At 45.5% G+C, this 282,015-nt stretch overlaps 4 protein-coding genes across 9 annotated transcripts; 3 read left to right on the top strand and 1 right to left on the bottom strand.

Moving 5' to 3' along the window:
* Positions 1–22,956: 22,956 nt before the first annotated feature.
* Positions 22,957–49,590, top strand: PSKH1 (protein serine kinase H1). 6 transcript variants are annotated; one of them, XM_040409844.1, is made up of 4 exons: positions 22,957–23,083; positions 29,867–29,935; positions 36,491–37,494; positions 47,796–49,590. In XM_040409844.1, exons 3-4 carry the CDS (start codon positions 36,562–36,564, stop codon positions 48,111–48,113), a joined length of 1,251 nt encoding a protein of 416 aa, XP_040265778.1. In that variant the 5' UTR covers positions 22,957–23,083; positions 29,867–29,935; positions 36,491–36,561; the 3' UTR covers positions 48,114–49,590. The 6 variants fall into 6 exon arrangements, with proteins under 6 accessions (XP_040265778.1, XP_040265781.1, XP_040265776.1 ...); XM_040409847.1 differs by having other exon boundaries at positions 36,485–37,494; XM_040409842.1 differs by having other exon boundaries at positions 22,970–23,111.
* Positions 49,591–114,821: 65,231 nt separating this feature from the next.
* SLC7A6 (solute carrier family 7 member 6) lies at positions 114,822–166,209 on the top strand. Its single transcript, XM_040409841.1, has 10 exons — positions 114,822–114,966; positions 127,485–128,005; positions 131,751–131,876; positions 132,838–132,982; positions 135,302–135,425; positions 136,303–136,406; positions 157,053–157,149; positions 158,116–158,265; positions 161,256–161,439; positions 164,219–166,209. The coding sequence occupies exons 2-10, from the start codon at positions 127,510–127,512 to the stop codon at positions 164,326–164,328; spliced, it is 1,536 nt and encodes a 511-aa protein (XP_040265775.1). The 5' UTR covers positions 114,822–114,966; positions 127,485–127,509; the 3' UTR covers positions 164,329–166,209.
* An 8,584-nt stretch (positions 166,210–174,793) lies between these two features.
* SLC7A6OS (solute carrier family 7 member 6 opposite strand) lies at positions 174,794–190,172 on the bottom strand. The gene is made up of 5 exons (XM_040409840.1): positions 190,002–190,172; positions 186,546–186,887; positions 185,932–186,132; positions 183,909–184,041; positions 174,794–175,160 (listed from the first exon to the last, which is right to left on the bottom strand). The coding sequence occupies exons 1-5, from the start codon at positions 190,152–190,154 to the stop codon at positions 175,045–175,047; spliced, it is 945 nt and encodes a 314-aa protein (XP_040265774.1). The 5' UTR covers positions 190,155–190,172; the 3' UTR covers positions 174,794–175,044.
* Positions 190,173–190,231: 59 nt separating this feature from the next.
* PRMT7 (protein arginine methyltransferase 7) lies at positions 190,232–263,632 on the top strand. The gene is made up of 18 exons (XM_040409839.1): positions 190,232–190,323; positions 200,813–200,947; positions 203,209–203,245; positions 203,351–203,500; positions 204,544–204,652; positions 204,862–204,974; positions 208,350–208,579; positions 209,996–210,176; positions 212,031–212,158; positions 228,616–228,745; positions 234,309–234,392; positions 240,596–240,643; positions 244,126–244,215; positions 247,962–248,123; positions 256,757–256,831; positions 258,405–258,565; positions 260,488–260,584; positions 262,649–263,632. Exons 2-18 carry the CDS (start codon positions 200,856–200,858, stop codon positions 262,811–262,813), a joined length of 2,052 nt encoding a protein of 683 aa, XP_040265773.1. The 5' UTR covers positions 190,232–190,323; positions 200,813–200,855; the 3' UTR covers positions 262,814–263,632.
* Positions 263,633–282,015: the final 18,383 nt, after the last annotated feature.

Here is a 282,015-nt window from a genome sequence, read left to right as displayed (position 1 = left end):
CACCCCAGGCACACCCAACCCACCGCCCAGCATGGATGACAAGAGGATACACAAAAAGTCCTGAAACGGAAAGGGGTGACCGGGGTGACACCACCGGCGGCAAAGGCCGCCGGCGGGGTCAGCCGAGACACCCCCAGCCGCCAAGACAAAGAACAACGAGAGCAGCAATGTGAACCGAGGCAATAGTGGAGTCGGGGCGAACCGGACGGCACCACAAACGCCATCAGAGCCGAATGCGGGGTCGACCTGGGCCCCCACAACCCCAAAAAGAGGAGGGCCACGATGAAATTGGCCCCACCCATATGGCACCGTGCACATCAGATATCTAACAAGGCCTCCCCAAACATATAGCAATATCATAACAATGATCTCACTGGCTATAATATGCCAGGCAGATCTATACCCATATATTCTCGGAGCACAAGGTAGTGCCCCGCCATATGTATATATACTAGGAGTAATATAATATCATGTAAATGTGTTGCTAGGAGGTCTTGACGAACATCCTCTCTTGTGGCGGCCATGTCATCACAATAGGTGGCTCCGTCCATCGTCACCAATTCCACACAGAAATGAATAGCATGATCTCAAAAAGAAAAAAATAACAATATTATAGAAAATACAATATAATAAAACAAAAGAAAAAATATACCCTGCAATAAAATTCGCGCAATTTTCATAGAAAGGAAGAAAAACTGTTAGATTCATTAAGGCCGTACGGAGTGACGGTATCAAGGTTGACAATCCACCTAGTCTCTCTACGGAGTAGAGCCACTTTAATATTACCGCCTCTAGACCCTAGATGGATTCTGTCAATACCCTTCACCGTCAGTCCCCCTGGATCGGACCCGTGAAACCTGCGAAAATGTCGTGGAACCGCCTGCAGTGACTCCCAATCCTTCTCAGGGATTTCCGCCGCTGCTCGAATCCTACACACATGTTCCAGAACCCGTGTCTTCAGGGCTCTCTTTGTCATACCAACATAAAAAAGATTACATGGGCATGTGATCAGATATATCACAGCCTCAGTGTTACAATTTATGTTGTGTACGATCTTAAAGTCTTTTCGGCCTGAGGAGTCACTGAAGGCGGTAGAACGAATCATGTACCTGCAGGCGGCACACGATCCACAGGAGAAAGACCCCCACTTGGGACCTTTACTGCCAAAAATACCCCCCCTGGGTGTGGGGACATAGTGACTCTTTGTGAGGATGTCACGCAAATTGCGTGACCGCCTCCACGTAATCTGGGGATATATAGGGAGGCATACCGCCAGATCACCATCTGTGTGAAGAACTGACCAATGTCTCCTCAGAATGTTCTGAATATACCTCCATTTCGAATTGAAAGGGGTAATGAATCTCACACATGTGTCACGGTTATCCCTTTTCTGAACTCTACTCACCAACAAGGAGTCTCTAGATGTTTTTTTGGCTCTTTCATAGCCCCGCTGTATAGTATTATATTGATAACCTCTTTCGAGGAATCGTTGTGTCAGCACGCCGGCTTGTTGTTCGAACTGCTTATCACTGGAGCAGATCCTGCGAGTTCTTAGGAACTGCCCTGTAGGTATTGCCCGAATCGTATTGGGATGGTGAGCAGAGGAGGCGTGGAGAAGGGCATTGACGGCAGTGGACTTCCTGAAAAGATCAGTGGACAAATGACCGTCAGATCCCTTAGTGATCATTATATCCAAGAATTCGACATTCGTAAGACTATATTTCCAGGTAAGTCTGATATTACGTGTGTTCTGGTTGAGACAGGCCAAAAAGTTTTCCAAGGCCGGAATAGTATCTTGCCATAGGAAAAACACATCGTCTATATACCTAGACCATAGGAGTGCGGCATCATATCCAGGTGTTTCCTGGACGATCTCTCTCTCCCACAACCCCAGGAACAAGTTGGCATATGCGGGGGCACACGATGCCCCCATAGCTGTCCCCTGGAGCTGTAGGAAGAGGCGGTCCTTAAATAAAAAATAGTTATGCGTGAGCATAAATTCTAACAATGTCAGAATAAACTCAATCATACCATTGTCATAATCTGACATGGTCAAAAAGGATCTAGATGCCCGCACTCCCTGGTCATGGTATATAGACGTGTATAACGACTCAATGTCGCATGTGACAAGGACCACATCTGGGTCAACATGAATCCCATTTAGCCGTCTCAGCATGTCGGTGGTATCCTTAACAAAAGAAGGAAGGGTTTCTACGCTTTTCTGGAGAAAAAAATCAATAAACCTTCCCACATTGGTGCACAAGCTGCCGATCCCCGAAACGATCGGACGTCCGGGAGGATGGGTACGGCTCTTGTGCACCTTAGGGAGCAGATATAGGGTGGATTTGACCGGGAAGTCAACTCTCAACCCTTCCATCATTTTAGTAGTAATAATGCCCTGATCACAGGCTTCTGCAAGAATATTATCCAACTCATTCTTATAAAGTGTAGTGGGGTCCCTCTCAATTCTACGGTAGCATACCTTGTTGTTGAGCTGCCTAAAAACCTCTCTTTCGTACATCTGCACAGGCCATATCACGTATGTTACAGCTGACATTCTGTGCTGCCACTCGGCCATCCTGAAGTTTATTGGGGATCTGATCAAGCACGGTCCACATAGGAGGCATGGGGGGGGGGGGGGCTACCATTCTTACATTGTACAGGGTTCTGAATCCTGACAGTCACAAACTGGGGATCAGAACCTGAAACCGGCATTACCAACAGCGGGCCATAAAAGACACAGGCATCGGCCGTGTGAACTCAGTGCTGTGGATAGTAACCCATTGCCTTCAATGGATAGCTCTTGTGGTGCGGAGACACGGATCGGAAGCCCACAGAAAAACCCGGAAGAACTTCCGTGTCCGTGCCTCCACACCACATGAGGTAAAACATGTCCTATCTTTTGCATTATTTTGCGGACTGTGGACCCATTCAAATCAGTGGGTCCGCACTGCAATACGGGATTCACACAGCCGGTGCCCTCTCAAACAGCAGTCCATAGCTCAGGTGTGAATGAATGAGCCCCCATACAGACGCCTTCAGCTGCCGAGCGCACATGTAACAGGTCAGCCAGTGTCATAGGGACAGATCTGCTGACAGATGCCTATAAGTTCTCAGTCTGCCCCTGGATATCGGGTCACCACCTCCCCAGAAGTAAATTATACCAAAACTAACGCCAGGGCTACACTGCGACTTTTTGTAGCGCCACTGATTGATTTTAACTATTGAACCACAGCTGCTGTCCATATTAATGCATTCAGTTTTGAAGAAATCGACTTTGGATCTTGGCTCTGAAGCGTGCGTCGCTCATCACGGTGATGTTTTTATATTACAGGATTATACATTAGATTTGGGTTTCTCTGGCATCTTCGTCATTGATGTCACGTATTTCCATGAATAAATTTGACCTGCACTAGCTTGTCTCTAGCACTAATTAAAGGGGGACCTGAAGGACCTAAAAGATTGTCACAGTCATAGTCATCCAAGTCAGGAATGCCCCCCCTACCCCACCACCACTTCATACATACTATATCTCACATTTGAGATGGAAAGTTCGGATCTTTTTCATGAATCGGATCTTCGGTTCACTTGCTGAGTCGGCTCTCAAGTGAACCGAAGGTCAGGAGGGACTCTCTCCTGGCAAACACAGCTCTGCTGCAGTGAATGCCGTGGAGCAGACTGTGATGTAGTGGCTATAGTTATTGCAGGGACTCAGATAATTGTCTGAGAGTTTATTAGTTAAAAGAATCGTGTCACCGAGTCCCTACCAGACTTCCTGCTCTGCTACACTGCTGCATGCACCCTGTACACACACAGCTCTGCTACATGCTATACTAGCTCTGCTACATGCTACACACAGCTCTGCTACATGCTACACACAGCTCTGCTACATGCTACACACAGCTCTGCTACATGCTATACTAGCTCTGCTACATGCTACACACAGCTCTGCTACATGCTATACTAGCTCTGCTACATGCTACACACAGCTCTGCTACATGCAGCCTTTTTAGTGCCGAAAAAAGAGCTGAGCCTCCAAATCGTTCTTTAAAAGCGTGCTTCAGCTGGTAATAATTCTAAAGTGCGCTGTCCGGAAAACTAAAAGTGGATTGCAAGTATTGGAAAGAGCAGAGAGAACCCCTATCCATAATATGTGTCTATGCAGTAATGCCACGCCGCTTCCTGAGAATTGGGGAGTTGTACAAAATGGGGCAGACAGGGGTGCATGGAGAACATTTTGTCTCCTCCTCAAGAACGAGTTTAAGAGAAGTAGTCCACACTTGAAGGGATACAGAGACAATCTATGGTAGTACCCCGCAACAGAAGTGTCCGTAAATCTCCATCTGAGCCAAGTATTCTACGTTCTAGATGCACTGCAGGGTTATAGCCAGAAGCAGCCAGCGGGCATCTACCAACTGGCCAGCTAAATAATAGTAATAGAAGGGGCTAGCCCTCCTCAATCAACTGGTGAACAGAGAGGGGGAGACTATTCTACGGGCACAGCTCGCCTACAGGACCTCCAATAAATGTTTTTGCAGACCAGTAAAATCGTCTCAGTAGGAGAATTATGAAAGAGATCTAAGACTGTAGGTAATAGTTTCCTTTTAAGCAGATTTATTCTGCCCACCAGTTTTGTGTTCTGCCCACCAGATTAAGACCCCATTCACACGACGTATCTTTGGTCCACATCTGATCTGCATTAACGATCCATGTCCGTCCCACAAAAACAATAGCGCATGTCTTATTCCTGTCCATTTTGCAGACAACAATAGGCATTGTTACAAAGGGTTCTGTAAAAAAAAAAACGGATGCAACATGAACCTCATTTGTATTTTTTACCGATCTGCGTTTTGCTGACTGCAAAATACATATGGTTGTGTGAATGCGTCCTAAGAGGAAGAGCTTTCCATTTCATGGCTGATTCCTTCACTAACTGTAGCAGGGGGAAGACATTATCTGCAGAAGGCTACATGCACACGACCGTATCTGTTTCGCGGTCCACAAATTGCGTATTTGCAAAAAAAAACTGATGACGTTCCGTATGGCATCCTTTTTTTTTTCTTTGCGGATCCGTTTTTTTTTGCGGATCCATTATAATAAGGCACCATTCACACGTCCACAATTTCGTTCCGCATTTTGCGGAATGAAATTGTGGACCCATTCACTTCTATGGGGCCTCACGATGTGCAGCCCGGATGCACAATTGCAGACAAGGATAGGCATATTTATTCTATTAGTGCCGGCAAAATGCGGAATGCACATTGCCGGTGTCCGTGTTTTGCGGATCCGCAAAACACACTACGGACGTGTGAATGGACCCTAATGCCTATCCTTGTCCGCAAACTAGAAAAAAATAGGACATGCACAATTTTTTTTACAGGGCAACGGAACGGACATACTGATGCGGACAGCACACAGTGTGCTGTCTGCGTTTTTTGCGGACCCATTGAAATGAATGGGTCCACATCCTATCCGCAAAAAAAAACAGAACGGACACGGAAACGAACAACGTTCGTCTGCATGTAGCCTAATAAGTAGCTGTTTGTCAACTGACCCGTATCCCAAGATAAACCGTCTGGTCGACCCTTATCAGCGGAGTAGGCGGTACTATATCTACGGCCAGATGATTGGTTTTGTCCCAGTTGTCCCTAATACCAAAGAAGAACCTGAATAAATTAAAGATCATCCGCATGTAAGGCTAAATGCTCCTCATGACCTCCCAACTGAAATCCCACTATATTCAGTGATATCCAAATCTGAATGGCAAGAGGTTCTATGGCAATGGCAATAGGGCCGGGGATTGAAGACAGCCGTCTCTCGTATCCCTACTCCTAACACTAGCCTGTGCCACAGTGTATAGGAGTTGAACGCACTTAAAGGGGTTGTCCATGTTCAGAGCTGAACCCGGACATATCCCCTTCTTCCCCCACTCAGCCCCTCTGACACGAGCAAGGGCTTTTTCTGAAGATCTGGTGACGTACCGAGCTCTCCATGGGTACAGCTACTTTCACACTAGTGTTTTATTTTTCCGGTATTGAGATCCGTCATTGGGGCTCAATACCGGGAAAAAAACGCTTCCGTTTTGTCCCCATTCATTGTCAATGAACAGAATGGAGTGCTCCAAAATGCATTCCATACCGGAGAGCAAACCGCAACATGTAGTTTGCTTTCCATTCTGGGATGCGGAGCAAGACGGATCCGGGATGACCCCCCCTATGCAAGCTAACGGGGACGGATCCGTTTTCTTTGACACAATCTGCCACAATAGAAAACGGATCCGTCCTCTATTGACTTTCAATGGAGTTCATGACGGATCCGTCCTGGCTATGTTAAAGATAATACAAACGGATCCGTTCATAACGGATGCAGACGGTTGTATTGTACACGTAACAAAAACTTTTCGGCTGCTACTGGGAAAAAACCATTTGTCCTATACTAAATCGAGTGTGCGGATTACAAATCCGAAGTTAGAATTGTTGTAACACGTCACGAAATTTTGCTATGCATAAGTATGCCTAAAGGAATTACGCACTTGGAAAGCATTGAATTATTTTGAACAGAACGAGTTTTACTCCAACAATTCCCTGATCTACATCAAAGTTTGCGTAGTAAACAGAGTATGAAAATGTAATGGAATAACAACATTTCAAAAAGTCTCGTTTTTCAGTTTAAAAGTCTTTTCATCTGCTTTTGCGTTTGTGAACGGTCATATTTTCCCGTTGCAAAAACCAGCAGTAGTCCCCATCATGTTGGGATTCCAGCGGCCGTGATACCTGTTCTCTATTGTAGAAATATCTTTATGCAACCGCTCTCCATGTTCGTCACTTACGTGTCCCAAATTGGGTGGGAAATAAGTAAAGATGGGAATGTGAGAAATGCACTTTCAATGACATTCGGCGGCCAAGTTGTTCATGTGCTGTAAGCACGTTGTCTACTAATTCAGCAGAGTTTGCAGCTCGTCTGTTCCCAAGGAAGTTCTGCACTTCTAGCACAAATGCCTCCCAAGCTGCAAGACGCACTCGCTTTGTCAGATTCATAAGTAGTGTATTTGCCACATATGTAGCAGAAATTGTCCGGATCATTAACACATTCGCGTTTATTCATCTTAAGTTTCAAAACTGATAGCACTATAACAGATCACTTTCTCAAAATCTGTCCAGCTTGCCTTATATACTTACTGCTGACATCCGCCTGAGTGCGTCCGAACAGGTCTGGACATGTCCATCGGAATATCTCCAATATAACGCATTCATATTATACAGTGGGATGCGAAAGTTTGGGCAACCTTGTTAATAGTCATGATTTTCCTGTATAAATCGTTGGTTGTTACAATAAAAAATGTCAGTTAAATATATCATATAGGAGACACACACAGCGCCGGGTTTCTACTATTTTAAATAGCAGAGACCCGCGGCACATGTATGCGATCAGCCATTTCAGATGCCGTGGTCAAATGTGACCACGGCATCTGCGCAGTCCGGAAGTGGAAGTCGCGCACTTCCGCTCAGGTAACAGCGTTCCCCGGCTGAGATCAGGGAACCTGTTACATTGATCTAATAGGCTGAAGCCTCAAGCAGGCTTCGGTACCTATTAGATGACTCGACCAATACAGGCCACTAGGTGGCAGCATTGTATTGGTATAGTGCAAATGAAGTGTTCAATGGTGTCTATATAGACATCAATAAACACAATAGGCAATCTAATGATTGCCAGTTATTGTCACCCAAGGTGACTTAAAAAGAGTAAATAAAAGTTTTTGCAAATATAAAATAAAAAAGTTCAAATCACCCCCCTTTCCTAAAAATAAACAATAAAAAAATAAACATCATGGGCATCGCCGCATGCGGAAAAAAATCAAATAAAAACAGCCAATTTGCTTTTTTTTGTCACTTCAACTACCCAATATTTTTTTTTAGAAAAAGTGATCAAAAAGATGCACACACTTCAAATTGGTATTACTGAAAAGAACAGATCGTCCTGCAAAAAATGAGCCCTCTCACAGCCCCGTACACAGAACTACAAAAAAGTTATAGAGGTCAGAATATGGTTTACTCAAAGGTTTAAAAAAATAATAATTCAGTATTAAAACGCAAGAAAAATTATACAAGTGTGGTATCGTTGTAACCGTACTGACCTGGAGAATGAAGATAGCAGGTCAATTTTTACCGCATAGTGTACATTGTAAAAAAAAGATAAATAAAAACCTTTATCAGAATTGCGTTTTTTCCCAATTCTACCCCATTTAGAATTTTTTTCCCGCTTCCTACTACATGGTATGCAACTGTAAATGGTGCCATTAGAAAGTACAACTTGTCCCGCAAAAAGGCTATGAAGGGAAGGGAAAAAACGAAAACGCAAAAATGGAAAATCCCAGGGTCCTTAAGGGGTTAAAATCTAGACGTGTCAGGCAAATTCCGAGTTCATATTTAGAATCAGTGCGCTCATTTTAGTATAAGTCACATGTTTTTCTCTCAGTAGCAAAATCATTGTTGCGCTGTGATCAGTAACAGAAGCGTTTTGGCTGAACCCTGCCAGATCCAGTAAAAACGCTAGTGTTAAAGTAACCTAACCTAGGCTGAGGCTTCCACCTAGCAGTGCGCCTGGTGACATCACCGGCACTAATAAATGGCTAGGGCAGTGCTAAAGCCCACCCATCAGTGCCGGTGACGTCACTGGGAACGCTGCTAGGTGGAAGCCTCAGCCTAGCAGTGTAAATATATGAACAAAACAGCCCTTGTCTTGTGCGATACACCGCCGCAGGGCAAGGGGGGGCATCAGAGCATGGAATGTCAGTGGGGCTGGGTGGGAGAAGAAGAGGACATGTCCGCGTTCAGCTCTGAACCCGGAGAGTGCCTTTAAGAAATGTCTGGCCAAACCCAAAATGACTCATCACTGCCCATGGATACTGCCACTCCACCGAATCAAAAGATCCATAAAAGATAAAGTGCGCGTGCCAAAGGGAGAGACTGGCATAGAGCCTGCCAATGTTAATATCTGGTACCATTTCCAAGCATAAAGCCCGATGGATCAGCATGTATAAATACAGGACGGCCCAGAGATAGGCAGTCACCAAAACTATAGCTAAGACATAGGAGGTTACAGTATTATCCGGTTTTGACGGCACATATTGCACTATTTTATTATTATTATTATTTTATGCATTTATATAGCGCTGACATATTCTGCACTTAACAGACATTAGCACATCACGCGCTGTCACCAATCTAAGGTCCCCATCAGTATGTCCTTGGAGGGTGGGAGGAAACCACACAAACACATTAGGCACCTTGTCAGGATTAGCGCTTTATTGACTCATTCTTTAGCCTCAAATATTGATTTTTGCCTTATCAGGGGCTTGGGCTGTGGTTTATCAATTGACGCTGCTCATGAATTCTGTGTATTTTAACAGACTTGTACTTAGAAAAATGGCTGAGCTGTTATCTGTGCGCTTGGCAGCTGAAGGCATCTGCATAGCTCCCAACTGTCCCGGATCCAGCGGGAGAGTCCCAACTTTCAGGCTGTGTCCCGCAGTCCCGGGCAGAATGTCCCGCTATGTGCTGAGCCTTGTTCTGCTTGGCCACACCGCCCGGTCACTGCGCATTGCAGCCGGCGTCAGCACGTCACGCTGAACAAGTGAATGAATGTTTTCTTCACTAGATAATACGCTCCTGCTCTCCTCCACAGCAGAAGAGAGTACAGGGCCGGGGTCGGCACTATGTGCGCCGGACCGCGCTGTGCTCAGGCTCAGTGACCTGTGTGCGGTGCAGGGGCAGAGAGATGACAGCGCAGGTGACCTCCCTATAACACACCCTGTAAAATCACCACTTATCTGTTAAAGGGATTCTGTCACCAGGATTTACCCTACAGAGATATTCATATGTGCCCATCAGTCTCCTTGTATTAAATGATCCCACTCTTACTGCTCTGTGTGTCTTTTATTCGTCAAAAAAGCGACTTTATTGCTATGTAAATTACCGTGATAAGGAGCCCAAGGGGTTGTCCCACGATCCGTTACAGCCCGGCCGCGCCCCCGCTCCGGAGCCCAAGGGGTTGTCCCACGATCCGTTACAGCCCGTCCGCGCCCCCCGCTCCGGAGCCCAGTACCCGCTACCAGTTAATTTATTCACTGCACTTGCCCTGACGTCATTCCTTCCTAGTGCCATAATCTCACGCAGGCGCAGTGTACACAGTAGTCTGCGCCCGTGTGGACTACTGGCACAGGCTACGTCGATCCAACGGCGCATGCGCCGGCTCTCTGCGCACGCAAGATTACGGCGCTTGGAAGGTGCAGGGCAATCAGTGCTGCCATTTTCAGACTGTGCAGGGACCCCCCCTCCCCAACTGGTTTCCACCCCTCTGTACCCTTACTGCAGACTTCTAGTAATTCAGTCATAACTTCTGGTACAAATAATAATAAAGAAACGGCACAACATAGAGCCATAAGAATAGATGCTCCAGAATCGTTATTATATGAGGAATGCAAATAATTATTAAAACAGGCGTGTCAGGAGCGGTGCCAGGTAGTGTCTGATGAAAGTAATAGAGAAATGGCGCTGATTTATTCATGTATTCATTATTTGTATTGACTTCACCATCAGTGAGATTGTAGACCAGAAAAGTGTGTGTGTGATGATGGACTTTACATTCCTCCCAACCATCCCAGATCCAGCGGGAAAGTTCCAGGTTTCTGTGGCGGTCCTGCAGTCCCAGGGCGGCTGCGGAATGTCCTGCTGTCTACTGTCTCGGTGTCCTCAGGGCTGGTGAAGCAGTAGCCGACCACTCCCTGCTCCACCATTCAGCTGCTGGCGCTCTCATCGCGTCTGCAGAGATGAATATTATGAAGATGATGAGGATTCCTTTGTCCCTGTGCTGTAGTCACTTTATAGCGCCCGCTAGGGAGTTGTTATCTTTTTTATTTTTGCTGTCTGCATCCGTATGTCCATTCCACAGCCTCGCAAAAAAAAATTGAATATGTCCCATTCTTGTCCATTCTGCGGACAAGAATAGACATTTCTAACAAAGGGCACGATGTACCGATCCGCAAAATGTGGAACGCACGCAGCAATTTGGGGACCTCAAAACAGGATACGTCCGTGGGCATGAGGCCTAATGATGATGTCACACATTTTGCGGTTTTTGGTTTAATTTATTTTGCTAGTATTTTTTGGCGTGTCATTATTCAAAGTGAAGTGCCCCGGAGCACGGGTACTTTGGACTATAGACATTTGCCCATCTTGCTACTATACAAAGCCATCACCTCACTGCTTTATGACACTCTGAACTTTAACTGTGATTAAGGGCTCATGACACAAACGTTTTTTGCCTTCCGTATACGGACCGTATTTTGATTCCTTATACGGTCCGTATACAGAAACATTCATTTCAATGGGTCCGGAAAAGATGCGGACAGCACTCTGTGTGCTGTCTGCATCCGTTGTTCCGTTCTGTGACCCCGCAAAAAATTATGAGACATGTCCTATTCTTGTCCGTTTTGCGGACAAGAATAGGCATCTCTATAATGGGCCTCCTGTTCCGTTCCGCAAATTGCGGAAGGCACATGGGCGGCATCGGTTTTTGCGGATCCGCAATTTGCGGACTGCAAAAAACGGCACGGTCGTGTGCACGAGCCCTAATGCTGTTGTGTGCACTTATACTGTTTCATATTGTTGAAATCAGTGTCAGACTGGGGTGCCAAGGGCCCACCAGTAAAATTTATTTTGGGGGCCCACATAAATTTTAATATTTAAGTTTTTTATATAAACATAGGCTGGTTGAGGTGCTGTACATTGAATATATGTATGTAGTGCAGTAACTCTATACGTTATATGCCACTTGTGCAGGGGGTGGGAGAATAGGGGCCCCCCTTGCTCAGGGGCCCACCGGGGATTCCCCTGTACCCCTGTAGACCAGTCTGAGCCTGGTTGAAATGCATTTATATGTTTATTGTAATATATCTTGTTCATTTGCACTATTACACTATAGCTGCGCTGCGGAGCTTAGGCGGAGTGCACTGATCTGTCAGAAGAACAGAAAAATAAAGAAAAAAATGGCTCAAACGGATGTCAAATGTGCATAACTAATGCTCAGGATCAGTTTTTTTTTCTTCTTTTTTTCTGTTCTGCTGCCAGACCAGAAGAATGGAAAAATAAACGGTGATGTGCACTCAGGCTAAGCTGGCTGTGCATTAACCCTTTCCACACACTGCAGTGCAATGTAGAAAGTTTCTATCACAGGGCAGGACGTACCAATCCGCAACATGCAGAACACACACGGCTAGTATCCGTGTATGGTGGATACAAACGGATACGGTCGTATGAATGGACCATAAGGCCTCTTTCACACGGGCGTCATGGATTTGGGCCGGATAAGATGCGGGTGCGTCGCGGGAAAATGTGATTTTTCCGCGCGAGTGCAAAACATTTCAGTGCGTTTTGCACGCGCATGAGAAAAATTGGCATGTTTGGTACCCAAACCCAAACTTCTTCACTGAAGTTCGGGTTTGGGTTAGGGGTTCAGTAGATTTTATTATTTTCCCTTATAACATAGTTCTAAGGGAAAATAATAGCATTCTTAATACAGAATGCATAGTACAATAGGGCTGGAGGGGTTAAAAATTAAATAAATAATAACCTCATCACCTCATCCACTTGTTCGCGCAGCCCGGCTTCTCTTCTGTCTTCTTCTTTGAGGAAAAGGACCCGTGGTGACGTCACTGCGCTCATCACATGGTCCGTCACATGATCCGTCACCATGGTGATGGGTCATGTGATGGACCATGTGATGAGCACAGTGACGTCACCACAGGTCCTTTTCCTCCTGGACAGCAAAGAAGAAGACAGAAGACAAGCCGGGCTGTGCGAACAAGTGGATTAAGGTGAGTTAAAAAAAAAAAAATAACCCCTCCAGCCCTATTGTACTATGCATTCTGTATTAAGAATGCTATTATTTTCCCTTATAACCATGTTATAAGGGAAAATAATACAGATCGGGTCCCCATCCCGATCATCTCCTAGCAACCATGCGTGAAAATCGCACCGCATCCCCACTTGCTTGCGGATGCTTGCGATTTTCACGCAGCCCCATTCACTTCTATGGGGCCTGCGTTGCGTGAAAAACGCACAATATAGAGCATGCTGCGATTTTCACGCAACGCACAAGTGATGCGTGAAAATCACTGCTCATGTGCACAGCCCCATAGAAATGAATGGGTCCGGATTCAGTGCGGGTGCAATGCGTTCGCCCGTGTGAAAGAGGCCTAAGGCTTGTTTCACACTAGCATTAGACTTCTCCAGCAGGCTTATTGGTCAGGGAACAGTCTGCCGGAGATGTCTGGATCCGGCATTGCCAGACGCTACCTGCTGGATCTCTTGGCATTCCAGCATTGCTGGAAGCTTAAACGTTGCCATCTGACCCCATTAACTATAATGGGTGCCTGTGGAGATCTGGCGGCAACCCGGCAAAGTTGCCGAGAATCGGCCAGAGGATAAACGCTGCTCCAGGGGCTGGAGTAGTTTTTCAGACAGGCGTATGGACTGCCATATATAAGCCTAATTTATGAAGAGGCACACACCTTGTCATAAATTAGCCATAAACTACGGCAGCACAGGGGGGACAACTAAGACCGGCGTAAAAAGCTGTCTCAGTAAATGTGCCCCTATGTTCCCAAGAAAGGAGGAGGAAGAACCAGTAATAAACCACTTACGTCTTTTCCTCAGGGTCATCATCTGGCGGTCTAGGGATCTGACCTGCTCCTGCTAGACTGCACTGTACATGTATGGTGCTTCAGATTAAAGGGGTTGTCTGCTTTTGGTCTACTGATGACCTATCCTCAGGACAGGTCATCAATATCAAATCGGCGGGCATCCAGCAGTCAGACCCCCACTGATTGGATATTGATGACTTAGGCCTCATGCACAAGGCCGTTGGGCGGCCGTGGCCATATTGCAGCCCGCAAACGTGTGCACAACGCATCACGCATCACTTGAATGGGTCCGCAATTCCGAAGATGCGGAACGGAGTCACGGAACGGAACACAGGAAGCACTACGGAGTGCTTCCATGGTGTTTCTTTCCGTTGTTCCGCAAATAAATATGACATGTGGACAATAATAAGACATGTTCTATATTTTTGTGGATGCCACGGAACGGACATACGGTTTCGGACAGTCCGTATACAGAACCATTAATTTCATAGGGTCCGCAAAAAAACGGAATGTACTCTGTATGCATTCCGTTTCCGTATTTTCCGTTTTTTCCCTTCCGTTCAAAGATAAAACATATCCTATTATTGTCCGCATAAAGGACAAGGATAGTACTATCAGGGGGCAGCTGTTCCGTTCCGCAAAAAAAATGAATGCACACGGACGTCATCCGTATTTTTTGCAGCTCTGCTTTTTGCGGACCGCAAAATACTGAAAAAGCCATATGGTCGTGTGCAAGAGGCCTAAGGGAAAGATCTGCACCTGTTCTGTGTTTAGAGCCGCACCTGGTTTTGGCTCAAAATCACTGATGGAAATCACTGACCAAACACTGATGTGTGAATGAGGCCTTTCTGCGACACTTCTCACCGTGTAGCCCCAGCCTATAAAGATGCAAAAGTAAAGGGTGCGATCCGCAGCAAGTCTGTAGGAAATCTACATTTTGTGGCTCATCTGTTTGTGGCGTAAAACGATATCAGGGGTCTCTCCGCACAAATGGCGAGTTTTTAAAAAAAATATTGAGTTGAATTGCGCTAGGTCTGGGAATGGAAGGAAACCAATGAGGAGGTCTTGGATAAGGGAAAGACACAAAGCATTCAATATATTGAAGGGACAGAGCACGGGAGGCCAAACATCTCTATGGGTCTACACCAACCTTGTGTGCACCTCTTGTACTGAGGGACGCCCTTCGTGCACTTGGAGCCTCATTTGCATATTGATTAAAAGTAGGATTTCTCAGCATTGAAGCCACATATTGATAAAAGACAGAAAACGGTTTACTTAGGTGAGCAAAACTGATTTGTCAGGCATACTTGCCAACATTTCAATTGGTAAAATCGGGACATAGAGGCATCGCCCCCCAGGAACGCCGGAACCTGCCCAGAAACACCCACTCATGAGTGGGCTTGTTAGCCACGGCCCACGCCAATTTTCAGCCCAGGACAGAGCGAATTTGCCGAGACTGTCTTTGAAAATCAGCTACAGTCCCGCCAAACTTGGCACAGTTGGCAACTTTGGTCAGGGTAAGTTCAGATCGAGTCTTTTGGGCGCAGGGTTCAGCCTGGATTCTGCGCGGAAAACCAGGCCGAATCTGCCCTGAAACTGCCTCCCATTGTTTTCAATGGGAGGCTGCACCACAGTTCATGCGACCGAGGAATTTTGCCACGTGGTTTTCCAGACCGTGCCAAGAATGTACAGGTCCATTGTTGGAGCAGTTACTGTGGGGAACCCTCGCAAATCCTCAGCAGGGGTCTGCTTGCAGTTTATTTTCATTCAAAAAGGACCAGATGAGGTTTAACACTGACAAATGTAAGGTTATGCACATGGGAAGGAATAATGCAAGTCACCCGTACATACTAAATGGTAAAACACTCCGTAACACTGACATGGAAAAGGACCTAGGAATTTTAGTGAACAGCAAACTAAGCTGCAAAAACCAGTGTCAGGCAGCTGCTGCCAAGGCCAATAAGATAATGGGTTGCATCAAAAGGGGCATAGATGCCCGTGATGAGAACATAGTCCTACCACTTTACAAATCACTAGTCAGACCACACAGAGTACTGTGTACAGTTCTGGGCTCCTGTGAGCAAGGCAGACATAGCAGAGCTGGAGAGGGTCCAGAGGAGGGCAACTACAGTAATAACTGGAATGGGGCAACTACAGTACCCTGAAAGATTATCAACATTAGGGTTATTCACGTTAGAAAAAAGACGACTGAGGGGAGATCTAATTACTATGTATAAATATATCAGGGGTCAGTACAGAGATCTCTCCCATCATCTATTTATCCCCAGGACTGTGACTGTGACGAGGGGACATCCTCTGCGTCTGGAGGAAAGAAGGTTTGTACACAAACATAGAAGAGGATTCTTTACGGTAAGAGCAGTGAGACTATGGAACTCTCTGCCTCAGGAGGTGGTGATGGTGAGTACAATAAAGGAATTCAAGAGGGGCCTGGATGTATTTCTGGAGCGTAATAATATTACAGGCTATAGCTACTAGAGAGGGGTCGTTGATCCAGGGAGTTAGGCCTCTTGCACACAACTGTGTGTCCCCTGTGGTCATATTGCGGCCTGCATATGGCGGGTCTGCAGTACATGGGACACCGGACATGTGCATTCCACATCACGGGTGCGAACCCATTCACTTGAATGGGTCCGCAAATCAGGAGATGCAGTGCGGAACAGAAGCACTACGGAGTGCTTTCGTGGGGTTCCGTTCTGTGCTTCCAGTCCGCAAAATAATAGAACTTGTCCTATGTTTTTGCGGAATGGACAATTCACAGACCCCATTTAAGTGAATGGGTCCGCGATCCGCATGCGGCTGGCCCACGCTCGGTGCCCGTGCATTGCGGACCTCAATCTGTGGTTGTGTGCAAGAGGCCTTATTCTGATTGGAGTCGGGAAGGAATTTTTTTTTTCCCCAGTATGCTTTTATTGTGTAAAAAAACCGATTTGATACATATGCACTCATCTCACGTACAGGACTCATCTCAGGTTAATTTGCATATGTATCCAATCGTTTTTTTTGACACAATAAAAAGCACCCAGAGCTATGGGCATTGCGGATGTGCTAGCGGCCATCTAGCAACCCATGTCCTCAGCTCTATACCCAAAATCCCGGTGACAGGTTCCCTTTAACCGCCTCCGGACCGCCTAACGCAGGATCGCGTTCCGGAGGCGGCAGCTCCAGCTCCAGGCACAGTCACGCATATACGCGTCATCTTGCGAGACGCGAGATTTCCTGTGAACGCGTGCACACAGGCGCGCGCGTTCACAGGATCGGAAGGTAAGCGAGTGGATCTCCAGCCTGCCAGCGGCGATCGTTCGCTGGCAGGCTGGAGATGCGATTTTATTAACCCCTAACAGGTATATTAGACGCTGTTTTGATAACAGCGTCTAATATACCTACTACCTGGTCCTCTGGTGGTCCCTTTTGCTTTGATCGACCACCAGAGGACACAGGTAGCACCAAGCACCACACTACACTACACCCCCCCCCGTCACTTATTAACCCCTTATTAACCCCTGATCACCCCATATACAGGTTCTTCTCAGAAAATTAGCATATTGTGATAAAGTTCATTATTTTCTGTAATGTACTGATAAACATTAGACTTTCATATATTTTAGATTCATTACACACAACTGAAGTAGTTCAAGCCTTTTCTTGTTGTAATATTGATGATTTTGGCATACAGCTCATGAAAACCCAAAATTCCTATCTAAAAAAATTAGCATATTTCATCCGACCAATAAAAGAAAAGTGTTTTTAATACAAAAAAAGTCAACCTTCAAATAATTAAGTTCAGTTATGCACTCAATACTTGGTCGGGAATCCTTTTGCAGAAATGACTGCTTCAATGCGGCGTGGCATGGAGGCAATCAGCCTGTGGCACTGCTGAGGTGTTATGGAGGCCCAGGATGCTTCGATAGTGGCCTTAAGCTCATCCAGAGTGTTGGGTCTTGCGTCTCTCAACTTTCTCTTCCCAATATCCCACAGATTCTCTATGGGGTTCAGGTCAGGAGAGTTGGCAGGCCAATTGAGCACAGTAATACCATGGTCAGTAAACCATTTACCAGTGGTTTTGGCACTGTGAGCAGGTGCCAGGTCGTGCTGAAAAATGAAATCTTTATCTCCATAAAGCTTTTTAGCAGATGGAAGCATGAAGTGCTCCAAAATCTCCTGATAGCTAGCTGCATTGACCCTGCCCTTGATAAAACACAGTGGACCAACACCAGCAGCTGACATGGCACCCCAGACCATCACTGACTGTGGGTACTTGACACTGGACTTCAGGCATTTTGGCATTTCCCTCTCCCCAGTCTTCCTCCAGACTCTGGCACCTTGATTTCTGAATGACATGCAAAATTTGCTTTCATCCGAAAAAAGTACTTTGGACCACTGAGCAACAGTCCAGTGCTGCTTCTCTGTAGCCCAGGTCAGGCGCTTCTGCCGCTGTTTCTGGTTCAAAAGTGGCTTGACCTGGGGAATGCGGCACCTGTAGCCCATTTCCTGCACACGCCTGTACACGGTGGCTCTGGATGTTTATACTCCAGACTCAATACACTGCTTCCGCAGGTCCCCCAAGGTCTGGAATCGGTCCTTCTCCACAATCTTCCTCAGGGTCCGGTCACCTCTTCTTGTTGTGCAGCGTTTTCTGCCACACTTTTTCCTTCCCACAGACTTCCCACTGAGGTGCCTTGATACAGCACTCTGGGAACAGCCTATTTGTTCAGAAATTTCTTTCTGTGTCTTACCCTCTTGCTTGAGGGTGTCAATGATGGCCTTCTGGACAGCAGTCAGGTCGGCAGTCTTACCCATGATTGCGGTTTTGAGTAATGAACCTGTCACAACTGTGACTGATCCAGACAGGTCTGGGAGGAGAAGGTCGCAGCGACTTGCTACTCGCGATAGCTTGTGAGTTTGCTCTGTGGTTCAGGGTATGTCATCTGGGTTTTGCCTTGTGAACCTTTTTGTCCTGACTGGGAGTTTGTAGGCATCCTTCTCAGGTGAGTCCTGTCTGCCACTCCCAGCTACTATATTAGTTTCAGTTTCACTTGCAGTCATTGCCAGATATAGTCCTTACTTCCAGTGCTATACTGACCTTTGAAGGAGATCGTTTGACGGTGTTGCTGTGGAGCTCTTGTCTGGCGTGGACTGTCGTGTTTGGGATCGCCTTCTCTGCCTGTGACTGGATAAGTCTATCTCTGCTATAGATTGTTTGTTTGTTGATGTCTTCCCCTGTTGTTCTCCTAGAAGTGAGTGATGGTGACTAGTGCTCCCATCGGCCTTTCCCCAGTCTAGTATTATTAGGGTGACTGAGGGTTTAGGCATCCTGCTCGCCGCACGGGTTCACACCCCGTCTAGGGTATCAGGGCAGACAGGTGCCAGCTTAGGGTTAGTCAGGGGTGGCCATTCTATTTCCCATCCATAGATAAGGGTCCCCTTTCCCCTCCGTCTGGTGCGACACGACTGCTGCTGGGGTAGCGGTCGTGACAGAACCAGGCTGGGAGTTTTTAAAAGCCTCAGGAATCTTTTGCAGGTGTTTAGAGTTAATTAGTTGATTCAGATGATTAGGTTAATAGCTCGTTTAGAGAACCTTTTCATGATATGCTAATTTTTTGAGATAGGAATTTTGGGTTTTCATGAGCTGTATGCCAAAATCATCAATATTAAAACAAGAAAAGGCTTGAACTACTTCAGTTGTGTGTAATGAATCTAAAATATATGAAAGTCTAATGTTTATCAGTACATTACAGAAAATAATGAACTTTATCACAATATGCTAATTTTCTGAGAAGAACCTGTAGACTCCCTGATCACCCCCCTGTCATTGATCACCCCCTTGTAAGGCTCCATTCAGACGTCCGTATGTTTTTTACGGATCCACGGATACATGGATCGGATCCGCAAAACACATACGGACGTCTGAATGGAGCCTTACAGGGGGGTGATCAATGACAGGGGGGTGATCACCCCATATAGACTCCCTGATCACCCCCCTGTCATTGATCACCCCCCTATAAGGCTCCATTCAGACGTCCGTATGTTTTTTTACAGATCCACGGATACATGGATCGGATCCGCAAAACACATACGGACATCTGAATGGAGCCTTACAGGGGGGTGATCAATGACAGGGGGGTGATCACCCCATATAGACTCCCTGATCACCCCCCTGTCATTGATCACCCCCCTGTAAGGCTCCATTCAGACGTCCGTATGTTTTTTACAGATCCACGGATACATGGATCGGATCCGCAAAACACATACGGATATCTGAATGGAGCCTTACAGGGGGGTGATCAATGACAGGGGGGTGATCAGGGAGTCTATATGGGGTGATCACCCCCCTGTCATTGATCACCCCCCTGTAAGGCTCCATTCAGATGTCCGTATGTGTTTTGCGGATCCGATCCATGTACCCCATATAGACTCCCTGATCACCCCCCTGTCATTGATCACCCCCCTGTAAGGCTCCATTCAGACGTCTCTGTATGTGTTTTGCGGATCCGTGGATCCGCAAAACCCGGACACCGCGGATCCGCAAAACACATACGGACGTCTGAATGGAGCCTTACAGGGGGGTGATCAATGACAGGGGGGTGATAACCCCATATAGACTCCCTGATCACCCCCCTGTCATTGATCACCCCCCTGTAAGGCACCATTCAGACATTTTTTTGGCCCAAGTTAGCGGAAATATTTTTTTTTTTTCTTACAATGTCTCATATTCCACTAAGGCTACTTTCACACTAGCGTTCTGCTGTCCGCTCGTGAGCTCCGTTTGAAGGGGCTCACGAGCGGAGCAGAACGCTGCCGTCCAGCCCTGATGCAGTCTGAATGGATGCGGATCCGCTCAGACTGCATCAGTCTGGCGGCGTTCAGCCTCCGCTCCGCTCGCCTCCGCACGGCCAGGCGGACAGCTGAACGCTGCTTGCAGCGTTCGGGTGTCCGCCTGGCCGTGCGGAGGCGTGCGGATCTGTCCAGACTTACAATGTAAGTCAATGGGAACGGATCCGCTTGAAGATGACACCATATGGCTCAATCTTCAAGCGGATCCGTCCCCCATTGACTTTACATTGAAAGTCTGAACGGATCCGCTCAGGCTACTTTCGCACTTAGAAATTTTTCTAAGTTATTAATGCAGACGGATCCGTACTGAACTGAGCCTCCGTCTGCATTAATATGATCGGATCCGTTCAGAACGGATCCGATCAAGCGCAAGTGTGAAAGTAGCCTAACTTGTGTCAAAAAATAAAATCTCACATGAACTCACCATACCCCTCACGGAATCGAAATGCGTAAAAATCTTTAGACATTTATATTCCAGACTTCTTCTCACGCTTTAGGGCCCCTAAAATGCCAGGGCAGTATAAATACCCCACATGTGACCCCATTTCGGAAAGAAGACACCCCAAGGTATTCCGTGAGGGGCATATTGAGTCCATGAAAGATCAAAATTTTTGTCCCAAGTTAGCAGAAAGGGAGACTTTGTGAGAAAAAAACAAAAAAAAATCAATTTCCGCTAACTTGTGCCAAAAAAAATAAATTTCTATGAACTCGCCATGCCCCTCATTGAATACCTTGGGGTGTCTTCTTTCCAAAATGGGGTCACATGTGGGGTATTTATACTGCCCTGGCATTTTAGGGGCCCTAAAGCGTCAGAAGAAGTCTGGGATCCAAATGTCTAAAAATGCCCTCATAAAAGGAATTTGGGCCCCTTTGCGCATCTAGGCTGCAAAAAAGTGTCACACATGTGGTATCGCCGTACTCAGGAGAAGTTGGGCAATGTGTTTTGGGGTGTCATTTTACATATACCAATGCTGGGTGAGATAAATATCTTGGTCAAATGCCAACTTTGTATAAAAAAATGGGAAAAGTTGTCTTTTGCCGAGATATTTCTCTCGCCCAGCATGGGTATATGTAAAATGACACCCCAAAACACATTGCCCTACTTCTCCTGAGTACGGCGATACCACATGTGTGACACTTTTTTGCAGCCTAGGTGCGTAAAGGGGCCGAAAGTCCAACGAGTACCTTTAGGCTTTACAGGGTTGCTCACAATTTAGCCCCCCCCAAAATGCCAGAACAGTAAACACACACCACAAATGACCCCATTTCGGAAAGTAGACACCCCAAGGTTCTCGTTGAGGGGCATATTGAGTCCATGAAAGATTTAACTTTTTGTCACAAGTTAGCGGAAAGGGAGACTTTGTGAGAAAAAACTAAAAAAAATCTATTTCCGCTAACTTGTGGCAAAAAATAAAAACTTCCATGAACTGACTATGCCCATCAGCGAATACCTTAGGGTGTGTACTTTCAGAAATGGGGTCATTTGTAGGGTGTTTGTACTGTTTGGCCATTGTAGAACCTCAGGAAACATGACAGGTGCTCAGAAAGTCAGAGCTGCTTCAAAAAGTGGAAATTCACATTTTTGTACCATAGTTTGTAAACGCTATAACTTTTGCGCAAACCAATAAATATACAATTATTGCATTTTTTTTATCAAAGACATGTAGAATAATACATTTAGAGAAAAATTTATATAGAAATGTAGTTTTAATTGAAAAGTTTTACAACTGAAAGTGAAAAATATCATTTTTTGGCAAAAATTTCGGTCAATTTCGATTAATAACAAAAAAAAGTAAAAATGTCAGCAGCAATGAAATACCACCAAATGAAAGCTCTATTAGTGAGAAGAAAAGGAGGTAAAATTCATTTGGGTGGTAAGTTGCATGACCGAGCAATAAACGGTGAAAGTAGTGTAGGTCAGAAGTGTAAAAAGTGGCCTGGTCATTAAGGGGGTTTAAGCTAGCGGGGCTGAGGTGGTTAAGGGGGTTTAAGCTAGCGGGGCTGAGGTAAAGGAGCTCTGAAAATGAAAGGTGGAATCTGATTGGTTGCTATGGGCAACTAAGCCAGTCCTACTTTACACCAGTGTTGATAAATCTCCAATGTAATAATGCAAATCTATACTTCAGATCCAAAACAGGGACATTTAAAGAGCAAAAAGGGACAGAGGGACTTTGGTCAAAAGTAGGGACTGTCCCTCCAAAAGAGGGACCCTTGGGCGGTCTGCATAGCTGCCCTTCACTTTCCCCTCTACAGTATGTCCCCCTGTAAGGCGCCGCTAGCCTAGAACGGCTCAGCAGCTCCCCCTCTGGTCACGTGCACAGGAGCCGCTCTCTACTCCGTGGAGAAGTCCGCTCTCCGTGACGTCACCGGTCCTTCTTTCGCTCTCCAAGAACTTTATGGTGCTGTTGCCATGGCTCCGCTCAGCTCCGTGGGAGAAAACGTGACGTCAGGCGACTTCCGCTTTGTAGAGGTCCGCGGCGTCTTGTGAGGGGGATAAACACAGGGTTTACCTCTCGGCTTCATGGAGCTGTACGTGACGGTGAGGAGGCGGTAGACGGTGAGGCCCGCTTCACAGCCTGCTAGTGGCCGCACCTGTGGGCAGGTCATGTCGGGGGGCACTAGGTATTTACTGTGTGTATAATGTGGGGCTGGAGACTGTGTGTGACAGACGTCACCTGTCTGCTGGTATCCTGGGTACTGTCACCTTACCATCAGAGGGGGGACTGGCCTAGGGGCCAGCTTAAAGGGGCTGTCCACTTTTCACAAGTGATGGCCTATCCTCAGCGTTGTCCATCACTATCTGACAACCCCCCCCCCCCCCCCATCAGACCTCACTGCCTGTGTGATACTACTACAGGCTGGTTTCACACAGTGTTAGCAGAGGAGCAGACCGCCGGAGTTCATGGTATCCGGCATAGTCCCAAACGGCCGGAGAACCGCCAGATCCCTATGACTATAATGGGATCTGCTATTAGTCCTGGGATTCGGCCGTAGAAAACCAGTTCCTGTAGAGGTCTTTGTCCGGGCAGACCCCCTCTGGTCGCAGTATAGTAAACTGTGGACCAGCGGGCCCCTACTAGGACGGTCCTATCCCTGTCAGTGATGCCGACAGTGGTAGGACATGTTTTGCACAGGGAGTAACTTCCGTTTTTTTGGCGGACCCATTGAAATGAATGGTTCAACATACGGTCTGCAAAAAAAAACAAACGGAACAGACACGGAAAGAAAATACATTTGTGTGCATGAGCCCTTATATCGATGGGGTTGAGGTTGAAAGGGGGTCCAGCTTTAAGTTTCCAGGCATGCATATGGCAGAAGATCTTCAGTGGTCGATTACCTGTTCATCCTTAGGGTCCATTCACACGTCTACATTAAGGGTCTGCATCCGTTCCGCAATTTTGCGGAACGGGTGCAGACCTATTCATTTTCAATTTTGCGGCCCCGCAAAAAAATAGAACATGTCCTATTCTAGTCCGCAGCCACTGACAAGAAAAGGCATTTCTATTATAGTGCCGGCCATGTGCGGTCCGCAAAATGCAGAACGCACATGGCCGGTGTCCGTGTTTTACGGGACGTGTGAATGTACCCTTAAGGTCCATTCACATGTCCGTAGTGTACTGCAATCTGCAATACACCCGGCCGGCACCCCCATAGAACTGCCTATTCTTGTTCGCAATTGCGGAAAAGAATAGGACATGTTCTATTTTTGTCCGGAGCCGCGGACTGCAAGATTCGGGGGCACGCTCCGGAAATGCGGATGCGGACAGCACACTGTGTGCTCTCCGCATCCATTCCTGCCCTATAGAGAATGAATGGGTCCGCACCCGTTCTGCAATTTGCGGAATGGATGCGGACCTATTCTACGGACGTGTGAACGGACCCTTAGAAGACACAGCAGAGGCTTTATTTTTGGGTTCGGTTATTTGGTGAAATACTGGTTGGTTTTTTATCGTTTGGTTCGGCAGCTGTTCTGCATCTCACCGCAAAGCCCTTTAGAGGGTTGGTAAATCTGCGCAGTGGATTATCGGCGTGCGATTGCCTTGATGTGAGAGCATCTATTTATCACGTGGTTTGAGGCGGGCGAGAAGAATCTTGGAAGATGATTCTCACCCGGGTCGTAAGTTTTACTCCCTACTTCCATCGGGGAGACGGCACAGGAACATGTGTTGCTGCATCACCAGGTCGAGGAAAAGTTATTCTACTTTACACCAGTTTTGATAAATCTCCCCCATTGTGTTTTATTGGCATTGTACTTGTACTCGCTCAATGACAATAAAGTTTAAATATATATAATTTTATTTTTTTGTGGTAAGGTGTACTGTAAAGTCCTGGAAGCGGTGTATATCAGTCAGGCCCTCAGCTGGGTGTGATAGAAGAAATCCAGAAAGCTGCATTTCTTTCGGCAGAGTGTAGTTTGCTGAAGCTGTTTGTTTAGATTCTGTTCTGAGCTGGATTTTTTTTGGACTGGTGGGTAGGTTGGTAGTGGGACCTGGCTCCCCTAGCCGGAGGCGATCCCAGGTATGACTGTTCGGATCATTACTGGGCAATAAAAGAGGCCTCAGACTGTCAGTCTGGGTCAGAAAGCCTGGGAAGCTAGCTGACTCCCCTGTGTGAACTGCACTGTATAGGTGAGACGGAAACAACTTGTCTAGGTAGCGTCCAGACGGACAGGAGTTTATTTTGTTTGTTGTGCCATGCTGGTGCCAGGGCTGCACCCCACCAACTGAAGTCATAACTTGGAGGCTATTTTGTTATGCAGCGTCCCAGAAAATCAACTGGACTGTTTAAAGGGAACCGGTCACCGGGATTTTGTGTATAGAGCTGAGGACATGGGCTGCTAGATGGCCGCTAGCACATCTGCAATACCCAGTCCCCATAGCTCTGTGTGCTTTTATTGTGTAAAAAAAAAAAGATTTGATCCATATGCAAATTAACCTGAGATGTGTCCTGTCCCTGACTCCTTTCACGTACAGGACACATCTCAGGTTGGTCGCTTGGTGTTGTACTTTTAGTGATGTAAGCTGATAAAAAATGGTTTATTTAGCATAGTTTATTTTTTTACGGTGTTCATCTGAGGGGTTAGGTCATTTGATATATTTATAGAGCCGGTTGATACGGACGTGGTGATGCCTAATATATGTCTACTTTTCTTTCCTATTTTTGACAAAAAATTTTTTTACTTTATTTGGGGAAAATGACTTTTTTTTTTCTTGAAACTTTATTTTTTTTGGGGGGGGGGACTTTAGTTTTTCAACTTTATTTTTTTCACTTTATTTTTTGTCCCACTTTGGGACTTAAACTTTTGGGGGTCTGATTCCCTTTTACAATGCATTCCAATACTTCTGTATTGTGATGCATTAGCTGTAAGCCCCCTGGATCTCACAGGCTCTCCCCCAGAAGGCAGCCCTGATACCTAAGGAAGGCATCGGGCTGCTTTCCATGCCGACGGGTCCCCGTCACAGCAGCATGGGGACCCGATGGCAGCTCCAATCCCCGCCCGACATTGCACGTGCTGCGGTCAGCGCTGACCGCGGCACATCAAGGGTTAATGCGCCGGCATCAGTGATTTCACCAATGCTGGCGCATGCAGCAGGGGTCCGTCTATCAGTGACTGCTGGACCCCTGCCGCTGATCGGGCAGGCGCAGCTCCTGCACCCGCCCGATCACCATGAAGTACATGTACGTCACGGGTCTTTAAGTCCCGGACAGAAATTACGTACATGTACGTCATGGGTCCTTAAGGGGTTAATCTTCTTCTGGTGAAGCCATTCCTTTGTTGATTTGGATGTATGCTTTGTGTCGTTGTCATCCTGAAAGATGAAGTTCCTCTCATGTTCAGCTTTCTAGCAGAAGCCTGAAGGTTTTGTACCAATATTGACTGGTATTTGGAACTGTTCATAATTCCCTCGAGCTTAACTAAGGCCCCAGTTCCAGCTGAAGAAAAACAGCCCCTTGGCATGATGCTGCCACCACCATGCTCCACTGTGGGGATGGGGTTCTTTTGGTGATGTGCAGTGTTGTTTCTGCACCAAACCTATCTTTTGGAATTATGGCCAAAAAGTTCCACCTTGGTTTCATCAAACCATAACACCTTTTCCCACATGCTTTTGGGAGACTTCAGATGTGTTTTTGCAAAATGTATCCTGGCTTGGATGTTTTTCTTCGTAAGAAAAGGCTTTCGTCTTGCCACTCTACCCCATAGCCCAGACATATGAAGAATACGGGAGATTGTTGTCACATGTACCACACAGCCAGTACTTGCCAGATATTCCTGCAGCTCCTTTAATGTTGCTGTAGGCCTCTTGGTCGCCTCCCAGACCAGTTTTCGTCTCATCTTTTCATCAATTTTGGAGGGACGTCCAGTTCTTGGTAATGTCACTGTTGTGCCATATTTTCTCCACTTGATGATGACGGTCTTCACTGTGTTCCATTGTATATCTAATGCCTTGGTAATTCTTTTGTACCCTTCTCCTGACTGATACCTGTTAACAATGAGATCCCTCTGATGCCTTGGAAGCTCTCTGTGGACCGTGGCTTCTGCTGTGGGATGCGACTAAGAAAATTTCAGGAAAGACCAACTAGAGCGGCTGAACTTTATTTGGGGTTAATCAGAGGCACTCTAAGGCTGGGTTCAGACCTGAGCGTCTTTGCGCGTTTAACGCGCGTTTTTGACGCACGTTTTTGACGAGCGTTTTTTGCAATAGTAAACGCGCGTTTGACGCGCGTTTGTGTGATTGACTGCAATGTCCTATGGCCACAAACGCGCGTCAAAACGCCCCAAAGAAGCTCAAGTACTTGTTTGAGCGTAGGGCGTTTTACAGCGCGTTTTTCAGCGCTGTAAAACGCTCAAGTGAGAACCAGGGCCATAGGGAAGCATTGGTTTTCATGTGTTGAGCGTTTTACAGCGCGTTTGAACGCGCTGTAAAACGCTCAAGTGTGAACCCAGCCTAAATGATGGTCTGTGTATGCTGACTCCTATTTAACAGGATTCTGAATGTGATTGCTTAATTCTGAACACAGCTACATCCCCAGTTATAAGAGGGTGTGCACACTTATGCAACCACATTATTTTATTTTTTTTTTTTTTTTTTTTCCCCCCCCCCCCTCCACCTAAAAGATTTCAATTTGTTTTTCACATGAGTGGTACAGTTTATAGGTCACATTAAAGGTGGAAAAAGTTCTGAAATGATTTATCTTTGTCATTTTTTACAGCACAGAAACCTGAAGTTTTAACAGGGGTGTGTAGACTTTTTATATTCACTGTATATATAATGGGAAAATAAAAATTAGTTTAACATAAAAACATTATTTAAACAATAGGTCATTTTCTGACGACACATTCCCAGTATTACAGTATTGGTCTCTTCTTTGGAAAGGCCTTCAATATCAGATTGGTTAGTCTGACCCCCCCCTGTTCCCCCAAGCCACTCGTTTTTAATTATGCCAGGCAACCCTTTTGTCCCACTACAAACACTTATCCCCTATACATTTGATAAGGGGATAAATGTCTGACTCTGGTCCCACCACTGGGTCCCTTGCTAATCAGCAGGACAGAGGCCTTGTGTTCCCCAGTTTGAATGGAGCGGTGATGACGCATGCGCACTAACTCTCCATTCATCTATGTGGGATTGCCATAGATAGCCAAGAGTAAAACATAAAAAAATTGCTGGATACTTAAGACCTCAAATAGGCAGATCTTCAGGGGGTTAATTCTTGACTTATCAATGCAGTCAATCATTTCATAGATGTGCCTTGCATATGCAGCTGCTAGGGACAGAACTACCAGTGTAGCAGCCAGAGCAGAAACTATGGGGCTTGCAATCTAAAAAGGGCCTGGTCTGTAAGTGGGGCTATAGCTGACCGGACAGGACGCTGCTTTAATCTGCTATACCTCAGGCTGTGTAGCAGCTAGAGTTATGAGTTAAGTCTTGTTTTAAAGCTGACAATCTAAGCTTTGAAGCACCAGGGTCATGGCACTAGCCAACATACAGCCAAAGATGGAGCCTTTAGAAACAGGGTTTAGAGTTCTGCAATTAAAGGGGTTATCCTGGAAAAGTTAAGGATGACTTATCCTCAGGATTATCTTCATCATTATCACATCAGTGGGGGCCCAATCCCAGCATCCTCGCCAATCATTTTATTTAAAAAAATTTCAGGTAGCCACTGTGCTCACCAAAGTTCTGGGGAGCAATGCAGACTCCCAGCAGCTTTCCAAGGACAGCGCCATACATCCTGTAGTGGTAGTGCTTGGTATTGCAGCCCAGCCCCATTGACTTGAATGCGGCTGAGCTGCAACTTGGCCTTGCGACTGATGTACAGTGATGTCACTGACCTAGGAAGAGCCTGCGGCACTCAAGGCCACTTCTAACAGCTGATCAGCGGGGTACCGGGTGTCGCACCCTTGCAGATCTGATACTGACAACATATCCTAAGGATACGTTATAAATATCTTTCTAGAAAACCCCTTTAAGACATATCTACAGATTCTGTTTCTGGCTGGACATCGGCTTTAATCAGAACTTTTAAAGCTGACAATTTAAGCTTCCATTAACTCATAGATTGTCAGCTTTAACACAAGAACCCATATGTCTAGCTGCTACCCAGCAACTGGCCCTCCTCATCCGGCTATGCTCAGCCAGCATTTAGGAGGAGGGGGTATGGGGAGAGGACAGAGGCCTACATCATCTCCTCCCTGGGTAACTACAGTACATGTCTCCAAGGGGAGGGGTAACATGGACTTTTGTGTTATCCCTCCCCCCAGTCAATCAGAGTATACTGATTGTCACATATGGGGAGTCTTATTTTCCAGAAAAGGATTGAGCGGACCGCTTGCTCATCTGGTCACCCGTCTGCACCCAATTAGGCTGTGTGTTGATGCCATGACCCATAAATTTACCAGCGTCCTGATCTTGGCGTAAAATCAATCCCCCCGCACTCACACTAACATCAGTAGTGTTACACTGTCCCTATCCTGTCCTTTTTACATGAAATATGCTATTGCTGTAGAAAAGTAGTGGAACATATAAAAACTGCACATATTTGATATTATTATTGTACCGGCCCAGAGAATAACAAATTATTTATGCCATGTGGTGAGGAGGGGGGCCCGTTAACAAGTTAGATATGGGGCCAGTTTTTGCTAGTTACACCCCTGCAGGTACTGTATAGACTGATATAGAGGGGTCATGTCACATCTTGCACTATATTCACACTGTCGCAGCAGCAATGTGATTCCCAGTCTGTTCGCCATGATGATGCTACAACATGAAGTTTATGCAGCACATTCTGAAATCTGTGCATTCATCGTTTTAGGGTCCCAGTTATCCCAAACATGAGGCGTTTGGACAAGGTTGGTCATTTCTACAGCCTGAGATGTGAAAGGTGAGTAACTGATGACTATACCCAATGGTCTGCAATGTAGACTCACATCGTAGCCATGAGGGTGTAAGTGAAGAATTTGATGTTTTATAGTTGCGTAAAGGGGTTTTCCAAGACTTTTTAACTGATGACCTATGACACAGTGTGCTGTCCGCATCTTTTGTGGCCCCATTGAAATGAATGGGTCTGCAAAATTGCGGAACGGATGCGGGCTCATTTCATATGGTCGTCTGAATGAGCCCTAATACTGAGACATAGTTTTATGTCAGAATTGTGGAGCAATTTTGGAACAAAATGTAGTAACCCTAGATGCGCCAATTTCGGCAACTTTTTGACAGATTTTTGGCACAGACACACGTTAGTAAATCTGGGTCAGTGTGTTATAGCCTTGCCCTCGTGTCTTTAACCCCTTAAGGACATAGGGCGTACAGGTACGCCCTTGTGCCCTGGTACTTAAGGACTGTGCGGCTGGCAGTGATCGGAACCCGGTGCCTGCTCAAATCATTGAGCAGGCACCTAGGCTAAATGTCGGCGATCGCGGCAAACCGCAGGTCAATTCAGACCTGCGGTTTGCTGCGATTTCTGCAGTTTCTGACGCGGGGATCAGAAACTTTAGTATTCCTAAAATAGATCTGTATCCCTCCCCCTGCACCCCCGAGTGATTTTAGCCCAGGGGGAGGGTTGCGGGTGGTGCGGGAGGCGATCCCCCGCCCGCCTCCCCTTGAATAATCGTTGGCTTCTAGTGGGTATACCAGGGTGCCAGCACATTGCTGGCACCCTGGTATAAACGGCTGACATCTGCGATGCGATGTCAGCCGTTTAACCCTTTCCATACCGCGGTCCGTACGGACCGCTGTATGGAAAAGGTTAACAGCGCAGGGAGCTCCCTCCCTCTCCCATCGGGGAGCTGCTGTGCCTTTGCAGCCCCCCGATGGGAGAGGGAGGGAGCCCCCAGACAGCCCCCCACCAGCCGTGTCCTCACCCTTCCTCGTCTGCGAAGTTCTGAGCAGACGGGGAAGGTTCCCATGGCAACAGGACGCCGTCTCAGGCGTCCTGCTGTCCATGGTGCTGAACAGATCTGTGCTAAAAGGCATAGATCTGTTCAGACAAAGTGTAAAATACAGTACAGTACAATATATATTGTACTGTACTGTATTATACAGACATCAGACCCAGAACCAAGAGGGTCTGGGTCAAAAAGAAAGTAAAATAAAGTACGGTAAAAATCAAAAAACACATTTATCACTGATTAAAAATGAAAAAAATAAAATTCCCTACACATGTTTGGTATCGCCGTGTCCTTAACGACCGGATCTATAAAACGGTCATGTTACTTTACCCGAACGGTGAACGCCATAAAAATAAAAAATAAAAAACTATGATGAAATTCAAATTTTGCCCACCTTACTTCCCAAAAAAGGTAATAAAAGTCGTATGTAAGCCAAAATTGTAACAATCAAACCGTCATCTCATCCCGCAAAAATCATACCCTACCCAAGATAATCGCCCCAAAACTGAAAAAAACTATGGCTCTTAGACTATGGAAACACTAAAACATGATTTTTTTTTTTGTTTCAAAAATGAAATCATTGTGTAAAACTTGCATAAATAAAAAAAAAAAGTATACATATTGGGTATCGCCGCATCCGTATCGACCGGCTCTATAAAAATATCACATGACCTAACCCCTCAGGTGACCACCGTAAAAAAAAAACAAAAAAAAAACGGTGTAAAATAACCTTTTTTTTTTGTCATCTTGCGTCACAAAAAGTGTAATAGCAAGCGACCAAAAAGTCATATGCACCCCAAAATAGTGCCAATAAAACAGTCATCTCATCCCGCAAAAAATGAGACCCTACTTAAGATAATCGCCCAAAAACTGAAAAAACTATGGCTCTTAGACTATGGAGACACTAAAACTTTTTTTTGTTTTAAAAATTAATTCATTGTGTAAAACTTACATAAATAAAAAAAATTGTATACATTAGGTATCGCCGCGTCCGCGACAACCTGCTCTATAAAATTACCACATGATCTAACCTGTCAGATGAATGTTGTAAATAACAAAAAAAAAAACTGTGCCAAAAAAGCTATTTCTTGTTACCTTGCCTCACAAAAAGTGCAATATAGAGCAACCAAAAATCATATGTACCCTAAACTAGTACCAACAAAACTGCCACCCTATCCCGTAGTTTCTAAAATGGGGTCACTTTTTTGGAGTTTCTACTCTAGGGGTGCATCACGGGGGCGTCAAATGGGACATGGTGTCAAAAAAAACAGTCCAGCAAAATCTGCCTTCCAAAAACCGTATGGCATTCCTTTCCTTCTGCGCCCTGCCGTGTGCCCGTACAGCAGTTTACGACCATATATAGGGTGTTTCTGTAAACTACAGAATCAGGGCCATAAATATTAAGTTTTGTTTGGCTGTTAACCCTTGCTTTGTAACTGGAAAAAAAATATTAAAATGGAAAATCTGCCAAAAAAGTGAAATTTTGAAATTGTATCTCTATTTTCCATTAAATATTGTGCAACACCTAAAGGGTTAACAAACTTTGTAAAATCTGTTTTGAATACCTTGAGGGGTGTAGTTTCTTAGATGGGGTCACTTTTATGGAGTTTCTACTCTAGGGGTGCATCAGGGGGCTTCAAATGGGACATGGTGTAAATAAACCAGTCCAGCAAAACCTGCCTTCCAAAAACCATATGGCGCACCTTTCACTCTACGCCCCGCTGTGTGGCCGTACAGTAGTTTACGGCCACATATGGGGTGTTTCTGTAAACGGCAGAGTCAGGGCAATAAAGATACAGTCTTGTTTGGCTGTTAACCCTTGCTTTGTTAGTGGAAAGAATGGGTTAAAATGGAAAATAAGGCAAAAAAAAGAAATTCGCAAATTTCATCCCCATTTGCCAATAACTCTTGTGCAACACCTAAAGGGTTAACGAAGTTTGTAAAATTAGTTTTGAATACCTTGAGGGGTGTAGTTTATAGAATGGGGTCATTTTTGGGTGGTTTCTATTATGTAAGCCTCACAAAGTGACTTCAGACCTGTAGTGGTCCCTAAAAATTGGGTTTTTGTAAATTTCTGAAAAATTTCAAGATTTGCTTCTAAACTTCGAAGCCTTGTAACATCCCCAAAAAATAAAATATCATTCCCAAAATAATTCAAACATGAAGTAGACATATGGGGAATGTAAAGTCATCACAATTTTTAGGGGTATTACTATGTATTACAGAAGTAGAGAAACTGAAACTTTGAAATTTGCAAATTCTTCCAAATTTTTGTTAAATTAGGTATTTTTTGGTGCAAAAAAAATAATTTTTTTGACTTCATTTTACCAGTGTCATGAAGTACAATATGTGACGAAAAAACAATCTCAGAACGGACTGGATAAGTCAAAGCGTTTTAAAGTTATCAGCACTTAAAGTGACACTGGTCAGATTTGCAAAAAATGGCCTGGTCCTAAGGTGTAATAAGGCTGTGTCCTTAAGGGGTTAATTATCTCACGGGACCGCCACAGAGGAACTGAAGAACTACATGCTGCCCTTTTAAATGTATGGGAGGTTCTCTCAAAAACAAGAGGTGCTCTTTGGGGCGCTCTCTGCTGGAGGTTCTGGGAACTGAGCTTAGTTTCTATGAGCAGTAAGGCCGGTTTGTCTTTTAGGTATTTTAAAGGGAACCCGTCACCTCCAAGAAACCTCCCAAGCCGGCAGCAGTACCTTAGAGGAGCCAGCAGCGTGTTAGTAACGATCATTTTCTTCCTGCAGGCAGATGAAGCAGAAGCTGCAAAAACGTTCTTTAATCCCCTGCCGGCGCGCTTCTCTAGTCGGGCTGGAAGTCACGGGGGCAGCGGCCTCCTTGCTTCAAGTCACGGTAACCATGTCACCTTCCCTGCACCTTCGCTGTGACTTACAGCGCTTATGCACGACAGTTCGGCTGGCTTTGCTGAACTGCCGACTGTAAGTCACAGCGAAGGGGGCGTGGTTACCGCGACTTGAAGCAAGGAGGCCGCTGCCCCCGTGACTTCAGCCCGACTAGAGAAGCGCGCCGGCAGGGGATTAAAGAACGTTTTTACAGCTTCTGCTTCATCTGCCTGCAGGAAGAAAATGATAGTTACTAACACGCTGCCGGCTCCTCTCAGGTACTGCTGCCGGCTTGGGAGGTTTCTCGGAGGTGACGGGTTCCGTTTTAATCAATATGTATACATTACAACCCTTCTCCACAGGAAGATTTGCGAGACAGTGGTCAGTTTTAATTTTGGTTTTTAATTTTCTTTTCTTTTTTCTTTTCTTTTTGAGCATTTTGATGAGATTGAGCTTTACCTGAGCAGAATCGAGCATTGACGGTTGTGCTTTATAGGAAACACTTGTACGGCGTAGAACTAGTCTGACCAGATATAAATGTCCTACCTGTTTTATGGAACAGATAATATTTTAACGCTGTATAAATGTTCATCACCTGCTAGACCTCACCCTGAAGTCCTTCAGGAAACTATGGCAGAAAAGGTGACCGCAGGCTTAGTCCTTCTCTAGTCCAGATACATAGTAGGCATCTCTGTACTTGTACTCAACATACAGTAAAAGTATATTTAGCATCTACAATATGTGGCACGAAAAAATTAAATAAAAACAGGTGGAATTGCATGTAACCTAAAATAATTTCTAAAAAAAAAAAATAATTATAACTCCTTGCACAAAAAAAATAGAAAACGTCATGTATCAAAAGATGATCCCATATTAACTTCTTAACGACTAGGACACTTTTTTGGTTTTTCCTTTTTTTTTCTTTCCTTCCTCAACTTTTAAGATATTTTTATTTTTTTGTGGAACAAGCAGTATTCTTTTATTAACCCCTTCCCAACATCCGCTGTACATGTATGGCGGATGTCGAGTCTTTAAAGATGGCGCCTATAGCGAGCGCCATTATAGCCCCCGGGTGCTTGCTGTTTAATAGAGCCGACACCCGCGGCTAATGTCCGCGATCGGCAGTCAAATGTGACCGCGGTGTCTTAGAGGGCTAAAACCTGGAAGTGCGCGCTTCCGAGGCAGGAATGCTTTCCCTCAGTGGACTCGCTCTATGCTGGTAATGAGCCTGTACTAAGCCTCCTGGCTCATTACTTGTATATAACAGCACAGGCCAGCAGGTGGCAGCACTGATCTGTAATTTACCAATTCTGTATAGAATAAAGGAGCAAATTCTATTATTCTATCCAAATTACAGTCAGATGATTGCAAGTTGGGGTCCACTTGGGGACAAGAAAAATTCAAAGTTTTGAACAGTATAAAAAAAATATCAAATCTTCCCCCTTCTTCCAAAATGAATAACATCATGGGCATCTCCGCGTGTGAAAACACCCATACTATTAAAATATATATTTTTAAAAACTATCCCATACAGTGAATGCCGTAACGGTAAAAAATTAAAAATAGCCGATTCCAAGTTTTTTCATCACCTCCCCCCCCCCCCCCCCCCAAAAAAATGAATAAGAAATTCATACACACCCCAACATACATGGTATTAGCAAAAACTACATCGTCCTGCATCTGAGAATCTCTGCTGAAAAACTGCGCATAATCCGCAACGTGTGCAGGTAGCCTTATACAGCCTGCACCCACCATGTATGGAGCGAGCTCAGTGTGCGAAACTACTGCATACAACCCCTTAACGCTTGTGACATACATGTACGTGTCTAGTGTTAAGAAGATGTCCAGGAGGAAAATATTGATCCTATCCATCCTGATGATAGGACCTCAATATCTGGTGGGATTCCAACAGCCAGCACCCCCACCGATCAGCTGTTTGAAGAGGCTGTGGCACTGCGGTGAGTGATGTGGCCTCTGTATAGCATACCAGGCACAGTGCCGTGCCGTCCATTGTATAGCGCTGTACTTGGTATTGTATCCGAGGCCCTTTCACTTGAATGGGACTGTATGTGAGATTACTGGCCTAGGAAGAGGCCATGGCGTCTTCAAACAACTGTTCGGCGGGGGGGGGGGGGGGGGGGGGGCCAGGAGTTGGACCCCCAGCGATCAGATATTGATAGCCCCTTTAAACAGTAAGTTGCTTAGGATAGTTTCACACTAGCTCTTGAGATCCCACCGTGAGCAGCGGTTTTCTTCTGGCCGATTCTCGGCATACTTGATTGGGTCGGATGGAGACTGCAGCGGGAAACAGCCGAGTGTTCCCTGCCGGATCAGTCGACCAGATCTCAAGTGCTAGTGTGAAACTAGTCTTAGCGCTTTGGAATTTCTTACCGTGTTGGAAGTTGTCCAGTAGTTATGTTTCTAGTTAGTAGACATTTGCTATCAATTAGATATGACCCAGAAAGGCAGTGCATGTTGCAATACAGGGCTGATGTTCCAGTGCTCCTGTTTGTATGGTAGATTTATATATATTTTTATGTTTTCTTGTACTCGGTTACTATATCAGTAAAATTACAGTTGACTATATTCAGATATTGCCCGTACTGTATACCGGGGGTTTGTAGTTTGTACCTATTAGCTTATTAGTATCTTGCATTGCTCCATGATGAATATTTTCTATTTTTTCCAAGGTGCAGTTGATGCAAGTACATCAGTTCATTTATATTTTCATACACCATGCCACATGGAAGACTGAGTTTTTCCCGTGATGGGCTGTGGGACAAGCAAAGTGCTTCCCGAACCTCCAAAGAACATCCAGTTGGATTTAGTCAAAAAAGTCGAACCATTCCTAGCCCCAAAGAATGACCAATACAAGCATTTCATTACAGACCATGGGCGAATCGACGCTAAAGGGGCCTCCCCGGCTCCTCCGTACGCAAATGGCTACCCACACAGTCACTCTGAGACCGCTGATCCCCGGAGACACAAAGTAGCGAAGTACAGAGCTAAGTTTGATCCGCGAGTAACCGCAAAATATGACATTAAAGCCCTCATTGGTCGGGGAAGCTTCAGTCGTGTGGTAAGAGTGGAGCACAAGGCCTCCAAGCAGCCGTACGCTATTAAAATGATTGAAACGAAATACCGAGAGGGCAGGGAGGTCTGCGAGTCTGAACTTAGTGTCCTGAGGAGAGTGCGACATACAAATATCATTCAGCTCATTGAAGTCTTTGAAACACAGGAAAGAGTCTATATGGTCATGGAACTGGCAACAGGGGGCGAACTTTTTGACCGAATTATCGCCAAGGGTTCCTTCACGGAGAGGGACGCCACTCATGTACTGCAGATGGTATTGGAAGGGGTGAAATATTTGCACACTCTTGGGATCACACACAGAGACCTGAAACCAGAAAATCTGCTGTATTATCACCCAGGGACAGACTCCAAAATTATGATCACAGATTTTGGTCTTGCAAGTGCTCGAAAAAAAGGGGATGACTGCTTGATGAAGACTACCTGTGGAACCCCAGAATACATTGCCCCGGAAATTCTCGTAAGGAAACCGTATACAAACTCTGTGGACATGTGGGCACTAGGAGTCATATCCTATATTCTGTTGAGTGGCACTATGCCGTTTGAGGATGACAATAGAACACGTCTGTACCGCCAGATTTTAAAGGGAAAATACAGCTACTCTGGTGAGGTAGGTATTTTTTTTTAACTCGTTTAGATACCATGACCTTAAAAGACATATAATATTTTAATATACAATAATGAAAAAGAGGAAAAGAAGATGGCACCTGCTGCCAGCAGTGGGACAGGGGATGCCATCTTTATGACCATCAGCCATTTTGTGTCACCCAACATTCTCAGGGCACCGATATCCCCAGCCTCCTATTAGGCACACTGAGGGGTACGGTAAGTTTTGACCATCTTCTCTTATACTGGCTTTAAATTCCTTATAATGAATAATAAAGACTCCAAATAATATATAGAAATTATATTTGCTAAATGTACATCGCCTGCCAGATTCTAAGTGAGCTGTGATCCTTTAATCAGCCTTTCAGTTCGTATCAATTGAAAACAGTTTTCCAGTTATAAAACATGAAAGGGATTGTGTCATCTCAGGCATTTGTGGCATATTGCTAGGATATGCCCCCAATGTCTGATAGGTGCGTGTACCAGAGGTAGGACCTGCACCTTTCTCTAAAACAGCACCTGCAAAGTGAAGGAGAGCGGATCGCACATGCCCAGCTGCCCTCCATTAATTTCTATGAGAGTGCCGAAAATAGCCTATTTCCGTTAGCTCCATGCAGCAGTGCGCTTCCCATTCATTTCTATGGTTCTGACGAAAATAGCCGCTCTGCTGTTTTTGGCACTCCCAAATATAAATGAGTGGAGGGCGGCGGTGCATTTGTGGTCCGCTCTCCTCCACTTTGCGGGATCCATTTTAGAGATGGGTGGGGCTCGCAGAGGATACCACCAATGCTTGACCCCACAGAACCTATGAGGCTCCTGAGGCAACAGCCATCATGCAGACTTGGTTGTGTCTAGAAGGTGAGTCATGGCTGATCTCCAGGGACTCGTTTAGATTTTTAAATATATTTTTAATTGTTTTAATCAATAGGAAGGAATAAATGCTCTTCCTTGTGTAAGCCATAGCAGCTGCCTGTATGCCATAAGTACACAGAATAACATAGAAAGCGAATCCGTCAGATACTCCTGTGTACCCTACTATAACACGTGACGAGAGGACATCCTCTACATCTACAGGAAAGAAGATTTCACCATCATCTTTACTGTAAGAGCAGTGAGACTAGGAAACTGCCAGAAGAGGATGTGATGGTGGATTCACTGTACATTGTACACGTTATATGTACTAGGTTTCTGGAGAAGCGACGTTGATCCAGGGATTTATTCTGGTGGCCATATTTAGAGCCTGGAAGGAATTTTCTCCCTCAGGCCTGTTTCAGATGAGCGTGTCCTGTACGGAAATAACGCTCCGTGTGTCAGCATGATTCCCCGTTATGGACACTGCTCGTTTCTCAGGTGCTCACGACATTATACTGATTTATAATGCTATGTGTCTCTGCGTGACCTTGTTTCTTCAGAATTATACTCATGCAGAGACTCACCCCATTATATATCATTATAATGCCATGCAGTCCAGAGAAACGAGCAGTGTCCATAACGGGGAATCGCGCTAACACGTGGCGCGTGATTTCCGCATAGAACATGCTCGTCCTAATGAGTCAGTTACCATCTGCCCCATCTGGGATTTTTGTCTTCTGCTGGATCGCCACAGTAGGATTATAGGTTGGAGTTGATGGACCTGTTTCCCTTTCCAACTTTACCACATATGTACAACTTAAATGCATACCTACAGATAAATCTGTCACCACGACCCCGGACTATTAATTTAAAACAAGTAGAGCGACCCCGGACCCACCGCTCACCAGAGTTATAAAGTCTGTATTGTCAGCCTTGCAGATGCCTTTATTTTTCCCATGCACGGGAGGCTGATTGGTTAATGTGGTGATGAATTAATAAGTCGGTGTATCATAATATCGGGCACAGACGTGAATGAAGAACTTACCCTGTAGAGGTAAGTCTGTCCTAATAAACACAGAATGAGATGATTAAAGGGATGACTGATTCAGTCTTGTTCCCCTTTCTATTCACTTGCCCTGGTGTTCAGTGAGTAGTAAATAATTGCAGATATTCCCAACTCTATGCGCTGGTAGAAAAAAACATTCATTCGATCAACGCGTTTCAGCGTAAATCGGCATCACCAGGAGCAGTTTACTATGTAAGTGCATACTCACTCTGACCTCCCCTGGTGCGGCGCTGGTACTGGTCTCCTTATGCGTTCCTACACAAATCAGCCTATATGAATGCCATGCCCATACCAGGGTATGCCAGTGTGTTTGTCCACCTACCATGCCCATACCAGGGTATGCCAGTGTGTTTGTCCACCTACCATGCCCACACCAGGGTATGCCAGTGTGTTTGTTCGCCTAGGGCGTGAGACTTGATTGTGATGAAGGTAACCTATGATCTATAGTGCTGCCAGTTGCTGACCTCCCATGGCTGTGCTGACTGAGAGCGAGCGGGACAACCCTAACAAGTTTGGTAGGGGGCCATTCTTGACTGTCTATAGCAGGGGTGGCCAACCCGTGGCTCTTGAGCCTCATGTGGCTCCTTGCTTCTTCCAGTGCGGCTCTAGCTTTCCGGCCGCTCACTCTCCATCCCAGGGTCAGATCTACTTTGCAGCTCCAGCTCACTCTCCACTACGTCCTGATGCACACAGTGTAAGGACGTAGTACCTGGGGACACAGTGGAGCCTGTCTGACCTGCAGAGTAGCAGGAGCCCAGTGCCTGATCAGGAGAGGGAAGAGATTTTTTTTAAATTATAGAACTGAGCATAGGGGTCTGATCTAAGCATGGGAGGGTCCTGGTCTGATCTGAGCATGGGGGGGGGGGGGGGGGGGGATCCTGATCTGAGCATGGGGGTCTGATCTGAGCAATGGGGGAGAGTCCTGGTCTGGGCAATGGGGTCTGATCTGAGCATGGGGGGGGCGAGATCTGAAAAGGTGGGAGATCTGAGCATGGGGTCAGATCTGAGTATGGGCGGTTTTGTTTGAGCAGGGGGGGTTAGATCTGAGAAGGGGGGAGATCTGAGCATTGGGGGGGGGGGGGGATCTGAGCACTGAGGGTCTGACACTGGGAGTCTGATTTGTGTTGTCTGATCTGAGCATTGGGGATCTTATTTTAGGTCAGATGAGGTTTGGGGATCTGATTTAGGAGTCTGATCTGAGGTCTGATCTTAGGGCAAAAAATAGGGTGACTTGTGTGTAAATGTATAGCTTGTGGCTCCTGGTAGTCATATATATATATATATATTATATTTTTTTTTTTTTTTTGGCTCTTCGTGTCTGTAAGGTTGGCCACCCATGGTCTATAGGTTGAGGTCCTGATCCATTTGTGTTTTCCCCATACTGAATATTGGGATACACTGACAGCCACTGTTTCCATGTTGGCAGTAATGAATTCATTACCATGGTAACCGATCCGCGTACCAACTAAATGCGTTCATACGTCTGTGAGCACATTTTGTAATTATACTAATTTGTATAGCCAGGGGGAGCAGTGGCTCATGATTACTCTTGTTTTACTGTATGTTCACTAAAAGTTGTGTTTTAATCTTCCCTTTTAATGTAGGTATCTGTAGGCTAATGTACTAGAATATAGATATACACTCACCTAAAGAATTATTAGGAACACCATACTAATACGGTGTTGGACCCCCTTTTGCCTTCAGAACTGCCTTAATTCTACGTGGCATTGATTCAACAAGGTGCTGATTGCATTCTTTAGAAATGTTGGCCCATATTGATAGGATAGCATCTTGCAGTTGATGGAGATTTGAGGGAGGCACATCCAGGGCACGAAGCTCCCGTTCCACCACATCCCAAAGATGCTCTATTGGGTTGAGATCTGGTGACTGTGGGGGCCATTTTAGTACAGTGAACTCATTGTCATGTTCAAGAAACCAATTTGAAATGATTCGAGCTTTGGGACATGGTGCATTATCCTGCTGGAAGTAGCCATCAGAGGATGGATACATGTTCTCATTCTGTTTACGCCAAATTCGGACTCTACCATTTGAATGTCTCAACAGAAATCGAGACTCATCAGACCAGGCAACGTTTTTCCAGTCTTCAACAGTCCAATTTTGGTGAGCTCGTGCAAATTGTAGCCTCTTTTTCCTATTTGTAGTGGAGATGAGTGGTACCCGGTGGGGTCTTCTGCTGTTGTAGCCCATCCGCCTCAAGGTTGTGCGTGTTGTGGCTTCACAAATGCTTTGCTGCATACCTCGGTTGTAACGAGTGGTTATTTCAGTCAACGTTGCTCTTCTATCAGCTTGAATCAGTCGGCCCCTTCTCCTCTGACCTCTAGCATCCACAAGGCATTTTTGCCCACAGGACTGCCGCATACTGGATGTTTTTCCCTTTTCACACCTTTCTTTGTAAACCCTAGAAATGGTTGTGCGTGAAAATCCCAGTAACTGAGCAGATTGTGAAATGCTCAGACCGGCCCGTCTGGCACCAACAACCATGCCACGCTCAAAATTGCTTAAATCACCTTTCTTTCCCATTCTGACATTCAGTTTGGAGTTCAGGAGATTGTCTTGACCAGGACCACCCCCCTAAATGCATTGAAGCAACTGACATGTGATTGGTTGACTAGAGAATTGCATTAATGAGAAATAGAACAGGTGTTCCTAATAATTCTTTAGGTGAGTGTATAGTAATACATGCAAATCAAAATGATTTAAAGGGGTTTTCCGATATTGATCACTTATCCTCAAGAGTAGAGTATCAGATCAGTGGGGTCCATCACCTGCCGCCCCCACTGAACAGCTGATAACACAAACTATAGAGTGTACAGAAGCCGAAGGCTCCTTCCACTGCGTAGTGGCTGCGCAGGGTACTGCAACTCAAGTGAATGGGATCTGAGCTGTAGTGCTCCAGAGTCAGAAACTACATGGTGGATGGAACCTTCCATACGCCGTATAGTTTTTGACACTGGCAGCTTCCCTAAACAGCTGATTGGTCGGGTCCAACAACCAGCACCCCTACCAATCTGATATTGATGACCTATCCTAAGTCTCCCACCCTTAAAGAGGACCTGTCACCCTCCTAACAAGCCTGTTTTAATATCTTTGTGCATTCCCCATGTAATAACCATTTTGGAGCATCTATTGTTATGGCTCAGTTGTGCCATTCCTTTACTATTTCTACTAGAAGTTTTAAATTAATTGCTATTAGCCTTCAGTAAGGGTACAGAGGGGAGGTAACCAGTTAGGGGTGTGTCCCTGTACACATGAACATGGCAGCACTGATTGGATAGTCAGTCTGTGCAGGTACACGCCCCTCTGTACCCTTACTGAAGGCTAATAGCAATTCATTCAGAACTTCTAATAGAAATAATAAAGGAACTGCACAACATAGAGCCATAACGCCTCTGTGGTGTTAGCCGTGACACGGTTGCCGTGCATGCTGTTGCCAGCGGCAATGTGTTGTGGTTGCAGCATGTAGGTGCCTCCTCCTTTCTCCTGGGGCCTTCGCTGTCTGGTGCCGGAGGGGTTAATTATCTAGCTGGTGGGGATGTAGGTGTGTCCTGGGTGTGGCCATGAGGTTTATATTGCCTGTGGCTTGGTGGCTGGGTTCAGTGTTCCTCAAGCCTTGCTGAAGCTGTGCTCCTGCCCGGCCTCTACCATCTGCCCAGTGCTTGAAGGCTACCTTGTGGAACATCAAGGTCATCTATTTCATCCCGTTGTGTACCTTCCCTTCACTACCCTTTCATATGTTTGGTGATGTTTATGTATGGGTGGTTGTTGTCTTGTCTAGTGGTTGTTACATGTCTGGTCTGTTGGTGTCTGTAGTCCAGCATGTTTGCTAGACATGTTCCCTGTGTGGTGTGCCTCCGGAAGGGGGTCTCAGGGTTCCCCGAAGGGGGAACCACTAGCCTCTATGCAGTGCTGCCTGGGGCCGCTGTGCATCTTGCTGCATGGGGGTCCAGGCAGTAACTGGTGTGCTGGACACCTGCATGTGTTGTTGGTACGGTATCCTGTTTGGTGTGTGGGCTCCAGTACTTATGCACTGGTTCCAGTCGTGGTGGCAGCGGCAGGTAAGTGTCTTGTTCTGTGTTCTTACCTGCCGATCCAGTTGCTGTTTATGATCTCCACTTTTCCCTGTAACTAGGCCAGGGGAGACTCCTGTTTATCTGTGTCTGGGATGAACAGGTCGACTAAGTCCCTTCCCTATTATGAGGGATTATCAGGGCGACTCAGGGTCCGACGTTCCTGGGTATGAGCCGTCCTACCATCCAGATCCGCTCATATGGTGAGGATTAGGGGAGCATTAGGAGGTGATCTGCTCCCTTTTCCCGGTGCCCAGGCCTAGCTGCTTCCCCGTTTTCCCACGTTTTACGGTGGGCAGTTTTCCCCCACTCCCCACTGTGACATTGTTATTACATGGGGAATGCATGTAGATATTAAAACAGGCATGTCAGGAGCGGTGAAAGGTCCTCTTTAAATATGTCATCAGTATCTGATCGGTGGGGGTCTGACACCTGGGACCCAAGCTGATCAACTGTTTGAAAAGGCATCGGCCTTCCTGTTAGTGCCGCGGCCTTCTCAGTGCTCACCAAGTACAGGGTTATACTTTGTATAGCGGCTGTAGTTGGTATCACGCTCAGCGCCATTCACTTCAGTGGGGCTGAGCACGATACCAAGCACAGCTGCTATACAAAGTATGGCACTCCAATCAGGTTATCAAGATCCTGTAAAACCCCTTAAAAAAATATTGCACTGTTTTAGTTAAATAAAACATTTAATGCAAGAAATAAATTGCAAGTCCCTCAAAAAATAATATACTGTAATCACAACTGTAACAGCCTAACAATTAGAGTTGCACCAGGGTTCAAATTATCAATAATGTTTTACGCAGTTCGGTTCGATACTAGGATTGTCTCTCTTTTTTTATATATATATATATATTATGCACTATTGTGCTGCTTAGTGTCAGTTAGAGAACATGGTGCGAGCAAAGCGCACGCCATTCTCTCATAAGTGGTCACACAGTGAAGGAGGAGGGAGAATGTCCTCCCCACTGTGATGTGGCCGGCCACTGCCGCCAATGAAACAACTGAGTGTAGATACATTGTACACCCATTATTGTTATTATTTATTAAAGCGCCATTCATTCCATGGTGCTGTACATATGATAAGCGGTGCACATACATAATATAAAACAATTGCACTAAGCATGAACAAGACCAGTTACATACTGGTACAGAAGGAGAGAGGGCCCTGCCCTCAAGGGCTTACAATCTACAAGGGATGGAAGAAGGATACAGTAGGTGAGGGTAAAGCTGGTCATGGCGGTATAGAGGCAGCAGGGTTACTGTAGGTTGTAGAACTGTCTGAAGAAGTGGGTTTTCTGGTTTCCACTGTAGGCGAGAGTCTGATATGTTGGGATAAAGAGTTAGAGTATAGGAGCTACACGAGAGAAATCTTGAAGGCGATTGTGCGAAGAGGAGAGAAGGCCGTCTTGTGGGGTTGTATCGGGAAAGCAGCTCAGAGATGTACAGAGCGGACAGGTTGTGGACGGCCTTGTATGTCTATGTTAGTATTTTAAACTGAATTTGCTGGGCAATGGGGAGCCAATAAAGGGAGAGGAGTAATGGGGGTAGAGGTGGATTAGTCGTGCAGCAGAGTTGAGGATGGATGAGAGGCGTGCGAGGACACAGAGGAGGATGTTACAGTAGTCTAGGCGGTTAGATGAGGGCATGTACAAGCATTTTTGCACACTTTGGATTGAGGAATGCAAGAGATGTTTTTGAGTTGTAGGCGGCAGGAGGTGGAAAGGGCATGGATGTATGGTGTGAAGGACAGGGCAGAATCCAAGGCAGCGGACTTCGTTGATTGGGGAGAGTGTGCAGCCATTGACTGTAATAGAAAGGTCTGTTGGGGGGTGGCTGAGTGAGATGGGGGGAAATGATAAATTCTGTTTTATCTATGTTAAGTTTTAGAAAGCGAGAGAAGAAGGCTATAGAAGATGGGCATTGTGGGATTCTGGATAGTAGGGTGGTGATATCTGGACCAGAGACTTAAATTTGCAAGTCAGCAAAAAAGTGATACTGACGTCCATGGGACTATATGAGCTGTCCCATGCCGAAGGTGTAGATTAAAAAGTGCAGGGGTCCTAGGACAGAGCCTTGAGGGACACCAGCAGAAAAGGGGATGAGATGAGGAGGTAGTGTATGAGTGGGAGACGCTAAATGTCCGGTCTGTGAGGTATGATGTGATCCATACGTATTATTCCAGAGTGAAAGCCAGAACTGATGAGTGCCTGTGCTTCAGATTACCAAGGATCAAATTATACTATTCAAAAGGTAATCCTAAAACATAACATTTATTAGTAATACAAATAAAATAAATTGTGTCCAAAAATAAAGTGCAAAACAAAATCAGCAATTACGATCAAGGGTAAATCAACCCCCGATTCTACAACCATAAGTATCCCAAAAGAAAGAACATAAACAAATAAAGTGCACGGCGGCACTAATAACCAGCACGTCCTACCAGTACCAAGGGACGGTCATCAGATCCTTCTCCAATAACTTGAGCCGTATCGTACCCATCTGAGGATGATGTCCAATCAACGTAAAGATGGCAGTGATGCTCAGCTATGTAGGGTCCCTATTCATGCCCTGTGGCTAGCTAATCGCTTAACCCTGATACTAGGAAATATGTAGCAGCCTGACCACAGGGCACTCGTCCTGATAAGGGCGACCCCGTCCGGAACCTGTCCCTCAGCAATAAAAAGCTATATGTACACGAAACACTCCCTACACGCATGTTTCACTGCCAGGACAAAAGCAGTTCATCAGGGGAGATGGAAAAGTATTAGGGATCAATACATAAGGATAAACTATCGATCCCATACAGCAAGTTAAAGATTATAAGTCTGCTGGTAAAGAGGGGTACCAAGGTGGTGGGGACCCCCCAGGGGCAACCTCAAAAATGGGAGGTAAAGGTGGTGCAGGGTAAAGATAAAAATCCCTGCACATGGGACGCCAACTAAACTGGCGCTCCCACCTCATTTAAATAGTTACCTTGCTCTGTCTGCCGCCACCTGTGATACCAATAACCAATGAGCGCACGCACCCGCCTGCACGTCAGCACAGCGTGTGCGCTCATCATAGATCCAAAGTGAGGCATGAAGCGCAGGGAAGTGCCAAAAGAAACTGAGCAGTCCCGCACATGCGCGATCTCGCACTAAATATCGCGAGATTGCGTCTGCCGGCCCATAACATTAGGGGTAATCGCCGATGCCTATTACTCCTATGTGCTCTCAGGTTGCGAAACAATAGGACATCATGCCGCCACCGGAGCACGTCGGCCCACAACCAGACCTTATTGAAACATAGTATGCAAGGCAATTTGCTATAATCAAAACAAAAAGAAAACTGGGTAATGGCCTAACAACAAAAACATTGACCATTGGCACTAACTAATAGGCATTATAGTGATCTTCCTCCAAAAAGTAAAAGAATAATGGCATAGTGAATAAATAAAATTCATTAAACTATAAATGATAGTAAAACCAGACAAAAGATAGAAGACCATCATTAATATGGGGGAAGGATATAGCCCCTAGTTTATATGGTACAGTAACAAAGTCATGGGCATTGAAAAACAGTTCATGAGTACTGAGGGGAGAGAGGAACGAACCTCTCCGTTAGAGGAACAGTCACCAGGGGTAATTGCTTATTTACAAAAAACAACTAAAATTTAGTTGTTCATTACGCCCTGTCGGGGTGACCGTCCGTAGGAGAAAAATCCAACGTGCCTCACGCTGTAATAAAATCTTGTCCCAGTCCCCCCCACGTTTAGGGAGACCAACAGTTTCAATGCCCATGACTCTGATAACCCTAGGGTCTCCCTGATGTAAGTCGCATACATGGCGAGCGACCGCTGTATCCCGCCGCTTTTCAATATCCAAGAGATGTTCTCCTACACGTCGACGAAGCTCCCGTTTCGTTTTTCCTATGTATTCCCTTTTGACAAATACACGTAATTTTGTATATTGCACCAGAAGTCCGACATGAAATAAAATCCCTGATGTTAAAGCTGCGTTTTAGATTGCTGCTGGTAAAAGTTTTACCCGTAGATTAAAAAGTGCAGGGGTCCTAGGACAGAGCCTTGAGGGACACCAGCAGAGAAGGGGATGAGATGATGATGAGGAGGAGGTGGGAGACGCTAAATGTCCGGTCTGTGAGGTATGATGTGATCCAGGAGAGGGTCAGGTCAGTGATGCCAAGAGATAAGAGAGTTTGCAACAGAATAAAGATGTCGGCCTACCCAGGCTAAGCAAAAACTCTTAGTGTCTATGAAATGATGTATACTGACACTGTCATCTTTTCGATCTGCAGCCATGGCCTAGTGTTTCAAATCTGGCAAAAGACTTTATTGACCGTCTGCTCATGGTGGAGCCATCGGAGAGAATGACTGCGACCCAGGCTCTTAAACATCCCTGGGTAGTAAGTATGGCGGCATCTTCCTCTATGAAAAATCTGCACAGGTCCATCTCTCAAAACCTCCTCAAGCGCGCTTCATCCCGCTGTCAGAGTACAAAGTCTGCACAGTCTGTTCGTTCCAGTCGATCCACGAAGTCAACAAAGTCTCGGCGCGTGAGAGAACGAGAATTGCGAGAACTTAATCTGCGCTACCAGCAGCACTACTATGGCTGAGCACATGGTGCAAAAGTTACAGTGGAATTTCCAGTGCCTTTTTTTTTTTTTGCCTTTTCCTGAACGTGCTCCAGTATATTTCTTCTTGCATCAGAGCTGTGCAAGAAAATATAGTTCACAGGCTGCACCTCTTAACCTGTTACACCTCCGAAACCTCCTGGAAAATATGGCCTTCAAAAGTTGGGCGTCTGCAGTAAGTATTTCGGTACTGTGGCTACCAAGTTCCTGGAGCACTTGCTCTGTCAAGCATCATGTAATGAATGTTTAAAGGAACATTTGAGCACCCAGTTGTGAATTTTTGAATCGAAGCATTTCTTCTGGAGCTCTGCCAGTGTCCAAAACCAACATCATTTTAGTCCTCCGCAGTAAATGAAGTTAACACAGCGGAAAAGGGGTGTAGTCTACATCTGTCAGTTGTACGGTCAGTTTGGTGGAAAGGAAAGATCTGTCAGTTCTCTCATAGAAATTCTATCAAATGCTTGACAGGCATTTTAAAGAAGTAGTCCTAGATTTCGATACTGATGGCTTATCCTCGGGATAGGTCCTTCCGTATCTGATCGGTGGGGGTATGACTCCCGGCACCCCTGCCGATCAGCTGTATGAAGAGGTGTGGTGTTCCAGTGAGCACAATGGTCTCTTCCTAGGCTCACTGGTCACCCGGCCTAGACACCGCTCAGTCCTATTCATTGGGTATGCAGTGTATGGCGCTGTGCTTGGTGTGATCAGTCAGCAGTGCTCACTGGAGTGCCACCACCTCTTGGAAACAGCTGATCATCAGGGGTGCCAGGAGTCAGATGCCCGCCAATCAGATATTAGTGTCCTCTTGTGAAGATAAACGATCAAAATGTTGGACAACCCCTTTAATAAAGTCTATTTTCACATCATTTCTGTGCCGTTTGTAAAATCCGGACCAAAGAGAAATTTTGTATAAACTATGCAAACAAAAAACAATGCTGCAGACTGCATACTTTTTATCCATTTCTATAAAACACCACAGAGCTGTTTTACTTGTGTATTATACGTTTCAGTTCATTTTTATGTTTTTTTTTCTTCCCCATTTAATGTGGTCATGTACAAAATACTGAACTGTTTTCTGCCAGTTTACCCTTTTTGATTCAGGAGATCGTCTAGATTTGCTGGAACTGGACAACTGAATTTTTATTACAGTATCTGTAACATTATTTTGCCACTATTATTGACCTGGAAGTTTTGGATGAGTTGGATTTAAAGAGGTTTTGGGGATTTTGATTACCACATCACTTTATGCCTCGTTTACATTTACGTGCCCATTTCATGTCCGTGTTGCATCTGTGTGTCATCTGTTTTTGACTGATGCTGCCCAGCTGAAAATTAATTTCCATAGCAGCTCCTTACCAGCAGTCCGTGAAAAAGGGATGCAACATGGATGCCATCCGTATTGTGCCCGTGATTTTCAATGGACCTGTTTGGTCCACATCACGGACCAATATAGTGTATGTCTCAGGCTACTTTCACACCTGCGTTCGGGTGTCCGCTTGTGAGTTCCGTTTGAAGGGTCTCACAAGCGGCCCCGAACGCATCCGTACTGCCCCAATGGATTCTGAGTGGATGCGGATCCGCTCAGAATGCATCAGTCTGGCAGCGTTCAGCCTCCGCTCAGCAAGCGGACACCCGAACGCAGCTTGCAGCGTTCGGGTGTCCGCCTGGCCGTGCGGAGGCAAACGGATCCGTCCTGAATTACAATGCAAGTCAATGGGGACGGATCCGTTTGAAGTTGACACAGTATGGCTCAATTTTCAAACGAATCCGTACCCCATTGACTTTCAATGTAAAGTCTGGACGGATCCGTCTGAACTACTTTCACACTTAGAATTTTTTTTAAACTATAATGCAGACGGATCCGTTCTGAACGGATCCAAACGTCTGCATTATAGGAGCGGATCTGTCTATGCAGACATCAGACGGACCCGCTCTAAACGCAAGTGTGAAAGTAACCTAAGTCATTTTTTATAAACTTTTTTCACTGACCCTCAGTCAGTAAAAAAAAACGTGTGTGTGTGTGAACACACTTTGAAATCAATGGGTACGTCGTGTGCGGTCTATGAAAAACGAAAATGTGAACGAGGCCTTAAAAGCTGTTTTACATGGGGCAATGATCAACCAAACTTTCTCTCCTGACAATTGCCCGGCTTTGGCATACCCTCAGATCACCGTCCAGATAAGCAAATGTTTGTGGTTGATCGCATCTTTTATGCAGGCAGCAGCACGTCGCCTCATAAAAAACAGGAGATGTGCTGCCAGCAATCTGCAAACCATGACGAATCAGCAAACATATTAGGAGTAGGATGATGGTGCAAGCGATCGGCATGCCATTTTGTCAATGAGCTTGTTTCCTGCCAGATATTCGGCCCCATGTAAAAGGACTGTAAAAGTGTTCCTGTCACAGTATACATGCCGTCTGATCTGCAGGAGCACGTTATAGAGCACATGATCTAAACAGATTGATAAACTGATGATCCAGAAATTAAGATAAATCCACTTGTTTTCAATTTGAAGTTTAGAGTCGCCGTACTTTGACATCATTTTACTTAATAGAGAATCATGTAACTAGCAAATTTCCAAAAAAAACTTCATTTAAAAAATATTCCTGCATCCACCTAAAAAACAAAACCAAAAAAAAACAAAAAACTGTAAACTCAACTTAAAGTCTAACTTCCATGTAATTTGAAGTCCACTGCCAGTTGTTAGGGAAGATCAATCCCTAGTAAAAGAGACATAGAAGACGGCTCACTGGAAATCGGGGCTTGTCAAAGCTAGCCGAGATCCTGAGCCTGATAAAAGAGCTTCGTCAACGCTTTTAAAGGGAACCTGTCGCCTCCTAAATGCATGTAAACCCGCCAGCAGGACCTCAGGGTAGCCCGCAGTGTGATACTAATCATACTTTTCATCCTGCAGTCCGATGCTGCATAAGGACATGGGATCGCGCAGTAAAACAGAGGGCACCGCACATGCGCGAGACTTGGGAAAGCGAAGCCGAATTGCAGGCTGTCACTCAAAGGCAAGAGGGGGCATGGTTACCTTGACTTGAAGCAAGGAGGCCGCTACCCCCTTGACTTCAAGCTGACATGCAAGTTAGCGCGGACGGAGGATAAAAGATCGTTTTCTGACCTTATGCAGCATCGGACTGCAGGATGAAAAGTATGATTAGTATCACACTGCGGGCTACCCTGAGGTACTGCTGGCGGGTTTACATGCATTTAGGAGGTGACGGGTTCCCTTTTTTTTTTTTTTTTTTTTTTTTTTAATCAAATCGTTTTTATTGATCAAATAAAAACACCTTATTTTAAAACAATACATTGTCTTTTTCATTCCAAAATGCAGAATCAGTATACAGCAGTAACATATGATAACATCATACAAGGATCACCATACAGCGGTATATAATGAATCGTAAGACCAAAATTAGACAATAGATGCATTTAACCTAGCATCCACCCTCCCCTCCCCCCATGAACAAATCGTGAACCCCTCAAGATAGCCTAGATAACAACATGAGTGTGAGATAACCATTCACTCCATAGTTTCTCAAACTTCTGAGGACAACCTCTCTTCACAAACACGCCTTTTTCCATCATCAACATGTCATGCACCTTCCGCACAAACTCATCCAATGACCGGTTCCCTTTAATGATTATAATAACCTCCTGTGTGTCTCTAGGTGGGATTTCCCCCTACTTATCGGTTCTGTGAGTGCCACAGCAGGCCGTCACAGCAGTACAGTGCTTACAGATTCTACAGAAGGGATACACCCCCTGCTTCTGAATGAAATGCATGTAGTTGTGCAGCTGAAACAGAGAATAATGGTGAAATATATTGAGGAAGCCAAAAAAAGACCTATTCATTCACCGTGATCATTGTACAAAGAATCACAAGCCATAATACAAACTTTTTATTTTTATTTTTTTTAAACTCCCAAGAAAATATGTGTCATGGAAAAGGCGTAACAGAAACCACTGCACCACTGTTAGGTTTGGCTTGGGGATAAATGGGGGTGCAGAATTTAAGGGATCCTCTTCTTAAAATGCTCTTCGTGGAGGACAGGCAGCAGTCAGTAATCTTAGTAATTATACCGTCTGCTCACCACTGTGATGTCAACGGCGAGCAGGTAAACCGTGAAGGTAAGGCTGCTCTCACACTGAGCACGGCCTTCTCTTCAACCAGCTGATCGGCGGGGGTGCCAGGTGTCGGACCTCCGCCAATCTGATATTAATGACCTATCCTGAGGACAGGTCATCAATATTAAAATTCTGGAAAACCCCTTTAAGTAAAACCTTATTGATTTAAATCCCTGTCCTGTTCCATAATTGACTGCTGTATCTGTATGTGTTCTCACTATCCTCAGGGATTTTTTACATTTATGCTGAATAATTTCCCACAAAATGATGTAGTATCTGCTCAGCGCCTGCTGCTCTATAACATGCTGCCTGCCGATAGGCAGGTTGTCTTTAATGATTTTGAAAGACTTAATAGGATACCATGGCTATAGACTACTGTGTAAGTATTGCTCCACTCCCTATGCAACCTCTTCTTGCTAATGAGGAAGAAACCCATAACTGCAGGAGCAGATTACACACAGGGGTTGTTTGCAGTCTGCATCCACAGATCTGAACAGGCGCTATATGCACAAAGTTGTATTTTAGTTTTTTTTTGTAATTTACATGATTATCAGAGTTGCTTCATTTATTTTATATTTGATTTTAAAAACCATTTAAGGGTACAGCCACGTGTGGTGTAAATGTTTTCCACAGCAGAATTGTGTAGAAAATCTTAGCACCAAAGTGGATGAAATTGAAAATAATCTGCAGCAGAAATTTTAAATCCCCATGCTGTTTATGCTGTGGTTTTTCGCCCTTTAGGCTGGGTTCACACGAGCGTGTCCGGATTAGTTCCGGATGCGTCCCGGTGTGTTGCGGCAAACCCGCGCGAGTAGGAATGCAATTGCAGTCAGTTTTGACTGCGATTGCGTTCCGATGTTCGGTTTTTATCGCGCGTGTGCAATGTGTTTTGCACGCGCGTGATAAAAAACCGACTGTGGTACCCAGACCCGAACTTCTTCACTGAAGTTCAGGTTTGGGTTCGGTGTTGTGTAGATGTTATTATTTTCCCTTATAACATGGTTATAAGGGAAAATAATAGCATTCTGAATACAGAATGCTTAGTAGGTGATCAATTGAGGGTTAAAAAATAAAAAAAATTAACTCACCTTGTCCTCTTGTTCGCGTAGTTCTCCCGGTCTTTAGTTCTTTAAAAAGATGAACTATGGGCTAAAGGACCTTTGGTGACGTCAGATCACATGCTCCAATCACATGGTACATCACCGCGGTGATGTACCATGTGATTGGAGCATGTGATCTGACGTCACCAAAGGTCCTTTAGCCCATAGTTCATCTTTTTAAAGAACTAAAGACCGGGAGAACTACGCGAACAAGAGGACAAGGTGAGTTAATTTTTTTTATTTTTTAACCCTCAATGATCACCTACTATGCATTCTGTATTCAGAATGCTATTATTTTCCCTTATAACCATGTTATAAGGGAAAATAATAGTGTATAGACTGTCACCTAGCAACCGTGCGTGAAAATCGCACCGCATCCGCACTTGCTTGCGGATGCATGCGATTTTCACGCAACCCCATTCACTTCTATGGGGCCTGCGTTGCGTGAAAAACGCAGAATATAGAGCATGCTGCGATTTTCACGCAACGCATAAGTGATGCGTGAAAATCATCGCTCATCTGAACAGCCCCATTGAAATGAATGGGTCCAGATTCAGTGCGGGTGCAATGCGTTCACCTACCGCATTGCACCCGCGCGGAAATCTCGCCCGTGTGAACGCAGCCTTACAGTGCACAGGGAGAAATCTGCAACAAAATCGCAGCAAAATCCACAACTGTGTGACTGTGCAGAATCTCCTTTTTCGCAGTTTGTAGATGAGATTTCATAAATCTCAATCACTTTGCTTCTACTGTAAAACACTGCAGATTTACCCCATGCAAATTCAGGGGCGGAAGATTTTCAGCGTATCCATCCACTATGGACATACTGTAACGGAATCAAAATCCCATTAACCAGCAGTGCAAGACACAAAATTGCCTTTCATATTTGCATCATATATGATCAAGTATTCTGAAAATGAGATTTTGTAAGTAAAAAAATACAGGATGTGTTTTTACTGCTACAGGAAATCCGAGTAAAACTGTAGGATGTACAGTTATCTGGCAATAATTTAAAGTGTACCTAAACTTTTGAATATACTGTATTTTTTGGACTATAAGACATACTTTTTAGCAAGAAAAAAAGTGCCTGCGTCTCACAGTCCGCAGTCAGGATGATCCAGCAGTGCCAGACCTCCCTGACTGCTTCTGCACTCATACAGCGCTCTGCTGGATCAGTGAGAGAGTTGTGCACACTTCTGTCTCCCTGCCTGACACTGATCTGTGGGAGATCAGTGCAGGCAGGAGAGGAGACGAAACCATGGGTTAGCATGTGCAGCACAGTAAAGGACTTTGAAAGATAAAAAAAAAAAGGAAAAAAATCTAAAACCTCAGGCTGAAGGTCTCTAAGCAGTTACTGAGATGAAACTGCAGCTTAAGGACCTTCTATGATGTCATCGGTGGGCGGAGTGAGACGAAATGCAGATAAACATGTTTTTACTGAAGATTTACCCTATGTCTGTGTGTGTGACCGCATGTAGGGGGCTATGTTTGTGTGCATGTAGCAGAATTGTGTGTGTGCATCTGTCAAAGAATTATATTTTATAATTTTCTGTTGTGTAAACCTTGGATGCATCTTATAGACTGGAAAATACAGTACTTTGTTAACTATTCTAAATGCCATAAAATTGATAATACACTTTTTTTTTTTTTTTTTTTTCAAATTTTCCTTACGAAATAGACATGTGCCTATAGCGCGTTGGAATCCGTATACTTGTACGATATATACAGGCAGGAGCGGGCATTGCTGTTCCTGTCAGCGCCAGCTCCTTTCTTCTCAAAGCTGGCACAGGCAAGAACAGTGGTGTGTGCTCCTGCCCGTACATCGCTCCCTGCGGCCCCACAGTGGAGTCCGTAGCACTTTTCACAGCACTATAGGCACATAAAAAGTTGGGTACCTTTTTCGTAAGAAAAATAAAATGCATTACAAATATTAATTTTATGGCATTAGAATAGATTTTAAAAAGTATATTCAAAAGGTACACTTTAACATCAGCTCTTTATCATCAGTTTTATGAAATGTGAAATTATTTATAAATCTTACCACTTTATCATTTTTATAATCTATCTTTTCTATGTGTAATACATTTGAATTATGAATTAGATGTTGCAAAATGATCTTTGTATCATAGCAAATTTTGCATGTATTAAAAGAAAAGACTTTTTGTATGTGTTTTGTCTATTGTATAACATTAGATAAGTGGCAAAACTTATTCTTGAATTTTTTTTTTTTACTTTGTTATAGCATTTAACATGTATTTGGCCCAATATTTGGTAAATTGTGATAGAAACAAACCTAAAATTTAATTGGACAACCATTTGTTTTATACACAATAAAGGTAATTTACACAGAAGTAAAAGGTACTGTATGCATCTTTATTTGTGGACATTTTCCCCATTGTCCTTCGGGTTGGCAATACTACTACAAATATATTTATAAAGAACAGAAATCAAGCCTCTTTAAAACTTTTAAAAACTGTGCTGTACTTTTACTTTAGTTTTGTGGATATTAAGCCAAATGTTTCTGAGTTGTGTTTTTTTTAGGGCTCTTTCACACCTGCGTTCTTTTCTTCCGGCATAGAGTTCCGTCGTCGGGGCTCTATGCCGGAAGAATCCTGATCAGTTTTATCCTAATGCATTCTGAATGGAGTGAAATCCGTTCAGGATGCATCAGGATGTCTTCAGTTCCGGAACGGAACGTTTTTTGGCCGGAGAAAATACTGCAGCATGCTGCGCTTTTTGCTCCGGCCAAAAATCCTGAAGACTTGCCGCAAGGCCGGATCCGGAATTAATGCCCATTGAAAGGCATTGATCCGGATCCGGCCTTAAGCTAAACGTCGTTTCGACGCATTGCCGGACCCGACTTTTAGCTTTTTCTGAATGGTTACCATGGCTGCCGGGACGCTAAAGTCCTGGCAGCCATGGTAAAGTGTAGCGGGGAGTGGGGGAGCAGCATACTTACCGTCCGTGCGGCTCCCGGGGCGCTCCAGAGTGACGTCAGGGAGCCCCAAGCGCATGGATCACGTGATCGCATGGATCGCGTCATCCATGCGCATGGGGCGATCTGACGTCATTCTGGAGCGCCCCGGGAGCCGCACGGACTGTAAGTATACCGCTTCCCCGCTCCTACTATGGCAACCAGGACTTTAATAGCGTCCTGGCTGCCATAGTAACACTGAACGCAATTTTGAAGACGGCTCCGTCTTCAAATGCTTTCAGTACACTTGCGTTTTTCCGGATCCGGCGTGTAATTCCGGCAAGTGGAGTACACGCTGGATCCGGACAACGCAAGTGTGAAAGAGGCCTTAAAGAAATCTTCAACTGTTACTCTCCAGCCTCCACAATTTCACCTACATTGCAGGCTGCTCTGTACCGTTGAGTGCTAATCCCATCAGCTCGGTCTGTAGCCTCACCCCCCACCCCCTCTGCTTTCCTTAATTCTTGTTAATTTAAAAATGAAAATGCTCAATAAAAGCCTATTGCAAAAATGTTTTAGCTCTAAATCTAAAACAAAGAAATTCAGAACCTATAATTTTGTGTAATGTTCTCTGTCTCCAAAAATAGTTCATTGTCAAAAAAAAACGCCTCAGTGCCCCTTTTTTAAACCAAATTATTTTATTTAAGACCTTATTATATCCTATTTATAAAGGGGTTATATTAGTGGATACACTATGCAGCTCCGACTAACAGAATTTGGGAGGCTGCATACCATGCCCAGAGATCCAGCTAAAAAGGATATCTGGAGGAAGGGGGGGGGGGGTGTTCGGCCTCTCCTCGCAGCTCCATAAAGGCCCTGCTAGTACCTCCCCTAGCTTACCACAATACATCTTTAGTGCCGCAGTATTGAGGTGTTGACGCCGCAGACCATGCAGCTGCTATGGGGCACGGAGCGCATGGAAGGCCCCGCCCCTATATCTGCATACTCAGTTTATCAGGCATTGAGGCAGCCCGCCCACTTGTCCTCCGATCAGTCCTGGTCGGGCCCTGTTTGCTTCTCCTATGCTCAGTCAGGGGCCCCCTCCGAACCTCCCTAGTCACCCCCCCCCCCCCCCCCCATTGTGTACAGAAAGGGAGAGCATGCTGCTGATGTCCCGACCCTCCCTGTCCGACTCAAGCAGACAGAACTTCACCGACCACGCCCACCTCAGTGAAGCCACACCCATCATGTGAAGCCACTTCATCCCCCCCATTGTCAGTCAGGAAAAATACTGCAGCAGGAAATAATCTCGGGTAGGAAACTAGCTGTCTGCCACCTCCCTCTATCCTGCTGTTACCTATTATCTCCCTCCTGGCCCCCACAGAACCTCTCTTGTATGCCCCTCTACTACTGTCCCCACAGAATAGCTGCAACAATCTGTGGCCTCCAGCCACTATCATCTTCTATGTTCACTGAAGTCCCCAGAGACTCCTTCCCACCTTCTATGACCCAAAGAACCTGTACCAATTTCTGTGCCCCCTTCTCATAACAGAGCCCCTGCCACCTTTCGTATTCCTTGTCACCACCACCCACTCACAAAGCCCATGGAACCCTCTGTCCTCCTCTAATCTGTTTCTGTCCATCCATCAGTAACTGAGCCCCTATCACCTATTGGACTTGATGTGTGCAATCCCTTAGCACAAAGCCCTTGTCAACTTCTGCCCCCTGATCTAACCGAGTCCATGCCACCTGCTTCTTTCCCCTTTCATATAAAAGAGCCCATGCCAGCTGCTGCTATCCTACCTCTAATAACAGAGCCTCTAGCAGCTTCTAATCTCCCACCCACTGCAGTGTCCCTGACATCTGCCTCCTCTAACAATGCCTAGTAGTACTGACTCTGTGGCAATAATGGGACAAAAAAATTGCTAATAGCTGCCCTGTCCCACTGTGTAGAGGATATGGTGGCTTTATCTGTGTACATTGTATAAACAGGATTATTTATCTGTATAGCATATTATGTTATTTGTGCATAGTGTATGGGAGAAGCACTGTATGGTGGAGTTACTGGTGTGTTCAAGGTATAACAACATTATTGGTGTGTAACGTGTAATAGCTCATATTTTTTGTGTAGAACGTATGATCACGCTTTTATTTATTGCACGTTATGACAGCAATATCAACTTGTACTCATCATTATTCATGATAAATGGCTATTTTTTTTCTCATGGTAAACTAAGCATCAGCAGCAAGGAGTTAAAGGGGTTATCCAATCCCTATAATGCCCCCCAAATTGCCAGGGCACCTCATACAGGTAATACTTAGCCCGCTCCCGACACCCGCATCACTGATGCCCACATGGCCGCCACTGCATCCTCCCGTCACATGAATGAAAACATCCGGAGATGTGGGGGGCAGTCAATAACAGGCCACAATGGGAACTAGCCTCCTTAGCATCACGGGTGACGCTAGAGAGGCTCATTTTCTTTGCGGCCTGCTATTGGCTGCACCCCCCGGGCATAAGTATTACTTGTATGCGGTGGCCAGTCATTTTGGGGGGCATAATAGGGGTTGGATAACCCCTTTAACAGTTAGGATACCAGAGTTTTTTTGATTTTTTCATTTTTCTTCCTCATCTTCCTTGAGCTATAACTCTGCCGCGGTGGCAGAGGACAGACCGGCAGAGGTAATCCCCATTTAGGGGGAAGCCAGATCCATATGTCTTCAAAGCCTGAAGCAGGTTTCAGACCGCTCTGCGCAGGGCTATGTAAGTGTTTTCACATCTCCCTGCTTGTTTATTTTATGCAGTGTGTTACCTGGTTAAAAGAATGGCTTCTTGCTTTTCCTAGGGAGAAAAGGATACCCAATCTGAAGCCAGGAAAAAAGCTAGAAAATGTGCGACTTTTGCCAAAAAGTTATAGGAATCACATAAGAAACAATCCAGATAGAATCTGATTCAGAAAAAACGGGGAGGAGGTGCTTACTATTTAGAAGGCGAATTAGAGGAGGAAAATGAATGTCTCCTCTGAGGATTAAAAAAAAAAAACTATTTTCCCTAGAAGATTTAGACTCCGTTATCTGCAGTGAGAGAAACTATGGAGGTGGAGGAAGTACAGCAGGCAAAAATATCCAAGATGAATTGTTTGGAGGGTTAAGAGCCAAGCAAAGGAAATTATTTCCAGTCAATTTTAATCTAAAGGAAATTATTCTGGAAGAGTGGGACAATACGGAAAGGAAACTTTCCATTCCAAGAGAATTCGGAAGCCACCCCTTATTTAATCTGGATGAGGAGAGGTCCCAAAAATAAACATCCAGGTTGCCAAAGTAGCAAAAAAAAACTTAGGAAAATGGCAACATCGTTTATGGCAGATGCTTCGGCTTAGTCCATTTGCTTCATTGCAAAAAACGGAACATTAGCTAATACTTCAAGAAGAGCTTTATGGCTAAACAACCGGTATGCCCACGTTGCCTCTAAAAATAAATTGTGCACCATACCTTTTTCCAGTTCATATGTGTTTGGCCCTGTTCTAGACACCATTCTGTAGAGAGCGGCAGACGAGAAGAAAGGGTTTCTGGAAAAGAAGCCAAGGAAAATTCAGCCCTTCGGTAAGCTGGCAAGGTAATCTCAAAACACATCAGGGTCAAGGAAAGTCAAATGCAGTAGGTGTAGCTAACCAAAAGGGGAAAGAGGAAGAGGTTTTCTGCTCATTACCAATAATACCGGAAAGCAATGATGCCAGACCTGTGGGAGGAAGGCCAAGATGGAGGCCTTGATTCCAGTTCCTTGGCTTCAACAATTCAAAGGCCACTACTGAAAATGATCCCTTGTAAAAAAAAAAAGCTGAATAGATTCTTCAGGACCATTAGAAATCTGAACAAACAAATGGATCAGCTATCGCACATTAAAAATGGAATCAATTTGGACAGTTACTCTTCTCATCACTGCAGGATCATTCATGTGTACAATAGATCTGATGGACGCTTACTATCACATTCCAATACACCCACAGTACTTAAAATTCGTCAGGTTTGCAATAAAAGGCGTTCTAATACATCACTACCAGTTTCAGTGCTTGCCCTTCAAGATATCGTCGTCACCTCGAGTTTTCACCAAACTAGTCGTGGAGATAGATAATGGCGCATTTAAGATAGTACAGAGTGATCATTGTACCGTATCTAGACTATTTTCTGTTGACGACCTAATCTCAGGAGAGTCTAGTAAATCATTTACAGATAACGAAGCAGTTGTTAACCAAGCTAGGTTGGATAACTTAGTCAGACCTACAGATGAACACAAGGAAAATATTTCTGGGAACACTTCTAGACTCAGAGAAACAGACTTCTTTCCTGCCATTCTCCAAACGAGGCATTTACGTCAAAAATATCTCTTTTCAAGAGGAAGAAAATTTGGACCTTCAGAGAAGCAATGTGCATTTTGGGGATTATGACATGTATTCCCATTGGCACAGTTCCATTTGAGACCATTACAAAGAATGATCCTGTCGTGATGGAACAGGAACCCAAATTTTCTGAACAGGAAAATATATTTACCAACAGGAGTAAAAACTTCCGTAGACTGGTGATTTGCTCAAGAGAATATTGAGAAGGGAGTGGCCTGGAATCAATGTCCTTACACAATTGTGACCACAGATGCCAGCAAAATATACTGGGGAGTCCAGGTAGGAGATCAGTTCTTTCAAGGGGAATGGTTTCTTCAAGACTTCAAGGGAAGTCTCAAACGCAAAAGAACTAACTGCAGTTCTGAGGACTCTGACAGCAGCCAAACAGATGCTAAAAGGGAAACATCTGAAAATACTGTCAGACAATTTAACTACCGTGTGTTGCCTCAAACATCAGGGGGAACACGAAGCCCTCATCTCCAAAGAATTGCAGATCAGATTTTCAGTTGTACAATCGATTTTGGCTCTGCACTTAAAGGACGCAAACACTGTCACAGCGGATTTCTTAGGCAGAAACAAATTAGATCCATGGGAATGAATGCTGAACAAAAGTTTTTCAAGAGCTGTGCCACAAGTGGGGCTGTCTGCAAATAGATCTTTTTGCTAGTAGAAGAAATACTCGGACAACTTATTTCTTCTCTCTAAACCCCAGGGACAATCCCTTAGGGGTGGACCCTCTGTCTCAGGATTGGGACATGGATTTTACAAAATAGTGTAAAGCCTGTTACTTCTGAAATATATAATAAGATTTGGAAGAAGTCTGGCTCCTGGTTATCTTCAGAACACCCTGATTGTTCCTCCCTTCCATTACTCATATTCCATATCTACACTGAACAAAAATTTAAACGCAACACTTTCGGTTTTGTTCCCATTTTGCATGAGCTGAACTCAAAGATCTAAAACATTTTCTTCTTATCAAGGTTTTATTAAGTTTTTCAAATAAGTAAAAGTATTACATAAAGACATTTTACAGTGTCATATAATGCCGTGCATTGCATAAAGCAGTCTCCAAACATAGGAGGCAGCATGATATAATTTCCCATACTGAAGGGCATTAAGAACATGCATCAATATATAAGTAAGAGGAGCATAATGCTCAAGTGAGACAGAGAAAGCTATAGGGGTCTAACTCTAGTAAGACATATACACAACAGGGAGGGGGAACATTTAACAATAGACCAAAGACGGGAAAGGAAGGTACGGGGGAAGCGGAGAATGGGGAAATATAGGGTTAAAGACGGGCATTACGAAACTCATCTGACCCCCTGAAAGTTTCCCAAGGGCCCCAGGTTTGAACGAATCGAGAGGTATCCTGAGGAGAGACGCAGATGAGATCCTCCATCCGCTGATGTAGAGCAATTTCTTCAAACCATTCCTCCGGGGAGGGAGGCGTAGGTGATTTCCAGTGGCGAGGGATAACTGTTTTCGCAGCCTGTAACATATACTTAAGGAGCGAGACCTTAAAAGCAGGGATAGTCAAATCACAGATAAACAACAAAAGCGCTTCAGGAGCGTTGGGAATGGGTATTCCCGTCACTGCCCGCACAATACGATGTACAAAGTTCCAGTAAGGTCGCAGGACGGTACAGTGCCACCAAACGTGTAACAAGGTGCCTTCATCAGTATGACACCTCCAACAGCGATCTGAAACAGATGGAAACCATTTGTGAAGCAAAGACGGCACTCTGTACCACCTGGATAGAACTTTATAATTAGTCTCCTGCGCCTTAGTGGAAATTACTGCTTTGTGAGAGAGAAGAAAAGCCCGCCTCCATTGAGATGAAGTGAGGGCAGTACCTAGGTCACGATTCCAGGCGTGGCAAAAGGAGGGGAGTTGATCAGAAGTCTGGAGAGCAAGCAAATTATAAATGGTAGAGATGTCCCGGAAGACAGCAGAGGGGGCTAGACACATCTGTTCAAACACTGTAAGGCTCCTGCGTAAGGTGTGGGTGGTACGTATAGAGGAGTAAAAATGTTGGAGTTGCACATATTCAAAGTTATGCCGAGGGCGTATTTGAGAGGGCTCCATCAATTGGTTCAAGTGTTTCAGTCCTGAGGTCGTGAGGACATCACAAAACCGAAGGGGGCGCAATTTGGTTCCAGTAAGGAAGGGATTTGAGGAGTGTCCTGGGGCGAAAAGCTGGGTTATCGGTAATCGGCGTTAGAGGGCCAGTAGTATCAATGAGGAGTGTACGGCGATTAATGGACGCAATCGTCGCGAACGTGTGATTGGTTGTAAAGGACAGTGGGGGAGTTCTAAAGCCTGGCTTGCCAGACAGCCAAGGAAGGACCGCGAGCGCGTGTGAAGAGGAGTTACGAGCAATATGAACCCACAGTTTGCTTGAATCTGATCGCAGCATATCTAGAAGTCTAGCGTATACGGCAGAATAGTAGTACAACTTACAATCTGGCAAACCAACACCCCCAAGTTCTTTAGACCGAGTCAGAACCTCCCATTTTATCCGCGGCCTGCCCGGGGCCCATACAAAACGCGTGAAACAGCGTCTGATTTGTGGCCAAAAAGTGAGCGGTAGTCGAATGGGTATGGTTTGCAAGAGGTAAAGCAGTTTAGGTAGTAGATTCATTTTCAGAATACTGACCCTGCCGAACCAGGAAAAGTCTCGGCGGTGCCAAGTATCCAAATCCTTCTGGAAATTTCGCAAAAATGGGGCAAAGTTCAACTTAAAAAGGGCGGGTAACTCCGTCGAGATTTTAACACCCAAATATTTAATCCCCGCCGATGGCCTCTTGAATGGGAACGCAGATTTAAGCGATGAAACTAATGTTTGAGGTAGGGATACATTCAGTGCCTCAGATTTGGTCATGTTGATTTTAAAGTTCGTCCATTTACCGAAGAGTGCAATCTCACGTAATAGGGACGGAAGGGCGACATGGGGGTTAGTGATATACAGCAAAAGGTCATCCGCAAAGGCCGCGCACTTATGTTCCACAGAACCAATCGTGACCCCAGATATGTCCGGGTTGGCACGGATCGCGGAAAGGAGATGTTCCATCACCAAAACGTACAAAAGAGGAGACAGGGGACATCCCTAACGCGTGCCGTTGCGGATGAAAAAGGGTGGAGAAAGGGTACCATTAATTTTAATTCTGGCCGAGGGCTGGTGGTAAAGACTAAGTATTTTCCCAAGAAAGATTTGGCCCAGACCCAGTTTAGAAAGAACAGAGCGGAGAGATTGCCAAGATATGCGATCGAAGGCTTTCTCCGTGTCTAGGGACAAAATCATAAGAGGGGTATTGGAGGCTTTTGCGTGATGTATAATATCCAAGGTCCGGAGGGTATTGTCGCGAGCCTCCCTCCTCGGGACAAAACCTACGTGATCGTTGTGTATTAGGGAGGGTAGGAAAGTGTTCAATCTATTGGATAATATTTTGGCGTACATTTTTAAATCCACGTTTAACAAGGAGATGGGACGGTAGCTAGCACATAAATGGGGGTCTTTATCGGTTTTAGGAATAACCGCAATGTGGGCCATAGTGGATTGGGAAGGGAAGGGGTATTGAGGAGATACCGCATTGAAGACCTTCACCAGAAAGGGAGCAAGGATGGTGGAAAAAAATTTAAAGAAGCCAGCGGTGAACCCATCAGGGCCCGGGCTCTTACCACCCGGGAGGAATTTAATCACTTCCTTCAGCTCCCCCTCCGAAAAAGGCGACTCCAAGCTGGCAGCTTGTTCGGTAGACAATTTAGGGCAGAGACTCGTCGGTTTCTCTGTCAAAGAGGTCGGGAAGATTGTACAAGTCAGCATGAAAGGACGAGGTAATCTCCTCCGTCGTGTGTAGTAGTTGGCCTCGGGAGTTTTTGATATGGGATATGGGAAGCAGCGATATGACCCCTGAGTGCCCTAGCCAACAAGCGGCCACACTTATTGCCGTATTCATAGAACTTGCTGCGACATGTTTGAACTATCCGTTTATAGGAAGAGTCCAATAGCAGGCGCGTGTCCATTCGTGCGTTATGGAGATCTCGTAGCACCGGCAGAGAGAGGGCTCGCTTGTGGGCCAGTTCCAAGAAAGCCACTTTCTGCAAAGCAGCCCTGAGAGAGGCAGCTTTTTCCTTTTTAAGGCGAGAGCCATGCTTAATGAGAATCCCCCTAAGAACACATTTGAGGGCTTCCCATTGCATAGGAAGGGGCGTGGGATCCGAGGCGTGATCAGACACGAAATTAGCTACAGTGCCAGTGAGGTCCTGTGCGCATACAGTGTCAAGGAGGAGGGACTCGTTCAAACTCCAGGTCCATTCATTTTTAGTTAAGAACGGGAGCGTGAGAGAGCAATACATCGGGGCATGGTCCGACCACAAAATGCTACCAATAGAGGTGGAGTCTAGCCATGACAGGGCGGATTGCTGGACTAAAATATAATCTATCCTACTATAGGAAGAGTAAGGGGCCGAGAAAAATGTGTAGTCTTTATCCGAAGGATGTTGCAAACGCCACGGGTCAAGTAATTGTAGCTGCAACAATGCTCTTTTCACTTTTTTGATGGCTGTATAGGAGAGGGTTACACGTCCCGAGGAGTTATCGAGCGTGGGGTCAAGAGTAAGATTAAAATCCCCGCTAAAAATGACCATTCCGCGGATTAGAGGCAAGGCCTTGTCAACTAGATCAATTAGGAAAGAAACATGGTTTTGGTTTGGGGCATAGGCATTAATAATAGTGAATTCCCGGCCTCCTATCAGAAGTGTGAGGATAATATAACGGGCCCCGGGGTCAATTACACAGCCCAGCACCTGGTGGGAGAGAGATTTATGTATCGCTATGGCAACACCTTTTGACTTAGTATCTGGATTATCCGCAAAGTGCCAGGAGGTGTATTATTTATTACGAATGGCAGGAGCCTTACCGTGCTTGAAGTGAGTCTCTTGGAAACAGACAATCTGGGCTCTTTGTCGGTGGAAATGGTAGAGCACCTGGGATCTCTTTTTTGGGGAGTTGAAGCCCTTCACATTGAACGATGCCAATTTGAGTGACGTCATGCCTGTAACAGGAGGGAGGGGAAAACACAAGGAAAGAACACAAGGGATAAGGACAAAGAGGGGAAGAAGAACTGACAAACAGTAGGAGGAGAGAAAAAGAGAGACAGCTATCAGGGTCTAAAAGACCAAAGGAGGCAATCACTAGGGAGCTGAGATTCCCGAGGGGGTGCCTCAAACTACGTGGGAAAGGTGACAGCTTAGGAAGAGCAAACCAACCACAATTCCTGACAAAAGAACAATGAACTAATTATAAATCCCGCCATCCAGACGGGGTCCAGAAGAGAGGGGCGCACATGGCTAAATGCAAGATAGAAGCGTCCAGGACCATAAAAGCAGCCTGGGGGTAATCAAATGACCCGGCCAGTATGATGTCTTCAATGACGCCCCACCTGCAAAACAAACTAGCCACAATTCCTAAAACAGTAGAAGGAAACAAGGTTAAACATTATTGGTGCCAGTGAGAGGCAAGCACGGAGCTCCACAGTGGCGTTCAAGTGTCCCAGTCAGCTGAGGGTCTTCGGCGACGGTCCATAGGACGTCGTCTCCTCTGCCCAAATGGAGGCAGTGTGGGTGCTGTAGGCAGTCCAGAGCGGTTGGGCCCAGGTGAACGGGGACGACCCAGTTGAGCGGGCTTGGGGTTCAATATGGTGGGCCAAGGGCCAAGATTGACAGGCGGCAAATCTAGAGCCTGCAGAATATCTGGCAAGTCCTCCGGGTTATGCAGTACCACTGCTTGCTTCCTGGGTCCAGCAAAAAGGGCGAATGGGTAGCCCCATCTGTAGGGGATTTCGCGTTCTCTAAGGAGATCTAGTAAGGGTCGAAGCGCAGCCCTCTGTGCAAGAGTATGACGAGATAGGTCCTGTAATAATTGCAGGGAGGAACCTTCATAGGACAGAGGCGATGACTGACGTGCATTATTCAGGATCCTTTCCTTGAGAGCGTAAAAGTGAATTCTGCAGATAACATCTCTTGGCCTAGAGCTATCTGGATTGGGAGGTCTGAGGGCTCTGTGTACTCGGTCAATTTCAATGTGGGTGCCCGGCGGCCGTCCCAAGATTTTGTTGAACAGTCCAACAACAGTGGGCATGAGATCAGGTGTCGTGACAGATTCAGAGAGGCCACGGATCCGCACATTATTGCGTCGGTTGCGTTTTTCAATATCATCAAGGTGGCAGTGAAGTGCATTGAGTTGTTCGCTGTGGGATTGAACCGCATCTTGGAGAGAAGAAACTGTAGCTGACAGGGCCTCGTGCTCATGAACCGTCGAGTCAATTCTAGAATCCAGTACTTTCATGTCAGAGCGGATCTGAGAAAATTCCTGACGGCATTCTTGCATTATGTTAGTAGCAAAAGCTGATAGGTCCTCTTTAGAGGGCAATGTGCTAATAAGAGTACACAAGTCCGCCAGCGATGGAGGTCTAGTGTCCTCACTATGTGGGATCACTGAAGCTGATGGTTGCACTCCCAAAGGGGGAGGGGAAGCAGCATGTAAAGCAGGCCGAGCACCGGCCGAGGGACTGGTTGCGGTCACCTGCTCCCCCAAATGCTGATGGCGCGGACTGTCTCATGATGATCCAGAAGACCAGTGGGGTGAGGCGGCTAAGGAATTCGCTGGAGAGCGAGAAGGGAGGCGAAATGGGTCTAGGACCCCCTGATGAGTATCCTTCAGGATGAGAGGAGTGGTGGGCAGTTGTTGTATCGGCCCATTGTGTTGCCCCAAGACAGAAAGGGGATATAGTTGCCGGTGAGGTTAACGCCGCAGGGCCCGTTCCACTGTGATTGGTCTCAATAGGGCCTAGTAGAGGTTTATGTGGCCAGAAAGAAGGTGCTGAGGGCCTCAGGCCTTGCCCACATGTGGAGTCCTCAGGGCATGATTTCTGGCCTACGTCAGGAGGCAGTGATAGGGGGGCCAGCGATTGATGGTGCGACCCTTCAGCCGGGTCTGAGCTTCCAGCAGGGGGCCCCGATCCAAGGGCTCGGGCGGAGGGTGGAGAGGACACCTGAGGCATCATGAGCGGGCCCGCCGTTACCTGTCGCTGGCGAGGAGAGAGGGAGTGGAGGCACTGAGGAGGATCGCTGACGGCCAGAGGACCGGATCGGGCTCTCCAGAGTGTCCGGGCGCGCAGGAGGTGAGTGAAGAAGCGGCGTGGCGGCGCCATCTTGTAGGCCCGTGCGGCGTTCCTGGCTGGCTGGAGACGAAGCGGCCGAGCGTCTGGCAAAAAGAAGAGGTAGGTCGTCTTGGGATGGAGCCAGGGGAGCCGATGGACGGGCTCTACCCTTTTTAATCGATTTTCCCATCAGGATGGCTGCGGATTACTGCAGGAGTGCGGCGGAGCTCTCAGTGAGCGCGTCTTCACTCTTCCATGGCTGGCCACGCCCCCTCCCTAAAACATTTTCTATATACACAAGACCCCTTACTCTCAAATATTCACAAATCTAAATCTGTGTTATTGAGCACTTCTCCTTTGCTGAGATAATCCATCCCACCTCACAGGTGTGGCATATCAAGGTGCTGATTAGACAGCATGAATATTGCACAGGTGTGCCTTAGACTGCCCACAATAAAAGGCAACTCTGAAATGTGCAGTTTGATCACACTGCACAATGCCACAGATGTCGCAACGTTTGAGGAAGCGTGCAATTGGCATGCTGACTGCAGGAATGTCTACCAGAGCTGTTGCCCATGCAATTAATGTTCATTTCTCTACCATAAGCCATCTCCAAAGGCGTTTCAGAGAATTCGGCAGTTCATCCAACTGGCCTCACAACCGCAGACCACGTGTAACCACACCAGCCCAGGACCTCCACTTCCATTATTGTCTGAGACTAGCCACCCGGAGAGCTGCAGCAACAATCTGTTTGCATAATCAAAGAATTTCTGCACAAACTGTCAGAAACCATCTCAGGGAAGCTCATCTGCATGCTCGTCGTCCTCATCGGGGTCTGGACCTGACTGCAGTTAGTCGACTTGAGTGGGCAAATGCTCACATTCTATGGCGTCTGGCACGTTGGAGAGGCATTCTGTTCACGGATGAGTCTCGCTTTTCACTGTTCAGGGCAGATGGCAGACAGAGTGTGTGGCGTCATGTGGGTGAGCGGTTTGCTGACGTCAAGGTTGTGGATCGAGTGGCCTATGGTGGTGGTGGGGTTATGGTATGGGCAGGAGTATGTTATGGACAACGAACACAGGTGCATTTTATTGATGGCATTTTGAATGCACAGAGATACCGTGACGAGATCCTGAGGCCCATTGTTGTGCCATTCATCCACAACCATCACCTAATGCTGCAGCATGATAATGCATGGCCCCATATTGCAAGGATCTATACACAATTCCTGGAAGCTGAAAACATCCCAGTTCTTGCATGGCCATACTCGCCCATGTCACCCATTGAGCATGTTTGGGATGCTCTGGATCGGCGTATACAACAGCGTGTTCCAGTTCCCACCAATATTCTGCAACTTTGCACAGCTATTGAAGAGGAGTGGACCAACATTCCACAGACCACAATCAACAACCTGATCAACTGTGCGATGGAGATGTGTTGCACTGTGTGAGGCAAATGGTGCCCACACCAGTTACTGACTGGTTTTCTGACCCGCCCCCCCCAGTAAGGCAAAACTGTGCACATTTCAGAGAGACTGCCCACAATAAAAAGCCAAAGGCACATCTGTGCAATATTCATGCTGTCTAATCAGCACCTTGATATGCCACACCTGTGAGGTGGGATGGATGATCTCGGCAAAGAAGTGCTCACTAACGCAGATTTAGACAGATTTGTGAACACTATGAGAGTAAGGGGTCTTTTGTGTATGTAGAAAATGTTTCAGATCTTTGCGTTCAGCCCATGCAAAATGGGAGCAAAACCAAAAGTGTTGTGTTTTATATTTTTGTTGAGTGTAGATTAAGACCTACTATAAGGCAAACGTGGGACCTCACTTTTAGTCTTAAATTCCCTGTGTAGTCCGCCCTTTGAGCCTTTAGGGAACTCTCAAAAATATCTGTCCATGAAAACAGTCTCTTCGTAGCAATAACCTCTGCTCGTAGAATAGGAGAGAGTTGAGCTTTGTCCATGAAAGAGCCCTAATTAAGACTTCTAGATAGAGTAATCTTAAGGAGGAGCGCGTTCCATTGTCTGGAACGTCAGGTCTGTGATCAGATATCTGCAGGTCATATAAGCTGGAAGACGGGATACAAATCTTTTTGTTCAATATGGAGGAAGCAATGAATGGGGGGAAAAAAATTTAAAAAGTCAGAATAAAGACTTTAGCCAGATGGGTTAAAGAGACTATCCATTGGCAATGAACCAGAGCCACGGTGACCTTCTGGGGCTTGTGTTACGATAAATCACATTTGCAGGCTCACAACTTGGTCAAGTTATAACTCCTTCTATAAACATTACAGACTGGACTTATCGGCCAACCAAAATATGGTGTTTGGGCAGAAAGTCCTCCCTTTGGTATTTCTCCTATGTGCTGTCATGGGTGACGTCCTGGAAATCAGTAATTAGTCTTACCAGTAATTGGTTTTCCAGGAGTTCAACATGGCAGCACTGAATTTGATAATAAATTTTAAGTTGCATCCATTTGGTGTAGTAATTTGGAAAACACTGGCGAGGGGGTGGGGTGGTGCCTTTTAATCTCTCTCTCTTTCCAGCACCTACCTTAAATATAAGAGACTTCCTCCTGCCAGAGCCTATCTCCCAGGAATCCCAAGCACACCAGTCTGGGCGGAGCCCCAACAGAGACACTGTGGGTGTGGCCTGGTTAGGTACCCTTATTAACCTGGCCCCACTGCGCCAAAGGCAAGCCCGTATGTGCCCGTCCGGGCACAGACGGATTATTAGACTGACATTGCCGGTGCGCCCTTGGCCGTCACCAAGATTCCTTCGTTATTGTGAAACGCTCGCCTGGTCTGATTGGAGAACTTGGGTAACACAATTTTTACATTTTTATGTCTTTGTTATAATGTACTAATTACTATTGTAATTACTTTTGTAGTTTAAATTTTTATTAGGACGTTACAGTAATTTTATTCCAATAACTGATTTTTTGGGATATTTATCGATGTGATGATGTACACATGTAATGAGCTAATTGCTCTGAATGGGGCCACATTGTCACTATTGCCCGCACAAACAACGAGGAAATTGACCACGCATCATTTTGTGGAAATCCACCATCTTGCCAAAATCCCATAGGCATTTAAGAAGAAGGAAAAGCTTCCCGAAAAAGATTACACCTTCGGGGCCAATTCCAATTCAGAACCAGCATTTGCTGAAAGGGGCACTTCTAAACTGACGTTCTGCGGTTAAGAATGCAGCCAACATTTACGATTTTGATTTTATCTAATAATATAGACTATTTGTGCCTAACTGAAACGTGGTTTTCGGAGGGGGTGGATCCTATGTTGGCTGAATTGGTTCCCCCCTTGTACGAAATTCTTCACATAGACAGGGCCACTAGAGGTGGAGGTGTCGCAAAGGTCTTTTGTGAGCATTTAGTGATGACAGCCCTTAAGAATGGCCCAATTTTCAAAACCTTCGAACACCTAGCTATCAAATGCCAGAAGAGGCCTTCTCAATCTATATTGTCTACCACCCCCCAGATTTAAAAACCGGATTTGATGACGAACTGCTGGAATTGGCCACATCGGCCTTCCTAGATAGTCAGAAGAACATCATTGTGGGCGATATAAATTGCTGGGCCGATGATGTGTCAAACATCCAAACCCAGCAATTATTGACATCCCTTGAGACCATTGGATTCATGCAGGAGGTGACCTCCCCGACTCACAGGGGGCGGCCACATCCTGGACTGGATTCTGACATCCCGGGTCGAGATACAGGTCCAATCCATACATGATCTGGTGTGGACTGATCATAAAAATATACTTTTTACTCAAACTATCCCCCCTTTAAAAAAAGCTCCCCATTTTCCAGTGAGCGATAAGACTCACCCAACAAAGAAATTAGAAAATTCTTAATTTGGAGGAATTTGGCAATAGCTTTAAGGAGAATCTGAATATAGATTTATTCCGTTCCATAGAATCCACGGAAGCAAAACTAACAGCTTTTAATGATTGTATAGAGGCCACACTAAACACCTTAGCACCTATGAAATATAAACCGCAACCTCGTCCCCCTAATAAAAACCCGCCTTGGTTCACTGCTGAATTAAGAGAGGATAAAAAGACTACCAGAGCCCTTTTAAAAGGCCTGGAGAAAATATCCCATAGAAGACACCAAAATAAATACAAAATAAGTATGAGAAATTATAGAGATAATATTAAAAATACCAAAAGAAAATACTACTCAAATTAAATAGGCAATGCGGCTAACAACACCAGAGAACTTTTCAAAGTGGCTAAAGAACTAGCCAATCCTAGATGTAAGATTGCAACGACAGAGCACTCTCAAGCACTGTGCCAGCAAATGGCTGACTACTTTGCTGAAAAATTACAGAAACTTAGGGACAATATCCCTATGGTTCATAGGACGGATGAGACACTTTCTTCTTCACTCTTAACCCTACTCTATTCCCTCACAGAATTTCAGCCCATCTCTGAGGAGAGAACGATTGAAATCATTGGAGCTCTTATATCCTCCTCCTCGCCTCTAGACCCATGCCCCGCGGCCGTGGTGAAGTCTGCCACGGTTGCAATGGCACTATACATTCGAGACATTATAAATAGTTCCTTTTCCAGCGGTCAGGTGCCGGCTATTCTGAAGCAGGCAGTGGTAACACCCCTGCCTAAGAAACCGGCGCTACCTGTGACCGATCTGAGTAACCTTAGACCGATTTCAGGACTGCCGTTCGCTGCAAAGATAGGCGAGAGGGAGGTGGTTGCACAACTACAGGGATATCTGGAGGCCAATCACATTCTTGACTACTTCCGGAAAGGGTACTGAGACCGCACAGGTCAATGTCCAGGACGATCTACTGATGGCATTAGACCAGAACGACTCTATGGTCCTAGTCCTTCTGGACCTATCATCCGCTTTTGACACTATTGACCATCAATTGTTACTGAACCGGTTGAAAGTGGTAGCCGGATTAGATGGAAAGGCCTTGGCATGGATGGTCTCATTTCTCCAGGACAGGGTACAACGAGTTAAGCTGGGGGTATTTCACTCAGGCGATCTCCCACTGTCCTGTGGAGTACCACAAGGCTCGGCACTATCCCCAGTCTTGTTCAACATCTATCTGAGACCATTGGCCGACATCATCAGGAGCCACAATCTTCAGTTTTTTATGTTTATGCGGATGATACACAACTGTACTTTAGGCTTGCCAAAGGAACAGTTAATCAAGTCGATCTGTCCCGGATGTCTCTTGGAGATCGATCACTGGATGAGTGCCAATCATCTAAAGCTTAATGGCATCAAAATTGAATGTATTACATTAAGTGACCAGAAAATTACACCCTCAGCACCCCAATGGCCATTGTCTTTTGGACCTGTCCCTGAGACAGCCATCCAGGTCAGGGACTTGGGAGTGGTCTTGGACTCCAGATTAACCCTGGCTCTTCAGATAAATCAGGTGGTTAGTACTTGTCACTACCAGCTGAAACTTCTGAGGAGGATCTTAAAATACATCGAATCTCCTCTCAGGAAAGCCTTGGTCGGAGCAGCGATCAGCAGTCAGTTGGACTATTGTAATGCCTTGTACATGGGACTCCCTAAGAAGAACTTGCATAGACTTCAACTTGTGCAGAATGCCGCAGCAAGGCTACTAACGGGTGTTGCCCGTTGAGAGCATATCACTCCCTCTCAATGCCTTGCACTGGCTCCCCGTCCAACAACGGGTGATGTTCGAGATTGGATGCTTCATGCATAGGGTATTCCATGGTGTGGGGCCCCTGTACCTGCGACGTAAATTCACCAGGTACGCCCCGTTGAGGACATTGAGGTCTAGTAACTCTGCGAATTTTAACATCCCGCAAGTTAACAAGATCAGACGTGGAGGTAGATCCTTTTCGGCTCAAGGGGCCAGATTTTGGAACCACTTACCTCCTGGCCCTGAAAATGATTCCCAGTCTTCTCTCATTCAGACGTGCACTGAAAACCTTACTTTTCAAACAGGCGTTTGTTCTTCCTATATAACATTTATTTTTGGTTTATATAGTTTTGGGGGTTTTCCTAAATTTTAGTCTATAAATTCACGGTTGGTAATGTCCCTTCTATTTCCTCACGTTTATTAATTTTGTTCTCTTCACATTCTCTATATCTTGTCCGAACCCTTTGAACCTTGAGATCCCCCTACCTTCCCTCCCTTTTTCTTGATTCTCCATTTGATAAGTGCTAGGAAATTGGTCTCTGGAATAAGTGCCTTATTCTCTAGGCCTTTGCGGCCCATGGCAAAGTGTCATGCCTTCTTCTTGAATCAGCCAGCTAAGGGCATCGAGGCCCTAAGGGTAAGATTGCGTGTACACAAGATTATACATCTCTCGCTTCCTGTCCCTACAGAGACCCATAAGGACAACCTCCTACTTGCTGTCTTGTTGCATTCCTGGAAAACCAATTACTGGTAAGACTAATTACTGATTTCCTGTCCAGGGGAAATGTGCAGAGAGGTCAGAGTTTTTGGCCTTGATTGAGAAGGAATTCTGTATGGGTGAAGCAAGTCTTCAAAGTCAGCAGCTCCTGCCTTCTTCAGCCAGTCTCTGCCTAGCATTGCAACACCCAGTAAAAGAGTATGCTTTCCTTACCTATGCTGTCCAATGAATTGATGGATAAATGGACCAGCCATTACAGTTCATTATTATGGCTGCATTGCTGACAAAGGTAGCTTTTGCTGTGTAGCTGGACAACGAAAGTGCTTGTTGCTCATGTCGGCTAGAGTAGGTATGCCTTCTGCTGAGGTCTACTGGTTAGCATGAAGTTGGGCCACCTTGAAGGGAATCACCACTGGCGCGGGACATCAGTTCTAGAATAGGTGTCACTTCCAGTGAAGTCAGATGCCCAGATGAGAAGCGCCTGGCAAGTTCAGTCCAGTCCAGGCCTCTAGGTAATGTAGATAGTAGTAGGGCACACCTACATTCGGCTACACACGGAGACAGACTAATAGCAATTCAAATTTATTAAAACTATAGTACACCACAAAAAGTTGACCACTGAGGAAGAAGTCGTAGTTAACTCTGAAACGCGTATGGTGAAGATTTCTCATGAAGACACACAAGTAATCTCAATTACAAAAATCTGGAGCACTTCAGTAACAACCCAGAAAACGAATGGGTGAAGGGATCGGTGATCTAACAGACACATGGAAAACCGGTTCGGAGACGTGAGACACAGACTCAAAAAACACAGAGCGATTCGTTGCATTTATAATCCAGTGAATCGGTATAATCTCTGCTGTTGCTTGTTGAATCGGCATACCCGCTGCCGATCGACTTACCGAAGATCCCCAAAATTGTTGCAAGGTATACTCACTAGGAGAACCACCGGAGCCTGGACTGTAATCTTCATTTCCGCAACACGTGGGACGCCACGGTATGTGCGGGGGACTCGGTAGATTCCTACGAAACAGTGAGTAAACCAAAACTTAGCAATAAGAAACTGGACATTCACCATCGTATACAGTTGCAAGAAAAGTATGTGAACCCTTTGGAATGATATAGATTTCTGCACAAATTGGTCATAAAATGTGATCTGATCTTCATCTAAGTCACAACAATAGACGATCACAGTCTGCTTAAACTAATAACACACACAGAATTAAATGTTACCATGTTTTTATTGAACACACCATGTAAACATTCACAGTGCAGGTGGAAAAAGTATGTGAACCCTTGGATTTAATAACTGGTTGAACCTCCTTTGGCAGCAATAACTTCAACCAAATGTTTCCTGTAGTTGCAGATCAGACGTGCACAACGGTCAGGAGTAGTTCTTGACCATTCCTCTTTACAGAACTGTTTCAGTTCAGCAATATTCTTGGGATGTCTGGTGTGAATCGCTTTCTTGAGGTCATGCCACAGCATCTCAATCGGGTTGGGGTCAGGACTCTGACTGGGCCACTCCAGAAGGCGTATTTTCTTCTGTTTAAGCCATTCTGTTGTTGATGTACTTATATGCTTTGGGTCGTTGTCCTGTTGCAACACCCATCTTCTGTTGAGCTTCAGCTGGTGGACAGGTGGCCTTAAGTTCTCCTGCAAAATGTCTTGATAAACTTGGGAATTCATTTTTCCTTCGATGATAGCAATCCATCCAGGCCCTAACGCAGCAAAGCAGTGACAAACCATGATTGCCCCACCACCATACTTCACAGTTGGGATGAGGTTTTGATGTTGGTGTGCTGTGTCTCTTTTTCTCCACACAGTGTTGTGTGTTTCTTCCAAACAACTCAACTTTGGTTTCATCTGTCCACAGAATATTTTGCCAGTACTGCTGTGGAACATCCAGGTGCTCTTGTGCAAACTGTAAACGTGCAGCAATGTTTTTTTTGGACAGCAGTGGCTTCTTCTGTGGTATCCTCCCATGAAATCCATTCTTGTTTAGTGTTTTACATATCGTAGATTCGCTAACAGGGATGTTAGTATATGCCAGAGACTTTTGTAAGTCTTTAGCTGACACTCTAGGATTCTTCTTCACCTCATTGAGCAGTCTGCGCTGTGCTCTTGCAGTCATCCCTACAGGACGGCCACTCCTAGGGAGAGTAGCAGCAGTGCTGAACTTTCTCTATTTATAGACAATTTGTCTTACCGTGGACTGATGAACAGCAAGGCTTTTGGAAATACTTTTATAACCCTTTCCAGCTTTATGCAAGTCAACAATTCTTAATCGTAGGTCTTCTGAGAGCTCTTTTGTGTGAGGCATCATTCACATCAGGCAATGCTTCTTGTGAAAAGCAAACCCAGAACTGGTGTGTGTTTTTTATAGGGCAGAGCAGCTGTAACCAACACCTCCAATCTCATCTCATTGATTGGACTCCAGTTGGCTGACACCTCACTCCAATTAGCTCTTGGAGATGTCATTAGTCTAGGGGTTCACATACTTTTTTCACCTGCACTGTGAATGTTTACATGGTGTGTTCAATAAAAACTTGGTAACATTTAATTCGTTGTGTGTTATTAGTTTAAGCAGACTGTGATTGTCTATTATTGTGACTTAGATGAAGATCAGATCACATTTTATGACCAATTTGCGCAGAAATCCATATCATTCCAAAGAGTTCACATACTTTTTCTTGCAACTGTATACATGCAATAGAGGCAATATAATGACTGCATCTTTATAGAAAGATAATGTGATGCCACGTATTCTTAAGAACTCTATAAGGTCATTTGAAACCAATACAGTCACGAAATAATACTGCACAAATTTGCCTATTTACACCCGGAGAGGAAACAGGCAAGGACAATATATAGCTATTACAGGAACCGACACCGCTCAGGACCAGGGAGCTAAACAAGTGCAATATATGAGCTACATTACTGACATCAATCTAGCTACAATAAATTAACAGTTAACCGAGCTATTCTACAAACTAACAGCTCATTTATCTGTTTACAACAAATGTATGCAATATTGTTTACAGTCTATAGAAGAGGGGATCGGCGTATGGCGGCTATTGTGCACTAAGCCACTACGCAGATTTTTGCTACTACCTGGTCTCTGTCTACTGCATATAGACGTAGCACCATCTATGCCGACGCAATGGTCTTTATATTACAATAGTATAGTAATATATATATATATATATATATATATATATATATATATATATATATATTATATATATATATTATATATATTATATATATATATATATTATATATATATATATATATATATAAAAAGTAAAAAATCGGACTGCACTCCAAGCGTTTCTTCAAAGAAGTTTGTGTTTAATCACCCATATGGTGGCAAAAGCCGTTTCGGCTCAAGCATGAGCCTTTTTCAAGCTTGAAAAAGGTTCATGCTTGAGCCGAAACGTCGCTTTTGCCACCATATGGGTGATTAAACACAAACTTCTTTGAAGAAACGCTTGGAGTGCAGTCCGATTTTTTACTTTCTATAAGTGGGTAAGCACCTTTTACCATACTTGGATATTGCACCCGTCCATCATCTATACTTTTTCAGGGTGGTGCTGCCAGTGTTTTTTTTATATATATATAATAATGGTTTTTAGAAACTATCAGTGTTTTAAACATTTTTTTAGTGTTTTTTTTTAGTGGTGTACTATAGTTTTAATAAATTTTGAATTGCTATTACAGCCTGTCTCCATGTGTAGCCAAATGTAGGTGTGCCCTACTACTATTTATCTAGATTACTTATCTCACGAAGATTGGGTGAATCTTTTCAGTAGGTGCACCCTTTCCATATGCTGGTGAATAGGTGAGCCATCTCTGATCTAAAAACTCTAGGTATTGTAGTCAAGGTTTCTGGCCTTGAGGTGTTTTTCACCAGACATTCTGTTTCAGTGTTTTATCTTCTTCTAAGGCCTCATGCACACGACCGTTGTTGTGGTCCGCATCCGAGCCACATTTTTTGCGGCTCGGGTGCGGACCCATTCACTTCAATGGGGCCGCAAAAGATGCGGACAGCACTCCGTGTGCTGTCCGCATCCGATGCTCCGTTCCGTGGTCCGCAAAAAAAATATAGCATGTCCTATTCTTGTCCATTTTGGCATTTCTACAATCCGCAAATTGCTGAAGGCACACGGGCGGCTTCCGTTTTTTGCGGATCTGCTGTTTGTGGACCGCAAAAAACTGGTCGTGTGCATGAGGCCTAACGGAGACATAGACCACAGCCTTACTCATGCTCTCAATTCGGTTCCTGGTCCTGTTAAGTTTCTGTTCTTTCTGATGCGGGGGTTGTGTATAGGGATAATGTGGATCTGCAGTAATCTCCTCATTATGTCAAGGTCTGTTGTCCTGTTTCTAATTGGACCTATTATATTCTTACTCTGTCCTGTTCTTTTTTTAGGGAGATAAGGATCCTGCCAATAAACAACAAAAAAGTGGGAGTGGGAGTACTGTTAAATATGCAATCAGAAACATGATCCTTATTACTTATTAAGAAACCTTTATGTTCAAGATGAAACACAAGTTTTTAAGATTGAAATTAAGTCCATGGTTAAAGAGCATATTCAATCTGCAATGTCTAGTTTGCCTGCGTCTTTATCTAGTAAAAAAATAAAATAAGAAAAGATCTAGAGAATGTTTGTCTTCGCCTGCCTATTAGTGGAGGAAACCGCTGCAATGACGTGCAGCAATCTCCACAGTATGGGGACGAGCAATCGCTAATGCCATAGAATACAGTTTGCATCTCTAACCCCTCCAGAAGTTTTAAGGCTTACTATTCTTTCCCCCTCAAACTTTCAGGAGAATCTTTTTTTAGGCATTCAGGATCTCCTTCAGTTAGGGACCATAGAGCCAGTACTGGTAGAAGACAAGTTTCATGGCCACCATTCCTCTCTTTTCTTTTTTTTGAACAATTATAAATTTTAAAAGTCTGAACACACATATACTTTACAGGAAATTCAAGATGGACTCCATAACTTCAAAGATGGTAACTATAGATCTGAAGGTTGCTTATTATCATATACCAATAAATTGGGAGCATCAAAGATATCTTAGGTTCTCATTATCAATGTCATGTTTATCTTCTGTTCAGGATCTCATCAGCCCCCAGATTGTTTAGTCATCGTGGAAGTTTTGGCCATTCTAAGATTACAAGAGATTGTGTTGGTACCCCAGCTAGACGATCTGTTAATCGAGCCTCAGCATCTAAGTTTCCACAGCTAGATCCGGTTGATCCTTTCCACCCTTAAAAATCTGGGATGGAAAGTAAACTGGCAAAAAAACAGATTTGATCCCTTCAGAAAAAAAAAAAGGTATTGGGGATGGCCCTAAATTCACATGTCCAGAACACTTTTCAGCATCAGGACAAGATAATCAATTTGATCAGATGACCCTTTATCATTTTTCACCTTGAGGACCAGGCCGTTTTTTTTAAATTTGACCATTCTGATAGTTTTCTAGCAATACATTGTATTTCAGAATAGTGGAAAATTTTAGTCAATTCACCTTTTTTTAAAAATCCCAAATTTACAGAACACTTGGAAAAAAACGCAATATTCTAAATTTGAATTTCTCTGCTACATAGTGATGTATCATAAAAGAGTTATTACTTTACATTTCCCATATGTCCACTTTTTTATGTTTGCATCATTTTGTAAATGTCTTTTTAATTTTTAGGACCTTTTCTAAGGCTTAGAATTTTTTAATCACCTTTTTAAGAAAATTTCTGAAACCCACTTTTTTAAGGACCACTTCAGTAATGAAGTCACTTTGTGGAGCTTACATAGAGGAAACCACCCATATATGACCCCATTGTTATTCAAAACTGATTTTACAAACTTTGTTAACCCTTTAGGTGTTCCACAAGAATTAAAGGAAAAGGGAGATGACAGGAAATTATCTGTATATCCTGTTATTAGCCATCTTGTCTTATCTAGGACTCCAGCAGTACAATAGAGCGACCCTGTCTAAAGGGTATATTAGACGGGCAGATTTTCTGCCGGATGATCGCTAAAGAGCGTTCTTAGTAATGATCGTTTGCGATCATCTTGCAGTGTAATACTGCCGCTGGTTGCATGATAAATGAGCAAATGCTCATTTATCAGGCAATCCAAATCTTTCAGCATGCTGCCGCTGGCAAACCACTATACAGCATGGAGACGAGTGATGGCATTAGCGATCGCTCCTCCCCATGCTGCGGAGGAGATTGCTGCATGTAATAGCAGTCTCCTCCGTTATTGAGCAGGCGATTGCTGAGAGGGAACACTTTCTTCCTGACAATCGTCTGTGTGATCGGGGTGTCTAATACACCCTTTATACTTAGATGACGATGTCATTTTCTTCTATTTTATGTAGAAAAGCTAAGGCTAGTTGCACATTTCCAGCTGCGCTCTCTTTTTTCATTCTGTGAATGCTGGAGAGCACAGCCGCACATGTGAAAGAGTAATTGCACCTTAAAGTAAGGAACAGGCAAAAGCAAGCAAGTCTTGACAAAATTTACAGTCTTCTTTGTTGTGGTGGCACCTGCTTCCACTGGAGCAAAGACCCTTTACAGACCGCCAGCGGGCCGAACAGCAGTTCAAAAAGGTTCATCGCTGCTCATACAACTGGAGTCCTGTGAACAGTAAGTGCATCCTTGTCACAATCTTCCCCACAGTCGATACCTCTGTGCCTTATCACAGATGCCCCTATCTCAATTATCCGCCGCTGCAAAAATTTGAAAGATTCTCGAGAGAGAAGATATGTCCTCCAGTCCTTCCGTTCTGATTTATTAACCCTTTCAGCTGCATCTCTAAATGTGTATTTTCCATGACCTCGGCTTCAGTAAGGGGTGAAACTAGCTGCTTTGATGTCCTCCGTACACTACAGATTCAGCTTCCCTACCTTTTTATCTCGCATGGTCATATCTAGCAGCAACATCAGCATGGAGGAGATTATACAGCAGTAATGAGCAGTATTGCTGTGAGGTACTGGGTGATATAGCAATTCTCTTTCCAGCTTTACCCTTCGTCCCCTCCCTTTGCCATAGAGCTCCATAGAAAGCAGCTGTAACCTGATATCTCAGTAAACTGATATGATCCATCGTCATCATAGCCTTACTAAAGATGAAGTTTACCAGCAAATTGAGAGTGAGTGATCATTTCATAAAACATGATGAAGGGGGGAAGAAGTATTTTATTAGCTATAATTGTACTATTGATTTATGGAATTTTTTTTTATAATATCTACTCTTTAACTGCTTATGTCCAAGCAATCGGCACCTTTTTGAATGTACATTTAAAAAAAATCTGCATAGAGACTAGCTGTGGTATTGAGAAGGTCCCTGCCTTCCCCATCGCTCTTACAATCCTGCGTCCTTCTCTGATCCCGGCAGTCATTTTATTTCTGTGGGCCGGGTATCTGAGCACATCACCGCTGCAGTCAGGTTCTACAGACACTATGAGGAATGTATTCCCTCTGTATCTGGGGCTACGACATCCGTCCCAGTTACAAGAGAAATCGGCAATACATTATTTTTTTTTTAAACGTGATGTTAAATGATCCCCAAAGGTCTTGTATGACCTTATGGGGAACACAGAATTAAAAACATAAAGACAAAATAAAAACCATTTAAACTGCCACCACAAGTCGCTCCGCAGCTTCTAGCCACACCCCTAGCAACCATAACCTATACATCCCATATATCAAAATGATCATTCTGGAAAAGGGACATCATGAAAATATATTTTAGTTGCACGTTGTGCTATTAAGAAAAAAAATCATCGGAAAATTTAAAATGAGAAACACTATCTCCCCCCCCCCCCTTCTTTCTTTTTTTCTTACATTTTTCCTTTTTATAAAAAAAGGAAAAATACTAAAGAAAGGGCTAAATGACCTGGTTTTGGACTAGTTAAAAATAGTGTAGCTCCATTTTTGAGGCTGCTTTAATGTCCCTTTAGTCCCTGGAAATACCACAAGAGGGAGCCAGATCCCTTACAAACAAGATATCAGCCAGTTTATCTAAGGAGTGGACAAAGGTAGGATCCGAAAGATTTCTATCACCCTCCAACTAAAATTGCATTGTGCAGAATAAATGCCATGTTACTGTTATTTTGCTGGTCAGTACGATTACAGCAATACCAAGTGTGTGTGTGTATGTGTATATATATATATATATATATATATATATATATATATCAAACAAATAAAGTAGCAGCACACCACTAAATGCGCTAAGACTGAGCGAACAGGTGAATGTGTGAACAGGGTCAAATACATGACGCCACTATTTACTGCAAAGCAAAAATATGTCGAGCCCACCTACCAGACGACAAGGTAGCTTCTTATCAGGTGGGACCTACTCTAACACGGAGGGTCCAGCTCCATTGTTACTCTGATTAAAAACACTGGGTAGCTTGCACCTGCGATTTGTCTCAGGAGGTGCTGTTCCGTTTTTTGCATATATATTATAACTTTTTTGTGTATTTTTACCAACAATGTAGTTGGTATATTTGGGGCATGTAAGTCCTTGGAATGCCCCCACTCCCTTAGGGACCGTCCACTTATGGGTTTATATATGGGTCAGCCCAAATTTGCCAGGAGTGCCTCAGGAAATTCAGGATTGTTGGCAACTATATTTGTGTTGCCATATTCTGAGAGGCATAAATAATATTTTTCCATCAGTGGCGATGTGGGAGAATTGTTTTGCGGGCAAGCTGCATTTTTTTTATTGCAATCCTTTTAGGGTTTATACGAATTTTTGATTGCTTTTTATTTCTTTTTCTCACAGGTGGAATAAACCTAAATAGTAATTCCGACATAGTTTTTTATTTTTTGGAGTTTACCATGCAATTTAAATAATAGGATAATTTGGTGTGTTACAGACGTGGTGATGCCATTTATGTGTACTTTAACTTTTTTACATAATACATTTTTAAAGTAGAAAAGGCTTTTTGTGTTAGGCATGGATTATTAGCTGTACTAAGTTGGCAGCCATGGTGGAGCCACTATTAAGCCCACCAGTTGCCATAGCAACCATCATTAGGTCACCTAGCTGTCATAGCAAGTTACCCTGTCAAACTCCTTAGATGCTGTGGTCGCTACTGACTATGTCATCTAAGGGGTGAGATGGCTGGGACTGGAGTTTTTTCTGATCTAGGCCTTTGCAGAGGAGCCCGGCTATGTATTGCAGCCAGCTCCCATTGCGATTTGACGTGCCATCCCCTGGACGTAACTGTATGTCCTTTTAGAGGAACACGCAGCAAAAATGGATGCATCGTTACATCCGTTCTAGGGATCACGGGGGCAACTGTACATGTAGAGGGCTAGTTAATATGAGTACAGAACTACAACTTATGGGTGAATCTGGGTGGATCAGAAGGAGCGGTGAGACTAGGTAATAAGGATACGTATAAAATAAAAAAATAACCAAAAGCCTGACCAAGGCTAGAAATCAGATATATAAAAATTAATGAACTGGAAAGACCCCCTTCCCAATGCAGCCATTTTCCTTTTTCATTTCACATACTAGTATGTCACAGCGGGAAGTGATTTCCTACAAATTGACGTACTAGTACGTCATGATGGATGGGTGGGCACCAGAACTGTGCACACCAAATCAGTGCAAGGACCCTGCTGTATTCGCTGGCATCGTTGTAAACGCCAATGTCGGCGGATTAACCCCCTATATACTGTGATCAACGCTGACCACAGCATATACAAAGTTTTCAGATGGAGGAGGCTCCCTCTGTCTCTCCATTGGCCCGCGCACTGCATAAAGGGCCAATGGCTGACATGGCAACCCCAGTCTGCCATGTACGGAAGCCTATGAGGCCCAACCCCCAGGCTGGTTCTCCTAGGCAACTGTCAGTGTAGTACACTGTCAGCCAATGTAGTACAATACAGCATTTATTGTACTACATTGAAACAGGGACCATACCCTGACATACTGGGACAAAATTAAAAAGTGTGAATAAAGTGTTTTATATTTAAAAAAAAAACGTTTACAGTAAAAAAGAAATTAAAAAAGCAGTGCCCCTTTCCCTTCATCAACTGATTTTTTATTTTAAAAAAAATAAAAAATGGGGTAATTTATGGGTAGTTTCTACTATGTAAGCCCCACAAAGTGACTTTATAACTGAATTGGTCCTTTTTAAAAAGTGAATTTTGCAAATTTTCTTTAAGAATTTTAAAAATTGCATAAAAAATTCTAACTTGTCTAAACTCACCCCCCCCCCCCCAAAAAAAAGACACCTACAAAATGATACCAACATAAAGTAGACATATGGGGAATGTAAAGTAATAACTATTTCATGAGTTATCCATCTTAAAAGGAGTGAAATTTTGAAAATTGCTAATTTTTCTGAATTTTTTGTAAATTTAGAATTTTGTTTATAAATACAGGTGAAATATATTGACTCAAATTTACCACTGTCATGAAGTATAATGTGTCATGAGAAAACAGTCTCAGAATGTCTTGGATAAGTAAAAACTTTCCAAAATGATTACTACATAAAGTGACACATGTCAAATTTGCAAAATTATGTCCAGGATAGGAAGGTGAAAACTGGTCCAGGGTAGACGGGGGTAATACGGTGTATTATTGTGATGTCAATTGTTATTATTTATTTTTTTGTTTTGTTCATCAGATACACCTTTCTTTTCTCTTTTATATACTGTTCACATGAAGATAATGTAAGTACATTACAAACATTGTACTTTTCACATTTAAAAATCTAAAGCTGAATTATAGAACTTCAAAAACCGTAAAATTTCCTTTTAAGTATAGCAATTTATTCAGTGAAACAGCTTCTAATGCAGGTTCCTTGGAGCATTTTGTGCTGTCACTTCTTATCCAAGCTGACCTGTTCAATAGCGGTGGACTCAGCATGTGGCTTTATTAAAATCTGACCTTGTTCTCTCCTGTTCCTTCTAATATCTACAAATATTACAGGAGCAAAAACAATGGTTAATTAGTCCAAAACGAACATTGCAAGAGTTCAATTAAAATTAGTATTTTCTTGTCACATGAGCATATTCATTTCCCCCCCATCTGCTCAGATCAGAAGGCACTTTGGCAAATTAATAAAGAAAAATACAAAAGGCCATGTCGACCTATATTATGTTTGTGCAAATGAACTTGGCTACCAGATTATATAGCCTTATTGTGGTACCCCATTAATACGGTGTTTCAGTTGACCCTCAGCACCTGAGCCTTATTGGTCAAATTCAAGGGTTCACTTACTTTTTCTCCCTGCACTGTGGATTGCAGCATATCTGGCAATATTACGCAATAACAAAAAAAAAAAAGACCAAATGGTGTGGAATTTGTTGTGGAATTTATTGCTGAAATGCTTTCCAACATAAATTTGTCACGCTCTACATTTCAAATCTGTACCACAAGTCATTTGTGGAGTTCTGCAGTCTGTGGAGGAGATTTATTAAAAGTCCATGCAATTCGCAGCGTATACGTTGTGTGGCCATGCCCATGTGAGGGGCCCGACACATTGGGGGGGTTTGAGAACTTGGATTACCCCTTTTAACTTTTTTTTTTTTTAAAGAACCTACAGAATTTTGCGCACAAGCAGCGCCGCGGCCTTCTCACTGTTTACCGCCGGCCCACTGACGTCGCGACTAGTATCAACTAGCGTGGGCGGGGCTAAGCTCCATTCAAGTGAACAGAGCTTAGCCGCGCCCAGGCCAGTTGATAGTAGTCGTGACGTCAGTGGGCCGGCGGTAAACAGTGAGAAGGCCGCGGCGCTGCTGGAGCGCCGCTGCCGTCTCAAACAGCTGATCGGCGGGTCCCGGGTGTCGTACCCCCGCCAATCAGAAGACGATGATCTATCCAGAGGATAGATCATCAGTTAAATGAAAGTGCAGAACCCCTTTAAAGGGAACCTGTCATGTAGATATTTGATTATAATCTAACTAATTATATACCATCATTAACTACTAAAAAGTGCCTTAGATGTATTCACTTACTGGTGTGACAGATGGTTACCTCATAATATACACACAAAGATGCCGCATGCTAATGAGCTGATTTGAGTCCGGCGTGATGTCATGGAGTCCAGCGTATATTTAATTCAGAGCTATAGCCACTCCCCTGCCCACCTGCTGCTGGTTCCTATGGAAACAAACTGTCATTCAGCAGCAGGTAGGAGGGGAGAGTCAGGAGCTCATGAATATTCATGACTCATCATTATCAGCTGGAGCTTTTCAATACAAGATGTTGGCAGATTGACTGGGCCAATTAAAGAAAGTGACCCAGCATTGTGCTAAGAGAATCAGTCACTTATTTATGTTGCCCTTAGTTAGGACACCATAAAACTGGTGACAGGTTCCCTTTAAGGACTTGGCCATATTTTGCAAATCTGACCAGTGTCACTTTAAGTGCTGATAACTTTAAAACGCTTTGACTTATCCAGGCCATTCTGAGATAGTTTTTTCGTCACATTTTGTACTTCATGACACTGGTAAAATGAAGTAAAAAAAAATCATTTTTATTTATAAAAAAAATACCAAATGTACCAAAACATTTAAAAAAATTGCAAATTTCCAAGTTTCAATTTCTCTACTTCTATAATACATAGTAATACCTCCAAAAATAGTTAGTACTTTACATTCCCCATATGTCTACTTCATGTTTGGATCATTTTGGGAATGATATTTAATTTTTTGGGGATGTTACAAGGTTTAGAAGTTTAGAAGCAAATCTTGAAATTTTTCAGAAATTTTTAAAAACCCAATGTTTAGGGACCAGTTCAGGTCTGAAGTCACTTTGCGAGGCTTACATAATAGAAAATAGGGATACAATTTCAAAATTTCACTTTTTTGGCAGATTTTCCATTTTAATATTTTTTTACTTTTACAAAGCAAGGGTTAACAGCCAAACAAAACTCAATATTTATGGCCCTGATTCTGTAGTTTACAGAAACACACCATATGTGGTCGTAGACTACTGTATGGGCACAGGGCAGGGCGCAGAAGGAAAGGAATGCCATACGGTTTTTAGAAGGAAGATTTTGCTGGACTGTTTTTTTTTTTACACCATGTCCCATTTGAAGCCCCCCTGATGCACCCCTAGAGTAGAAACTCCATAAAAGTGACCCCATCTAAGAAACTACACCCCTCAAAGTATTCAAAACTGATTTTACAAATGTCGTTAACCCTTTAGGTGTTCCACAAGAGTTATTGGCAAATGGAGATGAAATTTCATAATTACATTTTTGGGGCAAATTTTCCATTTTAATCCATTTTTCCCAGTAACAAAGCAAGGGTTAACAGCCAAACCAAACTCAATATTTATGGCTCTGATTCTGTAGTTTACAGAAACATCCCATATGTGGTCGTAAACTGCTGTACGGGCACACGGCAGGGCGCAGAAGGAACGGAATGCCATACGTTTTTTGGAAGGCAGATTTTGCTGGACTGGTTTTTTTGACACCATGTCCCATTTGAAGCCCCCCTGATGCGCCCCTAGAGTAGAAAATCCAAAAAAGTGACCCCATTTTAGAAACGACGGGATAGGGTGGCAGTATTGTTGGTACTAGTTTAGGGTACATATGATTTTTGGTTGCTCTATATTACACTTTTTGTGAGGCAAGGTAACAAGAAATAGCTGTTTTGGCACCGTTTTTATTTTTTGTTATTTACAACATTCATCTGACAGGTTAGATCATGTGATATTTTTTATAGACTAGGTTGTCACGGATGCGGCGATACCTAATATAGTCCTAATCAAAAGTTTAAGACCACTTGAAAAATGGCAAAAAATCATATTTAGCATGGCTGGATCTTAACACGGTTCCAAGTAGAGCTTCAACATGCAACAAGAAGAAATGGGAGTGAGACAAAACATTTTTTGAGCATTCAATTTAATGAAAACCACGAATAAACTGAAACAGGCTGTTTTTCAGCTGATCAAAAGTTTAGGACCACACCTCCAAAAAAACCCTAAACCCCCCCCCAAAACAGAAATCCAACCTCCAAACATGAACTCAGTACTGAGTAGCTCCGCCGTTATGGTTTATCACTTCAAAAATTCGTTTCAGCATGCTTGATGCAAGTGTTTCCATGAGGTGAGTGGGAACATTTCTCCAAGTGGTGAAGACGGCCGCACGAAGGCCATCTACTGTCTGGAACTGTTGTCCATTTTTGTAAACTTCCCTTGCCATCCATCCCCAAAGGTTCTCAATTGGATTTAGATCAGGGGAACACGCAGGATCGGTCAAAAGAGTGATGTTATTCTCCTGGAAGAAGTCCCTTGTCCTGCGGGCATTGTGTACTGTAGCCTTGTCCTGTTGAAAAACCCAGTTGTTACCACACAGACGAGGGCCCTCAGTCATGAGGAATGCTCTCTGCATCATCTGGACATAGCCAGCGGCCGTTTGACGCCCCTGCACTTCCTGAAGCTCCATTGTTCCACTGAAGGAAAAAGCACCCCAGACCATTATGGCGCCCCCTCCACTGTGGCGTGTAGAAAACATCTCAGGTGGGATCTGCTTGTCATGCCAGTAACGTTGGAAAACATCAGGACCATCAAGGTTACATTTTTTCTCATCAGAGAATAAAACTTTCTTCCACCTTTGAATGTCCCATGTTTGGTGCTCTCTTGCAAAGTCCGAACGAGCAGTTATGTGGCGTTCAAGGAGACGAGGTCTTTGAAGACGTTTTTTGTTTTTGAAGCCCTTCAGTCTCAGATGCCGTCTGATGGTTATGGGGCTGCAGTCAGCACCAGTAAGGGCCTTAATTTGGGTCGAGGATCGTCCAGTGTCTTGACGGACAGCCAATTGGATCCTCCGGCTCAGTGCTGATGAAATTTTTTGGGGTCTTCCACTTGACTTTTTTGTTCCATAACCCTCAGGATCATTTAAGATCTTAAAAAAATCCAAATGACTGTCTAACTGCATCCCACTTCAGCAGCGATGGCGTAGAGATGGAGGAGAGTTTTTTTTTTTGCTTTTGCCATCACAACGTGTGACTACCTGACAGATCAGGACTGTATGTATACTTTTTTTTTTTTATTTATGTAAGTTTTACACAATGATTTCTTTTTTGAAACAAAAAAAATCATGTTTTAGTGTTTCCATAGTCTGAGAGCCATAATTTTTTCAGTTTTTGGGCGATTACCTTGGGTAGGGGATGATTTTTGCGGGATGAGATGACTGTTTTATTGGCACTATTTTGGGGTGCGTTTGACTTTTTGATCGCTTGCTATTACACTTTTTGTTATGTAAGGTGACAAAAAATTGTTTATTGAGCACAGTTTTTATTTTAAATTTTTTACAGTGTTCATCTGAGGGGTTAGAGGTCATGTGATATTTTTATAGATCCGGTCGATACGGATGCGGCGATACCTAATATGTCAACCTTTTTTTTCCCCCTATTTTTTACCTATTTCTTTTAACTTTATTTGGGGGAAATGAAGTTTTTGTTTATTTTTACTTGAAACTTTTAATTTTTGGGGGGGAAACTTTATTTTTTCAACTTTTTTTTTTTCACTTTTTTTTTGTCCCACTTTGGGACTTCAACTTTTGGGGGTCTAATCCCTTTTACAATGCATTCCAATACTTCTGTATTGGAATGCATTGGCTGTATGAGTAATACAGTGTGTAGGGGGGGGCTGGATTTCACAGGTAAGGTAAAACCGCAAACCGCTGGTCTGAATTGACCTGCGGTTTGCGGCGATCACCGATGCGGGGGGGTCACATGACCCACCCGGCGTTGTGACAGGATGCCAGCTGAATGATTTCAGCGGACATCCTGTTTCGATTAACCCCTGCCGCGCCGCAATGAAATTTTTAAGTTGGGACGTATCGGTACGCCCTGGGTCCTTAAGGCCTCGGCAAACATGGCGTACCGGTACGTCCTAAGTCCTCAAGGGGTTAAAGAATTTTTGGTGGTTATTTTTAATTTTCCATGTCACTATATTCAAACCAAAAAACATAAAAATCTTGCAGTTTTTGCACTGGCAACTAATCCTAAGTATAGGCGTCACTTCTGGGTCTGTACAGATCACTTTACTGCAGTTATCTGGTAAACATTACAGCCTCATTATACAACACAGGATCCACCATTCACAATAGGTGATACCACAGCTTATTGGGGACACTAAAAGGGGGTATGACTGAAGGTACTGGGGGTACATTAATACTAGGGAACTATAAGGGCTTTTTTTTACTACTAGTATTGTAGGTGGCGTTATTGCTGGGAGCACACTTGGGCGTATTATTATTGCTGGAGGCAACTGGTGGCATTTTAGGCAACATTATTATTACTCAGGGCATTATTATTATAACTGGTGGCATTATACAGGGGCAATATTATTATTGCTAGAGGCACTATGGGGGGCATAGTTATATACTGGGGACATTATTATTACAGGAGGCATTTTAGGGGGCATTATTTATCTCCAGTACAGTATTTGGGGTATTGGGGAGCACAGCAGGCACAGTATTTGAGTTGGCAGTTGGATGGTACATTTGGGACACCAGGGTGGGTTTGTGTTGAGAAGGTAGGGAGGATGATGGAAAAGTGAGGAATCTCAAGTTGCCTATGTAGCAAACTCTGCAGACGTGGCTGAAACAAGTTGTCATGGCGGTCTTGACCAAATGGAGAAGATGAGGGAACAGAACATGGATTATACTTACCTGCTCCCCAACACCCACGTTGCCCTGGATCCTTGCACGGCTGCTGCTGCATCTCCCCATAGCTTGGATCAAAACATCTAAAGACAGGGGGAGCAGCCAATAGCAGGCCGTGACGGTAACCAGCTTCAAGGGGGCTCGCCCCCGTTGCAGCCTGCTATTGGCTGCAACCCTTCCCCCCCTCCCCTTCTTCTTTGCTGGATGTTTTGATCGGAGCGATGTCCCTGCAGGGATCCGAAGCGACGCGGGTGCCAGGGAGCAGGTAAGTATAATTCATACAAGGGGCCCCATATCGGATAACCCCTTTAAAACACAAGAAAAACTATAAATATATGGTATTGCTGTAATCTTACTGACCCACAGAATGAAGTTAACAGGTCAGTTTTACTGCATAGAAAACTCCATAAAAACAAAACCCATAAAATTGCTTTTTTTCCCAATTCCACCCAGTTTTTTACCATCTCCCCACTACATCATATGTAATATTAAATGTTTCCATTAGAAAGTACAACTTGTCCCAGAAAAAAAAGAAGAGCTCATATGTTTGTATGAACAGAAAAATAAAAATGTTATAGCTTCAGAAAAGCAGGGAGTGAAAAACAAAAAACTAAAGCAATAAAACAACAAAATGGAAGGGGTTAATTGGCTACCTTGGCAGGTAGCTTCCCAGTGAAACCATGGGAGCATAAGCCTAATTTTCTTCTTTCAAGGCTCCTTGGATAATAGTCTGTGTTTAGCAGAGCATAGAAAGAAATACACTCTCTACATTACCACAAACTGTGAATGTGCCTATTAACGCAAATAAAAATTACAACTGGATAAGCGCCCTGTATGGGGTGACACGCAACTTAACCGTGCCATCATTAAGATGCTCATTAACCCAGGGCTACACAGTAGTTTTGTCAGTAGTGAGAGGATATAAAAAAGAAAAAAAAAATTCCTTTATACTTTTTCTCTTTAGAATCCACTCCTTGGTTAAAAAAAAAAAAAAAAAAATCCCCAAAAACTACACTTAACATTGCACTGAACTGCAGTTTGATGGTCCTGTACACAAATCCCTCAATCTGGAAAGAACAAGTGCTGCTTCAGCAGTAAAGCCTAGGGAATCTGTCATTCTGATGAAAGATATATTAGCAGACAAATGAGTGCTTGTTTATCAGCAGCACGATCATATGGGTCAATGAGTCCCTCATAGACGTTTAACAGGTAAAATAAGGTCTATAGGCCTAGAAAGTATAGCTGGTAATTGGATTGGAAACGGGCTGAAGGACCATGTCCAGAGAGTTGTGGTCAATGTTTCCTAGACAGAATGGTCCTGGGTTATAAGTGGTGTACCCCAAGGTTCAGTGCTGGGCCCTCTATTATTTAATTTATTTATTAATGATATCATGGGTGGGATTAACAGCACCATTTCTATTTTTGGAGATGACACCAAGCTATGTAGGGCAGTGCAGTCTATGGAAGATGTCCACCTAGCCCTGTCATAAATTACATATCTCCTCCAGCGACGCAGGCTTCATCAACACTGGCGCGGCAGATGCTGGTCTTGATGAATAAGGGCCAAAGTCCTTTGGCTATTTATTCAAATGGTTTTTAAAGTGACTGTCCAATGTGGTAAGACAGTATTTTTAGGGCTGGATTACCAGATATTTATTTTCCTCAGTGCTTGCTCCTTGGTTGCTGATATGTCGACGGACCATGTCCATTACTGCCCTGCTACTTCAGAAAAAGGGTTTGCTGCTGAAGAAAGACCCGAGCTAGCGCTCTCTCTCTCTCTCTCTCTCTCTCTCTCTCTCTCTTTCTATGTCTCTCAAGGCTGCTACTCTGGCCAAGGGCTGGAGGCCTATGATCTGTGGCTTAGTAGTCCAGCTGGCTCTTAGGTCACAATGCTGGTAACTCAGAGTGTGTGGCTTAGCATCTCCATCTCGGTGTCTTCTTCTGGTCACTCATGCAGTCTGGCAGCGTCTCCTCTTCTACTGATCCCTAACTGAAGAACACTAAGGGCTCTGACTGCTCTCCTTATATACAGTTTCTGGCTGAACTAGAACCTTAGTGGGAGGGGGTGGAGTTGAGAAACACAACCCAAACAGATACAATGTTACAATTCTGGTCTCTCATAGACTTGTATTAGAGCTTAAATGATGCTCAATGGCAATGAAACAGCAGTTTATCCAGACAAAAACAGGGTTTCAGACATAACGACCTAGCAGCATTCAAAAGGTCAGCCTGTCAGGTTTTGGTGGTAAGCAATTCTGGCTTTTTCCCCCTCCAAAATATGCTCATCTTTAAACTTTATGGTAAATGTGGAAAATTACCAGCTTCTCATTATTAGCTAGAAAGTCCCAAAAGTATCTGTGTTCATTAACCCTTTCCACAGGGCCATGCAAACACAGTGCAAATGAATTGGATATATATGACAACATACATATAAAATGCAGTTACAAAGTATTAAACGCTATAAGCCAGTGCAAGTTAACCGTTTAAAGTGAAATAAAGTAAGGAGTTGATGACTGCGTAGGGGAAACAGGCAAATGTCCACAAATGTTCAAGTATCCCTGCTCCAGGGCACTACAGCTGTTTGTCTCACTCACTGTCTGAGAAATAGGTTTACTAGCTTGCTAGATCCCGCAAAGGTACTGTAGTCTGCTTGTTTGCTTATGTACCAACTTCTGCTTGATTTCAGGATTCTGACTCACTGCCAACTGACCTGTCCAATCACCATACTGACCCTGAGCTGCCTGCCATAACCTTTGAACTTGTTTCACAGATTTGCATGAACTCTGTCTGCCTTTTCCCATCACCCTGGTACTATGAGTTTTGCCTGATCCCTTGTTGTCCCGCCCTGGTGTCTCGGACTCCTGTTGGTTAGATGTCATTGACAGCAGGACTACTCTAGGGGCTAGCGGCAGTCCAGATACCTGTATAGGGTTCAAAGGGCAACTACCAGGGGAATGCCAGGATGCTGCTGCTAGGTTTAGCCCAGAGTCAAACCTGTTGGTTGACACAGTGATTCCAATCCCACTGATCGTTACTGTTTGCTCAGTCCATGGAATCCGCTGACCCATACTGAGTGGGCCTGCCTGAAGTATTCCAAGAACTAAATTGCCAGTATGTTTGCCAGGAGCAACTACTATCTTATTTGCATAACATCTCTGCCCCCCTGAGTGCCCTTCCAACTACCACTGTGGTGCCGCAACCTCAAGCCGCAGCATCTGCACAGACACCTCAGCTAGTCTCTGCTTCTGGTAGTTCAGATTTATGTCTGACCCTTCCTCCACGCTAGGGGACCCTAAGTTATGTTGACAATTCATCAGACATTGCACAATACACTTTGATCTTCAGCCACATCATCTACCCACTGAACAACTAAGGTAGCCTTCCTGGTCTCACTGCTGATAAGAGAAGCTCTCTACTCTACTCTGGGAGAAAAGTGATCTTATGATTAACTAACAATTTCTGACCTTCCACAAAGTCTTTAAGGAACCTGGCTGAACTACATCTGCCACGTTTTCCCTTCTGTTAATGAGCCAGCACAACCTTACAGTGGGCCAATATGCCATACAGTTCTGCACACTGGCTTCTGAACTAGCCTGGAACACCAAGGCCCTGGTAGCCGCTTTTTGGAAGTTTTTTTTTTTTTTGGACAAATTTAAGTTGAACTGGCGGGTCAATATACTCAACTGTGGATGACCTGATTTCCCTGCTACCTGCATCTGATTCCAGGAAAGTGCCAAGGAGCTAGGACATGAGAGGAGTGCTACGAGACTGGCACCATCTTTCCAGAGACTCTTAACTCCTCCGGATCCAGTACAGGAACCTATGCAGGTGGACTGGGTCAGGATGTCTGAAGAGAAGTTGAAGTGCACTCAACACTGAGATTTCATTCTACGTCCTGCCTGTTTCTAGGAGTCCTCTTCTTCTGGGACTGCTCTGGCTTGGTCTGCACTATCTTGTCTTTGGACTGAAACAGATAATATGTTGGAGTACTGCCTGCCACTCCTGCTGCTTGACATCTGTACAACCAGTTGGAGCTCCTGCTGTTCCCCAAAATCTTCAGGGGATACCTTCTTCCTATGCCAATTACTTTGACATCTTTCACAAAAAGGAGGCTAAGTAGTTGCCTCCACATCATCCCTATGATTACTCCAATTAATCTGTCATCAGGGTCAACTCCTCCTTGTGGCTAGGTCTATCCGTTGTCTCTGCCAGAAACCCAGGGCATGTAGGAATATACCAAAGAGAACTTGGAAAGGGGTTTTATATGGAAGTCTTCTTACTTGTTAAAAAAAGGATTGTTCCATGCGGCTGTGTAATGACTATCACGGCCTGAATAAAATGACCATCAAGAGTAAGTCTCCCCTGTCATTGATCTCTGAGCTGTTCCAAGGGGCATACAACCTCATCTGTATTCAGGAAGGAGATTAATGGAACACAATGTTTAACACCTACAATGGCCACGTCAGCCTGTGTCTTTGTGAGGATCAACTTTATGCCAAATTTAAAAAATGTTTGTTTGAGAAGATGTCTTTACCCTTCCTAGGCTACATAATTGCAGATAAGGTCATTTCTACAGATCCTGAGATGTTGTCGGTGGTTTTGGAGTGGCTTAAGCCTACTGTCTGTGAGCTATTCAGCGATTCCTTGGGTTCGCCAACTATTACAGATTGTATATACCCAATTGCTCCTCACTGACTGCTTCCATCACTGCTCTCACTGGAAAGGGGGTGGATGCCTAGAAGTGGCTGAGGCTGAGTCAGCTTTTCAGTCCCTAAAGCATGCCTTTACCTCCGCATCTATTCTTTATCAGCCAGATATCACTAAACAGTTCTTTCTGAAGGTAGATGCCTTCTCTGTCGGTGCCAGAGCTGTCCTCATGATGACCTGTGGCTTTTTTTCAAATAGTTTCTCCTCAGTTGAGAACTGCTGGTAATTAAAATGGCGTTAGAAGAATGGCGTCATCTTCTGGAGGGAGCCAGCCATCCAGTCGTGATTTTCACCGACCATAAAATCTGGACTTACATCCAGTCTGCCCAGCAGTTCAACCTATAGCAGGCTCGATGGTTGTTGTCCTTCGCCCGCTTTGACTTCATCCAACATTTCTATCCGGCCAACACGAATATCATGTTTCCCCATTAGAGATTAAGGACATCCCTCCCAGGAAGATGTACAGTTGTGTTCAAAATAATAGCCGTGTGTTTAAAAAAGTGAATAAAGCTCAAAATCCTTCTAATAGCTTCTATTTCCATACACACAAATGCATTGGGAACACTGCACATTCTATTCCAAATCAAAACATGAAGAAAAATATATCAAATTTGTGGTGTTCTCTAAAAAAAATTAAAGAAAAGTGAATATTAGACTGTTCAAAAAAAAAAAAGCTGTGTTTTGTATTCTTCTTTACAAACTCAAACATTCACTATATAAACTGAAAAATGTTTGAAGATTTTGCTTTCCTTTGAATCACTTCATTAATATTTAGTTGTATAACCGCTGTTTCTGAGAACTGCTGTACATCTGTGTTGCATGGAGTCAACCACCTTCTGGCCCCTGTGAACAGGTATTCCAGCCCAGGATGATTGGACTACATTCCACAGTTCTTCTCTATTTCTTGGTTTTGCCTCAGAAACTGCATTTTTGATGTCACCCCACAAGTTTTCTATTGGATTAAGAGCCGGGGATTGGGCTGACCACTCCATAACGTCAATCTTGTTGGTCTGGAACCAAGATGTTGCACGTTTACTGGTGTGTTTGGGGTCGTTGTCTTGTTGGAACACCCATTTCAAGGCATTTCCTCTTCAGCATAAGGCAGCATGACCTCTTCAAGTATTCTGATGTATTCAAACTGATCCATGATGCCTGGTATGCGATAAATAGGCCCAACACCTTAGTATGAGAAACATTCCCATATCATGATGCTTGTCCACCATGCTTCACTGTCTTCACAGTGTACTGTGGCTTGAATTCAGTGTTTGGGGTCGTCTGACAAACTGTCTCCGTCCACTGGACCCAAAAAGAACAATCTTACTTTCATCAGTCCACAAAATGTCTCTTTAGGCCGGTCAATGTGCTCTTTGGCAAATTGTAACCTCTTCAGCACATGTCTTTTTTTCAACAGTGGGACTTTGTGGGGGCTTCTTGCAGATAGCTTGGCTTCATATAAGTGTCTTCTAATTGTAACAGTACTCACAGGTAACTTTAGACCAGCGGTCCCCAACCGCCGGGCCGCGGCCCAGGACCGGGCCACGGAAGATTGTTAGCCGGGCCGCGGCGATCAGGGCAGTCTTTAACTCTGTACTAATGAAGCGCTTCCATTATGGAAGCGCTTCATTAGTACAGAAGGACCAGGGAGCGGTGAAGGATCTGTACTCACCGCTTCCTGGTCCTCGGCTCGGCTTTCGGCTGTGCAGGGCTGCGCACAGCCAGCCGACAGCAGAATGAAGAGGATCGCGATGGTGACCAGGAGCAGGAGAGGTAAGTGTTTTTTTTATTTTATTTGCACTGAGGGCTGACATGGGGGGCTTATGGGCTGGCTGACATGGGGGGCTTATAGGCTGGCTGACATGGGGGGGCTTATGGGCTGGCTGACATGGGGGGCTTATGAGCTGGCTGACATGGGGGGCTTATGGGCTGGCTGACATGGGGGGCTTATGGGCTGGCTGACATGGGGGGCTTATGGGCTGGCTGACATGGGGGGGCTTATGAGCTGGCTGACATGAAGGGCTAATGGGGGGCTTATGGCTGACATGAAGGGCTAATGGGTGGCTTATGGCTGACATGAAGGGCTAATGGGGGGCTTATGGCTGACATGAAGGGCTAATGGGGGCTTATGGCTGACATGAGGGGCTAATGGGGGGCTTATGGCTGACATGGGCTTATGGCTGACATGAGGGGCTAATGGGTGGCTTATGGCTGACATGAGGGACTAATGGCTGACATTGGGGGGGGGGGGGTGTATGGCTGACATTGGGGGCTGATAGATGGCTAAAGGTTTGGTGGTTGATCTGAGCCATTGGGGGTCTAATCTGAGGTCTGATTAACATTGGGGGTCTGATTGCTGGTCTGACCTGAGGTGTAATGAAAAATATTTTTTTCTTATTGTTCTCCTCTAAAACCTAGGTGCATCTTATAGGGCGAAAAATACGGTACAGTGCAGCAGAGACCATAGTCAGTTTATATAGTCATTATATAGTGTTATATATTTTAATATGCACCTTTGTGTTTTGTTATGTGCGTGAATCAGTCGGTCCCGCCCACCCCCTAAGCCCCGCCCCAGAACTCCGCCCCCTTCCCCCACCAACCGGTCCCTGGGAAAATTGTCTTGCATGAAACCGGTCCTTGGTGCAAAAAAGGTTGGGGACCACTGCTTTAGACCTTCTTTGATCTTCCTGGAGCTGATTGTTGGCCGAGTCCTTGCCATTTTGGCTATTCTTCTATCCATTTGAATGGTAGTTTTTCGCTTTCTTCCACGTCTTTCAGGTTTTGGTTGCCATTTTAAAGCATTTGCGATCATTTTAGCTGAGCAGCCTATCATTTTCTGCACTTCTTTATATGTTTTCCCCTCTCCAATCAACTTTTTAATCAAGGTACGCTGTTTTTCTGAACAATGTCTGGAACGACCCATTTTCCTCAGAATTTCAGAGATAAATGCACTGTAACCAGCACGTACAACATTTGCTGCCTTCCTTCCTTAAATAAGGGCAATAATTGCCACCTGTTTTTCAAAGAATGAATAACCTCACTCATTGAACTCCACACTGCTATTATTTTGAACATGCCCCTTTCAATTAGTGATTCAATTACACAGAATCAGTGGCATGCATGGCGTGACTGTTGGGTCTGTAGGATATCTATTACTCTACTACGCCTGCTAGTAAATTATTTGCCATGTAGAAATATCATTTCTACCAAAAACTGTGATTGATCAGGTTAGTGATGTCTGACTGCTATTATTTTGAACACAACTGTATGTTCCCCTGGCCAGACGAATCCCTGTTCTCACCTGGGAAGTCTCAAGTTGCTGGTCATCCAGGAGTTTGTAAAACCATTAAGCTCATCTCCAGGAACTATTGGTGGCCTACTCTCCATCAGGATGTCCAGTACTTTGTTGTTGCTTGTGTGAATTGTGCCCGGAACAAGTCTTCCAGACATTGGCCAGCTGGACTACTTTCCTTTACTGATACGTGATGTACCTGATGCTCCTTGGCAACACATTGGGATGGACTTCATAACCGAACTTACTTCCTCTTTTGCATGCACAGTGATTTAGGTAGTGCATTTTGTTCCCCTGCCTGGTCTACCTTCTGCCATACAACTGGCCCGTTTGTTTATCACGCACACCTTTTGTTTACATGATCTTCCTCAACATATTGTTTTGGATAGGGTTATGCATTTCACCTCAAGGTTCTGCAGATCACTATGTAGGTTGTTGGAGGTTAACCTGGACTTCTGCCATGTCTACCATCCACAATCCAAAGTATAATTGCAGAGATTCAATCAGGTTATGGAAGACTCTCTGCATTTCTTGTTTGGACAAGGACATGATGACTGGGTGTCCCATCTCCTTTTGGGCTGAGTTTCACTTAGTCTGCTGACAAGTCACCTGTCTTCACTGTTTATCTGTCTACTGATGTGTCAGTCACAGATGGTGCTGCCAGGAATTATTTGCAGCTCTGGAAGGAGACCAAGGTTTCCCTGACTCAGCATCTGCATCCATGAAGAGATCTGCAGACTAGAGGGGAAATGCTTCTCCACAATTTTCTACTGGGGACACGGTCTGGTTGTCATCTGGACATATCTGCATTAAGGTTCTATATTATAAATTTGCTCCTAGCTTTCTGGAGCCCTTCGAAGTTCTCAGCCAGATTAACCCAGTGTGTTACAGGCTCTGTCTGCCTCCACCTATCTGCATTCCCAAACATTCCCTTCCATGTATTCCTCCTCTGATCTCTTGTGCTAATCTGCACTGTATCCACATCTTTTGCTGCCAGTGCTGAGGATAAATTTGAAGTCAGAAGTATATTGGACATGAGGAAAGTCAGAGGCATGACTTTTAAACTGGTGGACTGGAAGGGTTTTGGGCCAGAAGAAAAGTCTTGGGAACCTGCTGAAAATATTACACTGTCCTATTGAGGAAGTTCCTGCAAATGTCCAGACCCAAGAATAGAGGGCATAAGGAGGGGTTACTTCACATCGGCAGCCTTTGCCCTCCAATGCTCTGCTACTTGGACAGGGATGGATGCCACTCCACTCGCCCTGTGTCTGTTGTGATTTCAGAGCTCGAGCAGCGGGTCTGGGTGTTTGTGTCCTGGAGGTATTCCTTATTGAACCTTACCTCGTTCTGCAATATTGGCAGGGTTAACCCTTCTTTTGGTTCTGTGTGCAGCTGCTTATAATGTGTTGATCAACTCTCATATTTTGTGGTGTTTGTCTCACTGCTTATCTGCCCATGTATTGACTTCAGCTTGATTCCCAGATTCTGACCCTCCACTGCTTGACCTAACCCATGCCTATTACCATACTGACTCTGAGCTTCCTGCCCTGACCTTCAGACTTGTTTCATAGATTTGAACAAACTCTGCCTGCCCAAACTCAGTTTGTTACTGACTACAGGTTTGCCTGATCACTTAGTGCCTCGCACTGGTGTCTCTGATCCCCTTGGGTCAGCTGTCAATCACACCGGGATTACTCCAGGAGGTAGCGGCCTGATGCCTCCCCTGCAGTGAAGTCCAGATCCCTGTATAGGAGTTAAAAGGTGAATTCTATGGGGCTGCCAGGATAATGCTCTTAGTTTTAGCCCAAAGTCGAACTGGTTGATTGACTCATTGGTTCCACACCCACTGATTGTTACAGTTTCCTTTTAGCTCAGGTCCATTAGACCACAGCTGTAACTTATGACAATGGCTTAGCTACAGTATCTAATTTCTGCACATACTATATACTAAGACAAAGGAGCTTTAGTAGAGGGGCTTAAAGCTGGCCTGTCACGACTATGCTGTGGTCGTGACTCTTAGACCCCGCATGCTGTTGCCGCGGTCTGGTCTTGTGTTCAATCACAGGTGAGGGCTGAAGTATATGGCCTCACGTGTGGTTGCCGCTGGCAACATGATAGTCACTGTATAGCGGCCTGAGCTAGTGATAGGCAGCTTGCTGTGAAGTGCATGCGGTTGCACCTGGCAACCTGTCTTTTTAGGTGTGCCTTTTGTTTATATGTGTGCACTTTTCCTGTTAGGTGTGCACGGGGTTTATGTGTGTCTGCACTTCCCCTTTAAGTGGCTTCACTACCCTGTTTGGTGATGGAAGGGTTAACTCCTTTCCTAGTGTGTGTGTGTGTGTGTGTGTGTGGGGGTGTGGCTGCTTGGCCTATTTAGTTCCTGCTGGAAGCCAGAAGTCTGAGGGGTACTCCAGGCATGTTGCTGGAGTCATCCTCCTGGTGGCCTTATGCCATCTCTGACATGGCCATACACATGAAATATTTTTGGGCAGAACCAGACCATTTTGGTGGTATCTGACAATCTACCAATAGAATTATATCTGAGTGTCTGGCCAAATGTTATCTCATATGTAATGCCAGGTAGATGGTGCACAATGTGGAGTACAATGTATGGAGAGTAATGGTAGTGGATGTAAAGAAAAGTATAATAACCCTACAAAAAATGTTTTGCAGGACATGTAACAATGGGATTTATTTTTCTATTTCACTGTTTGTTGAAATTTAGCGTTGCGTAACTTCGTTACACGTTGCTCACCCTTTTATGATTACTTGCCAATTATTTCTACAGCAGTATCATATTACTTATTTCTCTTGCAAAACATTGGTCACACTTACTGTAGTATTTGAAGAGTCTAACAAAGACTGATTAACACGCTCGACCTGGAGCCAGTTATCGGGAAGGAACCTTTCCTTTCTGACAACTGGCTGCTCGTTCAGTAGAGGTAAAGTGCTGGATTTACATGCAGCAATTACCTCCACTATATGAGGACGAGAGATGGCTACTGCTATCGCTTGTCCTCAAACACCCGGAAATAGATTTATCACAGAATTCAAAGTGCATATTGAGGTCCTTTTACAAAGACCAATGATCGGGCCAATTATGGAGGATGAGTATTTTTAGAAATTCTCATTCCAGATAATTGGCCCCTGTACAGGTGCCAGCGATTACTCAATAAATGAACAAGTGCTTGTTCATCGGGGGAGTGTGTCTTTCAGCTAATCTTAAGTCATCGTTGGTAAGCAGCAGATCATCTAACAATGACTCTAACTGAGGACAAGTGAGCGCTAATCCCAATGCAGAGGAAATGATTACTACACTGACATGCAATTATCGGGAACTTTAGGTTAGTTCCCAATAATTGCCTGAAACATACAGTACAAACCAAAAGTTTGGACACACCTTCTAATTCAAAGAGTTTTCTTTATTTTCATGACTTTGAAAATTGTAGATTCACACTAAAGGCATCAAAACTATGAATTAACACATGTGGAATTATATACATAACAAACAAGTGTGAAACAACTGAAAATATGTCATATTCTAGGTTCTTCAAAGTAGCCACCTTTTGCTTTGATTACTGCTTTGCACACTCTTGGCATTCTCTTGATGAGCTTCACCTGAAATGGTTTTCACTTCACAGGTGTGCCCTGTCAAGTTTAATAAGTGCGATTTCTTGCCTTATAAATGGGGTTGGGACCATCAGTGGCGTTGAGGAGAAGTCAGGTGGATACACAGCTGATAGTCCTACTGAATAGACTGTTAGCTGCTTTTTTCTTGCCATAATACAAATTCTAAGTAAAGAAAAACGAGTGGCCATCATTACTTTAAGAAATGAAGGTCAGTCAGTCAGCCGAAAAATTGGGAAAACTTTGAAAGTAAGGGCTATTTGACCATGAAGGAAAGTGATGGGGTGCTGCGCCAGATGACCTGGCCTCCACAGTCACCGGACCTGAACCCGATCGAGATGGTTTGGGGTGAGCTGGACCGCAGAGTGAAGGCAAAAGGGCCAACAAGTGCTAAGCATCTCTGGGAACTCCTTCAAGACTGTTGGAAGACCATTTTAGGGGACTACCTCTTGAAGCTCATCAAGAGAATGCCAAGAGTGTGCAAAGCAGTAATCAAAGCAAAAGGTGGCTACTTTGAAGAACCTAGAATGACATATTTTCAGTGTTGTTTCACACTTGTTTGTTATGTATATAATTCCACATGTGTTAATTCATAGTTTTAATGCCTTCATAGTCATAAAAATAAAGAAAACTCTTTGAATGAGAAGGTGTGTCCAAATTTTGGTCTGTACTGTAGGTCCATGTAAAGGGACTGTAAATGCTGGAAAATACCCTTTAGCACACAAATTGGGAGACCAACAAAGTAGTCAAGTGAAGATTCAGTTCATTGACATGACCCTAAACAAAAAAAAAAACATTACCACTCTCTTTTACAGTGTCATAAAGTTAACTCTGATACTATCTTTATGCTCAGGGGGATAGATAGGGAACCCAACTGGCATATCGCTTAACTTTTTGGACAACTCTTTACTCCCTTCCTAAGTTATACATAGTTTATAAGGCTGAAAAAAGACATCCATCTATCCAGTTCGGCCTGTTATCCTGCAGGTTGATCCAGATGAAGGCAAAAAAAACAACTGTGTGGTAGAAGCCAATTTTCCTCACTTTAGGGGAAAAAAAATTCCTTCCCGACTCCAGACAATCAACGACTCCTCTCTAGTAGCTATATCCTGTAATATTATTACACTCCAGAAATACATCCAGGCCCCTCTTGAATTCCTTTATTGTACTCACCATCACCACCTCCTCAGGCAGAGAGCTCCTTAGTCTCACTGCTCTTACCGTAAAGAATCCTCTTCTATGTTTGTGTACAAACCTTCTTTCCTCCAGACGCAGAGGATGTCCCCTCGTCACAGTCCTGGGGATAAATAGATGATGGGAGAGATCTCTGTACTGACCCCTGATATAGTTATACATAGTAATTAGATCTCTCCCCTCAGTCGTCTTTTTTCTAAAGTCAATAGTGAGCTCAGTTAGAATCCACAAAGATTCTTACTTTGCCAAGGAGAAAATTCCTTCAAATTGGTAGAGTTTCATTATTCAATCACTTCAACTCCAAAAATCGACCTGATAAGGAGATCTTTGATGAGGAGGCAAAACTCTAGAAGAAGCTGTCGGCGGGCAAAACTCAAATTGGAAATGAATGTGTGGATGTGAGCACAAAGAGGCCACCGCGGCCATCTTGCTTGAAGATCCCACGTGAAATCTCATATGCGGTGACGTATGACGTCACCATGCACTGCACAAGGTTTCGTGCTGGATCTTCAAGCAAGATGGCCACTGCGACCTCTTTGCGCTTAAATGGATAAGGTAATGTAAAGGGGGAATATTAATCACCAATATTTATGCAAATATCGATAATAAATATTCATAAATGGGAGGAGCCATCTAGTGATAACTCCGCCCATTTATGCCTTTATATAATAATAACACAATACTTTCGCTATGCTCTGCACTGATCGCTACACTAGCTGCATGCGCCTTACTAACTCGCTACCGCTAACAAGTACACGCTACACAAAAGGGTACAAATATAACGGTATTTATTACACCACGCAATACACTACGCACGCAGTACACTACAATACAGCACTAAATATACAATCCTAAACTACACTACACATTCCCAATTCCACCCATAAACTAACTACACAGTTCACACATACAAGTATATTAACAATCCACCCCACCTGACTTTTCACTGTCCCTACGGGGTACGACGAAGGGTTAAAATAGATTGTTTGCAGAGCAGAGGCATGCTCTACAGAGGATTTGTTTGCAGAGCAGAGGCAAGCTCTACAGAGGACCAGGGAACCAGGGGTTAATCAGGGCTAACCAGGGGTGTATCGGGTTCCAGGGGTCAGTAGGGGGATCAGGGGATAGATACCCGGGGTTATAGGGTTCCAGGGGTAATATCAAGGGACCAGGGGTTATAACCAGGGGAGGGATAAAGGGTTAATAAGGGTATAGTTGGTGGGATAGGGGTTTGGGATGTAAGGGATCAGGGATATATCCAGGGGTACACATCAGGGACACAGCAGGGAGGAACCAGGGGAATAGGGCATCAGGGGTGATACTTAATGTTTATGCTCGCGTCCAGGGGGGGTCGCTCTTGAGCGCCGATTGCACTCTTCTTCTTCAGAGGGGCCGGTCGGGGTCCTTCAGGAGGGGGGGGGGGGGGCCGGACACGGCCTGAGCGCAGGGTGCGCTCTCCTCTCCAGGTATCGTTGGTGGGATCAGTGGGGGTAGATGCGGCTGGGTCCGGTCGTGGAGCCGGGTCCTAAGCGTCGATGCGCTTCTCCAGGTGGGGGCCCTCTCCCAACTCCGGAGTGCCGGGGCTGCCGGATATTTATCCCTCGGCGGCCCGCACTCCCGCGCCACCAGGGGGCGCGCGCGCGCACCCACACACCACAGTGCAGGACACGTGGGCCGGCGCGGTGACATGACATCCTTTGATCTCCCGCCTGTAGCTCTAAGCATTCCTGGACATCGCAATGGTAATTGCGTTGCCAGAATGCACATAATAGAGTGAGCGGAGGTATCTCCTCTCTCTCTATTATGCTTAATTATCTCCAGCAGGACTGCAGATAATTAGAACAAAAGGATTCAAATTCTATTGAATTTGAATCCTTTTGAGTTCACCAGAATGACCGGACCTTGTCCGGTCATTCTGGCGCCTTCACCCAGATTACATCAATGTAAATGCTTGGGGCACATTTACATTGATGCATCTGTGTCCATGTAGGGAGGGGGGTTTATATGGTATGGGGATATATATGATAAGGGGGCATTATAGGATACAGGGGGCATTATATGATATATCTATTAAGGGGGCACATACATATATGAATTCCCACAGGGGCATGAATGAGCCCCTGGGGAATATCAGAGAGCACAAGCCCCTACAATAGCCTTTACATCATAAGGGGGGCACAAGCCCCTACACCATAAGGGGGCACAAGCCCCTACACCATAAGGGGGCACAAGCCCCTACACCATAAGGGGGCACATATTTCCCACAGGGGCCACCATGAGCCCCTGGGGATCACCATGGGCAGACGTGCGCAGATGCTAGGCACATTTGCGCACATCGTCCCATGATGCTATGTCTAATGTATGCACATATATACCATACATGCCCGCACGTGTTTGCAGGCATGCATGGATATATATATGCATACGTCTCAACCGTTCCTCAACAGGTAAGTAGGATTTTATTTTTTTTTTAAATTATTGATCCCTGAAAATATTAATGTCAGAGGCCACGATCAGCGATGTTCCCCCGCTACTTACAAAGAAATGCGCTTTGTGACAAAGTACAGTAATTAGTCAAAGTGAATTTCTTTGTAAAATTCGGCAAAGCAGTAAATTTTTAAGAACTTCGCTCATCACTATCAGCTATGTATGGAAGAATCAAGTTCTTTCGTCGCACCTTCACTGGCATTCTTGACATCCTTTCTTCTTCTTTTCTCAGTTTTAACAAAAGTCTAGTCTGAATACCCGCAAGTTCTATGATGTGTTTGAATTCCCATGTCTTAGCCTCTACACTGGTTGGGGTCTTTTCAGCCCGGTAGTGTACAGTTCTGATGACCTCCAGTTTGTCAACCACAGGATGGAGGCAGTCAAACAGCAGGTGCTGGACTGTATGTGTAGGTTTCCTGTAGACTCCAGTTTCCAGCCTTCCTTCCTCTCTGACTGTTAGGGTCCATTCACACGTCTGTGGTGTGTTGCGGATCCGCAATACACCCGGCCGTCACCCCCCAGAGAACTGCCTATTCTTGTCCACAATTGCGGACAAGAATAGGACATGTTCTATTTTTTTGCGGAGCCGCGTCCCGGAAGTTCGGGGCCGCGCTCCGGAAATGCTCTGCCCATCCCGTTCTGCCCCATTGAGAATGAATGGGTCCGCACCCGTTCCTGATATTGCGGAACGGATGCGGACCCATTTGCGGACGTGTGAATGGACCCTTACCATGCAGTCCAAGAAAGCCAGCGCGTTGTTCCGCACATCATCCCATGTAAACCTGATGTGTTCAGTGGACATGTTTACTTCTTGTACCACAGATGTCATCCACATATCTGACCAGTGACTGGGTGTAATTACTATGAAGGTGTTTGGGGCTTTACGTTCCACCTCCTCCATGTACAGGTTAGCTGCAATGGATGAAACGGGTGAACCTATGGCACAGGCATGTTTCTGTCTGTAGAACTTATACTTAAAACAATTTTTGGTCAGGCAAAGTTCAGCAAGGAACACACTTTATCTGGGTTAATATTTTTATATGTGCTGTCTTGTATTAACTTTGCCCTCACTGTTTAAACTGTATCTGCAGTGGATATGCACATGAAGAGGGGTGTGACATGATAGGACACTATTGTTTCTTCTGTACGCAGTATCAAGCCATGGACTTTAGATGTCAAGTCCCTGGAGTTCTGGATGTGGTGCTCTGTATTTCCAACCAGAGGGGCTAGGAAGCTAGTATTTATGTTGTAGGTCACAGAGTTGATGCTGTGGATAATAGGCTTGAGAGAGGTCCCTTCCTTGGGTATCTTAGGAATTGCATACATACAAGCAGGGATCTCCGTACGGTAGAGGTGATGGTACATGGCCCCAATAACTTGGTAGTTTTTTTTAGCTGTTGTAAGAGATCTATGACCTTTTTATTGTAACCACTGGTTGGGTCACTCCTTAGAGCTTCATATGTGAATGAGAACCTTCACAGACAGATGAAAAATATGGTCATGTGCAAAAGACCTAACTGGAATGAGATCACTGAATTACACATCTATCTTGCCATCTGCAGTTTTACATTATTCTTCACATTTATCTCACTGCCTTCTCCTGTATTTGCCTGAATATAAATTGCTCACTCTGTAAAGTCCAAACTAATCTGGTGCCCAAAGGCAATGAGTCATCAGAAAATGACTTATTTTTTAGATCACTTTTTGTTTTCCGTGTGCTAATCCATACTTAACCCTCTTCTGCCCAAAGAAGCAGTATTACGTTATGGGGGTGGGGGCTTTAAAGTGAACTACCTTAGTATTAAGGCATCATTTTAAAATGTTATGGTCATGGACATTCCTGTGACCGGTGCCAGGAGATCAGTGAGACTGGCAACACGTGGTTTGATCTGACAGGTTCCTTGTGGATCAATTTGTGTCTGTGTTGTTTCTGGTAATGGCCACAGCCTCAGGTGTTGCTTACGTGGTCATTCAACCTTCCCTATTTATTATGGCTTCTCTCACCATGCTGGGCGGTTTAAAACTTCAGTCTTGTTGTGGATTGCTGGTGTTTGGATCTCGGCGGAGGTCCTGTGCTTTCATAGCCATTTGAAGTTAAGTGTCTCCTTCCCCTGTTGTTTATTGTTGGGGTTTTCTTGTGTTGTTCTTTTCCCTGCTATTTGTGTTTAGGCCTGAGGGAGACTCCCGTTCGTCCTACTGTTTGGAGGAACAGGTTGTCTCTTGTCCTGACATTAGTACCAGGGTACTACAGGGTGAGTTAGGACTTTAGGTTCCTGTGTATGAACTCACCTACCTCTGGAGTCAGTTCATAGTTGCAGTCAGTCAGGACTTTGAATTAGGGTTTCTCTAGGAGGTGGCCTGCTCCTTTCCCTAGTGGACGCTATTGTCTAACTCTATACCAACTGTTGGTTGACTGAATTTTATGCCAGAAATATGGCATACTGTTGGCGTTAAATTTTGCATTTTATGCTAAGCCCTTTTTTTCAAAAGCCCCTCCTATTCCCACTAAGCCCCTCCTGCTCTTTGTGCAGATCTGAAAACATTGTAGAAACCCTAGTCGTGCCAAATTGTGCCACTTTTTAGACAGATTCTAGGCCCGGCCATTCACAAATCACGACAGCTGCCCATCACTGCTCAACACTCATGGACTGATTTCCAGGATCTCTCACCAGCAATCATCATAGTAGGTTGGTGACCAAATGACTGACCTGTCCCCATTTTCTTCGGGTTTTCCGCACCCAGAGCAGTGTAAAGTGGTGAATGTCTGCTGACCTGGACAGCAGCCAATCACTACACATTGTCAAAGGACTAATCATAGCATTCCCTCATCGTTGATTGCAATGATACATTTGTATATTGTGACAGACCATTCGTACCTCTTCTGGCACCATCTTACGTGTGAGATCTCGCCATTCCCACCTCATTGCTATTGTAGTGATGGCGCAGAACAGTTGTGTGCAATAGCGCCATATTGTATGACCTTCCAGCAACCTACATCCCTGTGATCATCACCCATGTGCTTTTCGCATTCCATGTGTGTGTGATCAGTGACTGCTAAGCGGTTGATCAGTGGTGAGACGCTTGGTTAATTTTTTTTTTCTCCCCTTTGGACCATTTTTTGTTCTTTTTCTTATGTATAAAATAACACTCCTATATTTTTTGGGACCCATATTCCTTCCCTGTGACTGATCAATGACATCGCCATCTCTCATCTGCCATCCACTTTGTTCGGAGCATTTGTTTTTTGTTCTTGCTTGAAGAAGCAGTCTGCAGGAGCCCAGAGGTGGACGTGGGGAGTATATATAACTTTGCATGGTCCATTTCAGGCTACTTTCGCACTGATGTCCCATCCTGTACTTACTGGACCCAAGACTTGAGATAGGGGTACATTAAGGGTGCTTTCATTCATAGTTTTTAGTGTGGCTTTTCTGCACAGTTACGTTTTCTGCATTTTTTTTGTAGTAAAAATTAAAAATCCCAGCGCCAGATGTTAGGTGAAAGTCTATGGGAAATAGCAGGACACACAAGCGTTTTTTTGCTCTTGCTGTTTTAGTTTTTTTTGTCTTTTGGGGCTTCCTTTTACAACCTAGCATGCTGTAGCTCTTCTCTATAGGGGTAAAATGCTATGACAAAATGCTAGTGGGTAAACATAATGCAGGTTATTTATCAAGACCTGCATTTGCCTAGATTTAAAGAGGTTATCCAACCCCTATAATGACCCCCCGAATGCCTGGGCACCTCATATAGGTTAAACTTACCCCGCTCCCCACGTCGTTCCTGCTCCCTGCACGGCTGCCGCTGCATCTCCCCGTTGTACGTGTCAAAACATCCGGCAATGGTGGGTGGGGGATGGTTGATAGCCAATAGCAGGCCGCAATGGGGACGAGCCTCCCTACCGTCACCCATTTTGAGGTCAACTGTATCCCCAGGTAAGACACAATGTGAACAGGCAATCCATGTAGACGAAAAATATGCTCTACAAACAATTTAGCCTGTTGATTGGATGAGGGAAGGCCTGGCAGAAGCACAAAGTGGCCATCAGTCAGCCACAACACAAATTACCATGAACTTCGGTGAAATAGACTAGTCTGTGCCGAACTCCGTGGTGATGTGTTGGCATAGAATTTTGTACACAGGCAATGGGAGACGACCAGTCGGTTTTTGTCTTAGAATTTTATTATGGGCACAGGTTGGCATGCAGACCAGGATAACTAGTGAGCTTGGGGCAATGTCCTCAGGATAGGGCCTGCTTCCTCTTGGCTACAAGTACAAATGTTCTCCGAGGTGAGATCTCCTTCATCAGAACAGGGGCTACAGGTATGATGCAGGCAGGGTCTATGATATGTTGGGGCTCCTCAATACTGCTTTGGCATTTTCCTCTATAGCCCAGAAATGTAAAGAAAAGTTGAAATGGGCAAAAATAAAGACCAGTGAGCCTGGTGAGGGTTGAGATGTGCAGACTGTAGGTAGGTCAGGTTCTTATGGTCTGTGAAAATGATAACAGGAACCTTCAAAGTGACAACACTCACTCTCTGCTGCTGAAAAGGCCTTCAGAGAGACCCCCAGGTGTCCATTCTGCTTGAGGTATCCTTTTACGTCAGTGCAGCTCCTGCCCCTATGGAGAATATGTCCACCTCCAAAAAGTACTGTTTGGAGATATGTGGGCAGCAAAGGATCATGGCAGATGAAAAGGCTTGATTTAAAGGGCTTCTGTCACCCCACTAAAGTCATATATTTTTTTTTGGGCTACTTAAATTCCTTATACTGCGATATATCAATATATAATGCTATTACTCATTTTGGTTCAGTAGTTTCTTCTAAAAACGGACTTTTATAATATGTAAATTACCTCTCTACCAGCAAGTAGGGCGGCTACTTGCTGGTAGCAGCCGCATCTTCCTTTCATAATGACGCCCCCTCCTCATGTTGATTGACAGGGCCAGCGAACGCGCTCGTCCTCTGACTGGCCCTGTCTGCGTTCAAAATCTCGGTCCTGCGCTGTACCGGTCTTCAATCGGCGCAGGCGCACTGAGAGGAGGACGCTCGCTCGGCCGCTCTACCCTCAATGCGCCTGTGCCGATGACGTCACATCTACACCCGACGCAGGCGTACTGAGGAAGGAGCGCCGAGCGAGCGTCCTCCTCTCAGTGCGCCTGCACCGACTGAAGACAGGTACGGCGAAGGCGCGAGATTTAAAACGCAGACTGGGCCAGTCAGAGGACGAGCGCATTCGCTGGCCCTGTCAATCAACATGAGGAGGGGGCGTCTTTATGAAAGGAGGATGCGGCTGCTACCAGCAAGTAACCGTCCTACTTGCTGGTAGAGAGGTAATTTACATATTATAAAAGTCCATTTTTAGAAGAAACTACTGAACGAAAATCAGTAAGAGCATTATATATTGATATATCGCAGTATAAGGAATTTAAGTAGCCCAAAAAAAAAAAAATGACTTTAGTGGGGTGACATAAGCCCTTTAAGGTATTGGAAGGCTGTCTCTGCTTCAGGAGTCCACTCCAGGGCATTTATGCCGTTGTAGGTAATGGAGGAAATAGGTGCAGTCAAGGTGGAATAATGATGAATAAATTGCCTGTAGTAGTTTGCAAAGCCCAGAAAACATGAATGGCATGTAGGACGGTGGGACGAGGCCAGTCAAGACCAGGAGACAACTTCTTGGTATCCATCTGTATGCCTTGGTCAGACATTATATAGCCAAGGAGGGGAAGTATGGTGTGGACATGTTTATGATGGGAGATCAAGTCTGGAGAGAAGAGCAAGATGTTGTCCATATATACAACTACACAGGTGTAGATGAGTTCTCAGAAGATGTCATTAACGAAGCCTTGCTGAGACCAAATGGCATAACCAAATATTTGTAATGACCGCCTTGGATATCGAAAGTGGCTTTCCACTCATCCCCCTCTCGGATCCGGATCAAATTGTAGGCATATCAAGTTTACAGAAGATTCTGGCACCACGAGGCCTGTCGAAGAGTTCAGGGTTTTTATTTTTCAAAGTTATGTTATTTAGCCTGTGTTAATCAATGCACGGCCGGAGTGACCCATTGTCACCGCCAGTTCTGTGAGAAGGTCTGGCAGACGTCCTTCTCTACGTCTTGCATGATGTTCTTTGTTTTGGTTTCACTTTGTCATCTCCTTTCCTTCTCCCAGCGGTCACCTATTTAGACTAATTGTCTCCCTTTTATATTCCCTCCAATACTGCCTCACTTTGCGGTTTATACTACTTCCTGGATGAAGTGTTCACTGCTGGAGGCTGCTGCCCTGGGGGGGAATCAAGATCTACTGTCTGCAGGCTCACTCTAATTATTATTTCAGGCCTGGCTACCCCACTGTAGTTGAGTTGTCTACAGTAAACTATCTTTAACGAGACCTGGCTTGTTGTTTTTTTTCCACCTTTATCATTTGTTTAATCTTCCTAATTTTTTCAAAATACCACTTCATTTATTCATTAATGTTTTTTTTATTACATATTGATATTAAAGAGGTCTGTTCTCATCTGAAAACAGTATTTATTTTGGATAATAAAACTTATAACTGGCTGGAGAAAAATAAATATCACTTGTAGACAAATCTGCATGTTGTTTCAAGGCGGCGTCTGGGGAGGGGCCAAGGGCGGGGCCAGGGGTGTGGCTGAAGGAGGGATCAGGGGGTGGAGCTGAAGGGGGCCCCGTCATGTATGCTGTACGGGGCCCCATGATTTCTATCAGCGGCCCTGCTCACTATTATAGAGTTTTCAGGTGTCACACAGTCTAGGTACGTGGGCATGCAATCGTCTACCATTGAGACCCTTGCATGGGCATAGCAGTCAGGGAGAGCTCTTAGGGTTTTATAGGGGTCACCTATATGCTCCTTAGTTTGGGATCAAGCTAGTCGGACGTTTATTCATTAGTTCCAGCTATCTGCAACATCATCCGTGACACCCGTTCTTTGCCTTAACAAAAAGAAACCGTCTCCAGTCAGTGAAGAGTTTTTTCTGATCAAACCTCTTTCCAGGTTCTCCTTTATGTACTCAAACATGGCTTGGGTCTCAGGCGTGGACAGTGGGTAAACTTTACCACAAGGATGAGTTGTACCGGAAATCAGGTTAAAAGGGCAGTCATAGGGACGGTGAGGAGGGTCTCAGCTGCCTTTTTTGTCAAAGATGTTGATGTAGTTGGCATAGATGGAAGGCAGCCCTTGCTGATTTCGAGGAACAGGTGGAGTCCGGTCAGACTGAACGGTTAGTCAGGCATTGGGACTGACAGGCACAACCCCAGCGCAGTATCTGCCCTGAGTCCCATTCTAAGACAAGACAGTGCAGACGGAGCCAGGCCAGTCCCAGATAAGGACAGGTAGACACAGGCGGAACGGAAAACAACATTTTCTCAGAGTGGAGTTCACTCAGTTGAAGCTCCAAGGGCACTGTGATGTACTGTATGGCCTCCGAGAGAGCCTTCCCAGTGACTGATATCAGCACCAAGGACTTCTCTAGGCACTGAACAGGAATCCGTAGCAAAGAGGAGGCCTGGCAGCTAGGTGTTGGCTGCGCCCTTCAGCGGGGGACACAGAACTGTGGTGATCGCGCTCGCTACTGGAGGGTGGTGGAAAACCAGTGGGACCCAGCTGCTGGACTGTAGCAGCTGGGTGCATGATGTGGCGCCCATCCCTGCCCTGGATAACAGGATGGTGATGGCCATGGAGTGCCGCCATAACAAGAGGCTTAAAGTGGTTATCTAAGACCTCATCTGGCGAGGGGGGGCAGCTAATCGTGACCCGTGACGGAAACGAGCCTCCCTAGCATCGCAGGTCGCGGCCTGCTATTGGCGATACCCCTCCGACGCCGGATGTTTTGATCCGCGCAACTAGGAGAAGCAGCGGCGGCTGTGCCAGCATCAGAAGTGATGCGGGTGCAGGGGAGCAAGGTAAGAATCGGGCCCGGGCATATGGGGGGGGGGGGGGCATTATAGATCTAGGATAACCCCTTTAATAGCCAAGTGTTCGATTCACCTAACAGTCCCTTAGAGATGAGCAGAGCTGCAGCGCACATATCTGCTGCGCTGCCTATTTCGGGGGGCCCTGCGGGGTATGGGTTACCTCTTCTCGTGATTAGTGGTTGGACTTGTACCCCTGACGATCTAATAGTTATCTTCTATCTTGTGGCTAAGGGATTACCTGAAATCACCAGAAGGACCCTTTAAAGACCCAATTTCTTTGACAGGAGGGTCAAAAAAGTGGTTTTAGTCCCCGTCCCCCCCAATATTGCATGCTGGTGCTGTCCCTCCTGTACATAGAGGGCAGGTAGTAAAGGGTCAATACGGACAGGTAGGACAGCAGAGGGAGGGGTGAGATTACAGGGGGGGGGGGGGGGGGGCACATACTTTACCATCTGAAAACACAAGGCACGTGCTGGAATCCTGTCCATGTTTATGGTGACAACAATGGCAGCGGCTCCGTCCTGTGCGGTGTATTACATCCAGGGTCACAGAGGACACACCCACATATGTATGTATGTGTGTATATATATATGCACACACGTGACGTCACACACAGATGTATAGGATGTATGCGACCAGTCCCTGGGTTTCATCAATTTGGGTCCCACGTGACGCCGGGGGAGGGGCGGGGCTTCTCCCAGCCAAGGAGACAAGCAGGAGAATAGAGGAGAGAGTGACTGGGGGTGGGGAAGAAGCCGCCGGGCGTGAGAGAGAAGGACGCTGTCCACACACGGAGGACCCCGGCGGTCAGCTGCGGTTTACAGGCAGCGCAGAGCCTGTAATGTGACGGTGAGTGTAATGACACTGGTTCCCAGAGCTGACACTCTACCGCCGCATCACTGCGTGCACCTCATAGCGTGCGGCCGCAGTGTATTACTGGAGATGTGTGAATGGGGGGTTATCTGCAGGAAGCAGCTGCTGCTAGAACAATGCTGGGGGAGGGGAGATGATGGACGGCTCCTCAAGTCCTCAGGAATTGTTTACCCCGTGCACCGATTGCAAAACCCTGCAGCCAGCCTGCTGAAATAGAAGCCACATGGAGCAGTGTGTACGAGCGCCACCACCCTGCAGCCAGCCTGCTGAAATAGAGCCACATGGAGCAGTGTGTACTAGCCCCAGCGCCACCACTCTGCAGCCAGCCTGCTGAAATAGAAGCCACATGGAGCAGTGTGTACGAGCGCCACCACCCTGCAGCCAGCCTGCTGAAATAGAGCCACATGGAGCAGTGTGTACGAGCCCCACCACCCTGCAGCCAGCCTGCTGAAATAGAAGCCACATGGAGCAGTGTGTACTAGCCCCACCACCTTGCAGCCAGCCTGCTGAAATAGAGCCACATGGAGCAGTGTGTACGAGCCCCAGCGCCACCACTCTGCAGCCAGCTGCTGAAATAGAAGCCACATGGAGCAGTGTGTACGAGCGCCACCACCCTGCAGCCAGCCTGCTGAAATAGAGCCACATGGAGCAGTGTGTACGAGCCCCACCACCCTGCAGCCAGCCTGCTGAAATAGAAGCCACATGGAGCAGTGTGTACTAGCCCCACCACCTTGCAGCCAGCCTGCTGAAATAGAAGCCGCATGGAGCAGTGTGTACGAGCCCCTGTACTTAGTGGGTGTCTGTGGGGCCCTCAGTGAAAGGGGAGGTTCACTTCTAAAGTGTCACCAGAAACAACATTCAGGACCTTATTGAACAGTCCTCCTCAAACAGCGCCTCCAATCTCAGTTTCCTGGACCCCTGATCTCCGCTCTTTCTGTACTAGTGCCCAGTCGATGGCCGTAATGGACCCAACCTACATGTCATGTATCTTTAATAGTATGGTTACGAGATTGTGTCCTTGTCCCTTAGGCTACGGTCACACTTGCGCTGAGGATCTCAATACCGGAATTAAACGGATCCGTTTTGATCTTACACATCAGGATGCGTCCGTTCCGTTAGGATGTGGTTGTGTGAAATCAAAACAGATCCGTCGCTAAATACATTGAAAGTCCTTTGGGCTACTTTCATTAATATTTTCCGGTATTGAGATCCGTCATCCGAAAAAAAAAAAAAAACGCTCCAGTTTTGTCACCATTTATTGTCAATGGGGACAAAACGTAACTGAACAGAACGGATGCTCCAAAATGCATTCCCTTCCGTTCTCATACCGGTTTGCTTTCCGTCCTAGGACACAATCTGACACAATAGAAAACGGATCCGTCCCCTATTGACTTACAATGGTTTTAATGACTGATCCATCATGGCTATTTTAGAGATAACGGATGCAGACGGTTGTATTATCAGTTACGGAAGCGTTTTTGCTGAACCCTGCCAGATCCAGCCTTAAGCCCCTTTCACACAAGCGAGTTTTCCTGCGCGGGTGCAATGAGTGACGTGAACGCCTAGCACCCGCACTGAATCCTGACCCATTCATTTCAATGGGTTTGTGTACATGAGCAGTTTTTTTCACACATCAGTTCTGCGTTGCGCGAAAATCGCAGCATGTTCTATATTCTGCGTTTTTCATGCAGCCCTGGCCCCATAGAAGTGAATGGGGCTTCAGTGAAAAACGCATTGTATCCGGAAGCAAGTGCGGATGCGATGTGCTTTTCACTGATGGTTGCTAAGAGATGTTGTTTGTAAACCTTCAGTTTTTTTATCACGCGCGTGAAAAACGCATTGCAAACGCAATCGCAGACAAAACTGACTGAACTTGCTTGCAAAATGGTGCGAGTTTCACTGAATGCATCCGGACCTAATCCTTCACGCTTCTAAAAAAAAACGGATCCGTCACCATTGACTTATATTTTCAATGACTGGTACGTTTTTTATGACCGGACACAAAACCGCAGCTTGTAGCGGAATGCTGCCGGAACGGAAGACATCCTGAACGGATCTCTTTCCATTCAGAATGCATGGGGATAAAACGGAAACATTATTTTTCCAGTATTGAAATCCTCTGCCGGATCTCAATACCGGAAAAAACAACGCAATTGTGAAAGTAGTCTTATTTGTCAATGTGAAGCTCCTCCTCTGAGGGTGGTTATAGCATCCATATGCCTATTAAAGTGGGGGATAGTTCGGGGACCCCTCTCTATGTGCCTGTAAAATGTGGCCACGGGAAGAAAAAGGCGTTTATAGGGTAAATACGTTAAAAGACGAGCCTCCAAAAAAACCAGGAAGAGTGGTACTGCTCACCTGTTATTGTTGCACCTATTGTTCGGTGCAACTAAAATGGAGGTGAATAAGCGTGATTACGTCTCGCTGGTTGGTGCTGCCGATTGCGTCCGCGTTCCCCTTTTGGCGGGGGCCAGGCCGCCGTCTGGGTCAGTGAATAAGGTATATTTCCACTGGACTTGGGGGTCGAGTGGAGGGGTGGACCGTAGGCGCAAAAACGCAACCAGAGTTTTTTTTTTACAAACCAATAGTTTTTTTTTTATTGTTATCGTGACAACGCGTTTCGGGGTTCTGCGGACCCCTTTTTCAAGTCGGTGGGTGATGCTGCTGGTGGAGAGTGCGCTGCTCCCAGCTCCTGGCACGTGTGGCGTCCACAGCATCTGGGCCCCGCAAAAAAGATAGAGCATGTCCTATTCTTGTTCGCAGCCACAGACAAGAATAAGAATTTCTATCATAGTGCCGGCCATGCGCGGTCCGCAAAAACAAAAAAAATCTTTTTTTTTTTTTTTGCGGTGGGATTGCAGCGAGTCTTCTGTTGCTTTTAATCTTTACATTGCAGTGATTGAAGGGCGTGGGTAAAACTCAGAGCTCGAATTGACGTTCAGTGGAAAAAAAACCTGATGCTATTGCATGATGCACATGTATCTGCCTGTATTTCTCAGTATTAGGGCTCGTTCACATGAACGTGTGCTGCCCGTTGCCGCATTTGCAGATCCGCAATACCCAGGCACCGTTCCGTGGCCATTCCGCATCACAGATGCGGACCCATTCATTTCAATGGGTCTGAAGATGCGGAATGGTGCAGAACACTACGGAGTGCTTTCTGGGGTTCCGTTCTGTGCTTCCGCACCGCAAAAAGCTAGAACTTGCTCTATCTTTTTGCGGAACAGAAGGATTGCCGACCCATTCAAGTGAATGGGTCTGCGATCCCCATGGACGGTGCCCGTGCATTGCGGACCGCAATTTGCGGTTCACAGCATGGGCACGGGCTTCACACGTGTTCGTGTGAACGAGCCCTTAAAGAGTTTGCCTCACTTCAGCAAATGGCATCGATCATGTAGAGAAAGGTAACACAAGGCACTTACTAATGTATTGTGATTGTCCATATTGCCTCCCACTATGCAATCCTGCAGCAATGGTCGTGCTTGTTTACTATATGAAAAAACATCTTTTCCTATAGCGTGAAACCGCGGCCACCGCTGCTGGATTGCAGGGTGGTCGTAACCCCTGGGAATTAAAATTTTTGACTTTGCAGAGTCCGATGCATGTTAATTTTTGCAAATACCTTTTGAGCTCAAAATGCTCACTCCACCCCCTAATTCCTTGATTTCCAAAATGTTCCATTTATTATTTCACCCCAGCGCCTCTACAGTTATCAGCACAAGATGCGTAAATCGCCACATTGGGCATGGTGCTTTTACTCCTGAGCCCTGGTGTAGTCCAGGCAAAAGATAAGGGCCACAGGTAGGATGTTTCTAAAACCAGGAATCGCAAGGGGGGGGTGTCTGAGGGGTTCGTTGTTTTGTATGTTATGTACTATTGACCTAAAGCGTTCCAAACCTTAGACCATATAACCAGATTAGCAAAAAAAAGGCTGTGTCAGGAAGGTGACCACTGGCTGTCTGGAAGGGGTTAAAGCTCATACACAGCTGCTTGTTTCAGTTATTGACTGATTTTCAACTGACATGAAAATTAAGATAATTGATCACCTGTCACCTGTTTGGTATAATTGGTTAATCATACACCTGACCGTAATCCTACAAAATCCCCGACTGTGTGCAGGTGTACCTAGAAGAACTGATGCTGTTTTGAAGACAAAGGGTGGTCACACCAAATACTGATTTAATTTTCATTTCTCTTTTATTCGTTCACTTTACATTTACCGTATTTTTCGCCCTATAAGATGCACCTAGGTTTTTGAGGAGGAAAATAAGAAAAACATTTTTTTTTTAACCAAAAGGTGTCCTTTTGGTGGGTTTGAACTAATGGCGGTCTGTGCATGACACTATTATGGGTGATCTGTGGATGATGCACTGTTATGTGGTGGATCTGTGGATGGCATTATGTAGGGGGGGGGGGGTCTGTGGATGGCATTATGATGGGGGGGGGGGTCTGTGGATGGCATTATGATGGGGGGGGGTCTGTGGATGGCATTATGATGGGGGGGGGTCTGTGGATGGCATTATGATGGGGGGGGGGTCTGTGGATGGCATTATGATGGGGGGGGGGGGTCTGTGGATGGCATTATGATGGGGGGGTCTGTGGATGGCATTATGATGGGGGGGGGGTCTGTGGATGGCATTATGATGGGGGGGGGTCTGTGGATGGCATTATGATGGTGGGGGGGGATCTGTGGATGGCATTATGATGGTGGGGGGGGATCTGTGGATGGCATTATGATGGTGGGGGGGGATCTGTGGATGGCATTATGATGGTGGGGGGGGATCTGTGGATGGCATTATGATGGTGGGGGGGATCTGTGGATGGCATTATGGGGGGATCTGTGGATGGCATTATGATGGGGGGGGGTCTGTGGATGGCATTATGATGGGGGGGGGTCTGTGGATGGCATTATGATGGGGGGGGGATCTGTGGATGGCATTATGATGGGGGGGGGGATCTGTGGATGGCATTATGATGGGGGGGGGGTCTGTGGATGGCATTATGATGGGGGGGGTCTGTGGATGGCATTATGATGGTGGGGGGGGTCTGTGGATGGCATTATGATGGTGGGGGGGGTCTGTGGATGGCATTATGATGGTGGGGGGGATCTGTGGATGCCACTTCTATATGTGTCATCCACAGATCCCCCCCCCCCCCCATAACAGTCCCATCCACAGATCCCCCCCCATCATAATGCCATCCACAGACACCCCCCCCCCCCCCCCAAAAAAAAATTATCCCATCCACAGATTTCTAGGGAGGGACTCTAGTAGGCGGGGAGAGTGGCGGGTCGTGCAGGCACCTTACTCTGGCCCCGCCGCTCAGTATGTACTGTATTATACGTAGTGTTAATCATCAGATCTAAACTGAATAATGATGCGCTCCCCCTGCGCTTACCAGTACACGTCACGCTCCTGTAGTAAGCACTAGCGGCTAGCAGGCAGGCCGGGCGGCCGTAATTCACAGAGGTCACGTGCCTGCTCCGCCTGCTTCATTCACAAAGTAGGCGGAGCAGGCACGTGACCTCCGTGAGTTACGGCCGCCCGGCCTGCCTGCTAATGCTTACTACAGGAGCGTGACATGTATCGGTAAGCGCAGGGGGAGCGCATCATTATTCAGTTTAGATCTGATGATTAACACTACGTATACAGTACATACTGAGCGGCGGGGCCAGAGTAAGGTGCCTGCACGACCCGCCGCTCTCCCCGCCTGCTACAGACCCTCCTCACTAATACATCGCAGTCTGCGATGCAAATTGCCAGCATCGCCCTATAAGACTCAGGGGCACTTTCCCCCCACTTTTGGGAAAAAGTGTCTTATGGGGCGAAAAATACGATAGTTAATTGATCTTCCATTTTGAAAGCATTCCTACATTGTGGCATTTTTCCAGACCTTCCTAAAACGTTTGCACAGTACTATATACAGTGGCATGCAAAAGTTTAGGCAGCCCTTGTCAAAATTGGTGTTACTGTAAACAGTTGGGCCCCTTTCACACGGGCGAGACTTCCGTATCGTTCCAGCAGGGCAGAGATACACAGAAGAGACTGTAGAGGGTTTGTGGTCAAAATCAGCAAATCATCTGCAAAAGCTGCAGTGGTGTGAGCGAAAGATCCCACTCAACATCCCTGTATTATAGGCTCCTGCCGAAGTGTCGGAATTAGGCCCCTTTCAAATGGGCGAGTTTTCCGTTCGGGTGCAATGCGTGAGGTGAACGCATTGCACCCTCACTGATTCCGGACACATTCACTTCAATGGGGCTGTGCACACGAGCAGTGATTTTCACGCGTCACTTGTGCGTTGTGTGAAAATCGCAGCATGTTCTATATTGTGCGTTTTTCACGCAACGCAGGCCCCATAGAAGTGAATAGGGCTGCGTGAAAATCGCAAGCAAGTGTGGATGCGATTTTTCACGCATGGTTGCTAGGAGACTATCGGGTTGGGGACCCGATCCTTATTATTTTCTCTTATAACATGATTATAAAGGAAAATAATAGCATTCTTAATACAGAATGCATAGTAAAATGTCCATTGAGGGGTTAAAAATAATCAAATTTAACTTGCCACTTCCATAGTGATGGACCATGTGATGAGCGCAGTGATGTCATCAAAGGTCCTTTAGCCAGTTCCTGAAGAAAGTAGAAAGAAGAGGAGATCCGCTACACGATCAAGTGGATGGGGTTAGTTAAATTTGTTTATTATTTTACTATGCATTCTGTATTAAGAATGCTATTATTTTCCCTTATAACCATGTTATAAGGGAAAATAATAGAATCTACACAACCCCGATCCCAAGCCCGAACTTCTGTGAAGAAGTCCGGGTTCAGGTCTGGGTACCAAACGTGCCGATTTTTCTCATGCGCGTGCAAAACGCGCATTTTCCCGCAATGCACCCGCATCTTGTCCGGCCCTCACATGCGACGCCCGTGTGAAAGAGGCCTTAAAAGGATTTTCCTCTGGATAGGTCTTCAGTATCTGATTGGTGGGGGTCCGACACCCGGGACCCCCTCCGATCAGCTTTTTGAGAAGGCAGTGGTGCTGCTGTGAGCACTGCAGACTTTTCACAGCTTACCAAGCACAGCGCCGTACATTAGATAGCGCTATGCTTGGTATCTCGCTCAGCCCCATTCACTTGAATGTGGCTGAGCTGCTCCTAGGACATGTGACACGTGAATATGTTGTCACGGGGCCTAGGAAAAGCAGAAAGAAGGCTGCGGCGCTCAGATATTGATGACCTGTCCGGAGGATAGTTCAGTGGTATAAAAATCTCAGAAAACCTCTTTTAGCAAATTGAAGATGAAATGATCTCCAAAAGGCATAAAGTTAAAGAGAACACATTCCCTTTGTATTTTAAGAAAAAACAATTTTATATTTTCATCTTTTACATTTTCAAAATAACAAAAAAAGGGAAAGGGCCCGAAGCTAAACTTTGGGCACCCTGCATGGTGAGTACCTAGTAGCAACCCCTATGGCAAGTATCCCAGCTTGTAAACACTTCTTGTAGCCAGGGATCTTCATCCATTCTTCTTTGCATTCCTGGGTTGTCTTGCATGCTCTGCTCTTTTGAGGTTTATCCACAGATTTTTAATGATGGTTAGATCAGGGGACTGTGAGGGCCATGGTAAAGCCTTCAGCTGCGCCTTTTGAGGTAGTCTATTGTGGATTTTGTGGTTTGTTAAGGATCGTTATTGTAAAAGATATTTTCTTTTAAACTTTCTTTTCATTTCCTACGTCCAGCTTTTTGGGTTAATTTGCATTGATGTCTATGAAGGTGGGTGTTCCCTTCTTTATAAAGTGATGGCATATTGTAGTGCTAAACGGTGTGTCCTACACCAGCGATGCAGCCCCTTTATCCTCAGTACTGGTGGACATCCTAGAGGTTGGTTCCCCATGAATCATGAAGCGACGGGATCCCCTAGCGATGTACCATCACTTTATAAGATGGGAATTTAGTGGGATTGTTGCTGTACTTCTCTCTGTTTTTTGGGGAAATAATGAAAAATCATTGGTTCTCAAAGAGGTGGTTGAGAGAAGAGGGTCACACAGGAGACATCACACGCTGGACAGGCCTTCTGCACATAGGGCCAATAGCTCAGGCATCTTGGCTTGTTTCCCTGCAGGTACTCGTGATACTGCATGTTCTGCCTCCATACAAGTCAAAGCATTTTTAATACCAGCAGTCATTGGTTGATAGATGACTGTATTTGACCTGAGGAAACATCTCCTAAGGCCAGGTGGTTAGGAAAGGATAAACCAAAACCTATATATAGTTTATCAAGCAGATGGTAAACTTTTTTGTAGTCTGTTTCCCACAGGACTTCGTTCAGTTCTGTTCCTTTATTTCGACATGCCATCTGTTTAGCATTACCTTTTCTTGGTTTATGTTTGTCGTAGTTCTAACGTTTTATTGCCCAGTTGCCCTCATGACATTGAGCAGTGAACCATAAAATGTTCCTTTTTGCGGCTAAATCAACATGTTATGACTTTCCTGGATACGGGATCTTGGTTTCGAAAGCAAATTTAATTGAGTTGCGACCACGCTAGAATTATAAAAAATACTATATTGTGTTTTAGCAGCTTAGAAATCCAGGATTGTTGCATTTTACAAGTAAGACTACTTTCACACTCGCATTTGGTGCGGATCCGTCTTGGATCTGCACAGACGGATCCGCACCGATAATACATCCACATGCATCCCGTTGAGAACGGATCCGTTTGTATTATCTTTAACATTGCCAAAACGGATCCGTCTTGAACACCATTGAAAGTCAGTGGGGGGACGGATCCGTTTTGCATTGTCAGTGAAAATGGATCTGTCCCCATTGACTTACATTGTGTGTCAGAATGGATCCGTTTGCCTCCGCATCGTCAGGCAGACACCAAAACGCTGCAAGCAGCCTCCAGAGCGGAATGGAGACGGAACGGAGGCAAACTGAGGGCATTCTGAGCGGATCCTTTTCCATTCAGAATGCATTGGGGCTAAACTGATCCGTTACAATAATACAATCGCATGCATCAGTCATGAATGGATCTGTTTGTATTATCTTTAACATAGCCAAGACGGATCCGTCATGAACTCCATTGAAAGTCAATAGGAGACAGATCCGTTTTCTATTGTGCCAGATTGTGTCACAGAAAACGGATCCGTCCCCATTGACTTACATTGTTTGACTCAATTTCGTCAAGCGGACAGAAAAACGCTGCAGGCAGCGTTATGGTGTATCCGCCTCCAGAGCGGAATGGTGACAGAACGGAGGCAAACTGAGGCATTCTGAGCGGATCCTTTCCCATTCAGAATGCATTAGGGCAAAACTGATCCGTTTTGGACCGCTTGTGAGAGCCCTGAACGGATCTCACAAACGGAAACCAAAACGCCAGTGTGAAAGTAGCCTAACCTATGCAGTCCTTCTCTAATGGAGACATGGAAAAATACTGCAACTGATAGCATACGGTATTTTACCTGGAAAGATTAGCGGTCGCACACGGCCAGGAAGTCTCTGACTTGTCTCTCCAGCTGTACCGCCAGAGAACACTTGAAAACAAAACTAGTAATCAGCAAGTGTACTTTTCCAGTGCTAGGATAGACAGGGCAGGCTGTACGAACTCTGGGAGTAGAGGAAGTGGCTGCTATGGAGAGTTTACAGCCTCTAAATAATACAGTTGTATAGTTAAAGGGCTATACCACTTTTGAAAAAGTTAAATAGTACCTCCACAGCATGACCACATAATGCATATTGACTTAATAATACCACTGCACTGTTAATGAATAAAAAATACAATTTTTATACAGAGGCTCTGCAGACATATGTGAATACAATACAGATAAATCCAGTGAGTTGTTCACTTTCCCTTTTCTTCTCTTCCTATCCCAGGCTGCCCTGATGACTTCTCCCTCCATAGCTCATAGCAGATTTTGAGGCCAGATTTTACAACACCTTCCCCAGTCTCTACATCTACTTACCATCTTGCCACAGCTTTAACAGTAATATAATGCCCCCCCCCCCCCACAGTGATAATGCCCCATTTATGCCCAGCACAATAAAAATGCTTTCCATTGTTGCCCAGTAGTAGTGTCCCCAACATAGTAATGATCAGTGCCTTTCTCACTGTGTGTGTTACTAATATATATATATATATATATATATATATATATATATACACATACATATACACACACACAGTTTTATATATATATATATATATATATATATATATATATATATACACACACAGTATCTCAGAAAAGTGAGTACACCCCTCAGATTTTTGTAAATATTTTATTATATCTTTTTATGGGACAACACTGAAGATCTGACACTTTGATACAATCTAAAGTAGTCAGGTGTACAGCTTGTATAACAGTGTATATATGGCGTGCCCTCAAAATAACTCAACACACAGCCATAAATGTCTAAACCCGTGGCAAATAAAAGTGCGTACACCCCTAAGTGAAAACGACCAAATTGTGCCCAATTGGCCATTTTCCCTCCCCAGTGTCATGTGACTCGTTAGTGTTACAAGGTCTCAGGTCTGAATGGGGAGCAGGAGTGTTAAATTTGGTGTTATCGTTCTCGCACTCTCTTAATGGTCACTGGATGTTCAACATGGCACCTCGTGGCAAAGAACTCTCTGAGGAACTAAAAAAAAGAATTGTTGCTCTATTTAAAGATGGCCTGGGGCTATAAGAAGATTGCCAACACCCTGAAACTGAACTGCAGCACGGTGGCCAAGACCATACAGTGGTTTAACAAGATGGGTTCCACTCAGGACAGGCCTCACCATGGTTGACCAAAGAAGTTAAATGCACGTGCTCAGCTTCATATTTAGAGGTTTCAAAATAGATGTATGAGTGCTGCCAGCATTGCTGTAGAGCAGGGATGCTCAACCTGTGGCCCTCCAGCTGTTGCAAAACTACAACTCCCAGCATGCCCAGAGAGCCTACTGCTGTCAGCCTACAGCAGGGCATAGTGAGAGTTGTCGTTTTACAACAGCTGGAGGGCCACAGGTTGAGCATCTCTGCTGTAGATGTTAAAGGGGTGGCGGGTCAGCCTGTCAGTGCTCAGACCATCCACCACACACTGCATCAACTTGGTCTGCAATGCTTTTGTCCCAGAAGAAAGCATCTTCTAAAGATGATGCTCAAGAAAACCCGTAAACAGTTTGCTGAAGACAAGAAGACTATGGACATGGATTACTAGAACTATGTCCTGTGGTCTGATGAGACCAAGATAAACTTATTTGGTTCAGATGGTGTCAAGTGTGTGTACTCCGCACCTGGTTGCCGCTACAAAGACAAGTGTGTCTTGCCTACAGTCAAGCATGGTGGTGGAAGTGTCATGGTGGAGGGAGTGTTGTGGTTTGGGGTTGCATGAGTGCTGCCAGCTGTGGGGGATCTACAGTTCATTGAGGGAACAATGAATGCCAGCATGTACTGTGACATACTGAAGCAGAGCATGATCCCCTCCCTTCGGAAACTGGACCACAGGGCAGTATTCCAACATGATAACCCCAAACACACCTCCAAGACGACCACTGCCTTGCTAAAAAAAAACTGAGGATAAAGGTGCTGGACTGGCCAAGCATGTCTCCAGACCTAAACCCTATTGAGCATCTGTGGGGCATCCTCAAACGGAAGGTGGAGGAGTTCAAGGTCTCTAACATCCACCAGCTCCATGATATCGTCATGGAGGATGGAAGAGGATTCCAGGGAGTTAAGGCAGTGCTGGAAAATAATGGTGGCCACACAAAATATTGACACTTTGGGCACAATTTGGCAATTTTCACCTAGGGGTGTACTTACTTTTGTTGTCAGTGGTTTAGACATTAATGTTGAGTTATTTTGAGGGCACACCAAATTTACACAGTTATACAAGATGTACACTGACTACTTTACATTGTGTCAGATCTTCAGTGCTGTCCCATGAAAGGCTATATTTATATAATCTGGATAGTTTTCGCTCTTTTCATTCTACTCTTTTGGACAGTGACTGCGCATATTCATAGACCTATCTGCAGAGAATTGTGTCGGAGACCCCTTGTTCTCTGTATCGGTGGAGGTGTAGATAGTTCTTGCGTGCTGCCCTGCAAGCTCTGAGGATGTAGACTGTATGTCCTTCAGCAATGCCAGACAGAACTTTGGAATGAGTAACCCTACGGGGGCTGAACTTTTTTGATGCTTTCTATTCATGTCTATGAAAGCCATTATTGCTGGTCATAAAAAAAAAAAAAAAAATGAAACGACTTCTTGAACGTTTCTTAGTTTAGCTCAATTAAGGAGACTGCTGTTTGTCTAATCCAAACTAATCCAGAATTACAGCAAAATACTCAAACTGGTTCCTAGACAGCTGAGGCACTCACAGATGGGGGTCTATTACTGGTTTTATTATTATTATAGTAATTTATTTGATTTGTACTGGATTAATCCCCAGGAAAGAAGTGAACCCATTGAACCTACATCTCTGGCTTGCCTAATTCAGCTTCTTCTTTTGATTTGGCAGGACCACATCACTCTACATCTTCATCATGGAAGAGAAGGAAAGCCCGGCTGTGCCACTTACTTCCTCCAGCAATGGAGATGCTCCCGATAAGTCCGAGAGTCCAAAGGACGTCATGCAACTCAAGAAAGAGATCTCCCTTTTAAATGGAGTCTGCCTTATTGTGGGCAACATGATCGGCTCAGGGATCTTTGTGTCTCCCAAGGGAGTTCTTATTTACTCAGCCTCTTATGGGCTATCTCTAGTCCTGTGGACACTAGGTGGTATCTTCTCAGTGATCGGGGCCCTGTGCTATGCAGAACTCGGTACCACCATTCCTAAATCAGGAGGCAGCTATGCATACATCCTTGAGGCTTTCGGGGGTTTTGTTGCCTTCATCAGACTCTGGACGTCACTGCTGATTATTGAACCCACCAGCCAAGCGGTGATTGCGATCACTTTTGCAGACTACCTGGTACAACCCATGTTCCCTTCCTGTCAACCTCCCTACGTTGCATCTCGTCTCATTGCTGCTGCTTGTGTTTGTATGTATATTATAGACTATAAATTACAGATATGTATAGTAATCTGGATAATCGCCCATTGTAATGGACAAGATGTTAAAGGATGACCTATAGTTTTAATCCTTGCTTAATTTGACCACATACTTGAACCTTCTTCAGTCCATGCAGTTTTATTATTCTGCACCTTAATCGTAACGTTACATGGTGTTTTCTCAAAGGATCGTGAAATTAGGGCTCTTTCTGACGAGTTTTGTGTCTGATTGCATTCCGTTTTTTCTGCCCATTTTATACTCAGAAAGCACCCAGACATGACCATTGCTCGTCTGATTGAACCCTTGGTATGACATCCGAGTGACCTCTGTTTCTCCATTTAAGAATTGTCTTAATTGCTAGAATTTCAGCCATGTCTGAATTAGGCTACTTTCACACTTGCGTTGTTCTTTTCCGGCATAGAGTTCCGTCACAGGGGCTCTATACCGGAAAAGAACTGATCAGGTATATCCCCATGCATTCTGAATGGAGAGTAATCCGTTCAGTTTGCATCAGGATGTCTTCAGTTCAGTCGTTTTGACTGATCAGGCAAAAGATAAAACCGTAGCATCTCCGGCTAAAAAAACTGAAGACTTGCCTGAATGCCGGATCAGGCATTTTTTCCCATAGGAATGTATTAGTGCCGGATCCGGCATTCAGAATACCGGAATGCCGGATCCGTCTTTCCGGTATGCGCATGCGCAGACTGAAAAAAAGGTGAAAAAATAAATGCCGGATCCGTTTTTGCCGGATGACACCGGAAAGACGGATCCGGCATTTCAATGCATTTTTTCGACTGATCAGGCATTTTTAAGACTGATCAGGATCCTGATCAGTCTTACTAATGCCATCAGTTAGCATACCTTTTGCCTGATCCGGCAGGCAGTTCCGGCGACGGAACTGCTTGCCGGATCTCTCTGCCGCAAGTGTGAAAGTAGCCTTAGTGCGATTGTTCTGCCCATAGGGAATCATTAAAGGGTTTCTCTCACTCCAGCAAAAAACATTGATCATGTTGAGAAAGTTAATACAAGGCACTTACTAATGTATTGTGATTGTCCATATTGCCTCCTTTGCTGTCTTGATTCATTTTTCCCATCACTTTATACACTGATCGTTTCCAGGGGTTACGTCCACCTGCTATCCATCAGAGGTGGTCATGCTTGCAGACTATAGGAAAAAGCGCCAACCTCTCTGGTGGCCGGGACCGTAGGAGCTCACAAAGGCTAGTGCTTTTTCCTATAGTGTGCAAGCATGACCACCACTGATGATGGATTGCAGGATGGTCGTAACCATGGAAACGAGCAGTGTATAATGTGATGGAAAAATGAATCGAGCAGCAAAGGAGGCAATATGGACAATCACAGTACATTAGTAAGTGCCTTGTATTAACTTCCTCTACATGACAAATGCTATTTGCTGAAGTGAGAGAACCCCTTTAAGATTGTGTGAGAAGCAGCAATTTTTTGATGCCGCAGTGTTTTTATTTTTTGCACTGTGCTGGTGACCCTATGTATAATAAGGGCACTTGCACACAAGTTCCAGTGATAGTACAAATTTTCGTGCAAATTTTTCCTCGTTTTTGCACCGAAGTCCGCAACGTCTGATTGTGGATTTTTATGCAGATTTGATGCGATTTTGCCGCAGATCTTACTCTTCGTTTGAAAAGTGTGAAATCGGAAACGTTATTGTAATGCTGCAGATTTGGAAATCTGCAATGCAGGTCAGTTTCCGCACGGAAACAATCTGCAAAGTCTACGTGAGATTTGTTCATTCTCCTACATTAGGACCAATACCATTATGTTCAACTGTCAAGCGCACATGTCTCAGGAGAGACGGCTTTAGGGTCCATTCACACGTCCGTTTTTTCTTTCCTGATCTGTTCCGTTTTTTGCGGAACAGATCTGGACCCATTCATTTTCAATGGGTCCTGGAAAAAATCGGACAGCACAATGTGTGCTGTCCGTTTCCGTTGTTCCGTTCCGCATGTCCGTTTAAATATAAAACATGTCCTATTCTTTTCCAGCAAAATTCGGATCCTGGTACAATACAAAGTCAATGGATCCGCAAAAAACGGAAGACATTCGGATGTCATTACGTATGTCATCCGTTTTATGCGGATTCCGTTCCTGGAAATTACATTTAAATTTTATTTTTAATTTTTTTAAAGAAATCCAAACAACTTTATTTGCTTATTGAAATTTATACATGTTTCCATACGGAAACATGACATACGGAAACATTTTCAGGAACAACGGATCCGCAAAAAACGGACCGAAAATCGGGATATAGAAAAATACTGACGTGTGAATGTAGCCTTAGGCCTCTTTCACACGACAGTATGGCTTTTTCAGTGTTTTGCGGTCCATTTTAAACGGATCCGTTGTTCCGTTTTTTGTTTCCGTTGTGTTTCCGTTCCGTTTTTCCGTTCCGTTTTTCCGTATGGCATATACAGTATACAGTAATTTCATAGAAAAAATTGGGCTGGGCATAACATTTTCAATAGATGGTTCCGCAAAAAACGGAACGGATACGGAAGACATACGGATGCATTTCCGTATGCGTTCCGTTTTTTTGCGGACCCATAGACTTTAATGGAGCCACGGACCGTGATTTACGGCTAAATATAGGACGGAAACGGAATGCATACGGAACACATTCCGTTTTTTTTGTGGAACCATTGAAATGAATGGTTCCGTATACGGACCGCAAAACGAAAAAAAAAAAACGGTAGTGTGAAAGAGGCCTTATTGTGACACAGCTGATGACAGAACCCCCTTATATCCTACACAACTTACCGATGGTTCCCCACCTGACTCCACTTCTCCTTCTTGACGTGGACATATACGGTAAATGCTGCAGCCAATCATGTGCTTTAGCAGGCCATGCCTGGCTTCTACCTCGTCCAGGAGAACTGCTTCGGATCTCACTAGCGTCATGTTTATAAGCGAGCCATGGCCGCCGTGATGTATCCGTATTGACAGCGAGAATAGCGCTGCAGGGCATAGCATTCATTGCCATCAGAAATACTGAAAACCCAGACGGGCACCGTAGCATAGCAAGTGTGAAGAAAACCTTAGGCTGTATTCACACGTCTTGTTTGTCCTCCACTTCTAGAAGAGCGTATTAAAGCAGACGGGGGGTGGACAGAGGGATGATTGTCCTTTTTTGCTCTGCTGGGATCCCTTCCCATTTCTGGACAGAACAATCTCAAAACTATTAATGTGACGTCTGCCCTGTCATCACGATGCCGCATTTATTACCGGATAGAAGTGACGTGGATCCAACAGAAGCTTTCGGGATTGTATTTCTGAAGCCTCTGGTAGCATGCAGCGCTATTCTCTGATTGCTTGCAGTCTTTAAATTGTAGAAATGACAATGGAATAATCCATGGATGAGTTAAATATTGTGTATTTCATGCTAATGTGAACAGGGCTTTATCATTATGATATAATATATATATATATATATATATATATATATATATATATACACACACACACTTGTTTTGTAGGTGAAGCCTGAATGATGAGTCTGCGTGCATCTAGGAATGTCATTGAGTAATATAATAGGGTGCTTAAAGCTATAAATACCCCAGACATACACACATTCCCAGACTCCCGTGTGTTACCGTGCTGGATCGACCCTTTCTGTCCTTCAGGCATGATGTTTGTCTCTGATCAGTACATACTGTCAATGCCACGTTGCTCATTCTAATTGCCTCTACTGTGATCTCCAGGTATAATCACCTTTATAAACTGTGCGTATGTGAAATGGGGGACACGGGTTCAAGATCTCTTCACCTATGCCAAAGTCATTGCGTTAATTGCTATCATTGTAACGGGCATTGTTAAATTATGCCAAGGTAAGTTTTTTTTATTTAATTTTTGTATTTCTTTTCTGTGTTCTTGTCATATGTAATAGTTTAAGACAATAATCACTTGTAAGATTTTGTATGCAGTGGCTAGCCCCAAAGCGGCCCCATCTCGAGAATGGGGCCCCCAAAGCAGGGTCAGACTGGCCCATCAGAGGATCCTCTGGTGGGCCCAAGCTCTGAAAATAATAGAACAGGACCATTAAGTCCTCTGGTGGGCCCCTAGGGACCTCATTCCAACGCTGCCACAAAGTGCAGTGTGCTTTCCATTCACTTCTGTGGGAGTTCCGAAAAAGCCAGACAAGCGAGCTCTGATATTTTTGGAACAGAAGTGACTGGAAAGCGGACCTTGCAAGCGTGGCCAACTCTATGGGAATTCCGGAAATAGACGAGTCAGTGCTACGCTGTTTTTGGTACTCCCATAGAATGGAGGATGGCTGGCGGTGTGCCCTCGTTCCCTTTGGGGCCCCTTCTAGAGATAGGTAAGTGTCCTAGCGATATGCCACCAAAGTGCGAGACACCAGGACAGTGCAAATACTCATAAAAGATGTTGGGGCATCTATCTCCAGCATGGGCCCCCGAAAGTGAAGGAGAGCACACCATGCATGTGTGGCGTGCATTCCATTAATTTCTATGGGAGTTCCAACAATAGCTGAGCGAGCGCACTCCGCTATTTTCGGAAGTCCAATAGAAATGAATGGAGGAGAGTGTACTGTGCAAGCGCAGCTACCACTCCTTTCAATTCTATGGGACCGACGGAGATGGCAGAGCCGCTATTTTCGGCAGTGCCATAGAAATTAATGGAGGATGGCCACGCTGCTCTCTGCTTGCTTCGGGGTTCCCGTTCAGGAGACATTTGTGGCATATGTGACCTGTGCCTATCCTAGCACTATGCCACCAATGTCTCAGATGAGACATCCTAGTTGAACTGACATTGAAATCTTCTTTCCAGGTTACACACATCACTTTGAGGACTCCTTTGTTGGTTCATCATGGGACGCCGGGGACATCTCTTTAGCTCTGTATTCTGCCCTCTTCTCTTATTCCGGCTGGGACACTCTTAATTATGTGACAGAAGAAATTAAGAACCCAGAGAGGTAACCAGAATCTGCAGCTATATCAGATATGGACACCATGTGAATTTTCTTATCTGGAAGGTCTGCAGCTAGCTGGATATGCTGTGACTTGGAGTCTTGTGACCGCCCCAGAGAGGGTTGTTGACTGACTCATTATAGACTATGTATTGTTGCTGGTCTGAAGGCTTACATCAGTTTAAAGGCAACATGTCATTAGCTTTATCCTGCCTGATGGCAGCATAAAGTAGTGTCAGACGCACTGATTTCAGCACTCTGTAGGCCATGTTTAAACTTAAAGGGGTTTTCTGATACTTAGATACTGATGACCTATCCTCAGGATAGGCCATCAGTTTCAGATCAGCACTCTGCACACACACCGATCACCTGGTTTGGGCAGCCGCCAGCGCCCGAAATCTTATAGTGTGGACGGTCTCCTTCATCCACTGTGTCCTCCCCAGTGACGGCATACTGCAGCTCAGCTCCATTTCGGTTGAGTAGGAGCCGAGCTGCAGTAACCCGGCTCGGCCACCACACAGTAGATGGAAACTTGGGCTTCTGGCTCACACCACGGTATAGTTTCTGTTGTTTGTGGCTGATTGCTGATCAGTCATCATGATAATGATGACTGATCCTGAGGGTAGTTCATTAATATCCAAGTACTGAAAACGCCTTTAATTCACGGTTATTCCTGGGGCGAAAACTGCCAGAACATGGTGAGAGCAGGAGCTCATGACCATCCATGACTCTTCTCAGGCGGCTCGTGACTCTTCTTCCAGTCGTGACTCCTCTTCAGCACGAGCTGCGATGATTATACCGCAGGTTCTCGGAAACTATTTAACATTATCTGTTGGGGGGTGACTGACTAAAACACTGTGCCTGTCACTACTATGCTCATTGAGGGCAGCATAAAGTTAATAACAGATTCCCTTTAAGGTCATGATGGCATTTGATATAAATGATGGGAAAGCTCGCAGCACATACCTGCTGATTTGCTATATCCTTGCCTGGAGACTGACTGAATGGTGGGGCTAAGAGAAGAAGATGGGGCTTAAAGGGAACCTGTCATTACCTTTATGCTGTCCATACTAACGGCGGTATAAAGTAGAGACAGGCGAGTTGATTTCAGCGGTCTGTCATTTATAAGTTAAAAGTAAGTGGTTGCCGAGAACCAACATCACAATCCTTGCAGACTGGGCCTGGAAAAGAGTCCCGGCCTCCTGAGAAGAGTCCTGGTTATTCATGAAGTCCTGCTCTCCTGCCCACCTGCTGATGACTGACCGTCTTCTACCTAGTTTTCTCCCTTTCTCTCTAGGAGAGAACTGACAATCATCAGCAGGTGGGGGAGAGAGCAGGAGATTAGGAATAACTATGACTCTTCTCAGGTAGATTTGACTCTTTTCAAAGCCTGGGCTGTAATGATTATGATGCTGGTTCTCAGCAACCACTGACTTTTAGCTGATGAGTGACACACCGCTGACATCAGCATTTCTGTCACTAATTTATACTGCCCTCAGTGGGGTCAGCATAAAGTTGATGACAGGTTCCCTTTGACAGTCTTTTTGTCCTACTGCTAGACTCAGAACTGTGAGGAAAATAACAGGGACCATGGATGACCTCCTGGGACATGCAGACAGATTTCTTTATATATGCTTCAGTGTTAAATGTAACATGAGAAAACAGTACCAATGGAAAGGAGGAGATGAAGAGACAGTGTCAGCTGCTCCGAGTAGCTTTAAAGTGGTTGTCAGCTATTGTCCTGGTCATCTAGGATCAATATCTCACCAGCATCAACTACTGTAGTGGTTTACACTATGGACAGGAATATCGGCCTTGATAAGTTACATCTGATTGGATTAGCTCTTTCACTTGGCCTGTATAGATGAGCAAATCGATTCATAATCTGCCTCATTGAGCAGCGAGGGGCTTCTCCTCGTTCAAGAGACTCCCCCTCTCTCTTGATTGGCAGGGCCAGACATATCGCCTATCCCCGGTCAGATTTGCACCTGTGCTGTTGCTCTGAATAGCAACACAGAGGCTCTGCTGCTGCTTCTACTGCAGATACTGGCTGTGCAGGCGCTGCTACACTGTGTGTACCCAGACGTGAGCGGCACATGCACAGTTGGTACTTGTTCTGCTCAGGTAGCAGCAGCGGAGCCTCTGCGCTTGTCTTGCCACAACAGCACACGAGATAGACAGGGCCGGGTGAGATATCCGGTCTTTTCAACCAGGGGGGTCTCTCGCTGCTAAAAGAGGGAATTTGATTTGTATGGTTCGATTTGCTTATCAATATTGGTCCGTCATGCAGTAACTGCTTTTAGTGATACCATATATGTGTTTTAGGAACTTGCCATTGGCCATTGGAATTTCCATGCCGGTCGTCACCATCATATACATTTTAACCAATGTGGCTTATTACACTGTGCTGGATTTCAACGCAGTTGTCGGCAGCGATGCAGTAGCCGTGGTGAGTAATGTTACTGTAACAGTATTTCCTAACATAGAAGTGACAACAGTCCGATGTTCACAAAAAATTCTGCATGTCTGGTGGCGTTTCATGAGTTTTGATGTATGTTACAAGTCTAGAGTTTGACAGCTAATATTCCATTACCAGACAGAGCACAGATTCCCTTGTGTACGGGACATGTGAATTTGTATAGTGCCAGCGGGATTTATAAGAGCATTTGGCATACTGAGATGTATATTATCTGAACAGAAGATAAATTTGCATTTAAAAAAATGCTCCTCCACTGTCTTGCAGGAGGGACTGCTAACTATTAGAAAAATACATAGTGGGGCTCACCTTAAATAAGTTGCTGTGGCTTAAGAAAAGTGATGAATCTCCTTAAAGACACCAGTCCTGTATGGAGACTTATTGGCAATGCACCATGGAAAAACAAATATCTCCCAAGAAGAAGAACCATCTCGCCAGCACCACTTATTGGAAGCTTCCATACCACGGAGTACTTCCAGTAAGTCTCCATACAGGACTGGTCTCTTTAAGGAGATTCAGCACCCTGCCTAAGCAGCTTCCAAGCCATCACACTGGGTCATCCAGAATCCTACTCCGTACTGATGAGTGGCAAGCACCCCGAAACAGCTGTCTACGACTATGGATATCTGGCGTGGCTATATTCCCTTGTCAAATCCCAAGGTTTATTCGAAAGTCGGATCCTGACTCATAAGGAGCCACTTCCAATAGGTGGCACTGGCAAGATGGTTCTCTTCCTTGGGAGATACCTCTTTGCATAAACAAATTGCTTCAAAAGTCTAGATTTTTGGTTTAGTGTTAAGTGCTCAGTTTATTTGTTACACTGACTGTTGCTTCACTCTTTGCCAAACAGACGTTTGCTGACATGGTGTATGGTATATTTAGCTGGACCATTCCCTTGGCTGTGGCCCTCTCCTGTTTTGGTGGCCTCAACTCTTCCATCCTTGCTGCCTCAAGGTGAGGAATATGATACGGTAAATCCGTTCTCAACATAAGTATTTAAATAAAACCTTCTAGGCAGCAAAAGGCTTAAAGAAGACCTTTCATGGGTTCAGACATTAAAAACTAAGTATCGGGATACGTAGGGCATACATATCTATACCTATTTTTCTGGGCGCCTCTCCGTTCGCCCGCTGTGGCCCCCGTTGTATTCTTCCGCCTGGTATACTAAGTTTAGCTTCGGAACAATGAGGAGGAGACGGAGTCTTTCTCCGCGGGCGTCTCCTTCTCCCCTGGCTGTAGCGCTGTCTAATCGCAGCGGAGAGCGTCACAGCCAGGGAGAAGGTGAGTTTTTAGTTTTTTTTCTCCCTGGCTGTGACGCTCTCCACTGCGATTGGACCGCTCACAGCCAGGGAGAAGGAGACACCCGCGGAGAAAGACTCCGTCTCTGTCACGGTGAGGAGTGGGGGAAACCCCCCACCGTGCGATGTTAAGTGAATAAGGAAGCTGCTAGGCCAGGACGACAGGATCAGGGAGCAGGTCACCTCCTAAAACGTCCCTAATTCTGAGCCTGACTCCTAACCGTATGAGTCAACCCAGATGGTAGGAGGGCTCATACTCCGGAACCTCAGGTCCCTACTAGCCGTTTAGGAAATCCCTGGACTAGGAGCAGAGTAAGACGACCTGTTCCTCCAAATCACGGACGAACAGGAGTCTCAACTGGCCAAGCTGCAAGGAGAAGGGAACATATACAGCATATGGATATGGCAGGTAAGTGAAACCAGTTCCACAGACACACTGACTGGAACCCGTGCATAAGTGCTGATGTCCACACCAACATAAAAGGACACAGCACACATCACAAATCACACAGGAAACCAGGACACCATAGCTGCAATAAGGTGAGACACCACAGGAACATAAACTTAACATCATGACATTTACTTATGACCACAAGGGTGGCCCTCACTGGACAAATAGCTTGGGTTGGACGGCACTCCTCTAGTGTCGTTTGGTACGGTGCTCAGTGGTAATTGAGGTAATGTAGTGAAAGGAAACCACGGCACTCGTTTAGGTAGTTTTGAAAATTTAGATTTTCATTTCATTTCATTATTCATTTCATCATTTATCATTTCATTTCTGTCAGCATCCAGGAATGAAATATGCACAAACTGGCCAGTTTGTGCATATTTCATTCCTGGATGCTGACAAAAATGAAATGATAAATGATGAAATGAAAAAATAAATTTTCAAAACTACCTAAACGAGTGCCGTGGTTTCCTCACTGGACAAATGGCATAAGAAGAACAGGGAAAGTGCACACATACACTACGCAGGTTGCCAGAGGCAACCGCATGCATAGACAGTGAGCAGCCCAGCAGTCAGCTCACAGGACTCACCGGCGGTGAACAACCAAACTGACCGCTGGCAACTGCATGCGGCTCTAAGAGTCACGACCATGAACATAGTCGTGACAGTCTCCTCCTCATTGATCCGAAGCTAAAATTAGCATACTAGGCGGGAAAATACAACGGGGAACGGAGCGGCGCCCAGAAAAAAATTGTAAGTGCAGTTAAATCCCTGCACTATGCCCTACGTATCCTGATGCTTAGTTTATAATGTTTGGACCCATGGAAGGTCCTCTTTAAAGGGGTTTCTGCATATTGATTACTTATCTTCAGGATAAATCATCAGTATCAGATCAGCGGGGGTCTGAAACTGGTGCTGGTAACAGTGCAGTGGATGGAGCCGGAAGCAGAAAGCTCTGTTCTGGCTCCATGCTTCTCGACTCCCATTCAAGGGAATGGCTTTTTTGCCTTCAGCTCTGTCCACTGTGTTGTTCCTGGCCTCGGCAGCTGCCAAGATCGGCTGTTCAATGCCGAGTCCCCCCCCCTCCGATCTGAAATTGGTGACCTATCTTGAGAATAGGTCATCAATACACCATGTTCGAAATTATTCTGCACTTAAAATTTTTATTTCTTTTTCCTATACAGACACTGAGGGACTTTTATCAATTCATTTACCCCACTATTGCACACACACTGTACTATTCATTAATTCAGAGTTTGTTGAAAGGTTAGGCATGAAGAATGGTGAACAATCTCTCTTTCATCCGTATCATTGGTGGACACAGGCTTGACCATGGGTATAGCTGTTGCCGCTAGGAGGCGGACACTAGGCACACAAAGTCTGAGCTCCTCCCTTCAGCTATACTCTTCCTACAGGGACCAAGCTAAATCAGTTTTAGCTTAGTGTCTGTAGGAGGCAGACTTCCCTGCGTTGCAGGTCTGCTGATTTATTATATATATATTTTTCTTCTTTCCTTCTTTAGCGGGAAGCTTCAGGCTGGAGCCAAGGGGGTAGAAGACGACGGACAGGTGAGTATAAAGTTTGGAGACATCAGTCATCCAGGGCCAGCGTGCAGGGCTCAGGGACGTTGGGGAGAGGAGGGGGCGGAGTTGCCCTCCTCTGTGTTGAGGACATCGCCGCTTCCGTAGGGCTGTCGGGGCCATTGTTAATTGAGGCGCCGGCTTTATTTGGGGCCTACTACTGGAGGGGGCGGAGTTTCCTCCTTTGAGCGCGTCGGCTTGGTTCTGGGGCAGCCGGGGACATTGTTAAATTGAGGCCCTGGCTTCTGTGCGGCCTGCTCCTGCAGGGCTCCCCGCGGCTAAGGCCTCTTTCACACGGGCGTTGCGGAAAAATGTGCGGGTGCGTTGCGGGAACACCCGCGATTTTTCCGCGCGAGTGCAAAACATTGTAATGCGTTTTGCACTCGCGTGAGAAAAATCGCGCATGTTTGGTACCCAAACCCGAACTTCTTCACAGAAGTTCGGGCTTGGGATCGGTGTTCTGTAAATAGTATTATTTTCCCTTATAACATGGTTATAAGGAAAAATAATAGCATTCTGAATACAGAATGCATAGTAAAACAGGGCTGGAGGGGGTTAAAAAAAATTAAAAATCATTTAACTCACCTTAATCCACTTGCTCGCGATGCGGGCATCTCCGTCTGACTCTTTTACTGTATAGGACCTGTGGAGAGCATTAACTATAGTTTAAGGACCTGGGATGACGTCACTCTGGTCATCACATGGTACGTCACATGATCTTTTACCATGGTGAATCACCATGGTAAAAGATCATGTGACGTACCATGTGATGACCAGAGTGACGTCATCCCAGGTCCTTAAACTATAGTTAATGCTCTCCACAGGTCCTATACAGTAAAAGAGTCAGACGGAGATGCAGGGCATTGCGAGCAAGTGGATTAAGGTGAGTTAAATGATTTTTTATTTTTTTTAACCCCTCCAGCGCTGTTTTACTTTGCATTCTGTATTCAGAATGCTATTATTTTCCCTTATAACCATGTTATAAGGGAAAATAATAAGGTTCGGGTCTCCATCCCGATCGTCTCCTAGCAACTGTGCATGAAAATCGCACCGCATCCGCACTTGCTTGTGGATGCTTGCGATTTTCACGCAACCCCATTCATTTCTATGGGGCCTGAGTTACGTGAAAAACGCACAAAGAGGAGCATGCTGCGATTTTCACGCAACGCAAAAGTGATGCGTGAAAATCACAGCTCGTGTGCACAGCCCCATAGAAATGAATGGGTCAGTATTCAGTGCGGGTGCAATGCGTTCACCTCCCGCATCGCATCCGCGCGGAATACTCGCTTGTGTGAAAGGGGCCTTATTTTTCCCGGATGCCGGCGTGTGTCCTGGCGAGGGGGCGGCAGAGATGATGGGCGGGCACTGAGAACAGCGTCATTTTTCGGGTGGGGCTTGTGTTTGCCACCCCCACCATGCCAGCAGCAGAGGGAGAGTGGGCTCCACCCACTTTTGGATTCAAAGCACCTGTTGGGACGCTGATGGACTGGCTTGCTGCTTGGAGGGACACAGGCTGAGTAAGTGCTGTTTGTTCCTTTATTACAGGACAGGGCCTGACCTTCCCCTCTTCCTCGGCGCCAGGATTGTCACTATGTCTGAGCCCAGATCCCAGGTCCCGAAGTAGGCGGTCCCTTTGGTGCGTCATTTTGCTTGTGCGTCGTGTTGCACAAAATCTCCATCCCCTCAGTCAGACTCTGCTTTGCGTGTGCTACGCTGCCATCAAGTGGCTCGGCCCCGGGCCTGTTGCTTCCCGCTGCCCAACCTACGGAAGAACCGGAATGGGCGCGTTCCCTGTCTAGGGTGGTACAGGATATCTCCAATACCAACAAAGCTATTGGGGCGTTTGTCGGCAAGGCAGCCTCTGACTGGTCCGACTCTGGGGATCATGGGGTGTGTGCCCATCGCGGCCGTCCCAAAAAACGGGCCAGAACATCCTCCCCCAAAAGGGTGTTTGTGTCTCCTGTTTCCTCGGCCTCTCTTCCTCCTACTAGAGAGTCTCACTCCGACGTGTCCTCAGTTGAAGAGGCATGTTCTGAGGGGAGAGGGTCAGATGAGGATGTTGTCTAGCCGGAGGGTCAGTCATCCAAATTGTCCTCCATGGTGGACAATCTAATTACGGCGGTTATTGAGACGTGGCAGGTTGAGGATCCAGCACCGTCGTCTGCCAGCTCGGGTTTTTCCTTTAGAAGGTCCCATCGCTCGCACAAGTGTTTTACCAACCAACTCTCTCTTCAAGGAGTGGAATTTCCCTGATAGACGTTTTATGTTGCCAAAACGCTTGAACGTCCTTTTATCCTTTTCCGGAGAATTTGACTGAGAAATGGTCGGCTCCACCTATAGTGGACCCGCCAGTTTCCCGCTTGGCTAAACACTACCTTGCCAATGGCTGATGGGTTTCTTTTTCTGATATCAAAGATAAGAAGCTGGAAGCGTTTGCAAAATCTGTCTTTGAAGCAGTGGGCACAGCGCTGCAGCTGGTGTTTGCCTCTACATGGGTGAGAAAGGCTATGGGAGAGTGGGCAAGTAATTTACATCAGGGTCTCGACTCGGGAGTCCCTTCGGGGGAACTTGCAGATGTGGCCCTGCAGCTCTCGCATGCCAGTGCATATATTTGTGAAGCATCTTTGGACGCGGCCAGGTTTATGCCTCGCTCGTCAGCCCTGTTGGTGGCTATTCGCCGTGCCCTATTTCTCTCCTGCTGGGCGGCAGATAATGCTTCAAAGCGGACCCGGCCCCTTTACCGGCAGCAGACTTTTTGGTAAGCGCCTGGATGAGATCATTTCGGATGCTACAGGTGGTAAGAGCACTCATTTACCAAAGAACAGGGGGCAGTCTAATGGGTCAAAAAAGCAGGGGACGGTCTAATGGGTCAAAAAAGTGGAAGCCTTTTTTTTGCCCCTTTCAGAGTTTTTCCAGCCCCAAGAGGGCGTCCGACAAATCGGCCATGGATCAGAAACGCAAACCTTCCTTCAAGCCGCACCCTTTCAGCCATTCCCGTCAACAGGGCTCCCGGCGCCCTCCATTCGGGTGCAGAGGGAGCGGCCGGCTAAATGTGTTTTGGCATGTTTGGCTGGCTCACATCTCAGATGCATGTGTGTGAGGGAGGTCATTGCAGAGGGCTACAAGCTGGATTTAAAATCCTCCCCTCCATCCCGTTGTTTTCGGTACTCTCCTCAGGCCTCTCCCAAAGCCGCGGATTCTTTTTTTTTTTCTGCCAATTCGCTCGCTGCTGCAGCAAGTTGTGATTGTTCTGGTTCCTGCGCAAGACCGTTTTCAGGGGCTTTACTCCAATCTCTTTGTGGTTCACAAAAAAGAGGGGATGGTCTGTCACTGTTCTGGACCTCAAGGTGCTCAACTGTTTCCTTCGCGTCCGCAGATTCCGGATGGAGTCACTGAGGTCTGTCATTGGGTCCATGGAACTGGGGGAGTACCTGTCCTCGATAGACATCAAGGACGCTTATCTTCACGTTCCCATATGCGTCAGTCATCTGAGGTTTCTCCAGTTCTCATTGGGTCCATTTTACTACCAGCCCTCCCGTTCGGCCTGGCCACGGCTCCCAGGGTCTTTACAAAGGTTCTGGCTGCAGTCATGGCCCTGCTCCATGCCAGGGGGATCGTAGCGATCCCTTACTTAGATGACATCCTGGTGAAGGGTCCGTTATTCTCTCTGTTCAAGGGGTATCGTCATGCGAGGAGCGCTCCCTTCCAATCAATGTTCTGGAGTTGAGGGCGATTCGGCTCTCTGCGGCATTTGGCCGACCATCTCAGGGGTTGTCCGATGCGGGTTCAGTCCGACAACTCCACGGTGGTGGCGTACATCAATGACCATGGCGGCACCTGGAGCCCAGCAGTCATGGCGGAGACGGCGCTGATTCTCAGCTGGGTGGAGAAACATGTTCCGGCACTGTCGGCAGTTCACATACCCGGTGTCAACAACTGGATCGCAGACTTCCTCATCCCGGCGAGTGGGCTCTTCACCCGCAGGTCTTTCGGGCCATCTGTAAGAGATGGGGTCGGCCGGATGTGAATCTCATGGCCTCATGGTTCAACAACAAGGTTGAGGACTTCGTTGCGCGGTCCAGGGACCCCATGGCCCGGGCTTGCGACGCGCTGGTGATGTCGTGGAGTCTGTTCACGTTTCCTTACGTGTTCCCACCTCTTCCTCTCATTCCGCGTCTTCTCCGGAAGATCAGGCCCGAAGGACTGCCCGTCATTCTCGTGGCCCCAGATTGGCCGCACGGTGTGAAACGTATGCAGTGATATGCAGTACCCAAAATTGTGTGAAACACACAGTGATATGCAGTACCCAAAATTCGCCACTAGATGGCTCTAACAGAATACCAGCATTCCATATCACTTCTCAAACATAAAAATGTAATACAAGCCGTCTCGACCACAGTTATGACAGTTATTAGATGATAATATGCAGTAAACTCAACAATGATTAGGACAGATACGAACCCTTGCTCTGCTCAAACTATAACCAATCTAGCATATTGGGTAGTATTGCTATACAAATTATAAATTATCAAGCCTGATATGACTATGGAATGAATATTCCAATCAGAGATTCCCTCTGATATCAATATTAAATCTTTTATTCAGTAATATGCATCTTTATTGAATAGTGATAATATTGAGGTATTACATCTAACATTACACATCCACAATAAAGCGGGCATTTTCCTAAATATCAAGCCAATTAATTCAATTAGTACTACATATAATAAAGTTATACGTTATCCGAGAGTGCAGTTGATATGCAGAGTCTAAGGCTACTTTCACACTAGCGTTCGGAGCGGATCAGTCTGATGTTTCATCAGACGGATCCGCTCCGATAATGCAGACGTTCGCATCCGTTCAGAACGGATGCGTCTGCATTAAAACTTAGAAAATTTTCTAAGTGTGAAAGTTGTCTGAGCGGATCCGTTCAGACTTTACATTGAAAGTCAATGGGGAACGGATCCGCTTGAAGATTGAGCCATATTGTGTCATCTTCAAGCGGATCCGTCCCCATTGACTTCCATTATAAGTCTGGACGGATCCGCTCGCCTCCGCACGGCCAGGCGGACACCCGAACGCTGCAAGCAGCGTTTAGGTGTCCGCTCACTGAGCGGAGCGGAGGCTGAACGCTGGCAGGCGGATGCATTCTCAGTGGATCCGCCTCCACGGAGAATGCATTGGGGCCAGACGGATGCGTTCGGGACCGCTCGTGAGCCCCTTCAAACGGAGCGCACGAGCGGACACCCGAACGCTAGTGTGAAAGTAGCCTAAGGGAAGTCATCTCTAAGGTCTGTTCTCATCATTGGGATTTTTTCCTGGGGTCTCTCCTTTTTTTTCTTTGTTTATCTGTGTTCTGTGTTGCTCCCTGTTGTTCTTCTTCCTTTTCTACTTCATGTGTGTGTGGTTTATGATTACAAACTTATCAGTTAGACACACCTTCCTAACTTGGAGTTTTCCAATCATTGTCGGTTAGGCGTGTACATATGATAATGACTGTGATGTCACTATATCACCCAGAATGCATTTCAGTTGTTTGTGCAATGTTACCTATTCATACCTAGGTGGCCCTATTGCATAAGCTACTAGCATCATCACTATTAAGGGTCTGATTTCTCTTACATTCTATACACATAATATATGGAATCCTAAATCAGAGCTAAGGGATTATTTTTGACACATAAACCAACTAAAACACAGATGTTTGGGTACCATTTGAGACACTTTCCCAAGATACCAAATTTATGGTACCGATAATAATACAATAGACCTTGTACTCTCACAGATACAGTGGATATAAAAAGTCTACACACTCCTGTTAAAATGTCAGGTTTCTGTGCTGTAAAAAAAAAAATGAGCCAAAGATAAATAATTTCAGAACTTTTTCCACCTTTTAATGTGACCTATAAACTGTACAACTCAATTGAAAAACAAACTGAAATCTTTTAGGTAGAGGGAAGAAAAAATATAAAAATAAAATAATATGGTTGCATAAGTGTGCACACCCTTAAACTAATACTTTGTTGAAGCACCTTTTGATTTTATTACAGCACTCAGTCTTTTTGGCTATGAGTCTATCAGCATGGCACATTTTGACTTGGCAAGATTTGCCCACTCTTCTTTGAAAAAAACACTCCAAATCTGTCAGATTGCGAGGGCATCTCCTGTGCACAGCCCTCTTCAGATCACCCTACAGATTCTGGGCTCTGGCTGGGCCATTCCAAAACTTTAATCTTCTTCTGGTGAAGCCATTCCTTTTGTTGATTTGGATCTATGCTTTGGGTCGTTGTCATGCTGAAAGATGAAGTTCCTCTCATGTTCAGCTTTCTAGTAGAAGCCTGAAGTTTTTTTTGCCAATATTGACTGGTATTTGGAACTGTTCATAATTCCCTCTAGCTTAACTAAGGCCCCAGTTCCAGCTGAAGAAAAACAGCCTCTTGGCATGATGCTGCCACCACCATACTTCACTGTGGGTATGGTGTTCTTTTGGTGATGTGCATTGTTGTTTTTGCACCAAACATATCTTTTGAAATTATGGCCTAAAAGTTCAACCTTGGTTTCATCAAACCATAACACCTTTTCCCACATGCTTTTGGGAGACTTCAGATGTGTTTTTGCAAAATGTAGCCTAGCTTGGATGTTTTTCTTCGTAAGAGCCCAGACATATGAAGAATACAGGAGATTGTTGTCATATGTACCACACAGCCAGTACTTGCCAGATATTCCTGCAGGTCCTTTAATGTTGCTGTAGGCCTCTTGGTAGCCTCCCAGCCCAGTTTTCTTCTCGTTTTTTTCATCAATTTTGGAGGGACGTCCAGTTCTTGGTAATGTCACTGTTGTGCCATATTTTCTCCACTTGATCATGACTGTCTTCACTGTGTTCCATGGTATATCTAATGCCTTGAAAATTATTTTGTACCCTTCTCCTGACTGATACCTTTTAACAATGAGATCCCTCTGATGCTATGGAAGCTCTCTGTGGACCATGGCTTTTGCTGTGGGATGCGACTAAGAAAATTTCAGGAAAGACCAACTAGAGCAGCTGAACTTTATTTGGGGTTAATCAGAGGCACTTTAAATGATGGCCGGTGTATGCTGACTCCTATTTAACATGATTTTGAATGTGATTGCTTAATTCTGAACACCGCTACATCCCCAGTTATAAGAGGGTGTGTACACTTACGCAACCACATTATTTTTTTTCTTCCCTCCACCTAAAATATTTGTTTGTTTTTCAATTGAGTGGTACAGTTTATTGGTCACATTAACCACCTCAGCCCCCAGTGCTTAAACACCCTGAAAGACCAGGCCACTTTTTACACTTCTGACCTACACTACTTTCACCGTTTATTGCTCGGTCATGCAACTTACCACCCAAATGAATTTTACCTCCTTTTCTTCTCACTAATAGAGCTTTCATTTGGTGGTATTTCATTGCTGCTGACATTTTTACTTTTTTTGTTATTAATCGAAATTTAACGATTTTTTTGCAAAAAAATGACATTTTTCACTTTCAGTTGTAAAATTTTGCAAAAAAAACGACATCCATATAGAAATTTTGCTCTAAATTTATAGTTCTACATGTCTTTGATAAAAAAAAAATGTTTGGGTAGAAAAAAAATGGTTTGGGTAAAAGTTATAGCGTTTACAAACTATGGTACAAAAATGTGAATTTCCGCTTTTTGAAGCAGCTCTGACTTTCTGAGCACCTGTCATGTTTCCTGAGGTTCTACAATGCCCAGACAGTACAAACACCCCACAAATGACCCCATTTCTGAAAGTACACACCCTAAGGTATTCGCTGATGGGCATAGTGAGTTCATAGAACTTTTTATTTTTTGTCACAAGTTAGCGGAAAATGATGATTTTTTTTTTTTTTTTTTTTTTTTCTTACAAAGTCTCATATTCCACTAACTTGTGACAAAAAATAAAAAGTTCTATGAACTCACTATGCCCATCAGCGAATACCTTGGGGTCTCTTCTTTCCAAAATGGGGTCACTTGTGGGGTAGTTATACTGCCCTGGCATTCTAGGGGCCCAAATGTGTGGTAAGGAGTTTGAAATCAAATTCAGTAAAAAATGACCTGTGAAATCCGAAAGGTGCTCTTTGGAATATGGGCCCCTTTGCCCACCTAGGCTGCAAAAAAGTGTCACACATCTGGTATCCCCGTACTCAGGAGAAGTTGAGGAATGTGTTTTGGGGTGTCTTTTTACATATACCCATGCTGGGTGAGATAAATATCTTGGTCAAATGACAACTTTGTATAAAAAAATGGGAAAAGTTGTCTTTTGCCAAGATATTTCTCTCACCCAGCATGGGTATATATAAAATGACACCCCAAAACACATTCCCCACCTTCTCCTGAGTACGGAGATACCAGATGTGTGACACTTTTTTGCAGCCTAGGTGGGCAAAGGGGCCCATATTCCAAAGAGCACCTTTCGGATTTCACTCGTCATTTTTTACTGAATTTGATTTCAAACTCCTTACCACACATTCGGGCCCCTAGAATGCCAGGGCAGTATAACTACCCCACAAGTGACCCCATTTTGGAAAGAAGAGACCCCAAGGTATTCCGTGAGGGGCATGGCGAGTTCCTAGAATTTTTTATTTTTTGTCACAAGTTAGTGGAAAATGATGATTTTTTTTTTTTTTTTTTTTTCATACAAAGTCTCATATTCCACTAACTTGTGACAAAAAATAAAAACTTCCATGAACTCACTATGCCCATCAGCGAATACCTTGGGGTCTCTTCTTTCCAAAATGGGGTCACTTGTGGGGTAGTTATACTGCCCTGGTATTCTAGGGGCCCAAATGTGTGGTAAGGAGTTTGAAATCAAATTCAGTAAAAATTGACCTGTGAAATCCGAAAGGTGCTCTTTGGAATATGGGCCCCTTTGCCCACCTAGGCTGCAAAAAAGTGTCACACATCTGGTATCCCCGTACTCAGGAGAAGTTGAGGAATGTGTTTTGGGGTGTCTTTTTACATATACCCATGCTGGGTGAGATAAATATCTTGGTCAAATGACAACTTTGTATAAAAAAATGGGAAAAGTTGTCTTTTGCCAAGATATTTCTCTCACCCAGCATGGGTATATATAAAATGACACCCCAAAACACATTCCCCACCTTCTCCTGAGTACGGAGATACCAGATGTGTGACACTTTTTTGCAGCCTAGGTGGGCAAAGGGGCCCATATTCCAAAGAGCACCTTTCGGATTTCACTCGTCATTTTTTACTGAATTTGATTTCAAACTCCTTACCACACATTTGGGCCCCTAGAATGCCAGGGCAGTATAACTACCCCACAAGTGACCCCATTTTGGAAAGAAGAGACCCCAAGGTATTCGCTGATGGGCATAGTGAGTTCATGGAAGTTTTTATTTTTTGTCACAAGTTAGTGGAATATGAGACTTTGTATGAAAAAAAAAAAAAAAAAAAAAATCATCATTTTCCACTAACTTGTGACAAAAAATAAAAAATTCTAGGAACTCGCCATGCCCCTCACAGAATACCTTGGGGTGTCTTCTTTCCAAAATGGGGTCACTTGTGGGGTAGTTATACTGCCCTGGCATTTTCCAGGGGCCCTAATGTCTGGTAAGTAGGTAAATGACCTGTGAAATCTGAAAGGTGCTCTTTGGAATGTGGGCCCCTTTGCCCACCTAGGCTGCAAAAAAGTGTCACACATCTGGTATCTCCGTACTCAGGAGAAGGTGGGGAATGTGTTTTGCGGTGTCATTTTACATATACCCATGCTGGGTGAGATAAATATCTTGGCAAAAGACAACTTTTCCCATTTTTTTTATACAAAGTTGGCATTTGACCAAGATATTTATCTCACCCAGCATGGGTATATGTAAAATGACACCCCAAAACATATTCCCCAACTTCTGCTGAATACGGAGATACCACATGTGTGACACTTTTTTGCAGCCTAGGTGGGCAAAGGGGCCCAAATTCCTTTTAGGAGGGCATTTTTAGACATTTGGATACCAGACTTCTTCTCACGCTTTGGGGCCCCTAAAATGCCAGGGCAGTATAAATACCCCACATGTGACCCCATTTTGGAAAGAAGACACCCCAAGGTATTCAATGAGGGGCATGGCGAGTTCATAGAAAAAAAATAATTTTGGCACAAGTTAGCGGAAATTGATTTTTTTGATTTTGTTCTCACAAAGTCTCCCTTTCCGCTAACTTGGGACAAAAATTTCAATCTTTCATGGACTCAATATGCCCCTCAGCGAATACCTTGGGGTGTCTTCTTTCCAAAATGGTGTTATTTGTGGGGTGTTTGTACTGCCCTGGCATTTGAGGGTCTCCACAATCATTACATGTATGCCCAGCATTAGGAGTTTCTGCTATTCTCCTTATATTGAGCATACGGGTAATGAGATTTTTTTTTTCCGTTCAGCCTCTGGGCTGAAAGAAAAAAATGAACGGCACAGATTTCTTCATTCGCATCGATCAATGTGGATGAAAAAATCTCTGCCAAAAAAAAAAAAAGGAGGGGAAAGGCGTCTGCCAGGACATAGGAGCTCCGCCCAACATCCATACCCACTTCAGCTCGTATGCCCTGGCAAACCAGATTTCTCCATTCACATCAATCGATGTGGATGAATAAATCATTGCCGGGATTTTTTTTTTTATATATACAAAGTGTTTGCCAAAGTATATGAACACCGCCACCTCCTCAGCTCATATGCCTCGGCAAACATATCTTTTACTGCAGAGGAGAAATCCCGTCTTGCAGCGCCGCATACACCGACTTGCGTGTAATCTGACAGCAGCGCAATGCTTCTGTCAGAATGCACATCAGTGCTGCAGCTAGTCGATCGGTTGGTCCACCTGAAAGGTAAAAAAAACAAAACAAAAAAGAAAAAACCAGGCCGCAACGCAATAAATTTATTAACTGTTGAACAGAACATAGAAACTTTTTTTTAACTTTTTTAACTGAACGTTTAACTTTTTTACTTACCGGTAATTTTTTTTTTGTTTAGTTTTTTTTACCTTTATAGAACAAACCTCTCCTTCCCCATGGGACAATGTGCAAAGCGCAAATTGCCCAAAGATGTGGCGAAGTACATTATGCACTTTATCCCAGGTGAAAGGAGAGGTTTGCAGCAGCTGTGAGTAAAAGGGCCCTAATAGCCCTGTGTGCCTGTCCTGTGAGATGCAATCCCTATGCTAGGTGTACCTGTGTGTGGTACTTCCGGAAACACTCACCAAAGCATAGGGCAGGGTGGTCAGGACAGTCAGGACAGAAATAGCGGGTGTCACGCCTTATTCCACTCCTGCTACAGACACGACATTTTTTTCGGGGTGGCGGTTGGGTTGAGGTACCAGCAACGACACTGGGGAAATGTCGCTCGTGTAGACGGCTAACTACACTGGTGGATGGGGCCACGGAACCTCCTGGGTAAAGGAGGTTCTCGATGATCTCTTCCTGGAATTTGAGGAAAGATCGTGTTCTCCCAGCCTTACTGTAGAGAACAAAACTATTGTACAGCGCCAATTGAATTAAATATACAGACACCTTCTTATACCAGCGTCTGGTTCTGCGGGAAACTAAATAGGGAGCCAACATCTGGTCATTGAAGTCCACCCCTCCCATGAGCGCATTATAGTCGTGGACTGAGAGGGGCTTTTCAATGACACGGGTTGCCCTTTCAATTTGGATTGTCGTGTCTGCGTGAATGGAGGAGAGCATGTAAACGTCACGCTTGTCTCTCCATTTCACCGCGAGCAGTTCTTCGTTACACAAGGCAGCCCTCTCCCCCCTTGCAAGACGGGTGGTTACAAGCCGTTGGGGGAAGCCCACGCGACTAGTTCGCGCGGTGCCACAGGCGCAAATCCGTTCTAGAAACAAATGCCTAAAGAGGGCCACACTTGTGTAGAAATTGTCCACATAAAGATGGTACCCCTTGCCGAATAAGGGTGACACCAAGTCCCAGACTGTCTTCCCACTGCTCCCCAGGTAGTCAGGGCAACCGACCGGCTCCAGGGTCTGATCTTTTCCCTCATAGATCCGAAATTTGTGGGTATAGCCTGTGGCCCTTTCACAGAGCTTATACAATTTGACCCCATACCGGGCACGCTTGCTTGGGATGTATTGTTTGAAGCCAAGGCGCCCGGTAAAATGTATTAGGGACTCGTCTACGCAGATGTTTTGCTCAGGGGTATACAAATCTGCAAATTTCTGGTTGAAATGGTCTATGAGGGGCCGAATTTTGTGGAGCCGGTCAAAAGCTGGGTGGCCTCTGGGACGGGAGGTGGTGTTGTCGCTAAAATGCAGAAAACGTAGGATGGTCTCAAATCGTGTCCTGGACATAGCAGCAGAGAACATGGGCATGTGATGAATTGGGTTCGTGGACCAATATGACCGCAATTCATGCTTTTTAGTTAGACCCATGTTGAGGAGAAGGCCCAAAAAAATTTTAATTTCGGAAACTTGGACTGGTTTCCACCGGAAAGACTGGGCATAAGAGCTTCCCGGGTTGGCGGATATAAATTGTGTGGCATACCGATTTGTTTCTGCCACGACTAAGTCCAAGAGCTCCGCAGTCAAGAACAGCTCAAAAAATCCCAGGGCCGAACCGATTTGAGCCGTCTCAACCCGAACTCCAGACTGGGCGGTGAAAGGGGGAACTACAGGTGCGGCTGAAGTTGGTGACTGCCAATCAGGGTTTGCCAGCACCTCAGGGATTCTAGGGGCTCTACGGGCCTGTCTGCGCGGTGGCTGCGACGGGGTAACTAGTGCACGTGCCACCGTACCAGCTTCAACTGCCCTTCTGGTGCTCGCCACGTCACCATGTTGTACGGCAGTGCTGGTACTAGGTCCAGGAAGGGCTGCGCTGCTGGTGTATGCCTCACCACGTGATCCGGCAGCGACAGCCCCACTCTGCTGCTCTTGAAACGGATCCTGCGTAACCTGTGGTCTAGCGACACGGGGCCGGGTACGCCTGGTGCTGCCAGGGACCTCCACCTCCTCGTCCGAACTTTGGGTCAGAGAGCCACTGCTTTCCACAGGTTCATATTCTGACCCGCTAGATTCATCAGATGAGGGTTCCCACTCCTCATCCGACTGGGTCAGAATCCTGTAGGCCTCTTCAGAAGAATACCCCCTGTTTGACATTTGGACTACTAAATTTAGGGGTATTCCCTGAGACTACCCAAGAAAAAAAGCAAACCTGTCTTACAAAGGGGAGGCTAGCGAAGTACCGGAGGCTGCTGCGGTTGATAAAAAATATCAAAACTGATTTTTTTATCGCCGCAGTGCTTGTAAAGTGAATGTGCAGTGATCAAAAAACAAAATTTTTTTTGTCACTGCGGTGGGGCGGGCGTGGGTGAACGCACGTGTGGGCGACCGATCAGGCCTGATCGGGCAAACACTGCGTTTTGGGTGGAGGGCGAACTAAAGTGACACTAATACTATTATAGATCTGACCGTGATCAGTTTTGATCACTTACAGATACTATAAAAGTACAAATGCTGATTAGCGATACGCTAATCAGCGAATAAAAGTGACTGCGGTGCGGTGGGCTGGGCGCTAACTGACGCTAACTACCTAACCAAGGGGCCTAAACTATCCCTAAAACCTAACAGCCAATACTAGTGAAAAAAAAAAAGTGACAGTTTACACTGATCACTTTTTTTCCTTTCAATAGTGATTGACAGGGGCGATCAAAGGGGTGATCAAAGGGTTAATTGGGGTGCAGGGGGGTGATCTGGGGCTAAAGTGTGGTGTTGGTGCTACTCACAGTTCAGTCTGCTCCTGTGCTGGATCCAACCGACGAAAAGGACCAGCACAGGAGCAGAGAAGCCATATAACAGATCATATTTACTAATATGATCTGTTATCTGGCTTCTGATTCGATTTTTTGAAAATCGCCAGCCTGCCAGCCAATGATCGTTGCTGGCAGGCTGGTGACGAAATACTTCTTTAACTTTTGCCGGCCCGCGATGCGCATGCGCGGGCCGGCAATGCACGAAATCTCGCGTCTCGCGAGAGGACGCACCGGCGCGTCCACCCAGAACAACAGGACCGCCGCAAAGACGCAATCCTGCGTACGGCGGTCCTGAGGTGGTTAAAGGTGGAAAAAGTTCTGAAATGATTTATCTTTGTCTCATTTTTTTTTACAGCACAGAAACCTACATTTTAACAGGGGTGTGTAGACTTTTTATATCCACTGTATGTGTGTCTCCTCTGTCCCTTCAACGGGTGATTGATTGTTAGTTAAAATAACACCATCTTCCCTGAACGAGGACTCATTAACACAGTCTACACTTTAACCCCTCCAATGGCCTGTTTTCACCTTCCTGCCCAGGCCATTTTTTGCAAATCTGACGTGTCACTTTATGTGGTGATAACTTTAAAACGCTTTTACTTATACAGGCTATTCTGAGATTATTTCCTCGTCACATATTGTACTTCATGGCAGTGGTAAAAATAAGTAAAAAAAAAAACATTTTTATTCATAAAAAAATACCAAACTTACCAAAAATATAGAGAAATTAGCAAATTTCTATTTCTCTACTCTTATAATAGATAGTAATACCTTCAAACATGGTAAGTACTTTACATTCCACATATGTCTACTTCATGTTTGGATCATTTTGAAAATGACATTTTATTTTTTGGGGACGTTAGAAGGCTTAGAAGTATGGAAGCAAATCTTGAAATTTTTCGGAAAATTTCCAAAACCCACTTTTTAAGGACCAGTTCAGGTCTGAAGTCACTTTGTGGGGCTTTTATAATAGAAACCACCCAAAAATTACCCCATTTTAGAAACTACACCCCTCAAAGTATACAAAACTGATTTTACAAACTTTGTCAACCCTTTAGGTGTTCCACAAGAATTGATGGAAAATGGAGATGAAATTTCAGAATTTCACTTTTTTGGCAGATTTTACATTTTAATCAATTTTTTCCAGTAGCAAAGCAAGGGTTAACAGCCAAATAAAACTCAATATTTATTACCCTGATTCTGCGGTTTTCAGAAACACCCCACATGTGATCGTAAACTGCTGTATTGGTGCACGGCAGGGCGCAGAAGGAAACGAACGCCATATGTTTTTTTGGAAGGCAAATTTAGCTGAACTGTTTTTAGATGCCATGTCCCATTTAAAGCCCCCCTGATGAACCCCTACAGTAGAAACTCAAAAAAGTGACCACATTTTGGAAACTACGGGATAAGGTGCCATTTTTTACGGTGTTCACCTGAGTTATTAGGTCATGTAATATTTTTATAGAGCTGTTTGTTACGGACGTGGCAATACCTAATATGTATATATATATATATATATTTTTTATGTATTTCACTTTAGCACAATAATAGCAGTTTTGACACAAAAAAATGATGTTTTAGTGTCTCCATGTTCTGAGAGCTATAGTTTTTTTTTTTTTTTTTTTTTTGGGCGATTGTCTTGGGTAGGGGCTCATTTTTTGCGGGATGAGGTGACTTTTATTGATACCATTTTGGGGGGCATACGCCTTTTTGATCGCTTGGTGTTGCACTTTTTGTGATGTAAGGTGATAAAAATGGCTTTTTTTTCCCCCACTGTTTTCATTTATATTTTTTTAGGGTGTTTATCGGACAGGGTGGATCATGTGATATATTTATAGAGCCGGTCATTACGGATGCGGCGATACCTAATATGTGTTTTTTTTTTGTTTTTTTTTTCTGTTTTTTATTATAAAATAAGGGGAAAGTGGCGTTTTTTTTTCTTTTTTACTTTATTAATTTTATTACTTTATGAATTTTTATTAAAAACACTTTTTTTTTTACTTTTTTAACTTTACTTTATTTATGACATTCACTTTTGGGGGTCTGATCCCCTCTGCAATGCATTACAATACATCTGTATTGTAATGCATTGCCTGTTAGTGTATGACAGTGAGTCATACACTAACAGGTTGCCTAGGAGACCCAGGCTGGATCTCCTCGGCTCCCGTAGAATCTGCCTTGTGTCGCATCTGCCTTGTGTCGCATCGGGTCCCCGCCGCAGCAGCGCGGGGACTTGAGGCTCTCCCTCACCTGACACAAACCTCTTCTATGTCGCGGTCAGCGCGGACCGCGGCATAGAAGGGGTTAATCCGCCGGCATCGGCTTTTACAGCGATGCCGGAGGATACAGCAGGGGCCCGGCTACCACGGACTGCCGGGCCCCTGCAGTGATCGCACGTGCACCGCTCCGGTGCCCGTGCGATCACTATGACGTACTATTACGTCAAATTGCGGTAACTCGTGGTTCCCATTACGTAACAGTACGTCAAAGGTCGGGAAGGGGTTAAATTCTTGTCAACATGCTTTAGGAGTGTATGCGTTCCTAGTGAGAAATATATGAGATAATAGATGCATTGACGTCCTTCATAATATTCAACAATACATAACAATATACAGTACAGACCAAAAGTTTGGACACACCTTCTCATTCAAAGAGTTTTCTTTATTTTCATGACTATGAAAATTGTAGATTCACACTGAAGGCATCAAAACTATAAATTAACACGTGGAATTGTATACATAACAAACAAGTGTGAAACAACTGAAAATATGTCATATTCTAGGTTCTTCCACCAAAGTAGCCACCTTTTGCTTTGATTACTGCTTTGCACACTCTTGGCATTCTCTTGATTAGCTTCAAGAGGTAGTCCCCTGAAATGTTTTTCACTTCACAGGTGTGCCCTGTCAGGTTTAATAAGTGGGATTTCTTGCCTTATAAATGGGGTTGGGACCATCAGTGGCGTTGAGGAGAAGTCAGGTGGATACACAGCTGATAGTCCTACTGAATAGACTGTTAGCTGCTTTTTTCTTGCCATAATACAAATTCTAAGTAAAGAAAAACGAGTGGCCATCATTACTTTAAGAAATGAAGGTCAGTCAGTCAGCCGAAAAATTGGGAAAACTTTGAAAGTAAGGGCTATTTGACCATGAAGGAGAGTGATGGGGTGCTGCGCCATATGACCTGGCCTTCACAGTCACCGGACCTGAACCCAATCGAGATGGTTTGGGGTGAGCTGGACCGCAGAGTGAAGGCAAAAGGGCCAACAAGTGCTAAGCATCTCTGGGAACTCCTTCAAGACATCAAGAGAATGCCAAGAGTGTGCAAAGCAGTAATCAAAGCAAAAGGTGGCTACTTTGAAGAACCTAGAATATGACATATATTTTCAGTTGTTTCACACTTGTTTGTTATGTATATAATTCCACATGTGTTAATTCATAGTTTTGATGCCTTCATAGTCATGAAAATAAAGAAAACTCTTTGAATGAGAAGGTGTGTCCAAACTTTTGGTCTGTACTGTGTGTGTGTATGTGTGTATATATATATATATATATATATATATATATATAATTATATATTTATTTATATTCCTCTGTGCATACTGAATATATGGTTTGCAGGTGTCTCAAAGATGGTGGGGGGAGACTGACATCCACAGCACACACAGAAAGTTGAGAAGAATCTCCTTTCTAACTGTCCCACAGTCACTCAGAAGCAGTCCCAGGATAATGGAGGGAATTACAGAAAAGTACTGACCTGTATACTTGTGTGTGTGTGTGAAGCACCTGTGCTGAGCTATAACCTTTCTAGGTAGCTGTGCAGTCTCTGTGCAATTCGCGTTTTTCTCACTCCTATTACCACAAACGACTATTCAAGTCCGCAATGCGGACAAGAATCGGACATGTTTTATAATTTGCAGAACTGACACACGGATGCAGACAGATGACATCCATGTGCTGTCAATTATTTTGCGGACCCATAGAAATGAATGGGTAAAAAATATTGGACATGGATACAAAATACAGTCGTGAAAACTGATGTATGTGATGAAAAAATGCAAGAAAGTAACAGAATTGCAGAAAACACTTAACTGAATTTAAAGGGGGTTTTCTGGGATTCTCACTTTGCTGGGCTATCCTCTGGATATGTCATTACTATGAGATTGGCGGGGGTCTGACTCCCGGCACCCCACGCCGATCAGCTGTTGGAGAAAGCTGTGAAGTTCTGGTGAGACGCTATGCTTGATATTGAAGCTCAGCCCCATTCACATAAATGGATCTGAGCCGTGCTTCGGACATGTGACCGATAAAAGTGATGAAAACTGATATGGTCATGTGCAGGAGCCCTCAGAATGTGATAAGGAAAAAACTAAATAAAAAAAATTCTTGCTCTGTAAGGCCCAAAATAGGCCAGGCCTTAAGGGGTGAAGGCAGGTGTAGAAGGAAGGCTTGAAGATGTAATGGTTATCCTTTACCTTTTTATGTCCACAGGCTGTTCTTCGTTGGTGCGAGGCAAGGACATCTCCCTGATATGCTGTGTTTGATACACCTGGAGAGGTTCACACCAGTGTCTGCTCTCCTGTTCAATGTAAGATTTGCTTCTATTTGCATCTGGCTTCAAACAGCTATAGAAGCCAGTTCATCTTCACAAAGTCTATTTAGAAATGGCGTGAAAGTCAAGATTTCTAGATTGGGACTACTCATTGAGTAAAAGGCATGAATATCGGCTTAAAGGGGTATTTTAGCACAATGAAAATGCTGGTCTATTTCCAGCAAATGGTCAATAAAATGTTAGTACAGGGATCAGCAACCTGCGCCCTCGCCGGCCACCTCCACACTGCACTCCTCTTCTGTTTTCTGTTCTTCAAACGGCAGGAAAAGTTTGGGGACTCTGCTCAGCCAATCATCGGATGAGGCGGGTGAATAGTAAATATGCCCCCATATCTTTTTGCACTGTTCTCATGGCTTTTAAAGGGGTTGCCACATGGGTGGCAAATGACTAGGATATGCCACCAATTTCAGATATGTGCGGGTTTCTAGAATGGGGCCCCCAAAGTGAATGAGGATGCATCACGCAAGCGTTGCCACCCTCCATTCACTTGGAGTGCTGAAAATAGCTGAGTACTGGCTTGATTATTTCCAGAACCCCCATAGAGGTGAACGGAGAGGTGGCAGTGCACTCACCATTCACTTTTATGGGAGTTCTGGAAATGGCGGAGCACGCTTGCTCGGCTCTTTCGGAACTCCCATAGAAGTGAATGGAGAGCACACAGCACGTGCGCGGTGCTCTCTCCTTTTCTTTGACGGCCTCGTTCTAGATATAGGTGCGGTTCCTACCTCTGGGACCTGCACCTATCTGACATTGGTGGCATATCCTAATGATATGCCACAAATGTGTGAGATGGTTCTACCCCTGTAATAGGCAGCACAATATATGTTCGTAGCCGTAGGGTTATATTTGATGTTATTTCTTTGAGTCGGGGGCATTTGATGTAGGAACGTTGAGAAACAAAAGCTATGTGCATTATAAGTGTTTCTGTGTTGTCTTCTGCAGTGTGCTGCCACCCTCGTCTACTTGTCTGTGAAAGATGTCTTCCAGCTTATAAATTATTACAGCTTCAGTTACTGGCTGTTTGTGGGATTGTCTATTGCTGGACAGATCTATCTCCGCTGGAAGGATCCTGGCAGGCCTAGGCCTGTGAAGGTCAGTGCACATCTAATATTGCTTTGTCACAGTGAGATCTTGCTGCAGTACCCTAGGGAAAAGACAGTCATAGCTGGAGGAGGTAGACTCCTGAACATTCTGCGCTGGATGTTCTTGCCCTTCACGTGTTAAATTATTTGACAGGAATAACCTCATTCAGTCCATTTCATGTGAGCCTGTTAACGTGCTATTACACTTGGTGAGTGCCTGTACATGTAGCTGATTTTGTGTGCTTCATCTATACATGCCCCAGAGCTGGAAAATGACCCAAACCATGACAAAACTGCTTGCAGCCACACCTCGCGATAACTAGGTCTATGGACACCAGAAGGCTGATCGCTCTCCACCATTCTGCCATGATCTGCAAAAGCTATGTAGAAATTGGCAAGCTTTCAAACACCATGCTAATTTGTGATAAAAGCAAAGTCCCCCATTGCCCACAATGGGTCAATGGATCTACAATAGAAACAGAATCCCCTATTGTTTTGTGTATACAGCACCTATGCACACTATAAACTATAACCGTGTGCAGTGAGATCCTGTGACATTCTTTTCTATCTATTATTAGTGATGAGTGGCAGCTGAATAAGACTTGCATGCAACTGCAGGATCAGACAACACACAAGGCATGTTTTAGCCTGTAAGATGGAGGCCCAGATATGCTGTATACATAAAACCGTAGGGAATTTTTACTCAAGACTGTGTGCAAAGTTCCTTCATTTATTTAAAAATTGGAGCAGTAAAAAATGGTTGCAAAAGAGAAGTGTTCTAGTGGTGATAGATAATCAGTTCTCACCTCTACTGTGTTCTCTTTTGTCCCCTATGCTACACACAGTGATGAGCAGGGTGTTCTATTGGTGATAGATAATCAGTTCTCATCTCTTTTGTCCTTTATACTATAAACAGCGATAAGCAGGGTGTTCTAGTGGTGATAGATAATCTGTTCTCACCTCTCCTGTGTTCTCTCCTGTCCTTACACTATAAACTGTGATAAGCAGGGTGTTTTAGTGATGATAGATAATCAGTTTTCAACTCTCCTGTGTTCTTTCCTGTTCTTATACTATAAACAGTGATACGCAGAGTGTTCTAGTGGTGATAGATAATCAGATCTCCCCTCTCCTGTTCTTACACTATATAAACAGTGATAAGCAGGGCATTCTAGTTGTGATAGATAATCAGTTCTCACCTCTCCTGTGTTCTCTCCTGGCCTCATACTATAAACAGTAATAAACAGGGTGTTCTGTTGGTGATAGATAATCAGTCCTCATCTCCTGTATTCACTCTCCAGAGTGTGATAAAATGCCGGAATGGAGACAGAGTTTTGTCTTATCGAATCCACAGCACTGGTGTATACAGTCAGCTTTAATTCCCTCAAACAGAAAGAATTTTAAAAAATGAGTAGTTCCTGCTCTGCACCATATATTTCTAGCACTAGTACAACATGGAGTCAGGACTTGTGTTGGCGGGAGTCCCGCAGGACACCTGTGGGAGTCAGAGGAAGCTAACAGCTGACATCCCGTGGTTCTGTCCAGGTTTGGAAATTATTACAAACCTACAATAGCCACAAAGAGACCTACAGGTGTAAAAGTGAGGAAGCTTCATTTGTACCTGATTTGGCGCCCCCACTACATAACCAAAATTTTTTTGTGCGATTGCTGTGGTCTCCAGGGCTGCCATTTGCAAGTTCCAAATAGGTACTAGTCAGCTTCATTTTGTGAAGCAATAATGTACCGGAATGTTATATATTTTAAAGCCCTATTAACATGACATGGAAAAACTATAAATAAAAAAATAAAAAATAAAAAGATATAGAGGGAGATTGACCAAGACCGGCATATGGTGCATCGGTCTTGATGACCCCTGCACATCCTCTAGCAGTCTGTGCATCTAAACTGAAAGATTTCAGTCTTCATTTATGCCATAAAATTGGTGCAAAAGAAAATAAATGTTTTGGGACTGCCGGCCCCTCTTTTCCTTTGCTGTGCTCTCTTTTTGGAAAGTGGCAAGGGCTGCGTAGAAACACCAATTGCGACTGAATTTAGACACATCAGTGTTTTAAAAAGTCACAAACACGGGGTTCACAACTTTTTTTTTTTGCCAGAAAAATGGTGGGGTGGATGGCTCCGCCCCCACTGCGCCTTCTTTTCGGAAAGTGGTGAGGGTGAGGTGTAGAGTTGCCAAGTGAGCCTAGATTTAGGAGCAATGACGTTTTAAAAAGTCACAAACTTGGGGTTTACAACTTGTCAGAATATGGTGACACAAGACTTTTCCATAAGACATGTTTTTATTGTCCAAAAATACTAAAAGTAAAAAAAAAAGACTTATTTGGCATTGCCATATTTTGAAGAATTACTTTATTTTACAGCATGATAAACAGTAGGGGAACAAATGGGAAAATACTAAAAATTGAAGCTGATCAATAAATTAAATCTACCCAATTTGGTACCATTTGAAATATACAACTTGTCCTGCAAAAAAAAAGCCATCATACCGCTATCAATAGAAAAAGAAATGTATCGCTCTCGGAGTGGGACAAGTTTAAAAACAAAAGAAGTACTTGGCCCAAAATAGGCTGGTGCTTAAATGGGTTTTCCTGGATTCCTGTATGCTGTAGATGACCTATCCTCAAAATAGGTCATTAATATCTGTTCGGTGAGGGTCCAACACCCAGTACCCTGCCGATGGGCTGTTAGAAGAGGCCGAGAGCTCTGGTGAGCACTGCCGCCTCTTCACAGCATACTAAGCTTCTAACAGCCGATCTTGGAGGTGCTGTGAATTGGTCCCCCATTGATCAGATACCAATACTGCGGATAGGCCATCAGTATATGAATCCTGGAAAACCCCTTTAAGGGGTTGAAACATAAGACCAACCTATCCTATTACATTAGTGTGGGATATCGCATGTCCAGCAGCTGCATAACTCGATGAATGCTGTAGCTTTGTTGTACTGGATCTGAAGTGTTAACGGGTGGTTTGTTCTCTGTTTTCAGCTCAGCCTGTTTTACCCCATCGTGTTCTGCCTGTGTACAGTGTTCCTGATCGGTGTCCCATTGTACAGCGATACTGTGAACGCTCTCATTGGGATTGGCATTGCACTTTCTGGTGTCCCAGTTTACTTTATGGGAGTCTACTTACCAGAGTCCAAAAGGCCACCCTGCATCGGCAAATTATTGGGTAAGGAAACAAGTCTGTTTTATTTAGTATTTTGATGTTTCTACTGGTTAAAAAAATAATCCTTAAAGGGATTGTCTCTCTTCAGCAAATGGTATTCATCATGTAGAAAAAGTTAACACAAGGCACTTACTAATGTATTGTGATTGTTCATATTGCCTCCTTTGCTGGCTGGATCCCACATCCCACATTATACAATGCTCGTTTCCATGGTTATGACAACCCTTCAACCCATCAGTGGTGGACGTGCTTGCACACTATAGGAAATAGTGGTTGCCGGGACCGTGGGAGCTCACATAGGCTGGTGCTTTTTTATAGTTTGCAAGCACGGCCACCACTGCTGGATTGTAGGGTTGGTCATAACTGCTGGATATGAGTAGTGTATAATGCGATGGAAAAATGAATCCAGACAACACAGGAGGCAATATGGACAATCACAATACATTAGTAAGTGCCTTGTATTCACTTTGTCCGCATGCCATTTTGCTGAAGTTAGACAACCCCTTTTATTGAGAAGATTTGCTCGCAGTCTAAAGCTATAAATCCTATTTCCATTTACTGTCCTTGACCCAAAGAGTAGGAATGTGAAATGTCATCCAGTGACAACCCCTGACGGTGTCTCCAAGAGTTGGTTGTTGGTAACAGGACTAACGGTGGTCGTACACATTAGATAGAAGTAAGCCGATGATTGATCAATCGGTTCACCGACAAAGCCATACGCGCTTTAGTCCATCTTGACCGTTACAGCTGTTCATATTGGGCAAACATGTTCAGTGAAACCGGGTGATGGATGAAAGATCTTTCTGGGAACCTTCTTTGAATGAAAGATCTTTTATCTGAAGAAAATTGTAAACACTGTCGACTTCTTTTCAGATGATGATTGTCTGTTATCAGTCAGCTCAAAAGATCATTCTTTGTTAAATGTCACCTGAAAAATGATTGTTTTGGTTGAAATTGTCTATCTTGATCATCTTTATCATGTCTATGGCCACCTGAAGTCCAACAGTTGGTATAGGAGCTGAGAGCAGCGAGGAGATGAGAAATTTGGCACCAAAATAATTTATAATGAAGAGATGGAGATTGGAGATCACCTAAAAGCCATGGTGGATCGTTGTAATATAATATAGCCACCACACAAGCACAATAAGACTAGAGATCACCAGCACAACACAACCCATCACTTCACTACATCTCTGCAGTAAGGCCATACGTCCACTGGCAGCACAGTAATGCAGTAGGCCTATATATAAAGTTCAGTATCTCTGGGGAGTAAAAATATTGTCTATAGCAACTGATCCTTCGTTCATGCTCCCCCAGCCTAGTAAATCCGTAAAGTGAACGGTTGCTGTAGACAGAAAGGGTCGTTTTTCTTCTGGGCCTGATGTATAGTATCTCGGTGTCTCCGCTACAGTAGGTAATGTGAACGTTTTAGAGACTAGGGTGAGGTGCCAAAGTTGGGACCTGCATCTGTCAGACATTTATGACTTATCTTGTGGCTATATAAACACCAAACCTATATCCCCACCTATAATCACCCTATATACACCATAGAACAGAACCGCAATAGAAGTATATGTGGTTCAACAATAAACAACAAGCTAATGACACATCCATCATGATTATAGTATCACATTTTAGGTATTACAGACATGATTGGCATACAGAAATAAATTTAAAAAAAATGTTAAAAACACCAGCACAGTCGTGGTGACCACATGGCAGGATAAGCACAATAAAGTGCAAGTGCAAAAAGTATTTTTAGGAAGGTACTATAAAGTGCGGATTCAAGAGTTTATAAAGGAGTATTATACACACAGCCTATGGCTATGAAGAGTACAGATCAAAAATATATATATATGTTATTTGATCTGTACTCTTCATAGCCATAGGCTGTGTGTATAATACTCCTTTATAAACTCTTGAATCCGCACTTTATAGTACCTTCCTAAAAATACTTTTTGCACTTGCACTTTATTGTGCTTATCCTGCCGTGTGGTCACCACCACTGTGTTGGTGTTTTTAACAGTTTTTTTTTTTATTTATTTCTGTATGCCAATCATGTCTGTAATACATGTTTAATAAAAATGTGATACTATAATCATGATGGATGTGTCATTAGCTTGTTTATTGTTGAACCACATATACTTCTATTGCTGTTCTTATCTTGTGGATAGGCCATAAATGTCTGAGATGAGAATATCGCTTTATTGGGACCTGCTGCTGTAAAAAGTGCAAGATGTGAATGAGAATATTTGTATGTAATAGGGAGTCTGTCACCAGGAAATTCACAGTTAAACCTCACACAGTGCCTTGTAGGACTAGTTCAGCTAAATGTAATGATGCCTTTCACTTAGCGATCTGTTTTCTTTTGGAGAAAAAGTACTTTTAATCCATATGCAAATGAGCAGTTAAGTGCACTGAGGGCGGGTCCAAGCCACTCTGTGCTCCCTTGCTCCTCCTGCCAGCCACTCCCTCTCTTTGATTGATGGGGTCAGATAAGACGACCATGCAGGTTCTTGGTTCTGCTAATCAGAAATGAGAGAAGGGGCTGGCAGAGGAAGCAGGGGGAGCAAGGGTGCACACAGTGGCTTGGGCCCACCCTTTGTGCACTTAACTTCTCATTTGCATATGGATTAAAGATGCCTTTCACTTCATTCTGGAGGTAAAGTATCATTACATTCAGCTGAACTTGCCCTACAAGGCATTGTTTGAGGTTTACCAGTGAATTTCCTGGCGACAGACTCCCTTTAAGGTAACAAGCAATGCACTTCTTTTCCCTCAGCTTTTCTTACAAAGTGGAACCAACTGCTTTTCAACTGCGTGTTGACTGAGGTTGATGATGATGATGATGGTGAGAAACCGCCAGAGGCGAAATCAAAACAACTGCTATGACCAAGTCAAGAAGAAAGAGCGTAATTCTGAGCGGAACAGGACGGTTCTGAAAGGAAGCAGGAAATCTGTGCAATTATGTGAGCGTAGCATTGGCTTTGGTGAAAACGGTGGAAATGTGGATAAGGCTTCATTCATGTGGATGTGTATTTTGGTCAGTGTTTGTAAGCCAGAACTTGGAGGAGATCCAAAACATGCTCAACTCCTGGTTTTGTCTTACAAATAATGATGGAAAATCCTGACCAAAATACAAACGTGTGAATGAGGCCGGAGGCTGAATAGGTGGTGGAGTTAAAGATAATCACGAGTGATGATGGTGGTACCAGTAGAAACCATCATTGACTAGATGCACTCTGTTTTTAAAAAAATCTTTTACCAAATGCAGAATTCCAGGTGCAATGCTAACCTCTAGAGCTTGTCTTCAGGGTCTCTTCATACAGCTTTACAAAGGTTGGAATTATTATTATATATATTTTTATTTTTTATTTTCTTTATATAATGTTCATCCTGAAGCTGTCAGGCAAATGATGAAAAATGAAGCTGATGCTGACCTTGCATGTTTTACGTTTGTGAATGAGGTAGGGTTGCTCACCTAATCCTAAATTGTGAGCTTCAGCCTCAAAAAAACGATTACCGGAATTTGTTTTTTTCATTCTTTTAATGGGCCATCTTGAGCCTTTTGGCCTATCCGGTGGATGTCGTTCACATTCACTGCTTTTAATGTTGAAGCAGAGAGGTGATGGTAGAAAGAGCTGAGCACCGTTTGCTTTCTACTCCTTCACAGTCCCCTCTTCTCCATTGATTTCAAGAAAAAATGATGCTGCTTTGAATCGATGAGTGGTGATCATGAGAACCCTATTCTCCTGATAGGTGGGGTTCTCAGGAGAGAGATTGCCAGCTATGTGGACCTTTTTACATATTCATGGCCCATACCAGGGATCGGCAACCTTCGGACCTCCAGCTGCTGTTAAACTACAACTCCCAGCATGCAAACATGCTTGGCTGTTCTCATAACTCCCATAGAAGTGCATGGAGCACTCTGGGAGTTGTAGTTTCAGAACATCTGGAGTGCTGGAGGTTGCTGATCCCTGACCTATACTGAAGATGGGAATATGTGAAAGGCCAGGGCCATGGCTGCCATATCGGTCTCCTGTTGGGCCTGGTTTTTTCACCCATTCATCAGCTAATCCTAGCTTCTTGATTATTGTCCACACGTTGCCTCTTCAGCAAGAACACTCCAGAAAAGATTTTATTAATTCTTACGCTACAAGGCACAGTTTGGAAATGTCATGTATTACGTCCATGTTTTTCTTCACTTTTTAATAGAGTGCCTTAAAAGAGTAAGTTTACCAGAAAGTGAATACACCTATGTGAAGTACAGTTTGGTTTATACTGGGTACCTTTAGTTTAAAGGGCTTGTAGCACTTTTCCCTCTAAATTTTCTTTTCATCAAGTGCTCTAGCTCCCATTCTACTTGGATTTTTTTTTTGCCATTTTTTTAAATTTATTTTTTACCTGATTTGCACCTTTCTCTTATCCCCCATGCGACTACTGTCCCATCATGCCTTAGGGCAGTGAGATGTGTCCTGACAGCAGCAGATCCTGTGACACTTGCCACCAGTTTATTTTCTTCCTCCACGTATTCAACCTGCTGTGTGTAACTGGATTTATAACAGGCACAACTTGTGCTAATGTCCATCATTTCTTAGAGCAAAACTATCATTGTTTATCTGTCTATTATCCATCTGTCCGGCCATCCATAACTGAAGCACTGTGAGCATGTGCGTCCTGTATAACAGGGCTCTACTACAGGACATACCCAACAGCAACTGATTTGTCACAGGGTGCAATGGTAGGCTAATAACGTTAGAACATGGCAGTTTTGATAAACGGTTGTATTTGGTCAAATTGATATAACAGCGATATCTGTTGGGTGGGACACATTTATATGAGTGGCACAACCCCTTTAAGAACTTTGGTGAGGGGAAGCTACCTAATTCTCATTCCAGTGCATACGGTAGTAGCTTTAGCTCCTCCCAGATATGAAGGCAACATAAATTTGTTGCAGTGACCCTTAAAGGGGTTGTTCATCCCGGGGGTCTTTTCTACAGACCCCCTAGCGTTGCCAGACCTGATGTGGTAATCAAACTTACCTGATCCCCCTAGCTGCTCTGCAGGTCTCATTATGTGATTGCTGTAGCCAAAGACTGGCTGCAGCTGCGGTGATGTGTCAACCATGCGTCACTTGACCCAGTGACATGACACATGGGAGACTCTTCCCCGCTGCAGCCAGTCATTGACTGCGGTGTCCACATGAGCCGTGTCAAACGCAAAAGTTGATGTGGTGGGGGAGCGATGGAGCCAGAACCCAGTGCCGGGGATCAGGTTAGTCTGGCCCCACTTCGGAGTCTGTCTAAAAGGTCCTCTAGGGGGAAGAGAAGCATTCTTAAAATCACTGTTGAGCATGGGCAGCACATGACAAACTGGAATCCTTCCAGTGCAACGTCCTTGATATTCATGAGCTGCAGGCTGAGATCGGCCATCGAAGCAGTTGACTTGCATTGTAGTCTATGGTCTGCTTTCAACTCTCTTGAGTAAACCAGGAGCCAAAGCGGTTATGACGTCTTTTACGACTTCTCTCTAACACATGGTTGGAGTTTTAGGCTATCGGCACATGAGTTCAGGTAAACACACAGAAGATCCACACGAATTTCTATGCATTTCTACACCAAATCTGCACCTTACAGAAATCACACAGTATGAGATTACAGAATCTTATACAATTTGCTGGCACTGTATTACACTGCGGTTATTCTGTACCTGAGCGGAAAAAAACGTGTCTAATCCACAACATCCTATCTACAGTTTTGTAAAACTGGAAATACATCTAAAGGGCTTGTTCAGAAAAGTGATTCTGTAGCCGGCAATAGGAACATGGACGTTCATATTACTGGTCCATTGGTTTCAATACCTGCCATGTCTTTGAAGGTAGTAGAACCAGTCATCCGAGTGAGCACCCGTTATGGTGGAGATCTGTAGACTGTTTGAGGATGCACTTTTTGTCTTCTTAAGGCCTCATGCACACAGCCGTTGTTTTGGTCCGCATCCGAGCTGCAGTTTTGTCGGCTCGAATGCGGACCCATGTGCTATCCGCATCCGTTGCTCTGTTCAAGGGTCTGCGAAAAATAACCTGTCCTATTCTTGTCCGCGTTTTGCAGACAACAATAGGCAGTTATATTAATGGCTGTCTGTGCCGTTCGGAACGCACATGGACGCCATCCGTGTCTTGCAGATCTGCGATTTGCGGACTGCAAATTACACAACGGTTGTGTGCATGAGGCCTAATATTATATATGGTTGGGGTGCTCATTTTGGCATGGCTTCATTTTCAATACCTAGCATATACAGGAAAAGGGGCTTAGACATAATGTAAAAAAATAACCTAAAAAGTAATTTAAATGGGACCTGTCTGCAGTTGCTGTATTTTATTTGCTCTGTATACAAGACATATCCTCATTCTCTTGGGAGAGCATCTACTGCTCATGTCTGGACAGGCAGACTATTCCTCTGCAGAGACAGTTGGAAGCATCTGCAGTTTTTCAAGTGTAACTGGGTTGTTAAATTCAGCGTCTGTTGTAAGAGCTCAAGTCTAGACAGCAGAAAGCCTTCTTTAAAGTTGTGGTCACATGTAATGCAAACTGAGTTTTTTTTTGCAGCGGAATTGCTTGCAGAAAAATCCAAAGCAGCAGGAGAGTTTTTAACAAATCTTATCCACATGCTGCAGGAAGTGTCTGCACAGGAATCCAAACGGCTAGGCTGCAGCATGTCAATTTATGCTGCAGATTTCCACTGTGCAGTGCTAAGGGTAAAATCCAAAGAACTAAATATTTAGCAGATCTGCAGTATTTCTGCATGATTTGGTATGGATTTTCCACTGTGGACCTGCTCCGTGTGGGCACACTTGTACACTGCACCCATGTGCCCCTGTAGATGAATCCGCCACCCCCTTTCCAGATTTGTGCAGTATAATCTGTACACAACTAACCAAACCCCATAGAAGAGGTGACATGTCTAAAAAATCCTTTCTACTAGCACAGAAACAGAACTGCTGCCAGTTGACCTTTAGGATATGTGCACATATGTCTAATATTTTGCTACTGGTGTCATTTACAGCACTGGACCAGATAAAAAAAATCTTCAAGCAAAAGGCAGAAAATGCACAGGTTTTAGGGGCCTCTCCTATTGGCTTAGAAAATCATGGTGTATATGAACATACAAAAACATCATTGTAATAACTAGCATTATAAAGAACCTTTCCATTAAAGATTTCCGATATTTTTTTTTTATCTCTTAGACCTGATGTGGCTGGTGTACTTACACTTAAAAATTGTCAGAATAGCTAATGGCAATACATGGCATATTGTGCCCAACCTAAAACTTATTAAATAAACATACCATTAACAATAAAAAATACACTGACTAGAGAGTGGAGGTAAACGGAACTGATTTATTAAATAAGTACCAAATACAACTTAACTTAAACTTTTAAGAGCCCAGTCATAAACTCAGACTCCAATAATAAATATATATATATATATATATATATATATATATAACTAAACTCGGAGTCCATCCCATCACGGGACGACTATCATTACTTCACCCAACATCAATCACGGCCCCAAAACTTACCATACATAAAGGGCGGGCGGGAGGGGCACACAGGATCCGGCTCCACAGGCAGGTTCAAGTCCAAGACAAGCCCCCTCCACATTCCACAAAGCCAATCAGCTGTCGTCTCCAGGGCTCCGCTAACCTTCCCTCAAACCCTGGGCTATCATAGGCTAAAATTATACCAATTACAGGGTGCTCACTGGGCAGAATTATTCTTTTGCCCAGTGATCCCACAAAAGCGGGAAACCCTTTTTTCCGCCAAAATTGCCTCCCCATAACTCATCTATCACCGGGCAGACAATACCACAGGACAAATAACCATTAGGCAAATGCCAGTATGGCCATGCGTCCCCCTCCATATTGTCCGGGGGCCCCTCATTCTTTATAAAAGTTTTCCTGTCAGATGTTAAAATAAGCATTTATGCGTCCAGTGTATTCATGGGCTGAGCTTGATGTCCACCCGTCTCGTCGGGCTGACAAACTGCAGTGTGTACTGTGTGATTTCAGCAGTAGCAGGGGAACACGGAAAGGAGCTAGTCAGTAAGGTTAGGGGTGTTGAGACTGAGTTTAGCTCATAAATACACTTGGACTCTCATTCCCTTGCTAATTACACAAAATACTCGTTTTAATATTGAGCAGGAGAACCCTCAAAAAGAATTATACAGCCATTCTGCCATGGATTTTCAAAGTAAGAACACCAGCCTCATCAGGTCTAAACTATTGATTATGTAATATATGCAGTGTGAATTCAGGTGCTTTTCCCAGACATTCAGCATATTTAATTATTTATTATTTTTTTAACAACCCATCAATCAGACCAGATAGAAATTTAAGCTGGGCTCTACATCTGGGACTGCCACCTTCACAAAGAACGAGGAGCCCAAAATCTCTGCTTTTAGTACAAGCATGCATTGTTTCCCTCCTTAGAGAGGAATGAGATTTTGAAATAGTGAGGATCCTAGAGGTCAGACTCTAACCTTTTTACTGTCCAAAAAAAGGTTCAGGGACACCCCCCCTTAACAAAAAAAAAAACATGCTTTTGTTGTCCATTGGGGTTTTGGAGTGGTTCAATCTGACATTGTGGCCCTTGAACAAGAAAAGGTTGTGCACTCCTATTTAGAGTAACATACAATCCATTAAAAACAGGTCTTCTCTGAACAACATCTGATCACGCCTCTTCTCAATATGGTGACTTCACATGATTTAGTAATGCACAGCTCCTGATCATGAAGGACACATACCACTAATCTTCACAAGTGGAGCTTATCGCTTGGAGTAGAATCGAACTAACATGGTCATATTTCTATGGCAGCACACGTCAAGTATAAGATCGAGCAGCTGCATTTATATACCGCCAGTTGCTGATATCACAGTTTTAGCACTCCTGAAGATTTGCCCTCATACAAGGTGACTGTAAGCAAATATACGATTCTTTGTTAATCCTACATGCTCTTGAAGTGTGTAAAGTTACTGTTAGAATTCGGGCACTAAGGGGGGCATTTATTAAACCTGCTGTGCCAGTTTTGTGGTGTAAAAATGCAGCAAGCAACGTAGCGTACAAGCTTTTGTGCATATTTTTTTTGGAGACTTTTGATGAGCTTTACCACTTTAAAAACTTGGTTGGAATTACAGATTAGAACATTTATGTCTTATATATGATGTGTGAACTATTAAAAAGTCGCAGCTCCACACCAGGCAACCCCCTGATGTACTTTCCCTAAAAGTGGTGAAACTACATAAAATTTTCACAAATTTGGCGCAAGTCTGCAAAGCAACTGTAGTAAAAAAAAATATATATAACCCCAAACACACAATAATAAATCTCCCCCCTAACTGCTGCCATAATACAGGGGAGTGGGCAGCAGACAGTTTGCGGAGTAGGAATACATCTTGAGAGAGCACCTTATAGCTCAGATATTTCAGCCATGTTTGTGTGGGAACTCCTTTAAAAGGAATCAGTTACCACGAAATGCATGCAGTCTGCAGGAGGCATATTGTAGAGCAGGAGGAGCTGAGCAGATGGATATATAGTTTAGTCGGAAAGGATTCAGTTAAACGTATAATTTATACATTTAAATTTCTGCTCTTTTTATGCATCCGCGTTGTGTGGGAGGTGCCATTCAGTGATTGGCTGTTAACTCTGCATGACTTTACACAGGGAAGGCTGCCAGTCACTGAGTAGGACCGCCCACATCACTCCAATGCATAAAAAGAGCAGAGATGTAAGTGAATAAATTACAGGTTTTACTGGATCTTTTCCCACAAAACTATAAATCAATCTTCTCAGCTCCTCCTGCCCTATAATATGCTGCCTGCAGATTACACTGCATTTTGTGGTGACAGGTTCCCTTTAAGCCTGCACAAAATTGCAACATTTGCTCTGGTTATCGGGTAATAGATAATGATGACCTATCCTCAGGATTGGTGATCGTTATCACATCGGTGGGGATCTGAGTCCCAGCACCCTCACCCATCAGCTGTTACAGGAGCCCCGGCATCTCTCCACGCACAACACTGTACTTGGTATTGCAGCCCAGCCCCATTCACTTCAATGGGCCTGAGCGGCCACTGGACCATGTAACCGATGTACGGAGATGTCACATGGCAGGGGAAGAGGCCGCAGCGCTCATGGAGCGCCAGCCTCTTCTAATTGCTGATTGGCAGGGTGCCCGGGTGACAGACCCCTGGTGATCTGATATTGATGACCTATCCTGAGGATAGGTCATCACTATTAATCACTGGCTAACCCCTGTAATAGCTTTAAATCAGGTCGGTGTCAAAATTGGGCATTCTTCGGAAACATTTTTAAGGGGGGGTTTTCCTACTGTATTTATGGAATAGTTATTGGACCCATCAGTAAATGCAGGATAGCACTGTAGCCAACATACTTAAGTGGTCACTGCCTGCTACTCTCTCGTTTTGGTAGAAGCAGACCTCTCCGCCTCACACGTACAGCAAGTTCTTGGAGTTGTGGTTTCACAACAGCTTGAGATTTGCGAGTTGCAATCAACTGGTACACACTTCATTAACTCTTCCATTATCTTGTGTAATGGTGTCATCACTTCCACGGCCGCAGTTCTCTTTTTAGGCTCTCAACATCTCCTACCTCTTTCATATGCACTGAATCCCCTCTATGGCCATTAGATGATAGACAATATGTGATCCATTCATACATAACCACATAGAGGAAAGCCATAAATTGACTTTGTTGATAAAGAAACCCAAGCATTCAACCTGCTGCTTGGAGTAATTCAGGATAATGGTAAAGGGGTTCTCTGGGCTTTGTTGACCATCTTGCTATGTGCTGACCTATGGAGGAAAGAGTCTGCCCAGTACATACCCCTTGGTCGCGCTGCTGATTCCACCATTTACGCTATGCTCATGTGACCTCCACTCAGGTCCCGACCGAGCAGGAAAACTCAGGAACACATTTGGTCAGGGACCTGAACAGAAGAACCTGCATCCAGTCCCGGCAATCACACAAGTGCATGTGTGATGAATCCGGCTTTCTTCCGCACACAAGGTGGCAAAGCAAGATTTTCAAGAAAGCCCGGAGAAGCCCATCCAAGATACCTGGCAGCAGTAACTCTGGGACCGACTATAGTGTCCGTCCATACTCTGTACAGAAGGTATAAGACTGGAGGGAAGGATACAGCAGACTTGAAATTACCAAATAGGATTTTTTTAATTTAATTTTTGGTATAGTACAGACTGACGGAATCCTTCAAGAGATCTCACTTTTTATGTGCCATTTTACAAAGACAAAAAGGAGCGGGTCTCTTCAGTAGAATCGTGACTTTCATGGTTTTTTGTATTCTTGTTCCTTAAAGAAATTATTTGGAGCTTGTGTCTTTTCCAACGTACAGTAAAATACAACATGAATATATGACTGGCGTCTGTCTTTATTTATACAGGATTATAATTTGCATGTGGTATGTCTTCCCAACATTTTGTCGCATATGGCGTTTTTACGCCGTCCTAGCCATCTGGCAGTATGGGGGGGGGGGGGGGGGAGGAGGGGGCAAAGACTGGCATAAAACAGTCCTATACTGTTGAAATAAAGTTGTATGCCAATGAATACTGCCAGACAGAGACCAAAAGGACACTTTTGCCCTCTGATCTATGGGGGCCTATGGAGCAGTGGGCACTGTGCTAAACACACCAATTTGGCTAAGGTGCAAGATGGGATCAGAAACCTGATGGACTCCTGATCAGTAATGGCTCCTAGAAAACAAGCCATGAAATCAATGCGAACAGAAGGTTAACCTTGTGACAAAATGACCTTATCTGTAAATATGTATGATAGGGTGTCCTCTAGGGAGAAAACAAAGTGACATACATTAGCAGTATAAAAAACATGCATATAACATAGATGCATCCATATTTTGAACACTCTGCATAGACTTTAATGGGTGTTTCCATTTGCAAAATGGATAAAGCAACACCTGACGGGCGCATGTGGTAGTGTTTTTGGAAGAAAGCCACTTTTTTTTTTTTTTTTTTTAAGGGTGTTGAAATTTGCTGGGTCATTACATCCCAAGTCTGTAAAATTACCTTTTCCGTTTTCCCTGTTGGGCCCCAAGTAACTCCGTGGAGCAGCCACCCATGTGGATAGCAGACTCTGAAGCATGTTCGACCAGCAAGCTGAAGTTGAGTTACAGGTGGTAACTAGGGATGAACGAATTTCATATTTTGAAGTTTGTGTGCGAGTTCGTGTTGTGGTATTTTACTGAATTGCGTTATGGATTCCGTTACCACGGACCATAACGCAATTCCATGACGGAATGCCTTTAGAGGCATTCCGTCATAATAGAAGTCTATGGCGTGCATAACGGATCCGTCCGGTTTACGTTATGCTGGAGTCCTCTCCTGCATAACTTAAACAGACGGATCCGTTATACAGGCCATAGACTTCTTTTATGACTGAATGAATAACAGAATACATAACACAATTAAGTAAAATACCACAATACGAACTCGCACACAAACTTCAAAATATGAAATTCGCTCATCCCTAGTGGTAACCCTAGGCACCAGGCTATACACATCACATATGGTGCCAGTAACCGTGATTATGTGGGAAGCTACTGAAATGATCTAATCACCATACACCGAGGATTTTTACTCCGTACAGCAGACTTTCAATAGGAGTCACGTTTTGTATACCGGAATACTATATACTGTACATTTATATCAATGGATTTTGTTAGGTTGAGTAATACTATAATGCAGTTACTGTTTATGTAAAGAATATTTATTAACATAAAATCTGAGTTTACAGACACTTTTTACACATGTTAAACAGAAAATACATTGAAATAAACACACAAAAAGGGAAATAAAACTGAAAATCTTTATGAAAAGTGGTATTCCCATCTCGGACATTGATGGTGTATCGCTAAGATATGCCATCAGTGTTAGACAAGTGTGGGTCCCACCTCTGAGACCTGCTGTTATCTCCAGAAGGGGGCCTCCGAAGTGAAGAAAGAACGGCTGGGCAGGTCCGGCCACCCCTCCGTTCACCGCTATAAGAGTGCGAAAAATCGCTGGTTCTACAATTTCTGGGGGTCTCATTGCGGTGAATGGTGGGGGTCCCCGTACATGCGCAGTGCGCTCTCCAATCACTGCTTTGGGACTTTGAAAAAAAATAATAAAAAAATTGCTAAGTGCGCTCGCTCAACTATTTTTGTAGCTTCCATAGCAGTGAATGGTCAGCATGCACCACATGCTTTCCTTCACTTTGGGGGGGGGGGGGGGGGGGGGGGGGGTACCGTTCTGGAGATAGGTGCATATGCCATCAATGTCTGAGATGGGAATACCCCTTTAAGGTGGTTCACACAGGCATTATACATTCCATAAGGTTTCATTTTTATTTTATTTTTAGGTTTGAATTAAGGCTAAAAGTTTTCCCACTGGGGCAAGAGAAGCTGGACGCCAGTGTGAACAGAGCCTTATACTGAAGGAAACTGATGTAAGCTTGCTCTTAAAACAGAACACTGGTCTTGAAATGCAGAGAGATGCCCTCCAACGTAGCACAATTACCAATTAGTCAGAAGATTCCTCTTCATCATATTCAAGTTCTCTCAGTGCTTTATGACGGTAGGCATCCCATGCGTGTCCTCTGCCCTGGCCAGCGTCCTCATCACTGTCTTCATAATAACCTGAGGGTATGAAATCGGATAGATGCATTATACTGCATAACAGAGGCACGCGGTTCTCTCAAAATCTTCCCCTCAATTTTATTTCTTTAATGGTTTTATTTTAGCCAAAGGAGACAAACAGAAGCATTTTTTATTACAGCCATACGCAATATAAAAACAGCAATATAATATAGTCATATATACAAAATTTGAGTTACACATATCCCAGGAAATAAATATCACAGAAAAAGTTCACACTACACCTTCTGCACGGATCCATTAGACCTCCTTTATTGTGATCTATACAGTGCGAGTATTGACTATGCTGCGCCATTTCTATGTAGACGGAAACACAAAGTATCTATTCATCTCGTTGCCTTTTGAGTAACAGGAAGAGGATTTTAGGTAGAAAAATTCAGATATGATGCTGGCAATGTTCTTCGACCAGGAGTCCCAGTAGACATCAGGAGTAGTTAGTATTAGGCCTCTTTCAAGTGAACGGGTCCGCAATCCGCTGCAGCTGCCCCACGGACTGTGCTCGTGCATTGCGGGCCGCAGCACGACCACGGGGCGCACACGCCCGTTTGAAAGAGGCCTTCAGGAGATGACCACGCCAGTGAAGAGATCAGTAACCTCAGACCAGAAGGCCTGAATACCGTGCCATGTCCACATTAGATGCATAAAATCGCCAGCTGGTGTTTAGCATATATGACACTGTGGGGTGGGAATTTTACCCATTTAAAAAAAAAAAAATATGGATATTTACAAAGAGCAAATAGCAGCAACAGGACTTCCAAAATCTAAAGAAACAATGCCTTTGTTCACCACATGTGCGTTATGTTTTGGCGCGACACAGAGCCTTTCTTCAGCAGTAGTAAAGTGCGTAGGGCTAAGTATATATCATCAGCAATAACATCGCTTCCCCAGTATGCAATTAAAATATTCAACCCAATAAAATATATACAGGTAAAACTCAAAAAATTAGAATATCGTGCAAAAGTCCATTTATTTCAGTAATGCAAATTAATAGGAATTGCATTAATGCTGCTTAAAATTAGAATTTTGTGAAAAGGTTCAATATTCTAGGCTCAAAGTGTCACACTCTAGTCGGCTAATTAATCCCTATCCCCTGAGCAAAGGGGACCTCAAAATTAAGATTTTGGGGTTTCATAAGCTATAAGCCATAATCATCCAAATTATCACAAATAAAGGCTTGAAATATCTCGCTCTGCATGTAATGAGTCTCTCATGTGTTAGTTTCACCTTTTAAGCTGCATTACTGAAATAAATGAACTTTGCACGATGTTCTAATTTTTCGAGTTTCACCTGTATCTTAGGGTCATAAATTCCTATGCAATTCATCTCAGTGACTTATCCATAGGACGCAGTTCGTCGAGATGCCATAATACAATCATAATAATGTGTAAAGTGCTAATGGCCACGACCAGAGTTCATAAACTGATGACGACGGCAAGAGCCACACATTGTACATCATGGCTATCAGCAGAACGTACAAGCGCCGGCATCCCGCACATGTCTGAGAGGATGTAGGCAGGATTGCTGGTGCATGTCCAAAAACCAGGACTTCCCTCTGCATGTCAGTATAAAAAAATTATAATAATTCAATGCATGTCAGTAGCAGAACAGGACTGAGTGTGGACGCATTGTGCAGCGAGGTGAGGACTTTCCTTTTCCTAGTTGTATACTGTGGAAGTGATAGAACGGTATTCGCCATTATGTACTTTCCTATTGCTTGAGAAGAGCGCTGTGTGGAGCCAAAACATCGCACAATAAAGTTGCTGTTTATTTGGATTCCGAAGGACATCTATCTTTTTGCAGAACAAAAGTCCGTGTGCTTTCTGTATTCGTATGTCCGTTCTGAAAAAAAGATACGGCCCACGGACCCACTGAAGTCAATAGCGCACAGACTGCAACTGTATTTTGCAGGTTTGTGGACCACAAAACAGACACAGTTGTGTGCATGAGGCCTCAGCGTGAGTTTTCCCCAAAAATAAATGAGGAAAGGCAGCAATGAGTTCAGAGCTTTGAAGAACATCTGCAGCAATAGAACATCTGTATGTTCCTGAATATAAAGAAGCCAGGAAACGCAAGTGCTGGGCATTTGTGTGGGGCTTAGGGCTCATGCACACAAACGTATTTTCTTTTCGCTTCCACAAAAAACAAAAAAACTGACCGTATGCGGAACCATTTACTTCAATGGGTCCGCAACAGCAACGGAAGGTATTCCATGTGCATTCAGTTTCCGTATTTCTGTTCCGCAAAAAAGTAGTGCATGTCCTAATATTGTCCGCAAATCACTGTCCGAGGCCCCATTCAAGTCAATGGGTCCGCAAAAAAAAATATGGAACGCACGCGGAACACATCCGTATTTTGCGGATCCATACTGTAGAAATGCTATGCCCAGCCCATATTGCTCATGTGTTTGGTGATTAGTTACCGTTTTCGATCTGCAAAAAACGGATCAAACACGGATATGTTTTGTGCAATAATGGAAAGGAAGAGGACTTAGAGAAAAAAAAAAACTCAGATACAGAACGGATCCGTGAAAAACAGACTGCAAAACAACAACAACAACGGTCGTGTGCATGAGCCCATAGGAAGATACAGGCCCATGTCAGGAGCATAGGGGAAGATCAGGTCTTCTCTAGGTCCTGTAGGTATACCCAGATAATTAGGGTCATGTCATATAGGTAAAAATAAAATAAGAGCTGATCATCATTACATCCACATCTGGATTTCCATTAATACTATTATATTATTGTTAGAAGTATTATTATTACTGCTATGAGAAAGGGAGAAAAAGCATTTCAGTTTTAGATTTTGTCATGGACTAAGGCCTCATGCACACGACAGTATTTTTTTGCGGTCTGCAAAAAGCTGTTGCGTTATAGTTTTTTTTTTTTCGTGTGTCTTCCTTGATTTTTGGAGGATCACCAGACATGAAAAGTGAAAAAAAAAATCTAAGTCAAGTTTGCCTTGAAAATGATAGGAAAAAAAACGGACACGGATCACGGACGCGGATGACAATCTTGTGTGCCTCCGTGTTTTTTCACGGACCCATTGACTTGAATGGGTCCGTGAAAAAAATAGGACAGGTAATATTTTTTTGACGGACTGGAAACACGGATGCGGATGACAAACGGTGCATTTTCCAAGTTTTCAACTGACCCATTGAAAGTCAATGGGTCCTCAGAAAAATCACGGAAAACGGAACAACGGACACGGAACACAACAACAGTCGTGTGCATGAGGCCTAAGCTTCATGTTGTGGTTCTATGATCAGGATCAGTATAAATCAGGGGTGCTGTCCCTTCCGTTTATCCCCCGCACACCTACCGTAACCTCCAATGTCTTATGCTAATCCCGCTAAGGGTGTAGATGGAAGACATGCAGGAGAGACGAGAGCCCTGTGTCCAAAACATGAGCACAATAGATCTCGATTTCCTAGACTTGTCCCACACCCAGTGCGCACTAATGACTGGTTAATAACTGCATTAGATATACACTGACTTAATGCCAGAGGAATGCGGTGGAAAGGAGACACTTGGCATCACGTACTTCTCCTCGCTGGCCTGAACCAGAATGGTAAAACATGATGTGACTGAGGACTTGTGAACACCAGCGCTGTGTGTTCTGGATTCCTCTTGCTGTTCAACTGATGCTCAAAATAACCATTTTTTACTCCCTGCCTTCCCGGAGCATTGACTTTTTTTTCTTTCATTCACATAGCCATTTTTATAGTTCTGTCTATGGAGCTGTGTGAGGGCTCAGTGTTTGCAGGGCAATCAGTTTTATTAACACTAATTGGAGTGTGATGACTTTTTGATCACCTTCTATTCAATGGTGTTCACCGTACGGGATAAACACGTTTCTATTTCAATAGTAGGGGTATTCTGGGATATGGCAATGCTGATAATCTATATATTTTTTATGGTTTATTTCTTATTAATATGAAGAAATGTGGATGAGATAGAGATATATATATTTAAAAACCTCTTTTTTTACTCTTTTTCACTTTTCTATGTTCCCCTAGGGCAGGGAGGGCCAACCTGCAGCTCTCCAGCTGTTGTAAAACTACAATTCCCGTTCAGGCAACGAGAGCACAGTGCACCTGGGACTTCAACGCTCAGATGCCATGGTCACAACTGACCTCGGCATCTGAGGGGTTAAAAGTCCATGATCGGCGTTATCACCGTTCACAGACGATGCCACCTGGCGGATATGGCGCACGCTCAGCTCCTGAGAAGACGCCATCTTTAAACCCTAGAATTCTGCCATACATGTACGTGGCTTGTCCTTAAGGGGTTAGAGTCGAGCCATTTTTTTTATTTTATTTTGGTGTTCTTCTGATGGAACAGAAATATGGAAAACACAACACTGATATGAACAAGCCCTTACAATGCCTTCTCCAAGAACTGATTCTTCAAGGATATAGATAATATTTAGTAGTCTTAGTAGGTACGACTACTTATATGAGTAGTAGCACTAGTGTAAGAAATAGCACCAGTAGTATTAGTTGAATAATTCTGGAGTTCCTGCAAGAAACTTACGCAAACATAGGGAGAACATACAAGGCAACAGTACTAACCACTGAGCCATTTGAGCCTTATTTGAAGAAGACACCTTTTCAGTGTCAAATTGTCCGTAACATTTTACACAACTTCGCAAAACTCAATAATACAGGTGAATATAAGAAATCTTGTAATATATCTCATCAAAGAAAAATGCCCCTCTCTTCAGTTATCAGGCTATTTCCTTCCTCTCCCTAAACTCAAATTCACTCTGAATTCTCTGCTAAATCTGCCTTGAGAGATACTGGCTATCAACTTACTGGGGGATCAGATTACAGCTGCCACAGAAGTCTACGGAGAGAGGAGGAATGAGCTGTAGTGAGAAAGAAAGATGTAGACATGCTTCAGCAGCTAAGGCCTAATTCACACAATACACTGAACAGGTGCAAATATGTCCATTGTACCATATCTCCGTATAGGTTCCACTACAGGTTTGGGCTAGCAATCACTGATGAGGGAGACTGCAGAGGTGAAAAACTGTATTAAAAAAAACAAAAAAAAAAAAAACCTGGCTGTGACGCACTCCACTGTGATTGGACAGCGCTACACTACAGCCGGGGAGAAGGCGACGCCCATTGAGAAACAGGGCAGACTCCTCCTCCCTGTACCGATGCTCAGGAATAACATACTGAGAGCGAAAACTGCAGAAGGGCACAGCGGGGCGTAGGAGCGATATTTGAAAAAAAACAACAACCAGGGTGTCAGCATCAGCGAGGGGTACCCCGCAAGGAAAGTTATTTCATTAAACTAGAAAATTCCCATGAAAGGTCCTCTTTAAGGGTGCATACATACGATCTAAGTGTTTTGTCCCCAAAACGCAGATATTGGCCGTGTGCACATAGTACCATGGTCGGACCTATTGACATCAATGGGTCGGTGGTCCACATGTTGCAGTGAAGTATAGAACATGTCCTGTCTTTTGCTGCACGGATGCAGAAGCAGACCGCAAAGCTCTTCTGCTCATGTGAATGCACCCTAACCGTGTGAACAAAAAGAACAGCCTAATATATACTTCTACTGCGGCACTGCTGTGTAACTGTGTTTATGTATCCATAAAGTGTAAACTTTGTGCAAAAATGTGCAAATTCGGGAAACATTTCAATTTTTTTATGCTGTGCTTGCAGTTAACCAGAGTGGTCTGAAAGCATTAGATTTAGGCTAGGACTACAGGGTGACACTGGTCGCACGATACCTGTCGCGGCCAGGATTGCTGAGCAGTGGTGATACCATAGAAATGAATGGGATGGCCTTGGCAGTCACCAGCCGAAACCCATTCATTTCTATGGGACCACCACCGCTCAGCGATCCTGGCCACGACCAGTGTCGCCGTGTAGCCCTAGCCCTACTCAGAAAATGAGGCACAAGTCTACATAGCAGGTACCGTAATACTTTTCATTTTCAGACCTCTGGACAGTCCAAAATGTGCAAGCGCATGAAGAGGCATGTGCAATCTATTAAATTTGCTGCAAATCCCTTCAGTCTTAAAGGCAGGGTCTGTCAGCAGTTTTGGCCATTCTAAACTCCTGCAGAAATAAGGTAGGGGCTGGGAAACTTGCATCTTTTTGCACATTTCTGTACAAACCTTACACTGAGGCCTCATGCACACGACCGTTGTGTGCATCCGTGGCCGTTGTGCCGTTTTTTTTCGCGGACCCATTGACTTTCAATGGGTCCGTGGAAAAAAACAACAAAAAAAACGGAAAATGCACCGTTTTGCAGCCGCATCCGTGATCCGTGTTTCCTATCCGTCAAAAAAATAGGACCTGTCCTATTTTTTTGATGGACAACGGTTCACAGACCCATTCAAGTCAATGGGTCCGTGAAAGAACACGGATGCACACAAGATTGGCATCCGCGTCCGTGATCCGTAGGTTACTTTCATACAGACGGATCCGAAGATCCGTCTGCATAAAAGCTTTTTCAGAGATGAGTTTTCACTTCGTGAAAACTCAAATCCGACAGTATATTCTAACACAGAGGCGTTCCCATAGTGATGGGGACCCTTCTAGTTAGAATATACTACGAACTGTGTACATGACTGCCCCCTGCTGCCTGGCAGCACCCGATCTCTTACAAGGGGCTGTGATCCGCACAATTAACCCCTCAGGTGCTGCACCTGAGGGGTTAATTGTGCATATCATAGCCCCCCTATAAGGGATCAGGGGCTGCCAGGCAGCAGGGGGCAGACCCCCCCTCCCTCCCCAGTTTGAATATCATTGGTGGCCAGTGTGCGGCCTCCGTCGGCCCCCTCTCCCTGCCTTTATTGTAATATCATTGGTGGCCAGCGTGCGACCCCCCCTCTATTGTATTAATATCATTGGTGGCCAGTGTGCGGCCTCCCCTCTCCCCCGATCATTGGTGGCAGCGGAGAGTTCCGATCGGAGTCCCAGTTTAATCTCTCTGGGCTCCGATCGGTAACCATGGCAACCAGGACGCTACTGCAGGCCTGGTTGCCATGGTTACTTAGCAATATTACAATATTAGAAGCATCATACTTACCTGCTGCGCTGTCTGTGACCGACCGGGAGCTCCTCCTACTGGCAAGTGACAGATCATTAAGCAATGCGCCACACAGACCTGTCACTTACCAGTAGGAGGAGCTCCCGGCCGGTCACAGACAGCGCAGCAGGTAAGTATGATGCTTCTAATATTGTAATATTGCTAAGCAACCATGGCAACCAGGCCTGCAGTAGCGTCCTGGTTGCCATGGTTACCGATCAGAGCCCCAGCGATTAAAGTGGGACTCCGATCGGAACTCTCCGCTGCCACCAATGATCGGGCAGGGGGGGGGGGGGGGGGGAAGAGGGGAGGCCGCACACTGGCCACCAAAGGGGGGGCCGGGGGGAAGACGCACACTGGCCACCAATGATATTACAATAGAGGGGGGGAGGGGGGCCGACGGAGGCCGCACACTGGCCACCAATGATATTACAATAGAGGGGGGGGGGGGGCCGCACACTGGCCACCAATGATATTACAATAGAGGGGGGGCCGCACACTGGCCACCAATGATATTCAAACTGGGGAGGGAGGGGGGTCTGCCCCCTGCTGCCTGGCAGCCCCTGATCTCTTACAGGGGGCTATTATACGCACAATTAACCCCTTCAGGTGCGGCACCTGAAGGGTTAATTGTGCTGATCACAGCCCCCTGTAAAAGATCGGGTGCTGCCAGGCAGCAGGGGGCAGTCATGTACACAGTTCGTAGTATATTTTAACTAGAAGCGTCCCCATCACTATGGGAACGCCTCTGTGTTAGAATATACTGTCGGATCTGAGTTTCACGATGTAACTCAAATCCGATGGTATATTCTAACAGAGGCGTTCCCATGGTGATGGGGACGCTTAAAGTTAAAATATACCATCGGATTGGAGAAAACTCCGATCCTATGGTATATTAACTCCTGACTTTACATTGAAAGTCAATGGGGGACGGATCCGTTTGCAATTGCACCATATTGTGTCAACGTCAAACGGATCCGTCCCCATTGACTTGCATTGTAATTCAGGACGGATCCGTTTGGCTCCGCACGGCCAGGCGGACACCAAAACTACTTTTTTTTCATGTCCGTGGATCCTCCAAAAATCAAGGAAGACCCACGGACGAAAAAACGGTCACGGATCACGGAAAAACGGAACCCGTTTTTGCAGACCGCAAAAAAAAAAACGGTCGTGTGCATGAGGCCTAAATTGTAATTGTGTTTGAAAGAAGCCTTTACAGTCCAATCCGTAGAACAGCTTTGTGGACTAGAGGCACGGGCAGAACTCCTGACAGACCCCCTTTAATATATCTGTCCCATAGTTTTGGAGGCATTTTTAATGGGTTGTAAAAACCACCTCGAGTCTCTTGTTTTTTTTTTTATGTATTTATGCATTGTTTTAGGTGTTTTTCAAGTCCTATACAGAAGTCTGAGAACAGACTGACCAAAAAAACAAAACAAAAAAAATAAAAATAAAAAAGCCATACCCAGAGCATGCTGCATTTTAAATAAAGCCTCAGGCCTAGAAAATGTGACAAAAGTGAAGAAAAACTTCACAATCAGAAATTATTTTCACTATTGGTTTTTAGCATAGATTTGGCCGCAACATTTTTTTTGAAACATAAAAACAATAACAGGAAGACACCTGTTTCTTCCTAGAAACATTATGTGTGAAAACACCCAAAACACATGGAACTTACCCATATATCTCTCCTCCCGATTACTGCACTCCTCATCCTCCTCTTCATCAGGATAATCATTCCTCCAGTTGCTTTCTTCATTCTCATCGTCCTCATCTTCATAGACTTCATGCGGCTCAACATCATCAGCCATCTGCACAAGTAGAAAGTGGGCAAAAACAAAATGAGGTCACAGAAGTTGTGACTCATTTGGAAGACACAGGAGCAGATATACAAAGACGCCAAATGCAAGTCTAACTAGAAAGTCTGTCAGCCAAAAATAGGCCAAATTTAGCGTGTGCACCCTAATTCAAACCAGCTAATGGATGGTCACCTTAGTTCTAGTTCTCTAGTGTCCTGCAAAGGTGAACTGTTTTACATTTGTCGTGTCTCGACTTCTGCCTGGTTTCCAGACACTTCCTAGCCTGACCTGACCATGGCCTGATCACCGTACCGACCCTGAGCTGCCCGTCCTGACCTTGGACTGTTTATTGGATTGCTCGTACCTTTCCGACCCTTGACTTGTCCCTGACTATGCTTATGCCTGATCCTTCTGTGCTCTGCACTGATGTCTTTTCAACCCAGTAGGTCAGCTGTCAACCAAGGTTTTCCTGCAGTGAAGTCCAGAAGTCCTCCGGATAGGATATCAATATTAGATCAGCAGGGGTTCGACACCCGGGACTAGGGTTTTCACGATAGTAAAATTTTGATTCGATTTCGATACCATAAAAAAGTATTACAATACTCGATACCACGTGAAAAAAAACAAAAGCAGCGTACATTCCACATTTTATGGATTGTCCGGCCCATAATAGAACAGTCCTATCCTATTTTTTGGGGGGGGACAAGGTGACTAAATGCTGCACCTGAGGGGTTAATTGCCACGGATCGCAGCGCCCTGTCATAGAGGACCGGTGCCAGGTATGTGATACCGGCACCCGCATCCTACACTTGTATTAGCAGGTCAAATATCTTCATTGGTGGCGCAGTGGCCACAGTCCCTCCCCTCCTCCACTCTCTCTTGTCATTGGTGGCAGTGTCATTGGTGGCAGTATTGCAAATTGCAGATCTGCAAAAAAAACGGATGACATCCGTATGCTATCTGTTTTTTTTTTTTTGCGGATCCATTGTAACAATGACTAAAACTGACAAGAATAGGACATGTTCTATTTTTTTTGCGGGGCTATGGAACGGACATACTGATGCGGACAGCACACGGTGTGCTATCCACATTTTTTGCGGACCCATTAAAATAAATGGGTCCGCATCCTATCCGCAAAAAATAAACGGATCGGACACAAAAACAAACAACGTTCGTGTGCATGTAGCCTTAAAGCGTGAAAATTAGGGACTGCCAGGAAAACACCCTTAGGAGTAGCCCCCAAGTCAAATCAGTTTGGTTACCACAGTGGTTCCATACCCACTTGTCTAAGGCTACTTTCACACTTGCGTTTTTGCCTGATCTGGCAGGGATCAGCAAAAACGCTTCCGTTACTGATAATGCAACCTTCTGCATCTGTAATTAACGGATCCGGTTGTATCATCCTTAACATAGTCAAGATGGATCAGTCATGAACTCCACTGAAAGTCAATGGGGGGGGGGGGGGGTGGATGAGTTTTCTATTGTGTCCCGAGAAAACAAATCCGTTCCCATTGACTTGCTTTGTTGGTCATGCCGGATCTGGTTTGCTCCACATCCCATGACGGAAAGAAAACCGCAGCTTGCTGCGGTTTGCTCTCTGGTATGGGAACGCAACGGAATGCATTTTGGAGTATTCCGTTCTGTTCAGTTTTGTCCCCATTGACAATGAATGGGGAAAAAACGGAAGCGTTTTTCTCCGGTATTGAGATCCTCTGCCGGATCTCAATACCGGAAAATATAAATGCAAGTGTGAAAGTAGCCTCACAGGCATATCTACTTGGAGCGAGACATGTACCACGGCTGGAAGGCAATGGAGGAGGAAGCAGTCATAGTGACACCCAGTTTTTCCCACACAGAAATCTTTGTGCACACAGATGGGCTGATCTCAGGCTCACTTCTTACCAGCTCCTGCTCATAGTGGTATGGCTGAACAGAGAGAATGTCCTGGATCCAGTCCTGTGGAGACGACTCTGCATAGTAAATGTCATACACAAACTCCTCTGGGTTCTCCCTGTGCTCGGAGCCTTGCCCTTCCTGAGACACAGCCAGTCGTTCCCGAATCATCTTCACAGAATTACACATTATGGATTCTGGGTCAGAGGCCTGAAAAAAGGAAAAAGAAAAAAATCACGTCCCTTTCCATAGAATAAAAAAAAATAAAGACATAAATGAAAAATATAAACATCATGGGTGCCTTCTCAAGCAGTTGATCATCGGGGTCCTGGGTGTTGGACCCCCACAGATCAGATACTGATAACCTATCCAGAGAATAGGTCATTAGTAAAAAATATTTCAGAGAACCCCTGCCAGCACCCAAATCTACAATGTGTATGAAGTACACTGACACCGCGGCTGTCCCAAACAGCTGATCAATGGCAGTGCCGGGTGTTGGGCCCCCACAATCTGATACTGGTGACCTATCCTGAAGACAGATCATCATCAAAATCTGTAACCCAGAGGACCCCTTTAACTTTCACTGAGGAGCATAAAAGCATCTTTGTAGTGAACATACGGACCTTTACATCAACAGCTTCCTTCTCCACTTCCTCCTGCTCTATATCAAAGACTTGGATAGTCTCATCCGTCCTGGAGTCCACATCTTCTTTTGCGGAAGCCTCCACCTTCTCTGGTACATGTTGGCGTTCTTCCACGGGGCTGGCAGGCTGGCTATTATCACCCTCTCCACATTTTGGCCGAAGGCTTGAGACTAAGCGATAACGGCTCTCTTGACGTTCAGCATCTTTCCAGGCTCTCAAATCGTTCTGGACCCGCTGCAAGCTCCCGATGTGGGGTCGGTGGACCTGGGTGGCACGGTCCCGGGATATGGCTTCCTGTACGTACTTCTGTACCGGTTCATTCTATCAAGACAGAAAACACGTATGGGTATAAAAAGTCTGGTTCTATGCAGCATATTACTTCAGAAGGAAAGCCATCGGCTATCTATATTGATGACCTATACTCAGGATAGGTCATCAATATCAGATCAACAGGGGTCTGACACCCACCACCCCAATACGCCAGAAGCTTTTCCCAGCGTCTTCATTTTTCTTCCCTGAGCCATTATTTTTCCGTTCACATAGCTGTATGAGGGACAAGTTGTACTTTCTAATGCCACCATTTATTATGGCATACAATGTAGTGGGAAGCGGAAAAAAAAACAAAGAAATTCCAAATCGGATGGAATTGGAAAAAAAAACAAAAAACGTTTTATGGGTTTTGTTTCCACGGCGTTCCGTTTGCGGCAAAACTGACCTGTGCCCTTCATTCTCTGGGTCAGTAGGATTACAACGATGTATGTTTTTTTTTTTATTATGACCCCCATAACTTTTTTATAGTTATATGTACTGAGCTCATTGTGTGGCTCATTTTTTTGCTGGACAATCTGTAGTTTTTATTTATACCATTTTGGAGTGTGTGTGACATTTGATCACATTTTATATAACATTTTTTGGGGTAAGAGCAGAAAAGAAAAAAAATTGCAAATTGTCCATTTTGACCCTTTTTTCCCAGTTACGCCACTCGCCATATTAGAAAAATATTTTTAGATTTTAATAGTACGGGCGTTTTTGGTCGCGGTGATACCCATGATGTTTATATTTTTCATTTATGTCTTTATTTTTTTATTCTATGGAAAGGGACGTGATTTTTTTTTTTCATTTTTTTTTTTTAGTGTATTTTAAAAGGAACCTGTCACCTCAAAAATGCATCTACACCCGCCAGCAGTACCTCATAGTAGCCCGCAGCCTGTTAATAATCATATATTTCATCCTGTTGTCCGATGCTGCATAAGTTCAAAAAAACACAGTTTTATTCTCCATCAGCGCTATAGTGCGGCCTCCTTTCTTCAAGTCAAGTTAACCGCGCCCCCTAACCGTCCCCTCTTGCCTGAGTGCGACAGCCTGCAGTGCGGCCGTGATTCCCTACGTCTTGCGCATGCGCTCTGTAGCAATGCGCTATACCCATCTTCTACTGCCGCTGTTAGCTGGGTTTCAGCGGCGCAATGCGCATGCGCGAGACTTGGGGAATCGTGGCCTTGACTTCAAGCTGGCCGGCACTATAGCGCTGATCGACAACAGGATGAAATATATGATTATTAACAGGCTATAGTGCCAGCCAGCTTGAAGTCAAGGCCGCGATTCCCCAAGTCTCGCGCATTGCACCGCTGAAACCCGGCTAACAGCGGCAGCAGGAGATGGGATAGTGCATTACTACAGAGCGCACCGCGCATGCGCAAGGCTTAGGGAATCGCGACCGCACTGCAGGCTGTCACTCTCAGGCAAGAGGGGACGGTTAGGGGGCGCTGTTACCTTGACTTGAAGAAAGGAGGCCGCACTATAGCGCTGATGGAGAATAAAACTGCGTTTTTTGAACTTACGCAGCATCGGACAACAGGATGAAATATATGATTATTAACAGGCTGCGGGCTACTAGGAGGTACTGCTGGCGGGTGTAGATGCAATTTTGAGGTGACAGGTTCCCTTTAAACAGTTTGTTTTTACTTTTTTTGTTATGATTTTGAAGCTGATATTTGAACCTACAAAATCCAATTGTTTGTTTTTAATTCTGAACGTTCGTGGATTTTTTTTAAATTGGCTCTGTCACCCGGTTCAAGCCTACCCTACCAGGCATACAGCCTGGTAGGGCTGATGACAGACAAAAACCATACCTTTATTTCTGATGTAGTAGGTCTAGTGTGGCCGAAAAAGCTACTTTTAAAAATATGCAAATAAGGAATTTGAGCACTCTGAGGCAGGCGTATACCTTCCGGGCACTGCTTCTGTGACGCCCCTGTTCCTTGCTAATGCCGGCCTTATGCACCTAATCACGCCCGCATGTCCTTTGATTAACAGCGCTAGACCCGCCGGTCTAGCGCTGATATCCCGCGCCTGCGCACTCGCATCCATGACTCCCATCCAGTGTCAAACTTCCATAAATCTCAGGAGGAAGTTCTCCCGTCCTTTGGTACCAATCCCAGGTGTCAGAAAGGATTTGGAGTTTAGTTACTTGGACGTTAGGAGATGTGTTCTCCCCTACCTGGAGGCTTCTGGAGAATGGAGGAGATCAGGGGCCCTTGTTTGTCCAGTATTTAGGTCCTGATAAAGGAAAGGCTTCTAGCAGAAATTCCATAGCCAGGTGGATGAAGCTGTCTGTCTAGCTTATGTTTCCTTACAGAATCCAGTACCTATGGGGTGGACGGTGCACAAGAGCGGTATCTACTTAGTGGGCAGATGCGTCTATTCTCAACAAGCGGCTGCCTGGTCTTCTGCTCTAACCATCAATAGGCCTATAGACTGGACCTTTCTCCTGTCTCTGACCCTTCCTTTGGGCGTAAAGTCTTGCAGGCTGTTATCCCACCCGAGCTCCATCTCTGAGATCTCTCCTGGTGCTCTCATAGGACAATGGGAAAAACGATAATTACTCTTACCGGTAATTTGATTTTCCAGAGTCCATGACAGCACCCTTATATTCCCTCCCTTGGTTTTGGTGCACAGCACCTTTTTTCAGGTGGATGCGGGTATATTTTTTTAATGAAATGATTAGAAGATTGCCATTTACACCATTCTCTATTAAATGAAATTGTGTGAAAGTACAGGGACTCTTTAAAGGGATGTCTGGCCCAGGACCTCAACACCTCTAATATGTAATACAGTGTTCTTAAACCCCCAATTTTTTCTGAAGAACTACAACTCCCAAGATGCTCCATCGTCCACAGGGTTGTAGTTCCACAGGTTGGGGGGGGATCAGGGGAGATTTATTAACGTTTTATTTCATTCCCAGCCTCCATCACCCATGGCAACTAATCATAGCACAGCTTATATTTCTTATAGCGCTCTTAAAAAATGAAATCTGCGCTGTGATTGGTTGCTATGCGCGACAAGCTCTGTCTCGTGCACCTGTAGATCAGCCCACAGGAGGAGCACGGCATGCTGGGACTTGTAGTTCCAGCGCACCAGGCGGTGGATGGCTCTTACCTGGGAGGTGACGGTAGCCGCTAGCTTGAACACTTGGGTGGTGACGGACTCCGGGGTCTTCTCCTCGGCCCGCGGTCTCTTGCAGCTGATAATGAGCGCCTCCGCCGGGTCTGCACACCGCTTACGTTTCACGCGCAGCACCGCAGCCTCCATTGCCGGTCAGGTGATCTGTCGCAGAGCTCAGTACGTCACTGTCGGCGGCCGGGTTGTCTGAGCGGCCATGTTTTGTGTGGCAGGGTTGGCATCGCACACGTGCTTCCGGTATGTTGCACTGTGGGAAGATGGCGGCCTCCAGTGTACCAGCATTGTCAGTGTGGCAGAAGTAAGTGGCAGTGAGATTCTTATAGCAGTTCCTTTAATGTACATGTGCAGAACCAATCATCCTGTGCTCCTAGTCTAGTGCACTGTGATCCTGTGGCAGTTACCACAAGGGGGAGTGTGAGAGCTCCCTGCGTCCAATGCTGTATTACCTGGTTTATTGGGAGCTGTGAAATCCATATGCAGAGAGCTCCCCCTAGTGGTAGTGCAAGCAGCTGTATAATCCATGTGCAGAGAGCTCCCCCTAGTGGTAGTGCAAGCAGCTGTATAATCCATGTGCAGAGAGCTCCCCCTAGTGGTAGTGCAGGCAGCTGTATAATCCATGTGCAGAGAGCTCCCCCTAGTGGTAGTGCAAGCAGCTGTATAATCCATGTGCAGAGAGCTCCCCCTAGTGGTAGTGCAAGCAGCTGTATAATCCATGTGCAGAGAGCTCCCCCTAGTGGTAGTGCAGGCAGCTGTATAATCCATGTGCAGTGAGCTCCCCCTAGTGGTAGTGCAGGCAGCTGTATAATCCATGTGCAGAGAGAGCTCCCCCTAGTGGTAGTGCAGGCAGCTGTATAATCCATGTGCAGTGAGCTCCCCCTAGTGGTAGTGCAGGCAGCTGTATAATCCATGTGCAGAGAGCTCCCCCTATTGGTAGTGCAGGCAGCTGTATAATCCATGTGCAGAGAGCTCCCCCTAGTGGTAGTGCAGGAAGCTGTATAATCCATGTGCAGAGAGCTCCCCCTAGTGGTAGTGCAGGCAGCTGTATAATCTATATGCAGTGAGCTCCCCCTAGTGGTAGTGCAGGCAGCTGTATAATCCATGTGCAGAGAGCTCCCCCTAGTGGTAGTGCAGGCAGCTGTATAATCCATGTGCAGTGAGCTCCCCCTAGTGGTAGTGCAGGCAGCTGTATAATCCATGTGCAGAGAGCTCCCCCTAGTGGTAGTGCAGGCAGCTGTATAATCCATGTGCAGAGAGCTCCCCCTAGTGGTAGTGCAGGCAGCTGTATAATCCATATGCAGTGAGCTCCCCCTAGTGGTAGTGCAGGCAGCTGTATAATCTATATGCAGAGAGCTCCCCCTAGTGGTAGTGCAGGCAGCTGTATAATCCATGTGCAGAGAGCTCCCCCTATAGGTAGTGCAGGCAGCTGTATAATCCATATGCAGTGAGCTCCCCCTAGTGGTAGTGCAGGCAGCTGTATAATCCATATGCAGAGAGCTCCCCCTAGTGGTAGTGCAGGCAGCTGTATAATCCATGTGCAGAGAGCTCCCCCTAGTGGTAGTGCAGGCAGCTGTATAATCCATGTGCAGAGAGCTCCCCCTAGTGGTAGTGCAGGCAGCTGTATAATCCATATGCAGAGAGCTCCCCTAGTGGTAGTGCAGGCAGCTGTATAATCCATGTGCAGAGAGCTCCCCCTAGTGGTAGTGCAGGCAGCTGTATAATCCATGTGCAGTGAGCTCCCCCTAGTGGTAGTGCAGGCAGCTGTATAATCTACATGCAGTGAGCTCCCCCTAGTGGTAGTGCAGGCAGCTGTATAATCTATATGCAGTGAGCTCCCCCTAGTGGTAGTGCAGGCAGCTGTATAATCCATGTGCAGAGAGCTCCCCCTAGTGGTAGTGCAGGCAGCTGTATAATCCATGTGCAGTGAGCTCCCCCTAGTGGTAGTGCAGGCAGCTGTATAATCTACATGCAGTGAGCTCCCCCTAGTGGTAGTGCAGGCAGCTGTATAATCTATATGCAGTGAGCTCCCCCTAGTGGTAGTGCAGGCAGCTGTATAATCCATGTGCAGAGAGCTCCCCCTAGTGGTAGTGCAGGCAGCTGTATAATCCATGTGCAGAGAGCTCCCCCTAGTGGTAGTGCAGGAAGCTGTATAATCTACATGCAGTGAGCTCCCCCTAGTGGTAGTGCAGGCAGCTGTATAATCCATGTGCAGTGAGCTCCCCCTAGTGGTAGTGCAGGCAGCTGTATAATCTACATGCAGTGAGCTCCCCCTAGTGGTAGTGCAGGCAGCTGTAGAATCTACATGCAGTGAGCTCCCCCTAGTGGTAGTGCAGGCAGCTGTATAATCTACATGCAGTGAGCTCCCCCTAGTGGTAGTGCAGGCAGCTGTATAATCTACATGCAGTGAGCTCCCCCTAGTGGTAGTGCAGGCAGCTGTATAATCTACATGCAGTGAGCTCCCCCTAGTGGTAGTGCAGGCAGCTGTATAATCTACATGCAGTGAGCTCCCCCTAGTGGTAGTGCAGGCAGCTGTATAATCTACATACAGTGAGCTCCCCCTAGTGGTAGTGCAGGCAGCTGTATAATCTACATGCAGTGAGCTCCCCCTAGTGGTAGTGCAAGCAGCTGTATAATCCATGTGCAGAGAGCTCCCCCTAGTGGTAGTGCAGGCAGCTGTATAATCCATGTGCAGAGAGCTCCCCCTAGTGGTAGTGCAAGCAGCTGTATAATCCATGTGCAGAGAGCTCCCCCTAGTGGTAGTGCAAGCAGCTGTATAATCCATGTGCAGAGAGCTCCCCCTAGTGGTAGTGCAGGCAGCTGTATAATCCATGTGCAGTGAGCTCCCCCTAGTGGTAGTGCAGGCAGCTGTATAATCCATGTGCAGAGAGAGCTCCCCCTAGTGGTAGTGCAGGCAGCTGTATAATCCATGTGCAGTGAGCTCCCCCTAGTGGTAGTGCAGGCAGCTGTATAATCCATGTGCAGAGAGCTCCCCCTATTGGTAGTGCAGGCAGCTGTATAATCCATGTGCAGAGAGCTCCCCCTAGTGGTAGTGCAGGAAGCTGTATAATCAGGTGATTTTCCTATTTCATGACGTAAAGTCATGATTTTATTAAAGACACGGAGGCGAGTATTGCTATTCTCCTTCTTTACTCTGACCAATAGCAGCAAAGACAAAAATATTGAAACATTTGAACAGCCCCTCCCCATAGTCCTAGTATAACAGGCCACACTTCCTGTAAATCCTCCTCTTTCTTTGTAACACGAAACCGAAATTCCAACTGAACCGGAAAACCAAGAGTCCCAGAACATCAAGGAACAACCACCGCCTTCCGTCCGGAAGCGAAACTGGAACAACACCGCAGGATGCTCCTCGTCCTGTCCATATCAAACGATCGTCTGGAACCGAACTGTCGACGACGTAAACAAATGGATGCAGCACACCAGGCCGGTCTCAACCTGAAAAGGTGAAAAAACAGAGAATGATAGAAACCAATAGGGACATGGTATCCAAAATCAACTGGTTGCGACAAACCTACTCAGGAAAAACTCATAGAGTTAAAACAACATGCATTATGACCACAAATCAATAATATCTTTCGGAAAAAACATCCTTCATAATAATAAACATACATATAGGGAGGGACCATAGGGTGGGCAATACTCGCCTCCGTGTCTTTAATAAAATCATGACTTTACGTCATGAAATAGGAAAATCACCTGATTTTATTACAAGACCCGGAGGCTCGTATTGCAAGTTCAAAGTTTAAGATAAATTCTCAATGATCGATGAAAAAACGTGAGGACCTGGCCGAAAATAAAATTCCCTGAACGTGGATACTCTGGACCAGTCCGCCAATTTTAAAATGTCCTCCAGTCTGGCGCCAGAAACCGCCAAAGAGGTAGCAGATGCCCCCCTAGCGGAATGCGGCGAAAAAATAGAAGTGTCCACGCCCGCCAATTCCATGATCCACTTCATCCACCTAGCCAGCGTGGGAGTGGTCACTGGGGCAAAAGGACGAATGGTAGAGAGGAAGAGATGAGAAAATTCTCGCGAACGATGAAGTGACGTGCGAGCTTCATATTCCTTGAGGCATTCCACCGGACAAAGAGAAGGCGAGGCCGGGAAGGCAGGATAAGCGACTGAACGAATGTGAGTCTTGGTCCTCCTAGAGATGTCAAAAGAGACCCCCTCCGGAGTGTACGAGCGGGCATCATAATCCAAAGCCCGGACGTCGGACACCCGCTTGCAGGAAATTAGACAGAAAAGAGTGACAAGCTTCGCCGACAGTTGCCTTAAGGAAAGGTCTGTATTCTGAGGCCAAGAAGACAAAAAGGAAAGGACACAAGACACGTCCCAAGTAGAAGAAAATCTAGGCCTAGGAGGACGAGACATCCGAGAGCCCCGCAAGAGACGGCATACCAAAGGATGTTGGCCCGCGGGAGTACCATCAAATCCCTGATGGGACGCAGAAATGGCCGATCTGAAAAGGCTGATCGTGCGATAGGCCTTACCCTGGTCGAAAAGAGAAGACAGGAAATGCAAAATCTCCGTCACAGGTGCCGAAACGGGATCCAAGTCCCTAGCCACGCACCAGCGATCCCAAGATCCCCAGGCAGATCTGTAAGATCTTCTGGTTCCTGGGGCCCAAGCGTTCTCCAAGAGGACTCTAGCTGTTCCCGAAACTCCCGGGACCTCCCAGGGTCCCCTGAAATTCGACATGCCAACAGGCGCAGGGATCCGTCCAGGAGAAGAGGGTGTGGTTGGTGATTCGGACCTCGGAGGAGAGTCTGAGATGTCGGGAGCAGGCACGGGGTCTCTATCATCATCTCCAGAAGGTGAGGAAACCACGACTGGGAATTCCAAAACGGGACCAGAAGAACCAGATCCGCTGCATGACGGCGTACTTGAATCAGGGTCCTGGGAATCAGCTGGAAAGGAGGAAATGCGTACAGCAGGCCCCTGGACCAATCCTGTAGGAACGCGTCTACCGCTTCGGCCTCCGGGTCCGGGCGCCAACTGTAGAAACGTGGCAGCTGCGTGTTCAGGCGGGAGGCAAACAGGTCGATACAGCAAGGACCCCACAGAGATGTTAAGGAACGGAACACCGCTGGATCTAACTGCCAGTCGCTGGAGTCGGAGAGATATCGAGAGCTCCAGTCCGCCCGAAAGTTCTGGACGCCTGGAAGATATTCTGCCCAGACAATCAACTCCTTGTCCAGGCAGTAGTCCCAGAAATCCTTCGCCAACCGAGATAGAATGGTGGAACGGGTTCCGCCCATGCCATTGATGTAATGCACTGCCGACACGTTGTCCATGCGAAGTTGAATGCAGGCTTTGGCCGTGTCTCTCGTGAAACTCTTGATTGCAAACGAACCTGCCAACAGTTCCAGCGCATTGATGTGGAATCCCGCTTCGTCCGCTGACCAGCCGCCTCCGGTTGAGATCCCCTCGCAATGAGCACCCCAGCCCGACAGGCTGGCATCCGAATCTACCACGAAGTCCGGACGATGACCGAAAATGGCCTTGCCATTCCAAGCCTGCAGGATAGCTCCTCCTTGGTTTCCTCGTCCAGGGAAATCCAATCCGCATAGGAAGCCCCCGTCCGCAGGTGGGAGATCTTCAGTCGTTGGAGAGCCCGGTAATGTAGTGGGGCCGGGAAGACCGCCTGAATGGATGAGGCCAGAAGGCCTATGATCCTTGCTAGTTGGCGCAAAGGGATCTGGGAAGATGACTTGGCTCTGCCCAATTCCTTCCGTATGGACCGGACCTTGGCCGGTGGTAGGCTGAGAGTTCCTGCTGTGGAATCCACCAGAAACCCCAGGAACTCCATCTTGCACGCCGGAGTGAGACAGGACTTCTCCTGATTGAGGAGGAAACCCAGATCCGACAGGAGATCCATTGTCCAGCGAAGGTGATACAGTAACACCGAATGGTCCTGTGCCATGATCAGGATGTCGTCCAGATAGACGATGAGGCGAACTCCCCGACTGCGTAACCAGGCCATGGCCGGGCGCATCAGCTTGGTGAAGCACCATGGAGCTGAAGAGAGGCCGAAAGGGAGGCAAGTAAACCGCCAAATCCTGTCCTTCCAAGAGAAGCATAGAAGGTTCCTGGACGCGTCCTCGACAGGGACGGTAAGATAAGCGTCCTTCAGGTCCAACTTGACCATCCAATCGCCCACCTGAAGGAGGGTCCCGAAGTAGATGGATGCCTTCCATCTTGAAATGGCGGTACCTGACGAACGCGTTGAGGGCGCGTAAATTGATGACGGGCCGCAGCTGGCCCCCTTTTTTCGCCACCAAGAAGATGTTGCTGATTATCGCACCCGGGGATGCCGGTGCCAGCTCTATGGCCCCTTTGCGGAAGAGATCTGATAACTCTGAGTCCACCAGTAAGCGGCTTTCTACCGACAGCACTGCAGGGTGTGGGGGCGTAATGGGTAGATGAGAGGATGTCAGCTCTATGTGGAAACCCCTGACCGTGGATAGAATCCATTGGTCCGAGGTGATACGTGACCAAGCTTGAGAAAAGAGCCGGAGTCTGCCCCCTACGCAAACAGTTAAAGAATTGACATGAGGCATTGGTCTTACCGTAGGGACGTCTGGAACCAGGGTGTCCTCTGTATCCTCTAGGTCTCCAGGATCCTCCCCGGGAAGGGAAAAAGGATGGTGTCTCTCGCCTTTGGTCCTGGAATGCAGGTCTCTGGGCGAAGGAGCCTCGGCCCGAACCACGGGCTTGAAAGTGGGCACGGCCGGACAGGCGGCCCCTGAAACTGCCGGCCCTGGTAGAGACCCTACCATGAAACACCCGTTTCATTGAACTTTGGGCTTTGTCGAGTGCAGTAAAAGCACCGACGAATCGTCCTAAGTCCTTGATAAAGGACTCGCCAAAGAGCAAGCCCTGGGCCTCCTTACCGGCTTCGGTAAGCGCCAAGTTGGAGAGTTTTGGCTCAATTTTAAAAAGGATGGCCTTGCGCCGTTCAATAGCCAGGGACGTGTTCACGTTTCCTGCTACGCAAATTGCGCGCTGCACCCACTCGCGCAGCTCTAGAGGGTCTACCTGCCTACCCTCAGCCTTGGCAGCTTCGGCCAAGTCGAAGATCTTTGCCAGGGGGCCAAATATGTCCAGGACCTTGTCCTGACAAGCGCGCAGAGCCGACTCCAAACCCTTCCTCGGATTCCACCCAGATTTGGTGAGGAATTGGGTCATCTTGGGGTCTACCGCTGGAGTCTCACAAACCCTGTTGGGAACTATGGGCCTGGGGAATTCTGCCCTAAGTTTGTTGCGTGCCTCTTTGGAGAGGGGGCAACGCACGCGGGCCTCCAAATATTTGGATACGTGATCCATTGGCAACCACTCCGCCGACCGAGGGTGGTGGAGGGAATCCGGGTCAAACAGAGGTTCCCCTGAGGGATCTGTCAACGAAGCAGGGAAAACATCTGCTGCCGAAACCATGGAGCTACACCCAGGTAAGGGGTTAGAATCTATGACCCCAGAAGGGTCGTCCTCTGCCTCCTCATAGGCGTCATCTAAAGCCTCCTCATCAGAACCGACTTCAGAGTCGGAAGCTGTATCCTGCTGTGCTCTAGCACATTTCCAGTTTCGCGTACGTTCTGCCTGACGCGTGCAGGCTCTTTTGCGCGGACCTAGCGCGCCAACATTGGTGGAAACATCGTCACCAGTCATGCGTTTTCTGGAGGCTGATGGCCCTGGCCCGGCTGGTTTAGAAACCGTAGCGGGCTGTGGGGTGGGAGAGGCAGCTGGATGGGTAGCAAGGGCCTGGGCAATAGACTGGGAAATGACTGAGGTCATTGATCCCATAGCCGCAGCAATCACATTTGATAATGTGTTTTGAAAAGCCAGGGATTGATCCACAGGGGACATCACTGTGTCACAAACCTCCCCAGAAGGGGTTAAATCAACTTGAGGCATGTCCTCCTCACTAGGGCCTTGCCCACTGTGGCTTGTATTAGGCATGATAACACAGCCTGCCTCGATATTGGTAGTGATAGGGTTAATTTATAAATAGAATCCTACCCTATGAGCTCCGCTGGTGAGGATTTTCCCCAGCCAGGGAGAAGCTAAAGTGGGGATTGAAAAACCTTAAGAGGAGAGGAGCCGGAGAGCAGCAGAGGCCGCCGAGTACACAGGAGCCGGAGCAGATGCAGGCAGTGTCGCCGAGACTCCGGAGCGCCGCACTGAGAAACCGGAAGCGGAAGCGCCCGAGATCTCGCGAGATCTCGGGCGGAGCGAAGTGCAGCAAGCAGGAGAGCCGGCGGCAAGATAAGAGGTGAGCCGCGGCGCGAAAAACAGCCGAGGGAGGAGGGGGGACCGTGGGGGAGTAAGCAGATTGAAGGGACTGAGGAAAAACTCAGTCAGAGCCAAAAAAAGACAATCACCGACTAGGAAAGGACAGACAGAAGGGGATACATAACCCCATAAGGAAATAATCGGTATATAAAGGGGTTCTCCTGAATAACAGGGACACCAGAGCTGTGTCAAGGGGTTAAACGGCACAAGAAACAGGGGAGAGCCTGTAAATCAAACTTGAAACAACAGTATATCCCATAACCCAAAAAAGGGGGGGGGGGAAAACTACATAATAGTAATAATAATCCCACATATATCATAGGTACTTATCTCTGCGGTCAGCAGCAAAGAAAGAGGAGGATTTACAGGAAGTGTGGCCTGTTATACTAGGACTATGGGGAGGGGCTGTTCAAATGTTTCAATATTTTTGTCTTTGCTGCTATTGGTCAGAGTAAAGAAGGAGAATAGCAATACGAGCCTCCGGGTCTTGTAATAAAATCCATGTGCAGAGAGCTCCCCCTAGTGGTAGTGCAGGCAGCTGTATAATCTATATGCAGTGAGCTCCCCCTAGTGGTAGTGCAGGCAGCTGTATAATCCATGTGCAGAGAGCTCCCCCTAGTGGTAGTGCAGGCAGCTGTATAATCCATGTGCAGTGAGCTCCCCCTAGTGGTAGTGCAGGCAGCTGTATAATCCATGTGCAGAGAGCTCCCCCTAGTGGTAGTGCAGGCAGCTGTATAATCCATGTGCAGAGAGCTCCCCCTAGTGGTAGTGCAGGCAGCTGTATAATCCATATGCAGTGAGCTCCCCCTAGTGGTAGTGCAGGCAGCTGTATAATCTATATGCAGAGAGCTCCCCCTAGTGGTAGTGCAGGCAGCTGTATAATCCATGTGCAGAGAGCTCCCCCTATAGGTAGTGCAGGCAGCTGTATAATCCATATGCAGTGAGCTCCCCCTAGTGGTAGTGCAGGCAGCTGTATAATCCATATGCAGAGAGCTCCCCCTAGTGGTAGTGCAGGCAGCTGTATAATCCATGTGCAGAGAGCTCCCCCTAGTGGTAGTGCAGGCAGCTGTATAATCCATGTGCAGAGAGCTCCCCCTAGTGGTAGTGCAGGCAGCTGTATAATCCATATGCAGAGAGCTCCCCTAGTGGTAGTGCAGGCAGCTGTATAATCCATGTGCAGAGAGCTCCCCCTAGTGGTAGTGCAGGCAGCTGTATAATCCATGTGCAGTGAGCTCCCCCTAGTGGTAGTGCAGGCAGCTGTATAATCTACATGCAGTGAGCTCCCCCTAGTGGTAGTGCAGGCAGCTGTATAATCTATATGCAGTGAGCTCCCCCTAGTGGTAGTGCAGGCAGCTGTATAATCCATGTGCAGAGAGCTCCCCCTAGTGGTAGTGCAGGCAGCTGTATAATCCATGTGCAGTGAGCTCCCCCTAGTGGTAGTGCAGGCAGCTGTATAATCTACATGCAGTGAGCTCCCCCTAGTGGTAGTGCAGGCAGCTGTATAATCTATATGCAGTGAGCTCCCCCTAGTGGTAGTGCAGGCAGCTGTATAATCCATGTGCAGAGAGCTCCCCCTAGTGGTAGTGCAGGCAGCTGTATAATCCATGTGCAGAGAGCTCCCCCTAGTGGTAGTGCAGGAAGCTGTATAATCTACATGCAGTGAGCTCCCCCTAGTGGTAGTGCAGGCAGCTGTATAATCCATGTGCAGTGAGCTCCCCCTAGTGGTAGTGCAGGCAGCTGTATAATCTACATGCAGTGAGCTCCCCCTAGTGGTAGTGCAGGCAGCTGTATAATCTACATGCAGTGAGCTCCCCCTAGTGGTAGTGCAGGCAGCTGTATAATCTACATGCAGTGAGCTCCCCCTAGTGGTAGTGCAGGCAGCTGTATAATCTACATGCAGTGAGCTCCCCCTAATGGTAGTGCAGGCAGCTGTATAATCTACATGCAGTGAGCTCCCCCTAGTGGTAGTGCAGGCAGCTGTATAATCTACATGCAGTGAGCTCCCCCTAGTGGTAGTGCAGGCAGCTGTATAATCTACATACAGTGAGCTCCCCCTAGTGGTAGTGCAGGCAGCTGTATAATCTACATGCAGTGAGCTCCCCCTAGTGGTTGCCTCGGCAGCCAGCATTTTGTTTATTTGACTGTGTGAAGTACCAGCAGGGGATTTGGACTTCTGTAACAGGAAGGCAAAGCTCAACCTCCATATAAAATGTATTTTAAAGTTAATAGTGACGTCATGTTCAGATGTTCGTGTGATGGATGTTATTCTCAAGGTATTGTAGGATGAACGCTGCGGGGGTGAAGTAAATCTGTACATTACCTTTTGTGATAAGATGGCATTCCTGATGTGCCAGGGTATAACTGTGTACGCCACATGGGTTGCTGTTGTGGCTTTGTCCTTTGTCCTTCTCCTGCTGTGGTCTTCTCCACGGATGTATTATGTATTTACTACACACTAAACCGCTGTTGTTTTTTACAGCTTTATCCTCCATTGACATTGAGCGTTCGCAGGAATCGGGAGGATGGTGTTCTGTGGTCGGGTCAACCCCATCACAGGGTCCTTGGACTGGATAGAAGAGGATGAGAACTATGATTATCACCAAGAGATTGCCCGGTACGTGGCATAGACAATAAAGTCCACACAACCTAGCCTAGCTTTCAGCCCCAGGTGCCCTCAATCTTCAGATACGTGGAATAAGGCTCCTATTATCTGTCAGATTATGGGGGGTTAGAGTTTGTGTAAACGCTCGTTCCCGATACTCTGACAGTGTAAAAGGTTGTGCCGGCCCGTGAAATCATTGCTCCTGCGCAGCAGGTTGTGGTGTATAAAAGACGATCTGCTGCGCTGCAGCAATGATTTTCTATGCGGACAACAGGTTGCTGAATCGTCCGCTTGTCCCCATACAGTGGAGCTGATTGCTGCGTGTAAATGTAGCTCTCATCTCCGCCGATGATCTGGCAGTGATCAGGAGCGTCTGCTTCATTCCCGATCATCTGTGGGTTAAAATCATCCATTTCTATTTCCTAGTTTAAAATCACAAAGCTCAGGACATGATCACAATGCCGCCATGTTTCGGACAACGGTCCTTACTCATGGCATGTGCTTCAGATATTGAACAAATTTGTATTTAAAAGGGTTTTCTGAGATTTTTCCGATACCCAGGAGTCCAGCCCGTCAGCTGTTTGAGAAGGCACCGGTGCTCCTGTAAGTTCGGCGGCCTTCTCCTTGTTTACCAAGCACAGCGCCGTACATCGTTTAGTGGCTGTTCTTGGTATCACAGCTCAGCTCCTTTCACTTCTATGGGGCTGAGCTGCTCCTGGGCCACGTGACTGGTCTAGGAAAATCTGTGTGTACTCCGATAGCAGATCGGCGGGGGTGCCAGGTGTCGAACCCTTCCGATCAGATACTGATGACCTTTCCAGAGGATAGGTCTTCAGTATTAAGGTCTTGGAAAAACCCTTTAACCTTTGACGACATGTGCAGTACATATACGGCGCATGTTGTCTCTTTAAAGATGGCCCCTGCTGTTTCACACAGGCTTATAGATGGACGAGGGCTTCTTTTTCGTACTTTCTAATGGCCTCATTTACTGTACATCCTATTTAATAGTGGGAGTCTGGAAAAAAAATCCAAATGGGGTGGAATGTAAAAGAAAAAAAATGCAAATCCAGCACAATTTTATGTGGTTGGTTTTTGTAACGTCCCGCATATGGTAAAAGTGATTTGTTCACTCGTTTGTGCGGGTCAGTAGGATTATAGCGATACCACATTTTTATAATTTTATTGTCTTTGAATGCTTAAAAAAAAAAAAAAAATTGAAAAAAGTTATGTTTTTTTATTTGTATTACCGTATTCTGACCCCCTATAAATTTTTTTTTTATATTTACGCCTACGGTGAGAGCTTTTTTTTTTGTGGTGCGATCTGCAGTGTTTATTGACACCATTTTGGAGTGTGTACGACCTTATGATCAGTTTTTCTTGAATTTTTTTGGAGGTGAAGCAATGAAACAATGCTGAATCCGCCATTATTTTTCCTGTTATAACGTTCACCGTAAGGGATAAATACATTTATGTTTTAATAATACAGATTTTTTGGGAAGTGGCAGTGTAAATGATCTTTATTTTTTATTGTTTACTTATTTTTTTAATTTTAAAATGGGGAAAGCAGGGTGATTTTAATTTTTATATGTTGTTTAAATACTTCGAATATCTTTTTTTTTTTTTTACTTTTTTCCACATTTATAAAGTTCCTCTAGGGGACTAGAATATGTGATTTATTTATTTATTTTATGCACTTATATAGCGCTGACATATTCCGCGGCGCTTTACAGACATTAGCATGAAGCTGTCCCCAACGGTGCTCACAATCTATGTGATTATCAGATCATTTCTCCCATAGACTGCATTGAATTACCATTGCAGTCTATGGGAGGTTCACTATTTTCCTGCGGAGCCCTGTCACAGGCAGGGCTCTATAGTTACTATTGCTGCGGTAGCCTTGGATCCTTCACAACGACTTAAGCTACCAGAGAGACAGAGCTGCTCCCCGATTACCGCGCGGGAGAGCCATTGGAGCCCCAGGAGCACAGCGCCCCACGGGAAAAGCCTCTCGGATGCTGTGTCAGAATTGACCACGGCATCTAAGAGGTTACATTTCTTTGATCACCGTTATTGCCGATCACAGACATTACCTCGGGGTGTCTACTGTGTAAAACGGCAGGCACCCAGCAGCTATGGCGCCCGCTCTGGTCTGGAATGGATGGGGGTTCACATGTGTCGCTGCATGCTATGACTGATCAGCATGTGGCCAATTGCCTACTAGCGAATCCGATAGCCTTTCCGAATTTTAAAATGTTTGCCATTCTCTCGTCCAGGTCTTCTTATGCCGATATGCTACATGACAAGGACCGTGTAAGTGTGAGAAGTAATTTTAGCTTGTGAACATTTCCAGCCTTTCCCACTAATAAGCACTTTGCTATCTGATCTCATTGCCATCCTTGTGCCTATGTTCTGCAGAATGAGAAGTATTACCAGGGAATTTGCTCCGCGGTGAAGAGAGTGAAGGACCGAGGAGAAGAGGCCATTGTTTTAGACATTGGGACAGGGACTGGACTCTTATCCATGATGGCTCTCACAACCGGGGCGGACTACTGCTATGCCATTGAGGTGAACTGTCCTGCTAAGATTAATTTGCAAAGGTTTTTATAGAATTGTATGTACAGCAATGTTGTGATATATTTACGTCAAGTAACGCTGCATATTGTCTCAATGAGAATTGTTCTACCATATTGCATAGGCAGCCCCTATGCATTTCCATGGTTATAGTCTTTAATGGGCATTCCAGGATTTGAATATTGCTGGCCTACCTTCAGGATCGGCCATTAAAGGGGTTGTACAGCTTTGGAGCCCACAACCCCATTGGTCCAGACCTGTGCCTCTTAAACACCTTGAGCTTAAAAAAAAGCCTCTGTTTCCGGCTGCTACAGGGCCCCATGACTGCTGCGGCCAGTCACAGACCTCAGTGGTCACAGCGGCCACGTACCGTTCAAGCCTCTGTGATGGGCCGGAGCAGTCACTTGACTCAGCTGCTTCATGGCCCTGTGGGGACGGAGTAGCGGCGGGACCACGGACAAGTCTTTCTTTTTTTTTTTATGTTTAGGGGCACAGGAGTTGTCGGCTCTAATATCAGATCAGTGGGGGTCCAACGCCCTGCACCGCTGCCGATCAAAGCTGCTGTCGGCTCCATCCATTGTGTAGTGAACAGAGCTGCTAACTGCTCGCATTCATTTCCGGTGCTGGAGCGCTAACACCCAATTGTGAGGAGTGTGGGGTGTTAGACCCCGCCGATCTGATATTGACAGCCTATCCTGGGGTTAGGCCATCAATATTAAAGGGACTGTGCACAAATTTAAGATGACGATAGGTGCGTTCGTGTGACCAGTTGTTGCATCTGCAGTGATTGCCCTTTTACTAATAAAACAGTTTGGTTTAAAGGCCTTTCACACTTGCGGCAGAGCGATCCGGCAATCTACATGCAAAAGGACAGCATTTGTAGACGGATCCGGATGCAGATCCGTCGTACAAATGCATTGCAAGAACGGATCCGTCTCTCCGGATGTCATCCGGAGAGACGGATCCGTTATATATTTTTTTCCCATTTGTACCATTTATGTCTGAGACGTAACCTCTCGGGTCTTATTATTGGGCAGGTTTTCAAGCCTATGGCAGATGCAGCAGTGCAGATAGTGAAAGCAAATGGCTTCAGTGACAAGATCAAAGTCATCAACAAGCATTCAACAGAGGTGACAGTAGGACCCGGTAAGAACAGGAGGGGGGTCTTAACTTGTAACGGTTTCTGGAGGCTGAGATATCTGATCTTCAGTAGATTGGACTGAGGTAGCTGCTCCGCCGTGCATGGGACCCTGACCCAGAATCAGCTTGTCTATGACATTATGAGCTCTGGGATACAGCCGTGGGGCTCCACACATTACCAAAAATACAAGTTGAAGTTGAACTGATTTTTGCAGATGGAGACATGATGCAGAAAGCCAACATATTAATCACAGAATTATTTGATACTGAGCTAATAGGAGAGGGAGCTCTGCCTAGTTATGAACACGCACAGCTTAATCTTATGCAGGTAAGTGGAGAAAATTATAAAATTCATGCTGGTTAATTGTAATGTCTTTATAGCAAGCAGAGCTGTATGAACATATCTTGCCAATATTAACAGGCTGTTGCCTGCAGCCACCACTAGATGGCGCTCAGGGCCTGTTGCCTACTGCTATGTACTGAAATGAAAGACTGTCACATTATACAGTGGCGGCTATAGCTAGTGCTTTAAAAGTAGGCCTGTGTCTATGCGGGGGATTTGGAGCTGTATGAAAATCCGAACTGTGACCTCTATAAGCATTTATTACAAATTGAATCAGTATAAAAAAAATGTATCCTATTCAAGGATGAGCTTTTCGTTTAAATAGATTTTCCTCTTTGGAACACTCCTTTCTTGCAGGATAATGGATCTCAAATGGAAATGGCTAAAACAGATGCGAAGTGTGCATAACGGATGCTTTAAATACAGTATCCTTTTTTTTTTTGTTTTTTGTTCTTCTGACGGGTCAGAAGAATGGAAAACTAAACTGTGATGTGAACCCGCCCAGTCAGTACATTTTAAGGCCTCATGCACATGACCGTGCCGTGTTTTGCGGTCCGGGCGCCCAAAATAGAAATGCCTATTCTTGTCCACAAAACGGACAAGAATAGGACATGTTCTATTTTTTTGTGGAGCCACGGAACGGAGCCACGGATGCGGACAGCACACGGAGTGCTGTCCGCATCATTTGCGGCCCCATTGAAGTGAATGGGTCCGCATCCAAACCGCCAAAAATGCGGCTCAGATGCAGACCAAAACAACGTTCGTGTGCATGAGGCCTAATGCGCAGGTGCACGCCACCATTGCCAAAAATACTAAATCAAACAAAATGCAGCATCACCCTGCAAACACAGACCATATAAACTAATGCTATACTCACTATATGAATAAGCGTGAGGTACGTAACAAATACACTGCTCAAAAAAATAAAGGGAACACTTAAACAACACAATATAACTCCAAGTCAATCACACTTCTGTGAAATCAAACTGTCCACTTAGGAAGCAACATTGAGTGACAATCAATTTCACATGCTGTTGTGCAAATGGGATAGACAACAGGTGGAAATTATAGGCAATTAGCAAGACACCCCCAATAAAGGAGTGGTTCTGCAGGTGGTGGAACAAAAAATGTATGGTAGGACAGCACCACTTACTTGAAAACATTCAAGAGACTTTGCGGCGGTGCTCGTGGCGTCAGGTCTCGGCCTCAGAGACCCCCAATATACCAGCAAAGATGAAGAAGGTCACGGCACTCCAGAAGCAAATTCAATGTGTTTTAATCCACCAAATGTACAGCAGCAACGTTTCGACAACAGGCCACAGGCCACTTCTCAGTTCCTATGCTTCCTGGCTGATGTTTTGGTCACTTTTGAATGCTGGCGGTGCTTTCACTCTAGTGGTAGCATGAGACGGAGTCTACAACCCACACAAGTGGCTCAGGTAGTGCAGCTTATCCAGGATGGCACATCAATGCTAGCTGTGGCAAAAAGGTTTGCTGTGTCTGTCAGCGTAGTGTCCAGAGCATGGAGGCGCTACCAGGAGACAGGCCAGTACATCAGGAGACGTGGAGGAGGCCGTAGGAGGGCAACAACCCAGCAGCAGGACCGCTACCTCCGCCTTTGTGCAAGGAGGAACAGGAGGAGCACTGCCAGAGCCCTGCAAAATGACCTCCAGCAGGCCACAAATGTGCATGTGTCTGCTCAAACGGTCAGAAACAGACTCCATGAGGGTGATATGAGGGCCCGACGTCCACAGGTGGGGGTTGTGCTTACAGCCCAACACCGTGCAGGACGTTTGGCATTTGCCAGAGAACACCAAGATTGGCAAATTCGCCACTGTCGCCCTGTGCTCTTCACAGATGAAAGCAGGTTCACACTGAGCACATGTGACAGACGTGACAGAGTCTGGAGACACCGTGGAGAACGTTCTGCTGCCTGCAACATCCTCCAGCATGACCGGTTTGGCATTGGGTCAGTAATGGTGTGGGGTGGCATTTCTTTGGAGGGCCGCACAGCCCTCCATGTGCTCGCCAGAGGTAGCCTGACTGCCATTAGGTACGGAGATGAGATCCTCAGACCCCTTGTGAGACCATATGCTGGTGCGGTTGGCCCTGGGTTCCTCCTAATGCAAGACAATGCTAGACCTCATGTGGCTGAACTTGAAGTGTGTCAGCAGTTCCTGCAAGACGAAGGCATTGATGCTATGGACTGGCCCGTCCGTTCCCCAGACCTGAATCCAATTGAGCACATCTGGGACATCATGTCTCGCTCTATCCACCAACGTCACATGCTCTGCGTGCATGCTGTACCTGCGCTCCCTGGACTTTGTGTGGCTGTCATGGCCCATAACAGGTAGGAAGTAGTGTTAGGGACCACTCATAGAGGCGACCTTGACGTGGTGAGTGGCTTATTACGCTTTGGCCAAAATGTACACCAATGCCTCATCCAGCATAGAGGCAGGGCAGAGTGCTGGTTGCAGAGTGGTATTGCATTTGTGTTTTTGCGTTTGTATATGTATTTCGCCATAGCGATGTGCACCTGCATACAGGGTTGTGCTGACTGAATCCCCCACATGCCTATTCTTGTCTGCAAAACGGACAAGAATAGGACATGCTATATGTTTTTCGCGGGGCCACGGAGTGCTGTCCGCATCTTTTGCGGCCCCATTGAAGTGAATGGGTCCGCACCCGAGCCGCAAAAATGTGGCTCGGATGCGGACCCGTAAAACGGTTGTGTGCTTGAGGCCTTAGTCTTAAAAAATAAACCAGGTTCCTGCCTGGCGTAGGATGCCACTTTTTTCCGACATTTCCAAGTGTCTCAGATACTAAATGTGCCACAATCCAGATCTAATCTGATGTGTCTGCTAAATGTCGCAGAAAACGCCGCAGTCGGCATGTCGTGCAACATTTTTTCACCAAAAACCAGACGTATCTGGTTTGATAAGTGTCCCCCATTAGATAGGAGCTAATGCTATGCTCATTATATAAGTATTCGTCGGAGGCCAGCTGGCACCAGAAGAGGTAGCATACAGGGTGGGTTCAGTATATGTGTGGAGCCTGCCTTCCCTTAATTCATTAGAGGCCGGTTTGCACCAGAAGAGGCAGCATTTAGTGTAGTTTCACATCCAAGAGAGGTCACCTTGCCGTTGTGGATGGCCACAAAAGATTATGATCAAAATATATTTGCTACGTACCTCACGTTTATTCATATGGTGAATATAGAATTGGTTCATATATTCTGTGTTTGCAGAATGCTTTTGCTTTATGTTGGATCTGTTCTACATTTATGTTATTTGTCTACTTTTATCTCATTGCAACTGCTGTTCTGTTAGCGAACAAACCTCTCTCTACCTTTGTTTCTAGGAGCGTTGGGAAGCCGTCCCTCACAGAGCCACTGTTTATGCTCAAGTAGTAGAGTCACACAGGCTCTGGAGTTGGAACAAGCTCTTACCCATGCAGTTGGATGGCAGAACCATTCAACCACCACCTGAAATGCAGAGCTGCCCAGGAGCCCCCTCAGTGTGTGATGTCCAGCTGAGCCAGCTAAACCCAGGAGACTTCAGACCACTCAGTGACATCCTGGTTATCTTCAGGTAAGGAGTCTGAGGAAATATGGGTACATCACAAGCTCCAGCTATATACATATATACCTTAGTGAGAAAGTGTAATAATTCCCTAATCATGTAAGTAAGACAGGGGAAGCAGTGGTGGTTGACTGATGAAGCCCCTCAGTCGACTCTAGAGCGTCTATTCACACGTGCCTTAGTAATTAATATATAACTTTTATTACAAAACTGCTTAAAATTGACTATACATATACGTGAGACTATTGTAACATCTCAGCAGTTGGCAGGCTAAAGCTCCACATTATAGCTAGTACCTAAAGGGTTATTCAGCTGCTATATTCTTCAGCTTGTTGGATGTAACACATTGTAGCCCGTTAGTTGTGCACCTTCACTGGCGGCATTCTTTCTTATTTCTTTCCTTTCTCTAAACGTTGATTCATTGTACCGGGCTATCCCTGCCTAGCTGCTGTACTTAAAGGGAACCTGTCACCGGGATTTTGGGTATAGAGCTGAGGACATGGGTTTCTAGATGGCCGCTAGCACATCCGCAATACCCAGTCCCCATAGCTCTGTGTGCTTTTATTGTGTAAAAAAAACCTGATTTGATCCATATGCAAATTACCCTGAGATGAGTCCTGTACGTGAGATAAGTCCAGCGTGAAGGAGCCCAGCACCGCCCCGCATCCTCAGAATCTCATCCTTGCTCCCCGACGTCAGAAAGCCAGAGCGCCGTAATCTCGCGATGCGCAAGCTAGCGCATGCGCAGTTCCTTCCCTGAGACTGATGCCAGCACAGGAAAGGAACACTATGACAACACTGCGCATGCGCGAGCTCGCTTATGGCTTTCTGACGTTGGGGAGCAAGGAGGAGATTCTGAGGATGCGGGGGCAGTGCTGGGCTCATCTCTGGGACAGGACTCATCTCAGGTTAATTTGCATATGTTTCAAACCGGTTTTTTTTTTACACAATAAAAGCACACAGAGCTATAGGGACTGGGTATTGCGGATGTTCTAGCGGCCATCTAGCAACCCATGTCCTCAGCTCTATACACAAAATCCCGGTGACAGGTTCCCTTTAAAACACACACAAACACACTAACTGCCTCCCTACATCTTTCGCCGGGAAGCGGCGTCTTCAGGATATCGGGCAGATCGCCGTTTTCCGGTGAAAGATGTCGGGATATAATGGATATAATGATGTTCTAAACGTCACACACACAGTGCCTATTGGTCCTTTTGTTTGTAATTAACCCCCTCAGTAGAAGGCGCTGTTTAATGCAGCTATATATTTTAGCTAGAAGGGATTTCAATATTGTTTTGCAAATTTCTGTTCTCTGTATGGATTTCCTCATGGATTGAGTGGACATCCCTGTATTTTCACTGTAGATTAGTGCACATAAAATTGTTGCTTATTTAAAAGAAAGTATTTTTTTATTTTTCGAAGAGTGGACTTCAGCAAGCAAGTCAGCAGTTCTTCGGCGTCTCATCATGTCAGCTTCGCATCTTTGGCCGGTGGATCAGCCCAGGTGGTATTGTCGTGGTGGGACATTGACATGGACCCTGAAGCTACAATCAACTGCAGCATGAAGCCAGGCTGGTTATATCCTGCATTGCATCCTGTGCCGGTAAGGAAGGGGCTTGGGGTTGAGGTTTCTGGCATGCTTAGCTTACTTGCCAACGGGTAGGAGGAAGATAATGGAGAAAAGGGGAAGGAAGGGTGAGAAAAAGATTTGTCATTGCAATCGGAGTCCGGTAGGAGGGTGCAGTAGGAAAACTGGAGGAGCTTTTCCAGACAAAAGGGTTTAAGGATAACACAAATTTATGAAACGTGGGACATTTGATAAATGTGGCATAAAGTACGCCAACACAGACTCAAGCAAAACTGACTTCAAATATTCCCCTCAATTCCCTCCTATGAATCTGATGATGGATATTGTTTGAAAAAAATCTCCCCACTGCTCTGTGGGGTCCTCGTCTGTAAACTTTCGCACAGACAGTGTCACTTGCATCACTGCAACCAATGACTGGCCTCTGCGGTAACATGTCCCCCAGCAGCTGGTTACTGCTAGACAATATGCTGCTTGGGAACACGTCACTGCTGAGGCCAGTCATTGACTGCAGTGGCACAAGTGACCCTGTCCATGCAGAAGCTGACAGACGGGTATTAATGGTTACCTTTGATGTAAGATATTATCTGATTGATTATTTAAGATAATGAACCTGGGGGACTGGACATAGGCAAGATGTCTTTATGTTCTTTCCAAGATTTAAGAAAATACTATCTTTCCTTGGCACCATAATGGGTGTCGTTCTAAACAGAAATAGTAACTTTGACCAAAGGGTCATTTTGATGGAGGAGATGCAACCACACCAGGAGAGGGGGTGTTGAGACCACGTATGCACATCAGGTTTCCTTTTTTTTAAATGGTGAAGGGTAGTTAGTTGGATAAAAGAAATCTATGGCGACTCTAAGACACATGTCCAAGTACATTAAGCTTTTTTTTGTTGCCCATTGAAAATAAAAGTTTAATTTAAAGAGGTTGCCCCTTTACAGGAACTTATCCTCTATGCACAGGTCCCCTCAGATCTCAAAAATGGGGGCCCATGTCCTCCATTTTGACTGGGGCAGCAGAGGCGCATATGTGGCCGCTGTTCTGTTCAAATAGGAGTGCACGGCCCCTATTCTTGTGATTGAGGCCCATCTAGATTTGTGAAAAATGTTAGAAATATAAAAATGTACCCTCCAGTGCCACATGTGCACTCAAGAGCCCCTAAATGATAAAGAGAAGTATATGCAGATAATGATAATTCATATATTACATGCAACCAAAATTTGTCTGAACAAATATATAGTAATAGCAATATATCCTACAACAAAAATCTAAGATATCAACTCCAAATTTTCAAGAAGAATCGCTGTTCTAACCTAATCCAAATTTACTATAAATCCTAAATAGAATACATTACCAAGTACTGAACGACAACAGACTGCAGAAGAAGGCCATATACAATACCGCATACTTAGGGTTAATAAACGGTGGTGCTATGCAAGAAGGGTTCCGCACATACATGTAGCCAACACCTCAATTAGGAGGCCTCTTCTAGTGAAGAAGGGGTGGGCAGTGGGAGAATCTTCACCATGAACAGAAGAGAAGCCATACTGTCTTTTGTTCTATGTGAAGAACAGGTAAAAAGGAAATTCCCAGCGGTAGATGATGGGACACTCGTGTGGGATCTGCAGAATTGTATGCAAGGATCTGCATTTCTGGATGGTACAAGGTTCCACATTCAGAACAACATCTGGAAATCGGTGTCGCCCAACACAGTCTTGAGACGTTTACTCACCTCTTTCACCTCTTCATGGAGTAGATAGAAGGTTTAGCACCAGCCCGTTCCTGCATGAGTCACCGAGAGCTCCGTAAGATGTCAGTCATAAACATCACCAAACCAGTTCTTTCTTTTTTCTGAACTCGTTTTAGTGGAGGGACCACTGGATGCAGTGCGTATACTTCCTGCCGGAGGAATTAAAGGTGACGCAGGAGGAGGAGATTTGTCTCGCCGCTCATCAGGATGACTACTGCGTGTGGTACAATTTGACAAAGCCAAGGTAATTGAAGCACACTCAAAAGGGGTCGTCTCACGTTAGTAAACTGCGTTTATCATGTAGATAAAGTTAATACAAGGCACTTACTAATGTATTGTGATTGTCCATATTGCTGGTTTGATTCATTTTTCAATCGCATTATACACCGTTTGTATGCAGGGATTACGGCCACCACTGCTGCGCAGATACAAGATGGCTTTTTTCTATAGTGTGCAAGCACGACCACCACTGATGGATTACAGGGTGGTCGTAACCCCTGGATACAAGCGGTGTATAATGTGATGGAAAAATGAATCCAGCCAGCAAAGGAGGCAATATGGACAATCACAATACATTAGGAAGTGCCTTGTATTAACTGCATCTACATGATAAATGCTGTTTTCCAAGGTGAAACAACCCCTTTAAATGCAACTTTTCTCAATATTACATAAAATACATCACACTGCAAAAAAACCATGTTACCGGTATTTGGTTGGTTTACTAACTATTGTCAGCAATACACAATATATCAATGTAAAGGAATTAACGACCTTCCCGTAAGATAGGCATCTGTGATTGGTGCAGCTCCAGTCCCCCGGGACTTCTGCTGATTAAGAGCTCGTGCACACGACCGTTGTTTGGGTCCGTATCTGAGACGCATTTTTTTTGCGGCTCGGATGCAGACCGATTAACTGTGTGTTGTCCGCATGCGTTCCGTGGCCCCGCAAAAAATAAAAAATAAAAAAAATAGACCATGTCCTAGCCATTTCTATCATGGGCCACCCTTTCCATTACGCAAATTGCGGAACGCACACAGCTGTGTTTTGTGGACCCCAAAACACGGCGCGGTCGTGTGCATGAGCCCTAACCCTGTGAAGGTACCAGAGTGCTCCAGCAAGAATTTACATCACATTCATTGTTAATCATAAGGGGAGCTGGGCTAGACTAGGTATATCCTGAATACTGTGAAAACTGTATTCTTCCATCATACGTGCTGCATTTCATTAAAATGGACCTCTGGATTTGGGGCACTCCCTGGTCCCTAGTATTTCTTCTGTAACAGAATGGCTCCAGTGAGTGACTGCATGAAAAGCCAACTCCCTTTTGTGAAGCAGATTTAGAGAACAACCATCAGGCCCAGCACAATATACTACATATCCCATTGTGTCCCATCCATCTCCTTTATATCCAATTACAATTGTGAAGCCTCCAAACGCCGGCAGAGTCTGGACTTGGATAGAGTTCCAACATATGCAGTCCGCTTTGCCACTCCACACTTATTTTCCATGTTGAACATTAAAGGCGCTTTCTCGCCCATATTCCTTGGGGGACACAGGAAACCATGGGTATAGCTCTGCTCCCTAGGAGGCGTGACACTAAGTGAAAGCTGTAAGCCCCTCCTCCATCAGCTATACCCTTCAGCCTGGAGAGAGAGACTACCAGTTTTTGCTTAGTGTCCAAGGAGGCAAGACACTCCCTGCTTAGGCAGGGTTGTTTTCCTATAATTTTTTATTTTTGCGTTATTTGTTGTTTTAATTCGGTTTTTTTCTACTTACAGGGACAACAGAGGCGCATTAGACCCCTCTGTTTTCTCCCGGGGTTGAGTCGCGCCTGTGCCGGTAATACCGCACTGCCGCCTCCCCCACAGAAGACAAGGTGGACCAGGGCAGCCTCGCTCCCCTGCGTCCCGCCAGCTCAAGGGTCGCCCGCACGCCAAGTCCCTCCCCCGGCTTCCTGCCACTGCGGTGCCAGTGGCTGAAGGGGCGACCCTGCTGGATGGATTGAGGGCGAAGACAGCGTATGGTGAGAGTGGCTGCTCCAGCCTCCCCTTCCCTCCCTCCCACCGCTGCTACATCTCTCCGTGGTGTCCATCAACCCCCCCCCCCCCCCCCCCTGGGCATATCGGGGCCGGCAACTTTACCGGCCATCATTTGGGGGGGACTTCGTTCTGGTGTTGCAGACCCAGGACAAGGTGGTTCTTAGGGGGGTGATTACCACTTCAACGGCAGGGCAGTCAGGGGGACGGCTGTATGAGGAGTCGTCACATTCAGGCGGGGGGCCGCTTACTTGGCGCGAACGGCACCTTTTCATGGCCGGCACTTCATCTACCTAGGGGGTTAAATCATTTTGCCGCGCGCGCGCGGCTCTGCTTCTCCTTCAGCGCGGCAAGGGGGGGGGGGGGGGAGCTTCCTACATGCGCTCCGCTACTTCCTGGTTCGTCGGGCTCCACATCTCAGGTGCTGCGTGGAACTCTCTCTGCCGTCCGATCCTGAAGCTATTCACCTCCGTGCCTGCCGCCTCTCCTCCACAGCCTCCCTTCAGTCTGCTGCCCTTGCTGTCTGCCGCTTGCATCATCTGGGTCTGGTAGGACTGTTAACCCCCTCCGTGCCACCAGTACTGTTACTTGGGTGTGATCCCCGTTTTTTCACCTGGGGTCTCCCACTTTAAGTGCAACTTTTTTTCCACCATGTCAGACCCTTCTGCAGCTGCCAAGCCTTGGTACCATGCCTGTACCGCTTGTAGGGAAGCCTTTCCCCGGGGGCAGTCTGATCCGCACTGTCCTGCATGCCGAGCTCCACCGCAGCCTCAGTCGCCCGCTGTGTCGCTCCCTGCTTCCTCTGACCCGCCTGACTGGGCTAGATCCCTGTCCCAGGCCGTGGAAAGCCTCACTCATGTCGTGGGCCGCCTAATAGACAGGCCGCCTACCCCGCAGGACGCCACTCTTACTGTCGCGCCCTCCGGGTCCATCGCTTCTGCTGCTGCGGCGGGTTCACCCTCTCTTAGTGACCCTTCCCGAGCTAGGCACTCTCAGAAGCGTTTTAGAGTAGAGCGAGCCTCCTCCTCGGATGCCTCCCTCTCCCCGCCACGCGTGCGCACTCAGACGGGCCTCTCCTCTCCAAAGGATTCGCTCTCTGAAGGTGAATTGGCGGTTTCAGATTTGGAAATGGACTCGGCCCTGCCGTCCAAACTAGCCTCAGCGATGGGTCAACTCATCTCTGATATTCGTGACACCTTTAAGGTGCAAGATGACCCCCCTAGCTCTGACGCAGCTAGCGTCTCCTTTATCAGACCCAGGCAGGCCTCAAAAGTTTTTCCAATCCACTCTGATTTCTCCTCCGTGGTGTCTAAGGCTTGGGCTCGCCCGGACGCCCGTTTTGTCAACCCCAAGAAGCTGGACATTTGCTATCCTTTTCCGGCCGATGTCGTGGCCACCTGGTCGTCCCCACCCAAGGTGGACCCCCCTGTGGCCCGTTTGTCAAAGAACACGGCCATCCCTGTTCCCGACGGGTCCTCTCTTCAGTCAGCGGAGGACCGTCGCATGGAGACCCTTTCCAAGGGCATTTTTGCTGCCTCCGGTTCTGCCCTCAGACCGGTTTTTGCCTCTGCTTGGGCAGGTAAAGCAATTTCTGCTTGGGGTGCGCAGCTGGAGCAGGAGTTGGACTCGGACGTCCCCATCCAGGACCTACGTTCCTTGGCCCAGCTTATTATTCGGGCCGGGAATTTTGTTTGTGAGGCCTCCCTTGATGCGGGAGCCCTTATTGCACGCTCCTCCGCCCTGGCGGTTTCCGTCAGGAGGGAGCTCTGGCTGAAGGTTTGGAAAGCGGACGCTGCCTCAAAACGTTCCTTGGCGGGGCTACCGTTTGCGGGTTCCCGCCTTTTCGGGGTCCGCCTAGACGAGCTTATTTCGGAGGCCACGGGTGGTAAAAGCACCCATCTTCCTCAACCCCAAGCCAGGGGCGCCCCCCGCGGACGCCCCGGTGCGTCTCGTTTTCGGTCCTCCAGCAGGAACTCTGGGGCTCCCCCCGCAGCTGCCGCTTCGGCCCCTCCCCAGGATAAGCGTAGGAAGCCGTTTTTTCGGGCGCAGCCCTCCTGGCGCAGGCCGCAGGCTGCCCGCACACCCGCAGCAAAGCAGTCCTCTGCCTGAAGGCGCGCCCCCACCCACCCGGGTGGGGGGCCGGCTCCTCCTTTTCAGGGACGTCTGGATGGCTCACGTCTCCGACGCCTGGGCTCTCGAAATTGTGTCCTCCGGATACAAAATCGAATTCGCGTCCTTCCCTCCAGATCGGTTCTTTCGCTCCCGCCCGCCGCGGGACCCGAAAAGCGCGGCTGCGTTCTCCGCGGCTGTTCAAGCCTTACTGGACAGAGGGGTGATTACCCCCGTTCCTCTAGAGGAAAGGTTCCAAGGGTTCTATTCGAACCTCTTTGTAGTTCCCAAGAAGGGAGGTTCGGTGCGGCCCATTTTGGACCTCAAAAAGCTCAACCGTTTTCTCCTCCTTCGACGGTTTCGGATGGAGTCCCTCCGTTCCGCGGTGGCTTCCCTGGAGCGGGGAGACTTCATGTCTTCCATCGATATACAGGATGCCTACCTCCATGTTCCGGTAGCCCGGTGTCACCATCGCTTCCTCCGATTCGCCGTGGGGGACCTCCACTTCCAATTTGTCGCCCTTCCCTTTGGGCTGGCAACAGCCCCCCGGGTGTTCACCAAGGTCCTGGCCCCGGTTTTGGCCTTACTCCGTTCCAGGGGTGTTTTTCTGCTACCGTACTTGGACGATATCCTCATCAAGGCTCCGTCCCTTTCTCAAGCGGTTGCCAGCGTGGATCTCACTCTAGAGACTCTGGCGAGGTTCGGTTGGGTCATCAACTTCCCCAAGTCCTCCCTTCCCCCCTCCAGACAACTGGTCTTCCTGGGAATGCTTTTAGACACGGGAGCGGCGGAGGTACGTCTTCCCTCGGAAAAACGATTGACCCTCCGCCGGGCGATTCGGGGTCTCCTTCTCCACCGTCGACCGTCCTTCCGCTTCTGCATGCGGGTCTTGGGGCAGATGGTTGCCTGCTTCGAGGCGATCCCATTTGCGCAGTTTCACTCCCGCCCTCTCCAACGGGCGATCCTCTCCTCCTGGGACAAATCGCCGCAGTCTCTGGATCATCCCTTCCATCTATCGCCTCCGGTGCGGTCATCTCTCCGCTGGTGGTTACAGTCCCCTCTTCTGGGCAGGTCCTTTCTGCCGCTCAACTGGTTGGTGGTTACAACCGATGCCAGTCTCTTGGGCTGGGGAGGCGTGTTTCCTCCCCGATCCGTCCAGGGCATTTGGTCTCCATCGGAGTCCAAACTCTCGATCAATGTCCTGGAGCTGAGAGCGGCCCTTCTGTCTCTGCGACACTGGACCCATCTGCTGAAGGGTCATCCAGTTCGTGTGCAATCGGACAACGCCACGGCCGTGGCATACATAAACCACCAGGGGGGCACTCGCAGCGCTGCAGCGATGCGGGAGGTCACCAGCATTCTCCGTTGGGCGGAAGCCCACGTCCCGGCTCTATCGGCAATTTTTATTCCAGGGGTGGACAATTGGGCGGCGGACTTCCTCAGTCGCACCACTGTCGACCCCGGCGAGTGGTCTCTTCACCCGGAGGTATTCGAGGCCATTTGCCTTCGTTGGGGCATGCCGGACGTGGACCTCATGGCCTCCAAGTTCAATCACAAGGTCCCCGCCTATCTGTCCAGGGCCAGGGATCCGGGAGCTTGCGGAGCCGACGCCCTCGTTCGTCCTTGGCGAGGCTTCGCGCGTCCGTACATATTCCCTCCCATCCCACTCCTGCCCAAAGTCCTTCGGAAGATCGCGGCGGAGGGCGTCTCGGTGATTCTGGTCGCTCCGGACTGGCCCCGCCGGTCTTGGTATGCCGACCTCATGCTGCTCCTGGCAGACGCGCCCTGGCCGCTGCCCGCCAGGGAAGATCTTCTCTCTCAGGGACCGATCTTCCACCCGCGTTTAAGGTCCCTACGTTTGACGGCGTGGTTGTTGAGACCACCGTCTTGACACGTAGGGGTTTTTCTGCGGACGTCGTCCGCACCATGATCCGTGCCCGCAAGCCGTCCTCTTCTAGGATCTATTATAGGACCTGGAGGACCTATTTGGGGTTCTGTGCCGATCTGGGGATTCCTCCGCTCCGCTTTTTTCTCCCCACTGTTTTGTCCTTCCTGCAGAGCGGACTCGCCCATGGTCTGGGTCTTAGTTCTTTGAAGGGTCAGGTGTCTGCGCTGTCCATTTTGTTTCAGCGCCCACTGGCCCCCCTTGGTCCTGTCAAGACCTTCCTTCAGGGCGTGGCTCACGCGGTTCCCCCGTACCGCCCTCCGGTACCGCCCTGGGACCTGAACCTGGTTCTCTCAGCGCTCCAGGCTTCTCCTTTCGAGCCTCTGCGGACGGTTTCCTTGCGACTTCTGTCCTGCAAGGTTATTTTCCTTGTGGCCGTCACCTCTCTTCGGAGGGTGTCCGAATTGGCTGCACTCTCCTGTCTGGAACCTTTCCTAGTGTTCCACCAGGACAAGGTGGTCCTTCGTCCGGTCCCTTCCTTCCTTCCTAAGGTGGTCTCCGCCTTTCATCTGAACGAGGACATCGTTCTCCCCTCTTTGTGTCCTTCCCCTTCCCACCCCCGGGAGAGGGAGCTTCATCGCCTGGACGTTGTCAGGGCGCTCAAGGTTTACCTGGAGGTGACCAGCTCTTTCAGGCGTACTGACTCGCTCTTTGTGGTTCCGGAGGGGTCGCACAGAGGGATGGCGGCGTCCAAAGTTTCTATCGCCCGTTTGGTCAAGATGGCTGTTACTGAGGCTTATCTCGCCAAGGGCAAGGTTCCGCCCCTTGGTGTTACCGCTCACTCCACTAGAGCGATCGGAGCTTCCTGGGCTCAGAGGAATCGGGCTTCTACGGAGCAGATTTGCAAGGCGGCCACGTGGTCCTCCTTGCACACTTTCACCAAGTTCTACAGGGTGCATACTCATGCGTCGGCTGACGCTGCTTTAGGCCGTCTGGTGTTGCAGGCGGCAGTTGATTGATGCCTCTGGTGTTGGTCTAGTTGTTCTGGTCCCTCCCTTCTGGGACTGCTCTGGAACGTCCCATGGTTTCCTGTGTCCCCCAAGGAATATGGGCGAGAAAAGGAGACTTTTGTATTACTTACCAGTAAAGTCTCTTTCTCGCTCTTCCTTGGGGGACACAGCACCCACCCTTCATTTGGGTTTACAGTTGTGGTTCCGGCTTGGTTGCCCCCGTTGGGGCTTGACAGTTCTTTTTTTCCGGTTGGTGGTTATCTTTCACTACTTGGACACGCAACTGGTAGTCTCTCTCTCCAGGCTGAAGGGTATAGCTGATGGAGGAGGGGCTTACAGCTTTCACTTAGTGTCACGCCTCCTAGGGAGCAGAGCTATACCCATGGTTTCCTGTGTCCCCCAAGGAAGAGCGAGAAAGAGACTTTACTGGTAAGTAATACAAAAGTCTCCTTTTCTAAGCTGTTGGACTATTTGTCCAAGGATGGGGGCGTTATAAAGTGATAAAAGCATGTGGGCTCACCGCAGGGGCGGACACAGACGGCAGAGGGCCCCCCAAGCCACACATACAAATATAAACATATACGTGCAAATAAAAAACATCTTGTTGATATGGGTCAATATGTTTACAATATGTACATGTATTTTTTATACTAGGTCACGCCTCTAACTCCGCCCAAAGCATAACTATACACACCCAGTCCCCTTAATGCCCCCACATAGTAATTATTCCCCCTTTGTGCCAGTACATAGTACAGTAGTTATGCCCACACTGTGCACCCTTCAGAGTAGTATTGCCAAAATATCTGCACCCTTCACAGTAGTAATGCCCAGATATGTGCCCCTTCACAGTAGCTATGCCCAGATATGTGCCCCCTTTACAGTAGCTATGCCCAGATATGTGCCCCTCACAGTAGTTATGGCCAGATGTGTGCCCTTTACAGTAGCTGTGCCCAGATATGTGCCCCTTCACAGTAGTTATGGCCAGATATGTGCCCCCTTCACTGTAGCTATGCCCAAATATGTGCCCCCTCACAGTAGTTATGGGCAGATATGTGCCCCCTCACAGTAGCTATGCCCAAATATGTGCCCCCTTAACAGGAAGTTAAAAATATACTCACTTAGTTCCCCATGATCACAGTTCAGCCGCTGGCGCTCCACAGCAGCAGCAGGATGTAGTGTCCCACATTGCTCTGCTGGTCTGTGTAGGAGGAGGAGCACAGCAGATTCCTGGCCGCACCGCTCCTCCTCATACACAGACCAGCAGTGTGATGTGTGACACTACATCCTGCTACTGCTGTGGAGCCAGGGTAATATTTTATGCTTCCCTATGCACTTTAGTGCTGGCTTCCTTCCCCCACTGAAGTCCAAACTTTTTAGATAGCTGATGGTAAAATGCTCCTTAGGCCTATCCCTCAGGACTCCCTCATACGCTTGCACAATTAAAGGACTGACCTGTTACATGTGCGCTTGGGAGCTGAAGACATCTGTGTTGGTCCCATGTTCATATGTGCCCCTATAACAGGGGGCGTTACCATTACACCTAGAGGCTCTGCTCTCTCTGTAACTGCCGCGCCCTCTGCACTTTGACATGGCCAGTTGTGATGACATTTTCACTGCCAGGCCCTGTCAAAGTAGACAAGGTGTGCCAGTTGCAGAGAGAGCAGAGCCTCTAGGTGTAATGGTAACGTCCCCGTTGCTCCTAGAGGATCATTCGCATATATTCAAATATTCATTTTTTTCTCAACAATGCGGGCACAAATAAACATGGGACAAACACTGATGGGTGGCTTTAGTGCTGCCCTAGCCATTTTACAGGCTAGGGCAGCGCTAAAGCATGTCGATTAGTGCTGGTGACATCACCGGGGTCACTGCTAGGTGGAAGCCACCTCCCAAATAGTACCCCAAGTGGTAATAAGGCTCCCTACACTGCCCTCAGTACTAATAAGGCCCCCTACAGGGCACCCCTAATTCTTCCTTAGTCTTCTATACCATGCAGTCCCATGTAAATAACTTAACTTCTCTGGGTTTTATGCCTGGGAAATCGACGGCTATTAATCTCCGTAGGCTGTATGCTAGCTTGAATATTCCGGCGGATAACTGTGGTGACAGAGCCTTGCTTGCCCTTGACGCTGCTAAGGCGTTTGATAGTGTGGAGTGGAGCTACTTGTGGGGGGTCTTGGAAAATATGGGTTTTGGAGCACGATTCATTCAGTGGGTAAAAGTCTTATACTCTGGTCCTAAGGCGAGAATTAGAGCTAATGGAGGGTTGTCAGACTGTTTCGCCTTGGCCAGGGGCACCAGACAGGGATGCCCATTGTCTCCCTTATTGTTTGCTCTTGCAATAGAACCGCTTGCGGCGCATATTCGCTTATCAACGAATATAGTGGGGTTTAGATACGGTGGGCTGCACAATAAAGTGGCTATGTACGCAGATGATACTCTGCTTTTTATGGGCGATACTGGTGCGTCCCTGGATGCGGCCATGGCATTGATTGACAGATTTGGTAGATTCTCTGGACTTCAGATAAATTGGCAAAAATCCTCTTTGATGCCAATAGATGGGCAGGCTTTGTCAGGTAGACAAGCAAATAGCCTGGTGCCATGGGTGGATAAATTTAAATATCTGGGACTATATATAACACCGAGACTATCGGATTTTGAAGACCTTAATTTATCCCCATTGCTGGCTACTTTCAGGCTTAAAGTAAGGTCATGGTGTAGACTCTTTCTTTCGGTTGTAGGTAGAGTTAACCTTTTAAAAATGGTTATGATGCCCCAGTTACTGTATATACTGAATAATGCTCCCGTATGGATACCCCAGGATAGATTTAAGAAAATTCATTCTATATTTAGGGATCTTACTTGGAAATATGGGCAGGCTAGGATTAAACTGGAGACATTGCAATATACTAAGTCGGAAGGGGGCCTGGCTGTCCCCAATGCATGGATTTATTTTCTGGCTTCCCAGTGTCAACATTTCAAGGGATGGATTGAGTTGCAAGCTACAGATATGATGGGGCAGATATTGCAACATTGGTTGGGCAGTAGGGACCTCATGGGTATTTTGGAAGGCTCAGGGATGCATGCTGGGAGGGAAAAACTCCCTCTTATTGAACTTATGAAAAAAGTTTGGGCAAAGGTGAAGCAGATAAGAGGTGTAGGTGGAATTAGTGAACTTTCCCCTATTGGAAAGAATCATCTGTTGCCCGAATTTTTTGCCATACCAGGACTTAGGAATTGGGAAACTTATGGGGTGACGAGAATAGGCCAATTAATCAAGGATAAGGTACAGTGGAGGAAATAATTATTTGACCCCTCACTGATTTTGTAAGTTTGTCCAATGACAAAGAAATGAAAAGTCTCAGAACAGTATCATTTCAATGGTAGGTTTATTGTAACAGTGGCAGATAGCACATCAAAAGGAAAATCGAAAAAATAACTTTAAATAAAAGATAGCAACTGATTTGCATTTCATTGAGTGAAATAAGTATTTGAACCCTCTAACAAAAAAAGACTTAATACTTGGTGGAAAAACCCTTGTTTGCAAGCACAGAGGTCAAACGTTTCTTGTAATTGATGACCAAGTTTGCGCACATTTTAGGAGGAATGTTGGTCCACTCCTCTTTGCAGATCATCTCTAAATCCCTAAGGTTTCGAGGCTGTCTCTGTGCAACTCTGAGCTTGAGCTCCCTCCATAGGTTTTCGATTGGATTAAGGTCCGGAGACTGACTAGGCCACTCCATGACCTTAATGTGCTTCTTCTTGAGCCACTCCTTTGTTGCCTTTGCTGTATTTTTTGGGTCATTGTCGTGCTGGAACACCCATCCACGACCCATTTTCAGTTTCCTGGCAGAGGGAAGGAGGTTGTCGCTCAGGATTTCACGATACATGGCTCCGTCCATTTTCCCGTTTATGCGAATAAGTTGTCCTGTGCCCTTAGCAGAAAAACACCCCCAAAGCAAAATGTTTCCACCCCCATGCTTGACGGTGGGGACGGTGTTTTGGGGGTCATAGGCAGCATTTTTCTTCCTCCAAACACAGCGAGTTGAGTTAATGCCAAAGAGCTCTATTTTGGTCTCATCAGACCACAGCACCTTCTCCCAGTCACTCTCTGAATCATTCAGGTGTTCATTGGCAAACTTCAGACGGGCCTGCACATGTGCCTTCCTGAGCAGGGGGACCTTGCGAGCCCTGCAGGATTTTAATCCATTGCGGTGTAATGTGTTTCCAATGGTTTTCTTGGTGACTGTGGTCCCTGCTAATTTGAGGTCATTAACTAACTCCTCCCGTGTAGTTCTAGGATGCTTTTTCACCTTTCTCAGAACCATTGACACCCCACGAGGTGAGATCTTGCGTGGAGCCCCAGAGCGAGGTCGATTGATGGTCATTTTGTGCTCCTTCCATTTTCGAACAATCGCACCAACAGTTGTCACCTTCTCTCCCAGCTTCTTGCTAATGGTTTTGTAGCCCATTCCAGCCTTGTGCAGGTCTACAATTTTGTCTCTGACATCCTTGGACAGCTCTTTGGTCTTTCCCATGTTGGAGAGTTTGGAGTCTGCTTGATTGATTGATTCTGTGGACAGGTGTCTTTTATACAGGTGACTAGTTAAGACAGGTGTCCTTAATGAGGGTGACTAATTGAGTAGAAGTGTCTAACCACTCTGTGGGAGCCAGAACTCTTAATGGTTGGTAGGGGTTCAAATACTTATTTCACTCAATGAAATGCAAATCAGTTGCTATCTTTTATTTAAAGTTATTTTTTCGATTTTCCTTTTGATGTGCTATCTGCCACTGTTACAATAAACCTACCATTGAAATGATACTGTTCTGAGACTTTTCATTTCTTTGTCATTGGACAAACTTACAAAATCAGTGAGGGGTCAAATAATTATTTCCTCCACTGTATGTAAGACATTTCAAAACCTGCAGCAGGAATTTAATGTTCCTAAGGGATGGTTTTATCAATATCTCCAAATGAGGCATGCCCTTGAGGTCACACTGCGGAAAGGATGTGCGATTGCTCAAATGGAGGTGGTTCATAAGCTTGTTCTCCCGTCAGGAGGAGGGAAAAGAGGGCTGATATCACAGCTGTATGCTCTTTTATTGGGAAAATTCCTGGAGGGGTTTCCGCTCACAAGAATGAAAAAATGGGAGGCTGAAGTGGGGGTTATGTCTAAGGATAAGTGGGAAGATATATTGGAAGGGGCCCCCAAGGTGTCCCTGAGCGAACAGGGCAAATTATCCCAGCTGTTTATTATACATAGAATGTACAAAACACCGGTGTTTTTAAAAAAGGTTGGAGTAAGAATTGATGACAGGTGTCCAAAATGTATGGAAGATGGTGCGGATTTGCTACATATGCTGTGGTCGTGCCCAGTAATTGGTAATTATTGGGAGGAGGTAAGAAATATGATTAATAGTAGAATGACATTGAGAATCCAAAAGGACCCAAAGGTGTGTGTACTAGGATATGTGTCTGAGATTGGAGGGAATGAATCGGTTAAGGTAGCTGTGGGGAGATTGCTATATGTGGCCAGGAAATTGATTGCCATGAGATGGATCCAGGGAAGTCCGCCTACATTGGGTGAATTTGAACGGAAGGTGAATGACATGATGATACTTGAGAAAGGGGTGTATGTGAAGAGAGGATGTCCGCAGAAGTTTGAAAAATTGTGGAGTGAATGGTTATCTCACACTCATGTGGTTATATAGGCTCGTCAAAATCAAGACTAGTTATAAGGGAAGGGAGAGTTAGGCAAGGAGGGGGGGGGGAAGGGATTTGGGGGGGATTTGATATGTATGATCCTTTGTTTCAAATCTATGTTTTAGCATGTATACACATTTGTACTGATATTGGTTAAACTGTATGTCATTATTGGTACGGTTACTGTTATACTCTGATTTCACACGGTGGATAATGCAAGAAATGAAAAAAAACAACGAATTGTTTGGTGTAATATTCTGTATTTATTGTTTCAATAAAAACGAATTGATTTATAAATAACTTAACTTCTCTACCTCCAATATTCTGTATCATGCAGTCCCATGTAAATAACTTCACTCCTCTACCTCCAGTCTTCTATACCATGCAGTCCCATGTAAATAACACCAGTCATCTCCCACCAGTCTTCTATATGATACAGTCCCATGTATATAACCTCTCTTCCTTAGTCTTCTATACCATGCAGTCCCATGTAAATAACTTCACTCCTCTACCTCCAATATTCTGTACCATGCAGTCCCATGTAAATAACTTCACCCCTCTACCTCCAGTCTTCTATACCATGCAGTCCCATGTAAATAACACCAGTCATCTCCCTCCGGTCCCATGTAAATAACTTATCTTCCTTACAGTTCTCTATAACATACAGTCCCATGTAAATAACTTAAATCCCCTCCTTCACCCCCCTCCAACACATAGTCCCATGTAAATAACATAACTCCTTACCCTACAGTCCTCTATAATATCCAGTCCCATATAAATAACACCAGTCATCTCCCTCCAATCTTCTATAACATACAGTCCCATGTCAAAAACATTTTTCTTACAGTCTTCTATAACATACAGTCCCATGTAAATAACACCCTCCCTTCTAACATACAGTCCCAGTTAAATAACATATTTCCCTCCCACTAAGCAGGGAGGAGGTTTAATAGGGAAGAACCACATATCCCAGCATTTCTCTGGCACTTACATTCATTCCATGGCATCACAGGTCTTTTAGGACTTCTCTCCACTGCTGAGCTCTGCCTTTTTCTGCACTGATCACATGATGGTGACCTCATCACAGGTCCTACCACCACTTCCACTGTTGAAAAGATCACATTACTGTGATGTCATCGCAGGTCCTTCAGCTATGGAGTATTGGCAGAACGGGCAGCAGATACACAGTAAGTCCTAATCAGGGCCCCCTAAACTCCGCCCCCTCTCGATCCCAACTGAACCAGCTGCACAGGCGGTATGTCCGCCCCTGGCTCACCACTTAAATCCCTTGGCATTCCAGCAATGCCGTTCTGCTGCAGCCCATCACTGGTCTCGGTGATATATCACATGGTATAACCGAGGCCAGTGATTGGCTGCAGTGGTCGCAAGTGTTATGCAGTAAACACAGGCTGGAGATGAGGACTGGAGCGGCAACACTGTATCAGCTGAAGTAGGAATAGCCTGCTGTAGCCAGCATATACAGTGGGGGAAATAATTATTTGACCCCTCACTGATTTTGTAAGTTTGTCCAATGACAAAGAAATGAAAAGTCTCAGAACAGTATCATTTCAATGGTAGGTTTATTGTAACAGTGGCAGATAGCACATCAAAAGGAAAATCGAAAAAATAACTTTAAATAAAAGATAGCAACTGATTTGCATTTCATTGAGTGAAATAAGTATTTGAACCCTCTAACAAAAAAAGACTTAATACTTGGTGGAAAAACCCTTGTTTGCAAGCACAGAGGTCAAACGTTTCTTGTAATTGATGACCAAGTTTGCGCACATTTTAGGAGGAATGTTGGTCCACTCCTCTTTGCAGATCATCTCTAAATCCCTAAGGTTTCGAGGCTGTCTCTGTGCAACTCTGAGCTTGAGCTCCCTCCATAGGTTTTCGATTGGATTAAGGTCCGGAGACTGACTAGGCCAATCCATGACCTTAATGTGCTTCTTCTTGAGCCACTCCTTTGTTGCCTTTGCTGTATGTTTTGGGTCATTGTCGTGCTGGAACACCCATCCACGACCCATTTTCAGTTTCCTGGCAGAGGGAAGGAGGTTGTCGCTCAGGATTTCACGATACATGGCTCCGTCCATTTTCCCGTTTATGCGAATAAGTTGTCCTGTGCCCTTAGCAGAAAAACACCCCCAAAGCAAAATGTTTCCACCCCCATGCTTGACGGTGGGGACGGTGTTTTGGGGGTCATAGGCAGCATTTTTCTTCCTCCAAACACAGCGAGTTGAGTTAATGCCAAAGAGCTCTATTTTGGTCTCATCAGACCACAGCACCTTCTCCCAGTCACTCTCTGAATCATTCAGGTGTTCATTGGCAAACTTCAGACGGGCCTGCACATGTGCCTTCCTGAGCAGGGGGACCTTGCGAGCCCTGCAGGATTTTAATCCATTGCGGTGTAATGTGTTTCCAATGGTTTTCTTGGTGACTGTGGTCCCTGCTAATTTGAGGTCATTAACTAACTCCTCCCGTGTAGTTCTAGGATGCTTTTTCACCTTTCTCAGAACCATTGACACCCCACGAGGTGAGATCTTGCGTGGAGCCCCAGAGCGAGGTCGATTGATGGTCATTTTGTGCTCCTTTCATTTTCGAACAATCGCACCAACAGTTGTCACCTTCTCTCCCAGCTTCTTGCTAATGGTTTTGTAGCCCATTCCAGCCTTGTGCAGGTCTACAATTTTGTCTCTGACATCCTTGGACAGCTCTTTGGTCTTTCCCATGTTGGAGAGTTTGGAGTCTGCTTGATTGATTGATTCTGTGGACAGGTGTCTTTTATACAGGTGACTAATTAAGACAGGTGTCCTTAATGAGGGTGACTAATTGAGTAGAAGTGTCTAACCACTCTGTGGGAGCCAGAACTCTTAATGGTTGGTAGGGGTTCAAATACTTATTTCACTCAATGAAATGCAAATCAGTTGCTATCTTTTATTTAAAGTTATTTTTTCGATTTTCCTTTTGATGTGCTATCTGCCACTGTTACAATAAACCTACCATTGAAATGATACTGTTCTGAGACTTTTCATTTCTTTGTCATTGGACAAACTTACAAAATCAGTGAGGGGTCAAATAATTATTTCCCCCACTGTATCACTAGCATTTCCATGGAATCTCGCAATAGGCTCACGAGGTACTGAAATCCCATATACTCTGTCTATTAGGTCCAGCACTTCTCTCCACGGGCCCCCAATCCAGAGCATAGATTTAATATCTGCCATCTTTTCTCTGCATTTAGGCAGTTTGCATCCCCTCCCAGGCTCATTTGCCATAACATCCATGGGGTTCTGCATATCCAGTATATTAAAGGGGTTTCTGATATTGATGACTCATCTCTAGGATAGGTCATCAATATCCAATCACTTGGGGTCCAACATCCCGCACCCCACCGATGCAGCCTCTGGTGCAGCAACTAGCACTTTGAAAGAAGCCAAAAGCACAGCTCCATCCAAAATATAGTGGACATACCGAGTAACTGCAGCTCAGGTCCCATTCACTTCAATGGGAGATGAGCTGCAGTAACCCAGCGCGGCCACTACATTGCTGTGCTTCTGGCTCCTTTTAAAGTGCTAGTTCCTAGGAAAAAAAAGTTACCGGTATGTATCCTCTTGTACAAGATCTGCATCTTACTTAGATTTGTCTTCCCCAAGGCCAAGGGGTTTCCAACTCTCTCCCTGCAGATGATGTTGGGGGACAAACCAATCAGACACAAACTGATGCACAGCTAATGCTCAAAAGAAATCCGTTTTTTTTTTTTTTTTTTTTCATTTTTCTGTTCTTCTGACAGATCAGAACGGAAGGCTCATTGCAAATGTGAACTTAGCCTAAAGTTTATATCCTCTAGTCAGTTACAACCATGATGCAGGGCTTTGGCCCAATAAACAGATGTGATGGTGAACACACGCAGAGTGGTGGCTGGTAGTCACCTGGCTTCTGTCTTTATTACCATTCTAGTGCAGCAGATAAGAGTTCATCAGACAGTCCTGCCTGCCGCTGTGGGGCTCACATCATGTGGAACCGTGCACGATTTGGGGAATTAAATGATCAAAGCAGAATGGACAAATACAAAGAAGCTTTAAAGATGGTGAGTCATACAGCAATATCGTACGGGTAAAGTCTGTAATAATGTGAGTTGCAGTCATAATTTCAGGAGTGATCCAGTAATAATCCAGCAGTCCATCAGTACTTTTGTGTACACCTGCTGATGTCACCAGATCTCCCAATGCAAACTGCACATCTTAATGAATAGATCCCTTAGACCTGATGAAGCTAGTGTACTTGCTTTGATAATCCATGTAAAAATGAAGATGAACTAGAGTAGTTTATTTTAATATCAGGGAGGAAAACTTCAGAATAAGAACCCAAGCCTCATAAGGTCTAAAAGTTGTATTTAATGTATTGTGAAATCTGGTGACAGATCCCCTTTAGTCCTGCAAGTTATTATTTGAAGACTCTAAATGAAGCAATTCTGATAATATATTAGGGATTAATCTAGTATTTTTCGCCCTATACGCACCTAGGTTTTAAAGGAGGACAATGAGAAAAACAGTTTCTCGCTCGTATCATTGGGGAACACAGAAGACCATGGGTATAGCTGCTGCCACTAGGAGGCGACACTAAGCAAAAAAAAAGGGTTAGCTCCTCCTCTCAGCTATACCCCTCCTGCAGACACTGAGCTAATCAGTTTTAGCTTAGTGTCCGTAGGAGGCAGACCTCCCTGCTTTGCAGGTCTGCTGATTTATTTATTTTTCTTTTCATTTTTCTCTTTAGCTGGGCTGATGGCAGTCTCCAAGCTGCCAGCGTTCCCACCCAAGAGACGGGAGTCCAGGGGGTCCCCAAGCCCGTTCCCGGTCTCCAGAAGGCAAGGAGGACCAGAGGTTCCTAAAACCTCTGTATCCCGCCAGCTTTCGGGTCACCAGGTCCGGCCTCTGTTACCGGTGTAGCTACCCTCACCAAGGGGTAGCACACTGAAGCTGGTGACCCGGCTGGAGCCAGGGGGGCAGAAAACGCCAGACGGGTGAGTATTCTCTCAGTCCCCAAGGCCCCATTCCTACTCCCTCCCCCTTCTCAGGTTTTCCCATGTGAATATTCCCCAAGGAGGCCTGCTTACCTCCACCTGAGGCCTCAGTTTCGGCAGGTGTCCCTCCGCGAGGGGGGAGGGGAGACTTCATGTCAGGCCACCTTCTGCTTACTCCCAGAGATGCAGCATAAAGCCTCATGCAGACGTCCGTGGAACATGGTCCGTGAGATACCGGACTGGCATTGCAGGAGCGCACGGTGTCATTGGTTGCTATAACGCCGTGCGCTCCTGCAATGCCAGTCCGGTATCTCACGGACCGTGTTCCACGGACAGATCTGCATGAGGCTTAAGTGGGTGAGCGCCTTCTGAGGGCTTGGTCCAACTCACCCCCTTGGTCTGGAGAGGCAGGACTTCAGAAGCCATTGGAGAAGCTGCAGGAAAAAGGCCACTCAGCTGAAAGATTGCACATGCATAAAAAAAACAAAAAAACAAACCCCTAGCTTGCTTTAATCCCCACCAGCTGCCCAATAAGCGCCGCCCCTGCCTTCTTCTTAACCCCTTCTTTGCCTCAGTTCTACTGAGCTTACAGTGCTGGTTATTAGTACAGACGGATGTGGGTGCAGTTCCCCTAGCTCTGTTTTGTTAGAATTGAGCTAATAAAAATTTATATATTATTAACCCTTGGCGCTATCTGGTCCTTCTGAACCTAGTTCCCATGCCATTCTGTAGGCAGAATTTCTTTACCCTACTGCTGGATACATACGTCCTATAGCGTGAGCAGAATCCTGGCACTACCGCTGGATACCGCACTCCCTGTAGCTTCCCCTCCTTCTATAGGCCGAGTAGTTACACTACCACTGAATTCCATGAGTCCTGTCACATTCCCTTCCTTCCTTAGGCGGAATATGTGCGCTCCCCGCTGGTCCCTGTACGTTCTGTAGCATACCCTCCATCCATAGGCGGAGTAATTGCCCTTGCGCTGGATACCATACGGCCTGTAGCATTACCCTCCTTCCATAGGCGGTGTGCTTGCTCTACCACTGGATACTGTACAGCCCGTGCCATTACCCTCCTTCCGTAGGAGGAGTAATTGCACCCCCACTGGGTTCTGTACGGCCTGTAGCATTGCTCTCCTTCCTTATGCAGAGTAATTGCACTTCCACTGGGTACTGTATGGCCCGTAGCATTATCCTCTTTCCATGGGCAGAGTAATCCTCTAGCGGAGTGTTTACATCCCATTGGTTCCTATACGTCCGGTAGCATTCCCCTCTTTCCATGGGCGGAATATATATACCACCACTGGATACCGTACATCTGGTAGCATTACCCTCCTTCCGTAGTGGGAGTATTTGAACTTACTCTGGGCACTGTACATTCTGTAGCATTACCCTCCTTCTATAGAGTAATTGCACTACCACTGGATCCTGCACACACTATCACATTACCCTTCTTCCTTAGATGGAGTAATTGCACGTCCACCGGATACTATGCGTCCTGTTGCATTGCTCCCTACGCAGGCGGAGTGATTGCACTAATGCTGGATGTCATCTGTCCTGTCGGTTTTCCCCCTTATATAGGTGGTTTAGTTGCACCGCAGTGGCATACTGTAGATCCTGTAGCATTATCCTCCTATAGAGTAATTGTACTATCACTGGATCCTGGACAGAATGTTGCATTACCCTCCTTCCTTAGGCGGAGTATTGCACTTCCACCGGATACCATACGTCCGGTTGCATTAACTCCTCTTCAGGCGGGGTAATTACTCTTATACTGGTTATCATCTGTCCTGTCGGCTTTCCCCCTTCTATTGGGGGGATTAGTTGCACCACAATTGCGTGTTAGAGATCCTGTAGCATTACCCTCCCCCCATCAATGGAGTAGTTGGACAACCAGTAGTGCTTGCACTACCAGCGGACCCTGTACATCTTTTCGGTTACCCTCTTTCCGTCAGCGGAGTAATTCCACTACGAAACTATTCCTCCTATTACATTATCCGTCTTTCTTGGGTAGAGTAATTGCTTCAACATTGTCTACCGCGACTACTCTCATTTGTTCCTTGTTGCATGGCATCCCATTCCATGGGTGGCTTATCCTACAATCGCCTTTTCCCCTGTCATAGGTGGTATTTTGGCACTACTGCTGGATACTGTGACTGCTTCACACTACGCCCTTCCTCAGGTAGTCTTAGTTTGGATTGGTGTCTGGCGCCTACGTGGCAGCCTTGGTCTTCCAGGTCGACCTGTAGCTCTAACAGGCCGTTGGTATACCTCATACCTTTCCTCGTGCCTTGAGTCCCTGTGAGGTGGAATCTAATTTGGTTGATTGTCATTGGCACGCCCGGCGTCCACACTCCTTCCGTAGGTGGAACATCTGCTCTAATTGCCAGTTTTCTTCCTTCTCAGGTGGAGTGTTGCGCTAGCACCAATTCTTGGTGGCTATTGCTGTTGTCCTCATTTTCAGGTGGAGTCTCTCCTCTGACCCTAGAGGCCATAGTTTTTGCTATCGCCTCCCCCCTGTGAGGCAGTCTTTGCGCTGCACATAGATATTCTGGCTACTCCGGTTCCATGGCTACTACTGCGAGAATCCTTCCCAAGGGGAATTTTTGCGTTCATCCTTCAACTGCGGCTTACATGATTCATGGGCGGAAGACACTACATTTATGGTTTTCTCCTCATCACCTTCCTCCATGTGGAGTTTGGGTATGCACATTCAGTTTGCATATGTGAGTTGTCTACATGGCTCCCCTCACCGGGTCGAGCGGTCGTACTGCCCTTGTTGCCACCCCTATGTGCTAGTTTTCTTCTAAGCCTGCTAAGGCTGCTTCTACTTCTCCCCTTCCGCAGGGCAAGTAGTTGCGCTCTCCCACATACTGTTACTGCCTGCTCGGCCAGTGTTCATAGCCATTCGCTTCTCGTTTGCCCCCTTTCTGCTATGTGGTGCCTGCGAGGGTGGTTTTGGTTCTGTTATCAGTTTTTTTCTGGGACTTTGTGGCATTCGGGATCCACACTTCCTTCCTGGCGCAATATTTTTCTTATATCTGATTCCTGTCTGCCGTTTCCGATTAGGTCTGCCAGTTCAGGCAGCCTTCCATGGAGTATCAGACGGCTTGTCTCCTCTCTTGTTCTGGAATCTTTTCTTGTGGGCCATTCTCATGCCTGACTTTCAGGTTCTCTAGCCCTGACTTGTTCGTCATCGTCCCACTGGAGTGTTCTTCTTTTCTGGCAGTCCGGTATGGTGTGTGGGGCCTTTGCCTTCGGGCATCCCTACTTTTTTCCCTATGGGGGGCAAGTTTTGTCACATCTGCATTTCTTTAGCCCTTGATATCCAGACGCCATTTTCAGTTCGTCTTCTTCCTCTGGATCCAGGCTATGTATTTACCTCCTGTATCTTTTGCAATTGCTCCTTTGCTTTTGGTGACTGTCTTGTCTTCATTCTTGTCCACCTTGTGGATATTCTTTGTGCTCTCCACTTCTTCTGAAGTCTCCTAAGCCGTGACTTATATTCCCTGGGCTGTTCTTTCTTCTGCCCAGCCACTCTCTGGTCGGCCTTCCGTGGAATGGGTCTTCCTGTCCCTTTTCAAGATTCCTGATGTGTCTTTGCCTATGACCGACCTTGGATTCGTTCTGTTCTTGTTTCCTCCCCATGGTACAGCTCTTTAATGTCCCATGGTCTTCTGTGTTCCCCAATGATACGAGCAAGAAAATAGGATTTTTTGTGAAAATCCTTTTCTCGCTGAGTTCATTGGGGGACACAGCTCCCACCCTGTATGTACATTGCTGGTTCTCCTAGATGGGTCCTTCTGGTTCTTGATTATGACCCATCTCTGGTTTTCTTCCTTTTTATTGTTTTCTGTTGGCTTCTCCTGGCTGCTCCTACTGCTTTTGTACAAACTGATTAGCTCAGTGTCTGCAGGAGGGATATAGCGGAGAGGAGGAGCGAACACTTTTTTTGCTTAGTGTCGCCTCCCAGTGGCAGCAGCTATACCCATGGTCTTCTGTGTCCCCCAATGAACTCAACGAGAAAAGGATTTTACAGGTAAGACAAAAAATCCTATTTTTTTCATTAGACCTCAGATCAGACCAGTAATCAGACCTCAGATCAGACCAGTAATCAGACCTCAGATCAGACCAGTAATCAGACCTCAGATCAGACCAGTAATCAGACCTCAGATCAGACCAGTAATCAGACCTCAGATCAGACCAGTAATCAGACCTCAGATCAGACCAGTAATCAGACCTCAGATCAGACCAGTAATCACACCTCAGATCAGACTAGTAATCACACCTCAGCTCACAGCCCCAATCAGACCCCCCATGTTAATAAGACCCACCTTTTAGACCTCTCCTGCTCCGGGCGCTGCTGCTCCTCCCCTCCAGCGCTCTGTCTTTTTTATGCCGTGGCTGTGCTGTGACCCGACGCGCACAGCGTAAGGTCACAGAGCGCCCTGGGCTCTTTAATGGAAGCGCTCATTAGTATTCAGCCCATAAGACGCAGGGCCATTTTTCCCCATTTGGGGGGGGGGGGGGAGATAAAGTGCATCTTATGGGGCGAAAAATATGGTAATCTAATTTAATAAATGCATAAGTTAAACTTGTTTTTCATATTTTTGAATGAAATTCCTCTACAGATCCTGACGCCAAGCTCATTGTGTTTGTGTGTGAGTGATGGCAGCCTACTGCCCATGCTGGCACATTCGGTTGGGGCTTCACAGGTAATATTCCTCCTGATTAGATGAATATGCTTGGTTTACTAATTCCTCATTTTCTAATGAACATTCTGTATTGTAGATATGCATCCTTACTTGTTTTCATCCTTTATCGTTCAGCCTACTAATATATCTGCAGTCCTATATATCTGAGAAACAGGCTGACCTGTTACATGTGCTCCTGGCAGCTGAAGGCCTCTGTGTTGGTCCCGTGTTCATATGTGCCCGCATTGCTGAGAAAAATGTTTTCTCATCCGTATCATTGGGGGACACATGCTTGACCATGGGACATTAAGCACAAAAGTGTGAGCTCCTCCCTTCAGCTATACTCTTCCTACAGGGACTAAGCTTTAGCAGGGACAGCAGAAGCGTCGGGCCTGCGCTTCCCCACGTTTTCGCCGGGGACCGGCTCCATTTTTGGGGCAGACTTTTTGGCAAGCGCCTGGATGAGATCATTTCTGACGCTACAGGTGGTAAGAGCACTCAATTACCACAGAACAGGGTTCGTTTCAACAAGTCAAAAAAGCGTAAGCCTCTTTCTCGCCCCTTGTGGAGTTTTTCCAGCCCCAAGCAGCCCCGGATCAGAAGCGCAAGCCTTCCTTCAAACCTTGCCCTTCCTGGCTTCCCCGTCAACAGGGCTCCAAGTCCTATAACCCCAAGACCGCCTCTGCATGACGTGCAGCTTCCAGCGCCCTCTGATCGGGTGGGCGGCCGTCTTCATATGTTTCAATTTTTGTACTTACCGTAAAATCTGTTTCTCTTCCGTTCATTGGGGGACACAGCTCCCACCCATTCTCTCTTTTACGGGCCTCTTCTGGGCTGCGTGGTTCTGGGTTTGTACATTGTTTGGTTTTCCTGCTTCTCCTACTGCTTTTGCACAAACTGTTTTAGCTTAGTCCCTGTAGGAAGGTTATAGCTGAAGGGAGGAGCTCACAGTTTTGGGCTTAGTGTCCGCCTGCTAGTGGCAGCAGCTCTACCCATGGTCATGCCTGTGTCCACCAATGAACAGAAGAGAAACAGAATTTATTGTCAAAATCTAGTATAAAAGTCTAGTTTTAGTGTATGCAAATGAGCCTCTTGGAGAGTTGGTGTTACTCCTACAGGCTCTGCTTTCTCTGCAACTTCCACACTCTCTGCAGTTTAACAGGGCCAGACAGTGAAAACGTCATCACGCCTGGCCCTGTCAATCAAAGTGGAGAGAGCGCAGCAGTTACACAGAGAGCAGAGCCTCTAGGAGTAACAGCAACGCCCCCGTTGCTCCTAGAGGTTCATTTGAATATATAAAAACATCATTTTTCTCAGTAATGCGGGCACATATGAACATGGGACCAACACGGATGTCTTTAGCTACCAAACGCACATGTAACAGGTCAGCCAGTGTCATAGGGACTAATCTGCTGACAGATGCCCTTTAAAGGGGCTCTCCAGTGTAGACTGGCTCCTGTAAGAGCTGTCTGATCTGGTAAGTGGTCTTGGCTACCCTTTAACAGCAGCCTGGATGTATAGTATGGTGCGCCCCTTATAACAGCAGTCTGGATGTATAGTATGGTGCGCTCCCTATAACAGCAGTCTGGATGTATAGTATGGTGCGCCCCTTATAACAGCAGTCTGGATGTATAGTATGGTGCGCCCCCTATAACAGCAGCCTGGATGTATAGTATGGTGCGCCCCTTATAACAGCAGCCTGGATGTATAGTATGGTGCGCCCCTTATAACAGCAGTCTGGATGTATAGTATGGTGCGCCCCTTATAACAGCAGTCTGGATGTATAGTATGGTGCGCCCCTTATAACAGCAGTCTGGATGTATAGTATGGTGCGCCCCTTATAACAGCAGCCTGGATGTATAGTATGGTGCGCCCCTTATAACAGCAGTCTGGATGTATAGTATGGTGCGCCCCTTATAACAGCAGTCTGGATGTATAGTATGGTGCGCCCCTTATAACAGCAGTCTGGATGTATAGTATGGTGCGCCCCTTATAACAGCAGTCTGGATGTATAGTATGGTGCGCCCCTTATAACAGCAGTCTGGATGTATAGTATGGTGCGCCTCCTATAACAGCAGTCTGGATGTATAGTATGGTGCGCCCCTTATAACAGCAGTCTGGATGTATAGTATGGTGCGCCCCTTATAACAGCAGTCTGGATGTATAGTATGGTGCGCCCCTTATAACAGCAGTCTGGATGTATAGTATGGTGCGCCCCTTATAACAGCAGTCTGGATGTATAGTATGGTGCGCCCCTTAAAACAGCAGTCTGGATGTATAGTATGGTGCGCCCCTTATAACAGCAGTCTGGATGTATAGTATGGTGCGCCCCTTATAACAGCAGTCTGGATGTATAGTATGGTGCGCCCCCTATAACAGCAGCCTGGATGTATAGTATGGTGCGCCCCCTATAACAGCAGTCTGGATGTATAGTATGGTGCGCCCCTTATAACAGCAGCCTGGATGTATAGTATGGTGCGCCCCTTATAACAGCAGTCTGGATGTATAGTATGGTGCGCCCCTTATAACAGCAGTCTGGATGTATATTATGGTGCGCCCCCTATAACAGCAGTCTGGATGTATAGTATGGTACGCCCCTTATAACAGCAGTCTGGATGTATAGTATGGTGCGCCCCCTATAACAGCAGTCTGGATGTATAGTATGGTGCGCCCCTTATAACAGCAGTCTGGATGTATAGTATGGTGCGCCCCCTATAACAGCAGTCTGGATGTATAGTATGGTGCGCCCCCTATAACAGCAGTCTGGATGTATAGTATGGTGCGCCCCTTATAACAGCAGTCTGGATGTATATTATGGTGCGCCCCCTATAACAGCAGTCTGGATGTATAGTATGGTACGCCCCTTATAACAGCAGTCTGGATGTATAGTATGGTGCGCCCCCTATAACAGCAGCCTGGATGTATAGTATGGTGCGCCCCCTATTACAGCAGTCTGGATGTATAGTATGGTGCGCCCCCTATAACAGCAGTCTGGATGTATAGTATGGTGCGCCCCCTATAAACAGCCGTCTGGATGTATAGTATAGTGCGCCCCCTATAACAGCAGTCTGGATGTATAGTATGGTGCGCCCCTTATAACAGCAGTCTGGATGTATAGTATGGTGCGCCCCTTATAACAGCAGTCTGGATGTATAGTATGGTGCGCCCCTTATAACAGCAGTCTGGATGTATAGTATGGTGCGCCCCCTATAAACAGCAGTCTGGATGTATAGTATGGTGCGCCCCCTATAAACAGCAGTCTGGATGTATAGTATGGTGCGCCCCCTATAACAGCAGTCTGGATGTATAGTATGGTGCGCCCCCTATAAACAGCAGTCTGGATGTATAGTATGGTGCGCCCCCTATAACAGCAGTCTGGATGTATAGTATGGTGCGCCCCTTATAACAGCAGTCTGGATGTATAGTATGGTGCGCTCCCTATAACAGCAGTCTGGATGTATAGTATGGTGCGCTCCCTATAACAGCAGTCTGGATGTATAGTATGGTGCGCCCCCTATAAACAGCAGTCTGGATGTATAGTATGGTGCGCCCCCTATAACAGCAGTCTGGATGTATAGTATGGTGCGCCCCCTATAACAGCAGTCTGGATGTATAGTATGGTGCGCCCCCTATAACAGCAGTCTGGATGTATAGTATGGTGCGCCCCTTATAACAGCAGTCTGGATGTATAGTATGGTGCGCCCCTTATAACAGCAGTCTGGATGTATAGTATGGTGCGCCCCCTATAACAGCAGTCTGGATGTATAGTATGGTGCGCACCCTATAACAGCAGTCTGAATGTATAGTATGGTGCGCCCCTTATAACAGCAGCCTGGATGTATAGTATGGTGCGCCCCCTATAAACAGCAGTCTGGATGTATAGTATGGTGCGCCCCCTATAACAGCAGCCTGGATGTATAGTATGGTGCGCCCCTTATAACAGCAGTCTGGATGTATAGTATGGTGCGCCCCTTATAACAGCAGTCTGGATGTATAGTATGGTGCGCCCCCTATAACAGCAGTCTGGATGTATAGTATGGTGCGCCCCTTATAACAGCAGTCTGGATGTATAGTATGGTGCGCCCCTTATAACAGCAGTCTGGATGTATAGTATGGTGCGCCCCCTATAACAGCAGTCTGGATGTATAGTATGGTGCGCCCCCTATAACAGCAGCCTGGATGTATAGTATGGTGCGCCCCCTATAACAGCAGTCTGGATGTATAGTATGGTGCGCCCCTTATAACAGCAGTCTGGATGTATAGTATGGTGCGCCCCTTATAACAGCAGTCTGGATGTATAGTATGGTGCGCCCCCTATAACAGCAGCCTGGATGTATAGTATGGTGCGCTCCCTATAACAGCAGTCTGGATGTATAGTATGGTGCGCCCCCTATAAACAGCAGTCTGGATGTATAGTATGGTGCGCCCCCTATAACAGCAGTCTGGATGTATAGTATGGTGCGCCCCCTATAACAGCAGTCTGGATGTATAGTATGGTGCGCCCCCTATAACAGCAGTCTGGATGTATAGTATGGTGCGCCCCTTATAACAGCAGTCTGGATGTATAGTATGGTGCGCCCCTTATAACAGCAGTCTGGATGTATAGTATGGTGCGCCCCCTATAACAGCAGTCTGGATGTATAGTATGGTGCGCACCCTATAACAGCAGTCTGAATGTATAGTATGGTGCGCCCCTTATAACAGCAGCCTGGATGTATAGTATGGTGCGCCCCCTATAAACAGCAGTCTGGATGTATAGTATGGTGCGCCCCCTATAACAGCAGCCTGGATGTATAGTATGGTGCGCCCCTTATAACAGCAGTCTGGATGTATAGTATGGTGCGCCCCTTATAACAGCAGTCTGGATGTATAGTATGGTGCGCCCCCTATAACAGCAGCCTGGATGTATAGTATTGTGCGCCCCCTATAACAGCGGTCTGGATGTATAGTATGGTGCGCCCCTATAAACAGCAGTCTGGATGTATAGTATGGTGCGCCCCCTATAACAGCAGCCTGGATGTATAGTATGGTGCGCCCCTTATAACAGCAGTCTGGATGTATAGTATGGTGCGCCCCTATAAACAGCAGTCTGGATGTATAGTATGGTGCGCCCCCTATAACAGCAGTCTGGATGTATAGTATGGTGCGCCCCTTATAACAGCAGTCTGGATGTATAGTATGGTGCGCCCCTTATAACAGCAGTCTGGATGTATAGTATGGTGCGCCCCCTATAACAGCAGCCTGGATGTATAGTATGGTGCGCCCCCTATAACAGCAGCCTGGATGTATAGTATGGTGCGCCCCCTATAACAGCAGTCTGGATGTATAGTATGGTGCGCCCCCTATAACAGCAGTCTGGATGTATATTATGGTGCGCCCCCTATAACAGCAGTCTGGATGTATAGTATGGTGCGCCCCTTATAACAGCAGTCTGGATGTATAGTATGGTGCGCCCCCTATAACAGCAGCCTGGATGTATAGTATGGTGCGCCCCCTATAACAGCAGCCTGGATGTATAGTATGGTGCGCCCCTTATAACAGCAGCCTGGATGTATAGTATGGTGCGCCCCTTATAACAGCAGCCTGGATGTATAGTATGGTGCGCCCCCTATAACAGCAGTCTGGATGTATAGTATGGTGCGCCCCTTATAACAGCAGCCTGGATGTATAGTATGGTGCGCCCCCTATAAACAGCAGTCTGGATGTATAGTATGGTGCGCCCCTTATAACAGCAGTCTGGATGTATAGTATGGTGCGCCCCCTATAACAGCAGTCTGGATGTATAGTATGGTGCGCCCCCTATAACAGCAGTCTGGATGTATAGTATGGTGCGCCCCCTATAACAGCAGTCTGGGACTATAGTCTAGAGCTCCCATTAGAACTGCATCTTGGATGTGATGGTTGGAGAGCCGACCGTCACACAAGTCTGTACATTTACTACATATTGACCCCTGTAACTGCTGCCTTTATGTGTAGTATGGAGCGCCCCCTATAATTACAGTCTGGCCATGAAGCCTGGACCATCCCTGTATAACAGAGGTCTGGCTGTGTAGTCTGCATTCTTCTATTACAGCAGTCTGACTGTGCAGTTTAAAGCAACCCTCAAACCCTGCAATTTATTATTAAATTAAACCTGAAGTTTAGCAAGCAATACATAATGTTTGAGTTTGTACGAGCAGAAAGTTTTGCATTACTGCCTAGCATCTCCATTTTATCCTTTTCAGGTATTCACCTTAGAGTCTTCTGCCATGGCTCAGCAGCTTATGGACAAGGTTGGTATATCGGCAAACACATTAACATTTTATTGGAAAAGAAGGATTGTATGAGATTTAGGAGTTTTAGCTGCATTCCTTTAGAAACAGCGCTACCCCTGTCTATGTAATTCAGCTCCATTAACTTGAATACTAGACGCAGCCCATGGCCTAGTGGGGCGCTGTTTCTGGAAGTAAGCAGAAAAGTTTCTCTGATCTCATGAAACTTGTATGGAGACTGGTGATTGGAGAAATGCTCCATAATTCTTGATGCAAGGTTATCATATCAAGAAGATTGTTGGAGCATGAGCTGATGTTCCTGGCCTGAGGCTTTCATATGAATAGTGGGGGGATAAACCAAATTCCATCTCTATTTTTGCAGAGGCCGTATGAACGCCTGGAATCTGATGGGTTGCTAGAGCCTAAAAAAGGGTCACTCACCAATATATTCGCTCTAGGATTTCCCTTATACTCCACTGATTGGTCATTTTGACATCACATACATGCAGTCACAGGCCACATTGTCAATGGACTTTAGTATAATACAGTGAATATAAAAAGTCTACACCCCCCCCCCCCCCCCCTGTTAAAATTAAATAAGAGTTAAATAGGAGTCAGCATACACCTGCCATCATGTAAAGTGCCTCTGATTAACCCCAAATAAAGTTCAGTTGCTCTAGTTGGTCTTTCCTGAAATTTTCTTAGTCGCATCCCACAGCAAAAGCCACGGTCCACAGAGAGCTTCCATAGCATCAGAGGGATCTCATTGTTAAAAGGTATCAGTCAGGAGAAGGGTACAAAAGAATATCCAAGGCATTAGATATACCATGGATCACAGTGAAGACAGTCATCATCAAGTGGAGAAAATATGGCACAACAGTGACATTACCAAGAACTGGACGTCCCTCCAAAATTGATGAAAAGACCAGAAGAAAACTGGTCTGGGAGGCGACCAAGAGGCCTACAGCAACATTAAAGGAGCTGCAGGAATATCTGGCAAGTACTGGCTGTGTGGTACATGTGACAACAATCTCCCATATTCTTCATATGTCTGGGCTATGGGGTAGAGTGGCAAGACGAAAGCCTTTTCTTACAAAGAAAAACATCCAAGCCAGGCTACATTTTGCAAAAACACATCTGAAGTCTCCCAAAAGCATGTGGGAAAAGGTGTTATGGTCTGATGAAACCAAGGTTGAACTTTTTGGCCATAATTCCAAAAGATATGTTTGGCCCACACCAAAAGAACACCATTCCCACAGTGGAGCATAGTTGTGGCAGCATCATGCCAAGGGGCTGTTTTTCTTCAGCTGGATTATGAACAGTTCCAAATACCAGTCAATATTGGCACAAAACCTTCAGGCTTCTGCTAGAAAGCTGAAGATGAAGAGGAATGTCATCTTTCAGCATGACAACGACCCAAAGCATACATCCAAATCAACAAAGGAATGGCTTCACCAGAAGAAGATTAAAGTTTTGGAATGGCCCAGCCAGAGCCCAGACCTGAATCCGATTGAAAATCTGTGGGGTGATCTGAAGAGGGCTGTGCATAGGAGATGCCCTCGCAATCTGACAGATTTGGAGTGTTTTTGCAAAGAAGAGTGGGCAAATCTTGCCAAGTCAAAATGTGCCATGCTGATAGACTCATACCCAAAAAGACGGAGTGCTGTAATAAAATCAAAAGGTGCTTCAACAAAGTATTAGTTTAAGGGTGTGAACACTTATGCAACCATATTATTTTATTTTAATATGTTTTCTTCCCTCCACCTAAAAGATTTCAGTTTGTTTTTCAATTGAGTTGTACAGTTTATAGGTCACATTAAAGGTGGAAAAAGTTATGGAATGATTTACCTTTTGCATCCACTGTACATGCTTCTGTAGTGCAGTGGCATGACTAGAAATGACCGGGCCCCACAGCAAATATTTGAACAGGTCCCCCCTCTCCCAGCAACTTCTTCGCATCTCCTGACTCTTGTGCAACCCCCACTCCTGAGTCTAGTCAAGATCGCGCTCTCAGACGAGGCCCGGCAGCCGCTCTGTCCGTTTCCTATAGAGTCGCTGTATATAATCTAATTTCATAATGTGCAATAAAATCTTTTAGTCCATCTCCTAGGTGGGGCCCCTTGTGAGATCGGGCCACAAAGCAGCCACATCCCCTGCTTCCCCTATAGCTACGCCCCTGCTGTAGTGGTCATGTTTTTCATTTTGCACAGGTGTATAGCATACTTCCTGACACTAGAGGGAGTCATGGCACCGCTTCGCATATCACTTCAAAGCTGTTGATACAGTAGGATTAATTAAACATTATTAAATCTTGGATATACCTTGGTTGCAATAGTTGGTATAAAAGCTAGACGGCTACAGAGGGGAATTCCTTGACATCGCTCTTTTTTATTTTAAAGACACGTCACAATCCTATTGGTTCATTTGTATTTTTAGGTTGTAAGGGTGACACCCAGCTTTTTGCTAATAAAAGGGTCTTCTGCTGTTTGGGGTCAGAAGAAGAAGACTCAAATACAAACATGAGTCGTGTCTTCATTGCAGACAACATGGTCAGATCCTTTGTTTAAGGATCATACAAACATTCTACCATGACACTGTTTTATGTCTCCGTTATATCTGAATCTTACTTTAATAAAGTTAGGAGGTTGTTGGCATCTTCCAAGCTTTTTGTTGGAAAAAGTACCCCAAAATAAGCTGACGATAGGTTGTCCTACGGCATCCAGCTTTGGTCTGCAATGTACGAGGTAGCAAGTGTTCATTTCCCCTGCAGGTAAATTAAGCGTAACGCGGCACCTATTGAAATCAGTGTGTCGCCACAGACTTGCCTCCGGGGAGACGCTCTTTGTTGCCCCTCTCTTCTAGCTAATTGTTGGAGGTCTCGAATTGGAGAGACATCCGCCTATTAAATCAGAATGCCTTAATAAGGAATTGGAAAATGGATTTTCTAGGCCAGACGGCTTTCATTAATATAATTGTCTCATTAGAACAATGATGATGACGAGCTGATCACCAGGGGTCTGCGTGCTGAATCAGCTATTACCGTTCGGGGACACAGCGGTGCCGGCACATTTTTCCCCTACAGCTTACGTAATATATGGTCGCGCAGAGACCTCCTCTCCCAGGATTACTGCAGGGAGGGAGCGGAGGCTCTTGTAATGGCTATAAGCCCTATTAAGCCATATGGACTTGGGTTTTCCTGAAAGGTTTAAGGAGTTATCCGCTTTTTACAGCTAATTATTGTGAGAGTAAGTTGTTCACAAGATATCCTGCTGCTGGGACCTCCAAGCTATAAGCCGTAATCTGCAGGGGAACCTGGAAGCCATTCCCCTGCTGCTCCACCACAGGGGAAATACAGGACTAATTGGGCTGTCTATATAATACATTGGAGGTTTAGGAAATGCTCCTGGCGAATAGATGAAGGTCCCCATCAAGCAACCCAGACTTCCCTAATAGATTCGTTGGAATCATTGTCTAATTTGGATCTTTATTCTTTCTTTGTACAGATTTTGCAAATCAACCACCTCAAAGACTCAATTCACATCTTACAGAAATCTCCAGATAAACTTACTGCGGCTGATCTTGGGGAAAGGAAGGTAACAGAGTCAATTGTCTATGTGGCCTATAATCGAATCGGAAACCAACCTACCGGCCACTTTGCAGTCAAATAATTGGTTTATCTCTGTCTTGTCCGTTTTAGGAAATTATAAGGCCTCTTTCACACGGGCGTCACGTTTTGGCTCCGGCGGCGTCCCGGGTGCATTACGGCAAACCCGCTCGAGTAGGTACGCAATTTCAGCCAGTTTTGACTGCGATTGCGTTCCGTTGTTCAGTTTTTATCGTGCGTTTTGCACGCGCGTGATAAAAAACTGAATGTGGTACCCAAACCCGAACTTCTTTACTGAAGTTCAGGTTTGGGTTAAGGTGTTGTGTAGATTGTATTATTTTCCCTTATAACATGGTTATAAGGGAAAATAATAGCATTCTTAATACAGAATGCTTAGTAAAATAGCGCTGGAGGGGTTAAAAATAAATAAAAAATAATTTAACTCACCTTAATCCACTTGTTCGCACAGCCCAGCTTCTCTTCTGTCGTCTTCTTTGCTGTGCAGAAGGAAAAGGACCTGTGGTGACGTCACTGCGCTCATCACATGATCCGTCACATGATCCATCACCTGGATCATGTGACGGACCATGTGATGAGCACAGTGACGTCACCACAGGTCCTTTTCCTCACAGATAAAGACAGAAGAGAAGCCGGGCTGCGCGAACAAGTGGATTAAGGTGAGTTAAATAATTTATTTTATTTTTTTAACCCCTCCAGCCCTATTTTACTTTGCAGTCTGTTTTAAGAATGCTATCATTTTCCCTTATAACCATGTTATAAGGGAAAATAATATAATGATCGGGTCCCCATCCCGATCATCACCTAGCAACCATGCGTGAAAATCGCACCGCATCCGCATTTGCTTGCGGATGCTTGGAATTTTCACGCAGCCCCATTCACTTATTTGGGGCCTGTGTTGCGTGAAAAACGCACAAAATAGAGAATGCTGCGATTTTCACGCAACGCACAAGTGATGTGTGAAAATCACCGCTCATGTGCACAGCCCCATAGAAATTAATGGGTCTGGATTCAGTGCGGGTGCAATGCGTGAGGTGAACGCTTTGCACCCGCGCAGAAATCTCGCCCGTGTGAAAGAGGCCTAAGTGCCCATATTATGCCTATATCACGTTCCTGCAAAGGACCACACGTGTTTTGAGCATATGGAAGTTTAAAGGGGCTACCCAACAATCAACATTTATTATCTTTCTATAGGATCAGTGATAAATGTCTGACCACTTGGGTCCTCCACCAATCACTAAAATAAGGTCTCCGGTCCTCCTCACTGCACGACTACGTGTGCCCTGCTGCTCCTTTCAAAATCTTATAGGATCGATGGAGACGACTCAGTTTAGCACTCTGCTGTTTCCATTAGCCATCTAGACATTGAATGGACATTCAAACTCCTATTCACTGTGGTCATGCGGGGAGGAGGAGTGGACGTTCTAGTAGTGGTGGAGACCCCAGCAATCAGACATCTGTCTTGTGGAAAGGTGATAAATGATAACTAGGAAACCCCTTAACACAGAACATGTTACTGGAATAAATGTCCCTTACATTTCTTACCCCACTTATTCAGTCCTCCGCCAAGTCTTAAAGGGGGTTCTCCGGGATTTACATATGGTTGACCTGTCCTCAGAATAGGTCACCAATATGAGATCAGTGGAGGTCCACCTCCTGGGACCTCCACCGATCAGCAGCACTAAGAGGCAGCAGCACTCTGAGTGCGTAGGGCCTCTTCCTAGGCCAGTTCATCACATTGCTTAGGTGCAGCTCAAGTGAATGGGCCAGGGCTGCAATACCATGCACAGCCATTATACAATATACTGCGCTGTGCTGGGTAAGCTGCGAGGAGGCTGCGGTGCTCACCGGAGCGCTATTACCTCCTCAAACAGCTGAAGCCTAAGCAAGACGCCCAGGAGTGTCTAGCAGTATTACTTGCTAGGGCATACATGTACCTTAGGAATTCCCTAAAAGGACCTGTGCATTTTACATACACTTGTAGTAATGTATTGAAATATACAGATATGCTGACTAAAACAGAAGACAAAAAAATAAATAAAATGTGGTCAGTGGACCTTAAAGAGGACCGGTCACCTCTCCTGACATATCTGTTTTAGTAAATAATTGTATTCCACATGAAATGGCAATTCTGGTGCATGTCTTCTTTTGACTCTATGTTGTGCTATTCCTCTGTTGTTCCTGATAGAAATTTATAGAAAGGTACAACTGGGTGTGAGGCCCTGCACAGTCTGACACTATGCATTCAGTGCTGCCAGGGTCAGACTGTGCAGGGACATCCCCACCAACCTGTACCTTTATTCATAAACTTGTAGCAGGAGTAAGAGAGGAATAACGCAGAATTTATATAAAGTTATAAGAAAAGGTGCTCCAGAATTATTACATGGGGAATGCAAGTCGTTACTAAAACAGACATGTCAGGAGAGGTGACACAACACGAACAAATGCTCCCCCATATGCCCGGGCCCCTCACACTGATTGTACTAACCGGGCTCCTCGCTCATTTCGCTGCTCCTGGTCCCCGCACCGCCGCTGCTGTTTCTCCCCGTGTGCGGATGAAAACATCTGGTGTCGGGGGGGGCAGACAATGGCAGGCGGTGACGGGGACGAGCCTCCTTAGTGTCACCCATGATACTAGGGAGGCTCATCCCCGTCCCCCCGCCTGCCATTGGCTGCTCCACCTTCCCCGACACCGGATGTTTTCAAACGCGCACGGGGAGAAACAGCGGCAGCGGTGCGGGGACCAGGAGCGGCACGGTGAGTCAGGTAAGTAGAATCAGTGTGAGGGGCCCGGCATATGGGGGAGCATTTGCTAGTGTCGGATAACCCCTTTAAGTGGTTAAATGTGAGGTCAGCCTTAGAAGGGTTGTCAAGTGTTATGTAAAGAAAATGCAACAAAAACATTTCAATATACTTTGTTTTACCGTCCTTATGATCTCCGCTTGCTGTCATCAATGGAAATACTAGCGGGCATACATTCACAGAAAACTCGTCCAGTCTGTTACACTGTATCAGTGCAGCCAATCCTGAGATAAGTACAGTGTCTCCCCTCTCCTGGACATGATACATTGTACCAGACTTCAGCGATACTACATTAGCTTGATGGAATTAAATCATCAGCTCCAAACTACCCTCCAAACTAGAGCGGTGTATAGTGTAAGATAACTCTTATCTTCATCACGACATTGTGTGCCAACAAAACTGCAGTAACTTGTATTGAGAGGACTCCTTATGTGTTCAGCCCAGGAGTCCTCTCAATGCGTTTTACTGCTGTACAGTATGACGATAAAAATGACATTCCCGGACTCAGCGTCACTTACACTATACTCCGCTTACTGTAGTTTGGGGGGCGTTTTGGAGATGACAGATTTCTTTAATTTTTTGCATATTATGGACGCGTTCTACGATGACGTTGATGAGGCCTGTGTACTGGGTCCCTAGCCTCTTCCTAGAATGAAGGTAGCGTGGCATTTTGTCACTGACGCACTGTTTTGTGTCTGGAGATTTCCAGCTATGGGGACCTGTGACCTTCTTTTTGTATATTGTCAATGTGCTCCTTAGAAAAGTTGTAGCAAGGAGTCCTAAAGCAGAACAGATGATAATGGAAGTTTCCTATTCTTTTCTGAGCTGTTAAAACTGAAAGTGTGATGCTGGTGTGAACATAGCCTTGTTGACATCTGTGTATTCGTCATATAACCTTTTGACCTTGCTTTTTAGCTAACTGCTCTGATTGGGGAGCCCTTTTTCACCACCAGCCTCCTACCATGGCACAACCTGTGTTTTTGGTACTCCCGTACGGCTCTGTCTGACAATTTGGCTGAGGACTGCGCCGTCCTCCCCATGTCTGCTTCTTTATATGTGTTGGCTGTTGAATTTAAGGTAAGTGTAAACTTCCAAGTTAAAGAAGGTATGTTCCCTTTTTTCTGTCTAGCAGATGTGGGTGCTGGGTCACTGTAGATGACGTGACAAGTACTGCACTTATCTAGCTTTAGGTGCAGACAAGCCACGTGTTACGGATTCTGGAACTGAGTGAAACAGAATAGAACTGCTCCATTCAGTTGCTGTAGTACTGGGGAATCGTTATTACATTATGTACATATTGTTTAAGGGCCCCTTTACACGGGTCTACAATTGGCCAGGTAATCGCTTACAGAAGGCAGCGATTATCTTCTATGTAAAGGTGCTGCCGACTACAAAACACTTGTTTATCAGGTAATATCATTGTTTGCGCAGTCACCAAAATCATGGTTTGCCAGCAGCAGATTGTGCCGTCTAAACACACTCTGCTGTATTAGCAATCACTCCACCCCATACTGTGGAGGAGATCGCTGCATGTAAATACATCGGCCTCCTCCACAGAGGAGCAGGCGATTGTCCGCAAGCAACTCTTCCTTCCCGACAATTGTCTGATAAATCAACCAGTGTAAAGTGACCTTAACATATAATAATGTTACATTGCAGTTACCGTATGTGACCATATAAAGTCTCAGATCTTATGATACATTGCCCCAGCTGCTATAGATCCTCTTTTAAAGGGGTTCTCCGGGCTTTTAATATTGATGACCTATCCTATCAGCTGTTTGAAGAGGAGGTGCGCACCGTGCCAGCGCTGCCTCCTCTTCACTGTTCACCTTCTCGCCGTCGCCTCTGCAGCGGTGAGCAGGTGTAATTACACCTAACCGTCCCATTCATTTCAATGGGACAGATCGTTCCCATACACTTGTGGGACGGCTTGGGTGTAATTACACCTGCTCACCGCTGCAGAGGCGACGGCGAGAAGGTGAACAGTGAAGAGGAGGCAGTGCTGACACAGCTGATCGATGGGAGTGTCGGGTGTCGGACCCCCCGCCGATCTAATATTGATGACCTATCCTGAGGATAGTTCATCAATATTAAAAGCCCGAAGAACCCCTTTAAGGGGTTGACTACAGATGCCGATCTTCTAAGCAAGATTACAAATCCGGGATGCAGGCCTCGTCTTAAATTAGGCGCCTCCTCCGGCAGTCCATGCGCCTAAGCAGAAATCTTCAGCAGCTCAGAGCTGCCGTAGATTTCTGAATTCATTTGTGCCAGAAAACTTGTGTAAATGAAGATAAAGTTGTAGTGGTGGCCGGTCACACCCCTTCCTGTTTTTGTCACACCCCTTCCTGTTTTTGTCACACCCCTTCCTGTTTTTGTCACACCCCTTCTTGTTTTTGTCACACCCCTTCCTGTTTTTGTCACACCCCTTCCTGTTTTTGTCACACCCCTGCCTGTTTTTGTCACACCCCTTTTTGTTCTTGTCACACCCCTTCCTGTTCTTGTCACACCCCTTCCTGTTCTTGTCACACCCCTTCCTGCCCTTGTCACATCCCCTTCATGAAAAGTGGTGAGGATGTTATAAAACTGCCCTTTGTGGCTTTTTTTATTTATTTATTCACATATTAGAAGTCGCAAACACGTGTTTGTGATTGTTTAAGGCCACTTTTCTAGTGCAGGGAGATGATAAATCTCCCCTATGTGCACAAATAAATACATAGGTAAGAAAAAGTCATCCTTGAAATATTTGGCCTCCTACATCAATAGAGAATAGGATCGTATATACAGCCCTACGGGAAAGCCACTATTGAGGGAAAAACATCAAGAATAATTCACGATAAAACATTTTGCACACATGATTACGCCCTCTTAAAGAGGTGGTCACCCCTTCCATACCTTAAACTAAACAGAAATAATAAAGAATAGGAAGAGGATTCTTATATTCTCCAAATACATGGATTCTGTAAATCCAGAACTATAAATATTACTCAAGAAGCAAACACGCATTCTTTAGATCGGCGTTCCTCAGCTCCAGTCCTCAGGGCCCACCTGCCTATCATGTTTTCAGGCTTTCCTTAGTATTGAGCAGGTTATATAATTAGTGTCCATGCATCAGGACTTACCACAGGTATTCATTCTGTGGGATATTCTGACCGGAATTTTGACCGGAAGGTGGGTCCTGAGGACTGGAGTTGAGGAACGCTCACATAACTTAACCATCTCCCAACTTTATAATAGGTTCCGGAACCAATTCTTAAAGATCAACACTAAAAAACATTTTAAGGAGAAAAAAATGCAAATGAGCTCTTAAAGGGGAATTCCCATCTCAGACAATGGGGACATATCGCTAGAATATGCCCCCATTGTCTGATAGGTGCGGATCCCACCTCTGGGACCTGCACCTACATCGAGAACAGATCCCTGAAGGTTGTTCACAGCCGCCCTCCATTCATTTCTATGGGGCCGCTGAAAAGGCAGCCATGTTCTTTGTCACCTAGAGACAGGCAGCCATGTTCTGTGTCACCTACAGACAGGCAGCCATGTTGTAAGCCCCCTAGAGGTAGTTATTTAACATACAATAAATCGCCTTTCATATGTTGATGTTGTTCCCCTTATACGATCCCATGTACTTGCTTTGTAAAGGCCCCTTTACACAGGCCATCGGCAATCACCACTGTACAGACCACGGTAATACTGCTGCCCAGAAATCATGGTTTAGGATGCGCGCTCCAGCGATCTTTTCACCTAGTGAATGAGCAGCACCTTTACACAGGGCATTATTGGGAAGGAGCGCTCCTAGTAATAATTGCCCTGGTCATTGACCCGTGTAAAAGAGCATTTAGAGATAAGCAGTAGTATAATTAACTGGTTGTAGTAAATGCTTCTCGTCCCTGCCGTGCACCTCAGCAGATATAACATTGGTCGTTTTATTCTGCCGACGTCAGAGAGAATTGATTGTGTCTTTGTTCTCAATTTAAAAGAAGATGTGACCAGTTGTGCCGTATAGAGCGTCTGCTCCCAGTATCTTGAGTTCTTTAAATCGCACCGTTTATCTTCTCCTTTCATGATTCCGTCCCCATGTATTGGAGTCACGCATCAGGTGCCTTCAATAGACTCTATCCCCACTCATTACCTGGGCGGCCTGCATGGTTGCTTGTACGTCCAGATTGTGTTGTGGTTCTCACATGTTCCCTGGCGACGGGGAAATCACTGTATGATTTATTGATGGTGATCACTCTTCAGGGAGAAGTTAGAATTCAACATGTGGAACGCTGAAATGGGGAATAGATGCTTCTAAAACCCTTCAGATTAGATCTAGAGCTCAAATTGATCTTTCATGCAAAGACGTCTATTGGCACTTATGTGGTACATTTGTTGTCCAGAATTAAAAAACATGGCTGCTGTCTTTAAAAAAAAAAAAACAGCGCCACACAGAGCTGCGGTAACAGACACAACCCATGGGCAAGTATGCTATTTCTTAATGGATTTCCTTCACAGATTTTCTTTTCTCGTCATGTTTTAAGCTATTTAAAGAGGAATTTAAACCTAAATGCAATTTTTTCTGTGCAGTGAAATACAATCTTTTGTCCCCAGTTATCAGACATTTCTGGGTTGGAAAAAAGCTTGTTATCCAAATCTGACAACTGTGACACGGGGAGTGGTTTTATCTGGGAAGGCAGGTATTTCCCTCCCAACATGTGCGCCTGGGCTGGTTTCCAGCCAGGTGAGGTCAAATACCGGACCGGAGTTTAAGTTCCGGACCGTGTTTTGGCAGCACCTGGCTGTCCTTAACCCCTTAAGGACTTAGGACGTACCGGTACGTCCTAAGTTTAAAAGTACATTGCGGCGCGGCAGGGGTTAATAGGAACAGAATGCCCGCTGAAATCATTCAGTGGGCATCTTGTCACAACGCGGGGGGGTCATGTGACCCCCCCGTATTGCCGCAAACCGCAGGTCAATTCAGACCTGCGGTTTGCGGCTTTTACCTGAGGTTGCGGCGGCGGCGGGCGGTGCCATCGGGTCCCTATGCGGCTGTAGGGGGGACCCGATGGCATGGAAGGCAGCGCAATGCTTTCCAGTGACGAGCCTGTGATATCCAGGCCCCTGGATCTCACAGGCCGGAAGCTGTATGAGTAATACACACAGTATTACTCATACAGCCAACGCATTTCAATACAGAAGTATTGGAATGCATTGTAAAGGATTAGACCCCCAAAAGTTCAAGTCCCAAAGTGGGACAAAAAATAAAGTGAAAAAAAAGTTGAAAAAATAAAGTTTCCCCCCCCAAAATGTAAAAGTTTCAAGTAAAAATAAACAAAAACGTCATTTTCCCCAAATAAAGTAAAAATAGGGGGAAAAAAAAAGTATACATATTAGGTATCACCTTGTCTGTATCGACCGGCTCTATAAACATATCACATGACCTAACCCCTCAGATGAACACCGTAAAAAATAAAAACTGTGCTAAATAAACCATTTTTTTGTCACCTTACATCACAAAAAGTACAACAGCAAGCGATCAAAAAGGCGTTTGCCCACCAAAATAGTACCAATCTAACCGTCGCCTCATCCCGCAAAAAATGAGCCCCTACCTGAGACAATCGCCCAAAAAAAAAAAAAACTATGGCTCAGAATATGGAGACACTAAAACATCATTTTTTTTGTTTTAGAAAAGCTGTTATTGTGTAAAACTTACATTTAAAAAAAAAGAAAGTATACATATTTGGTATTGCCGCGTTCGTATCGACCGGTTCTATAAAAATATCACCTGACCTAACCCCTCAGATGAACATCGTAAAAAATAAAAACTGTGCTAAATAAACCATTCTTTGTCACCTTACATCACAAAAAGTGTAATAGCAAGCGATCAAAAAGTCATATGCACCCCAAAATAGTGCCAATTAAACTGTCATCTCATCCCGCAAAAATCATACCCTACCCAAGGTAATCGCCCAAAAACTGAAAAAATTGTGGCTCTCAGACTATGGAAACACTAAAACATGATTTATTTTTCTTCAAAAAAGAAATCATTGTGTACAACTTACATAAATAAATAAAATATACATATTAGGTATCGCCGCATCCGTGACAACCTGGTCTATAAAAATATCACATGATCTAACCTGTCAGATGAATGTTGTAAATAACAAAAAAAAAAAAACGGTGCCAAAACAGCTATTTCTTGTTATCTTGCCTCACAAAAAGTGTAATATAGAGCAACCAAAAATCATATGTACCCTAAACTAGTACCAACAATGCTGCCACCCTATCCCGTAGTTTCTAAAATGGGGCCACTTTTTTGGAGTTTCTACTCTAGGGGTGCATCAGAGGGGCTTCGAATGGGACATGGTGTCAAAAAAACCAGTCCAGCAAAATCTGCCTTGCAAAAACCGTATGGCATTCCTTTCCTTCTGCGCCCTGCCGTGTGCCTGTACAGCGGTTTACGACCACATATGGGGTGTTTCTGTAAACTACAGAATTGGAGCCAAAAATATTGAGTTATGGTTTGGCTGTTAACCCTTGCTTTGTAACTGGAAAAAAATTATTAAAATGGAAAATCTGCCAAAAAAGTGAAATTGTATCTCTATTTTCCATTAATTCTTGTGGAACACCTAAAGGGTTAACGACGTTTGTAAAATCAGTTTTGAATACCTTGAGGGGTGTAGTTTCTTAGATGGGGTCACTTTTATGGAGTTTCTACTCTAGGGGTGCATCAGGGGGGCTTCAAATGGGACATGGTGTAAAAAAAAACAGTCCAGCAAAATCTGCCTTCCAAAAACCGTATGGCATTCCTTTCCTTCTGCGCCCTGCCGTGTACCCGTACAGTAGTTTACATATGGGGTGTTTCTGTAAACTACAGAATCAGGGCCATAAATATTGAGTTTGGTTTGGCTGTTAACCCTTGCTTTGTAACTGGAAAAAAATTATTAAAATGGAAAATCTGCCAAAAAAGTGAAATTTTGAAATTGTATCTCTATTTACCATTAATTCTTGTGGAACACCTAAAGGGTTAACAAAGTTTGTAAAATCAGTTTTGAATACCTTGAGGGGTGTAGTTTATAGAATGGGGTCATTTTTGGGTGGTTTCTATTATGTAAGCCTCGCAAAGTGACTTCAGACCTGAACTAGTCCCTAAAAATTTGCTTCTAAACTTCTAAGCCTTGTAACATCCCCAAAAAATAAAATATCATTCCCAAAATGATCCAAACATGAAGTAGACATATGGGGAATGTAAAGTAATAACTATTTTTGGAGGTATTACTATGTATTATAGAAGTAGAGAAATTGAAACTTGGAAATTTGACATTTTTTAAAAAATTTTGGTAAATTTGGTATTTTTTTTATAAATAAAAATGAATTTTTTTTACTTCATTTTACCAGTGTCATGAAGTACAATATGTGACGAAAAAACAATCTCAGAATGGCCTGGATAAGTAAAAGCGTTTTAAAGTTATCAGCACTTAAAGTGACACTGGTCAGATTTGCAAAAAATGGCCAAGTCCGTAAGGTGAAATAGGGCTGAGTCCTTAAGGGGTTAAATAGGCAGCTGGACTTGGCAGATGAGTCTCTGTGTTGGGATCTAAGGTTTTGTGCCAGACTGGAGGGCTGAGACCCATGTGCAGGGGGAACAAGCCCCCTAAAGCCTGCTGTGGACTACTGGAGGCATAACTGCCAACAAGGTGACTTGTGCAATATGAACTTTCCATTGTGTGTGAATTAACACCAAGACTGCAAAGTGACGTGTTGTTTTATGCAACTGCAACACTGTGTGAATAAACACTGACGTTTGAGTTAAGAACTTGTATTTTGCCTCTGTACTGCGCCCGCTTACCCTATCTACCAGAGCGAAACCCCACACTACCTACAGCTACATAGACATGCTACTGGCTATTAGCAGTTCTTTTTATAAAGCTCTGACAGTATGAATGGCTTAGTGCCAGATAAAGAGCACTCAACGCAAAGTAGAAAACCTGTAAAAATCTTGTTAACTGAGCCACTAATATCTTTTACACAAGAAATGTTCTGAAGTGGAGATATGCGAGATAAAGTAATGATCATGTGGTCGACATTGTTCTCGACTTCTCATCTGTAATCCCACTGAAGAGCCGGCTGCTTAAAGGGCACCTGTCAGCAGATCTGTCCCTATGAAACTGGCTGACCTGTTACATGTGCGCTTGGCAGCTGAAGGCATCTGTGTTGGTCCCATGTTCATATGTGCCCGTGCAATGAGCAGGACCATGGTACGGCGGCCAATGTTGCAGTGGGTCAGGATATGTGTATGAAAGTCTATAGGTAGTTTGTGACGCCAATTGCAGCTTGCGCAGGTACTATAGCAGGGCCCTTTAAGATGTTATAACTCACGTACCAGGTGAGGAATGCCAGAGTGGGGATAATGTCTCTGTGTAGTGTCAACGGTGTCTCCTACCTTGGTACGGCTGGACTCCTGGATCCTGGCTCACATGCAATAAATTGAGTGTTGTTAGTAGGAGTAATTGAGGAATGAAGGAAATCCAGACTGGAGATAAAGTTCAACTTGTCTTTACTGACTGGCAGCATAAATCCATACAAGTACAGCAATAGTCTTGGGTCCCAGCAGGTATTGGCAATATGTGGCAGGAATCAATATATATTCTGCTTCTTATCATATGCCTAGTGAATCTGGCAGGTATCTATCTTCTGCTCTGTCTGTCTTCTGCTTGATATGGGTCTGACTAGCTGGAGGAGGAATTTGGCTTCTCCTGGTCTCTGAATAAACACTCTGTAGTTCTGGAGGTGCTGCTTGCTTGTCCACCAGCACTGAGGCTGAAGGCTCAGTCTGGGAAAGAGGATCCTTGGCCTCAGCTGAGGCTGGATCCTAGGTAGGGATCCCTATGTCTGGGAGCTCCTACTAACGCAGCCTACCCCTAGCCGGGGTGGCTGGTACACTAACTAGAACTTCCTTTCCTCCCCATGGGACAGGACATGGGCCAGCCCACTTCTGCTCAAAGAGGGGGAGCTAGACTGGAATGTACTACTCCAGTCCAGAAACACTAAACTGAACTAAGATCCTGCTACATACTGCTGCCACCTGCTGGTGTACATGGAAATTGCAGCATAATATATAAAACAGGCCTAGAAAATACATATAATTAAGAATGCAATGTTAGATTACACCAGATGACAATATACATACACCTAACATGTTGTAGCGGGGAGAAAGAGTTCAGTGACATACTCTGGGATGTTACACCCGCATTGCTGAGAAAAATGATGCTTTATTATATGCAAATGAGCCTCCAAGAGCAATGGGGGCGTTGCCGATACTCCTAGAGGCTCTGTTCTCTCTGTAACTGCCGAGCCATCTGCACTTTGATTGACAGGGCCAGATGTGATGACATTCACACTGTCTGGCCCCGTCAATCAAAGTGGAGAGGACACAGCAGTTGCAGAGTGAGCAGAGCTTCTAGGTGTAATGACAACGCCCCCGTTGCTCCTAGAGGCTCATTTACATATATCAAAACATAATTTTTCTCAGCAATGCGGACACATATGAACATGGGACCAACACAGATGCCTTCAGCTGCCAAGTGCACATGGAACAGGTCAGCCAGCGTCATAGGTACAAAACTGCTGACAGGTGCCCTTTAAAGACAACAATAGATTGCATGGGGTACAGATTATTTTTGTATTTTATCCTCTTTTCATTTTCTGTTCCCTAATTGCTGCTGCTTTAGGACCTTTGGAGGATCAGAAGTCCATGTGGAAATTGTGAAGGGTTTGATGTCAGTATTATGGATCAAATGATAAAGGTTGGACATTTTCTTTACTGAATTATTCAGATTTAACAGTGTTTATTATTGAGGACCTGTCCTCAGGATAGGTCATCGATACCTGATCGGAGGAGGTCAACACTTAGCATCCCAACCCGCCGATCAGCTGTTTGAAGAGGCCGAGACAATTCAATGAGTGCTATGGCCTCCTCGCAGCTTACCAAGCACAGCACCATTGGATAGCAGCTGTGCTTGGTATTGTAGCTCAGCCATATTCATGTGATTAGGATCGAGCTGCATCTAGGCCATGTGATGAATGAACGTGCCATCAGTTTTTTATTTTACGTTTTTTATAGAAGAAAGTGTGTGTATGATGTTCAGGATATAATTTAGTTTTTCCGTCACTCCATGTATTCTATTGCCCTGGATCTTTAATCTCCTCTTTGTTTGGACTTTTAGTACAGCAAACAGTCTCGCTTAGGCCCCCTGCACACAATGCACCAATACAGTCCGTAGGGCAGCCGCAGCGGATCGCGGACCCATTCACTTGAATGGGTCCGCGATCCGGCCATATGTTCTATCTTTTTGCGGAACGGAAGTACGGGACGAAACCCCACGGAAGCACTCCGTAGTGCTTCCGTAGGGTTCCGTTCTGTGCTTCCGTTTGGCACCATTCCGCATCTCCGGATTTGCGGACCCATTCAAGTGAATGGGTCCGCATCCGTGATGTGGAATGCCCACGGAACGGCACCTGTGTATTGCGGATCCGCAAATGCGGTCCGCAATACGGCATTGGGGCCTTAGGCTGTATCCTAATTCTGGTATTCTGTTCCAACATAGGAACAGAATGTTTGAATTGCCGTATCTGGCATTTACACCACCGGCGCCCGATGGATCACATTCACTATGAGGGGGTCCACAGGGTTTCCTGCATGAGCACCGGTATTCTACTGCACGAAATACCCCTGCATTCAAATTTCGGATACAACAATTCCATTATTCTGTTCCTATGCCGGAAGAGAATACCAGAATTAGGAACACAGATGTGGACGTAGCATCCTCAGTCAGATCATCTCTGCGACTAGTTAGAGCCCCCCAATTACCACACACTGTTCTGTGAACGTAACAATAGAGCTGCCATATATTATTCTGATTCTACAATCTACTATTATACTCACAGATAACATCTTTCCCCAGAGATAAAACAACAGAGTTCCCTATCTGTATAGGACTTTTATCCTTCTGTGCTGAAATGAAAAAGAAAAATGGCCAAAAATTCTTAAAAAATAGTTTTCTATGAATATTATGTTTAAAAAAATACTTCTTTCTGACAGAAGTGTCTTGTTTAAGACGTCACTAAAAACAGGGCACTGGTCATACAAAATAGATGTGTCTGTGGTGTTTCTGAATCTTGAGGGTCTTGTACAGATTCATGTGATAGTCATTGGGATATATAAGTGAGTTTTTATAATTATGCTGTGATTTAGATTCTAAACATTTTAAGCCATAATCGGGGTGTTGAAATAAGTGGGCTCTTGTCAAATATTTGTATCCCGTTCTCGAATACACTGTTCACAGTCATGTTTTATGTATTTATTTATATGCTCTCCAGAAATCTTTAGATTTTCGCGAGTCTCGGGAGGCTGAGCCCCATCCTCTTTGGGAGTACCCCTGCAGGGCTCTTTCTGATCCCACTAAAGTTATAACATTTGATTTCCGAGAGAAAGTCCCAACTGAAGATATGAAAGCGGAAGGTTCTCTGAACCTTGTGAGGTGAGGGTGACAAGGCGTGTGGAACATCACTGTGTATCGACAACTTTTAGCCACGTCTGTTAACTAGTTCACTGTGTGTCCACAAAAACAGCAAGATTAAAGTTTCTTTCACCAGGACTATCAGCACTTAAAGGGGTTATCTACGTTTGAATAAACCTCTCTAGGATGCCCAGCCCCGGCCCTGCACATACTTACCTGGTCCCCGATGCCAGTTTCTTCTCGGATCGCTCCATGGCAGTGGCTGCATCTCCCCTGCTGGCAGAAATCAACATCCATTAATGGGGGGGGTTTGCATCCAATAGCAGCCCGCAATGGTGACTTACCTCCAAGGGGGCTGATCACCATCGCGGCCTGCTATTGGCTGCTCACCCCCCGTCGATGGATGATGATTTCAGCCGTCAGGGGAGATGCAGCCACTGCCGTGGAGAGACTCTAGAAGAAACCAGCATCGTGGACCAGGTAAGTATGTGTAGGAAGCATCCTAGAGGTGGTTATTCAAACTTGGATAACCCCTTTAAAGGGGTTGTCCGATCTAGGAGCAGACAACCCACTTGCAAACAAATCCACTTGCCAGGCCATAGTACTCATCCCTTCCCACCTGGACCGGAAGTGGCTTGTTCTCGTCCCTACACGTCACTGTCACATCACTAACAGTGACATGCCATTCAAGCACATGTGACCGCTGAGGCCAGTAATTGGCCACAGCAGTCATGGAACCAAGCCACTTCTGGTCCTGCCAGGAATGGGACACTGGTGCTGGAACAGCAGAAGGAGGAGTGTTTTTTTTTTTTTTTTTTTTTTTTTTTTTAAATGGGGCACACCTTCTGACCAGTAGGATTGTTGGCTCCTGGGCCAGACAACCCCTTTAAGGTGCATTCACTGTAAAAAGTCCTATGTTGCGTGGTCATAGAACTCTGTAGGGTGCAGTTAGGAGAGGGTATAGCTTTCCCTGTTCTCTCTCTATGATGGTTCCCAAATACACTGTGCAGAATGAACACAGCTATGTACACAACTGGAGAGGACAGCATGCCGTATTATTCAGCTTGTGTAGAACTGTGACAAGAAATCCTCAGAGAGTATCAGCTCATCTGACTTGCAGCTTAGTCAGAGATTAGCTCACATAAAATACCTTTGCTGGGAAAAGATGGAAAAAAGCAATTTCCGTTAATCATAAAACGAAGGACAAAATGGACAAGTAGTTACGGTATATGTAGTGACTGGGAAGTGACTTTTATAGTATTCACGTACAGCAGCTGCAGATCAGCCATCATCCTTTCTTTATTTGTTGCTTTGTCGTAGGGAGCATTTACATGACCGTATTTTTGGTCCGCATCTGATCAGCATTTTTTGCCGATCACACGCAGACCCATTAGCTTCTATGGGGTCGTAAAGAAATGCGGACAGCGCACAGATGTCATCCGTGCAGCCATTTTGCAGATTATAGAACATGTCCTAATCTTGTCCATTTGGCAGCCAAGATTAGGCAGTTCTACAATAGGGCCTACAGCCAGTATCCATGTTTTGTGGAATGCGCAAAGCAGATACGGTCGTGTGTATTCCCCCTTATTCAGGGAAAGTGGAAGAGAAGACAATGCTTACGTCATATGCACGGTTTATAGCGGCCGGGCCCCTAGTCATGTCATTTGGTTGTCTGCATATCAAGCAGTTTACCACAATAGGTTTATTCTCAGGATTTTCCGCTGGAGCTTGGATTCCCAAAACGAAGAGGCACTTGACTGCCCAAACCGCAGTGCCTCCTTCATTTTGGGATATGTGTTTGGCCCCAGTTCTCTTATCCACACCTATTTCATCTGTTGGGGCGTTTAGGTGGACATTTCGTTCAATATATTAAAGTGATGGCATGGCCGCCTCTAATGTGTGCCTTCACCAAATGGTCAACTTTTTAAAAATCCATTTAACAGGTCAGGTCTGTGTCATGGAGCAGTGCTCTGGATGGAATACCAGCTCACAGAGGATATTGCCATCAGCACGGGACTGCTGCAGGTGACCGATGAGACGGTGAGTGGGAAGGACACATAAACTATCCCTGTCTGGAGCCTCTTGGTGTGTATATAATGACAGTATTTAATACATTTTCACAATATTTCAAGTCGCCATCCGCTGTTACGTGCACAGAGAGAGGGCCCAAGTCGCTCTGTGCACCCTTACTCCGCCAGCGTCCTCTGCCAGCATCTCCCTCTTCCATCTTGTTGATGGACAGGACTTGCTTCCTGCATAGTCATCTCGCTTGGGTCCAGCTTTGGCACACTTAATTGCTCATTTGATTATGGATTCAAAGTACTTTTTTCTCCAGATTGAAGCAATGTCTTTTCTACATTCAGCTTAGCTAGCCCTACAAGATATTGTACCTGCCTTAACCGTGAATTTCCTGGTGTCAGATTCTCTTTAAAGGGGTTTTCCCATTTGGACATTTTTGGCGTATCACTAGGATATGCCACAAATTTTTATATAGGTGCAGGTCCCACCTCTGGGACTTGCTCCTATCCCCAGAACAGGGCCCCCAAAGTGAAGAAGAGCGTACCACACATGTGTGGCATCCTCTCTATTCTCTGCTAGGAGAATCGCGAAAATAACCGGGCATGCTTGGTCAGACCTCCACCAATTCCCTAACTGAAGTGTTAAAGGGAATCTGTCAGCCCCGAAACACACCCTAAACTAGAATACGTAGTGTATAGTGTCAATGACGTTGAGTTCAATGATGTAATTTGTATCTTCATACTCACTTGCGCTCCCACAAACCAGCAGTAAAATGCATTGAGAGGACTCCTGAGCTCATGCACATAATGGAGAGGGCTCAAGGAGGAGTCCTGTCAGTGCATTTTACTGCTAGTTTGTCGGAGCACATCATCGGAATTCAACTATGAAGATAAGAATTGCACAATTGGACTCTGCGCCATTTACACTATGCACAACTTTAGTTTGGGGGTTGTTTTAGAGCAGACAGAATCCCTTTAAGCTGCTATTAGATACTCCGAGGAGCAGCCTTCCTTCCCGACAAACGTCTGCTTGTCAAGTGGAGGCGAAGCGCTGCATTTACATGCAGAGATCACCTCCACAGTATGAGAACGAGCACTGCTGCTATGCTCGTCCTCATCCAAAAACATTATTCCTGCTGCCCAGGAACGATGATTGAGTTGTCCGCACCTACGATCATTTCACAAGCGTTTCACTTCTTCATCGGGGGGCATGCGCTAGCTTTACACATACTGATGTTCGGGCCATTCCAAATAATCACAAAAGCACACAATCCTCAAGCAGTAATAAGGGCATCTCCATAGATCAATAACACCTACCAAATTGTCCCCAAAGGAACAAATAATGATACCCAGAAACAGTATATACTAGAAATATAAAGTTTTATTAAATAAAATCAAACAAACGTGATTAGAAAAGCATAATAAAGGTAGAAAAAAACATCAGACGATGGTTAAAGTAACCATAATTGTAGTCCCGACTACCAGGCCCACAAGTCGCATACCCTCCAATAAGATGTAGCACATGTTACATAATCACAGTGGGATACAAAAAACGAAATAATAATACTAATCAGGATCCGATCATATCTCTTTTTGGGTTTTACATGTAGGATATATTTATATTGTTATATAGTTTTTACTTTGCAGCCTGGTTGGACACTATCATTGGGACGTCCCCTCTAGGAAGTTTATAGTGAGGACCATATGGGAGCTCCTGGTTAGTAGTAGTATCCCACCTGTGGTTATATGACCTGGGATGTGACTTGTGGGCCTGGTACTCTGGACTGCAGTTAGGGTTACTTTAACCATTCCAGATAATCGCCCCGGACGTCAGGCCATGTAAATGCAGCTTTACTTCTCTGAACACCCAGAGGTCCCCTGTAACACAACCCCTGCGCTGGTACAGCACTGGTTATATCCCTGTAGTGTGCCATACACTTGTGGAAGTGTCCAGGATCCAACTGATTTGAGCTGTCACTGTTCTATGAACATTATTTGATTTGGGATTTCTCTTTTAATGTGCAAGACTTAGTCAAGAAAGAAATATTCATGAAGAATTCTCCTCTTACTCCTGTCTGTATTGCAGGGCGACTGTCAGTGGTATCCACACCGCAAGCAAGGAGTTTACTTTTTCAGCTCTCTCTGGAACCCCGGACCATCCACAGCAGGCGGCCACAGTGCGGTCACGTACCATTTGACGTTTAAGCCACAAATGGGAGACATACAAATGAGTTTCATCCCTACATCTTAGCATTCACAGTCTCAGAATATCCTGCTGTGCCCTCTCCTGGATTTCCGTATTTGCTGCCAGACCTGTGGCTTTTAGTTATTCTTGTAAAATATTTGAATATGTCTCCCAAAAAGTAAAATCATTGACAGTCCGTTTCTCCTTATACTGGCCTGATTGCAGCTCTAGCTTCACAAATCTGACCTTAGGACACTGTCTGTCAAGTAATTGGCTTATGGTTATAATCATTGTAGACTGAGCTATACTACTGAACAAATGAATATGTCATCTTTTAGTGTATGTATATTGTGGACGTTATTGGGTCCTTCGGTGGTGCTTACTGGTTTATTAGTGGGAGGCTCTTAGCAGTTGTGACCATGCGGATTTGCTGGTAGTCTAGGTCAGGGCCAGGGAGAGCAGAGCAATCGTATCTTTTGTGAAGCTTTTATTATCAGGAGCAGTGTGAATATGAACTTTTATTCTTCCAAGAGGTAGTGCCTTCTGCATTGAACTTATTTACAGCCACTCCCCTCTGCTAAAGTGGGCAACACAGCAGACACTCGGAGCAGACGGGAGAACTGTGAAGCAGCTCAATACAGTGAATCCTTGCCCTGGGCACTTGCAGGAGCAGTTCCTGGCAGAATAAAACGTCATAGTCACACTATTCCTGATAATAAATGCTCCACAAAAGGTATATTTGTCCTACCTAGTGCAGTTTTGCATGGCCAAACTTCTGACAGGTTCCTTTTAGGGTGCATTCACACGACTGTGGCATGTTTTGCGGTCCGCAGATTGCTTATCCGCAAAACATGGATACTGGCCGTGTGCGTTCCGCATTTTACAGGGTCGGCACTATATAGAAAATGCATATTCTTGTCCGCAAGAATAGGACATGCTCTATATTTTTTGCAGGGCCGTGGAGTGGAACAACACGGTGTGCTGTCCGCATCTTTTGCGGACCCATTCATACGGTCGCGTGAATAAGCCCTATAGCCCATTTTCAAATATCTTGCCAATAAAGTTAATGAGCAGGGGGTCCCCATTCAATATACTGTTCTATTCACCCGAGCAGGAAGCAGCTCTGAAGGATGTGGCACATCTGTGCATTATATGGTCAGACCCCTAATTTCAGTGAGATCTGTTTAATGTTACCATTTGGACAGTCCCTTTTTTGTTAGGATGCTGAGACTCTCATTGGCCCTTTACACGGGCCGACAATTACGCTCGTTATCGATGATCTTGCGATGTAAAGGCACCTCCGATCATCGTTTCCCAGTGGCAGATAGTGCTGTGTAACCACTATCTCCTGCCGGGAAACAACGAGTCTATATGGGGAAGAGCGATGGCATTAGCGATCGCTCCTCCCCATAGATGTGAAAGCACCGGTCTCCTCCGCTAGCGATCAGCAGATTGTTGGGAAGAAACGCTTCCTGCTAGATCCTCGTCCCGTGTAAAGGGACCATCAGTGATCAGCTGTAATCTGTTGAATTCTCTAGATGGTCTTCAATTACCCACAGAGCCACAATGGGAAAATGAAGCATTCCCGATGTCCATTGATCTCAGTGGACTGTCTGTGTACTTCACTATATGCTGCATAGTCCAGAGTGAGAAGCGCTCTTTGTAACCACTCTCCACTCCGCTTAATAGATGGGAATCCTGATCCCCTAGAATTCTGAAAATATAGAAGAAAACCCCTTCCCACCTTGGGGTGTAATATCACCTTGCTAGTCGTACCTGTGAACCTCTGTATTATTTCAGATGATTGATGGCCGTGAGCCTAGGAGCTGTGCCCATGCCGTTACTTGTGGGTGTCGTCTGTGGTATACAGCTGGCCTCCCACTCTTTTGGCCAGGACTAGAGATGTCTGTAATACTGGCCGAGTCTGCAGCACCTAAGACGCTCCTCGGTGGCCGCATGACCTGGTCGCAGGGTGCTGATGGGTTTTTCTGGTGAGGCAGCTGTCACATGCAGGAGTGGAATGAAGGGAGAGGTGACTGTGCATAACAGACCCATGGCATAGCCTACAGATGTAGCAGGGTTAACACACAAACTCTTAACTCCAATTTCTTAACTCATCGCGTTATCTTGAAACAAAAGCCATTTAAAAAGCAATTGAAGGCGTTTGCTTAACGCATTTAGTTTAGATAACACATCTCATAAAGCATGCGTGTTAACTCTACTACATCTGTACATGTCATAAATATTTAAAGTGGGAATGTCCTTTAAGAATCCCCAATCTTTGCTATAAAGAAACTGAACAAAAATAACGTACATTACCTAGAACAGGACATGATTCATTGAAATGGTAGACATGCATAGGACGACATGTAGCAGGATGGCATGCATTCATCACATTGTGTGCGATTTCTAAATCTGGGTTAAAGTTTACAGAAAAAAATAATGAAGTGAAGCAGAGAGGACAGCGGGAGGTTTCCACAATGTTAGGGTCCATTCACACGTCCGCAATTTCGGAACGGAATTGCGGACCCATTCATTTCTATGGGGCAGCACGATGTGCTGCCCGGATCCGGAAATGCGGATCCGCACTTCCGGGTCCGCAATTCCGATCCCGAAAATTATAGAACATGTCCTATTCTTGTCCGCAATTGCGGACAAGAAAAGGCATTTTCTATTAAGTGCCGGCGATGTGCGGACCGCAGAATGCGGAACGCACATCGCCGATGTCCGTGTTTTTCCGGATCCGTGGATCCGTAAAACACACACGGTCGTGTGAATGCACCCTTATATTGATCACCGGACTCACCCGTGATAACAACCTGCAGTACAGAATCAGATATTCTGCTTTCTACACAGGTAAAAGAAGCTGAGAACATTTTAGACAACTAATACGAGTCCAAGGCCTCCATTGTGAAGTCGGATGGAGACAGACTGGATTACCAAATTAGGCTTCATTCAGGGGTTTCAGATGAATAGCGACGAGGGACCTGGGCATCGGCCGCTTGGGCTACTTACTGTTCAGAGATTTCAGATATGCGTGCAGTGTGTAGTGCATGACATCGCTGTAGTGCCAAAAACTAGACCTTTTTTTACATGGCTGTTTCCACCTTTGCTTTAGATGCAGCTTCTGTACATGGATGATAATCATCCAGGTACGGAAATTTTTTAGTAGGGGAGTGTAGACTTTTTTTTTTTGGGGCAGGGGGCCTTTTTCCTTTTTGAACATTCTTATTTATTTATTTACATTTAACTTAATTAGTTTATTTATTTTACTATGGAGGCCCAGGTTGGCCCTGCTGCCCCATATACAGAACAGTGATCTGTAGACGTATACCTGCTGAGAATAAGCCTTATGCCTATCCCATGCATGCTTAAACTCCACTGTATTTGCAGCTACCGCTTCTGCAGGAAGGCTATTCCATGCATCCACTACTCTCTCAGTAAAGGCCTCTTTCACACGGGCGTTGCGGGTGCGTTGCGGGAAAATATGCAATTTTTTTCGCGCGAATGCAAAGCGTTTTAATGTGTTTTGCACGCGTGTGAGAAAAATCGGCATGTTTGGTACCCAGACCCGAACCCGGACTTCTTCACAGAGTAAATTTTTGTATTTTTTTTTTAGTATAATAGCATTCTTAATACAGAATGCTAAGTAAATTAGGGATGGAGGGGTTAATTTTTTTTTTTTTATTAAACTCACCTCATCCACTTGTTCGCGCAGCCCGACTTCTCTTCTTTCTTCTTCTTTCATCTTCTTTCATGACCTGGGAGCAAAAGGACCTTTGGTGACGTCACTGCGCTCATCACATGGTCCATCACCATCGTGATGGATCATGTGATGGACCATGTGATGAGCGCAGTGCCGTCACCAAAGGTCCTTTTCTCCCAGGTCATCAAATAAGAAGAAAGAAGAGAAGCCGGGCTGCGCGAGCAAGTGGATGAGACGAGTTTAATTTTTTATTTTTAACCCCTCCAGCCCTATTTTACTAAGCATTCGTTATTAAGAATGCTATTATTTTCCCTTATAACCATGTTATAAGGGAAAATAATAATGATCTGGTCCCCATCCCGATCATCTCCTAGCAACCATGCGTGAAAATCGTACCGCATCCGCACTTGCTTGCGAATGTTTGTGATTTTAACGCAGCCCCATTCACTTCTATGGGGCCTGCGTTGCGTGAAAAACACACAATATAGAGCTTGCTGCGATTTTCACGCAACGCACAAGTGATGCGTGAAAATCACTGCTCATGTGCACAGCCCCCTAGAAATGAATGGGTCCGGATTCAGTGCGGGTGCAATGCGTTCACCTCACGCATTGCACCCGCGTGGAAAACTCGCCCGTGTGAAAGGGGCCTTAGGCCTCTTTCACACGAGCGTAACGGATTGGCTCCGGATGCGTTCAGGGTGCGTTCAGTGAAACTCGCACCATTTTGCAAGCAAGTTCAGTCAGTTTTGTCTGCGATTGCGTTCAGCTGTTCAGTTCTTTCCGCGTCGGTGCAAAGCGTTTTGATACGTTTTTCACGAGTGTGATAAAAAAACGGAAGGTTTACAAACAACATCTCTTAGCAACCATCAGTGAAAAACGCATCGCAATGCGTTTTTCACTGAAGCCCCATTTACTTCTATGGGGCCAGGGCTGCGTGAAAAACGCAGAATATAGAACATGCTGCGTTTTTCATGCAATGCAGAACTGATGTGTGAAAAAAACCGCTCATGTACACAGCTCCATTGAAATGAATGGGTCAGGATTCAGTCACGTCACGCATTGCGCCTGCGTGGAAAGCTCGCTTGTGTGAAAGGGGCCTTACTAGAGATGTTTTTTTTACATATTCCAATCCCACTACAGAAATGCTAATTTTTGTCACATGGAGGCCCATTTAAGTCACGCCCTTTTCCGCCAAGCCCACTTATTGGACGAGGTGTAAAAAAAAAGTAGAAAAGTGTCTAAATCGGTTGACAGTTTTTTTGCGCAAATTGCACCAAAACTGGTGCACTTTCAATGGTAAATCTGTCACACTGTGTATGCAACCAATGATTAAGGGATTGTAGTATGTAGTAATACATGCGAGGCCATGTCTGCCATAGGAACCTAATTAGTTGCTATGGGCAATATTATTGTTTTTACCGACCCTCCCCCAATGCAATGCTTTCGAACTTTTTCAACAGTTTGGTGCCCAGGCACCTCACGAGCCAATATACTTGAGTGGTGGGAGCAGTTCTGAAGGACTGGATTCAGCCACCATCATCCGCATGTTTTATTGTGGAAGATCTCGCGGTAGTGCAGGTGTTAAATCCCACGACTCTGATAGCAGATGATTTAGCTAATCTCAGCCTTGTTTTCCTACTGTTCTGGAGATCTCCTGTGTGTCAAACCTCCAGCTCCCGGAATGTTGTCAAACAGATGGGCTGTGTGGGTGACAAGTGTTGAATATTAAAATCCGTCCGTTCTCCTGTCTTGTTATTGATAGTATGGGGTCCAGATGGCCGCTCGCAGGAGGAATTTATTCAAGTATCTAAATTACAAAATTTACTGTAGAATCCTGTGCAAAAACACAGATACATATGCAAAGGTTTCCATATTTTAGAGATTAATGAACTGTACACCTATGGTATCATTGTCTGGGAATCCAGTAGTAATCCCCGTCACCTAAGACAGGTCTTCACGCAGGAGCACCGACTTACGCTTCAGCCATATGTTCATGTTTTCATGCTACATTGTGTCTCGTCTTATTTTAACATCCATATTAAAATATTTTGCAAGGGACTTCCTCTCAGAATTGTGGCTTTTGTTCCAGTTCACCTAAAAAAGAAAAAAATGCAACTGAAAATGTATGTGCAGATGGCAGTGTGAGAGTGTTCTAGGAACATTAGGTGAGAGTTTCTAAGCAAAATGCCGGAATTGTCCTCAGTTTGCACCAAAAACTGGCGTAAATGCTGTGCACCACGTGTGGTAGACACTGTGCATCTCACTAGACAATGAGGTGTGGGGAAGAAGAGAAGGGAATGGCTTAAAACACGACAAGGTGCACCTAAATTGCATTTTGGAGCAAAGTAAGGCTACTTTCACACTAGCGTCGGGGCTCCGTTTGAAGGGTCTCACAAGCGGCCCCGAACGCATCCGTCCAGCCCCAATGCATTCTGAGTGGATGCAGATCCGCTCAGAATGCATCAGTCTGGCAGCGTTCGGGTGTCCGCCTGGCTGTGCGGAGGCAAACGGATCCGTCCAGACTTACAATGTAAGTCAATGGGGACGGATCTGTTTGAAGTTGACACAATATGGCTTAATTTTCAAACGGATCCGTCCCCTATTGACTTTCAATGTAAAGTCTGGACGGATCCGTCTGAACAACTTTCAGACTTAGAATTTTTTCTAAACTATAATGCAGACGGATCCGTTCTGAACGGATCCAAATGTCTGCATTATAGGAGAGGATCCGTCTGTGCAGACACTAGACGGATCCTCTGAACGCAAGTGTGAAAGTAGCCTAAGCCGACCAGTAGGTGATTTAATATGGAAAAAAAAAAGGGAAGCGAACGATATTGGCAGCACCGACCACTGTATAACCACACGCCTACACTAGTGTTGTGCCTATGCTTGCACAACACAAAAAGGTGAGCACCTTATATTTGTTATCAACTATTTACCCGAAAAACTATTACCCTATAAGTGCCTCTCCCCTTTCTGCCACAATTGCTATACTAGAGACTGAGAAGGATACAGTACAGCTTTCTACCCTATACTGCAGTGTTTACTCTGCCACTGATGTACGTGAGAGAAGTCTCTGATGAGTGTGAGTGGCAATATCTTGTACAAGCAATGGAAGATAGTGAACTCGCTATAATCATTCCCCTAGTGACACCAGTTTAATGTGGAATTTTAGTGAGCTAGATGCAGTGGATATGTCATTAGGTAAATTATTGAGTGTACTTTGATAAATGATGATAGAGGTCGAAGGAAAATCCTCTGTCCAGATCTGTGATGAATGTTTGACAAACAGGAAAGGACTGCAGGAAACAGGATATGAGCTCACTGTATATAATGTGGTAAATATAAAAATATAGCTATCCTCTCCAAATATAGTATATGCGTTATTTGGAGTGAGGAATAGCAGGAGCAGGATTTATTTTCACTCTTCATAAAAGCTGATTGATTACAGGAATAATATAGAAAATATCATGCTGAACGGCAGAGACCCCTTGTCAGGCCTTGTGTATCTTGTCCGTGTTCTTCCAACAGTAACCCCCCAAAAAGAAAGAGAGAGAGTGAGAACCCCCCTTGTCTGTCCCGGTCAGTCAAATATAGCATGGATGTATGCGTGTCTATACATGTATGTGCTTTATATGGAAACCTTCAAATATAGGCCTTGATGTACCCATACAGAACTTCTTGCCCCTTTGTGTATTAACCCCTTGCTGACATCCGCCGTACATGTACGGCAAAAGTCATCACCTTAAAGATGGAGACCGCTCACAATTACAGCGGGCGCCATAGCTGCTGAGGTTCTGCTGTTTCGAACAGCAGAGGCCCAGGATGAATGTATGTGATCAGACATAAGGCCGATTGCATACAATTAACCTCTTAGATGCCGTGGTCAATTGCCCATAACAGTGTTCCCCGACTGAGATTGGGGAAGCTGTAATATTCCTGTGATGGCTTGCAGCCACAAGCAGGCTCCAATACCTATCACTGGAATATTCCAATACAGGCCAGCAGGTGGCAGCACTGTATTGGAATACAGTGAATGGTGTGTTCTGTGATCGATATATACTCATCACAGAACACAAATGACTGCTAGTAATAGTCACCTAAAAAAAAAAAAAGTGTTTAAAAATAAAAAACAATATAAACATTCAAATCAGCCCCCTTTCCCCAAAATCAAAATACCTAAAAAAAAAAAAAAACATCATGAGCATTGCCGTGCGCAAAAACACCCATACTATTAAAATATGTAAATATTTGTAACCTTATTGCATACAACAAAAATCGCACTTGCTGTTGGTAAACCACTTCAGACAATTTCCATCTGTGACCGTATATATTAACAGATGTTCCTGTATATTGGGATCAACACTAGTAAAGTCGCTAATATAATATCACATTTGGGCGCATGTGTTGCCCCTGTTATAGAGTCACAGAAAAGACGCCTATTCATTAATTGTGTGTATATAGATATCTATTATGTGTACCTATATGTATACTATCAGTACGAGGAACAATAATTTGTGTTTTTGACTATAAGCAACTGTAGATACAAATCCCACTACATACAGTAGTATACCGCATCAAGAGGAATGTTTAGCAAAAAAAACGCACATATACTAAAAAAATCGCAAGTATCACCAATAAAACGCATCATATTACAATCCCTCTTTGAATTGAGGAAAATTTGGAGAAGCAAAGGATGGAGGCTAGGCGGGCAACACCCGACCACTGAGGAAGGGATAGCGTAACATCCCGAAACGTGTCTGGTAGAAATGTGGACGTACCCGCGACAAAGTCCTCCAAAAAGAACTGTATGGCCTTACAGAAAGAATTCTGAACAAACAACGCAGAAAATAAGGAACAAGCATAATACCTCCGATCCCAGCATTTGAATATACAGCTATTAAGGTAACATCGCGGTGGAAGAGCGCATGTGCTCCCGCGAGACCTTTGCTGCTCCCGCCAGACTTGTGCTGTCCTGGCTTGAGGAGTGCGACGGGAGACGCCGGCAATAATTCGCCCCGTTCGCCCCTCGCCAAGTGATCGGAAGATATCCGAACTATACACTGGCAAGGAGGTAAGCAAAATACCTTTAAAGATTGTTTCTCTACACCAGCAAAATTGGAGTTTAAGGAGTTCAAGGAAAGACTCTACAGACACAGTATATATGCGTAATGTGATGCGATTTATCGGGAAAACATTCAAGTGCGTCTTTTCTGTGACTCTATAACAGGGGCAACACATGCGCCCAAATGTGATATTATATTAGCGACTTTACTAGTGTTGATCCCAATATACAGGAACATCTGTTTATATATACGGTCACAGATGGAAATTGTCTGAAGTGGTTTACCAACAGCAAGTGCGATTTTTTTTTTGTATGCAATAAGGTTACAGATTGAATACAGGTTGCCTAATACAGCCACCTGTACTGTTTTAATTTTATTTTTATTCATAGTTTGTAATTTAACATTTTATGTGTACCATTTTATATTTTATCATTTGAATACATTTTCTGTATACCTCAATTGGATGCCGAGTGTATGAGTGCTCACCCATTTTCCAAATATATACATTTATTTACCATTTAGAGGGTTGGGTGTTCCCTTTTTTGGGTTTGTAGCACCACGCCAGAGCTAATCAGGAGTGAGACACCTCAGTCTATTCAATCAACATAAAAATATTTATCCCATATGGCAAACAGCAAAACAGAAAAAAATAAAAATAAATGGCTAATCAAAAGATCTGTGGGGTTTAGTTCTCCAAGATGTCTGGAACAACCTCCCTCCCCAGTTCTTCAAAAGTTGTGTGCAAGTGTACCTAGAAGAACTGATGATGATTTGAAGGCAGAGTGATCACACAAAATATTGATTTGATTAAATTTCTCTTATTTCATTCACTTTGCATTTTGTTAATTGATACAAATAAACTTTGCAGTATTTTTCCAGACCTGACCCCATTTTTCCAACGTTTGCACAGTACTGTACCTGTCAGTCTTATACCAACATGCTTATGTAGATGTGTAATGCCCCGGAGTGCCATTACTACTTCTTTTGGCACCTTGCTACCATTTCCTAGGTGCTAATTTATATCACATAATGTATTTCCTATAATGTGCATATTTATTCCTGAAACTGTTATGTTCAAGTGTAATAACCTGGTCCACCAGCAGATGGCGGCAGCAACATTGGCAGTATTAGCTTCCCTGGAGAGGGATTTTTTGGTTCCTTTCAGCCCTCTGTAGCTAGAAGGAGGAGTTTTAGTTAGTGAGTCAGTCTAGCCTACTACCTCCTAGGGAAAGGTTGTGTGTTGGCTAGCAGAGCTCTAACTGCTCTGCTAGGCTCAGAGGCCCGGCCTCTGAAGTCTACATGGTTGCTTGTCCCCTCCTGGGCTTGTATTGCCTCCTTCCAAGCTGAGCCAAAGCTTGAGGTACTCTAAAGCCAGGACAAGAAGTTCCTAGGATTATAAGTAAAAGACAGACTACAGCTAACTTAAGTTCCAGCAGAAGAGGAGGAGTTTTCTATTTATCCAGCCAAGCAGAGCTGAGAGAGCTACCACATAACAGAACTGAGATTGTTGCAGAGAAGTATTTGCCTGCCAAAAGTTAAGCCAATAATACCTTCTGATGACCAAGATATTGTTTAGAACCTGTTTGAATTACCAATTTATGCAAGTAAAATCAACTGTTCAACCTTATTACAAAGTCTGGACTCAACTTTATTTCTACACTATCCAAGTTAACTACCCTTTTGAAATGCTTCGGACCACCTCACGTCTGGGATCCACGGATATCCAGGTAGGAACACTATGATACGTGTACATAACATCTACAGAGACTGTAGGCCACCCTGCACCACTCTGGCAATCCTACCTTTGGGTACCAACATAATCATCTACAAAGGGAGCCTTGAGCTTCCGCTGCTTAACCACAGCTAGCGTCGCGTTTACTTGCTCTATAAGAGGGACATATTTTGTAGAAACCTCCCAAGGGGCAAGGGATACCCCAGACGCTGAACCCGTGGGTCCGTTGCATCAGTGGCATCACAAACAGGATTCTGACAAGCCCATACTGTGTACCACATATCATTACACTAAAGAACACGATTCTGACAAAACCATACTGTGTGCTACATACTGTTATACTAAAGAACAGGAGTCAAACAACAAAATTGTGTGCCTACCAACTTTATTTGCCTGTTGGATTTACAAATCTGCTGTTGAAAGTGACTTTAATGACTTTGTTGCGGAGCGACCGGCGCAAAATGTTCCGGGCCGCGCCCAAAGAGTTAAATCGCCATTTTTACAGTCTATGGTACAGCATCTTCTCCATGCCCAGAGGTGCGAAACTACAGGAACTAGAAGCACGGAAACCAAGCCCTGCCTAACTACCTTCCATTATGGGAGGAAGTGAAAACTCCACCCCTAAAGCCCCTCCTTCGTGTCCTGTCTACTCCCGCGCTGAAGAAGAAAAGATGGCGCAGCCGGTTGATAACAAGGCTGGACATCCCTCACGGCTACCAGAGCACTCCCTTGTGAAGGTTCTCTCCCCTGCGGAATGGGGCTTCGGCTTTATCCGGGACGCCAAGTCGGAGGACCCGGCCTGTCTGCAGGCCAGAACTGCCTTTACTGAGGGGAGGAGGTAGAGTTCACCCCGCGGCCCTTACTGCATCGATGTAAAGCCCTGTTTGCCACCTCTGGCGTACCGGCAGGAGGCTCTGGCCCACAGAGCCCGGCGGACCACACCCAGCAGGCCTCAAACTGAGGGAAGAGGCGCCCGTAGGCCCGTATCCTCTGATATCAGTCCGTGAGCCGCTTCCAGGGACCGGTCGTGGTCTGGCAGCCCACCACCGTTCATAATGAAGTGCCGCCCCAGAGTGCTGGATGCCCATGGGTGGATTGGCTGACCTCAACGCCAGGATTCAAGGCCTGGGAGACTGAAATGGAGGCGCAGCGTCGTGAGGCTATCCGGCAACAGCTGGAAAAGCTGAAGATCGCTGCTGGTGAATCGGATCCTGGTGCCCCAAGGTCAAAATCGGCAGGAGGAAGACCCACTGAGACTGAGTCATGGGATTTAGGAAGTCCCCTAGATACGGACTTGCCCTCGTCGCCCGATCCGTACAACTGAAGAGCTGGACCATCTCATCAGTTCCATACAAAACGGACTTTGGGAGCCACGACATGGACTGATCCTGCACGGTGAAAGCCTGTTGGCCATGTTCTCTTGTTGTTTTTATAGGTTGCCATTTTCTTGCCTCACTTGTCTGGACATGTGCAGTAAGGACTCCGCCCAACTATAAATACCCCCAAGTTGTGCTCAACCGCACTACCTACTTTTGTTCCCCCCCCCCCCCCCCCCCTCTTCAGGTTATTTGGGAGCCTGTTGCTAACGGTTCTCATGACCTGTGCTGCTACACCATTACCCATGTGGATTACAAATGATTCTACTACCCATGTTGATTACAAATGACTATGTACCATGTGGATTACAACTAATGACATTGTTCCCATGGATTACAATTGTTTCCCTTGGATTAAAAAAAACTTTTGATGCACTTACAGTGACAGTGTAATGCACTTTGTCTTCAAGAAAAGAAGAAAGAGACTCTCAAGTGATTTATTTGCACTACTTTATTGCACTATTTAGTTATTGCATTATTAAAAATGTACCTTTTATATTTGCACTTCAGCAACGTTCAAGAAATGTGCCTATTGTATGCATTCTTTTACAGGTGCCGCAATGTTTTATTATGCACTTATTATACAATTTTACATCTCACCATCTTTAGCCATGTGGTCAGCACCTTACTTTATTGCTCACAATGGACTGAGTGCGTCTGGTACGTTCCAAGCACGTCCTATATTTTATTGCTCAATAATGTTTGCCTCTGAATACAATTTGAACTAATGGTTCTAAACCAAGTGGTATTGTTAACCCCTTAACGACCACTAATACGCTTTTTTACTGACGTAAAGAAAGGGGGTTTTAGCTAGTATGGCTTTAATCAATCATTACATGTACACAAAATAGTGCATTAAAAACTATAACTTGTCCTGCAAAAAATAACACCTTATACAAGTACATTGATGAAAAAACAAAAAAGTTATAGCTCTTGGAATGCAATTTCAAAAAAATGTGTGTGTGTTTACTAAGGGGTTAAAGGGGTTCTGCACTGTGTTTAAGCTGATGATCTATCCTCTGAATTGATCATCAGCATCTGATCGGCGACGGTCCGGCCCCCGGGACCCCCCACCGATCAGCTGTTTGAGAAAGCAGCGGCGCTCCAGGAGCACTACGGCCTTCTCACTGTTTACCGCAAGCCCAGTGACGTCACGACTAGTATCAACTGGCCTGGGCCAGTGAACAGAGCTTAGCCGCGCCCAGACCAGTTGATACTAGTCGTGACGTCACTGGGCCTGTGGTAAACAGTGAGAAGGCCGCAGCGCTGCTGGAGTATAGAGGATAGATCATCAGTTTAAACAAACTGCAGAACTCCTCTAAGCTAGTACATGTAGAACTAATGGTTATAGACCAAGTGGTTATGTTCCAAGCAAACTTAACACCATTAAGGCCTCTTTCACACAAGCGTGTCCGGATAAGGTCCGGATGCGTTCCGGCAAACCCGTGCGAGTAGGTACGCAATTGCAGTCAGTTTTGACTGCGATTGCGTTCCGTTGTTCAGTTTTTATCGCGCGGGTGCAATGCGTTTTGCACGCGCGTGATAAAAAAATGAATGTGGTACCCAGACCCGAACTTTTTTTTTAACCCCTCCAGCCCTATTTTACTTAGCATTCTGTATTCAGAATGCTATTATTTTCCCTTATAACCATGCACCCGCGCAGAAAATTCGCCTGTGTGAAAGGGGCCTAAGGGTGATCAGCTGCTGTTATCTCAGGAGTAGAGTTGAGCGGACACCTGGATGTTCGAGTTCGACGGGTTCAGCCGAACTTGACCCCGAACCCGAACCCCATTGAAGGGGACTCGAACTTTGGAGCACTAAAATGGCTCAAAAAAAGTCATGGAACGGGCTAGAAGGCTGCAAAAGGCAGCAAAATGTGGTTAAGAGCATGGCAAGTGCTCTGCAAACAAATGTGGATAGGGAAATGACTTAAAATAACATAAAATACGTAAATAAAATAATAAATAATAATCTTGATCTAGGAGGAGGAGGTCCATATGGAGTAGGAGGTTAAGGAGGCGGTGGATGTGGCAGTGGAGTAGGAGGTAGCCAACACAGTTATTTGGTTTTGTTTTAAATTTTTAAAAAAAATTTTTTTTGTTTGTTTAAATTTGGGTAGACCCCAAAACATTGTAAAATATAAAAAATAAAACAACGAGAAAGTGCGCTGGAGCATAACAATGGCTGGGTAAGGCCAGTATACAAGCCTATTCTGCACAAGGTACGGACAAGTCCTGAGGGATCCATGCCTGGTTCATTTTAATAAACGTGAGCTTGTCCACATTGGCTGTGGACAGGCGGCTGCGCTTGTATGTGATGACGCCCCCTCCAAGGCGTAAAGGGCAAGCTGAGGCCATGTGCCCAATTTGGAGACCCAGAAGTTGAAGGGGGCAGACCCGTCATTCAGTACGTGTAGGCGCGTGCACACGTACTGTTCCACCATGTTGGTGAAATGCTGCCTCCTGCTAAGACGTTTCATATCAGCTGGTGGTGCTGGTTGTTGTGGCGTGCTGACAAAGCTTTTCCACATTTCGGCCATGTTAACCCTGCCTTCTGAGGTGCTGGCGGTGCCCCAGCTGCGTTGGTGACCTCTTCTGCTTTTGCCCTGTGCTTCAACTGTGCCCCCACTGTCAGGTAGAAATGCCATCAGCATTACGATCACGCTCCAGTGAGGGAATTAAGGACGGTACATTGTCCTTGTAACGGTGATCCAGCAGCGTGGCCACCCAGTATTCAGCACAAGTTAGAATGTGGCCAACTCGGCGGTCGCTGCGGAGACACTGCAGCATGTAATCGCTCATGTGTGCCAGGCTGCCCAGAGGCAACGACAAGCTGTCCTCTGTGGGAGGTGTATTGTCTGTGTCCTCTGTATCCCCCCAGCCACGCACCAGTGATCACTATGAGCTGGTCTGGGTGCCACCCTGCTGTGAATACGGTTCCTCCTCCTCCATCTCCACCTCCTCATCCTCCACCTCGTCATCCTCCAGAACTGTGCCCTGGCTGGACAATTGTGTACCTGGCGTATGTTGGTGCAGGAACCCACCCTCGGAGCCACTTGTGAATGACTAGCCTGAAACCCTTGTAAATGATCCGTCTTCCTCCTCCTCCTCCTGTGCCTCATCCTCTTCCATCATCACCCGAAGCATTTTTTCAAGGAGGCATATAAGTGGGATAGTAACGCTGAGAACGGCGTCATCAGCACTGGCCATGTTGGTGGAGTACTCAAAACAGCGCAACAAGGCACACAGGTCTCGCATGGAGGCCCAGTCATTGGTGGTGAAGTGGTGCTGTTCCGCAGAGCGACTCACCCGTGCATGCTGCAGCTGAAACTCCACTATCGCCTGCTGCTGCTCGCACAGTCTGGCCAGCATGTGCAAGGTGGAGTGCCACCTTGTGGGCACGTCGCATATGAGGCGGTGAGCGGGAAGACCAAAGTTACGCTGCAGCGCTGACAGGCGAGTAGCAGCAGGGTGAGAACTCAAAAAGCGCGCACAGACGGCCCGCACTTTCTGCAGCAGCTCTGACATATTGGGGCAATTTTTCAGGAATTTCTGCACCACCAAATTCAGCACATGCACCAGGCAAGGGATGTGCGTCAAACTGGCTAGGCCCAGAGCTGCTACGAGATTTCGCCCATTATCGCACACCACCAGGCCGGGCTTGAGGCTCACTGGCACCAACCACTAATCGGTCTGTTGTTCCATACCCATCCACAGCTTCTGCGCGGTGTGGGGTTTGTCCCCCAAACAGATAAGTTTTAAAACTGCCTGATGTCGTTTACCCCTGGCTGTGCTGAAGTTGGTGGTGAAGGTGTTACGCTGACCGGATGAGGAGGCGGTAGAGGATGAGGAAGCAGAGTAGGAGGAGGAAGCAACAGGAGGCAAAGATAAATGACCTGCAATCCTCGGTGGTGTCCGTAGTGAGGTGCACCTTGCCACAGATGGCGTTGCGCAGTGCACACCTGATTTTGTCCCCCACTTGGTTGTGCAGGGAAGGGATGGCTCGCCTGGAAAAGTAGTGGCGGCTGGGCACGACATACTGTGGGACAGCCACCGCCATAAGGTTTTTAAAACTCTCCGGCTCCACCAGACTGACAGCATTTCAAAGGCCATGCTTGTTGACCCAGGTGGTGGCGTTGCTAGCACATCCTCTGTTTGCGGGGTGGCAGGTGCCACTGTCACTCCAGAGGGGGATGAAGAGGCCGAAACTGCAGCAGAAGGAGCCAGAGACCTTTCTTTGTTTTTGAGGTGTCTACTCCACTGCAGCTCGTGCTTTGCACTTAGATGCCTGGTCATGCAGGTTGTGCTCAGGTTTAGAACGTTTATGCCTCGCTTCAGGCTCTGAGTGTCTTGTTGTCAGCAAATTGTCTGAAGAACTGCCACGCCAGGGAACTCCTTGGAGCTGGCTTTGGTGTGCACCCTACTTGCTGTGCTGGTGGCTCTGTGCGACAACCGACTCTTCCTCCGAACTAGACAGGTCACTCGCATGACCATGATTCCATGTGGGGTTGAGGACCTCATCGTCCTTCACATCATCTTCCACCCAGTCTTCACCCCTGCCTTCCTTGTCGATCTGCACACTGCAGAAAGCCACAGCAGTTGTCACCTGTGTTTCTTAATCATCAGAGACATGCTGCGGTGGTCCTCCCATGTACTCATCCTGAAACATAAGTGGTTGGGCACCGATGCAGTCAATCTCTTCTACTTCTGGGGCAGGGCTATGTGGATGGCCCTGGGAAACCCTGCTAGCAGAGTCATCAAAAAGCAGAAGAGACTGCTGCATGACTTGGGGCTCAGACTGTTTGGCTGATTTGCAAGAGGGTGAGGTGAAAGACTGATGGCCATGGGCTGCAGGTGCCAACTCTGATCTTTCAGCAAGGGACTGGGTGGAAGACATTGTGAAGGAACTGGTGGCACTGTGAGCCACCCAATCTACTATTGCCTGTACTTGTTCTGGCCTCACCATTCGTAGAGTCACATTAGGCCCGACCAAATATTGCTAAAAGTTCTGTCGCCTACTCGCACCTGAGGAAGGTGTTTCACTTGTGCGTGTAGCTGGCACAGATTGACCACGTCCTCTCCCTGCAACAGGTGCTCCACCAACGCCAGCAGCAGCACGGCCAGGGCCACGTCCCTTATTTGACGCTCTCCTCATTCTTTGCGTGCACCAACCAAAGAGATGGTTTATGTCAGGCGACAATGTAACTGCCAATAGTCAACAATTAAGTTCACTGACAGTGAGGCAGCGCCGGTGTCATAAAGAGAAAAAATTTCTTGAGGTCACACAACAGTGTGAAAGGCAAATTTTATACAATTACTTCACAGTCACAAATTTTTTTAATTTGTCAACCAACAATGTAACAGCAGTATTGACTGGTTGTATTTGTATGTCAGAAATGCAGCAAAGGCCGCAAATGTAGTATCTAGCACAAATGGGTGTTTTTTTAAAACCAGAATATAACAGCAGTATTTAACGCTTGTATTGGACTGTCAGAAATGCGTGTTTTTTTTAACCTGTTACGGACACAGGGCGTACCTGTACGCCCTGTGTATTTTCGATCACCGCCGTGCCTTGGTACAATGCCCAGGGGGGTCCTGTGACCCCCCCGTGTCAGCGATCGCAGCAAACCGCAGGTCAATTCCGGGTTATTCGGGTCTCTGGTGACCCGATAACCCGGAATAGGACGGTGATCGGTGGTGTGATAATACACCACCAATCACCGTTCTGCGATCCTGAGAGGTGGTACATACGCTCATACAGGTCTGTGGAGCGGCAGAGAGCGGAGCTCGGCTGTTGTGTGAGTTTTTTTGTGCCATCAGGCACACATCAGTGTTTTTGGGAGAGGTAGGGAGAGGTAGGGAGAGGTAGATTAGGCAGGGATAGTGAGGGAGAGTTAGAGAGTTTTTTTTATTTATTGCAGTTATTGCAGTTTAGCACCCAGCTGTGTGACCCTAGACGCCCCCACACACATATTTTTGAGGCGCAAGTGTTTTTTTTTTTGCATGCGCTGACTGTGGCCGGCACTCTTAGCATCCAGCCACTGTTAGCGCATCGCACACCCCACCGCTGATCAGCTTCGTACCGCTGATCAGCGCGTTTGAATCTTTTTATTTTTTTACACTTTTGGGGATTTTGTAATTTTTTTAGTTAGTTTTTTATTTATTTTTTCTGTTAGGTGTAGGGCAAAATCCGTGAACACCCGCCCCCCACACACATGCACACTGAATAAAATTTTCCACGCATGCACACACACGCACGCACACCCACTCCCCTATGGCCCGCCAGACGTTCTCGGCCGAGGAGGCATATGCCCTGCTTGCCTCCGGTGAGGATGAGGATAATCCCACTTTTCTTTTGTCATCCTCCTCATCATCTAGCGATGATGATGAGCCCCCAAGGCGGCGGAGACGCCCACTCTGGGTATTAGCGGGAAACTTGTGTGGGACCTTATGCACCCACTGCTAGATAAAGGTTACCACCTGTACGTGGATAACTTTTATACTAGTATCCCCTTGTTCCAGTCCCTCGCCGCCAGATCCACGTCCGCTTGTGGAACTGTGCGGAAAAATCAACGCAGCCTCCCTACCCACCCCCTCCAGGTACCTATCCCCAGGGATGAGACCCGTGCCCTTACCAGTGGAAACCTGTTGCTGGTCAGATATAAGGACAAGAGGGATGTCCTTGTACTGTCCACAATTCACGGTAACGGCATCACCCCTGTCCCTGTGCGAGGTACCGCGGCAACGGTCCTCAAGCCTGATTGTATCGTCAACTACAATCGGAATATGGGAGGAGTTGATCTCTCTGACCAAGTCCTCAAGCCATATAATGCCATGCACAAAACCCGAGCATGGTACAAAAAAGTTGCGGTCTACTTGGTACAGGTTGTCTTGTACAACTCTTTTGTGCTGTCCCGGAGCGCTGGCAACACAGGGAAATTCCTGCAGTCCTATGAGGCAGTCCTCAAGGCCCTAATCTTTTCTAACCGGGAAAGAGCAAGCCGGAGTACCTCGGGAACTGGAGGCACCTGGATCCCCCCTGGCCAACACTTTCCAGGTGTGGTCCCCCATACTGGAAAGAAGGGATGGTCCCAAAAAAGTGCAGAGTGTGTCACAGGAGGGGGATACGGAAGGACACCACCACTCAGTGTGACACATGCCCCGATCATCCGGGCCTCTGCATTGACGGTTGCTTCAGGGAGTACCACAATTCCATGGAGTACTAAATTTATATTCCCCTTCCCCAATTTTAATTCCATTTAGCCACTGACAATCGGAAAAAAACTATGGTTCTCAGACTTGAGACACTAAAACAAAAAATTTTTTTATTAGGTATTGCCGCGTCTGTAAGAATCTGCTCTATAAAAATACCCCATGACCTAACCCCTC

This window comes from Bufo bufo, chromosome 10 (assembly GCF_905171765.1).
Source record: "Bufo bufo chromosome 10, aBufBuf1.1, whole genome shotgun sequence".
Lineage (NCBI taxonomy): Eukaryota > Metazoa > Chordata > Amphibia > Anura > Bufonidae > Bufo > Bufo bufo.
Note: the sequence above shows the minus strand (reverse complement) of the source record. Positions and strands in the feature narration are given on the sequence as shown.

Bases quoted from the DNA above. Each gene is read 5' to 3' on its own strand.
- PRMT7 (XM_040409839.1), top strand. From the start codon at position 200,856: ATGGTGTTCTGTGGTCGGGTCAACCCCATCACAGGGTCCTTGGACTGG. The intron at 203,501-204,543 runs GTGAACTGTCCT...ATTATTGGGCAG, and splicing joins ACTACTGCTATGCCATTGAG to GTTTTCAAGCCTATGGCAGA. The intron at 210,177-212,030 runs GTAAGGAAGGGG...AACTCGTTTTAG, and splicing joins CTGCATTGCATCCTGTGCCG to TGGAGGGACCACTGGATGCA.
- PSKH1 (XM_040409844.1), top strand. From the start codon at position 36,562: ATGGGCTGTGGGACAAGCAAAGTGCTTCCCGAACCTCCAAAGAACATC. The intron at 37,495-47,795 runs GTAGGTATTTTT...TTCGATCTGCAG, and splicing joins AATACAGCTACTCTGGTGAG to CCATGGCCTAGTGTTTCAAA.
- SLC7A6OS (XM_040409840.1), bottom strand. From the start codon at position 190,154: ATGGAGGCTGCGGTGCTGCGCGTGAAACGTAAGCGGTGTGCAGACCCG. The intron at 186,888-190,001 runs GTAAGAGCCATC...CTGTCTTGATAG, and splicing joins CGGCTACCGTCACCTCCCAG to AATGAACCGGTACAGAAGTA. The intron at 186,133-186,545 runs GTCCGTATGTTC...TCCTTTTTTCAG, and splicing joins AGGAAGCTGTTGATGTAAAG to GCCTCTGACCCAGAATCCAT.
- SLC7A6 (XM_040409841.1), top strand. From the start codon at position 127,510: ATGGAAGAGAAGGAAAGCCCGGCTGTGCCACTTACTTCCTCCAGCAAT. The intron at 131,877-132,837 runs GTAAGTTTTTTT...TCTTCTTTCCAG, and splicing joins CATTGTTAAATTATGCCAAG to GTTACACACATCACTTTGAG. The intron at 158,266-161,255 runs GTCAGTGCACAT...CTCTGTTTTCAG, and splicing joins GCAGGCCTAGGCCTGTGAAG to CTCAGCCTGTTTTACCCCAT.